Genomic DNA, 288358 nt, shown 5'->3' with positions numbered 1-288358 from the left:
AAATCTGCCAGGGGGCTGACTATGTATCCTATCCAAGTATTAACCTCACAACCACAAAAATACTTCAAAACCTACTCTAACTATTGAATCCGATTTGCCAAGCAACTTCAAAGTAAAAATCCACGCTAAAGCGCAACCTTTGTATGACCCACTGAAAATTGTATGCTGTTTGAATATAGGTATATACAGAAATATATAATTTTCTTCAACTGCTATCTGGAGCATTGAGCGTCAACTACTCCTCTTCCCCCACAGTTATGTGCTAGCGCTCTCAATTTATTCCGTATTAGGTCTAGACATTTCAATTCAGCGTCTTTAGAGCGTCGCCAGGTGATACGCGGCTTTCCAATTCGTCGGCTCGCTTGCTGAAAAGCATTCCAGCGTAGGGCCTGTTTAGCAACGTTGGCGTCGCTCTTTCTCAGCTTTCCCCAACAAATCGGTATAGGTTATTGTTCGCGGCCTAGAAATTCCCATGATGCGCCGAAATGTTTGCTGTCGTTTTGTGATCGTCGCAGTTACTTTCCAGGAGGTGCTGTTATACAGAAGTACTGACTTAACACTGGAAGTGAATATGCGCAGCTTTGTGCGAAGACCGATGTTGCTGTTTTGCCACAGTGGAGCGAGGATGCTGAAGGCCTTTTAATAAACACTGAATTATATCACTTCTGTCGATTCTGAGTAAAAATAGCTCTCGAGACTATAGAATAGCTCTAGAGTTCAAGATTAATTGCGAGTCGCAGCTTGAAGTGGATTCTGTTTCCGAGGGGACGAAATAGACTTAATAAAGTTTAGAATTAATTTAAATTGCAAAATTTATAAACAAAAGCACACTTGAATTCGATCACTGCTTATACTTATAGATCGTAAAAATCTTTCCGTTGCTCCCAGAATTGTGACCTTTGCAAAACAAACGTCTGCTTCTATAGGGCTTCGTTTTCTTAAGCAAATCAATGCTGAAATACCCCAAAGTGAGCGAATCAGCGAAAACGTGTACATATCGATCGTAGATGCATAGAATAGCAAAAAAAAAAAACAGATTAGTATCATTACCTGAATCCCGGTCCAATAACAGCTCACCTGCCATAGTGCTCCCAAAAATCTTCCTTTCTTCTTGGTTTCACAAAATACGGAATGACAAAGACTAGCACTACGGAATGGCAAGGCTATTTCGAAGGATATGCTGCCCCTTGGCGTACTGAGTGACAAATAATGCACGCTGATGACTTTGAGTCGAAGCATCATACTTCTTTTAAAGTCGCGTATTCCCATGTCAGGTTATTTACCTAACCACTCTGTGTAGACGAAGGTTAGCAGCAAATTCTTTATCTCGATTTGTGAGATCTCATTAATTTGCTGTAAGAAAGGCTTACCGAAAGAGCGAGGTCGTGCCCTAGCTAGCTCAGGACATTCACATAAGTAGTGGAAACGACTTTCCTTCACCTCTTCCGCTTGGCAGCTTCTGCGGATAGGATCGAAAGGACGGTTGAGTCTGGCTGCATGATCCCCTACCTTCCAATGCAGATAACAGATAATTCGTCCTTTGGATTTTGTACGATGGCCATGTGTTTTTTGTTGTAATATCTACATGTAAATAGTTATTTGGTTCCACCTTCTTTCGGCTAAAGCATGATAGTGTGAAGTAATAGATGCTTTTATTGCTCAGTGGGGTGCGACTGCCACCGCCTCTGCTATGTCTAGTGTCGAACCTTTCCTTGCTAGCTCATCTGCTATCTCATTACCCCGTATGTTTCTATGACCGGGAAGCCATATCAGAGTAATTTGAGGCCAATGACTAAGCAATTTTAGTTCCTCTCTACACTGTGAGACTAGTTTGGATGAAATGGAGGTATAGTTGATAGCTGCTTGACTGTCTGAAAAGACAGTGCACCAACTTCCTTGTAGAGCTTTAGTGATTTACATGCTTCTCTGATCGCTAGTACCGGGTACTTGGCAACATAATTCTGCTCGCTCATTTCACACGTTTTGACACAGTCGTTCATCAGATAGCAACGAAGTAAAATGAATGAAGACTGCGTTGATTTTTTTCGTATATCACCAACACAATCTCAGTTTTTTCATAAAAAAAACCGCTTTCATGACCCAGGTTTCGTTAACCAATCAGCTGATTCCCTCAGATTCTCTGAGAGTCGGTTAACAGTCTGATCTGGGCCACAGCAGTTTGCTTGCTGTCGTTATAAATGTGTTTTTTTTTTACAATTATGCGGAAAAAAATGATGAGCTCTTTAACAGACCGTTATTCGGTTATGAGCGAGTTTGACAGAATCAGCTGATGGGTTGACAAAACTCGAGGTGTATTTACAAAAAAACTGAGATTGTGTTAGTGATATACAAAAAAAATCAACCAATTACACTTCGTTGCCGTCTGGACAGCGACTGATTGGACGAGTGTGTGAATGATACTGCAGAATTCGGCTACCGAATCCCTAAGTGACGTGGCAGACAAAGTTCCCCTTACAATTTTCTTTTTCATACTTCTTTCAATTTCGAATTCCTTTTTAGAAGTATTTGGTTTTGCTAGATGCCACAGTTCGATGCCGTCGCTTTAGACAGATGTTAAATAGAGTATCTACAATTAAAGGAACTGAGTTACCGTATCGTTCCAGTACTGTATAAAAGCAATTCAAATCTACCACGAAAACGGTAGATTTATGTAAACTGCATTTTGCAAAACTGAGAATATTTTCGATCGCCACGGAAGAAGAAAGTATATTGACACAAGTCATGTGCGTTCGTTCCAGGCCGTTGAAATAAAAATATGGTTCTTGTAGGGAACCATTTAAGAAGATCGAAGGGGGTGGTGCAGGTGGGAATTCGCGTGTTGTGAACGGATAGAGAGTTTACTTGAATAAATCAGAAAAATGAAAGTTTTAACACTCAACTCAAATCTTCCGAGACAGAGCTCCAATTCTGCCTAAGTGTCATCGGATCGGAAAATAATTGACATCTTATTTATATCAGAAATAGATAATTCGCCATGGACAAAGTCTGTACAGACCCCATTAAATAGTAGGTATATCATCATAAATAAATTTGATCAATACAGGGTAGCCAATATTCGACAGACCCATCTGGCAACCCTGTATCTTTTGACAGAGACGTCAGATTGCTTAATGGAATACCGCGTTGGAAGCGTCAGTCCAAGCAGATTTTTACCATGGAACAGTGTATGCCACGCGAGCGCTCCCAAATTGTTGAAATTTACATTCAACAAAAGAAGTAAATTGTGAAAACTCAACGTGCGTATAAAAAATTAAATAATGTGAAAAGTGCGCCTTCTAAGAACACCATTAAACGTTTGTACGAAAGGTTTTCGACTGGTGATGCTCTTTCTAATCCAAAGAGGCCAAATCAAAACCGATCAAGGCGATCGAATGAGAATATTGCTCTTGTACGGGCCAGTGTTGAGACGTCACCAAGAACATCCCAAAATCGCCGTTCTCAGCAGTTGGTCATTGCTCGGACCACTTTACAATAAATTATCCGCATTGATTTGCATTTATTCCCGTATAAGATTCAATTGACGCTAAGATTGTTGCCTGCGGACAAGCCTCGTCGATTAGAATGGACCCAAAGAGTTATCGAAATCCGTCGGGTCCGTCGAGTATGGGCAACCCTGTACATTTCTTAAACGAATACATTTTTTTAATTTTGAACTAAAATCTATCCCTATAGTTTAATTTCGTTATGTAGCCCCACGATAAGCGGCATAACTATTCATTGGGTACAAAAAATGCGGTCCCGGTCTAACTAAGACTTCGTTACTTTTTTTTATTTTTATTATTATTTTGCATATCTACATATTTTCTGAAAATTAGTTTTCCGTTTTCCTCTTGTCCCCCTAACATTTTCTGCACAATTTTTTGCTTAGTATTTGTTAAGTGCGCTTTGGCGACAACTAAACAAACTCAAACACACGTACATATATACTTATGTATGTGTATAAGTGTGTATGTAAATTTGTGTATATATGTATGTATATAAGCACATTTGTATATTTAAAAATTTTGTCTTGAAGAGCATGCATACTTATGTGACATAAGAGGTGTGTTCAAAAAGTATCGCGAATTTTGAATTTTCGCAGGTTACCTATATTCGAATTTCATTTTTTTGTGGCGATTTGTTGGTACTCATGTCACTCACTCAAGCTGACGAGTTCGGCCATTTTGAGTGTTGAGTTAATTGTGGACAGCTGCTTCGCATACATCTGTTTCGGCTCGTCTTCGATTTTTACCTATTCAAATACGGATCAAAGAACTGTTATCAAATTTTGTGTGAAAAACGAAATTATGTGCGCGGATGCATTCCGAATGTTGACTGTGTCATACGGAGAAACTACTTTGGACCAAAGCAACGTTATCGGTGCTACACAATGTTCTCAGAAGACCGAGAAGATGTGAACGACGAGAAGCGTTGATGAAGTTAAGAAAATGGTATTGGCCAATCGTCGAATCACCGTTAGAGAAGTTGCTGAGGACCTAAACATATCGATTGGCTCGTGCCATTCGATTTTTTTCAATGATTTGGGTATGAGACGTGTCGCCGCAAAATTCGTACCAAAGCTGCTCAATTTCGATCAAAAGCAGCATCGCATGAACATTGCTAATGAGATGTTGGACTCTGTCCACGACGACCCAAATTTGCTCCAGAGGGTCATAACTGGTGACGGATCGTGGGTTTATGGTTATGGCGTGGAAACCAATACTCAATCATCTCAATGGAAGCTGTCGCACCAACCAAGACCGAAAAAAAGTTTTGCCTACCGTTTTCTTCGATTGCAGGACGTTGTGCATCATGAGTTCTTGCCACAGGGTAAAACGGTCAATAAGGAATATTAACTGCAAGTTATGCGCAATTTGCGTGAAGCAATCCGTGAGACGTTTCTCACCCGGCTTTGTGGAAGAACAAAAATTGGCTCTTGCATCACAATAACGCCCCTGCTCACACATCGTTGCTTGTGCGCGACTTTTTGGCTAAAAGCAACACACTAATGATACCACAGCCACCGTATTCCTCAGATCTGTCCCTCTGTGACTTTTTCTTGTTCCCGGCATCGAAGAAGGAGCTGAACAAGATAAAAAAATGATTTTTTGAAGTGTTTCGAAGATTGGAAAAAACGTTGGCACAAGTGCATAATATCTCATGGGGATTACTTTGAAGGGGACAAAATAGATGTTAATGAATAAATAAATAATCTTTCGAAAAATACAAAATTCGCGATACTTTTTGAACACACTTCGTATGGTGGTGAACTAACGCAAACGTAGCAGTAAAATTTGGCGCAGTCACAATTTTTTGGTAGGTGTTTTAGAGCAAAAGCGGACTAGTCTTAAGGTAATGCGATAGTCATGACGACACAGTTTCTTACTTCAGGTATCAAGTAAGTGTAAAAAAGTAATTCATGCACATAAGCGATGGTTATAAAGCCGTAAACAACTGGAGTTGAAATAAAGTAAAATATTTTTCAATATGAAATCCGAAGAAATATCAAATACCTTTAAAGCCGAAAATATATATTTCCAAATAGAAATCGGGTATTTTTAATATATTCACTGTTACATAACCTTTTCCATTTGCGGAATATAATCTTCAATAACTTCGTCGTCTCAGAACCCTTTCAGCAGTCACAAGTACATATAGGGAAAAATTGAAATTTGAAGAGTTCGAGCCAAGGAGCACCAGCAGATTTGGTGGATCCTAAAACACTCAAGCTAAAAAGCCCATTGTATTTAATGCTCTGGTAGAGGGTAGATAGTCAAGGAGGGAAGAAGAAAAGTATCAGAGAAAGAACTTTGGAAGATAATTTTGGAGTGTGAAAATTTTTTAAATAAGCAAAGAAAGAATTGTCAAATCCAAATAAAATTCAAATGTGAAATATATATTAAAATAGCATTTTTACATTTTTATTCCTGTACTAATTGTTGTTGTTGTATCAGCTAAGAACCCTTTTTGGATGTCTGGTCGAGGGCCTCCTTCTATTTATGGCGTGCGCCTTGGTGCTGTTCCACAAATGCAGCGACCTATTCGTCCCCTTAGTATAACAATAGCCTATGTGCTCATAGGCTATTATTTTTTTATTGAATTTTTGGATTCTTCATCGTCGATTTTATATGTGGTCAAAATTTTGTCAAATTCTAGTTCCACAAAGTGGGTCAAAACGTCAGTCAAAAAATAATAAATATTTACAGACATAACGAGATTTGAGTGAGAGCTACTTTCGACAAAAAGTTTGAAATTCATTTTCTCAAAACATCAAAAAATGTATAGGCTATTTTAATACTAAGGGGACGTATTGTACAATTTTAAGCCAACTCCGAATGGCAGATGAGTAGCTTTTTCATGGCAGAAATACACTCGGAGGTTTGTCATTGTCTGCCGAGGGGTGACCGCTTTTAGAAAAAATTTGTTCTATCATTTGGAGTTGTATACACGAACATTCGAACCTGCGCACTACCGAATGGTAATCACGCACCAATCTATTCGGCTACGGCGGCCGCTTGGTCGAATATAAGTTCCGGTCGTTCCGATAACCTAGATCCGACTGTTGGGAGAACGTAGTTGTGGTTAATAGTTATGCATCGCTTTCAATATTTTCTAATCAATCTGTACTTATTGCAATGTTATATGTACAAATTCACCAATTTAGATAGACACATTTTTAACGAGTTGGAAGATCTCAGTACAGTGGAAATCAGGAATTTTCTAAAATTTTTGAAATTTTATACTGATTTTAGGAGAGATAAGAACAAGTGCCCCACGTGGCACCCCAGTGGGCTAAGCTCTTGAGCGTGATTCATAGTTAACAATCGCTACAACCGTATACAAATATGAACATATTCCAAAGCCTTTTTGAATCTTCAAATCACTTTTCAGCGGTCGGTGTTCGACTAACCTTCCGCTGCGAACTCACCTTCATTTAATACTTATGTATGATACGTCAAGATCTTTCCGCATTGAAGATAGTAAAAAACAATCGCACGGAGCCATGTTAAGTGAAAACAGCGCTCACGGAACGATGCCAGCCTTGTTATTGGTCAAATAACTGTCCCTTTTGCTCAAATGCTCAAAAAAGGACTCCCGCCGATCGATGTAAGGAAATGTTGAAATACTTCAAAACACGTCTATGACATCGCAACAGGTAACAGGGGACGAATCTTGGATCTATGCGTATGTTTACCGACAGTAATGGCTGTTCCAAGACGAGCTTAAACCAACAAAATGTGTTAATTTCGGTTAGTGCACAATAGTTTTCGGAGGATTAAAGAAAACTAACCGCCGAAAAGGAATCATCCTTCACCAAGACAATGCGAGCTTTCACATATCGGGTCACACAAGAGAGCTTTTGAGCACTCCAAAGATCGAATTAATAGTTCATACGCCTTACAGCTCTGATTTGGCACCTACTGATTTCTTTTTGTTCCCGAACATCAGAAATAAAATGCTAGGTCAACGTTTTTCAACGACTGAAGCAGCTGTTGAGTCCTTTAAACAGCTTGTTTTGGAGGTATCCACTTTTGCGTGGTAAAAGTGCTCTGAAAATTGGTTCAAGCGAAAATATTTTGAAAAATAATAAAGCCATATTTATTAATATTTTGCAGTGTTTTCACTATTGGGCGCAAAATATAAAAGGCAACTCTCGTATCGGCGTTTAGCTTTAGAAAGCTGCAACTACTCTTCAGTGTGTTGGTTTTTTTAAGTCTGCTCTGTACATGTTTTTAAAGGGGACTTAGAAATGCTGAATATCATTGGAATAGCAGTGTTCTTCTCCATTTATGCCAACTTTCTCTCCAACTCCACTTCTGTGAAACTGTACCATATAAGTAAATCTAATGATTAAACAGTTTTTATCCTTTTTATTGCTTGTCTGTCAAAAACCAGCGCCAAAAGTAGCTATTTTGTAATCTTATATATTGCGAAAGTTAAACAATTAATTCAAACTTTGCTTGACTTGAAAAGGAAACAGAATGCGTATGCATAACAATTTTCCGTATGCAATTCTTTTTTTCTGCCAAATGTTATTTCACTACGCATGAATTGTCTTAAATGAGACGGAAATCACATTTAGCACCCTTTCTATCTGCATTCCTCTTTGCCTCTTTACACTTCACTGCCATACACGAGTAAGAATTTTCTTTTTTTAAAGATAATAATCCCAGGAACTCAAATGCATACGACTTTTAATGGTTTGAATAATAACATCAGATATATTCCAGTAAACTTACGTTTTAAATTTTCTGATTTTTAATAGAAACATTTTTGTAAAGACATAAAGATTAATTTTCTCATCATGTACATGTAGCGACTGTTACTCGCATTCATTAGTGGCCTACATGCGAATGTCAGTTTAATAAGAATGAAGAAATAAGGAGGTATTTTTTTGCCTGCCGTTTAGTATGGCGGCTAAATAATTTGAGAGGCATTAAGCATTAGTCGAAAGAATATTTAGTGAATTCGCGTTTAGTAAGGGTAGATCTATTGTAACGAATTTAGCTTTATTTGCAAGTTTTATCTTAAAACCATTTGAAACACTCCAACAATGCGATGTCATATTCACCAACTTTTCGAAAGTGTTCGATCGAGTCAGTCATATTACCCTACTTAAATGCAGGGTTCAATTGGTCTTCTTCCTAGCTTACTTAAGGGGGGCCTCTTATCAGTGGCTTCAAAAAAAGGTATTTTTTCTCAATTTTTTTTTCGAGGTGAAAAAGCGACACACAGGAATAATCTTTTGCATTTATTTGAAGTCATAATTGAAGAGTAATAAACAATTGTTTAATATAACTAAAAACACAAAATGACGGACATATGAGGGATCTCGCACAGTCTCTCGTTGCGTGCTAGTAAAACGGTGTGTAAGATTGCGGTTGTAGTTTTCACCTGAAACACAAAAGAAAAATATTGTCTTATCCAGAAGGCTTTCCCGCATATAATAGACTAATTTGTATAAAAATATGAAAAAATGAACGCACAATTAATTATTGAAAAAAAGTGCTTTAATTATCTTTATATAGATTTTCGGTTTGAAACCACAACTTTTGTCGTTTTTTTAATCTTACACGCTATTTTAAAAAACATGGTTTTGAGAAAACGTGTTTCAAAGCTTTCAGGAGGTACAGGTGACAGTATATAGTAGGAAGGTAGGTAGACAGTATACTCACACGAGGGACGGTACACAGGCCTGTAACTCCGAAATCATTTTGAATTCCGCTATAAAATTTTGAGAGCATATTCTCATATAATATTGTATATCTATGGATTGCAGTATAAAAAGAAAATTCGATTTTTTGAAGTCGACTGATAAGAGGCCCCCCTTAAGTGGTTCGCATCTTATCTCACTGACACAACTCAGTTCGTTCGTATTAACAATATAAAATCTGATGCCATCAAAGTTACCTCAGATGTACCTCCCTGCGCTACTTTTTCTCCCGTCTCGAACCAGTGGATTGGCCACTAAGATCGTGTGATATCACACCTTTGAACTTTCACTTGTGCGGGTATGTAAAGTCTAAATGCTTTGTGAATAAACTACCTTCATTTGAGGTATTGGAAGCTGACATTTCTAAAGTTATTCACGAGACAGTAACCGACACCCTCCAGCGAGTCATTCGAAATGGGTTTTTACGGATGGCCGAATTGCGGTACAGTGGCGGCCAACATTTGAAATTTAAAACATAAATGTCATGAATAGTTCTCGAAATAAATAATAAAAATTGGCCATACATTTGAATTTTCGTTGCTTTATTTAATTTAAAATCCAATACATCTAAATTTGTCACCCTTTACTTATTCATTAAGAAAATAGCTCTAAGAACTTTCTGTATCATCTAGTCTGTAAGATTTTTGTAACCATAGACTTAGTAAATAAATGAAATTAATAAAAATAATATAACAAAAATAAATGCGAAATCGTCGAGCGAATAACAGAGATCAACAAGTAGATCATTTTCGACACACAAGAAGAGAATTATCAAGTGCTGATTTGAATCGAGCAGCGTTTCGATATGATTGCAACACTGATTACTGCTTGCATCCTAGCGTTTGCATTAGGCCAATGAACGTTGTTTGCGAGTATTGTGGCGCATTGAAGTTTTCCGGAGAAACGCCCGGATTGTGCTGCCTTAGTGGAAGAGTGAAATTGCAATTATTGCCAGGTGAAGGAACTACAAAGAAAGTTAGCTCGATGAATTATTATCGGCATGTACGTTAAAATAGAAACGGAGCGTTTAACTTTCATTAGGTTGAACCAAGCCAAACTGCGTTCTGAGGAATGTACATTTACGTGATGCAATTGGTACTGAACGAAATGCAACTAATATTGGTCGATTAACTATTCTGCCGGTGACGTACATAGGTAGTCCTCGTCATATGCATGAATATGCGCAAGATGGAATGGCATATGTTCGTCATTACGGTACATTTTAGTTCTGGAAATATAGAGAAAGGCTTCGACTATCTATGTTAAAAGATAGTGGCAGGGTTGCCACATATTATATATACTATCTGGCTATAATTTGGTTAATGTGGTCTTAATTATAAGCATTAATAACTAAATTAGGTAGAGCATTTCGTAATTTGTTATTCATTTTACAAAATCTCTCACCTTTGTTTTTTTTTTCTTTCACTTTGGGCTGCCTGTGCCGCGTAACGTAAGGCAATTTCAAACTTTGTTTCGCTGTGTCTCATTCTAAGTGATGCCTGTGGGTGTGTGGCGTCGCTAATGCTAAAATGTTTTTTTTATTGCCCACGATCTCCCACTGTGCGCCAGTCCGACTTGACGAATCCCATGATTTTATCAACCTTTTCAATATATTTTTTGGCCGCCTGCTTTGGTCATAGTTGCACTAAAATTGCATCGAAATTTTTTCTTTTCTTTCTTTTCACGTCCACTGTGGGAACACTTTACTGGCTTTATCAAACACAAACTTTTTTGGAGCGTAATGCCACCACCTTATATCGCCGTGGGATATGACTGACTAAAGACACCTAGCGGAAAACATTTACAACTTTTTACTTCACCTTATATCTCAAATATGTGTGTGTATTGAAATCCTGAACTGACGCCATGAAAACAAAATCGCTAATATTTACATACTTTGTGATGGGTGTCAGGAATGAAATAAATATGCGCAACATTGGAGCTACGTGCATGTCCATATGTATGCAAGCCAAAGCTTACGTTTAGGCAAATAGGGACTTCTTGCTTGCCACATCACGCCACGTTTGCTACATTGTGGACGACACAGCATCAGCAGCAAATTGACAAATATTTAAATGTTTGCTTGTGCGTTCGCCCGCTTTAGCTTAAGCCATTGAAATGTTAAATGAGGGAAAGCAAACCGCACACCATTTCAGTTTGCAACTTTTCTAATTACCCTACACGGAAAGGTTGTGGTTTTATGTCCCAATAAGTGCGGAAACGTTGGCGAAAGAGAGTTTTTCATAAATGATGGTGTTGACAGGAGTTTATATACATAGTACCTCGTTGGCACACTAAATAAAATAGAAATTTGAGTAACGCAAGGGGTAAATGGTAAGGGGATGTCCCTTGGAGTGTTTGAGAGAAAGATTTTGCGGAAGATTTTTGGACCTTTGCACGTTGGTGACAACGAGTATCGTAGGCGATGGAACAATGAGCTGTATGAGCTTTACAACAACAAAAACATAGCCCAGCGAATAAAGATTTGGCGGCTTAATTGGCTGGGTCATGTCGTCCGAATGGATACAAACGCTCTGGCTTTGAAAATATTCGATGCGGTACCAGCTGGTGATAGCAGAGGAATTGGAAGACCTCCTCTGCGTTGGAAAAATCAGGAGGAGAAGTTAGTGTAACCAACTGACGGCGGTTAGCACGAGAAAGAAACGACTGGCGTACTTTGCTCAACTCGGCTAAAATCACGTAAGCGGTTATCGCGCCAATCTAGATAAAGACAATGGGTAAATGGGGCCACCGTAGTCGAATAGGTTTCGGGATAAGACTAGCATTTTGTTGAGTCCGTTTCGAAATACGCTGCTGGCATGAAACACAAGGTGACATACACATTTTTTTTCTAGTAGCGGTTGCTCCTTGACAGGTAAGTGCCCGAGTTCGAAAGCTCAGTCACACCCCTCGCAGGCAATGACAGTCCATGGACTGTATTTCCGCCTTGAAAAACTCTTCTTTAAATTCCATTTGCCGTTTAGAGGCATCATTGATCTGTAGGCCCTTCCATTTGTGGAGGAACACCAAGACGCACACCTTAAATTTGGGGAGGAATACGGCCAAATGGCCAACCAAGAATGTTTGCCCCAATTACAATAATTTTCCAATAAATATTCTTCTATAAAAATAGAAAAAACCATATTTGTCTGTACTGCGTCCAACTATAAGATTGGTAGTTATGATGTGGTTTGCATTTTCTCGCACTGAGCAATAATCTTTGGCGTTAAGGCTCTCGTAGTGTCATCCCAATTGAGTGAAGATGAAGTTTTGAAGTTTTAGATTTATTGCTTTGTTAATTCTATCCGTCAGTTTTGTGATCTCATTTCATGTTAAAGTACAAAATGCAGGGAAAACCGGAGCTCAGAGGTATCACAGTGTAAAAAGGTTAGTAGCATCAACTGTACTTAGACCACTAACTTAGGGTCGATGAGTTCGGAACATTTGGTATTCTGAGGCCCGACAGGGAACACGTGTGAGGAAACACGTTGAAATTACCTCCGAGGCAAATAGAAGTTCAAACCTTAAGACAGAGAAGAGTTCATAGACTGAAAGAGGTCATGTCAAAGGCAGTGGTCCTCCAACCACTAGTTGGAGCTAATGCGTTCATCGGTGGTGAAGAATGTAAGGGAGAGATAGAAAGGCGACACTTCCAAAGATCAGCCATCGAGTTATACTTCACTTGCCCTTGGGTAGCCACATACAGTACTAATCATTGAAAGTGTGAATAAAAAATAAGAAATGAATTTGTCAGAAAATGCATTCCATTTTAGTAATATTAATTTAAATTTTAAATCGTATATATACAAACTAAATCTATTTAAATACGTACATACATAGTAGCTCAAAGCGTAACCACAAAGTAATTTACTCGGCTACCTATTCGATTACAAATATCTTTCCTAATTCGTTTTGCACTTGTAACATCAATGACCATTCGTGAGCCAGCGCTGTAGCATGGCTATTGGTGGGGCATGTGTCAAATGGAATTAATTAATCCAAATCAGGGAAATATGTATTTGCGAAGCACAAGTGTTACACCTCCGCCAAGTAGTCACGCTTCCTATAGTCATGGTCTACTCCGTGCGCTTCCCAATCCCTGTTTGCGCGCGCTTCGACCATCCTAGCGAAACGAGCTATTGATCCTAATGAACTTTAGAATCAGGACAACGAGTCAAGCCAACCAACCGAGCAGACAGCAATTCCACAATTCAGCCAACCATCCATTTCTTCAACTATGTCGGCAGGGAGATACAACCATAAAGCAACAGAAAAAAATGCAACTTTAGCAAGAATATCCGCGTTGTTGCTGTCCGCGTTTCTTCCCGCACCTGCGACACCAACCAGCAAAATGCAAGCGAATTTTCCCTGAGCTCACATACAGTAGTCGTATATGTACGAGTATACGATGGTTTGCGCGCCGCTCCAGACCAACTGCTCTTCAGCGGCAACCATTGTTCAATGCGATTAAGGACGAAAATAGGTTGAGTATGCCAGCGGATGTGCCGCCCAGTCGATTTTACTGCGAAAGGGTACGAACCAAAGGAACACAAATCCTACAAACGTGGAGGTTGCATTTATTTCAAGGTTGTATTTTATGCGGTATACAGGAAAACGTTTCCTCCGCTTTCAACTTCGTTTGTCGTTAGTTAGGATTGGTTTAGCACTTTTGGTTGTATTTTATTTATTTTGTAGATTTCGCTTATGCAATTTAGCAGCGCCCTTTTTTACTTTTGGGAATGAAGTGGGTATGCGCTTGTTATTGTCAAAGCTTCGTTTGACGTTTCCACAGGAGGCGATACAGAGCCGTTGATAGTTCTGCGAAACAATATTGCAAAGGCGAAGCCCAGTGACGATGGTTTGCAATTAATCCAATAACAATGAGGTGTAGATTTTAAAGCATTTTTGTTTTTAAAGAAATTAGTAGAAAGCGTGCAATACCTAAGCGCTTATAATAAGTATTTAATCCCTGTTATATTTGCATTACAAACTCGTCTCAAAGATTCTATTCTCTTCTTCTTGATTGGCGCGCTAACCGCTTAAGCGAATTTTGCCAAGATTAACAAAGCGTGCCAGTACTCTCTTTTTCATGCTAACCGGTGCCAGTTGCACATACCAAGAAAAACCAAGTCCTTCTCCACCTGAGGCTTGTAAAGCAAAGGAGGTGTTCCTCTTCCTCCAATATTACCAGCAGGTATCGCATTGAACATTTTCAGGGCCGGAGCGTTTGTATCAATTCGGACATCAAGACCCAGCCAACGAAGCCGCTGGATCTTTATTCGCTGTACTATGTCTATGTCCCTTAAAGTATACAGCTCATAGTTCCATCGTCCCCGATATTTGTCGTCGCCCACGTGTAAAGGTTCAAAAATCTTTCTTTCGAACACTTCAAAAAACGCCTCATCGATATATTGCTAACCCCGAAGTTTGTGCGTCATACAACTATTTTGTTACAAAAACAAAAAGGGGGCAAAACTTAAAAATAAACGCTTTCTCCTCTTTCTCCCCCCTTTCCTCAATCTTCGCGCTTTTTGGTCGTTAGAGACCTCAAGCTCTCACTCACTGAATTGACCGTCCAGACTTAAAGGTCGATGAAATACCAATTTTCGTTGCGAACAAACAAATAATTTTTTTGGTGACCTTCTAATAGTTTTATCTGTCACTTACCAAATTCAATAACAGTAATCAAAGTACAGTATGGCAATAAAGTTCCTACATCTCTAGCGGGTATCACTTGTGGCAAATGCAAAGAAAAATGTTGGCAATTTACAGGGTGATTGGACAGCCGGTTTTTATCGACGTGGATTAAACTTGCTAATCGCGAATTAGTAGTATACACTAAAGAGATTAGTAGTACAAGAAGTCACGGAATATCTATTGAGAGATTTCGGTCGGATACCATCTTCATAGTGACTCGTTTATGACCCCAGTTAACCAGAATAAATTCATACAGTTATATATATAGGTAAGTGGTCGCACATGGATCATTGCAGCATCAAAAGACATATTGTAGCATACTTATATTTTATAAATTATTAATGTATTTATTTCTATATGGCAATACCGTCTAGATTGAATTTAAAGTTTTTTTATATGGCAATGCCCTCAAATTGTAATGGCTACTAGATGTCTTTTTTCAAACTCTAAATTTGAATGTCATAATAGGATTGCCTTTGCCTATATAAAGCCTGTGCGCTCTTGGAAAGGACCCATCGAAAATACCCATAAGAAGCAAGTCGACATCCATCATCTCTTTGTCGACTATAAGGCTGCGTTCGCCCGATAAGGGATTGCCTGTACGCCACCATGTCTGAGTTCGGCATACCAGCGAAGCTCATACGGCTTTGCAGAATGACGTTGAGCAACACAGCCAGCTACGTCAAGGCAGCAAATAACCTCTCCGAGCCATTCAATACCGTTCGAGGTTTCGACAAGGCGATCCACTGTCATGCAACATCTTCAACTTCGTGATGGAAGGGGTGCTCCGAAAAGCAGGTGTTCATCGTAATGACACTATTTTCTTCAAACGTGTCCAGCTCCTTGCGTACGCCGATGATATTGACATTATTGGCGGCTGTAAGTGAGATGTCACCGCTGCGTTTTCTCCTATCGAAAAGGAATCATCACAAGTGGGTCTGGCGGTGAACGAGAGTAAAACGAAGTGTATGCTGTCTACAAGGCGGACCACACGGCGTGTAGGAACGCATGACAATGCGGACAACTATACCTTCGAAGTTGTGCCAGAATTTATTTATCTTGGCACCGCCGTTAACAGCAACAACGATATACACCTGGAGATGAAATGGAGAATTACTCTTGCTAATAGGTGTTACTATGGGCTAAGTAAGCAATTGAGTAGTCGAGCCCTCTCTCGCATGACTAAACTGACACTTCACAAGACGCTCATCATACTCGTGTTGCTTTATGGCGTAGAGGCATGGGTAGTGTCACAAAGCGATGCAGCCGCTCTTGGGGTGTTCGAGAGAAAAGTTCTTCGTAAGATCTTCGGTCCTGTGCGCGTTCAAGAATGAACCACGAGCTGTATGAGCTCTACGCCGCCATTGACGTAGTTCAACGCATCGCCATCCAACGCCTGCGTTGGCTAGGGCATGTCGTGCGTATGGATGAAGAAGCTCCAGCAAAGAAGGTGTTCGAGGACGAAGTCCAAGGGAGCCGACGCAGAGGAAGACCATTGCTCCGGTGGAAAGACCAGGAGGAGGAAACCCTATGCTCGCTTGGTGTACAGAATTGGAGAAAGCGCGCGCGGAGCAGAGGCGCCTGGAGAGAGCTAGTGAATATCAAAATAACCCCTCTTATTGGAAAACACTTTCAAATGTAAATTTTAAGGTATCAGAATGAGATAAGTTTGAGAGTCTCCACTCTGAACCATCGCAAAACTTCGCTACGGAGGCCATATGGCTTCAAAGAAAAATTACGTATGCCAAGTAAGATTTTGCCATTGACTGATAGAAGAAGCTTCTGTCGCTTACGAATATCTCGAAACCTATAAATAGAAGATCGTCGTAGAAAACAAGTATGTAAATTCGGATACGGGGAATTATTTAAAAACTTTTGCAGTTTGTGTGTAATTTACTTATTCGGAGGAGTGCGTCCACGATTTGATAGCGAAAAAATGGATATTTTCCCTGATACAAAGTTTAAAATATCATAGAATTTCCGGGACTAATCAAAGCAATAACTTTTCTTCTTCTTCTTGATTGGCGCGATAAACGCTTAGGCGATTTTGGCCGAGTTGAGCAAAGAACGCCACTCATTCCTTTCTCGTGCTAACCGGCGCCAATTGTAAACATCAAGCGAAGCCAAGTCCTTCTCCACCAGATATTTTTAACGTAGAGGACGTTTTCCTCTTTCTCAACTAATACCAGCTGGTACCTCATCGAATACTTTCAGAGTCGGAGCTTTTGTATCCATTCGGGCGACATGACCCAGCCAACGTAGCCGCTGGATCTTTATTCGATACGCTATGTCTAGATATGCCGTCGTAAAGCTCATACAGCTTATTCTCCCAACGTGCCAACTTGCGAAGGTGCAAAAATCTTCCAAAGAATCTTTCTCTCAAATACTCCAAGGGACGCCTCATCGGATGTTGTCATCATCCACGCTTCTCCGCCATACGATTCGGTAGTATCCGGGCTTGGAACGTGTTATGGGCAAGACCCACCACATGATAGAAAAGCTTTTTTCTAATAGCGGCTGCATCTTTAATGAATGCGCCCTGGCAAGATTCTATGGGCCATGCGTGCATCGCAGACATTCTAGTGAGTTCCTAACGCTGACAACATCTCAGCTATTGGTAATGGTTGATGTTCTTAACGGGCATTGTCCGTTAGCCTTCCATGTAGTGAGGCTTTGCATTATTTTGAGTCTCTTTTTTAAATTATTTTAGCCCTCACTACTCAGCAGCCCTGCTTTAGCGAGACAAAGATTCAGCCATTTTCCTACTTAGATACAGCTGCGAAGACAGCAGACTTAATTATTAACGGGATACTGAATTCCATCACGAAGTGATTACCACAGCCTTAGCTGGTCCTCGATAGGAAATCCACCCTTATCCATTCCTCTTCCCCTTCAATAATACGGAGGTAATAATTTGATTGATGTCAGATAAGGTAATGGATTAATGGATTGAGTAATTTTAGAGCAAAATATATAACGTTTTGGTCATTGGCTGTACTTCGACGCTGGGCTGCCAGTTGAAAAGCGGGTAAAGAAGCCCAGTACAGCTTTCTGCTCTTACAAACCAATGCTCGGCAAAAAAAGGGGACTGAAGCCACAGGTCGTTCTTTGGAAGTACAGCGTAGTGGTTCTACCAATTCTAACGTATGGGTGCCTGGTTTGATGAGAAAAAAGGGCTATAACATCACTAAACTGGTAGAACTTGTCCCAGTGCTGCCCGAATGTCATTTTCCACTTACTTTCCATCGACTTTTACTATTGTGTTTTTCAGGCAGAGAAACAGATTGTTAAGCACTTTCTCTGTCCTTTCTTCGACAGTCTGGGGCAGTGCTCCAACCTAAATCCCAGCAATCTCCTCCATTACATCAACAGATTTGGCTAGCTGGAGATATCTGCACGTAAAATAATGGTATCAAAATGGGGCTTTAGTGCTACTTGGGGAGTGCCAGAGTGGTCTTTAACCATTTTACCTAGGTAGGTAGGCTGCCTACCTTTTTTTAAAAAGCACACTTTTTCTTAAAGGCCAGCTTTGAACTAAAGCCAAATAAAAATAAAAATGGCTGCCATTCATAGGGCTATGACCCCACACTTTAAGTAAATTTCGTGAAGGACTTATAACCAGAATGCAACTTCTAAGTCTCGGTCTCGTTAACAAAACACCCGATATATATTCATAAAAATATATATTCATCTTCACCAATTTCTGGCGTTTTTTTTTCATTCAATCTTAGTTTTTATTTATTTGCACCACCCTTTATAATAAAAGAGGTTTTCGTTTTATATTTGTTTTACATTTGTACGAACATTCGAACGTTGCAATGTGTAGCTTGTTGTGATCAAAATATCCCCACTGTCTTTTGCGCTATGCCGGCAAAAGTGGACGAAGCTCATTCATTGTTGTAGCTATTTTTACATTTGTTGTCATTTCCGGTTTTAAGCATCTTATGCCATCCAGGCCAGTACAAGCTACGTATTTGACTTATTTTCAGCATAGTCCGTATTTGTTGTTGTTGTTGTTGCCTTCCCTATTTATTTATATGAACAAATTTGCAGATATCACCGAGTGCACCGTGCCATGCAATTACTTGTTTCTACTTTCGTGCTAACGAGCCCATCCTTATGCTTTTATTTCTTGTAGGGTCCGGGTTCTACTCTTTTATGTTGGAGACAGCTAACAAAGTGATGCGAAAGTGGACAATAAGGAGGGTTGATGGCATAGGAATTTTGTGGGTTTGTTGTTGGTATGAAAGTGCACCGAACAATTACCGGCAACATTTAATGACTTCCATGGCTTTCAACTTTTTGCAGATGAACGAGTTGACTCGTCGTGGCGACTGGATGGTGGTTTTTAGAAGTGGAATGAGTGCGTGTATCCAGAAATGTTGTTCAACCCGTTTATTCGTTTCGTTCAGCTGCCTGTTGTTCCTAAACCCAAACGCTCTTGGGCGCGTTGTATTCCGCCACTTCGAGATGAAGATGTTTTGGGATGGTTTTGTGAAATTGAATTGGAAGAATTATCAGTTTAAGAGTTTAACATCTTAGAAAGGGCAAATTGTTGTCTCTGCGTAGCGTTATGATATTTACTACTACAAATATATATATGTATGTGTTTGTATATGTATATATGTATATATGTATATCATATGAGCATTTATCGGCAGTTTTTTAAGAGCTTGACAGCTTAAAATGATAACACAAAACGGAAATAATGTTCGGATGCATTTTTATTATTATTGTATAATCTGGTAAATAATGTCATGGCTTTGTTGTTTTGATTATGATGTCCGACATAGAGGGAAATACTAAGTCTATATACAAAAGCATATTTTCATATTTCCCAGAAGAAATAACTGAAACAACGGTAGATGCAGTATTTTCAGAATTCGGAGAATAAGTTCGTAGCGTTTTTTATTTAAACAAAAATAATAACTATATCAATAAGTTAATCAATTACACTTGCGCCCTTGCTGTTTACAAACTACTCCCGTATGGTTTGACATTGTCGATCCGGTCTTTCAGTCGAATAGCTCCGTGGTTGAGCTGGGCAATGTAGAGCTCCTTGTTGACCGTTCTTTGGATGAAGATTTGGCTTGACTCTCTGCTTTGACGTATCTCCTGGAGCCAACTACTCCTTTCTTTGCTTCATATTGCTGTATAGACATCATTTTTCATCTCCCGTGAAGATTCGGTACAAAAAGCGCTTTTTATAACCACGTGTTGCTTAATGGCGGGCGAGATGCTGAGAAGCAATTTGAAGGCGACTTTCTTTGTTTTTTAGTTGAGCTCGTGAGGCTCTCAGGCTCCCAATTTTTCGGTAAATCCCATTGAATGAAGCTGATTGAGAATCGTTTTATGATCGCAGTTGATTTTTTTATGGTAATACCCTCCTTCAAAAGTGGTGTGAGCCATTCTTCATCGAATTCAGAAGGACTTCCGCTTCGGGACGTGCCACCAACGTCAAAGTCGCCATTTTTGAACTTTGCAAACCATTTGTCCCGGCCTGCTTCAGTAGCTTTTTGACCTCGATGAAAAGCAAAGAAGAGCAGGTGTCGAAAATGTTGATTTTTGCCTCATGGGTATTCCATTTCTAAGCCTCAAAACTAATAATATTTGTAGAGCAGAAAGTGTTCTATCGAATACTTACCCCTTGCCACACAGGAAACAAATCGTTGTAAAATAAAAGAAAATACAATATTTCACTTGCTTTATAAGAAAAAAATTGACAAAACAACAAAAAAAGCGGTGCGACTCTGAGCCTGATTTGGGTCACTCAAGCAAAGCAAGCATTGAAAAAGTAGCTGTAAAGATGTGATTGCTTGTTTCGTGGTTTGTCGCTGGTTCTGTCAAGTGGATAGAGTAATGAGCCCGATAAAAAAACTATCTTTTGATTTAAGAAAATTGGTGGTTAAGCACAGAAGGAAAAAGAGCAAATTTAGGTCGTTAAAAACTACGTGTTCAAAACTACGTAGAGACTAGTACGTATGAAAATAAAAGACTAATCGGCCGTCCAAAGAAGCTATGCAGAACAGCTCTAAGCTCTATTTTTAGACAACTCGACCCAAATCCGAAATTGGTCCGACATATCGTCGAAACATCCGGAAAAGTGTTCATCCTAGAACTTTTAAAAAATATCTTAATATTAGCGGCTATTTCAACAGGACACCACGTAAAAGGACTCTGATTTCAGAAAAAACGTCACCATCGGCTTGAATTTGCACGTACCCATATTGACGAGCGAATGGATTTCTGGTGTAAAGTTTTATTTACTGGCGAATAGAAGTTCAATATATTTGAAAGTGATGGCCGGGCTAAAATAGGTGAATATGGAAATCAAAAATTTGGTATCTACTGGCAAGCACAGCGGAGGTAGGAGGTAGGGTAACGGCTTGGGGAGCTATGGCTGCATCAGACGTTGGAAAGATCACCTTTATTGTAGGTACGATGGACCGACATAGATATAAAAATATATTGGAACAACATTTGAAGACATCAGTAGAATGATAGGGTTTTAGGCAAGGTTGGATTTTGCAACAAGGCAATGTAGGATTATAGGGACTGCATAATGCACTAATTGTCAAAGAATGACTTTTATACTGTATTACGCATCTAGACAACTATAAACATCGCCGCAGGATCCGGATTTAAATCTGATGGAACATTTTGGGAGTTTTTGGAGAAAAGAATTCGACGACGCTAAAAAAAGAGTTGATGGGGCATGAAACCAAAGAGCTTACCCAATTGGTTGGATCAATGCGACTTCGAGCAGTGATCGATAATGGTGGTGGATCAATTAATACTAAAAGTATTGAAAAAATAAATATTTGGCGCGTACACTTCTGTTAGATGTTTGGCCGAGTTCCGCCTCCTCTTGATAAAAAGGAGGAACCTTTAGTTTTAAGTCGAATCCGAACGGCAAATGGTTGAAATACACTCGCAGGTTTGCCATTCCCTACCGAGGGGCGAAAGCTATTGGAAAAACACTTTTTTCTATATTTACTGCTTCATGCACGGAGATTCGAACCTACACACTGCCGAATGGTAGTCACGCACCAACCCATTCGGCTACGGTGGCCAACAAAGAATTAAAAAAAAAAAACATAATTTTAAAATGAATAAATTTGTCTCTTTTATTGAATTGTACTAGTATGAAGACTTTTGGCATACCGCTCTTTGTGGTTTTGCTATTTATTTATTATAAAGCAGGTGGAATAATTTAATTTTTATAAATTTATTCATAAATTATTCATAAGAATTCCGAAAAAAACTACATTAATAGTTTTTTCAATTATTGTATACCTTCTGGGAAATAAGAAAATATGCTGCTTAGGCCGGGTCGATTTGTGGGGAGGCAAAAAAATCACCCATTGCTCTGTGAAAATCATATTCTAGGGATCAAAATAAGAAACTTTGCCGAAGGAACCATACCTCTAAAACGAATTCTGATGTCCCCCAATTTGGGTCGAACTTTTTAGTTTCTTTTCTCATGCAAAGGCCAAAAATGGTGATATTTTGAAATTATTGTATGGGAAACCCCCCAGGGGAGTTCCAGGGGGTGTGCCACTGGCATGGGTGGATCGGCCGTCCAAAGTTAGTGGGGGTCGGTCATATATTTGGACTCGATTGGAGCACTCTAAATGGGTCAAAGTGGGATTTTTCGTTCGACCCAAATTGGGGGACATTAGAATTCGTTTTAGAGGTATGGTTCTTTCGGCAAAGTTTCTTATTTTGATCCCTAGAATACGATTTTCACAGAGCAATGAGCGATTTTTAAATCGACCCGCCCTAATGCTGCTATTTGTAGGCTTAAGCCCTTCACAGTATGTCCGCCGCGGCTACGAGTTTTATGATCCATTCGTTCAGTCCAATTTTTGACTACTTTTGCAAATAAATCTGCCTGTATGGCGCGAATGGTGGCTCGGTACGTGGTATGGCTAGTTGCGCCGTCTTGTTGGAATCCAATGTCATCGATGCTTAGTTGATTAATTTTTGGGGGGAAAAATCAGTAACATGGCTCGATAGCTCTTGCCATTCACCGCAACCGCAGCTCCTTCCTCATTTTGACAGAAATAAGAACCGATGATGCCTCCCATGCTCTATGAAATTCGCGAAAAGATTAATTTTTTTCAAAGTAAATTTCCACAATTTGGTACCATTGTTCTGGCGTTAAACGATACATTATGTCTTGCCCAACTTTACTGAACAGAAATGTCAACACAGTTTTTCCATTCTCAGCTATCAAACCATGTTTGTCGATATCGATAGTTCCCATGCAGCTAAAAAAACACCCGACAAATATTGCTAGATGATGTGCATGACTTTATTAGGGAAAATTAATACTCGCACTACTACAAAATCCATTTTATAGCCTTTTAATGTCAGTTTTCTGCAATTAATCATCGCGAAGTATAAGGCTTTGTGTCCTGACGCCATTGAAAAGTAAGAAGCGGTAATGAAATTCTTCAAACAATTTAATAAAAAAAAAATGCGCACCAAATCGATGAACGGTAGATTTTATGTGAAAATAATGTCGCTTTAAATATATAAAAAAACATATCATTAAAAGTTTTATATGAAATGAGCTTCATGTGCTCTGAAGCGTATACAGTAATAAACACTTCACAAAGGGCAGCTTCAATTCGTTCAGCGTCACAATTTGCCATGAGTGACCTGTTATTTGGCTGAAATTTAATTAAATTGAAACATTTTGCAATGCAGTGTTGATGCTACGTAAATTGTTGTTATGCTTTCAAAAGTACACACACTGTTACTTTGATATTAGGGTGCTTCTTATTTTTCAACTTTCGAAAAGTAGTCGCGTCAATTTTCCTTTCGTTTGTAGCACCACTTCTACGTACCACTGTATGATGAGCGGTAATTCTATATTTTTATCGAAAAGTTTCGAATTTTTAGCATAAATTTACATATAACGTTTTCACTTATGAGCTTTATTTGTTCTTTTTTAAATGGGTTGAAAAATTCATTTCGCCCAAAAGATGGAATTACCTCGTGAACATTTTCATGCAAAAGATTTGTTATGATTTTCGACGTGGATTATTGAGACAATAATGCATTGATCAACTTTTTGTCGTCAACAAAAAGATTGTTGAGCCACAAACATTCGATACTGTGCACCAATTGATAACGCAGATCGTCATATGATATACGAATATCGCGAGATAGAGGCATCCTTGGACATTTGTGTGACCAGCATACACTTAATAATGTATGAGCATTCGATTGTCACGCGATTGTCGCGCGCTCGCCTGCAAAGGTGTGACTGAAAAAATATCATCAAAGAGCTGTACGCGGGCGCTTGCTGTCGCGTCAAACACGAAAACGTTCTAAGTAATGGGGTCGAGGTGCAAACCGGTGTGAGGCAGGGTTGCATACTATCTCCGCCGCTTTTCAATTTAGTTCTGGATTTAGTAATGCGGCAAGCCTGTGCGACTAACAGAGGCATATCCTGGGGTATGTGTGGCCACCTGGAGGATTAAGACTATGCTGACGACATATATCTGCTGTCGCATAAATATTCGCACATATCAGTAAAACTTCCTGCGGTGAGCGAGGCCGCAGCACAAACTGGACTAAAAATCAATATCGCGAAGACTTAAGTTATGCGCATCAACACCAGCGAATCACAAGCTCTTCAGATTGCCGAAACACCACCCCTGGAAGATGCAGATGAATTCTGCTACCTGGGGAGCATTATCTCCAAACCCGGCGGGTCAGCAGCTGACATACGTAACCGTATATCCAAGGGATGCGCTGCATTTGGCATGTTGGATAAGGTGTGGAGAGCGTCTCACATCTCCAGGCATACCAAACTCAAGATTTTCAATGCCAACGTGAAATCCGTATTATTGTATGGGTGTGAAACTTGAAACATATCGGCATGTGTACTACTGTCACTGCAAGCCTTTCTTATATGCGCATATATTGGCCCCAGGTTATTAGTAACGCTGATCTCTGGATCGTGACCAAGCAAACACCAGTCCACATAGAAATTCAACGTCGTAAGTGTAAATGGATCGGCCACACGTTGAGAAAGTCCCACAATGACATAACAAGAACAGCACTGGATTGGAACCCCCAAGGCAGCCGCAGACGTGGGAGACTAGCCAATACGTGGAGGCGTCAGGTCGACGCAGAAGCAAGAAAAGCAGGCCGTGCGTGGAACGAAATGAAATGTTTAGCCTTAGATAAAATTAATTATAATTTGTTTATTGAGGCCCTATCCTCCATCTAGGAGCCTCAGGAAAATATATATATATATATATTCGATTGTCAAGAATATTTGTTCTCGTTGGATACTGCACAATTTGACAATTACCCAACAAAGGACTCGCGTCGTTTGGTGTAAAGAAATGTTGAAAAAATTCGGTCACGGGGCTTAAAGCATGTCTATGACATCGTAGCAAGTGACAGATGACGAATCTTGGATATGAACTAAGAACTGGAAATAAAACAGCAATCGACAGCATGAGTGTTCGAAGATGAGCTTAATTTAACAAACGTTTTTGGTGGAAGAAGCACCTCAAATCAAATGATCGAATGGTCGCCTGTTTTTACAGAAAATCTGGTCATGTTTGCCAGAAGTTTACGAAAAATTAAGGAAATCAACCGCAGAGGACGTATTATCTTTAGCCAAGACAATGCAAGGTCTCACGTATCTGCTCACACAAGAGGGATTTTGTGTGTTTAAGTTTGAACAAGCGTAAGATCGAATTACAGCTCTGATTTCGTAACTAATGATTTTTTTTTTGTTTCTGAATATTAAAAATAAAATGCGAAGTCAACGTTTTTCAATACATGAAGAAGATGTTACAGCTTGTTTTGGAGATACCTCCACGTCTGAGTGGCAAAAATGGTTTAAAAATTGGTCCAAGGTAATGCAGAAGTGTAGTTACTTCCAAGGAGAATATTTTGAATAACAATAAAGTGTTTTCAATGTACAGCAAAGTCTCCTTTTATGCGGATGATTTTTATGCCATTTTGAAGTTGTGCATCGACAAGTCGCTATTACATCATTCTGAGTTTCGCAATGGAAAAGTATAAACTGTAATTGTTGGATGACTGATGAGGAAGAAAAACCAACCCGCTCACTGAAAAAGTAATTGGAGAAGATATTCAACTTCGCAGGGGATTACTTTCTTACCCAAATACTGATCGAGCCTTTAAACGAAACGAGCCTGCAGTCTGGATATCGTGAGCTACAAAAAAACAAAAACATAGTAGAATCATTATCGCAAAGTTTAGTTACTGATTACAATGTCAAAAAAGAAAGAGCTACATTGCCTTTACCGCAAATATCTTTTGCAGAGGTGATTTGGAATCACTTCGCAAACGGTGCAAATCTTTATCAGATAGCGATAATGATTAAAAAATGTAAAACTATATGACGATACGAATTAAGTTTGAATTATGTATTCTTTTTATTTATTTTTATGTATTCTTCTTATTTTACGTACCCCAGACAGTCGGTTCTACGTAACGGGAACGACCCAAATTTATATCCGTCCAAAGACTGTCCCTTCAGCATCATTCCCCTTATATGTATGGGGAATATTTATGCTGATACTGCAACAACAAGAAAAACTATTTTAAGCTTTTATATGACTTTATTTCGGACATTCATGCTTTTTATATGCGTTTTTCTATAGAACGTATCCACCGCATAACAGTTTATTAGTTTGGGAAAAAATAAATCCATTATTTTCTCGGTAGACGGCTGTAGTTATTGATATCTCGTAAAGTATCGATCAAACAATTCAAAGTTTATGTCCGTTGTCAAGGTGTCACACTAAAAAAATCCGTTTGCTGTTTTTTGTTTGTTCCATTCAGTTGTGAGTTACAGGGTGTTAATAATGGGAGACAATAAAATTTTACTTTAATAAAGGCGAAAGTGCAAGCCAGGCCGCTTTAACACCGATTGATTATGTTCAGGTATTGATTGATACGAAAATTTTGATAATATCTAAAAAATAATCGAAGTTCACCGGCATATTAGAAGGAACTGAAGATCGGCCATAAAATAATTTTAAACCATTTTCGCAAAAATTTTACGCAAAAATAATGGATTCCTTTCTTAGATTTTATACACAAATTATTTATACACAAGAAAACTAAAGAGATGCTGATAAATAATATTTACAATTTTTATTTAGCTACGCAGATTGTTCACTATATAGTTTGAACAAACATTTGATGGATGAATGAGTATCGAGCGAGTATGGTTTTTTGCACTGGTGGAGGAATTTGGACCTCTACTTTACGTACATATACAAGGTGAAGCCCAAAATAAAAAAGACTGAGCTAAAATAGAAACGTCAGCAGCTTTGTTCTGATAACTTCGAGTTTATTTATTCAAAATAGTCCCCTCTGGCCTCGATAAACTATTTTGCGTGCTCTAAAAGCTTTTCAAAAGAGCGTTTCAGGTCGTTGACGGGAATGCCCAACAATATGTTGGTACAAGCCTTTTGGATGGCCTCTATGGACGCAAAACGTTTTCCTTTTAAATAGGTAGAAGTCACAAGGAAGCATAAATGCGATTTCTAATCAAAAAATGAGTCACAAGAGTGGATCGATGAGATGGTGCATTATCATGTGATAAGCACCAGCTTCCCCCTAAGCGTTATTCAGAGCGAATTCGACGAATGCGATGCAACAAACGCTTCAAAATGCCAAGATAGAAAATTACGTTGACGGTTTGGCCCATTAGCCTCAACTTCTTGTGGATAATTCCTTTGGAATCGTAAAAACAGAGGAGCAGAGACTTGATTTCTGACTTCTCCAAACGCGATTTCTTTAGTGGTCGCTCGTCTGGGTCCTTCCATTCATGTTGGAAACACCACGATTCACCACCAGTTACAATGCTGTAAAGGAACTTCTCGTCTTTTCTCGCTTCTTTAATGAGGTCTTTCAAATGTTGAATTCTGATAAATTTTTGCTCCTCAGTTAACTTGTGCATAATAAAACGTGCACATACCTTTCGTAAGCTCAAATGATCAGTTAAAATGCAATAAATCAATAGTTTGTAGATATTCAACTTCGATTCCATGAATTTCAAAGATGATTTCGTTTATTTTTTGACAAATTTACGCACAATTTCGATGGAGTATTTGGTGATTACTGATTTTGGGTGGCCTGAAACGTGTGAACAGCTCACGAACTCTGGCACGAGATAGACAATCATCGCTATAAACGTTTTTCATCAATTCAAATGTTTCGGTAATCGTTTTACCGATTTTAAAACAAAATTTGATATTAGCTCTTTCTTTGAAACTCATTTTTATACCGATGATACAAACATACTGACACTTTAGACGCAATAACTTCGCTACCACTGAACCGAATGTCACCAAGTTTTCAGTGGAAGTCACCAAAAACATTTTTATGACTAGTTTTGTTTATTTTGGACTTCACCTTGTATACATACTTAAGGCACCCTACCTCACTAAACAAAGTTGGGGGTTTTCCACCGTATATATAAAACTTGTTTTATTTTAAGGGGTTACATGGGTTTCGTCGGGTAAAAAAAGGCCTATTTTCAATAATTTTTTTCTATGTTAAAAACTTTTATTTAATTAAAACTTTTTTCTGTCTTATAGATACGTATTTAAAGAATAATTTCCAAAATTAGCAAAAAAAAAAAAAAAATTAAAAAAGGTGCATCCGCGTTGTCAGCATAACTCCTGACAGGCTCATCAAAAATGAAAAAACAAAAATAAGTGCTTTAGTTAAGACCATAAACTCGTGCTTGGACGAAAGAAAGAAAAAAAAAGTAAAAATTGGAATTTTGGTAGACATTTTTGCAAAAAAATGAAAATTTCGGTCAAATTTGCTTGACATTTTATTTTTTTAAATAGTTGTAATTGAAAAAAAAAAACAAAATCCTTCGTTCAAGCACGAGTAAATTGTATTTCGAACACCTGTGAAAAATTTCATCAAAATCGGTTGAGTAGTTTTCGAGAACATTTGACAACCGACTTTGAAAACACGGTTCCGAGAAAAACGCGTTTAAAGTTTTGAGTAACAATAAAAGTGGCTTGGAGCGCACACCTTCCAAAGGCTGTATCTCCGAAACTATTATTCGGATCGTGTTAAAAATTTTGGATAATATTGCTGAGAAGTTGTATAAATTAATAAGCAAAAAAAAAAGTAAATCGATTTTTTGAACCAACGAAACCCATGCATTATTAATAAAATTAGTTTTATAAAATATTTTTTTCCAAAACACACCTCAGAAGAGAGAAAAGTTATTCAGGCTTTGATTCTTCTATCACCTGCATAAAAATGTTTAAAGAATTTATTAACACAAATATAGTATAACGAGATTTTCGGAAGTACTTTCAAACCGCTCCGGCTCACGTAAATCTTAATATTTTTCCGAAATATTTTGGTAGGAGTCTTAAGATATTCTACATTTTATAATTCCGATAAAAGGTTTTTTATAGAGAGTGATGCACCCTAATGTGCAAATACGATGAATATACATATACCTACGTACGTGTGTGCACGTTCACATGTGCAGTGTAAATATTTCTAAATGCACAATAACACGTCATCATTCTTTTTTGAATGGGTGGTATGCACAAAACAAGAATTCACGCCTATGCGCCCGAAAGTATGCTAATTCATTGGTATTTGAAAGCTATGTGCAATGCATGGTGCATTTTTTTGAAAATATGGCCCTTACAATAACAATAATAATAATGGAATGATGAGCACATCGTGAGCAATTACAGAGGCCCAGCTTTCCCTCCAAATTCTAGAGAATGTTTCTTCAAATTGATAGCTCTCTATACTTTATGCCACTTCTGAATGACAGATCGATTTTGCGAAAAGTTTTTGCTTGGCAGCGATACACTTAACTGTTTGCTGCCGGATATCTTGCCAAAATATAATTCCAAAATATTGCATGCAAGCACGCGTGACTACGGCAGTTGCTTGGCTAAATAAAATTCATACTTTTCATTTACATACATATATTGCGTATTAGGCGCATCTGTTTACGCAAAAGAAAGCAAAGTGAAAGAAAAAGAACCATGAGTTGGCTCCTTTTGCTGTTCCTATGGACTTGAAGGACGTACTTGCGCAACCGGTAAATTCACTTACCTAACTAAGTCATACAGATTACCAGATAACCTTCAAGTTGCGCCAGTTTATTGCAAGCAATTATTGCTCTTTCTCTTCGTCGACCAGCAAAGCTAAAGTCGGAAAGTGAACAAAACTTTCACTCAGATATGATATACAGCGTCTTATTTTGATAAAATGCCACAGACATAATATCAAATTTGTAAGCAACAGAATTTTAATTTTTAAATACGTCAGCGCCAAAACTGCTCTAAAAGAAAAACTGTTTTCAGAAGGGATATTATATGTATTTATAAAAGTTTTATACATTGTTTACTAGTACTTAAACCTTATAAAAAATTTATTTTAACTTTTCTTTACAAAAATTAGTATATAAAAAATCACCAAAGTACAATGAAAAAAAAAAATTGCTCCACGGTCTGCATCATTGGATGGATCTGTAAAAAGTAAAAAAAGAAGTTACCTGTAAAGTCGGTTTACTGACGATAGTTTAACGTGACAACGTCATAAGAAAATACTGATGGAATAGTTGCATTTTTCAAAAGAAAATTTTAATTTTATTTGCTTAATAGATATTTTGTATGGGTATAGAGAAGGAGGTAAATGGAATCGCAATGGAACTGATCAAGTTATATTTACACAAACGTGAAAAATGACGAAACATTTATCAAATTCATGAAAGATAGGTTCAATTTCGATTGTGCATCAGACGTTAAAAAGTCAACAACTCTAAGAGGCACCATCATCGATTTGACTTTTTCAAGACACTTTACACTCGAAACACTCCCTTTCCTTTGCCAAAATCGGGGGCCGATTGTGCCTCTTTGTCGTTCGTTCCGCGCTCTCGCTTGCAGTTCAAGCAAGGTAACGTCGCATGAGCAAGATAACGCCGCATGAGCAAGATAACGACGCATTTTTGGTGCATGTAGCCGGCTACATCGAATTATAAGACGTTATCACGTCAAAAATTCTTGTAAAAAAATATTAAAAACTGTGTGAGTTCGAGAAAAACGAGTTTAAACGGCCAGCTGCCTCAAACGAAGGACAGCTAACTGTGCGCATCAAACTCTCGTCGGGCAGTTACATTTTCTACCATAAGTTTGTATCTATGGGAAATTTTTACAATCGACTTCCACAGAAATACGCCTAAAACTATGAAGAATAATAATATGTAAAAAAATCGATTTTTCGAAAATTCTGGGCGCATGTAACCCCTTAAGGTGGAATTCGTTCCAATAAGCAGGACGTTCAGTTGGAAGACCTCGTACAACCTGGCGAAGATCAACCGAATCCGAAATGACAACTCTTGGCTTATCATGGAGCGAATTTGGGGTAATAGCGCAAAACCGTACTCGCTGGCGATCCGTGGGCTCCGTCAGAAAAGATGAGTTAGGCTTATTTTCAATAGATGCACGTTTGCAATATTTTTCAACGTTACTGAATCTTAGAGCGATTCCTTTCGTTCGGCGGAGTTATAACTTTCTGCTCTCTTTCTCTTCCAGCAGGAAGAGTTGCCACTGTTAAATAACAATTGCTTTAACATCCTATAGATACCCTATGATGAGAAAGATACCCTATCATAAAAAAGGAATGTTTAATTTAAACGAACCGCGCACGTGGAAAGCAGTCCATAATTTTTTCTTATATTGGTAAGTCTGTAAGACACACATTTGCCACTTTTTAGCGCCTTCGGATCATTAGTGTCTGCCTGGCCGGCCGGAAATGTGGGCAAACAATTCTTGGATTTTGCATGATGATAACGCGTCATCGCACCGAGCACAAATTGTGCTGGATTATTTGAGCAAGCACCGTATTCACCTGATATGGCCCCGTGCGACTTCTTTTTGTTTCTCAAGTTGAAGTTACCACTTCGTGGAAGGAGATTTCAGTCGATAGAGGAGATCAAAGAGAATGCGACGAAGGAGCTGAGGACCATCTCTTCGTCGGCCTACCAGGGCTGCATGGAGGGCTGGGTTACACGCTGGCCCATCTGTGTTGCTTCAGACGGGACATATTTTGAAGGAGATAAAATAAATTGGAATTTTAATACTTCGATGTATTCTTGCCGTTGTCATCCATATACTAAACTATGAAACGAATGATGGGTTAGCGGAAGTGAGTTATCTGTTATTTCGGTCACTGAAAGTATCTATTAAAATTGTATCATTCTAAAAATGTAAATTTCGCATCCAAATTGCTAGTTAAGCACAAGCACAACCTATTGACATGAAACTTTGGATATTTATAAATGTTTCACAAGAAGACGATAAATAATTGCAAATATAAAATGTTTACCGATATAAGGGGCATCTTGACGAAGCTACTTACATTCGCGCTATGCAGATGGTTTGTGGTTTTATTATGAGCCTAGCGAAAGTGTCACAAGTGCCATATACGAGTACGTACACCATATATGTATATATGTTATAGCATAAAACATCCACCCACTTATTTATAGCTTGGCTAAATGTATTCTAAGCGGAAAAAGCCGGTAAGCATCTTGCGCAAAAGAAGGCCATCAACAGAAGGAAAATACGATATAAGCACAATTTTGCACACACACACGCAAATGTGCTGTAAAAAATATGTACAATACGTATACAATACATACATACCCATACATATGTACGTTGGCTCATCTGTAGCATGCACATTTTTGGCCTGCTTACAGCGGACAATGCCTTAAGCGAAAATTGCACAAATGCTAAAATATGCCATTGATGCTACAGACAGCTCGTAAATTAAGTGTGAATGTGCTAGAAACTGTATAAAAATATGTGCGAAAATTTTACTTTTTACCCGCGCCCTTAAGCGAGGTTTCATGTTATTCTCGCTATTCTCGCTATTTCGGTTATTTCTGATTATGCTGTTATTACTATTAAGGACTTTGCACGAATATTTTCTATAAACTCTTTTATCGGCAACCTTCTGCAGTAACCACATTTACTCACCACGCACTAACCTTAAAAGTAGGATGAATACGTGCGCGCTATGTTTGAAAAGTTTAATGGGAAATTGCGCAGCTATTAGACAAAAGTATGTTGTAATTGTTGTTGTTCTTTGAGTAAATATAAATAAACTTGAGGTGAAAGGTAGGCGTTATAGTTATTCGAATAGCCGACAAAAGTTTACAAAGCCATCAAAGTGTAAATATTCGGCACTTAAGATGTGTAACGGGATGGGATGGATCGCAATGTGCGCACAAAAGTATGCTTCTGCTGCTAGAAGTGTACGTGGTGGCCAGTTCAACAAGCGGAGTGTGAGCGAAAGCTCACCGAGTGGCTATGACGTTTACAGTTCCACCACACACATACATTCACACTTATATTATATTTATAATGTATACATGTAACATGAATAAATACGTATATGTACGTGCTTTTATAAAAACTTACGCTTTGGTCGTCGGAGGAATAGGCCAGCATCAGCTGTTTGCACGCGACCGGCAAGGCGGAAAGTGATGACGGCTCAAAATTATTAATACTTACGTGCATATATATGTTATATGTACTACGTTATATCTTTAAACTCGCTCCCCGCAGGAAAATCTGGGTGCAGTACTAAACAGGTGAAGTTATTTATTTTTTGCTTTTAATTAAAAATATAAGTTGTAAGAAAAAAATTGCACTGCTTTTAGGTAATTAACGATTTTTTTAACTTAGAATCTAACGATCCACTTCTCATGTAAAATAAGTCGTTGAATCCGAAAATCTACACAATTTTCTTCCTGTCAATGGTTTGGGTTAAAGAAAATAATGTAAGTCAAAAATATTTCTAATATCTGGCCGCTAACCGATTAAATTTTCGACTAAAACTAAACATTTTCAAGACACTTAAAATATTTAAAAAAACTTAATTTTTTTTTTTGCAGAATTATGCAAACTTTCGATTTTTAGTGTTAGAAATATATAAAAAAACGATTTTCGAAATTTTTTACGTGCCTTTTTCTTAAAACTTGAGGGATTGTCATCCCATTGTCGTGTAGACCTGAATAGTCCCATTGTGATACCACTGGAGCTTGTCCTTTACACTCTTGAGCTTTTTCTGAGCCACCCTGTATAACTAATGAATTTTGTTAATTTGGCAACCCCATTTGTGAGGCCACTTCAATGTTGTCAAGGAAGACGGATCAGCGAGATTAATGGTCGTGTTCCACGGTTTCCTCTTCTTCAATACCTTGACAGCTTCGACAAAAGTCATTATGTGGGGGGTACCACATCTATTTGCATGTATTCCAATTAGACAAGGTCCTGTTAGTACCCCTATAGTATTTCTCATATCCTGTTTGCTAAGATTCAGTAGAGATTTTGTGCGGCCGGGGTTCTACTCTGGCCAAGTTTGTCTGCTTATTTGGTAAAAAGGTGATTGCCTCCAACGGGCATTAGCAGCATTGATAGACACTCGAATAATAATTTTCACGCAAGTAAAGGAATCGGTTTTAGTACATTATCTGCTTGAATCTTTTTTTTTATTTTATTATAATTTCTTACCTTACCTTGCAAGATCGTCTGCTTTGCATCCCCATTTCTATGACCTGGCACTCAGATCAGGTGTATTTTGAAATATTTCGAGACTTCTCAAAATTTTTTATGGCATTCAACTACCGTTTTTGACGAGTTTTTTACTGACTCTAACGATTTCATAGCTGCGAACGTTACTTCCCTCGTAGTTAGGGGTCTCTTCTTTGAAGGCATTAAGTCCTCTCTTATGGCGATATCTTCTGCTCGAAAGATTCTACATTGATTAGGCAAGTGAAAGGATGCGCTGCTGCCCAGCATTTCAAAACTTATATTATATCTGTTAAAAATTTAAGATGTAAACTAAAATAACACAGGCCAACAACCAAAAAACTTTTTCGATAATTTTAACTAATTACGTTGTAATTTGGTGTCCTGATTACGAAAAAAAATTATTAAAAAGTTATATCACCCATCAATTTTTCACATTTTAGGCCGGCCACACACATACAGTTTCAACTGATAGTTTAAACTGTACAATTCAACTGTACAGTCTAACATCCAAGTGTGTGGATATTTCAGTTTCAGTTCAATTCAACTCTACAGTTGAACTGAGACAATTGAAATTTTCAATTTTTTAAACTGAAAGTTTAAACTGATTATTACGTGTGTGGGGGTTCGCTGTACATTTCTCAGTTCAATTAAGAGGAGGTGTGTTGTATTCTGTGGTATTCCTCTTTAAAAGTATAATTTTCGCGTAGTTAAGATGGCGCGTAATAAACCTAATCAAATAATTAGCGATTTTATTGAAATGTATCGATCGGAACCTTGTCTTTGGCAAGTAAAGAGTCATGATTATCATGACCGTATGAAAAAAGATAATGCATATACCAAATTAGCAAAAAAATTGGACGAAATTGAACATGGTGCTACGAAGAAATCTGTTATTAATAAAGTGAACAGTTTGAGATCTGCTTTTCGCAAAGAGAAAAAGAAAGTTGAAGCGTCAAAGAAGTCTGGATCATCAGCGGATAGCATTTACAAGCCGGCACTCTGGTATTACGACTTGTTTGATTTCTTGCAAGACCAAGACACTCCGAAGACATCAATTTCAAATCTGGACAGTGAAGGTGAGGAGGTAAGAAAAACACGATATTATTAATTTATCCATAAACATTATTTTTATTTCTCTTGGTAAATATCAAAGAGTGTGGTCTCTTTTTATTTGTTTTTCAAAATATGATTTTTTTGCCATGAGATTTGGCCATCTTTCATGAAGTAGTTCATAAAATTTTCTCTGACTGCTTTTGCATCGTTACAAATATTTCCTCGATTACGACGATTTAGTGGAATCATCTTTGATTCTAAACTATCGCAACCAATAGAAATGACAGATCCATCATGAGTATTTTCTTGATACATACAGTTTGCAGGGGCGTATGTACTAGACTGATGTTCAATCAAAAAATTATGCAAAGCACAAGTGGCCATTACTATTTGTTGAACATTCTCTGGTTCTAAATTAATTGAGGTCTGAAAGATACGAAACCGTGAAGCAAGTATCCCGAAAACATTTTCCACAATGTGTCTTGCTCGAGACAACCTATAATTGAAAACCTCTTTCGCCGCTGAATCCAATAGTCCTTGTCTGAATGGCTTCAAAATATCACTTCTGAGAGGAAACGCGTCATCCGCAACGAATACATATGGAACATTTTTGAAATTGTCAGTAACATCGTCGGGTTGTGGAATATGTAAATCATCGTTCACCAGTTTTTCAAAGAAAGATGTATTTTGAAGAACACCGCCATCCGAAATGCGTCCATTTGTTCCAAAATCCGCGAGTAGGAATCGGTATTTTGCGTCAACGATAGCTAGAAGAACCATGCTGTGTTTGCCTTTGTAATTATAATAATAAGATCCAGAGTTTTTTGGGGGAATTATATCAATGTGCTTGCCATCCATGGCACCGATGCAGTGTGGGAAATGCCATCTTTCCTCGAATGAACTCGCAATTTCCTTCCATTTTTCTTCTGAGTTGGGAAACTGAAACAAACACGGAACAAAAAATGATAAAATAATTAAGTTTAAAGACGTTTTCTTAGTCCAATATTATTATAATGAAATCAGGTTTTCTTTTTTAAGGAATCCATCGATAATTCACTACCAGTTGAAGAAATTATGAATGCTGATGTTGAAGACTCTATATCAAAAACTGCAGATATTCAAGACGTATCAACAATACAAACAAAACTACCAATAATTTCAAGACCTGGTACTGGTAAAAGAAAGAAGATAAATGATGACCTAATAGCAGAAGTACTGACTACTGTGCGTGACAATTTCAAAACACCCCCGGAACAATTTGATCGTTATGATCTGTTAGGCAAAAGTATTGCCGTAAAGTTGAGAGGTCTTGAAAAACGGCAAGCCCTCATGGCGGAGAAAAAGATAGGTGACATACTATTTGAGGCTGAAATGGGCTGTTTATACACACAGTCAATTTATTATTCTAATTCATCAGCAAGTCATAGCCCTAATATTACCCCATGTCCCACACCGTCTCCAACATATGGGCAAGGTTCATTTGCACCTATACATAATGACGGAACTGGATACCCGTTCAATTCTCAGGATACAACATCCTCGTTTTTTTCTCAATTTAATTCTAATTCATAGATATATAATGTATATAGATATAATGTATATTCAATGGATTCCTTAAAAAGTTAATATAAACCTTTTATAAAAAAAGTGTTTTTTTTTTATTTTTCTTGTTCTAGATGAAGATGGGTAATTTTAATTCATAAAATACGTACCTGAATATACTTCCGTAAAACTTTGTACAAGGCGTTACTCGTCTCTGGGATAATTTTTCCAAGAGATTGAGGTGATATTCTTGTCGAAAATTTGAGGCACTCATACGACCGTCCTGTTGCTAAGAATCTCAATGTAGCACTTAATCTCTCGTGTGGAGATATTGCTTTTCTCATTACTGTATCTCTCTTTATAATTAACGGAGAAACCAGCGAGAGCAATTTTTGGTACACTGTTTCGGTCATGCGCAAGTAATTGAGGAAATCTAATGGTTCTTCACGTAATTCTCTCAATAAATTTATGTCTGAAGATTGATTTCGCCTTTGTAACCACTTTTTACACCATTGTTTACGCTTTTTCGATTTTTTTCTATTTATTAACAAGATAAAAAGTAAAACGAAATAGGCGATATCGTCTTGCTTCTTCGAATCCATTGCCAAAACTGAAGAATTGAACTGTATGTGTGTTTGCTTCAACAGTGTACAGTTTCAACTGACGGTTTAAACTGTTCAGTTTAATCTATCAGTTGAAACTGTATGTGTGTGGCCGGCTTTACAAATAAGTAAAAATAAAGTTTATGTACCAAAATGTATCGGATATATTTCACAGTTCTGCGAGGTACAGTTTCTAAAACGGCTATGGGTGTTTCTTGAAGGTTTTTTTATGCTGAAAACGAATATGACCTTGAAAATAATCCAGCACGTCAGGATTTTTGGCAATTTGAGGTTAAATAGTCAAAAAATGAAGATTTTGGCCATATTTACAATTTTTTTTTGAGCAAGGTAAAGTTTTTTTTTTAATTTTCCACAATGGCATGGCAAAGTACCACTCTTTAGCTTTAAGGTCTTTTTTAAAAAATATTTTTACGATTAATATAAAAAAAGTTATTCTATTTTGAATGTCCAGTGCCTGCCGAGGGCGATCGCTATTAGAAAACACTTCTTCTTCATTTTGCTCTTCCATGCACTGAGATTCGAACCTACGCACTTCCGAATGGTAGTCACGCACCAACGCATTTGGCTATGACGGCCTCAGACATTCTGACATATTTCAAGGCGAGCCAATGAAGCATTCAAAATTTTATAATTTTTTTTTCAATGTTGGAAACTTTGCAATGTTTTTTTTGTAAGTTTCTTAAAATAAACTATCTTCAGTGCATTTTAAAATTTTGTTTTTATAATTTTTTGTTTTTCTGGAAAAAAAATTCAACTTCCAAATTCTATTAAAAAAAGATTATAAATTTTCAAAATTCTTGGCGAACAATTTTGTTCTTTGATTGAGGGTACATTCTTTCTCTATTCCTGTAAAATCTGCGCATATTACTCCTTACGCTAACATAACTAATCCTGTGTTATGTAGTAGAAAACATGGCAAATTTGAACATTCAGTCAAAAGTTTGGCCCTCAATATACGAGTATGTAGTAGTAGGATACATAGTAAAATAGCATCTGTTATATCACTATGACTAGAACGATTCGTATTTTCTGAATTCGTACAAGTAAAATCGGAAATTGGTTTCTGTGGTCTATATTTTTCCTGTAAGGAGCATTTGCCAGTAGAAATTATTATGCCTGTATATGCATAACATTTGTATGTAGTTGTTTTGGCTGCATCTCTACAATCATCCTTCAAGCGATTAATATTTTGTGGCAGCAAAGAGAGCGTGCGTTCACAATAATCCGCTGCATGCTGATGGATAACTTGATAGTTTCATCACGGCCGAGACTAAGACTGAAACCCAAGGTTATTATCTTACACCTGGTTTCCAATTTATTTTGCAAAGCATTCGTATGAAAATGGATGTGCATATGTATGTATATATCCATATCGTCCACACTGGGTAAACGGGTGTGTAATCATATATGATTTGTATGAATACTCGGAATGAATTATACGTGGATATGTGTGTATGTATATGCGTACCATGTACATGGGTGTGTATGTTACAAAAATATAAAATTTCTTAGCAGGTGTTATCGCCGTTTCGCTAGGTTGCTGAGTGCGCCTTTGCATGACTTATAACCCCTTAGCGGGTAGTTTTGGGACACAAACCCCGCTTCAGATCGTTGAAATCAGAAAATCTTAGGCGCTCTTGAAAGTCTACGTTCAACCTCTCACTTCCTTTCTGTTCTTTCTTTACTTATTCTTACAGGAGTATTGACGAAATTTTCGCCCATGCCTGATTTTTGGTACCAGCTGAAGGGCGGCAAAGATCAGTAGATTTTGCAAGACATTCGAAATTCTAAGTGCATGCATTTTAATTATTAGTTTCGGATCCAAACGGTTAATTTTTCATGCTAGAAATCTTTGAGAAGCTTCTCCACGCCTTATCTCGCATTAATGATAATCAAGATAAGTCTTCTAAATAGTTCAGTTTCAGGTAAGAATTATATGATAAGCCTAAAGAGTTTATGTATTATATTTAAGAGAATGAGTGTTTTGCGCAATTTCTCAACTGTGTAGACCAATGGAATCACATCTGGACTTCCAGTCGGCCAACTTTCTGTGGCTATGAGCCCATGAATATTCTTGTTTAGCCACTGCTGGGTGGTTTTTGCCTTATGGGTTGCAGAGGCATCTTGTTAGAAGATCCAAGGCTCTCCACTGAAGAGAGTACTGCTCAACTTTTAACACGTGCTTTTGATGTACCGCCTCCACACGACACTCCCACCAAACCATTACAGAGGCTGAATTGTGGAACAACATTTTGTACGTTTTTAGAAGTTTTAGTACAGATTTTGTCATTTTGCTTATTAAAAACTTCTTCAACAGTAAAATTTTATCATCTGTGAAAAGAATACTTACATGGCCGTTGACCGCGACCCACCGAAGAAGCTGCTTGTATCTGTCAAATCTAATTTTCTTCAAGTGAGCTTTCAAAAGATGACCAGTTGAACGGAAGGCTTTCATGTGGAGATCATCTCTAATTAGTCTTGACATACTACTGTGGGTAAAAAGTAAGGTGAATTTATTTGTCAAACTTCGCGGGATTAAAATTTCGCTCTAGTTATTTGTGTTATTGTGTTTACCAAACGAGCAAGAGTGCATTTTTCGATTTTGACAATGTCTGATTTGATTGAGCAGAGAAGTGCCATCAAATTTTGTTTGCGAAATGAAATTTCGGCTGCGGAAACGTTTAGCTTGTTGCCGAAGGCATTTGGTGATTCGACCATGTCGCAGAAAAATGTTTATAAGTGGTACAAAGACTTCAAAGAGGGTCGAGAACGTGTTGATGACTTGGAGCGCTCCGGACGACCATCGACGTCAACAGATGACCAACACGTCAATAAAGTGAAGGAGTTAGTGCTCAAAAATCGTCGGTTGACTGTTAAAGACCTTACTGATATGATCTGAATATCAGAAGGATCTGCGAAAACCATTTTGAAAGACCATTTGGGCCTATGAAACGTTTGGTACCGAAAACTCTCAATTTCTTGGAAAATGGTCGTCGCGTTGGTGTGTGTGAAACAATGCTTTCAGACTATGAGGACAAGCTCAAATGCATCATTACGGGAGATGAGACTTGGATTTATGCTTATGACCCTGAAACCACCGACCAATCAAGCGAATATCGTGCTAAAGGCGAGGCCAGACCGAAAAGAGCACGTCAAAGTCGTTCAAAAATAAAGGTTATGATGACAGTTTTTTTCGATTTTCGTGGTGTGGTGCACTATGAATTCCTTCCACCTGGCCAAACTGTTAATAGGGAATATTATTTGAGCGTTATGCGTCGTTTACGTGAAGCAATTCGTCTAAAAAGACCAGAATTATGGGCCAACAACTCTTGGTTTTTGCATCACGATAATGCACCGTCTCACACTGCACTCGTTCTTCGTGACCATTTCGCCAAAAATTCCACGTATATCGTTCCGCAACCACCGTATTCGCCTGATTTGGCTCCGTGTGACTTCTGGCTATTCCCAAAACTCATGAGACCTCTCCGGGGAACGCGTTTCGAGTCGATTGAGGAGGTAAAAGCTGAATCGAAGAAGGTGCTGATGGCTATACCGGAAATGGACTATTTGGCATGTTTCGGGGATTGGAAAAATCGTTGGCATCAGTGTATTTGATCGAGAGGGGATTATTTTGAAGGAGATGAAATTTATTTACAAGAATAAATAAAGATTTTTCATTTAACAACCAAATTCACCTTACTTTTTGCCCACAGTAGTAAATCTGGTCGATACATTCTGGACACGATTTCCTGCTTTCTAAGGGGATCTCTGCGAATTCTATCTAGAATGGCTTTTATAGCTGCACTGGTTCGAACCATGCGAGGACGACCACTTCTTTTTCTGTCTGTCACTCCAGGCGATCAATCGTGCGGTAAACAAACATTCTTGAAATATTTATTTTTTTCAGCAGTTCGTAAATCTCACTTGCACTTTACCACACTTTTGTAATGCAATCACTGCAATGCGCTTTTCCTTAGCTCCCCACTCCGTTGTGAATGAAAACGAAACTGAAACTGTTGCAGAATTTTTGGCAGGACTAATTATATGAAGAAATAGTTCGGTGGGAGTTTTTTATGGAACGAAGTAAGAATTATCGATGCTGAGTCATTTTAGAGATTCAAGAATACTTTACATTTAGCAGTCACCGAAGAGTTTGAGAAACAGTGAAAGAAGTGTCAGGGGCTAAAAAAAATATAATATGTTAAATAAAAATTTTTTTTTTAGTGAGAAGTATTCCTATTTCAAATTTTCGGGAACTTTTTGAAACATCATCGTAAATGGTTGCTTAGGTGTAGATTATTAATACCGATTTAAAACCAACTTTCATGTGATCCACATTCGTAGCTACATATGTATATGTATAATGTACACCCCATGACTAATGATAGGCCACCAACATTTTGGCCGCTTTTGAAAATTAATTTACTTTATACTTTTCTATAAAAGTATAGCTTAGTTCCTAACAGAAACCATATAAATCCTAGATTGAGATTTTATATGAAAGCTAAAAAAATTCCGCAAAGTTTTCTGCACAATTCCACTGTTTCAAATTAGAATTTCTAGTGTTCAGTGTGTTCTTAGACAGGGTTATGAGTTGCCTGAACCTCCTTTGATTATACCCCACAGGTAAGAACTTATTTTATACAAGATCGCTTACATTCGGTAAGAAGAAGAGTACGGTCAGAACTTCTCCTCATTACTTGCGGCTAGCTCACGTCTCTTAGTCTTAGCTCTTCACTTTTGAGTTTCACCTTGATGGTGTATTGTCCAATGGCAAGGAATGGCTCGGGTCCTATTAAAAACATGGCCGGCCATAGCTTCTCTAGCCAACGTAACCGCTACTTCGTTCTCAGTTTTAGCTCTGCGTCGCCGCACTCATATGATCCGAATGCGACTGTGCATTCATAGCAAACTCAATTTCTCGATGCACTTAAGGTCTAATGAGGACTTAACCTCAACCGATGACAACGCCTTTAGTGTCGCCTGAACGGTCGCTCAGAATGGCATTTCGCTCATTCCGGAGGTTTCTATCTAAGTTGATCTCTACATATAAACAGATGGTATACACTTCTGTGTTCCGTGGAAGATGCTATCGATCTGTATACAATGCAGGGTACACTCCTTTTCTTTCTTTTCAAGTGCAGGTGTACTTAAGATTACTTTATCGTTTAGTTCCATCTAGAACTTTTTCTCTTCCCCTGGGTAGTTGCGCAAGTGGGAACTGCAGGTTCAGTCGAGCCGTGCTCTTGGATGAGGTCATTTTTCTTTTACCAAAACCTTCCCTAGTCGTGTTTAACAAGGTACGTTTGGCTGATTGGTGAATAACTATGCGAAGGGTAGTAGCTCGAGCAACACCAACGTCGCAGCTGTAGGGCAGATGCGCATAGTGCCCGTGATGCACACAAGCGTTAGAGCTTAGTAAGTGCTGCCCGCACTATCGAAAAGGCAGTCCTCGATACCTGCATGACCGTTTCATGTGTTATAATTGGCCTAATGATCATGATGTACATCCATCTCAAGATTCTTCGGCCACATTTCCAGGATTTCTATGCTAAACGTTTGCAAACTATGACAGCATTCGTTGATTTGGATATGCCTTTTCCAGTTAAGCTTGGCCTCCAGGACAAGGCCAAAATACTTAACTTCACCAAGCATTGCAACAGCAACCCCACCCAAGTGGGTTTTCCTCACCCCTGGTCATTTTGTAAGACATAAAACTGCTTTGCAATTCTTTCTAGAAATTATAATTAAACACTGTGGAATTGGGATAAAAAGTTTATGGAATTTTTCAAATTTTTATATGTATAAATTTTGGAAATTGGAATGTATAGTTTGTGTTAAAAGAAAAAAAAGAAAAAAACGATTTTTCTCGGAGTGTAGGTATTTACTATCAATGTGACTTCAGGGCAGAGCGATCAACAATTAACCAAAATTATTATATCATTTAAAGGTGTTAGCATACTTTGTAAACAAGTACGACTGATTGGAATAACTTGAGCGAATACTATGGCAAAAATGAGAATCCAAGGTAATGTCAACGGCCGTTTTGAAGTGATCTCAGGTGTAAAACAGGGAGATGCGCTCTCATCCCTGCTTTTCAATCTGGTACTGTACGCTGTTATAACGGGTGATCAATTAAGAGGAGTTTTTTTCATTTGCGTTTTTTTACAGATCGCGCGCGAGTTGTGGCAAACTGTCATCGTGGATTTGTTGAACAGCGTTTGGCATTTCATCATGGAAAGACTCACACCGCAACAACGTCTACAAATTGTTCAACTGTATTATGAAAATCAGCGTTCTGTGACAAATGTTTTTCGTGCGCTTAGACCGCATTATGGTCAACATAATCGGCCTGCCTTAAACACTATTCGACATACCATCAACAAATTTGAATCCGAATATTCATTGGTGGATAATTCTCGACCGAATAGACCACGTCCAGCAAGAAGCATTGAGAATATAGCGGCAGTAGCAGAGAGTGTACGTGAAAACCGCTATGAATCGATTCGGCACCGTTCTCAGCAACTTGGACTGTCGTATGGAACAACTTGGCCAATTTTACGGAAGGATCTTCATTTAAAAGCATACAAAATACAGCTCGTACAAGAACTAAAGCAAAATGACCTTCCTGCACGTCACCGTTTTGCTGATTGGGCTCTTGAAAAGATTGAAGAAGATCCGCTGTTTTCGAGCAAAATTTTGTTCAGCGATGAGGCGCATTTCTGGCTCAATGGTTACGTCAATAAGCAAAATTGCCGTATTTGGGATGAAGAGCAACCAGAACAGGTTCAAGAGCTACCTTTACACCCAGCGAAAACAACGGTCTGGTGTGGTTTATGGGCTGGTGGAATCATCGGTCCATATTTTTTCAAAAATGATGATGGCCGCAACGTAACTGTGAATGGTGCTCGCTACCGTACCATGATATCGGACTTTTTGCTATCTGAAATTGAATCTAATGATCTCTATGACATTTGGTTTCAACAAGACGGAGCCACTTGCCATACAGCTCGTGAAACAATGACTTTATTGAGAAGTCATTTCGGAGAGCAGCTGATTTCACGTTTAGGACCTGTGAGTTGGCCACCAAGATCTTGTGATATCACACCTTTGGACTTTTTTCTTTGGGGATTCGTGAAGTCCAAGGTCTATGCTGATAAACCAGCTACGATTGAAGCTCTGGAAGCCAACATTACGCGTGTTATTCACGACATACCAGTCGAATTGCTCGAACGAGTGATTGAAAATTGGACCTTCAGAATGGACCACCTTAAGCGTAGTTGCGGGAAACATTTGAATGAAGGCATATTCAAAAAGTAAATGTCAAAGAATGTCCTTTCAAATGCTAAATAAAGGTTTTGAACATAATTTACATTTTTGTTTTTTTTTAACTATTGAAAAAAACACCTCATGATTGATCACCCGTTAGCTTTTATAGATTCCGGAGGCACAAAGTTTGGCAAATCTATACAAATTTGTGCTTATGCGGATGACATCGTAATAATAGCCAGAAACAAAATAGGATTTGCAAGAAACATTTATGCGTCTAGAAGCATCTGTTAAGATGGTAGAACTTATCATCAATGAAGAAAAAAGTAAACATATGGGAGGTGCAGCGCGTAACGCAACACATAACTTACAAATCGACAGCTATGGCTTTGAAATAGACAATGAATTTAAGTATCTTGGAGTTGTGCTAAGCGCACAGAAAGATCTATTGCCATACAAGCCAGGATGCAGGTTGCAAATAAGTCCTATATCGTCCATACAAAGTTGAAGAAGTCGAGATTACTTTCTAGAAACCAGAAACTACGAACTTACAAAACTGTCATAAGACCTACACTCACATACGGGTGCGAAGTCTGGGTGCTGAAATCCAATCAAAGCGATCAGTTAAATTGTTTTGAAAGAAAGATTCTAAGAAAAATATATGTACCTGCACGATTTGAAGATGGTACTAAAGCATTCGACGAGTTAGATATATTTATCAGGGGTGCAAATGTACTAATCAAGTACGTCGAAGTGCAAATGATTCGATGGTATGGTCAGGAATGAGTCACAAGGTGACAGAAGAAGAGGCAGGCTGAGAAAACGATGGAGAAATGACATTGAAGGCGACTTTGGAGCTAGGGGCATAACCGTTATCAAACGAAAAGCTGATGACTGAATGACGTGGAGACGAACACAAACTGTGATGCTATGATGATGATGATGATGATGATGGTGATGATGACGATGTATTTACATATTTGAAAGAGCGCTGGGTAGTTGACAGAAAAAGTACACGCCTGTTCTTTAGTACTGGCACGCAACACCTGCCAATTGTTCAACAAAAAATCAACGATGTACACCACAAATTGGAGAAAGAAGCTCGGCCACTATCAGTTAAAGTTTTGTGGCCCACACTGTTACTACTAGTTTATGCAGTATGTATGTATGTGTAGGCATACAAATAAATACAAAGAAATGGAAGCACAAATAAGTATAGAAATAAATATATACCGTTATAACAGCAGGTTAATATTATATAAGTATACATCGAACTTCCTGCAGCTTCCTTATCACTCCTGTATCCTTTCAAAAATACTCTCGCTCTCCGCACTTTCTACTCAATCCTCTTGAAATTGCGCTCGCCAAAGTTACGTTGGTGCCCCACTACAGTAGCCCAATGCGGCTTCATTTCCAATCAGCTGTTTTACAGCATCTTTGCTTATGCTCACGCATTTTCTCTCAGAGCAATCTCAGTAGAAGTTCACCACAGTTGCGCTCTCTGGTAGAGCCTTTGCCAGCATGGCTTTTGTCCATGACCACAGGATATGGGCTTTGGGTTGCTACCAACTCGATGGACCACTGCATCATTCAGTCATCGTCGCGCTGTCATCTTTATTGGTTCACTTTTCGGATGGAAATATAACGGATACACTCTCAACAACAACACCTGCTGCTGTGTGTGTGTTTGTGTGTAAGCGCGCGCGTACACATTTGCGTGTGCATACATATACATACTTACAAACAAATACTCGTACAAATATTTTGATATCAACAAAACTTGAGTTGAATTGTTGTGCCATAGCTGTGCAATTCGTGCGTTTTTTGGTCGTTGTTGGGATAGGAGATTGTTGTTATTGTTTGTGTGTTTTTTTTTTGTTCGCTTTAACGTTCAACTGCATACATGTAAAGGTGTGTGTGTATGAAAAATAAAATATCTAACTTTAAGCATTTAAATGAAATTGCAAAAATAGTTGTAGGTGTATAGGTAAGCAGTTGTGTATGTGTGTGTAATTTAAGTATATGAATTCGTATGTGTGCAAAAGTGTGTGCGATTGTGCATCGACTACACACACAAAAAAGGGATGTGACTGTCACTCAGCCGCTGTGATAGCCGAGTAGGCATCTCCGGGCACTGTGAAGTAATGAGTTGTTAATTGGATGTGACAAATTTCGCATTTGCTATGACACTTTTCAATGACAGCAGTGTCAGTGAAGCGGCAGCAACATGTGAATAATACAATTTGAAAGCAACAACAAATATAACATAAAAGATATTCACTTTGGCAGCATGATGGCGAAGAGCCTCAACCTAACTAATACAAATTTTATATTCACATACATATAAATACATATTCACTATGTGTTCGCAGCTGTAAGCGCAGCTCTTGTGTTAGTGCAAGTGTTTCAGTGCGCGATAAACGAAGGAAACAGAAGTGAAAACGGTTAGTGCGACAGTCTGTCAAAAATCAACTGAAAAAGTGCAAAAACATAAGCGAGTTGCTAATTGCATGCATGTATATGTGAATATATAATATATATATATATGTATGTATGTATGTGGCATTATTTAATATGTAAGTGAGTTTGTGCGCGCGAAGTTAATTGGCGGCAAATGTTGATGATGATGTTGACAGCAACGAAACCATAACTCGGTCAGTCGGTCGTGGCGTTGGAGTCACATGTTACGCATAATTAATGATAAAAACAAATACGGAAAACAAACACTACCACTACAGATGCACACACACACACACATTCACACAAACTAAAAGCATTCATCGCAGTAGTGTTATGACTCGCATTATTGCTGTCTACTGATAGCTGTATGGCGTTGAGAGGACGTCACGTGACTGGCAGAAAAGGAAAGTAGCAATGCCTTTGAGGCTGCGTTTTCTGCTGAGTGTGCATCTGTATTATTAATTATTATAATAACTGTACTATAAGCGCATATACCCAGTACGGAAATCTACTAGCTACGTACAATTGCGCTTAAAGTAAATCTGAAAGCAGTGCTAGTTTGCGCGCATTTTGTTTTTTTACTGCCGCAACAGACGAGGCTTTACTTGATGTCACTGAAGGCGTACTTCCTTCATTAGTTTGAAACTAATGGGCTAAAGTTGCCAGTTGAGACCTGATTGCTGGTTGCTATGCTGCTCAAGTGGCCAATCAGCAGTCGAGTAGCGCGTCGGGGTGCTCTTATGTTGCTCTACTCATGGATCTCTACACTGACTTTTCAAACGCTTTTTGATAGGGTCTCTCATGAAATATTACTAAGCAAATTAGCGTATTTCTGATTCCATTTAACCTCCCTAACTTGGATAGCATCATATTTATCTAGTAGAACCTGCTCAGTTGCATTGAAAAATACAGCTTCCCGTCCTTTCCAGGTTTCGTCTGGTGCTCCTCAAGCGAATATTCTCGGCCCACTCTTTTTTATAATTTTTATTAATGCTATAAGATCAGGCTTTTACTTTTCAAAAATTTCTCTTTAAAATTTACTCGGCCATATCGAACGCAGAAGATTCAATTTTATTGCAATCTGTCCTGGACAGAGTTTATTCTTGGGGTGTGAAAAATTGTCTATATTTGAATATTGACAAATGCTTTGAAGTAGTTTATTCAAGAAAAGCACATTCCATATAAAGGGTGATCAATTTAGAGGTAACGGATTTAAAATTGAAATAAAACGTCGAAAATTCAAATTTATTGGGCAATCTTTATTATTTTTGTGTAGAACCATTCATGATTTTTTTTTTTAAGATAATCCCTTTGAAATGTTGACCTCGGCCATCCGCAAATTCTACGAATCGCTGGAGGACTTCGGTTGGTATCTCGTGAATGACTTTAGTATTTCAATCGAAGCTGGTTTATCCACGAAGCATTCAAATTCTACATACGCCCACAAATAAAAGTCCAAAGCTGTGATATAATATGATCTTGGTGCCCAATCCACTATTCCGAGACTAGAGATAAATTGCTTACCGAAACGACGATGCAGTAAATCCATTGTTTCATTGTATGGCAAGTAGCGCCGTCTGTTTAGAATCAAATGTGATGGAGATCGCTAGTTTCACTTTACGGCATCAAAAGGTCGTTTATCTCGTACCATAATAAAGCGTTCGCCATTCACTGTTGCAATGGCGCGAGCCTCGTCTTTGAAGAAATGACTCCTTCAGCCTATAGATCGCACCAAACGGTAGTTTTCAATGGATGTAATGGCTGAATGATTAAATGGACGTAGCCAGTAAGTTAAAAATGGGCCTCATTGCTGAATGGTTATGTACACCGTAACTTGGCCTGAGCGCGTAATGAACACTTTTTATAGAGCGTCGACTTTCGTGATACAATTGTACGATTTGTAAACATTGTAGTTGAGGCGTAAGTCTTTCCATGATAAAATGTCAATGTATACTGAACAAAAATTATATATTTAGTTTGACAGTAGTCACGTGCAATTTGTCAAAAAAAGTGCGTTTAGCGTACTACACATAACAGAAGTGAAACTTTCTAGGCAGACAAAGAAAGAAGGAGAGACCCGAGAGAGAATGAGAGAGAGAGAGAGAGAGAGAGAGAAAGAATATATATCCAAATAAATTCAAAACAATGGTAGAGAATACAAATAGACAAAATTTACAAAAAACGGAGAAGGGTCGACCGATGTAGGTAAACGCCGAACACAAACCGTGGCAACAACGCACACTACTCCGAGCATAACCCGCACAAACGCAGCAATTCCAGGACCACAGCAACGGCACAAATTACCGCAAGGCAATACCAATAAATCCGACGCCGGAATGGATATCACTTTACAGTACGCACAAGCACTAGCCGGGAAACGGAAACAGGCGCCAAAAACTAGGCACCAAAGAACATCAAAAAATTGGGATCAAAAAACGCCCCAAACAGTAGGCACCAAGGAAATATAACGCCAAAAAGTAGGCACCAAAAATATATTTCCTACAAGTTTGCACCAACAAACAAGCGCCAAAAAGTAGCCAGTGTTATTTCTCACCAGAAATTAGCAACCACAAGGAAAAACTCAGGAAAAATAGCCTAAAGTGTAGCTAAGATATATACATATATGGTATAGCTCTCTCTCTCCTTTTCCTCTATGTTATATATTTTTTCTCTGTCGCGGAACGAAAATGCCCAAAACATTGCATGGCCTTCAAATTTTACTCTCTATTCTCGCTCGTCCATCGACGCCTAAGAAGTTTCACTTCAAACAATCCTATTGGAAAAAGTACCTCTAATCTGAACAGCCTTTATTTAAAAAATTTGCTTTACGGCTGCTAAATTTTTCACAGCCATTGCCTTCCTACGATTCTGGAAGAAAGCTCTTGAATTTGATATCACTAAACCGCAAAAGAATACTTTTTTCGTGTTCCTTTGTATTAAATGTTCAAACATATGAAATTGATTGAACTGATATCTCGAGAACAATACCTCTCAATTTACTTGTTAGGAACTTGCGCTATTTTGACATGTTTTTGATGTGCAATTGAGCAAATTCAATTAGCCCTAAATTATATTCAAACTCATAGATCCTATTTATAAGTGCTTCGCTACTTCACCAGTAAGAAATATAAGTATATCCTTGTTCCTAGAAGAGCGAATCATTTGACATGATGATAATCGTCCAATGCTGCCATGGAATGAGCTACGCCAATAAATGAAAAAAGGGGGTTTCTTTGCCGATCGAGATCTTCAATCATGCCGCTTTCGCTAGTAGTGAAAATGGCAGTGGCCTAGATGGGGCTGGTATATAAAACCAGTGGTGCCCTTAATATACTTTGAGGCGGCGATGTTCAATTGGAAGATTGCATAGTAAAAAAGCTAATTGGCCTAAAGTGCAGTGAATATAACGGTGTTCTACGCAGCTCTTTGACGAGCTATGCCACAGGTTTTTCTTTCATGTAGCCCTTTTTATGTGGCAGAGGGGTTGTTGCTACTGGAAAGGCATCAAAAGATTACTGAATCGGACTAAATTTAAAAAAATTACTGAGTTAATACGCTACGCTTCGACTGGGAGTGATAATATATGCAGAAAGATGTTTTCTATAGTAGCTCTAAGTTCTTCTTGCGAATTTATAATATCAGGCAAAAAAAAAAAAACCTAGTTATCATGCATTTAAATAGTAATAATAACGATGAATTATCGTTTTGGTCGCTTCTTAATTAGTTACAATCTAGTTACCATCGGACCAGTGCACAATTGTCTATATAAAATTTTACTGAAACATCAATACGGAAGCAGATTTTTTGTTCACTGGCTCAGATTTTCCTTGCATAGTATGCAACAGCTTGTATGTATGCACTTTAGGGTGCATCTAATCGGTATTGTGCAAAAAAAAATCGGTACTCTTTTTCCGTCGGAATTATACAATTTATTATATTCTAATATCTCCGCCAAAATTTGAAAACAAAATAAATAAAGTGATGAAAGATATTAGGTTTTTCATGAATTGCATTTGAATAACTGCCGTTTGCGCAATGCTCTTTCAATGTGGGTCCACAAGTACTCAATCGGATTGAGATCTGGGCCCTGAAGAGGATGAGGCAATACTGTTTGTTTGCAAAGCAACCATTCCCTTATAGTCATCAGATTTTTTGATAGCATATCGAATATTCTCCTTCAATATTTCTAGATAATTTCTTTTAGTCATAGTGCCTTCAATAAAACAAAACAAGCCCACTCCATTTGCCGTCAATGCTCCTCAGATCATAACTTGATCTCCACCATGTTTCACAGTACCAACCACATTAGACGGTTTGAGCGCAGTACCTTCGCTTCTGACAAAACTGACAAAACTACGGCCATTCGACCCAAATAAGTTGAATTTCGATTCGTCGGTAAAAATAGTTCTCATTTGTTTGAGCCAATTTACACGATGACTTTTCACCCTGAGCTTGGTGACAAAAAATGTAGAGAAGTAAACAAGGTAGCACGGTCAGCCAAATCGAGGTTGTTTTTTTTTTAATTTTGCTTTCATCGTATGCACATTTTGGTATTTCGTTTTCAAGTGCACTTGGGCTTGCGCTGAACGAACGACTGATCGAAAAAATTGTCCGCTAAAATGTCAAAAACACAGAAGGAGAGCCGCCAACAAAAAAACATCGTTTAAATGCAAGACAAATTTCGAAGACTTCTTTTAAAAAGAATGTGCAGAAAACCCAGGGTGAAAATTCAGTTTGCAAATTGGCTCTTTAATTCCCTTAAACATTTTTATACAAGCTTCTTAAGCTTAAACTCTTTTTTTATCTGAGTGGATTTTTTGAAAAAATTAGTTTCAAAAATTATTTTTACTTATAAAAAGCTCAATTTTTGGAAGTATTTTCAAGCCGCTACAGCTCACGTAAATGTTAAAATTTACCCGATATAATTGGGCAGCAGTCTTAGAATATAAACATTTTTCAACTCCGGTAGAAAAATCTCAATTTTTTTTCATGTAGCACCCTAATGTACAATAAATACATGCAAATAAATTGCTAGAATTTTGTTTTTATTCATTTGCACAAAAGTGTATAAATATATTTACATATGCCATTGTATGTATTTTGCGCAATTCGGTCGTTTTTTGTTTTACATTTTAATTCGAAAATGCCTACGTTCCTTTGATTGTTTTTAAAATGCATTTAAATAATCGAATAATGAATATTCACAAGATGCACACAGAAGATTTTGTGAATTAATACGTCATCAAAAAAATAAGCTGTATTTGTTTTAAAACAAAAAAAATTGTAAAAATAATTAACACAAATTTATAAAAATTTTTTAGTGAAAATAATAAAACTAAATAAACAATATAGTCCTAGCTACTAGTGCCTTTCGTAATGTAATATAGTTATTTATAATTATATTTCTAATAAATAAATAAATTAATTAACAATAAATGCATATACAAAAGATTAAAACAAAAACTGGAATTAAGCACGTCGAAAGTGACGAACTGAAATAAAATGAATTAAAGTGAAGTGAAATTAGAGCAAATTATATCAAAAGTTGTTGATGTACAAGTTTTTACATCTGGTTCCAGAAATATTTTTTCACATTACTGATTTAATTCTGTAGATGATGTAGTAAATGACTTTTTTATTTTCAAACTAAAATACTATGCCAAATTGCTAAGTGCGGTAACTACCAACTAATGGTAAAGTGGGGGCCATCGGCTGGTTTTGTCTTTGCTGCTTTCAGGACGCCTACCCATAATGCACATTTGTACATATTTATGTTAGTGCTGCATTTTGCATATTAGATAGATAAATTCTAAACTGAAATGCCACTGTGAATTCATTTCAATATAGGCGTAAATGCAAGTAAACTCAATAAACTTTGATAAAAGGTAGGCCAGTTTTTCTGTAAGTAATGAACAATCACTTCCACTGACAGCTTTTGTGTCCTCAGTAACCCATACTGAAATTTTCTGAGGAATATTTTCGTAGCACATTTTAGCTCTCAAATATCTATTTCAAAGGTTTTGATATTTTGCTCAACATTTTCTTTTCTTTTTGTTTGGCGCAAAAACCGCTTAAGCGATTTTGGCAGAATTAACAAAGCGCGCCAGTCGTTTCTTTCTCGTGCTAACTGGCGCCGCTGGATCTGTATTCGTTGTGGTATGTCTATATCGTCGAAAAGCTCATATAGCGCATTGTTTCATCGCCTACGATACCCACCGTCACTAACGTGCAAAGGTCCAAAAATCTTCCACATAATCTTTCTCTCAAATTCTCCAAGGGACGCCTCATCTGATGTTGTCGCTGCACACGCTTTTGCACCATACGATAAGAAGGACATGATGAGAGCCTTACAAAGTGTTAGTTTTGTTAAAAAAATTCTACTCGTGAATTTCTACTTAAGAATACTGACAATAATATAGTTCTCAGGAATCGTATTAAAACACTTTTGCCTGTAAACAAAAATATATTTCTGTGACCAAAAATTTGGAAACTTTAATCCACTGTAAAAAAAATTAAGATGCACTTTGCTATAATTTTGCTCTACAAAAGTGGTTTACCCATGTCATTTCAGCGACTTTTCTTGTTCGAAAAATGCTGCTGAGCAATGTTATATGTGCCTTAGGCGTTCATTAAAAGGTCATCTCTACTGACTCTCTAGTATCATATTTTATCATTCGAATTTTTGGGTCACATTTTTATTGGTTTCGGCCCATAGCATGCCACACTTGAGATAATGTCGAGTTCTTTATTTTAGACTGTCACATTTTGAGCGTCACTTTTGAGCGCCATGTTTCAGCTAGCACTGGCGTAATAGCCTTGTAAAGACTTATAAAAAGTGGCGCAAAATTAATCTTCCAACTTTGTTTTTGAATAACTTTTTTACTAAAAACAAAAATTGATTTTGAGTGACGGAATTCTTTATTTTGATCTTAGACCTTTGCTTAGACCGCGCTTCATTGCTTGTATGTTTGTATACGCCAGCTCTCTAGTCCACAAGTGTCATATATGGGTGACCTGAAAGCCGTCCTGCGAACATAAGAAAAATAACCGCTGACATTGATCTGGCTCGGGCCGAAAGTAGAAAGTTTGACAAGATATTTTGACGATGAGACGAGCTGGAATAAGGCTTGTGCCTTGATTAATGCATTTTTTGTAATGCAGTAATGCTTCGCAGTCGTTAAAAAATGCTTTCCCTGGGCTAACATCTTATTTTAGTTATCGCACTGTGTTTATAAATATGAACCATTAATCGAAGCGAGTCAATAATAATCGTAGTGATGCCTTCTCAGATGAGTCAAAACCCAAAAACCAACGACAAACCCAGCCTAAAATCAACAATTCATCTACCGCCTGGCCTAATAATACAAGTAAATGAAGAGTATTATGAGAGCGCAATGAGGTGTTTGAGCGAAAATGCTTGTTCTTAGAGCACGGATTTGTAGAAAAATGGTCGTGGCTTCTTCACCACGACAGCCGCATTTCATCTTCTACGCGACTTTTTGAACGCAAGCTCTGTTTTATACACCTGACATGATCCTGTGGTTATGATAGCTATTTTGATAGTAGAAAATCTTGATAGCAAGTCAGTATCATAACTCCGCGAAACGAATTACTTTACGCTTGAACAACGTTAAGAAATATTGAAATATCAGTGGCTTTGTTGACACATCTGGGGATAGGAAAGCTCGCACGTAATCGTGGTGAAGCTACTGAATCCTCAGAGGATGAAAGTTTCTTGCTGGTTTTGTAGCTGTGAAAGATACTGCTGGAAACGCCATTTGCAATGGTGAGCGCTGCAGAGGCACGATGATAAATTTTTTGTGGTCAAGACATGTACTTTGACGATCTTTGGTTTCAGCAGGACGACGAAAAATGAAAAAGCAAACAAAAAGGTTGTGTTCGATGGCAATATGTGTAAGATTTTCGATTCGAAGGGAGAATTGATTGTAATAGCGCATGCGGATATCGATTCGTATAAGTTAGACTGCGAAAAATTTCTAGTAGAAAAAGCAATGACAGCGATGAACAATTTTGAGCTTGGACCTCGTAGGCTTGCACACATTTGTAACCAAAGCATGAAGCAGGTGATGCTTTCCTTTTCCTTTCCTATTCGGGACATGTTCTTCGATTTCGATGTCACTCAAATATGTTTCTCTCTGGTCAAAATAATGAGACACGTATTTTTTTGTTTGCCACACATCCCATGCCATAACCGATTTTTCGCGCATGAAATTTGGCAAGCGTGTTATCAGTCGTCTAGGCCATGTCAATACGCTATCTGAGGGCTTCAATTGACTTTATTTGAGGGGTGTCGGGAAGGAACTATGCTATGCGAGCCATCAATTAACGATTTAGTCCATTAAGGCGAATACCGAGGAAGCCATTCTTGACGTAGAGCTAAAAATCGTCACAAAGTCTTGAAAAACTGGGTGAACAGTATGCGCTAGTGCGAAGCCAGCCGAGGCAGCCATATTAATGGAATCGTGATTCATAAATAATGGGAATATTTCGTCCCCTTAGTATAACAATAGCCTATGTGCTCATAGGCTATTATTTTTTTATTGAATTTTTGGATTCTCCATCGTCGATTTTATATGTGGTCAAAATTTTGTCAAATTCTAGGTCCACAAAGTGGGTCAAAACGTCATTCAAAAAAATATAGTATAAATATGTATTAAATTATTTTCCTCAAAAATCATGTAAACGCATATACGCTATTTTTACATAAACTAAATTTTCTGTTTATTCAATAGAATAGTAATGTATACTCACATACTCTATTTTAACTTTTAGGAAAAAAATCAATTTTGTCATGACACAAACACCTAAAACGACGTATAATGATATACGTTGTTGTTCAACAAATATTTTCAATTTGTTCATTTGTATGAATCTTATAGGCCGTTATATTCTCAGAACAATTAACATGTGTTTTAAAATTACAAAAAACAAAAGTAGCCTATGCAATGCTTACGTGGTTTTATCATGTATGTAAATGCAATAGAAATAATTTGTGCAATTTGGGATTTTAGTTCGTTGTTGAAATTCGCTCGTTCATAATCATTTAGTCGTTCATTCGTTCCCAATCATTCATTTAATCATGGATTTGTGAAGCTCTAGTGAGTATCTGCTATCTTAAGGGGGGGGTAGGGTCACAAAATCGAAATTTTTTTTCTTCACTCATCTTATAGTAAATCATTTCAAGAATGTTGTGTCAAAATTTTAAGTGGATCGGAGCAGAACTCTCAAAGTTATAGCCTTCGTAGGCACTCTACCTCGAATGCGGAGCATCGATAATTTTTCAGAGTCATTTTTTCAAACGCGTTTTTCCCGAAACGACTTCTTAAAAGTCGGTGCCAATCACAACTCCGAAACTATTCAACCGATTCTTTTCAAATTTGGCACACGTTTTCTAAATCAAAAATACCTCCCCCCCACTGTTTTTTTTTATTTTTTTTTTTAAGGTTGTTTTTCACTTACAAATATGGCGAAATTTTTCGCCAAAAATGCTCGTTTTACGTTTTTTTGCCACCAAAACTATAATAATTACAAAAATGAAAAAAAAAAAATTTTATTAATGGGGGGGAGCATTACGCCATACTTTAACTGAAAAATTCGACTTTTTTAGTTTCAGATGATTCTACGACGAATGGCGATTGGCACCGCAGAGCACCTCTCGAAAAACATATCTCCAAAAAAACTCTGTCATGGGCTTATTTGTCAATATTTTATTATTAGTATTTTTTAAAAACTTATTGAAAAGATGTACAATAACATGCAACTGATTTTATTAAAGTATCTTAAGCCATATTTCTGTAAAGAATTAAAAAAAAAATGTTTTTTTTAGCGCTAAACCCTACCACCCCCTTAAATTGCAGGAAAGAATATTTAGGTAATTATATTAATTGTCAACAGAATTTGCGACGGAATCAACAGGAGCCCTTTGTGTGAAACTTGCTCCAAACTCTGTTGGATTATCTGTGGAATCAGTGGATTCAAATATATTGTGTATATTCACCAGAAGAATGGCCAACTATACTTAGACTGGTAAGACGAAAAAATCCGTACGCTGTAGAAAGGCTTAACTCCAGTGATATTATTGATCTCAAAACGGCGTTCTCAAAATTGAACCATAACTTGAAGAAAAATGTCAACAATGAATCGGTAAATTGGCTTAAAATTAAGGTTCTCCAAGTAATAAAAAGTGAAAAGAGACAGTTGTTATACAAGGAACAATGGAACGAAGACTTCCAAGTGATTGATATAAATGGCTCGAGAATGAAAAAGAAAGGAGTCACAAATTTTACATTAACTCACAAATATAAAAAAGAACTACCAATTTCTGACACAAAATTGAAGGATCTCAAAGATTTATGCAAAAAAAATGTAACTCCTCCCGGCTCACAAACTTTTTTTTAATTTACAAGGAGGGAATAATCGCTATTGTTTAGATGAACCAGACAGATTCGAAGAAGAGGACGAAGACGACAATAAATAAAGACCATGCTAATAATTTACGATCTTACTGTAATTATAACATAATTTTATAGTAATTAAAATTCATATTAAATTTACTTATTATTCTGGTGTATTTCTTGAATAAAATAGTGTATACCATACAAAATAAAATAACGTATCAGAAACTTAATAGAAAACATTAAAAAATAAAATAGCCTATCTGATGTATTTGTAGTTTACACCTCTGTTTTGTTCACTAAAAGGATGATTATAATAATAAAAATTGGTCAGTTAACAAAATAGACTAATTTTTATACAGTCTTAAAAAGAAACGTCGAAAATAATAAATATTTACAGACATAACGAGATTTGAGTGAGAGCTACTTTCGACAAAAAGTTTGAAATTCATTTTCTCAAAACATCAAAAAATTTATAGTCTATTTTAATACTAAGGGGACGATTTATTCTATCGGATAAATCTATAATAGTCCGGAAACAATATTTTATTTTTGAAATTTTATTCTAAAAAGAAACCTCTATATGGACCACCCTGTACATGTGTCTACAAGTATCAAAAGATAAAATTAATAATGAGTATTAAATATTTAATTAAGCCAAAGAACTACATACAAATATTAAAATTTCAAGTAATGGCATTATTTTCAATCTTCTAATTTATTGATTCCACCTAAGCCAATCAGCAACAATGCAATACCTTAACAAACTTATTAAGTGTTGTGAATACTGATATAAAATCAGTGACGAGTAGTCAAATGAAAGAAGCTGTCGATGCTAAGGATATCATCTCAACGATATCAATTTGTAACTAATGCGAGACACGTGATTTGATAGGAAAAACAAAGTGCAAAGGAAATGCGATACGTGCCACAAAGTCACCTTCAGTTCGGGTTGTTATTATTTTGTTGTAACTTCTAAAAAGCGGAAGCAAACACAATTAAACACGAAAATGCACTTATTATAAGCCTATATACATAAGTACATATAAATGTGTAAATGTGTGCGTGGAAACGTAAATGAGAATTAGTTGAGTACATAACATATAAAATCTCCAGTGCGTGGTACGCCTTCTAAGGAGTAGTGGCGAAATTACCACACAATGGACCATAAAATGTTGCAGTGAAGATGACAGACAGATTAATACTACATTAGCAAGCGCATACTCATACAACCACACCTACATATGAATATACTGATGTACATGGAATATGGCACACAAATGAATTCGTAAACATGTAAGTATACCAAATTTATAGGCGAATACTTGAAATTATATTATTATTATTATTATGAGGGGATTTAGCACTGTGACCTGAAAGATCTTTGTGCTCCCTTCAGAGTATTCGTCTGAGCCCGACTTTCTAGATAAATTGTGGTATTTGTCTTACTTTATTGAGTTTAATTTCCTCCTCTGGTAGAATAGATTTACTCTGGTGCTTGTGCCGCATATACAGTATGAACGAAATTATAATTTTTATGGAAGAAAGTGGTTATTAATAAGATTTCACGACTTTGTGATAATTCAAGTGCAGGCTGTACTTTGATCGAAAATGAACATGCATCAAAATATTATTCCATCTAACGGTATTTCGCAGCAGCTGTTTTTTGGTTCCTTTGAATAGAGTCACTAACAAGAAAAGAAAAAATAATACAAATAAAGGATTTTTTTCGCATATGTTTATTTAAAGTTTAATGGTTTGTGGTGCCACCTTGTTTATAAATTATAGAAGAAGAAGAATATAAATCGAAGAAAAACTTCCTTCGCGGAACTTACTTTCGTTATTACAAAATTGTCCTCATTTGCATTAATAATGGCTTTACTAATGCATTTGGCAGTGGTTTCTAACTGCAATGTGCTCCTAATGCTCTCAACCAAGCCTAGATTGCCTAGATGCCTTTTTAGATGCCTTAAATATTAATCCCAATCTGTCTTTCTTCAACTCTTAAGGATCCTATTAATTGACAAATCTTATCATCCACTGACAAATCTTATCAATCCATGATCGGATATCTACGATTCATTTCATTCATTCATACCTATCGCACCGAGTATTTCCTACGGTTATAGCAAAAACCTCTCCGCGTACGCTTGTTACAAATGTTGATTTATTGCACACTTTAGACATTTTTTAGTTTTTTCTTCTTCTTCTTAACTGGCGCGATAATCGCTTACGCGATTTTGGCCGAGTTTAACGAAGCGCGCCAGTCGTTTCTTTCTCATGGTAACCGGCGCCAGTTGGACATACCAAGTAAAGCCAAATCCTTCTCCACCTGACCTTTCCAACGCAGAGGAGGCCTTCCTCTTCCTCTATCACCACCAGCCGGTACCACATCGAATACTTTCAGAGCCGGAGCGTTTGTATCCACTCAGTACATGTACATATGTACATAAATGTTTTGATGTTTGTCCGAGCGTCTCCTAAAAATATGGTATGCGGGTTGATATTGTTCTACCAATAGATGATCATATAAGTATCGTATCGTTCGAGGCCATGACGAAAACAGAAAACATTTTGCCGAGAGTAAACGCGAAAAAAGAAAATCAGTAACATACGTAATAGTATGATTGCATTGTATTTGGCTGGAAAATCACAACCAGCGTGAGTTCGAGCACCTTAAAGTAAATAAAGCTTTTGTTTGTCGCAGGATTACTTGATACAATGATATTGGTAGCACCGCGAAACGTTATGGAGGTGGTCATCAAAAAACTGCACCGTCACGTGAAATGGTTCAAAAAGTGAGAAGCGACTTGAGAGAAATCCTCGACAAAGTATCAATCAAATGGCGAAAGAACTGAAAATATCTGACCGTAGCGAAATAAATATTATCGGGAAAGTATTCTGAAGGTCGCTTTGAAGCCGTGTGTTGACAAACATTTCGGTGGCAGACCATGGACATTTCAACAGGACTCGGCACCGTCTCACAAAGCTCGAGTGAACCAATAATACCTGAAAACAACGTTCCGAACTTCGTAACGTCCACGCAATGGCTCTCAAATTCACCAGACGCGAATCCGATAGGTTATTCTCTTTGAGCCATTTTTGAGAGCAAGGGCCGAAATAAAAGATTCACGAGTCTCGGGGCGCTAAAAAAAAGCTGTTGTCCGCGAGAGGGTCAAAACACCTGCAAGTCACATTCGTGCAGCTTACGATTGGTTTTTGGACCGTCTCAAAGCCATTGTCAAGGCAAAAGGGGCCAAATCGAGCAAAAATAGGCAGGTTAGATGGCAAGAATACCTCAGGTATACTACAAGTATGATATTGATACCATAATGTGGACTACTACCTACCAAAAAATTTAGGGAAGAGAAAATCGTCTACAGCCATCCAGTGCTGTTGATATAGTGGAGTGGAGAAAAGGGATCTAGGCTGAAGAATTTGTTCAAGCCATCCCCAATTTTTCAAGCGCCTAGTCGCCAGAGCCGGACATTTTGTATTTTTTCACACATTTCTTACTTTGAATTGAATAAAAGTAATTTTCCAACCTAAATTTATGGCCTTTTTAATTGGTTACGCTTCGAGTGCCGGATCCTGTTAATAAGAGGATTTAGATTTTTCTGCAAGCGATTTCTTCCGGGTAGGCAATCTCGAACCTCTGAGTGTCTTTTTTTCGCGAACAAACTTCCCATAATAAACATCTGCGTTTCGAAGGCGACTTGAAGCCAAGGATGACAGATCGCCAGGTTTGGCCGTCAGCTTTGCTGGAAAACAAAATTGTGGGAGAAAGTTTGGCTTTCACGTCATAGGGGCCTTGGCGCAGAATTCTGTCCGTTCAACACAGTCTTCGCTCATATTACTTCGTTGCCGTCTGAACAATGACTAATTGGGCGAGTGTGTGAATACTTGGGAAATGATCGTGCAGAATTCGGTTACCGAATCCCTAAGTGACGTGGCAGCCAAATTTCCCCATAGTTAAAGAGCAAAACTTATAAATTTCTTAATCTTGACACTGAACTGGCTTCACCAAATACAAAACTACTGGTAGTAAGAAACGATTCAATATACATGTACATCGTGAGATATAGCTCACGAAGAACATCTAGCGCAAAATATTCAAAACTTCTTACTTCATTCAATATTTAAATACTTAAATTCGAAGAATTTTCATAACGTTGTACCTCTCGTAAAGGATTTGGTTTAAAATTTTGTGTTTTTTTTTGTGGCTTTGCATATTCTAAGAAGGCTATAGTTTAATACAGGTAATTGGATTTTGGACACCATACTGTTTGAAATATTACAGGTAATATGCAAATCCTAAGAGTATTTTAATACTTTCAATGTTTTTCCAAAAAGCGTTGACGACTGCGCTCGGAGGCGACTTACCAGGCTTTCTTCACAGCTTCTGAGTATTAAAATTGTAGCTTCCTTCAAAATGTGTATGTGTATGCGTATTGCACGCACCTACACATACGTGGGCGGATATTAATTCACACAGTAGAATCCGAAATGCTCGCATAACGCTGCCCTTTGTTTGGCAATGAAAAAAGAACACAGCAGAAAAGACGAATATGACTGAGCGCAATGGGGGGCCACAGAGAGTTTTTGCACAATACATCTGCCGGTGGATTTACATATGAACATAAATATGCGCGCGTATATTCAAAGGAAAATAGAAGTTTCAGTGCATGTGTATGTGTATGTGTATAAGTATAGGCGTGCATGCACATATATGTATATTATGTATATTAATGTGGTCGCTATTTTTGAAATTATTGATATTATAATATGAAGGCATCTAAAAGGCTACTGGATACGAAATTTTAAGAAGATCGCATAATATTTTTCTAATAGTAAGATGATATGTAGAAGCTTTACAATTTCTTAGTTTCCTTTCTATTTTAATAATTTTTTTTTTCAAAATATATTAGGTGCGCAACTAAGTTCACGCTGTTCGTCAATAGATGCCGCCAGCAGTGTGTGCTAGTCGATTCTAAAATAACCTAAACGTCCTAAAACAAGCTTAGACATATCGTAAACAAACTACTTCGACACATTAGTGATTTTGTTTTGGTATCATATACTTTTGGTTTTGTGAAAATGTCTGAGTTTGTTTTGTTTTGTTTGCGGGAAGTGCTGATTTTCCTCTTTCATTCGAAAAAAACGGTGGCTGAAGCGCATCGAGAGCTACAAAAAGTTGATGGAGATGCTGCTTTAAGTAAAACAACGTGTCGAGATTGGTTCCGTCGCTTCAAAGACCGTGATTTTAATGTTGACGACCGTCCGCGTCAAGGAAGACGAAGACGCTGAATTGGAGGCATTGCTTAATGAGGATGCGTGTCAAACGCAAGAAGAGCTTGCTTCAGTATTAGGAGTTACCGGCAATCAATTTCCAAGCGATTACATGCTTTGGGAATGATTCAGTAGCAGGGGACTTGGGTTCCTTATGACTTAAAACCAAGGGATGTTGAACGTCGTTTTTTCGCCTGTGAACAACTTCTCCAGCGGCAAAAAAGGAGGGTTTCTTCATCGCATCGAGATGGGTTATGAAAAATGGATTCATTACAGCAATCCAAAGAAAAGAAAGTCATGGAGACTGGCCGGTCATGCATCTACGTCGTCGCCTCGACCTAATATTCACGCTGCGAAGGTAATGCTATGTATTTGGTGAGACCAAGTTGGTGTTATATATTATGAACTATTAAAAGCAAGCGAAACCATCACAACCAAGGAGCCGAGCACTGCGCGAGAAGTGGCCGCAATACGCGGAGAGGCATGAAAAAGTGATTATACAGCATGACAACCTCACGTTGCCATACCCGTTTAAACCTACCTGGAAACACTGAAATGGGAAATCCTATCCCACCCGCCCCATTATCCAGATATTGCGCCGTCACCGCCAATTATCACCTGTTCCGATCGATGGCACATGGTCTAGGTGACCAGCAGTTCCATTCATATGAAGACATTCAAAAATGGCTTGATCCGTGGATAGCCTCAAAAAATGAACAGTTTTACCGCGACGGTGTACGAGATCTACCAGAAAGATTGGAAAAAGTAGTAGCCAGCGATGGGCAATACTCTCAATGATTCACTTGTAACCATTTTTTTCAAAAAAAAAAAAAAAAAAAAAAAAAAAACAGCGAGAAAGTTCACTTAATAACTAATCGTTTTCGCAGGAATAAGAAATTTAATAGCTGCCAGTAATGCGGGACAATCGATTACACCACGCATTAAACCATGCACAAAATACAACGAAGGAATCGTCCTTTTGCTTTCGAGAGGAAAATTTAAGGAAGATAATAATTAGGAAAAATGAGTGTTCAGCATTTTTCAAACTAGGGGCCGTAGCAAGAAATATTTTTATATTAATATTTTAAAACAATAAAACATATAAAAAAAAAATAAGAAAAAATAGATATTTTCCCTCCCACACAAATTATGACCACCCTAATGTATATATGTATGCGTGCACATTTATGTGAATTTGGTGTAAAATCCTCATTGCTTTTTTAGTTCGCTTGTCATACTCGTACAGCCGCTTACAAAGCAAAGAAACGTTCAAAAGCTAACAGGGAAGGAAGCACCGCATTTTTTTTCTCTCTAAATTTTACATTAAGAAACCTGCTGTGCGAGGCATGTGGGCGTGTAGGCGGATTGGCAGTTTGGGCATTTTTGAGTGTGGCGGGAAGGACTAAAATAAGGTTTCAGGACTATCGCAGCCGTTCTTTCTGTTATCGCCATACCTTTCTTGCTTTACTGCTTTGTGGTTGCTGTTCTGCTGTTGATGTCTTACACATTGTGTTTGTTGTCAAGTGAATACACGCGCAAACACATAGAAGCTTAAAAAATAAGAAATGAAAAAATGCGGTCAAATGGGTTACAAAATGCGTACCTTTTATGGCTTATTTGGCACAATAATTTCACAACCTCCTTTCGTTACCTGTCTACGCGCATAGGTAGTTCGTACGGACATACACACATACACACATCTGAAGTGCGACAATTTGTGTTTTCTGCACATGTACTTAAAAAATCCTCAACAAGCACGCCTTCCCGCCCCCGCTTTTTGTGAGCCTAACAAAGGGCATTACCAGCCTTCTGTGCGCGCACTTAATTCACTTTGCTTTGCTGCTAAGGTTTGTTAAAATCTGGCTGCTTATACTTTTATTTGAAACAGCAGTTCATTTTTCAGCTAGATTGATCATTATTTTTAATCGTTTTGTTTATAGATACATACATAGAACAAGAAACAGAACAGAAAACACAATTTAGGAACTTGTAAAAAGGCAAACTTTCTTTGAAGTAATGAGGTATAACAGCGCCTTCGGGTATGCTATCTTTTTTAACTGCAGCAATTACCGCATAGTCACTCTTAGCTCAGCTTTCAAATGCGCCCTGGTAAGTAATTACACCAGCATCGCTAATTTGGAAGACAAATTGAAGTCAAATCCCTTTCCACTAGATTTCCCTTGTTCATAACCAGCAGGAGGAGTAACGCCTAGAGGGTGGACCTTAGTCTGGTTGCTTTTTAAATACCATATTATATTGTCAATGACTGCTACTTCGTGCTCAGTCGCAGAAACTCAATATTTTGTCTACGAGGCAGGAAATCCTTCATTTAACTTACTTCAAAGTAGATGTTATGTTGCCCAGAAAAAGTGTGAATTTAAAAACAAATTTCTGTCGAATTAGTACACAGACTGAGGAAGCTGTGAGACAGATGAGCTGGCTAGACAGGGGATCTGTGAGGTACTTACCCCGCTAAACGAGAGGTATATAGTATAGTGCGAGTAATGGAAACATTATTAGCACATTTAGTTTTAAAGTTTTCCCCCTAAAAAACGGTAGAAGTTCCTTAGAGATCGCTCGGGAGCATTAAATCAAATCCTTTCCAGCTAGCAGAGACTGAAGACCAAATTTGAGGAAACATTTTTTCACACGTTCGATTCTATTGAAAGCTTGCTGACTACATGGTTTTTCAATATAAACTGCATATTCTAAATGATATCTAATAAATCATGTATAGAGTAACTTGATTGTATAGGGATTAGAGAACTTATTAGCATTCCATCTGATGAAGCCCAACTTGTAGTGAGATTTTGAAGTAGATAATTTTGAAGATTTTTGAGGTTATTAAGAAAAATTTGTTAACAAATACAACTTCAAAGTCGTTAACCTCACTAACACACCGAACATCACCACAGTGTTTTGCCAATAATCATATAAGGGCCGTTTTGGTTCCACACATCAAAGGACTTAGATGACTGCCCTCAGATGGTACATACATATAATATATCACAAAGTGATATCTTTTCTTTAGCGAACTTTGATGCCAGATTCTTCTCATAGTCATATGATTTGGATTATTTGTCCTATTTTTCAGGAAGTTACTAGTCTATGCTGCTTAATGACGAAGAAGTCAATATTCTGCGTATTATTAGTGAGACAAGTTGTCCTAAGACAATAAATTTGGGGATCTATAAGATCTCTTGTATACCGCTAGAGAGTCTCTAACCTCCAAATACCCAAGACTGCCAAATGTTAGCTAACGTTCTCTTGCTAGTAGTATATCTAACAGACCTGAGAAGAACTATACATTTCATAAAAACATTGATCGATCATTGACGTGTCTCAACATCCTCCAGAAGTAGTCGGCATTCTGTCTCGGTAGATAATCCCCACCCAATGCTGATATGTACGCAGTCGATTTTGACCGGGGTGATAAGTCGGGAGCACTTTTAAATAATCTGGCGGATTACGCTGAAAAAGGTGATGCAGGCTTGACAGAGTGGTATTCGCGTAAAACGCAATCTGGGGCACTAAATGCTATTAAATTGGCAAACCAATAAAACCAAATGCTGACCATTTATTGATTTACGTAAATTTTGCATATATATATTTATTGGTTTGCAAAATACGCTCCTAATACGCTAGTATTCCTAGAAGGTGTGTTCCAAAGTAAGCAGGAATTAAAAAACCAAATATGATGTTCTGTCAGCGCCATCTACATATACAGGGTGTTGCATACTCGACCCATGTGAAGAATTTTGTGATATATGCATCAATTTCGATTTAAAAAATAAAAATAAATAATTGGCGCGTACACTTCTGTTAGGTGTTTGGCCGAGCTCCTCCTCCTATTTGTGGTGTGCGTTTTGATGTTGTTCCACAATTTCGATTTACTCTGGCTAAAATTTATTGGGTCAAAAACGGCAAACAATATTGAAATGATGATTACCATCTCCTGAGACTTCCACTTTTATCTTGGGTTTTCATAATATTTTGGATAATTTCTGGTGTTATACCGTCCGTCTCCCCGCGAATACTATTCTTCGGAGAGTCGAGTGTTCTAGGTTCATTTTTTTGTACATGAAATATAATTATAAATGATAATATTACCCAATAAGGTGAGGTAGTTCATAAGCCATCGAAAGAACATTGTTTTGATGCCATTTGCGCTATCCCGTTAGAACCAAAATTACATACATTCCTTTGTTGGCGCTAACCGGCGCCAGTTGGAAGCCCCAAGTGAAACCAAGTTCTTCTCCTCCTGATCTTTCCAACGTAAAGGAGGCCTTCCTCTTCGTCTGCTACCACCAGCGGGTACCGCATCGAATACTTTTAGAGTCGGAGCGCGTTTGCAAGGGTCGTCATCATACTAAGCAGTTCTTATCCGAGACTTTGTTTTGTTTTTCATTGGAGTAGGATTTTTACGTGGCGGGTGCCAAACCCAGCTCACATCTATACTATATATCCTGCGCTTATTTGCCTTCTCACATTAGCTCGGTTTCAAACGAATGTGCGGAAGGTATCCAGGTACTTGGGCAAAGTCCGGAAATTGTGAGCTGTTTGAGCCGTATGCAGAAAAATCGTCCTGGCCGCTCCCAAGTATATGTCAATCAGGTAATTTCCCCACTTGCGTGGGTTTCTAACAACTGAACCATCCTCCGACACCTCGATGTTAGTAATGAATAGTTCCTGGACGATATCTGTTTTATGCTATCTTTGACATTTGTCAAGTAGGCAGATGTACTATTTCACACGATAGAAAAACGTATTTTAAACCGACTGTCTGAAGTTTGCCATTGCCTAACGACGGGGTGACAGCTATTTCAAAAATTTTTTTTTATTATCTCATGTTTCATGCAACCTATTCGGCTACAGCGGCCGCCACTGAAATGCATAGTTTGGTGTAGCTTTTGGGCTGGTGAATTAGTTGGTCCGGATTTGTTCGAAGATAAAAATGAAAAAGTTCTTACTGTCAATGGACAGCGCTATAGATAACTGATTGAAATTGTATTGTGGCTTGAGCTTGAAGTAATAGATATAGACGATCTTTATTTTGAACAGGATGAAGTCCCAAGTCACACAACACGGAAAAACGTTGCATTATTGATATCTTGCGACCGGTCGCTTAATTTCACTTAGTGGTGACATAAACTGGCCACTTAGATCAAATCGATCTAACTCCACTAAACTACTTTTTGCGGAGTTTTTTTGAAAAATAAAGTCTATGTGAATAAACCAATAAGGAATCTCGAGCTCAAACCCAACATTCGGAGCGAGATTGAAATGTGATAATGTGTGTGCTTGTGTAAGCGAGTGCTTGAAAATGACAGCCTGTAGACGTGCTTATGGTGGATATTTCAATGATGTGATTTTTCATACTCGCCTCAAAGTCTTAGAACTAAACGCTTGTTTGTTCATTCAACAATGAAGGATCCTATTATGCGATGTGCTCGATTGTGTACTACTCGTATTATAGGTGTTAATGATCATATTAAAAACTCAGTCGTTTTGTAAAATTTTACTAATTGCATTAGTCGTTGTATTGTAAGACATCTTTCTGGGGACTGAAATAAGTTTTTAAATAAATAAATTGTTAAGAGCCATACTTTGAATAGCCTGAGATTTTGAATACAAATTATATGTTTTATTGTATATTATATTATTTTAAAACAACATTTAGGAGCGTCTTTCGAAAGACCCTTTGTAATGATTGCACTTAGTCCTGCCATAATTTCTGTTACAAGTTAAGTCCGTTATAGATATGAAATTATAATACTTTTTTTAATTAAATTAGTGTTATTTAATTATGTAAATATTAAAACAAATTTTTTTTAACTTTCATTCAAAATGGTCACCATTTGCTTTTACTCAACACTTCACTTCATTTTGACGTCGCTGCTCGAACCAAAGATTGTTTGAGGCTCTCCAAATTTTTGTGAAGTTTTTGACAGGCCATGTTCTCCGGTTTTTATCACAAACTGTTGTCCAATGGATTCAGATCTGGACTTCCAGACGACCAATCTTCTGCGGCTATAATCCAGGTAATTGTTTTTAGCCATTGATAGCCATGGGTGATTTTTGCCTTATGGGCTTGAGCGGAGAAGAAAGAAAGAGATGTAATGCCTTTTCGCAGAAAGAAAGAGATGTAATGCTTTCACAAGACACTCCCCACCAAACCTGTACGGAGGCTGGATGGTGTTCACGCTGAATCCTTGGAACAACATTTTTGCGTATTTGGGAGTTTAAGCATAGATTTTGTAGTTTTTCTTATTAAAAACTTTTTAACAGTGAAAATTTTCTCATCTTTGTAAATGGAAACGAAGGCTCAAACGTAAAAAACCTCTAGATTTAAACTAATAAATAACTAAAAATCAGTTAAAGTATGAATTGTATTTTGCTGAGGATCAACTCATATTATTTGTTGTAACAAAACTCCACAAAAATTGCTCGTTAGTATGGTATATGTAATGTTATACTAGTTGCAATGAAAATACTAATAATAAAAAAAAAAATCTTTGTAAAGAATATTTTCATGGCCGTTGATCGCGTGCCACCAAAGAAATTTTTGACAGAATTTATGGCAAGTCTAAGTAGAGTAGTTTGTTAAGCGCACATAAAAGTTCCGTATACTTTGGAACACACCTTGTAAAAGGAAAATTTCCGTTTTAAAACCTTAACATTATTTTGCTTTTAAAGCGTTAACAAAGGCATAAAGGAAATGCCCATCAAGTGTTGGTATGAATTTTTTTTTGTTTTTTCAGAATAAACAACGAAGCTGGTTGGACTCTGGTTTCACTGTTGGCTGCCTCCTTTCACCATTATAATAATGCGCACACTTATTACTCTATATCCACTAGCTATATTGGTGTGCGTAAGTGCGATATGAGTAGGCTTGTAATACCTGAAAGAGTGTGTATAATTTTAAGCTCATCTAAAATGGAAATTTGCTCATAAAATTTTTATTAAACGCGACCTTTTTAGCGTCCTTCTGACCTTTTTGTTTTGCTTCATTTTTTTGCAGCACCTCCGTGGGTCCTTTAACTAATAAATCGAGTCTTCCGTAGCACCACCAAAAGTTGTTCACTTGTTGTTGAAAAGCATTTCGGTTGTTCGTTTTCTACATACACTCGTATGCCTTCCTATGCGTATACCGAATACTCATATAGCGATGGATGATAAACAAACGATTGGAAAAATGAGTAAAAAGCGGAAAGCTTCATTTAATTATGCAGCGGCCAAGTTGTGCAAAGCCCGAGTGATGTCAGTTGGCAACGAAACGGTGAATTACATCACATTATTCTTGATGGTGGTTCTTGTCATCATTACGACAACCAGTACAGGTGAGTCCAATGCGCGCATACACATACTTAGATCCATTCAAATGCGTATATATGTACATGTATGAGTAGGTATGTACATATTGAAGGGAGACATGCATAACGATGTATGTCTGTACATGTGTATGTTTGTGCTTACGTGCAAATTATACACGTGTATTTAAGTGAAAGATTACCAGGAATGCAATTAACATTAAAATTGATAATTGAAATTTATGTATTTGCGGTTGCCACGGCACACTCAGCCGGTATTTAACATGTGGCAAGGCTTGGTATCTATAAATTCATACATATTTACATATTTGTGTGGAAAAGTGCAACATATGCACACACATACACATACATTTACAACATGCTTACAATGGTATTGTATTTTTAAGTATTGGATAATCTGTATTATTTTATTAATGCGCGCATTTGTAGGTTAAGTATCGGGCCGCGTGTTTTACTTGAAATATTTTAAGCGTAATTCGCACAAATACCTTATTTTATTATACAAAACATCTCAATTTGTGAAAGGTAAATAAAAAGAGACAAATTGTAACTTCCTCTGAATCCAATTGACTACAATATAGGGTTTCCAAATAAAAGTTTAGGTTTCTTGTGTGCCAGTCACACGCCATCTCAGCAAAATGAAATTACTCGTATTACCTTTGAGTGACATAGGCCAAGTTTACGTTAATGTTTTTCTACAAATACAGGAGTTTAAAGTTTCATACCAGTCTCAGTTTTCATGAAAACCTTCTGCCAGCCATATATGTTTTCGAGGGGTTGCCACTGCTTGGGAAGAGGTGATCGCTTTTCACCAAACTTGTTGTTGTTCTCATGTAAAAGTGGGATCGAAGCGTATTGGTTGGTTGGTTAGAGTGGTGATTCATCCAGAATCCAACTAGCGCTTCCGCACCATTTTGTTGCCACATCCTCGTTACCAACTTGTTTAATAGTTACTTATAGCAAGACTATATCCAATCTGTGCGGTTTAGGAACCTTATTAGGCCGTTGACGTCTATGCCAGACAGTTGCTCGAGACTCTCGAACCGCGGTTTGCCCAGGGTTAACATTCTGTCCTTCCATAGGGCAGGGCATTCACAGAGGAAATGGAAGATTGCTTCCTTTTTCTCTGGTTGTTTACAGTATGTGTTGTGAGGGATGCCCATTTTGGCGGCTTGTTCTCCGATAGACCAGAAGCCAGTTATGACTGCCGTTAGTCTACAGGCGTCCCGTCGTTTCATGTTTATCAATGTCGACGATTGCTTCAGGTTGTAGGTGGGCCATAACGCCCTGCATTTGCATTTGCATTTCGTCTGGTCTCTCCATCTACAATCTGCGCTTCGAAGGTATTTTAGGGAATTTGCATTCTTGACTGCATCTAATGGTGTGAATACCGATCGAAGCCTGTACCAGCTGCCAATTTGTTACGCATTAGGTAGGTAGGTAGGTGAAATGGTTGAAGTGCTAGTATGGCACTCCTCAAGTAGCACTGAAGCGCCGTTTTGATACCATTAAGAGACCTCAAACTGGCAGATTTCTACCGCCAGCCAGAGCTGTTGATATAATGGAGAAGATTGGCGCACTGCAAAGGCTGTCGAAGAAAGGAGGACCCAGTGACCTTAGTCGTCTAGCTGCCGAACCCGGATATTTACAGAGAAAGTTCTCAACAGTCTCCTACTCTGAAAGGCCCCCACAGCTTAACCGCAGTTAAATGGTAACCCTAGCTTTTAAATACAGCTACGAGTTTGGAAATTTAATGGCGAGGATTCCAAAGGACTTTCTGAGTTCTCCGTATATTGTACTGGGGGGCCAAAGGGTTTTCGAAAGAAATGGAGTTCACGAAGAAATGGAGTTCCATCTTTTCTGCGCTTTCCTGAGAAATAATTTCTACAGTTCCCCTTTAACAACTGTCAGGGGGATGCGGATGACCGGGTAGGAGGTCTCTGAGGCCAATTCAGTCCCCTTCCTGGCAACCACATCAGCAATTTCATTTCTCTCTATGTTCCTATATCCCAGATCAGAGAAATGTTACGTGCACACCCAAGATATTTGATTTTCTCTTTACAGGAGTTTACTAATTTCGTTTCGCACCATCGTCAGAGCCTTGATCGCTGCTTGACTATCGGTGAAAATGTTAATATCTCCCTCGCTCTCGCGTTCCCTAAGCATTTGGCATACCTGCAGGATCATAAAAACACTTGAAAAACACTAGCAGTATTCGTCAGTTTGAAGAAGTTAGATAAATTGGCTGACTTAGAGAGAGCCCCTGCTCCGACTCCCGATTCCATCTTGGAACCGCCAGTGAAGACAGAGGTGCAAGCTTCGGTTCAGATTTTCCCTCGAACTTCCCGCTTATAGCATTAAAATTTAATAGGGCACTTATCCTGCTAAATAAATGCTTATGCTTGAGATTGATAATATATATAATTGGCGCGTACACCCTTTTTGGGTGTTTGGTCGAGCTCCTCCTCGTATTTGTGGTGTGCGTCTTGATGTTGTTCCACAAATGGAGAGACCTACAGTTCCAGGCCGACTCCGAACGGCAGATATTTTATGAGGAGCTTTTTCATGGCAGAAATACACTCGGAGCTTTGCCATTGCCTGCCGAGGGGCGACCGCTATTAGAAAAATGTTTTTATTTTAATTTTGGTGTTTCACCGACATTCGAACCGACGTTCTCTCTGTGAATTCCGAATGGCAGTCACGCACCAACCCATTCGGCTACAGCGGCCGCCGAGATTGATAATATAGGGCAGTAATATTTCGGTATTGCTGCAATGAGCATTCCGTCGAAAATAACAGGCTTTGTCGAAACTACTAACCAACTCATTCGTTCATAATATAAATAAGAGGATTTACTTTTGTATTTTGCGTCCAATAATGAAAACTTTAACTGTGTTTAACTTAACTTTGACTTTTAATAATATAAATGATTTTATAGTTGCTCAAACTACTCTCTTTGAAAGTCAATAGACTCCTGCATTTGCTTGAACCAATTTTCAAAGCACTTTGTTCCTCAGATGGGGATTCCTTTAAAACGAACCAATGTTGACCTCTCATTTTATTTTTGATGTTCGAGAATAAAAAAAACAGCAGTAGGTGCCAAATCAGGGCTGTGAAACGGATGATCCGTTATTTCGATCTTCGGAGTGGTCAAAAACTCTTTTGTGTGAGCCAATAGGAGAGAGCTTGCATTGTCTTGTTAAAAGATGATTCGTCTCCTTAATTCTTCGAAAACTTCAGGCAAACAAATATTTGTGTATCGCTCAGAATTGACTGTTTTATGTTCCTCTAGTGATATAATTGCAATATAACCAGATTTTCCGATAAAAAAGGCCACCATTTCCTTAGAAGTGTTTCTCTCGCGAACACATTTTCATGGATTAAGCTCGTTTAGGGATATCCATACTTTCGATAGTCACATCACCTGTTACGATATCATAGGCATATTTTTCACCATCGCCGCGGAATTTCTTCAAAAATTTTTTTTAAATCAATGCGTACAAGTCTGTTTTTGGGCAATTGTGAAATTATACACCGCTTATACAAGGTGAAGTCCAAAATATCAAGACTGAGCTAAAATAGAAACGTCAGGAGCTTTGTTCTCATAACTTCGAGTTTGTTTATTAAAAATAGTCCACTCTGGCCTCGATACACTGTTTCGCGCGATCTAAAACCTTTTCGAAAGAGTGTTTCAGGTCATTGACCGGAATGTCCTTCAAGATATCTGCAGATGCCTCTACAAACGTAAAATTTTTTTCTTTCATGCCCAAATGTAATTTTCCGAATAAGTAGAAGTCATAGAGAGCCATATCAGGCGAATACTGTAAGTGATTGATGGTTAAAATGCGTTTTCTAATCAAAAAATCAGCCACAAGAGTAGATCGATGAGATGGTGCATTATCATGCAATAAGCGCCAGCTTCCTCTTCAAAACTCCAAGACAGAAAATTGCATTGACGGTTTGGCCCTTTGGCTCGAACTCCTTGTGGACAGTTCCCTTGGAATCGTAAAAACAAATGAGCATCGACTTGATTTTTGACGTCTTCGAACGCGATTTTTTGGATGGTGGCTCGTCTGGGGCTTTCCATTGGGCACTTTGATGCTTAGTTTCAGGTTCATGTTGGAAAGACCACGTTTTATTACCAGTTTCAATGTTGTAAAGGAAGTTCTCGTCTCTTCTCGCCTCTTTAATGAGGTTTTTCGAATGTTGAATTCTGAGCAATTTTTCGGTCCTCAGTCAACTTGTGCGGAATGAAACGTGCACATACCTTACGTATGTTGGAGACACTCAACTATGATTCCATGAATTTCAACTATGACTTCGATTCATTTTTGATAAATTTACCAACAATTTCGATGGAGTTTTCGGTGATTATTGATTTTGGGCGGCCCGTACGTCCATTGTAATTTTTTTGTTCCTTGATAATACTTTTATATATAGGGGCTTCCCATAAGAGGTGTTATTTTGATATTCAAAGAAAAATGATATTTTTTAATACAAATGATCGGATGTTTATTTCATTATTAAGAGGAAGACATGCCGTTAATAGTGAAAAATAATATCAGGCAAATGACCACCACGACCACGCTTACAGGACAATATCCTTTCATGAAGTGTTCCAAAGAAAAAAGTCACGAGGTGTAAAATCACCAGATCTGGGTGGCCAATGGTGATCACCTCTTCGAGAGATAACACGGGCCGGAAACTTCTCCCATAAAAGAGCAATGGTTTCGTTGCTTGTGTGGCACGTAGCGCCGTCTTGTTGAAAATAAACGTTGTCCAGATCAAAACCATCCAATTTCGGCTATAAAAAGTCGTTAATCATCTCTCGATAACGCAGTCCATTCACCTGTAGCACCTGCTATTGGAAAACCCTTTACTTTTAGAGGACATTTTTAAGAATAATAAAAGAATTACGAAAGAACGAAACTATACGTGTTTTAAATGATGCCTAAAAGTCGTAGTGGGACTAAAAAAATGAAGAAATCAAAACAAATTAATTTAATTAAAAAAAAATGTTTTGTTGCTTTTAATTTATAATAGAAAAAATGCGGTCTTATTGAATCACTCTCTATTTTCAAAGTGCGTTGCTACGTTGCCCAAACAGTGAAAGAAACTTTTGGCTGAAATGAAGCTGTACGCAAGTTGGGCAAACAACTAATGAGAATGGCTTGTTGGTGCCGTACACCCACAGCAAATATTATATAACGCAGGCCAACACGGATTTTATTGCCTTTGTTTTTTGCATAATTAAAGAAGAACACCTAAGAAGTAATATTTAATGTTCATATCTTTAAAAGTAGGCGGAGTTTCACGAACTCTGCTCTAACTGGTTATTTAAAGTAATGACATTTTTCTTAAAATCTGAAGGAGAAATGTCTATAAATTGAATACATATTATGAATGATTTTGAATGGAATTTTATTGTCTGTTTACTGACGTCCAATACATACATATGCCAGTTAACAGATGCTTCCACTCAGACAAGGCGAATCTATTAAAAGTGGTGTTCGTAAATCAACTGATTTGTTTGTTTCCTTTCGCCGTGTTCATGTGGCTCTGTTGTTTTCCAGTTTCCCAATACTTTGCTTTGACAATCAAACGCACAGAATATTGTTGTTGGTCTAGTGCCACCACCTTTAATGAATACGCCTTGCAATCAGAATAATATGAAAATTTACATTGAAATAAATCTGTTCGCGAAGTTCAGAAGGGACTGGCGGCATCATCGGTCCTTATTTGTTTCGAAATGAGAAAGGGGCTGACGTTACGATGAATGGCGAACGCTATCAAGCCATGCTGACTGAGTTTCTGTTTCTGACGCAGAGGAAGGACGAAGGGTGTTATATTTTAATAACTTTTTTATAATCGGAAAGTGCTGCCAGCCATCAACGCTGCCATCATCATTATTCCAGTATAAAATTATATCGGTTGGTATAGCTCCGCCAATGTATTGATTTTCTTCTAATAAACAGGAAGTTGTTTACAAAAATTTCGCAGGCTGGTTTCTTTCAATCGAATACCTGTGGACTCCTCACTGAACTCGAGAAATTATAAACTAGCACTTATGGAAGGTTTCCTTTTTGTGAATTTTCTACGAGGTCTAGGCATAATTGTAGTTCTATCATAGGCAGTCTCGTGTCGAATTTTGAGAGCCGAAAATTTCTGTGGTTTATTCACCAAAACTCTATCTTGAACTGACCGTACGGGCACATAAAATAAGTCAAAGGCGTTAAATCGGTCGAGATTAGTAGCTAATATCCTTAAAATTATGGAACAATTTTGTCGAAACTCCATAGCGCCAATATTCATGCAACCAACAACAGATGAAATATCGGTGATAAAAATGTTCAGTTTACAAATACTGCTCTTCATTATGGCTATCACTTACAGCAGCGATATCATTCACCCGCCTGTCGATTCTACGTTACTGGAGTGACATGGGCTTAAGTCGAGTCATGGACTGTCACTTAAGCAGTACTTACCAAAACTTAAGGGGAGTGTTTCATGCGATAATGACATGAACGGCGTCGGTATATTTGCGAGTGTGTCTTGCACCGAGACAGGCAGTTCAATTTTTATGGCTTAACATTTTTATTCCAGACCCTGCAGAGCGATTGGGACTATAGGAAAAAATATTCGCGGTACAAAAGAAGTTTTTATAAGTGCATCATTTTCGTACTGATTTCTATTATTTTTTAAGTTCTCAAGCGAAATCAAATCGAGTTTAGTGAAATTCTCTACTTCACATCTAACAAAAGAGATGCCGTGCTGCTGTGACAGCTCTAAAAAAACTGAAATTGTGAAATAAAAAAAGAAAATACCGTTCAGAAATAAACTCGAACTTGAAGAAGCCTACATGAAGAAATCAAGTTTTTTATTCAAGTTTTGGTCAGTGAAACATTGGTCTTGAATATACCTTCGTCACTTATTCATATGCAATTTAAAATATTATCGTATTAAAAAAATGTTCTTTTCAGAAACTTCCCTTGAAATTTGCCAAAGATTTTTCTTTATAATTTTTTTTCTGCAATATGTAAAGCCTAGCAGTATTCTGCCTAAATGTTATTATCCTAGTGATTTGATATTGTCCCTCCGGCACTCTCGCGTCTTCAAGAAATCTTCTCTCGTTTCGAACGACTTCTTAGTTAAGCGAGCAGGCTTAATATATTAAAAAGGCTCTTTCAAAAGATTTGCCTACATGTCTTCTCTTCTTATTCTTCTTCTTAATTGGTTTGTATCCATTCCGACGACATGACTCAGCCAACATAGCTGGATCTTTATTCGGCGCGCTATGTCTATGTCGTCGTAAAGCTCATACAGTTCATTGTTCTATCGCCTGCGATATTCGCCGTTGCCAACGCGCAAAGGTCCAAAAATCTTGGGCAGAATCTTTATCTTAAACACTCCAAGCGTCGCTTTATCGGATTTGTCATCGTCCACGATTTTGTGCCATATCATAGGATGGGCATGATGAGAGCCTTGTAGAGTGTTAGTTTTGTTCGTCGAGACAGGACTTTACTACTCATCTGCCTACTTAGTCCAAAGTAGCACTTGTTGGCAAGAGAGATTCTACGTTGGATTTCAAGGCTGACATTGTTATCGGTGTTAATGCTGGTTCCTAAATATACGAATTCTTTTACAACCTCGAAATTATAATTGTCAACAGTGATGTGGGTGCGAAACGCGAGTGCGCCGACTGTTTGTTTGATGACAGGGGGTACTTTGTTTTGTCTTCGTTCACCACCAGACTCATTCGCTTTGTCTCTTTATCGAGTTTGGAGAAGGCAGAACTAACAGCGCGGTTGTAAAGGCCGATGATGTCAATATCATCCTACTGACATAGCGAATAATTCCTGGACGGTACCTTTTCTTATGTAACGTGATAGAACAACGCGTTAAAATTATTGAAATTTATTATAAAAATGGTCGATCTTTAAGAGCAACATATCGCAAATTTCGTTATCTTTTTGGTAGAAATAATCGTCCAAATGAGTTGACAATTCAAAGGTTGGTGAAAACATTTCACGAAATTGCTTCTGTTGAGGATAGAGAAAGACTTGGCAGACCAAAAACTGGACGTTCTGTTGAGAATATTGCTCCTGTATCGGAAAGTGTTGCTGAACAATCATCAACTTCGATATCTGGACGTTTTCAACAATTCTCAGTCACTCAAAAGTTGCGCGAAATTATGCAGCTCGTAAAAAATTATTCGATTATTTATTACAACAATCGATGTGGATTAGCAATACAAAACTTTTGTGTATGTTTCGACTAAATAATTAAGTAAATAAATAAATAAATTAAATAAATTTCATTCAGTAAAAGTAATTTTTTTCTCAAATAAGGGCGAAATGGAACTTTTATAGTATTCGCGTTTAATCCAATTGAAGTATTCGATCGTTTTTGTAGTAAAAATTAAAATTGGGTTAAAGTATGGTCAGTACCTAGCTTACCTTCAAAAGCGCTTCTTCCCTAAACACCTTAAGGCGCGTTTGGAAATTTCGTAAAGTATAAGACCTGGAGCATTAGACGCAATTCTTTATAGAATAAGGCCTTTGGAATAACGTAGGGACTTGTTTCAAACTCTCTGGTGTTTGGACAATTTTTACCACTTCGTTGTGTGACCTGACCTGACCAGAAGAAAAATAAAGAAATTGATATAGCACAAGGTGGCGCAAAATTAATCACCCCAAAAGAGGCTCTATTTTGGCAAATGGCGTCGAATGTCAATTATATATGACACTTATGAAGTAGGCATTTGCAATGTACGAGGTGTGTTCAGAAAGTATAGCGAATTTTGAATTTTCGCAGGTTACGTATATTCGAATTTCGATTTTTTTGTGGCGATATGTTGGTACTCATATCTCTCACTCATGCCGACGAGTTCGGTCATTTTGAATGTTCAGTTAATTGTTGACAGCTGCTTTGCTTGCACGTGTTTCAGCTCCCCTTCGATGTTTACCTATTCAAAGAGATGGATCAAAGAGATGGATCAACGAAATTAAGTGCGCGGATGCATTCCGAATGCTGACTGTGTCATACGGAGAAGCTACTTTAGACCAAAGCAACGTTTATCGGTGGTACAAAATGTTCTCAGAAGACCGAGAAGATGTGAACGAACGATGTGAAAAGCGTGCCGGACGCCCGAGCACTTCAACAACAGACGAAAAAATTGATGAAGTGAAGAAAATGGTATTGGCCAATCGTTGAATCACCGTTAGAAAAGTTGCTGAGGACCTAAACATATCGATTGGCTTGTGCCATTTGATTTTTTTCAATGATTTGGGCATGAGACGTGTCGCCGCAAAATTCGTACCAAAACTGCTCAATTTCGACCAAGAGCAGCATCGCATGAACATTGCTAATGAGATGTTGGACTCTGTCCGCGACGACCCAAATTTGCTCCAGAGGGTCATAACTGGTGACTAGTCATGGGTTTATGGTTATGACGTGGAAACCAAAACTCAATCATATCAATGGAAGCTGCCGCACGAACCTGCCGCAAGGCCGAAAAAAGCGCGCCAAGTCCGGTCAAATGAAAAAGTTTTGCTTACCGTTTTCTTCGATTGCAGTGCCGGTGTGCATCACGAGTTCTTGCCACACGGTTAAGGGGTCAATAAGAAATATTACCTGCAAATTATGCACAATTTGCGCCAAGCAATCTGAAAGAAACGCTCGGATTTGTGGAAGAACAAAAATTGGCTCTTGCAACGCGACTTTTTGCACAAAGACAACACACTAATGATGCTACAGACACCGTATTCCCCAGATCTGGCCCCCTGTGACTTTTTTGTTCCCGAAGCTGAAGAGGCCCATGAAAGGACGACGCTACGCTACGATTGCCGAGATAAAGACGCGTCGAAGGAGGTGCTGAACAAGATAAAAAAAGGATTTTTGTAAGTGCTTCGAAGATTGGAAAAAGCGTTGGCGCAAGTGCATAATATCTCATGGGGATTACTTTGAAGGGAACAAAATAGATATTAATGAATAAATAAATAATTTTTGAAGAAACCCAAAATTCGCGATACTTTTTGAACACACCTCGTATGTACAGACAAGTGTGTAAAGGTCAAAATAAAGGTCACTGAAAAATATTTTTTTATTTAATAAAAAAGTTATTTAAAACCAAAATGAGAACTAATTTTGTGTCACCTTGAAAATAGTGTGAGTAAGCATATTTATTTGTTATGTGCATTAAAGTAATTTGGTATACAGCTCTGAACATAAGAGAACAGATAAAAAGGGCCCTTGCCCTTTCTCAAAAATTCTCAAAAAAATGTATTTGCCAAAGTTTTTTTTATTATTTCTACTTGTTACTATGTTACTATGAGTTTACCATGCAAAATCTTGAAATATTATATAAAAAAATATGTATGTGGTTGATTCGAATGAGGTTAGGCAGGCGTTGTAAGGGCTGGTCTTGGTTTGCACATCATGAATCAAGCACAATTCGAGCCTGCAAATGTGGCAGGCTTTGTGAAGCTTGGCACATAGCTTTCATAGCATGGCCGCTATAGCTCACAGGTTTATAGGGTATAGTCTCGAGACTGTGGAAGTTGATGGTGGATTCTGTAAGGAGAAAAACATAAAATATTTGCATAATTTCATGCACTTCAGAAATTGGGTAAAAGATGGGGGCAGTAAATTGTTATTAAAAACCTCCAACTCAAAGCTAAATACTCTTAAATCAAATTTAATATTGAAGATACCCACGTATTTGATGAGTGTCTACACATAAAATTTATCTTCTGAGTATCGCTGCGAGTAATGATGATGACGATATTTCGGCACTCTGCTTGTTTGCGGTGATGGCGCAAATATTAATCAGTCAATTTGCAGCAAAAACTGCGGGCTGCAAAGACTTCCAAAGCTGGAGTACTTACGTAACGCGTGTGTTCGTGTCAGTTCGTGTGTGAAAGTGATAAGCAAACAATTTTGAGTATTCCTTTATGACGTGAACGACTCAAACGTATAGTAAAGTGCGGGAATTAAGAACTTTTGATCGATTTGCCTTTTATTATTTCCTTCTAAATATTTACTTTAAGATAATATTGCATGTAAAATGCGTAATAACTCAAACCCACACCTCCGTACTGCAATATTGCGTAGGACTGCTTTGAAATATATGCACTTTTATATGTGCCCACATTCACATATATAAAGGGTGGCGCAAAATTAATCGGGTGGCGCAAAATTAACCATTAAACTTTTTACAAAAAAAAAAAATATATTATTTTGAACGACGGAAATCTTTATTTTGACCCTTACGTGCTCCATTGCTTGTCTGTTTGTATGCTACAGCTGTCTAGCTCACAAGTGTCAAATATGATTGCCGTAGGACGATATTTGCAAATATTATAAATCTTTCCATAATTGATTAATTTTGCACCACCTGTTACAAGATCAATCATACAATTTTGTTTTTGAATAAATTTGGCCCTAAATAAAAAATCATGTTGAGGGATAGAAATCTTTAGTTTGTCCTCAGGCCTTTATGCGCTCCATTGGTTGTCTGTTTATGTACTGCAACTGTCTAGCTCACAAGTGCTAAATATGATTGATGTATGTCAAACAATACAAATCTTCCCATAAGTTGGAGAGGGGTGGCTTGGAGTGAGGGTGGGTTACATCTTCTAATATATAAATAAAACTATAGGACTATTGCGCAGTGAGTTAGGGAAAGGTTCAAGCCGTATAGTCTACGGTTGAATAAACAAAATTTTATATTGTTTTCCCGTTTCTGCTTTCCACTATCAGAAATACTCCTACCTTAGTTCTCGTCTTTCTCAATTTGTATAATAGTTGATCCATTACTGGCCGCCGTAGCCGAATAGACTCATTGCTAGGGAGCAAAACACAAATTGATTGAAAATTGTTTTTCTAATACCTGTCGCTCAACGCGGGCAACATCAAGAATCCGAGTGCATTTCTATTATAAAAAAGATTCCTATAAAAAATCATCTGCCGTTCGGAGGCGGCATAAAGTTGTTGGTTGAAAAACATCCGGACACACACTACAAATAGAATGAGGAGCTCGGCCAAATACCCAATAAAGGGTCTGAGCGCAAATCATTATTTATTATTAGTTGCAATGCGATGCAAAAACCCTATCCATTTATGAATTCGAAGTTATTGTCCATAAACAAGGCATCGCCTTTCAACATCTCTCACCATCAACTCGTACGCATTGTTTTAAGTTCTGAGGCATTCTTACCTCATTGAGACGTATTGAAATGGATTATTGAGTCGCTTCTATAGATTTTTATTTTTAATTTGTATGTTTTGTATAACTTTTATTTTTGAGTTTTCTATTATACCTTTGTACTTTTTGGTAGGAAGAAGAAAAATATATTCCAAGCATAGACGGTTAAGTTTTGATTTAAATATTTCAAAGAAATCAGATAAATACAAATTAGCAAATAACCGATCCCAGTCAAAATTACACTTACTAAAATTCAATTCTACGATTTGAGTAATTGGTGAGGTATTTAAAAACATATACCTACAATTATTGGAGCATGGTGAATACAACCCGAAGAAATCGTAGCTCTCCGAAGAGGCTAAAATTTAAATTATTTGACAAGAAAATTAAATTTAAAATTCGCTTACCCTTATTAATAAACCTGCTTACTTAGAATAATCCAACTGTTGAAATTTTATCTATCAAGTACACTTTCGAAAAACTGTATGCATTTGAGGGTGTAAGAAAATATGAATTGTCCATGTACGACCAAGGTATGATGGTCAAATTAAAGTCACCAAGTAGGCAACGCTTTTGACTCCAATTCTAGAGTGTAACGAGGTGACGTTGTCGACACGTCCGTTGTACAGTGGTTGTGGACTAAATGGGGGGATGTAGGAGGTACAAATGAATCATTTTGCAGAGGAGTCTATTTTTTGTTTTTGTTTTTTTGCCGGTGAGGTAGATTAAAAATACTTTTGCACCTTTGAGTAAGCATCGTTACTACGTGTGTAGAACGTGGTGATTCCACCAAAAATATCCCTCCTCATCTCTTGACTTTTCCCTCCACCCCGGGGACTGCTTCCGCATTGCTTCGAGATAGAGAGCCAAGACGGCGTCCTAAGAAGGACACTTATTTACTCACCGTGCGTCCACGGTCGCCTGTTTTGAGAAGCCTATACTCAATGCTCTTCAGCTTAACTTTCCATTTCACGGTTCTTTTTTCGGATAATATCCTCCACAAAATTTGCGACGGATTTCCAGTTTTCTTCGTTTATCATCATTTTCTCGATCACTTCTTCAGGTGTTCTCTCTATGTTCCACCTCTTGCATTTAAAGAATGTGTGCTTCGCATCATTATACTCAGCATCTCCAAATATGCAATTTGGTAGGCTCACTTTTCCCATTCGCCACACATACTTGCGAAAGAATCCATGTCCGGACAAAAATTGTGTGAGGTAATAGTTAACCTCACCGTGCTTTCGTTCTACCCACTTTTTTTTTGATCGGGTATTAATCTCGCTGTTCAACTACTGTACAGTTCAGAGTCCCATCTTGCCTGCCAAAGTGTGAGCGTTTGAACTCTAATATCGGGGAAGCGTGGTACTGGGATTCCTGTGCTTTTTGCCTCTCATCTCCATTTGCGCTCTTGTGCTAAAATAACTATAGGGATGGTTCCGCTGATAACTAACACCGCTGCTTCAGATACTGTTCTGTATGATGAATCCACTCTGAGAGCGCAGGTGCGTTGCACAGATTGCAGAGTTTTCCACCGGCATTGCACCCTTAGCGAGTCTGCCCATATTTCGCATCTGTATAAAATAATCGAGTTCGTCGTGTCCATTAAAAGTTTTCGCTTGCGTTGGACCTCCAAGGTTTGCCATGAGCTTACTTAACATGCCGCTTGCTTGGCAGCTCTTGTAGCAGCATGATTTATGTGCGCCTAGTAAGTTAGCCTTGTGTCTAATTGCACTCCTAGGTATTTGACCACTGTTTTTGCCGATAGAGTGACATAGAGTACTTGTAAGTCTATATCTAATGGGATACGTATGTTGGTTACATGGATTAATGGATTAAATAGATTTCATATTACCGAGCCATATTAAGGAAGCATGAATGCCACGCTTATTGCCAATTCCAACACTGTCACCACGCTTGCAACTAGTTGTGGCAGCATCTCTGTCTCTCCGCAAAATGTCTTATAGGCTTGAAGCGAAATATTTGCAATCGTCGAAACTGATACTGCACCAGGTAGATTTGAATACTCTTATCGACTATTATATTTTCATAATTTCTGCAAGGCGCACATTTTTTTGATTGTGAAGATTGTCTTTTGAAAACATTTAAAAGGAGGAATTTTTGCATCAAGAGCCAAGGTGTAGACGTTAAATCCATATCAAGTAAAGATAGCGGAACACCAACCTTGAAATTATTTATGATATTTTTTAATGAGTTCATATGAGTACTTGAGTTTAGTGCTTGAATTCTTCTTCACATAAGATATGATATTATCTTCAGAAACTGTAGGCTTATTCATAGCAACTACTTCTAACTCATTACTGATATTTGACCCAACGACCACAGCACGGGCCGGTTTGGCTCTTCTTTATTTTCCATAGTCGTCCTTTGTACTTGCAAGGGAAATTGGGAAGTCAAATGTCCTAGACGAGTTTCAATGGATTTAATAAGTTGTAGTTCGTTGAACATAAAATTGAAAGTAACAAACTCGGCAGGGCATCTACCTTCAATTGGAATTTTATCACCTCTTAAAGGAGTTTGATCACTAAGGGTATTTCTAGATCATCTGCATAGAGTAAAAATTTTGCAAATGAAAAACAGCTAAATATATATTTAATAAATAGTAAAAAAATAACGGACATAAGAAGGCACAAATGTTTCAGAAAATCCATACAATGTATTTATATTACCAATTTTCAAAGCACTTTTTCCACTCAGAAGGGGATACCTCCAAAACGAGCTGGTTTATGCTTCAGTTTCTTAAGACGTTGAAATACGTCAACCTTGCATTTTATTTTTAATGTTCTGGAACAAAAATAGTGTTTTAGTACTCAAACACTCCCTTGTGTGAGCCGGTACTGCGACCTCGCATTGTCTTAGTAAAGGAAGATTCGTCTTCGGCGACTGGTTTTCCCAAACTCTCCGAAAACTTCTGTCCAATAAATGGTTGTGTACTACTCAGAATTAACTGTTGCAACATGACTACGACATGAGATTTTCTAAAAGGCGACTATTTGCTTTGAGGTGTTACTTCCGCGAACAACTTTTATTGGATTAAGCTCGCCTTGGGATACCCACACTGTTGACTGCTGCTGTGTTTGCGGCTCATGTACGTAGATCCAAGATTCGTCACCTGCCAGGTTGCAATAGACGTCCTTTGAACGACGAGAAGAAATTTTCTTGACGGCTAAATGCTCATGCAATATTGAATATATGCCGGCCCTACTAATGCCCAAGAACGCCTCTATTCCATAATACGTCGCATGCTGATCTTGCGTTATCAAGTGAGATGAATTGTTTCTAGCATAACAACCGTTTTTCGATGACCTCGCAGAGGGAGAGAGAGTACAATATTCAGTGAAGACCGTTAGGTTGGAAATGGAACGAAGCCCATTTTTTTAAAACAAATTATTGATCCTACAGCAGAGTACAGTTTCCCTTAAACTTATGCAAGGAAAGTCTCTGATAACAGAGTTGTTGAAGATGAATTTTAATGGAAACCAATGACAGAATATTTTTTATTTAGCAAAGCAGAGAGTCAAGCAACGCCCATTTGAAATTAAGACTTAAGTGCTTGTATTCGCTTTGTTACATTACGCTTTGTCGGATAAAAAATTTTATTCCAGAAATGTCGGAAATAAACTAGGTTCAACACTTGGGATGCTAGCAAGTTTTACATCCATGATAACATATGTAAGTGTATATGAGCAGTCCTTTTGGGAGTCAAATTTGAAAGATAGTTCAAAATTTTTAGTATTCAGTCCTTTCTACCTGGCAAGGCCTACAACACGTAAAAACCTGCGAAAAGTTATATGAAAAAAAAAACAAAAGAAAAACGCTTTTTCCACACAGTCTATTGTTTTTGCACTATGACAAATATTTTTGGAAGAATTTATAAATAGATAGATGGATAGATTTGAGGTTTGCACTTCGCCCGCATGGTCTTTTGTGCCCTCTACTCATCACAGTACTTCATCGAAACAAAGTTCCCTTATTAAACTTAAGATAGAACTGGGTTGGGCAGAGCACATATGCTTTTTTTCTGTCTGCAATTGGCCGAGACAACCTTCTCCGCGCTATAGCGCCACATTCAAGGAGAAAGTGTATTGGAGTCTCGGGGTATTGGGTGCAGAATTAAAAGACTCAGAATACCATTATAAATCCTGTACATATGACTACGCAATCTGTAATGGCTTGTGAGATTGCCCGTGAGTATTATCTGTTTGTGCTCAAGGAGTGTTAAGAATTTCCTAAACCTTGTTTGGTTGTAACCCCCCTGTAAAAATTCCGTTTAACCACATATGGTGCCAGCTGACCTCATTTAGCCTTAGCTCTTCACTCCTAAGCTTATTCTTGATGGTGTGGGGTTCCATAGCAAGTAACGGCGTGGTTCCTATTAGTAACGAGGTCTCTGGCCAATGCGTCCGCTACTTCGTTCCTAGTTATATCCTTGGAACAACTATGATCTGGATGCGATTGTGTGTTCTTAACAAATTCAGTTTCTCGATACATTCAAGGACTAGTGCGGACTTAACATCACAGGATGCCTTAAGTACAGCCTAACTGTCACAAGTCGTTCATTCCGGGGATTCTGCAAGAACTTGTAAGCTATTCATGGTAACAAGTTTGAATAATAGCAGCATCTGAATGTTATAAGCATATAAATATATATACATCTTCATCGAACTGGTATCTTTGACAACCCACTTTCGTTGTGCCGACGTTGGCTTCCTGGTATCAACATAAGTGTAATAAACTCAAAATCAATGGATTGTGCAACTTTGTCATTACCATCATAGCATCATTGCAGTCGACTCACCCATTTTATGTGTTTTTTCTATATTTTGTTTTTCTGTAATGTTGTTGCTTATTCCTTGATGTCACATCAACGTCCTCATCACCATTATCGTCGACGATGTCAATATAATCTGCAATCCCATGTGCTTGCGAGAATTAAAAAAAAAGAGAATAGAGGCGCTTGTTGGTGGAGTTGGGGAAACTCAGGAAGCTTGTGGAGCAGCTTTTACTGTTTCATATGCCGTTGCAATTCCTCAACCGTAGTAATTACATCTTCTTAGTTTCATTTTAATGTCGCCTTCCAACTTACCAATCTAGCAACCATCATCAACCACTCATTTGCAACTTTTCTTTTTTGGTTTTGTTTTCCCATCTTTCACATTTCCAGCAGCGAGTATCCCTTTTTTTGTTACACATGCAATACTTTGCATGCTTGCTGACGTGCATCCTGCGAGAATGAAGCAGTTATACTGTTGCACAGCCTTTATTGAGTTTGTTCCTTGCAATTTCCTGTTTGCTCGTGCGGCTTTTAGGCCATTTGCTGGATAGAGTTAGGGGTTTGCGGGCGAAATTGCAAGTAAGATTTGTAAAGGATGCACTTGAACCCATTGCGGTTTGTATGTGTCTCCATCATCTGTGTGATGAGTCTTTATATCAATTTCCTCCTACTGCATGTCGCTCGCTCACTCTCGCCGAACAAACACTCATCCGGGCATTTTTCCAATCCACCAAACAAGCAACCAAATCAAGACAAGCCATGCCAATCCCTTCAACGGTTTACTTGGTTTTAAAAGGTCTTTCTAGAGCAGCAGCAGCAGCATAAATGTTAAGATTATAAAGAAGCTGGTGAATGGTTGGTGGAATGGGAATTTGTAAAGAACGAAGACAAACTGCTTTAGACTCACAGCTTTAGTGCTTGTAACCCGAGCGAGAGTAACCTAAAGCATATAAAAGGGTTTCAAACAAACAGTTGAAAGCAGAAAAAAAATATATAAAAAATCTGCATAGAAAAAATCTGAGAAGTCCAACTAGGGGTAGGCAGGTATGCAGGCAAGGAAAATCAACACTGTCTGGTTGTTAAGCTGCTAGCAGCATTCCATTCGGTGCACTTAAGAGATTGCAACGTCTGTTCGACGCGTGGTGTTTGGCTACATTTTATCTAACGTTGGCATCAGCAATCAACGCATTTAACGTTCATAATATCTTGGGCACACAAAAATAAAATCTTGGAATCATACAAATTTTATCTGTAAATTGCAATCTTAGCGCTGACCATACAAACGTACAAGCACTTTGATTTTTATGCGACAAAACGCATTCTACCATTTTACAATTTTACTTCTTTACCGTTGCTCACATACATGTACATGTATTTAGTTATATATTTATCTGATTTCTATCTTTCTATTTATTTCTCAGCAGATGCTTCCAACTACTTTGACACTCAAGGGCCTAATTTCTCGCATGAGCCACCATCGCGCATCGAATTCACCAACAACGCCGGAAGCATTGCCGATTGTATAGCACATGGCAATCCGCCGCCGAATGTCGAATGGCTGGATAAGGATAATAATCCCATCACGTCAATATCAAAGGTAACATTTCAATAAGGAAAACAAACTTTAAGCAGCAAAAAATAGTAGTCACCCTTTTATTCTTCGGTTTATTTTCGATTTTGTTTAAAAAAGTTTCCTAATGGATTTCTTTATAAAGCCATTGACGAAATTCACGCATAATTGAAACTATTGAATGAAAAGGTTTCATGTTTTAACAACTTTCATCTTTTATTTGTTGGAGACTGCAAACGAAAAAAAATATAAATGGTGCCATTGATTTCTCTCAGGTGCTGCTGTGAGCGCGTGTGTGTGCTTATGTATAGGGTGGGCCAAGTAAAATTTGCTTTTTGAATCGGCTATAAAAAAAACTAGTCAATATTTTTTCAAACTTTTTTTTTTATTTTGAAGATTGAACATTGTCATTTATGAATGAAAAATAATATCGTTCAAATGACTGCCACTACTGGCTTTATAGTAGGCCATTCGATCAACCAAATTTTTAAGCACATTTTCGATTGTTTGGGCTCCAATTTCATGAATGGCAACTTCGATTTCGTTTTTCAAAGCATCAATCGTCTCTGGATGGTTCGCATAGCATTTGTCCTTAACGGCTCCCCACAAAAAATAGTCCAACGGGCTTAAATCACAGCTCCGAGGCGGCCAATTGATATCGGAATTCAAAAACGTCAGCCAAAAGTTCGAGTGTAACTTTGGCAGTGTGACAAGTTGCACCGTCCTGTTGAAACCAAATGTCGTCCATGTCATCCTCTTCAATTTTTGGAAACAGAAACTCGTTAAGCATGTCACGGTAACGCTCGCCATTTACTGTAACCGCGGAAGAAGAAGAAGATTCACCACTTTGGAAATATGTTTTCAATAATTCCCAACTTTGTTCAAGCGTATAGCGTCCGATTTCGTAAATGTCAGACTTTTAAGTAAATTATGAGCACATTTGACATGTAATTTGTGTTACCATTCTCAAAAAAGTAGGTGGTTCAAAAAGCAATCGCTATATGGCCCACCCTGTATTTGCCCATTGCTGTTCTTCGTGTATATACGGCGAGTGCAACCGCTTTGTAAGATTAAATCGAATAATTTTGTTCATGTTGCGCTTACGTAAAAATAAACAACAGAGTAAATAAAGGAAATGCATGAACTACAGGGCTTTCAGAAGGGACAAAACATAATTATTGTAATATAAAAATCGAAGAAGTTTCTATGTATTCAATGATCAATAGGCCCCACTTCTGGATACCAGTATTATTACGCAAATGTGTGCGTTGGGACATTCCCGATTCCTATAAACGATGGCCGATAATTTTTACCAATCAGCGGTTTAAATTCTACGATTTCCGGAATTACCTCCATTTTGTCACTCATCTTTGTACGTATATTTTTTTGTTTCTATTAATCAAACACACAACAATAAGTTATTTACATAGTTCGAGCTTAATTTTAAAAATTAGGCCGCCGTAGCCGAATGGGTTGGTGCGTGACTACCATTCGGATTTCAGAGAGAGAACGTTGGTTCGAATCTCCGTGAAAGACTAAAATAAAGAAAAAACTTTTTTCTAATAGCGGTCGCCCCTCGGTAGGCAATGAATGGCAAGCCTCCGAGTATATTTCTGCCATGAAAAAGCTCCTCTTAAAAAATATCTTCCGTTCGGAGTCGGCTTGAAACTGTGGGTCCCTCCATTTGTGGCACAACACCAATCAAGAAGAAGAAGGAAGAGAAGAGGTATTAGAGAACTTATACATACTTATGCATGTGTATGTGCATATTGAGAACTTAGTTCATAGGAGTCAATTTCTAAAGCTCAATGTACTTCGGATGGTTTTGATATTTTGCGGCAGAGCGGTCGAAAGACGAACAGCAAACAAAAAGAACTGACGTTCAGATACACGGCACCTGTATTTCATAACATACAGCTTAAGTGATCGGGCTGATCTAGTGAATGGAATTTGTTCGAAGGTAGTTGTGTTCACGAGAGTTAATGATCTCGTGAAGTAGCGTTAGGTTAGGTTAGGTTGAAGCGATTGTCCACTGTGAGACGCACTCAGGCTTGTAGCCCATTGTGACAGGTAACTTGTCTTATCTCTCTTAAAACAAGTGCGCAGTTTTAATTTTTTTTAGAAGATCCGTAATTTCTACAGTGGGGAGATCATCTAATTCAGTAAATAATTGTCAACTTAAAATGGTAGATCTACGTCTGTGTAGAGCTGAACGATGGCACAGGAGGTTCTTTTTACTTTTCCTCATCTAAATAGCTTCTTCAGAAGTTATGTGTTTGCACACCCATCCTTTGGGCGTGACTGCCTATTAGGTGGTGCCCTATTATAACTGCAATCAGTGTGCTAAGAATATGTTTATTTTGGCTAAGCAAAGATTCTCAGTGTTAACAGAGTTTCATTAGTTCATCGGCTCTGCAGTTACCTTCAATATCACAATGGCCAGGAAGCCATGTTACCATGTTAATCCATATTGCTTTTAGGGGAAATGACTTAGCAATCGTATTAAGAGGCATTTCATGACTGCCTTGGAGGTTGTCGACTGCTTTGTGTGGGATTTTATCGTCGCCTGGCTATCAATGAAAATGTAGATATAGTCTCCAAGTATTGCATCGTACTGTACCAGTGTCATGGCTTTTATTATTGCCATCAGTTCCGCCTGAAAGACACTATAGCAGTCGGGAAATTGAAAACTGAAGGAGGTCCCCAGATGTTCGGAATATACCCTTCAGGCCACCCTGTCCTCGAGCTTTGAGCCATCTGGATGGACTTGCCCTGTCTTACATCCCCCCGTTTCCACTCCTCCCTTGAGGGTAGGTGAACGTTGTAATGGCAAGTGCAGGCTCATTGTTAGTCTATAAAAAGTGGATTCAATAAATAAATAAATCTATCCAATTCGCTAATTTTTATAATCTGTAGCTCTTCTGATTACTGCAACAACTTAATTTTTCTATCGGCTTTTTAGACAATTTTTTTCGGTGTCTATCATCGCGAAGCGTGATGCTGGGGTCATTTTTACGAGCCTCTCTTCGTCTTTAAAATAGATGAGGCCATTTTTACCATTGAATGTGAAATCGCGGCATATAATTAACTGCAATAATTCTCGCATATATTGTTATCTGTAACGATTTGATGAGTTATAGCTCGTGCGTCCATAAGCAAATTGTGTCACGCAAATAAACTCGGCCGTATTTAATTGAATTTCTTCCAAAGCAAGTCTGTGTGTGTGTGTGTTAAGGAGAAATTCACTTAGATTTCATCTCATCGGTTTTCTCCTGTAAATAAATAATGAAAAATTACTTTAAAGTTTAAGTACACTTTAATGCCAGCAGAAAGACAGTACACAATCGAGCCACAATAAAACGTTGTGGGTGGCTCCTCGATAGCTCTAAACTCGAAACTTGCACAGAATACATCATACATACAGACACATGTACATACACGAGTACATATTTCAGTAGCAAAAAGCGAAACAACTGCCACAACCATAGAAAATCAAACACAAAAGCTGCAAAATGACAATAAAAGCAACAATCATTTACGCCTGACCTGAAGGGAGAAGTGAGTGAGTCAGTTTCGAACAAATTCAATCAATAACCACTTGAACCAGACTTCCGCTATTGGCGGCTAGCCTGAGTTATTTCGATATTGCAGCGATGACGATACAAGTAGGCGCAAAAAGAAGAGCAGGCGGGCAAGGCGGGCAAGGCGAAAGAAAAGCAGGCGGACGTATTCGACGAGTAGACAAATGAAGGGTGTTGTTGGTCAGGAAGATTAACGGACGGTCAGACAATGTAGCAACTTCACATCATTTTATTTCCCAGCCCAACTTTGAGTACAATGCAGCATCGAGGACATCGGAAAGTCAATGCTCGAACTGCAGCAGCAGAAACAACAACCTGGCAAGCGTTGCCAATGTACCCAACACAAGCACAAGTCAGCTCAGTGCTCTGTAGGGGTCGCTGAGGGTATCTGTGTGTAGATATGCTTTAGAGATGTTAATGCAGGTATCCAAATCCCGGAAGTTCTGGATACAATTCTTTATTTAAATTTTCATCACAAAAAACCGAAGAAAGAAAAGCTGCAGCATAGGTTAAGCTTCAAGGGCTTGCAACACTTTTTTTTACATAACAGCTGAGTTTGTATTTCGGGAAGAACTGATTTTAGAGTGCGAAAAAATAACTATCAAAAATGTCCCTCAAACACAGCAGTTTTCCTTTAACTCTTAGTGGAGCATAGGGCGCCAACTGCTGCAAAACGCCATAGGATACGGTTTTGCGCTATAATTCAAAATTCTCTCCATCTTCGCCAGGTTATATAAAGTCTACCAACTGCACGCCCTACTTGTGGAACGGGTTCCATCGTAACGCATATCTAACCACCTTGTCGTCATCCTTTCGATATGAGTGACCAATCCATTTCCTTCTTCGCACTTCACAGGCAATCTCGACTTGATTGGTAAAGAAACACGAAATTGCTTATTTTTCGAGGCCAGAAGACGCGCAGGATGCATCGGAGGTGCCAGTTGGTGAAAATTTGGAGGCGTTTTGGGATTGCCACTTTAACTTTCCAAGTGATAGGCCCAAATAGTAACATAGCTTTAACGCAACCATTGAATATTCTTAGTTTCGTACTGAAGCTGGTGCTGTTTTGCCATAGAGGTACGAAAATACCGAATGCAGTCTGTATAGGTTTGAAACTGTTAGCACGAAACACCATTTGACAGAAACAGTTTTTTCTAATAGTGGCCGATCCTCGGCAGATAACAGCAAACCTTCGCGTGTATTTCTGCCATTAAAAACCATCTGTCATTCGAAGTCGGCATACATCTTTTTTTTTTATGGAGGTGACAAAAAGCATTGAAAGCCGAAAACTGTGAGATTTGTCTTTCGACTCCCCACTAAAAACCCACCGCAGCTCCTTTTCCTGCCCGCGGGACGACCGTTAGGTAATACCTCACAGGAGGGGGAGCGGCCTATTGCCTTTTCATGAGATTGGTAACTACTATTCTTGCCATATTACTGACAAAGGAACAATGTTCTTCTGAGTCAAGCATGATAACTACTAAGATTAACCATTATAGGCTTCCCAACCCTTCACTCAAATCTTCTCTTTCCAGGGTAGACAAAGAAAACGTGCTTTGTATCTTCAACTAGACTGTCACAAAATGTGCAGTATGGGTAGTCTTCATGCCTAAATCTATGCAGATAGCTTTAAAGTATGCATGCCCACTAAGTACTTGCGTCATGTAGACATCTCTCCGGTATACCGATTTAATGCCTTTCATATATGAGCTGTAGTTTGTTGCTTCGACCCAGGCTGGCCGATATTGCACTGCTAAGCAATTTCCTAGAGTCTGTCGTATTCATCATAATACGTGTCAATGCAGGTACAGCTTTCGCTGCTTTATCGTTGACGTATGTTTGGTGCTGCTTAAAGCTCAACCTGTGCTCAATAATTACTCCAAGATTTTTGATGAACACCTTAGACTCAAGTACGTGGCCACCTACTCTGAGATTTGCTGTCTCAACTATTTTCCTGCTACTTATGAGAACTGCTTCTGTCATTAAAACTGTAGACCCCTCCATTTGTGGAGGAAAGGGCCACAAATAGGACGAAGAACTGCTCGAATCGAAATAAATAATAATTTAGTCTGAAAAAGCAATTTACTAATCTATTTTAAATGCAACAGACCCTATGAACTACTCAGTTTCGGGACAATCCAGACAAACTAGGATCCCGAAAATTTCCATTCCTGGCATCTAAATAGATATTAATGTATTTCTCTGTCCAAAAATTACATTTGGTGGGGTTTTCATTGACGAATGCTCTGAATTTTCTGAGCTCTTTGTATATACATACATACATACATATACATCTGGTGAGAGTAGCAATTTTTTATATTCCTTGGCTGCCAATTGCTACTCGAATTTCGTAAGTGCTACTGCTGCTGCATCTTACCATTTGCCGTTGTTTTGTTTTTACTTAAAATGAACTCCATTAGATATCATCAATTTTTTAATACTTTCTCTACAATTTTTCATTGCTCGATTCTACTTTGGTTTTCTACTTGAAAATTGTAAACTTTTTCTTAATTAAAAAGCGCAACTTTTTTGCAAACTGTATCATACTTCACTATTTGCCCACTTTGGTCGTACTAGTGCCTATGTATGTATGTGGTAGTATTTGGTAATATTTTCACAAAATTTCTTTTCCTTGCATTCTGCGTATGTGTTTTATTATTCACACACCTTTCTTTCCTATATTTTTGATAAATTTCTCTGCAGGTCCGTCACATACTCGCCAATGGTTCGCTGTATTTCCCTCCATTCGAGGCGGAAGAGTTCAGGCAAGATGTGCATTGGTCGGTGTATCATTGTGTGGCGACTAATGCAGTGGGCACAATCGTTTCCCGGGATGTTGTGGTGAAAGCAGGTAAGTGCCTCGATCAGTTAAAAATCTGTATGGGACCCGTAATTGAGTAAGCAATGCGGAAGACTATAGAGAGAGTGGTGGTTTATCAGTAGTTACAAAAATTAGAAAAATAAAATTTTATGTACAATAAAATGTACACATAATTATGAAAATGGTGTAAGTCATATATTTCTTGTTTCAAGATATTTTATGAATAAAGTAAAAAATATTTCTATAATATTATATATTGTACCCCTTTTTATGTGAAGAATATTATTAGTGTTGATTCACCGAATTTCATTTCGAATATGAAATTTTGTGAGAATTTTATTCGAGAATGTTGTTTTCAAAGTTGGCATTCTTTAGACCATTTTCGAAATTAAGTGAATGCCCTATAAATGACTGAAAATAATAAAGAGTTATGAGTTTGATTTGAAACAATAACTTTAATGATATAATTCATGAAGATTTATTAATTATTTTAAAAAAGTAATTAATTTGTATATTATCATTTCGGGTTTTTAACCCTCAAATGCCTGATATTTCTTTTGTGCTCAAAACATCATTTTGGACTAATTTTTGGTGAAAATGAACGAAATTGAAGACCATTTTTTTATTAGACTTACTTTACCTTGTACAGGTAAAAATACCTACCCCGCGTTTTGGCGGAATTGGGCGAATTTACGTTTACAATTTTCAAATTAATAATTTTTTTGTATTGTATATTAATTCTTAATCCATTCTTTATTTTTGGTTGTTGTACTTAAAAAACAACTTTTTGTACTTGAATTGCATTCATTGACCAAAAGAAGCTAAAAGGTATTAATAAACATGGTCCGCAAACTAACGATTTTGATTTATTTATAATCAAATATAATATTTACAATACTTGTCAGGAGCTTGGCCCACGGGATACGATTGCACAAACTTTCATGGAGTTACAAATTAGAAAAACAACACAGTCCGAAAGATTGTATTGTAAACTTGTGAACTATTGTCTGCTGTTGGGGGGAAACACATTATCATTAAATGTCCTACAAGATCTTGGACCCTTCAATTTGTTTGACTTACGACTAAACACCTTAGGCACATGCAGCTCTGCTTATACTTTTTTATGCCCTTGTTCACTCCGCACGGGAGCATAGGTCCTCGACAAAACTCTTCCATCGTACACGGTCCTGGGTTGCTGTTTTTGCGCCGCCCAATGAGATGTCGGTATGTGATAGTTTGGCCAACATCGATCTCTCCAAATGTTCGTTGGCCGACCATGACCTCTGCTCTTTAGTAGGCTCCGAACCAGTGCCACTCTTGTGATGTTATCTGATGGTTTTCTAAGCGCGTGACCTATTCATTGCCGCTTTCTGGTTTTCATTTGCCATAGGATGGATTCCTCAGTCGTTAAGCTCCACAGCGCGTCGTTCCTGATGTTGTTCGGTCAGAATATTTGTTGACATGAGTTTGTAGCCTCTGTGTGATGGTGTTAGATACCAGCCATGTTTCACTTCCGTACAACATTATGTACTGACTTCACACATGAGCTGAATATTCGCAGTTTAGAGCGTCTGTATATTTGCGAACTAGTCCATATGTACGAACGCCGCACTTGCTTTGTTTAGCCTAGTTGATATCTTCATCTGCTTCACCGTCTGCCATGATAATGCAGCCGAGGTAGTAGCGGTTTTCATCGAATTCCACCGGCTATCCGTAATCGATTATAAGTATATGTTTTGCTTTATTGTAGTAGACACTCATAGCTTTGGTCTTTGCCTGTATATATGCGAGTAATAATTACTTGTGCCGTTAGAGGTTAGGGGTAGTCAGAAGCCCGAAAAAATGATGATTTCCAATAATTTTTTTTGCTAGTCAATTGCTTTATTTTACAAAAGTAAAAACATAGTATAAAATTAAAAAAAAAATTAATAATTGTAAAAGTTATCGCTGTTTATGTGGAGCCCTTTTCTCCAGAAGTCCTTTGCGGTGATCATCACAAGTCCTTGGAGATTCATCTAAAATCAATAAGACAAGAGAAATCAGTTTTATTAATAGATAATCTTGTGCCTGATTGTAGTTGTTTTTCCAAATTAACAATATGGCGGCCTCAGGAAATATTTTTCAGATTTTCTAGAAAAAAAACCGACAATTAATTGTTTAAAAAAAATCGAAATTTTTGAAAAAAACTTTGATCAGGCACGAGTTTTTTATGTTTTCAAAAGCAGTATAAATTTCATTAACCTAAGCGGGTTTAAAGTTACAGTGCTCATCAGTTCAAAAAACATAGTTTTGAGAAAAACGCATTGAAAGTTTTGCTATCGCCCGAGGAGCGCCCGTGCGCCCTTTGTTAATTGTGAAATAATTTGAAAAGTATTTGTCGGATTCACTTCAAATTTTTACAAAATATTTCGAAGATACTATACCTACTTTAAGAAAATGTAAAAACAAAAAATCCAATTTTTTGAAAATTCTGACACCTCTAACCCCTTAAGGCTTTGAGAATTACCTGTGAATTTTCCATGGAAAAAATTCATTTTTCAGTCTAAATTGACGGAAAAGTTCATATTCCTTTGAAAATTTTTTACTGTGTGTACTGAAATCTTTTCTGGCAAGTTTGCAAACATGCATACATACATACATATATGCATACATCCATGCATAGACATGTAATTAGACCCGTATATAGCAGATTTAAAATTACTTTGAAAAGCAATATGTTTTCATGCTTAAGCGCACTTCAACAAACTACAAAGATCTGCCTACTGCCTTCAAGTTTTCTTAGCTTTCAAATTATCTTACTCAGTTTCCAGATGTGCTCCTTTGCTCTTTTCATTCAATAAAGATGCGGCAGGAAAATGTAAATTTCCGAATAAACACCAGAAACTCTTTCATGATAGCCATATAATTTTATGTTCGTTTCATTTTCACATTTCACTACTTTTATAGGAATTCACAAAGGGATAATTGACTCCAAAGCCTCCACATACATATACTTACGCTTATAAATGTACAAGCGCATACATATATGTATGTGTGTGTGTACACATACTTGTGTGCGAACATTTGCAGGCAAAATGCTTTAACTATGTGAAAATATTTTCTTAGTGTGCGCATAAATTTCGGTTAAAAATTCTCATTTTAATTTACCAGAAACTTTGACCCGAAATAAATAGTTAATGGCAACCAGCTGTAACCAAATATATATATTTATGTAGATGTATGTACAAGTAGATATAAGTGAATATGTGATATATACATGTACATATGTGTGCACAATAACCGCAGCGCGACATATTTCTTTATTGCAATTTTTTTATAATAATGCTCAAATCCAAAAACAAAAACAACAAAAAACAAATAAACTATATAATTCAAATTTGTACAAAATTAAACAAAGAGTTAAAAAAATTCTATATTATTTATTTATTTTATAAAAAAATATAGTAGTTGACATACAAACCAACAAAAAAAAAATAACAAAAAAAATTAGAATTCAAAGTTTCAAAATTTTTACAAAACTATAAAACTAATTCAAAAAATTTTCTTCCAAAAACAATTTCCTGGGCATACAGTAACGCGTTTAATTAAAGTGCCAGCTTAAAGTGGCTCAAAATTCGCGCAGAGTTTTGATAATTATTCCTGTAGATGGTGTTTCGAATTTTCTTCCATACAACGGAAGCTCGAATTTTTTTTTATATAGAGAAAGTGCCGCAAGCAAACAAATTTTTTCATAAATCAACACGAGTTTTGAGCCACTTTTCACTGGAACCTACTAAAATTCAATGAACTATAAACTGCATTCTTGAAATTGTTCTAAAGATTCTGATAAAAAATTAGAAAAGAAATTGAATGGGAACTAAAAAAAAAACGGAAAAGTTTTATATACTTTTTTTTTTTAGTTTTTGTTGTAGTATGAAATATAATTTTATAAAATATTAAAAAAGAAGTTTTTAAATTAAATTAAAAAAATTTAAAAAAAGTTTAAAAAACTGAAAAAGAAATAAATTAAAAAAAAAAGAAATTTAAAACTTTTAATTAGTTAAATTTTAATAATAATTTATTTAAGAAAAAAAAAAATTAAATGTTTTTTCAATTGTTTTAGTTCTTTTATAATTTCGAATTATGTGGTTTTTTTGCGGTATGAACTACATTTTAATAAAAAAAAATTAAATACAGAAATTTTTTAAATAATTTTTTTTTACATAACAAATAAATAAAAAAAAAACAATTTTTTTAAATAAAATTTTTTTTTATATATAATATAATAAAAAATATAAACAAATTTCTTGCAATTTGTCGCACTACTGCTATTGTAAACAAATCTGTACATGTATGTAGGTATGTGTGTATCGTATTTACATACACATAAATACCTTAGATCTATCGTAACCATCCTGAAGAATCAGATTCAACTAACAACGAAACGTTAGCAGGGGTAGAAAATATGGACAACAATAGAGCAAATGTAGCAACTTGCGAAACTGTGTTAAGGCTGCAAAGAAACGGAGCGGTACAACAACTAAAACGGCCAAAGTAATCTTTGCATCGACCTTTTTGTGTATACACACATACACATATGCACACAAAAAAGTCGTTTGCTACACTCGAGCGACAAACACACAGAGCGCAACACTCAAAATGTAGCATATATATGGGCGCATTTAGCCGAACCCTACATTTTAACCCATTTTAAATGGCCCAAGCACTCGTTTTTGTTTTGTTTCGCGTGTTCTAGCCTCGACTTCCTTTACTTTTTGCTTGTTTGCCGCGTTTTGGTTTTTTATGGCGTTTTACCCTCTCCGTTATGTTAGCTGCTGTATATTTTTCTTTATTTGCCAATAATCTTGCCAGTTTCTTGCTTACTTACGTTACGCTTTTGTTGTTGCTGAAGTGCCAGAGTTGTTGGCTTTAAAGATTTGAATGCTACCGCGTTGCTGCTTAGCCCGCTGTAAGTTGCGCAATAACAAAAACAACTAAAAAGGAGTAAATAAACAACCAACCAACCTCCAACCACTTAAAATTTTTAGCGCGCTTTTTAAGTATGCAACTTTTTGTATACCCTTTCAATACATTCAAGCCAAATCCTTCGCTCTAACACATGCCGCAATGTGCGCCAATATGCTGCACATATAAGTATGTATGTATGTGTATGCATAATTAAAACGAATTTTAAAACTTTGAGACAGCTTAACATTTAAGTGTTTATGCTTAATGGGGAATTCATTGTGCGACCTAATGCTGGAGAATCTAATTTGGGTAAATTTGGCGGTATCAAATTCTTCATAATACATACACATGCCAACAAATACATACAAGCTCAAAGCTCATTCTGAAAGGCCAAAATTGATACCCATATAATTATGTGACAAGAATTTGGGGGTGAGCAACACAGAGCCACATGAAAAAATTATGAGACAAAACAAATTTCTCATACTTTTTTATCAGTTTAGGGCTAACAATTTAGGTTTTTAATATTTAAACTTTCTGTGATAAATGGTTAAATTAGGGGTAGTCAGAGGCCTGAAAAAATGAGTATTTCCAATAATTTTTTGTTGCTAGTCAATTGCTTTATTTTACAGAAATAAAAACATGGCATTCATACATCATGTTCGACTTGACTTTAGCAAAATAAAAAAAAAATAATAATTGTAAAAGTTGTCGCTGTTTGTGGAGCCCTTTTCTCCAAAAGACCCTTGCCGTGATCATCACAAATTCATGGAGATTCATATAAATTCAATCGGACAAGAGAAATTAGTTTTATTAATAGAGAATTTTGTTTGTCAAAATTAACAATATGGCGGCCTCCGGAACTGTTTTTTTGATTTTCGAAATTAAATGTTAAAATAAAATTTAAATTTTTGAAAAAAAATCCTTCGATCAGGCACGAGTTCTTTTATGTTTCTCAAAAACAGTATAAATTTTATTGAAATCTACCAAGCGGTTTTTAAGTTACAGTGATCCCCAGTTCAAAAAACATAATTTTAAGAAAAACGCATTTAAAGTTTTGCTGCTTGCTCTCGAACGCTCCGGAGCACCCTTTGTTAATTGTTGAATAACTCGAAAAGTATTAGTTCGATTCACTTGAAATTTTCACACAATATTTTTAAGATATTATACTTTAAGAAAATGCAAAAAAAAAATCAAATTTTTTGAAAATTCTGACAGGGCCTTGAAAGCCCTTAAAAATATTCAGAAATAAGAACACATTTCATGAAACTCAAATTAATTATTAAGAAAACTAAAATCTATGGAAAGGAAAATGGTGTTTTATTTAAAATAAACAAATAGAATTTTTGGCGTTATTTTATAATTTAGAGCTTAGTAATTTGCATTAGATCCACCTTTGATTATAACTCATTGAAGTCGTTTTTCATAATATCGTTAGTCCGGAGCAGCATAGCTTCTTACCGGGTAGCTCAACAGTTTCTAATTCTCGGATGATTGTATCGCTGCCTTTCAATTAGGGTATCAGCTTGGCACCATTTATACCGACTTCGCTAAGACTTTCGATTTCCACTCAGGCTTCCATTCAGGCTTCTTAGGTTGTATCTCATCTCACTTGCTCAATCGCCATTGCTTTGTTGTTATCGACTATGTTAGGTCTCCACCATTCGTTGCTTGCTTTGGCGTTCCGCAAGGTAGTGTTCTGGGATCGCTTTTTTGTTCTGTTTATTAATGATATTTGGTCTTGCTTCTCTTCAGCAACGTTTGCTGATCGTGTGTAGTATTCGTGTCCTTAGTACGAAATGGCGAGTGGCAAATAAGTCCTTTACATTTTCTTGCTTTTCTTTGTACCTCCACTAGTGAAATGGCTTCACTCTCAATCACATGACATGTGAGCCAATCAGACATTGACCTGTAAAAGCCCTTCTAATAAACGGAATTTAAGTCCTCAATAAGCACAAGAGCACATACATACACACATTAGCCATGTAAAGGCCAAGTAAGCCCGAGGTTTCACAGGCAGAAACGATGTACCGGTGGTTATTAGCTACGAGTTATACGATTTAATTTAGTCTAAAGTATCGCTTTTTGAAAGGATTTGTATTGCCCCTCAACGTTTCGGCACCTACATCAGTTTAATACTATAGTGCATGGTAACTCACCAAACGCTTCTGGTAGTGGTGAAGCTAAGAGCTCTACTTTTTGCGCAACTCTACATATCGTTGTATCCTTTACAGTTGCTTAAGTGCTATTTAGTGTAAGGCACAAAACTAGAAATCCGTAGTGTAAAATTGGACGAAGAATGGCTACATACACGCGTGCATATCATATCATATCCTGATCAAAAAGCTCCCGGAATATGTTCGGAAAATTCAAAGTTTTAGGTTTATTCCTCACGTGGGGATCGACATTGTGGGTTATCATGGTGAAGAAATCAACGAGTTGTTTTCCCACAAATATTTTCTCTTTCGACGAATTGCATCTCATAACTGTCTCATAAATGCCAAATAATAGTCTTTATAAACTGTTTGAACTTCTGGCAGAAAATTGTGGTGTACAATACCGTTGTAATCCATAAAAACCGTAAGCATCGCTTTTTTGACTGGGTTCATTTGGAGTTCTCCCCTCACTCGCCTGATGTTTGGATTGCGTGGATCACAAACCCACGTTTTGCCTTCAGTAATGATGCGTCTGATGATTGCTGAGTCGGATCCAGCCTTGCAAATCATGTCTTCGACGTTATTAACTCGTAGAAAATCGAGATCCCGTAGCAGAGGTAGATGTACTCAAAACGGCGTAACTTTTACAAATGTCACCTAACAAAGAAGGAAACAAAACTCTGTTTAGCGTCATCTGGCGATTGTTACGGGAACTTTTTAATCAAGGTGTTATGTTGTTCTGCACTAAGTGAGAATTTTCATGTATCACTTTTTTGAAATTCTGTTTTGTATCATCAAGTTCTGGAGGAGCGAGGGATGGTTCTTTCGCGCCACCTGCTGAAATATATTAGCTAAATCTTAGCAATTTCTTGACAAAGTAAAAGTGAGAGAGACCTCGATGCGATAGAAATATCTTCGTATCCATCAATCTCAATGCATTGTATCAACCCACTGGCAGGAGCGTATTGCTTTCCTTGCAGGATGCCATTGTTAACGAAACTACGAATTCTAAGGCCCCCATAATCTGAGCAATTGGAGGTTAAATCCGATCAGGGCTTTTGAAGTCGCTACCATGAAAGAAAGTTGAATTAGGATTGATGAGGGTTTGCAATACTTGCCAAAGAACGGATTGGGGATAATTGCGTTCTTTGATGTGCTAAGAGTAGGAATATGTTGTTTTTGTTGTTGTAACAAAGTAAAACATTTTCCATATATTTGTAAGGAATAGTGCTGAAACGAAACTGCATAGGTAGGGTGCTCTGCTATCGTAAAGCCGACTATCGTAGGAATGTCGGAGTGCGAACGCGACACTAAAAGCGCAGGGGTAAACATTTCTTCTCATTTGATGCATTTTTCGGTTGATTTCCATTGACTTGATGCCCTTTAAAGCTCAAAACTGAATCTTTTTCAAATACTTTTCAATTGATTTACTTGGCGTTTCTGTTCACTGAGCTATTTAAAGACGCTTACGCGATTATGGCCGACTTTAACAAAGCACGCCAGTCGTTTCTTTCTCGTGCTAACCGTCGCCAGTTGGATACACCAAGTGAATCCAAGTCCTACTTGACCTGATCTTTTTAACGAAGAGAAGACCTCCTCTTCCTCTTCTACCACCAGCTGGTACCGCATTGAATACTTGCAGAACCTGAGCGTTTTTATCCTTTCGAATGGCATGACCCAACCAACGAAGCGACTTGATTTGATTCGCTGCACTATAACTATGTCATCGTAAAGCTCATACAGCTCATCGTTCCATCGTCTGCGATACTCGCCATCGCCAACGTGCAAAGGACGCTTCATCGGATATTGTCACCATCATTGGAGGATGGTTCCGTATGTAGAAGTCCACGCAAGTGTACTTGCTTCCACAAAGGCTACAAAAGTCGGAAGCTGTCGACGGCATTAACAGATAATGGGAGACCATTGTAGGGGGTGAGAGAAGGTAACTGCTTCGACGTATATTTCAAAAAAAAGCCCCTAATCTGGTGAAATTATAATTGAAGAAACTGAAAGGAGTTTGTGAAACTCAAACTGGTTATTAAATAGGGACATACATACTGTGAAACTTCTTTTAACGAACACTTCCATTGTGGGGGCATTTTGTTTTCTATACAAAATTTTATGTATCAGAAGAAGTTATTCTCTTTTGCGTGGTCACCTCTCTTGAACAGACAAAACCGTTGGTGAGTGTTCGCCTGAGAGAGGTTCCACTCTATATATAATATAATTGGTGCCTAACACCTTCTTGACTGTTTGGTTGAGCTCCTTCTCCTCCTTTATGTTGTGCATCTTGAATTTTTCGATAATTGGAGGTCCCTGCAGTTTTACGCCGATCTCAATTAGCAGATGAGACGCTTTTACATGACAGAAATACATTCGAAAGTTTGTCATTTTCTGCCGAGAGCCGACTATTAGAAATAACATTTTCTATCAATTGGTGTTTCGTGACCGTAGTTTCGAATCTATGCACTCTGAATGGTAATCACGCACCAACCCGTTTGGCTACGGCGACGGGCGTAGCAATGTTGAAGTTAAATTCAATCCTATTATTTATTAATTTTGATCTGAAAATTCATCAAAATGTCATCCAAAGTTAACGTTTATATCTTGGCAAAGTTCCAATAGGAGCAGCGGTCGGAAATTCTAAGTTAGTGGTGGCAACTTTAAGTGATCTACGTCGAACGTAATTATCGACCCCATCGGGTAATCTGTATGCCCTATAGGCAATAAATTCGAGTTAAAACAAGCATTTTTAAGTCTGCCTGTACTAATGAGACATAGCCATGTTCAAAGTACCCGAAATATTGCAACTGTAAGTGAGCCAGTTCAAAATTAGCCAGACGGTACGAAATGTAGACAGAACACGAAACACCTGGCGCCGTTCAACTTAGCCGGAAATGAGGTCCTCGAATAAGACTTGGAATGAACTTAGAGCTCTTGCACATAGGATGGCGAATAGGAGTTATTGATGCCCTATGCCCCAACTAGGATTTAGAGGATCTTATATATATATGCATATACCTACGCATTTTTAAATTTCCCTCGTCTAGGGAGTCATAGCTATGTAAACTATTGCAAATATTATGCTTTAGCTCAAAATGAGCCTCATTAGTAGATTTCATGCCGTACACAAAAATTAGGAATATATCCGTACACATTCTGCGGAATTTTCATTATAAGATCTTGGCCTACATTATACAAAATCAAACTATCTCAGAAAGTCGAGTATTTTGACTTTATCCATTTAATAGTACACGGCAGCTAAATAACCATACTATGCCACTTCAGTACAGCTCTCTATAAACCCGGTGCGTGGAGTCTTGCAGCAGGCAGTGCTGCCATTTCTTATTGCACCCGACACTCCAACGCACTCTGTTTTCTGTAATAGCAACACGTAGCTATTTTTGCTAAGTGGAGCTGCCTGGGATAACAATCCATCGCATAAGATTACACAAACCATAACTGTGCATATCCAAAAACCTTTTCCGTAATTAAGACCGCACTAAATTATCCATTAACCAATTTTTTTTTTAGTTTGTTATGAAAATTTATTTTTTCCATGAGCAATACACCAGCATGACTTTGACCATGCAGCTCATATCTACATAGACCAAAACTAAATTGTAAATTTCTACCTCTTGTTTTATTTTGAAAATATAATTAAAACTTTCAGTTTACTTAGAATTGACTGCTTTTAGTGCAATATTTCAAAATACTTGTACAGAACACAAATTTACAAAATTACGGTTAAGTTGCATCAACATAACAAAAATAATAAACAAGCAACAAGCAAATTAAAAACTAGCTCTACACGCAATTATAAACGGCAATCAGAAAGTTGTGAATTACACAAAATTTGGTTGTTGGCAAATTGCTGGGCGCACTCCTCGTAGGCCCAATGGAAGCCAGTGCGTATACGTAATAAGGTTGCTAGGGAAGAACTACGAGTACGAGCTGAAAAAATGGAAGCTGCACACAGCCAACACTGAGCGATGATAACTGAAAATGCCAAACTGAAAACTGAAAATTGAGCCAGCAAACTCAAGGTAAATAAAAAACAAAAGCAAAAAAAAAATGAAAATACTCCCGCATACAGACAATTCGATAGCTGCATCAAAGCGAAACCTTACGGCAGCAATCAACACTACTTTTCATGCAACACTTCCATCAGTAGATGGCAAAGCTGACAACATGGGTATACCTACAGACACTCTATATACACATTTGCACATACAACAAAATGTACACTATTGTTTGCTTTTACAGTTCTTGTTGCTGTCCCAGTGCTGCTGTGCTGCTGCACAGCAATTATCCTTCTCTCAGGATTTTTAATTTCACATAACGCTAGGCGCAGCAGTATCTTTGGCAGTTGTTTTAGTGGCCTGTGGGTTTCGAATGTATACTCTTTCACGCATTTCGGGAAGTATCGTCGACACGCATGTACACTAACGATGTGTTTTGGCAGGCAGGTTGCTCGACCATCTATGCCACAGCCATTACCATGCATTTAGCCTGGTCTAGGCTTTACAGCGTTGCTATGCTGGAATTTTAAGTGCAATATTTATTTTCAAAGTTTGATTTTGCTAGTTGCTCGTAGTGCGAATACATTGAAATGCATTAGGGTGTGCAATGCGCTGCACAATTTGCTTTGGAAATTTCCTGAAGAGAATACCAAAGTTTTATAGCGCAAACACAATAAAAAGCTCGAAATTTTGAGGCGCTTGGTTATAGAAATTTTTGAAAGGACTTCCACTAAAATTTTAATAACTCCTATATTATTGATTAACATTATGGGTTGGTGCAGATCGGGCTCATTCCAACTGCATGTATAAAAAATTTAAGCCCTATAAACCTTAAGCAAACAATTCATCAAATATGCAAACATACATTTCCTTACGAAAAGACTTTTACATTTATTTTTTTTTGTAAAACTTTCTCGGATCGTTTGTATACCTTCGAGGAAGGACTCGATCGGTGTAACGTTTGGAAATAGATTGCAGAAAATCTGTTCACGAATGGTTCTGAGTTGGTGAAGTAGTCTTAGGCGAAAATAAATCTAAAATTTAGGCTTCCGAATCACAGCACTGTTTTTCAAGCAGAAATAGCGATCCATTGGCTACCTTATCAAGATATATAAATTTCTTGCATATCTGGGCGCAAATCAAGTCTCCGAATCAGTTCCTGTATAAAGTTGGGCAGCTCCCACGAGGTAGCTCATACGCATATTTTCTATATTCTTTTGGATTTCAAAGAGTCCCATTAAAGGCGATTATATCCGAAAACTTAAAAAAAATCAAAACATTACATAAATTTTGCTTGCTTTGGAAAAGGATATTTGTACTCCGAAAGATCTGAATGACATAAAGTGAGTAGGTTAATTGGATGGAAAGCCCCTTCTGTTCTCTTGAACGTCACATTCTGCTGGTAAAACCTTCGAGGCCAAGTAGAAGGTATTCCTGGTTGCCACTTAAAGTAACCTTAGAGTAAGCTTTGAAGCAAAACTGTGAAGATATTGCACCTTGACAAGCTTACCCTTGATGATATAAGTCTTCCAAGAGAATAAGGAGACAGAAATAATAAACACAGAATGAATTTTGCTAGATTGGAATGGAATGAAATAGTGAATGCTTGGAAATTTCAAAATACTCAGGTAGTATTGTTCGTATTGTAGTTAACGCCCAAAGAAAGAATAGAGACAGACATATGGGATGGGAATTCATTGTTTGCCTGCAAACTTCCCACATGTTTTTCAGAATCTTCAGTTTGACGGTGGGAAGTGAACATAGCTCGTTAATTGTTATATTAGATTAGATTAGAATAGGGAGATATGTAGCTAAGACAGCTTGGATCCTAAGATCTTTAGACCACTTGGATCCATAGAAGCCAAATATCTACAAAAAGTTTATTAAATAGCAGCACGATGGCATCTGAAGGCATACTTGCGACTACATCTAGAGAAAACTGCAAAATTTCTCTAGGTAGTCGAGATTAAGACTTATGAACCAAATGCTGTGCCATAAAATGTTTCCCACTCTCTCCTCTTTCTTCCTACTTCTTCTTCTCCTTCTTCCTAGCAGGCGCGATAATCGTATCCGCGATTTTGGCCGAGTTTAACAAAGCGCATCAGCCGTTTCTTTATCGTGCTAACCGGCACGAGTTGGAAACACCAAATGAAACCACGTCCTTTGTTCCCACCCTTACTATACTCACCTTTAACAACGTCTAAAACTCTTTTGCAGAATCTTTCTCATAAGAACTCCAAAGGATACCTCATCGGTGTCATCGTCCAAGTTTTTCCGCCATACGATAGGGAAGGTATGATGAGGGCCTTGTAGAGTGGTAGATACAACCTAAAAATCATAACTGTCAACAGTGACGTGGGTGCCGAAACGCGAGCGCGCCGACTGTTTGTTTTCAGAACAAACAGCGCGGTTGTTAAGGCTGTGATTGAGCGATTACGCTTTGCGGCTCGCACGATCTGTTACAGCATCTGGTTAAAAAAGTCACACTACAGAGAGCTACCCTGTCGGAAACCTTGTTTGGTATCAAACGGTTCAGATTAGTTTCGTGGGGACTCCAAATTCAGACATCGCGGTTTTTAGGCTATCCTTTTCTTGCTGCCGAATACGGCGAGTCGATACTCCTTTCATGTGTATTTTCCAAGGTTTTGTGTATTGTGAAAATCTGGTCGATTGTGTTCGAAGGCCACATTGATAAGGTCTAATCAGTTGGTTGATGGTTGGCTTCAGCCTTTCCCACAATACGCTTGCTAGGACCGCATAGGCGATATTTAGAAGACTAATAATCTGTGCCGGCGGCCGCCGTAGCCGAATGGGTTGGTGCGTGATTACCATTCGGAATTCACAGAGAGGTCGTTGGTTCGAATCTCGGTGAAAGCAAAATTAATAAAAACATTTTTCTAATAGCGGTCGCCCCTCGGAGGGAAATGGCAAACCTCCGAGTGTATTTCTGCCATGAAAAAGCTCCTCATAAAAATATCTGCCGTTCGGAGTCGGCTTGAAACTGTAGGTCCCTCCATTTGTGGAACAACATCAAGACGCACACCACAAATAGGAGGACGAGCTCGGCCAAACACCTAACAGAAGTGTATGCGCCAATTATTTATTTATTTATTTAATAATCTGTGCCAATGCAGGAAGAAGATATTCTTATGGATTGGGCAGATCACACTGAAATTCCAATCAGCAGGTAAGCTTACAATGGGTCAATCGAACCTGGTTTACCCACAAAGCTTTTAGACTTTACATATTCCCACAAATAAAAGTATAAGTTGTGATATCAAACGATACTGGTGGACAATCCATGGACCCAAGACGAGAGATAAATTTTTCATTGAAACGACGACGCAATAAACGTATTGCTTCACGGGCTGCATGGCAAGTAGCGCCGTCTGGTTGGAGATCACGGTCTGCAATTTTCGGCGTCAATAAGTCGTTGGTTGTTTATCATGGCGAGATAGCGTTGCCATTCTCTGTTACATTGACGCCAGCCTCGTCTTTGAAAAAATATGGGCCGATGGTTCCTGCAGTCCATAGGCCACACCAAACGGTTCTTTTCAATGGCTTCGGGTTCCCTAATTACGTCAGAGATAGTTATATCCTCGTCATTCTTTTAACTTGCCATAGGTATACGGCATTAAGAGGTAGACAATGAGAAGAAGATTTGATAGAAGCCATCGAAAAACCATGGCCACAAGATATCGGCCAATATCGACCCATCCTTATCGGTGAACTCTACATAATAAGGTTAATAAGTCCGAGAAAGTATATGTTGTTAAAGGAAACTAGGTACAACGTCACAGTCAATTGTAAAAATAAATGAAATCAGCAAAATTCTGTAAACGAGGCCTGACAGCATACCAACCCCTCAGTTTGGCCATAATAAATAAATCATGTAAATTTCCCACTGCACCGTCTTTAGTGTTGCTTCCTTCGTATATTTTCCTGGTTTTTCAATTTTCCCTTGTTTTTCAAGGCAGGCAGCTTCAGATTACGTCAGCAACAATACTCTTGCAGCGAGAATGCAGTCCTTCTGCAATGGCGAATTCATTGATCGTGTCAGCCGACAGGCGGCCAAAAAGGCATTGCTGTTGCTGCTGCTACTGCTGCTGATGATATTTTTCCAAACTTTAGTACCAACATTTCTCGCACATTCCATTTTTAGCCAGCCAAACAAAGTGTTGAATTGTATAGAGGACTTGGTAGAAGATGGCCCTTCCAACACAACCAAACATTTCCACTCCACTCGTTCGTATATTTGTTTACACAATAATCGTTGCTGCTGGTGCTATGGCCAGAATAATAGTGAAAACCTCTCGCTATACCCCGCCTTCTGCACCAATGCATTTACACACTTTTTCCATGTCACACGTCCCTCATCGTTGCTCGTATGCCACAATAGTGCGCTGTCAGGAAGCTTTTGCACGCTTATCCGCTTGCTGGCGGCGGCGTTGGCGGTCAAGCGGGAGGTTGACAAAATTGCATGCATCAGGCGTTGTCGGTGCGTCCTTTTCATTGCTTTTCGTGGTTGTCGTTTATGTTGTTTTTGCTATTTTTATTGCCTTCACTGCTGCAGTTGACGAGCCAAAAATTCAAATTACCAGCGAGAAATGAGAGTTTGCCTGGCATGTCGTTTGGTCGCTCGGTTGGCCGCCTCGAAACGTGCAAGGATGCAATTAGATTCTACTCTATTTGTATTTGTATACGAATACATACACATACTTGTATGAATCTATATGCGTGTGTGTGTGTGTGTGTGAGTGAATTCTATGTTTTGTATTGCCACTGCTGTGGATGGTTGTGCTGGTGCTGCTGCTGCGTTCTTGTTTGTTATTTCAACATAGTCGGAATACAGAAAATGACTGCTGCCAAAGTTGATGCAGCTGCTGCCTTAACACATATGGGCAAGTACATACAAATATACAGGCATAGTTGTATGTAGTATGCGGAAAATACAAGGTGTCTTATATGGAAACTTAAAACTATTATTAAAGTGTACACTCCGACATTTGATACGAATTCACTTATCAAAAGTGTCGCCTAATCTTTTTTAACATCGGGACAGCGCAAACACGACTCCATTTCAATGGATTTTCAACAAATTCATTCTATTTGCTAGTTTTTAATGTGAGTTGGGCAAATTTTGGAGGTAGTGAACTCTTTCTTGGGGTAGGTTGATGAATGCGTTAGCAATCAGTTAACTGAAGTAAAAGGATTTTAACATTTACTCATCGTTTCATTTCGACGATGACATTAACACTTACTCACTTACAGCCTGCCGAGTAATGTCTCGCCAGGTGTCTCTGTTTTCCGCACAATTTTCCACTTTTTCGAGTCAAGAGAAGCCAGGTAATCTTCAATTTGATACTTCTACCGGACACGAGGACTTCCTCTTCGCCGTCGACAGCCAATTATCGTTTCAAACACCTTCAGCGTCGGAGCAGTTCTTTCCATGCGGACGACATGACCTAGCCACCTTAGTCGCTGCAGGGTGAGTCGCATGATCTGTGTCGATGTCACCGTAAAGCTCATACTGTGTGTGCTTCATTCGAATACGGTATTCATCATCTACGCGAGCAGAGCCAAAAATCTTGTGAAGTACTTTCCTCTCGAAAACTCCAAGAGCAGCTCCTTCTGATTCTTTGACTCTCCAGGCTTCGGTGCAATATAGAAACATCGGGAAGATGTGCGCATTGTAGAGTGTTGTTTTTGTTCGTCGAGAGACGAGTTTACCATTCAAGTGCGCACTTAGCCCAAGGTAGCACTTTTTGTCAAGAGAGATTCTCTGTTGCATTTCAAGGCTGACTTCGTTCTTGCTGGTAATAGCGGAACCAAGATAAATTAAGTCCTTGATCACATCGAATTTATAGTTTTTAATTTCGATTTGTGCCTCAAGACGGGCGACTCCCTGCAGGACGCAAGCCATACTTCGTTTTGCCCTCGTTTACCGTTAAAATATGTAGTTATGATATTCCTTATGCAGTTTTAGTTTTCTTTCTAATCTTCAATTCCCGGACAATGAAATAAGTGCCCAAATGTCTGTGCATTCTTCACATGCAGCTGAAATTGACTGAACCCAGAAAGAGTTCTTGCATTTCGCGTTGCGTACTTTACGCCTCTCGGTGCCTATCCCCACTTATGAAGCGCGCTGCGTATTGATTAGTTTGAAATTATTGCAGAACAGTGGAATAATCTTATCTTTGTCTTTCATCTTCGATTTGATCCGCAGTGCTGTTGACTGGGCGGTGCTTCGTGAAACGATTTTCTTTAATATTCCGGCCAGAACTCTTCGTAGTTCGGAGTTCTTCCATGTTGGTCTCTCAAAATATCTTTATGCTCTATTACTAGAGCTCTAAGTATAAATAAATAAATAAATATTTTCGCACACTGTGTTATAGTAGTTCATAATCTTGAACTTAGACCGACCACCAGCAGCTTCTCGATGCCTTTCAAAGCGAAGTTTTCTGAGGGTGGCCTTGACAGTCACAATGAGGTGTACAATAATTGGTTGCGAGCCAAAACACACGTCATGTGGTGGCTGTCATATATTACATTTCTCGATTATCTCCCGTGGCGGGGAAGTAAAAGCCTACACTGCGTGCCTACTACAGTCACCCGTTGCGTCAAACTCTTCATAACTAAGAACCAAATTAAGTATAAGAGTCTGCAAGCCACAAGGCTCAGTAATTTAATAACAGGTAGTTGGCCGCACGGACGCGACCAACGACGCCGAATGGGTTCATGTACGAGGTGTGTACAAAAGTATCGCGAATATTGAATTTTCGCAGGTTACGTATATTCGAATTTCGATTTTTTGGTGGCGATAGGTTGGTACTCATGTATCTCACTTTGAATGTTCAGTTAATTGTTGACAGCTGCTTTGCTTGCACGTGTTTCGGCTCGTCTTCGATGTTTACCTATTCAAAAAGATGGATCAAAGAACCTGTATAAAATTTTGTGTGAAAAACGAAATTAAGTGCGCGGATGCATCCCGAATGTTGACTGTGTCATATGGAGAAGCTGCTTTGGACCAAATCAACGTTTATCGGTGGTACAAAATGTTCTCAGAAGGCTGAGAAGATGTGAACGAGCGATGTGAAAAGCGTGCCGGACGCCCGAGCACTTCAACAACAGACGAAAAAATTGATGAAGTGAAGAAAATGGTATTGGCCAATCGTCAAATTACCGTTAGAGAAGTTGCTGATGACCTAAACATATCGATTGGCTCGTGCCATTCGATTTTTTTCAATGATTTGGCATGAGACGGGTCGCCGCAAAATTCGTACCTAAACTGCTGAATTTCGATCAAAAGCAGCATCGCATGAACATTGCTAATGAGATACGATGACCTAAATTTACTCCAGAGGGCCAGAACTGGTGACAAATCGTGGGTTTATGGTTATGACGTGGAAACGAAAGCTCAATCATCTCAATAGAAGCTGCCGCACCAACCAAGACCGAAAAAAAGTTTTGCTTACCGTTTTCTTCGATTGCAGCGATTGCAGGGGCGTTGTGCATCATGGGTTCTTGCCACAGGGTAAAACGGTCAATAAGGAATATTACCTGCAAGTTATGCGCAATTTGCGTGAAATAATCCACCAAAAACGCCCGAATTTGTGGAAGAACAAATATTGGCTCTTGCATCACGATAACGCCCCTGCTCACACATCGTTGCTTGTGCGCAACTTTTTGCACAAAAACAACACACTAATAATACTACAGACACCGCATTCCCCAGATCTGGCTCCCTGTGACTTTTTCTTGTTCCCGAAACTGAAGAGGCCCATGAAAGGACGACGCTACGCTGCGATTGACAAGATAAAGGCGGCATCGAAGGAGGAGCTGAACAAGATAAAAAAAAATGATTTTTTGAAGTGCTTCGAGATTGGAAAAAACGTTGGCACAAGTGCATAACATCTCATGGGTATTACTTTGAAGGGGACAAAATAGATATTAATGAGTAAATAAATAATTTTTGAAAAACACAAAATTCGTGATACTTTTTGAACACACCTCGTACTTTTCTTAAAATAGAGCTCAAAACCTGTAAAAAGATTAGGTGGCGCAAAATTAAACATCTAGTTGTTTCTGAATTAATTTTTTACTAAATAAAGGGATAAGGGTATCTTTATTTGGACTTCCAGGTGTTTAGTTCACAACTATCAAATATGCCCGAATTATAAATCTTCCGTTGCGGTGATTAATTTTTCGCCACCTTTTATGAGGAGCTTTTCATAGCAGAAATAACTCGCAGGTCTGCCATTGCCTGCCCGAGGGGTTATCGCTATTAAAAAAAACTGTTTCACTTGGTGTTTCATATCCGGCATTTCGAGCCCGGGCACTCCCGAATGATAGTCATATGCATACGAATATACAAAGTGGCACACAAATATTCATCTGATTTTTTTATAACTTTTTGCTAGATAAAAACAGTTATTTTGAGTAATAGAAATCTTTACATCAACCATTACCTGCTGCCTGGTTCACAAGTGTCAAATATGATACGTACGACGCCATTTGCAAAAATTATAATTCTTCCGCTAAGGTGATTAATTTTGCACCACTCGTACATATGTGCGACAATCACGTTGCTTCGACGTGTGACTTCATACCCATTTAACCTTACTATTTTTATTTACAAAAAGGCTGCGCTGAAGGCAAAATACCTGTAAATATTAAAAGCAGGAATTTTAAGAAAATCTCGTGATTCGTGATGGAGAATGAGGTGACCAAGTATGGCTTGTAAATGTAAATCAAAACTTGTAGGATAAATTAGATCATACTAACATGATGCAGGGGGGCCGCCGTAGCCGAATGGGTTGGTGCGTGACTACCATTTGCAATTCACAAAGAGAACGTTGGTTCGAATCTCGATGAAACACCAAAATTAAGAAAAACATTTTCTAATAGCGGTCGCCCCTCGGCAGGCAATGGCAAACCTTCGAGTGTATTTCTGCCATGAAAAAGCTTCTAATAAAAAATATCTGCCGTTCGGAGTCGGATTGAAACTGTTTGTGGAACAACATCAAGACGCACACCACAAATACGAGGAGGGGCTCGGCCAAACACCCAAAAAGGGTGTACGCGCCAATTATAAATATATATATAACATGATGCAGAAAAGGATCGAAAAGATACTCGGAAACGCTAGGCAAGAGTACAAGTATTTTCCATGCGTAAGTGTACGCAACAGAAAGGTGAGCTCACTTTGATGTTAAACGCAATTTCAACAACAGAAGCATATCTATCCTGGCTATCAGCAATCAAAGATCTCAAATATTTTCAGGTTACACAAAAACTTGTGCTGGAATGTACTCGTATCGATAAGATTCATATTTCAGGCCAGAACAATCTGTTGGAGTTCTAGGACTCATAGGAATTACTGAGAACATTGCAGATAAAATGGTCAGAAAAGGGACGCGCTCCCCATTTAAAGACCCAGAAGCATTTTGTGACCTATGAAAGAGTAAATTGCCCTCCCTTAATCAGTAAATAGAGGAAAGACACGAGAGATCATACTGTTACAATCTACCAGCTTTATCACACTGAAAATCAATGATGGGTAACTTTAAATTGACTTAAATACAAGGTGGCGCAAAAGTCAACTTCCGATGTTTTTTGGCTGTAATTTAAAAAAAAAAATGAAAAACGTTGATTCTTCTTGGGGATTATTTTTATTTGGTCTTTTAATTTTTTTACGTCAAGTCGAGAATATGATGTCATATAAATGGCCGCCGCCACAGTTGATTGCCATTTCAGCCCTTTTTATGGCATTTTCCATCACTTTGGCCAAAACTTCCGGCGATAGGTCCTCACATTCTTGACGGATATTGTCTTTAAGAGATGCCAGAGTCTGACATAAGCCCGCGACTTCAAAAAGCCCCACAAAAAGAAGTCTGGAGCGATCAAATCAGACGATCTTGCTGGCCAGTGCAAATCGCCGAAACGGGAAATTAGGCACCCGGGAAATGCATTCTTCAGTATGTCGGTTGTGGCACGTGCAGTGTGTGCCGTTGCACCGTCCTGTTGGAACCACATGTTTTCCAATCCCAATTCATCAAGTTGCGGCAAAAAGTACTCGTTGATCATTGCTCTGTAGCGCTCACCATTCACAGTAACCGTTTGGCCCGCGACGTCTTCGAAGAAAAAAGGTCCGATGACTCCTCCAGCGAAAACAGCACACCATACAGTGACTTTGAGCGCGTGTAATGGCTCTTCGTGGGTTACACGCGGATATTCAATGCCCCAGAAGCGTAAATTTTGCTTATTTACGTACCCGCTAAGATGAAAATGGGCCTCATCACTCCTGATTATTTTTGATGAACAATCTTCTTCCTCTTGGTGGTGCTTAAGGATGGCTTAAGCGTATGTTAGACGCGATTGGCGGTCAGCAGCTAACAGCTGATGCACCGTCTGGACTTTGTACGGAAACATCTTCAAATCTTGCACCAAAATTCGCAAATTTTCAGCATCTCGTGTTGTGCCAGTCTCTTCGAGGCGAGCGGCTAAACGTCGCAGTGTTTCACCAGTAGGCGTTGGACGGCGAGGAAATCTGCGACGAAATTCACGTTGTGCCAAAGTCACCGACCGATTATTGGTCAAATAAATAGTCAGCAATATTCCGCGTTCTGGAGCAGTGTAGCGTAACATTGTTTATTAACGTGTATTTCGCATGTATTTACTACACAAATGTCAAAACAGAACTGACATTAGGGGCCAATCGCAAAATTTATAGCATTTTCTGATAGGAGGATTACTTTAGCGCCACCTGTTATTAAATGTAATTAAATAAGCATAATTTTAGAATCTTTACACGAACTCTAAGCTGTCATTGTAGATTGAATTATCTTCTTGCTAACCTGGGTATATACTTCAATGGAGCTTACAGGTTCGGAAGGAAGGATCAAATCGATAAACGTGTGCTAGCATCGTGTCCAGTACTGATACATAAGCAAGACATATACCTGAGAAAACATGTCTGAGATGAAGAGAAAATACAACTCCATAAAATTTATTGAGGATGTTGGTTTCAAAGAAATACTCTAAATCCATAAAGAGGGCTCAATAGATCTTTGAGGTCGTAATTATAAGTACCCTCATAATAGTAATAATAACAATAACTCGACCTACTATAATTGCTAAACGCAATAATAATACTTAATATATTTTGAAGGGTCATCATTTGTCTTGCTTGGAGGAGGCGAATAGCACTGAGCACTTTCTCTGTGAGTGTCCTGCCTTTGCTAGAGCAATGCTGGCTAGCAATGTTTTGGGTTCCGATGTCGTGAGAATGAGTAATATTCGTTCTCTAAAAATGGAAGATATTTATAACCAAAGAATCTGGAAAATTCTCACAGGATTAAGTACCTTTATCTTTGCCTCTATTATTTCCTGAGAGTTTTAGGAGCCACTAAATCTCTTGGAGCTCCTTGGCTCAACCTATTCAAATTTCAATTTTTCATCATTTGTACCATATTTGAGTTATTTTTCTTTATTTGTTATAGAGATTTCAAGCTCATTTCTTGTTCCAAAAATTACCATTTACCATTTAAACAAACTACCTTGAGTAATGTGAGTTCCAAGTTTCAATGAAATATTTTAATTTAATTTTTTTTCGAGTTATCATGCGCAGACAGACGGGCGGACGGACGCACGGACTGGCATATATGGCTATATCGCCTCCTCCCTCTATATCTATCTCTATAATTTTATGCTGTTATATAATATATAACCGTTATGAGAACAAAACTTTAATACACTTGGGCACAATTCTATGAAAATAAAATTATTATGGAATGAAAATTGCAATTTTTTTAAAGGGGTGGTTAGTAATTAATTCGCCCCTACATTCCTTAAATAAATAACTTTAAAGTTACTTATATAACCTGGTAGTGAGAAGGCAGGCAAGCTAGTAGTTGAAGCATTGATTAAGATTACCACATACATATGTACAACTAACATTCAACTTTTTATAAACATTAGAGCAATTGGGAAGGACAATAACCACCAGTTTGGAATAAAGTAGAAAGGGTTTTGTATTAGAAGTTGACGACCAACGATGGCTAATTACGTTCTACTACCACCTCGCCTCCCATTTGATATGGAGATTGTAGCTATACCTCCTCAACCTACAAACTGCGTAGTACAAGTAGCATTGTCACTTCAGCCAGCACGAAATGGGTTGATAGTCTGAAATTGACTGCTACAAAAAGAATTTGGGCGGAATGGGACGTTGGGCGCTCATTGACACTACTCAATCGGTCAGGGCAAAATGTCCCTATGTTAGAAAGAGTGAATATAAACTACTACTGTGGTATCAAAATTGATCGGTAACGGTCTAGGTAGATACCTATGAAATAAGACTTTCAGCTATTAATCCATAGATGTCGGTAGGAGTATTTTTAAACCTTGCCCCTGTTTTTTTCGTCTGTCATCTGTCAACAATATTCAGTTCATTGTTTGTTACGTTTCATACAACAATGCATTTTTGTCGCTCTTAAAAATGTCGAATTTCGTGCCTTCAAACCACGATTTGTGGACATCGTTGATTTTCTGTTATCAATTGAAGGAAAACGCTTCTCAAGCTCATCAAATACTTATAAAAGCTTATGGTGGACATGCTCTAAGTAGAGCACAGTGCTTCAGGTGGTTTGAAAAATTCCAAAGTGGTGATTTTTGCGTAGAGAACGAGGACCGTGGCTGGCCACCGAAAAAGTTTGAAGACGCCGAATTGCAAGCATTGTTGGATGAATATGATAGTCAAACGCAAGAAATGGTGGCAGAGCAGTTGGAAGTGACCCAAAAAACCATTTCCAAACGTTTGAAAGACATGGGCATGATTTTAAAGGTCGGAAGATGGGTGCCGCATTAACTGACTGAAAGACAGCAAGAGAACCGAAAAACCACTTGTGAAATGCTGCTCTCCCGGTTCAAAAGGAAGTATTTTTTGCATCGAATCGTTACGGCTGATGAAAAATGGGTGTATTTCTCCAATCCCAAGCGTAAACGATCGTATGGTCCGCCCGGCCACAAGGCAAAAACAACGGCCAAACCAAATCGCTTCGGCTGCAAGGCAATGTGTGTTTTCTGGGATGAGCTTGGCATGATTTGGTACGAGCTATTAAAACCAGGTGAAACAGTTGACGAAAACGCCCAGAATATGCCGCTCGGCGTCACAAAGTAATTTTTCTTGATGACAATGCACCGCCTCATCGAACAGGAGCGACCCGGGAATTGGTGTAGATGTACGATTTTTGTTATACGCGCTGCAGCTACGCTAGAAGGACGCAATTTTTCTGCCTTATCGCACATTTGCGCTATGAGATTCACCGAAGGTCTTAAGAGATAATTCCTTGTGTTGCCAAAATGTGGGCAAATAAATAAAACGTGCCTCGCACTTTCTAGTGCGTCAGGGCAGACAGGACAAAAAGGTCCGTTTTCCAAATGAAAGCGTGCAAATATTCTTTGAAACATCCATGACTGCTTAGCAATTGTGTTACATAAAAATTAACCTCTCCTTGCTTTGTACCAAGCCATTTCGCAATGCCCGTTATTAGATTATAGGTCCAGTGACCCTTTGTTGAATGCTCCAAACGCTGTTCCTATTCTCTTATGATACACTTCCGCTCCTCTTTTTTAACCTCACGGACGTCTTTTCCGCATTGACTTGTAAAACCTCTTCAGCTTCTTGATGAGTAGCTAAACCGGGATTGTTATCGATATAACGGTTATGGCATCATCGGAAATCGTGCGGTAAGTACTCTCGACTCTTAACGCGCTAAGTCTGTGTGTCGCGCTTACTTCGTTTTTCACACCGTCCCATATTGGTGCTGCATACAATATAACAGGCGTGGTTACTAAGGAGAGTAACTGACGTTTTTCTTCGCGTAGCTCAACTATATTGGCATAAGTCTTGATAGAGCATTATGTACTCGTTGCGATTTTTTACTCTAACTACTGTCAGGTGACCCTTAAAAGTCGTTCGGGAGTCAATTACAACTCCCAAATAATTTAAGTACGGCTGCGATTTTATGTGGCTCTGGCTCATAGTGATGATCAACTCTTCGCGTGCCTTCATTGTGCTAAGCAGGACCACTTCGGTATTCTGCACTGCAAGCTCTAACTTTGCTGATACCAGCCAGTTACTTTCCTATGCGTGAAATGGCATCATCCCATTTTATTCTCATGGGGTCGAAACGTTTGTCAACGACCACTAACGCGATACCGTCTGTATAACCAATGAGTGTTACTCCTGCTCAGCACGCCGTCGTACTTGGCGTTCCATGGAGGCGGTTCTAGTACAGAACCTTGGGATACACCACCTGCCTCCTTATATTATGTTATGCCATCTTACGTATCGTAGAGCATGATTCTGTTTTTAAAATAGTGGCCAATAATTTGCAGTAAGTAGCTAAGACCTTAAAATCTGAGAGTGCACCCATTATGTGTGCCCGGTTTGCGTTTTTTATATCTAGCGTTACGATCGCGCAGTATTTTTTGCCAGACCTTCGGCTCTTACCACTTGTGGCTTCTCGTGCGATATCCATTACCGTGTTAATGTCATCCCCCTTTGACCGAGTTTTTCGAAACCCAAACTGGTAAGGGAAGAGCCCACTAGGCTTTTCCAGGTGCTTCTGTAGTCTACTGCAGATTATTTGCTCTAGCATTTTACCGGTAGTATGGATGAGGGTTTCGGCAAGAGTACTAGTCGCTGTTTTTTACACAAGTCGGGGAAAACGCTTTCCAGTAGACAGTTGTATAACAGCGTGCCAAACACGTCAGGTCTCATTTTGTATGCTGTTTTGAGGGCAATGTTTGGTATACCCATTCGGCAGAGAATAGTGTATTGACTACAAACATTGGGCATGTTGGTTGTAGGGCCCAGGGTCCTTTGCCTGCCTTCATCATTGTCCTATATGCTTTACTTACCTACCTAAGCATATTTTTAGCGACAGAAATGTTGTTTTTGCATTCTTTACCTCAAAAGTCGTTCTGACTTCAACAAAGGCAGCAACCTTTAAGCTTTTCTCATAACCATACAGCACACCCTGTTCATATTTGCTTTCGAAAATTTGCGTATGTTCAGTTCATATATAATATAAGTACATACATAGGCCTGCATATATGAGTATGTATGTGGTGCATGAATTTGAGAATGTGCATTTATGTGAGTCTGAACATGTGACTGCTTTCTGTTTACTGCTGCTGTAGCAACCATTAATTTATAAATGAAAATGGATGCCATTTCAGGAATTGTATTGCCCGTTAAGCTTTCTACCTACGACTATATCTACGTACATGGACGAGTATATGATGAAATGTTTGCCTTTGGCTACATGAATACGAAAAGCACATGCAAGTGCTGCTTTTGTTGTGGACCGTTTTCTTTACTTCGTTTGTGAGAGAACTCGGAGAGAGATGTAACACTCAAAATTACATATCAATTAAAAGGATCTTATTTGAAGCATTCATCGGTAGACTTGCGAAAACGAAATTACATTCAAATGTATGCGGGCATATCAGCAAATATTCTGCACGGAAACCCTGAACTGGAGACCAAATTTCTGGTTTAGTATCACGATTTCACCAAAGGCACAATTAAGCGCTGATGAGTGGAACCAACCAGCTAAAAAGCAGACGAGGCCAAACTTTCTACTTTAGGAAATACTCCGGACAGATAATAAATTGACATGTATCATGTCGATTTTAAATCCACTCTTAATGGCACAAAGACAAGCTGTCGCTAGCGTTGGCTCAGCAATGCAGGGCTAGAGCTGGCAGCCCATAAAATGGAGGATAAGAGCACGGAAGAAAAATATGACTATGAATCTTCCAGTTGGTGAGCACGAGATACGGACAAAGGAGGCAATAAAATACCCAGAAGTAGTGAACGACATAGCATTGAGCTTTGAGCAGTCAATAACAAAACCGCGCCTGTAATGGGTGCTCTCACAAAATTACTACCCAATATAGGTGGTCCACAAGGGGAAAGAAGACGATTATTAGCAACAGTTGTGGAGTCGATCGAGGTATAGACATAATAACGTCCACTTGCACACACAGGCGGAACCCATTACGGGTTTCATGCGCATATAAAATGGTATCAGACGATGCAATGCGTGTTGTAGCCGAAAAATTACTAGTTGATATTCACGAAAGAGAGCTTCGCTTCTTTAAAGTGAGCAAAGAGCTAAACCAAAGGCAACAGGCAAAGTTACCGAGAGAGAGCGATCGAAGTACGAGCGGCAAAGAAGGTGGGAAGAGTCACCTAAAGGCATGGACGTACAAGTTAATATCACATCTCGAGAAGTGGGCGAAAAGAAAGCATAGAGATACTGAATATTACCTTACGCAGATACCCACCGGTCACGACTGTTTTATGGAATATTCTCTACCGGTTTCAGCTAGCAGATATTCCATTTTGCCCTAAGGCAAACGAAAGCGCGGAACATGTTGTTATTCAGTGTCATCGATTCGCATGAGAACGTGCAATACTTCAAAGAGTTTTGGGACACTCACCTTGTCTGATGAATTTCATATGGGGCAGGTGCTCTTCCAGTGTTAAGTGGGAGGCGGTTCGAGTATTTGCTATGACTTCAATTGATTGAACGGGAGCGCAAGGCCTAGCATTAGCAGCTACAATTACAAGAACGACATGAAGATGAACGGTTTCCAGATAGGACGACGACAAATGCCGAACTTAAGTCAATCACTCACAGTAACATCAGAGAGAAGACAAAACGATAGTTCGTAAATATTTCGCTATCGGAAATTATCCCAGACTCCATTCTCTCTAGAGCCACTCATGAAAACAGTGGGAGGAGTGGATGCTATTGTTGGCGTAAAATATCCATACGTCCACAAGAGAGGAACCTGGACGCAGGGACCTGGTTGTATCAATAGACATAAATGCGGCTCTACCCTGTTGAAATGCTTACAGTGGTCCTAGGAGGAGGAACATTATAGTATTAGTGTTAGGAGCTTACCCCATATGCCACCAGTGCGACGGCGCCTTTGATAAGGTTTCTGACATTTTGATTTTAACCTCCGAATGCAATGGCAAACCTCCGAATTTATTTCTGCTATGAAAAACTTCTCATAAAAAACTATTTGTCGTTCGGAGGCGGCATAAAAATGGAGGTCTCTCCATTTGTGAAACAACATCAAGATGCACACCAGAAATAGGAGCAGCTTATTTATTTATTTGTTCATTATATAATGAACGGCGTGAATTTGAACCCTAGCGATACTACGTGAAACAAAAAAAGGATGCTGCTGGCACTCAGAAATGATGACCAGCACAACAACTTGATTTCCTCTAGCTTAAGAAAGAAGTCAGAACGTACTGTCTAATGAAGAATAAGAAAAAAACGTACAGTGGCTTTTGTACTTACGGCACTGTAAAGTATACAGTTACAACTCTGAAGATGGGAAAGACTTTGTCTGCTAAGGAACCATTTTAAACACCAGCAGCAATGCCAGCCTTGAGGTCAAGCCAAGAATAACTTTTGCGGAGGTTGCTATTTTGTTTTCGATACCCTAACCACCTTTCTTGCAAACCCTGACCCCTCTCTTTCTCGACCAACAAGATCATGCTAAAAAAACACTCATATTTGCAGTACATACATTTATGTATATGTTTGGGACAAAAACGTAGACTCTGGAGAAAAATGAAACTGGGAGCATTCAAAATAAATATTATGAGCAATATCTTGGACCTATGTGCGTTGATAATGTGAGCCCAAGCAGTTGGAGTGTTAAACTCTGTGATTTTTACTTATATTAGGAATGGTATTGAAAAGAGGTACTGCCAAATGCATCATCCGATTCCGTACTCATCGATACACAACGAAAGTATAGATGTCTGTCAACACATTGAAAGCACCATGCCCGTTAAATTATGGCTGTATATACGCTTTTAGAGGTAGAACAAATAATCTATCCTTCCTTTAAAAAAAGTGTCAACTATGATTCTAAACTTGGAAAGGCTGGACTAACAAACTTTTACTGGATTTTGTACTAGACATTGCAGTCTTCGTTATCATTTCAGGAATCTAGGATTAATAGAAACAAGCATTTTGCGAGCTGGGCGATGAAGAGCCAGAGTATGCCGTCTAAGAATTAATAGCTCTAGGAAGACAAAGACTCTTGCATCTAGATGAAGTAACCTTAAATCTATTAGTGATACGGAACAAAAAGCATAAGAAAGTGCTCAAATTAACTAGAAGCCTACCTTTTCAAGCTCGCGGTCAAGCACATAATCCAAATCAAAGGTCGCAGTACAATATGTCACTATTACTCAATAATTTCGCGCACAGCCTTGTTATTTTATGGCACAATAATTGATTTTTCTTAACCTTCCCAATTTCTCACGGTTTTTTTTTAATAGCAGAAAATGATGGCAGGAAAATGTGAATGGTTTAATCCCACTTTTTTACTGAGATAAGTTTCTAACGCTTTTGTAAATAGCATTAATATCGCTCATAAATGAAAATGTTCTGAGTGCGTTTATGGTAAAATATGTCAAACCTTACAATGGAAACGTCAGGCAACGCCTAGACTAGAAATATAAAAAGCAACGCGTGAATTATTAATTACCTTAGCATCCATTGTTATTTCAAGATCTACTTTGCAGGTCAAATTTTGTGTATTTAAATTTATTGTCGATATAATATCGATCTTTAATAGCTCACCAGCCATACACAATTTTTCAATATGCTGCAAAACCACAAATTAGTAAGTGAATCTCTGTAGCCGGCGCTGCTGGTTGTAACAATCTTGTTTTCTGCAAGACAAAGAAGACAAATTTACCAGCCACACCGCAACTACAAATTCAACACCAAGCGGTGACTGGCTAGGCCTTCATTTTCTGAGCCTTAAATTCTGAAATTTTTCTTGTTGACGTATCCGTCGAGATGAAAATGAGCTTGATCCGAAAATCTGATTTTTCAAATATTATATAAGCGTCGCCATTTTGCAGTTGCTACGAAGCCCATAGATACAAACATATATACCTATGAAATGAGACTTTTTTCAATTTCAAATGTTTATTAACAAGAAATGGTTACAAACTTAATCTTCAAAATAATAGCCATCGCTAGCGACACATTTTTCCCATCTTTCAAGCAATTTGTGGATGCAGCGCCAAAAAAATTGGCCGTATTTGGCCGCAAACCAATCATCGAGCCATTTTTTGGCTTCTTCGTGAGAATTAAGCGCTGCTCGGAAAGTGCGTGGCCCATCGATGCAAACAAATGATAATCGGAAGGCGCCAAGTGTGATGAGTAAGCCGCATGCACCAGCGGTACCCAAACGTACGTCTCCACCAATTCCCGGGTCGCTCTTGTTCGATGTGGCGGTGCATTCTCATCAAGAAAAATTACTTTGTGACGCCGATCGGCATATTCTGGGCGTTTTTGGTGTGTAGCGCTGTTCAAACCGGCCAATTGTCGTTGGTAGCGTGCATCGTCAACTGTTTCACCTGGTTTTAATAGCTTGTACCAAATCATACCACGCTGATCGCAGAAAACACACATTGCCTTGCAGCCGAAGCGATTTGGTTTGGCCGTTGTTTTTGCCTTGTGGCCGGGCGAACCAGACGATCGTTTACGCTTGGGATTGGAGAAATATACCCATTTTTCATCACCCGTAACGATTCGATGCAAAAAATACTTCTTTTTGAACCGGGAGAAGCGTTTTTCTTCAATTGATAACAGAAAATCAACGATGCCCGCAAATCGTAGTTTGCAGGCACGAAATTCGACAGTTTTAAGAGCGACAAAAATGCATTGTTGTATGAAACGTAATAAACAATAAACTGAATATTGTTGACAGATGACAAACGAAAAAAACAAGACATTTGGGAAAGTTTAAAAATACTCCCCGACATCTCGCCCAATACTCCTTTCCAAAATTTAGACTGTTTCTGCCATACATAATCCACTTGTGAAGTACAACAATACAGACAAAATTATAAAATCACATCACATTGAAAAGTTTTGGATATTTGTTTACATACTTATTTTTTAATTTAAACAATTTTTTTTATAAAAATATATGCTTCATTCTATTTATATAACAACTACCATATTAATCCAAGTTTCCAGGTTTTTACAAGATCTATAAAATCTCGACAAATTTTAGTCAATGTCGTGCATTGGTTATACTCGTGTGGAGAAAAATGTTCGTACTGTAAAAATTATCAAAATTTAACGAGCATTTTGAGTCAATTTAAAGTTGTACGTTACATACTACCAGGGTTGCCTCTTTTATTTTTCGATCAAATACAGTAAAATAGTGGTTAAAAGGACTTCATTGTTTTTCAAAATATTCTTCTTGGCAAACAATTCAATTCTGCATTCACCTGAACCAATTTTCAAACCACTTTTGCCACTCAGAAGTGCATATCGCCAAAACGAGCTGTTTAAAGGACTCAACAGCTTCTTTTTTGATATTCGTGAATTAAAAGGAATCCCTTGACGCCCATTAATTCAATTTTTTAAGTTCTCAAAAACTCTACTGTGTGAGCCAATACTTAGGGGATTGCAATATCTTGGTAACGGCGGCTAGTTTTCTTTAATTCTCCAAAAACTTCTAGCTTGTCGCCCTTAGAATTGGCAGTTTACTGTGGGACTCTGTGACATTGTATTTACCGAAAAAACATTCGGCCATTTGATTTGAGGTGCTTCTTCCGCGAACAACTTTTATTGGATTATGCCAATTAACCTTTTACAAAATAATAGACGTAATTTGAACTACCGTGGATGAGTTTCTTCAACATTATTTTACACCAATCAACTCGAATCCTTTTTTGAGCCTTTGGACAGTTGTTAAATTATGCGGTATCCAACGAAAAAAAAAATTTGCAACTAATACGATATGAAGATCGTGCGTTATCAATTGACGTTCTTGGGCGGCCTGCACGAAATTCATCCAACAAGAATCGACAACGTGACCGTGGAACTCATTGTACCAGCGTTTCACAGTGGCTAAGTTTCAGTGCACTCCCGTCTCGATAATCCACGTCGAAATTAGTAAATTTAGTTAGGTTGCCAAGAAGTAGCCTCACGTAGGCCGAATCACCCTTAATACCAGTCGAAGCGCATCATAATAAATCATCGCACGCATAAACTTCGTAAGTCATCATCACAATTATCAATTATTAGAGTTCCAAAGGGTCACAATGAATTTCTTCTTTTCGGGTCTGTTTTCAGATAAGGCGCATGGCACGGGTTTCTGGCTCCAGCAGTCGTCCTCAAGCGTTCACTGGTCTTCCTTGTCCGCGGTTTCGTTGGGGTTTTCAAGCAAGGCCTGCGTTCCGCAATACATGACCGTCCAGTCTCATTTTCTCTTTTGAGTGAAAACGTTATAAGCTAAAAAATACAAAACTTTTCGATAAAAATATCGAATTATAGCCCATCACACGTTGTGTTGCAAAGGCGCAAAATGTAAAAGGCAACCCTAGTAAACTGTGAGCCCTGAATTTTTTTAAAGATTTTGAATAAAAAGTATGAAGTGTTGATGAAAATGTTGCAGGAAGTTTGAAACTTGGATTTGTATTACTGAATGAAATACATAAATTTTTGTACAAAGTATTGTAATTAAAATAATTTTAAAAAATTTGACAAACATTTGGCATCATGATGGAAAGAATAATGAGATGGCGCCCATCGTGGTACCGTTACTTTGCGCTCAGCGAATTTAACAATGGGTGATGTCGTATTAGCACCAGTATGGCCAGATTACCATTTTCATAACTTGATTGAGCATTTTTTTGTTATTTACTCTCGGAGTTTTAGTTCTTTCTTCATAAACTTTTTCTAGGCTGTTCTAATTAAAATGTAATGTTTACAACTTTGTAAGATATAATTTTTTTTTAATTAGTTAAATAATTTACTCAGTTTTATTTAGCTTTACTATTACTATTTTATTAGCTTCACTACTTACCAGATGTTAAAATGGTTGCATTGCCGGGAGATTGTGGTCATTGTTGGTGTTCTTCTGCTTTCAGCAGTCAAATCTCTCTCGCTACTGCAGTGTTGCCTAGCTTTGGATATCAAAACGCACTAAAATGCCTATTTAAAGAAAGTAAAACACCACAATTTTATTGAATTACTTAAAAGGCTTTGTATGCGTGACAAATCGTCTTTAAAACGTGCGTTTTAAAATAAATGTGTTATGGATATGTACAATTTAATTTATGAGTTTTTTTTGTTTAAGAGAAACTCTTTTGTTCAGGAAACGACTTTTATGCTATATTTCAGGTTGTGTAACAAGATAAGGTAACCTTTTCGTAAAAATGTCGTTATGGTTTTTTCAGTATTTTCTGGTATTTTGTTGCTTATTTTTACTATGAATACACCTCTTGATGCCCTGCGTCGCACTAAGGATTGAGGACTGGAAGAAACGATTACACCTTTATAGTTTTAATTCGCATTCAGTAAATTCAAAAGCTTTTTTAAATGTGTTAAAAGGTTTTTAATGTTAAGAAGAGTTGAGCGAAGAAGATTTCATATTCTAACAAAACCTTAACAGGAGCAAAAAATTAAATTTTCAAAATATCAAATTTTATAAGAACCAACAAATTTTCATTAACACTAAAATCTTCTGACATTTTTTAACCTTCTTTTGTTTAATAATATAGTTTTTTTTACCTTAATTTTCGGTAGCTTGAAATTAAAAAAAAGAAACAAACACCAAACTTAAAAATTATCGCATTGTGTTATAAAAAAGCACTAAATTTATTGCGAAAAGCAAATGTTTGGCAACACTGCACTCAGCTAATGCGACGTCACACACTCTCTGATGGGCGCAATCTTGTTTCTATCATTCATGGGCTGCTTCAACTCGTTACTTATGCTGCTCGTACACCTGCAACACTCTCTTTATTCTCGATGTAGACTCTCTTCTCAATGCAGACTGCTGTTGTTGACTGTAGATTAAAAATTACCAATTACACGATGTGATAACACGACGAGAACATCAAAAGAGAATTCGCAAAGTTGAAACAACAAAAGTCTCCCTTTATAAACAGGGCCTAATGAAACTCTCTTGAAAGAGAGTCAGCAGCGTTGACAATAGTGAGTTATACCAGTTTTATGAGGTATAACCACACTCGCTAGGGGCGAAACTTACTCGATAACTTTGTTGTTGTTTCCACATACACATTTTTCTTCAAGTGAGCAGAGCCCATAGGTAGCGAGCATAGAAGGCGCCTAGTATATCGAAAAATGGAATCGAAGGCGCCTAATATAAAAACTATTTCACTTAAAACTAAACTACCTATGAGAGTCACCCTGTTGTACTCATAATCTCGTTGCTAAGTGCATTTACATACATGTGTAAGTGTATATGTGCTCATGCAACTTTTATTTACATCCACTAATGTACATCTTTGCAAACATGTAAGCTCTTGCAATATTACTTTTGGCATATGGCATTGGCATAATTTTGAAAAATGTTGCAAAACTAGTTAGGATTATGCTCAACTCTTTGGTAAAATGCTATTGTCTTGTTTTAATGAAAAAGTAGTAGATTGTGGTATGAAAACCTCAGGAAGCGCACAGTGCCACAGATGCAGGAGTGGGTTGCGCTTTAAGCTTCGTAGTACCAAACCTTTTCATATAACTGAGTTGAAGGCCTGCTTGCGTCAAACTAAGGCAGTTTGAATGAGTTAAGCATTAGGAATTTCTGCCAACATTATGCATTCACGTGCATACACATACGTATACAGACGCATGTGTGTTATATAGACCACTGGCAGCAGCAAAACAAAGCACGGCTTAAAATTTTAGAAAAAATATTCTGTTATTAGCATATTTTTAGTATTTATTCTTATTAATTCAGGCAGTGCATAGAGTAGCATGAGCGTAAATACTTAGATTAATACGGCCGCCGTAGCCGAATGGGTTGGTGCGTGACTACTATTCGGAATTCACAGAGCGAACGTTGGTTCGAATCTAGGTGAAACACCAAAATTAAGAAAAACATTTTTCTAATAGCGGTCGCCCCTCGGCAGGCAATGGCAAACCTCCGAGTGTATGTATTTCTGCCATGAAAAAGCTCTTCATAAAAATATCTTCCGTTCTGCTTGAAACTGTAGGTCCCTCCATTTGTGGAACAACATCAAGACGCACACCACAAATAGGAGGAAGAGCTCGGCCAAACACCCAAAAAGGGTGTACGCGCCAATTAGTGTATTATTATTTTGTGTTTTTATTCCCAAATTTGATAGATTTTTTTACTATAATACCGATTTTCGGTTAAGCTTTCGGAGATATAAATTTATACACCGGAAGTAATACGTAGACTACCAGAATACTGCTCTATTCTTTACAAACTAGAGTAGTGTCATAAGCCTACTTCAAACTCTTCATCTGCTTTCCACCAGCATTCACAATAACAACCCAGAGAAATGGTGAGAGAACACCACCTTGCGGAGAACTGCTACTCACCTGCCGGCGGATAGAAATGTCGCCCAATCTGCTATTTTGTCGTTAAGCATTCTATAGATAAATCTTTTCAGGACGTTATTTAAAGCCTCCTCAATGTCGAGGAAGGCGCCCACCGCAAACTCTTTCTGATAAAGAGACTCCTCAATATCTTTTAAAATTGAATGCAAGGCAAATTCCACCGAGCTCTCTTACAATGTTGGGTAGTCAGTCTCTCAAGGGTTTGGAGTAAGTAAGATGAGAGGTATGAGATATTTTTATTCCCTTCACTCCTCGAAGGAGCATATGACTTCTATAAGGATTTTCCAGCATACGCGATGTTATGCCGTAGCTTTAGCAGCATACCAAGTGGATTTGATTGAATTTAGATTGTTCAGGGTGAATCTTAGCCAGTTGTGTTTTGATCGACTATGCCCTACGCTTGCGGATTTCAATCCAAGGCCACTCCGTAATGCTGTGTGATGGTTTCCAGAGCGGAACCTATCCGTCTCCAGTTCCAGCATTTGAGTTGACATAATATCGGCTCCTCGTTGGTTTGCCCCCAAAGTTCTTCATTGCTTATTGTGTTTGGTCAGAATACTCTGATAATTATCGTTAGACATTTGTTGATGAAGGACTGTAGCTTTTGTATTACAGCCTTTTATGGAAACCAAGTTTTGCTGCCATATAGTAACGTTGAATACTCTGAGTTTGGTTTTTTTGAGATTTCCAAAACCTTCCGAATGCGGCTCTTAGTTTACCCAATCTGGTGCTGACATCCTCCTCCTCAACTGTTATAGTGCAGCTCTCATTGCCTTAGTTTTTGCGATGTTTATATCCAAAGTTGAGCTTGAACGACCAACTCCGTGAGCAAAAATCAATTGATCGTGAAATATAGGAACGTAAATGGATATGGATTGGGACCAACCTCTCCAGGAGTCGATAAAAACCAAGGCGCATTTATTAAAGGTGGTAGCACTAGAGCAACAACAACATTTTGATTGTTACGGGAAAGTAGAAAACAAAAAATGAATTCGCCTTTTTCGATTCTGTGCTGACAGTCGCATCAACACGGCGAAAGATAAAAACCAAATTAGCTGATTTACCGATACCACTTTTAATAGATGCGCCATGGTGGAAACCCAACACGGTCCAAGATCAGGGTAAAAGCAAAAAATCTTCACCACTGACAATGTTTTGTTTCGGCACTATGCGCCTCCAATAGGCGCGATAGCAACAAATTATAATAATAATAAAACAATATCCGTGGAGAATGAGAAATTTTATTTAATGGTTAGACAATTACAAAAAGGATCACTTTTTGCTCGAATAAATGGACTGCAGAATACTTCATTCAAGATTAGCGTTTTTACGGAAAAATCAAATCTTCAAATGTTTCTTATTTTTACCTCGGCGGCTATGTTAACAAACAGAATAATCGGGCTCGGAAAATACGCATATCGTCATTGAGAAACCGATGCGTTTTCAATGAGAGACTCTGGTGCAAACTTTAGTGAGGCAACAAAATTCGGACCGTTTTTTCTTTCGAAAATGAGCGAGAAGCCGCCATTTAACCCTATTTGCATTTCGACAAATTGAAGAGGATTACATAGATGCATTTTTGGTTCCATACGACTGTCGATATTTTGTGCACTGCCTTCCAAAGTTGACTAATCGGCCGAGACAGTGACGTTAATTGGCTGCCTAGAAGCTGTGATTTGACTCCATTAGCTTATTTTTTATGTAGGGAAGTTAAAAATAAATGTTGCGCTTACCATTCAGAGGAAACTCAGAAGTTGAAATATACCATGGAAGTTGTGAATGGGGAGATAAATGCCGAAACTCTCGAAAATATTGACAGAATTAGATCGGCAGAATGGGCCACCGTAAACCAGCCGGGAAGAGCATTTAAGTGAAATTATGCTCCGTTTTTAATACCTGAATAAAATTTCAAGCGCTCGTTGCGCCGCCCTGTATCTGAAAGTGTATGGTTTTTGTAATATTGTATTTATATAATTTGCCAGCGATTTGAAAATGCCTTTTATTTTTCCATGAAATAGCTTTTGAATTTAATTAATTCACCAAAAGTTAGTTTAAAAAAAATATTAAAATGTGTGAACGAGTATAAGTATTTGTTTTTACATCTCAAAGCCAATAAATAGTTTTAGACGCTTCTGGTGTAATTTCATTAATTAATCCATTTCCATACATTGTTCTTCTATTTTTCACACAAATTGTAGTTGTAAATCAACGCTATGAGCCGGAAGTGCAAAATCCAGGTGGCTTTATTGGCAGCAACGTATTGATTAAATGCAATATACCTTCGTTTGTAAAGGAGTATGTAACGGTAACGTCGTGGCTACAGGAACCTAATTTCAATATATACCCATCCTTGGAGGGAGGTAAGTAGGCATACATACATACATACGCACATATTGTATTTACATAACCTAATTGCCTTGTTTTGAGAATTTTCCTCTATTTGCCGAAGCGAGATTTATGTAGCTCGTAAAATCATTTAGTTTTAATAGAAGTGTATTGCGTGCTTTTGTATCAATTATTTGTAATAACTGTCTTTTGCCTAAAAAAATTTCGCAGAAAATGACTTTTGATTTTGAGCGGAACCTGATTGAATTTCATTTGAAAAAGCATAGAAAGACTGATTGCGAAAACCTGGTGTTGAAAATAAACAAAAGAAATTTGCAATCAAAATGTTCTTTATTTCTGACATTATTCTTGATATTACATAATAAAGGCACACTCTGGATCCACGGTGTACAGAATACCAAAGGAGGCGCTTTCCGAAAAGCGCTACTACATGTTTTTTTAGGTTTTTGACAACCAGTTGACGTCATCCCTTGAAATAAAGAAATGGAAGGGAAGTTACGTCTTTGTAAATATTTAATAAATGACTCGTTAACATTGTAATTTTTAGATTTGTGATTTTTAAATTAAGCAAACTAATAAAAGCGAAGTGCCGCGAGTTAAATTGTGAAAGCACAAATTGTAAAAATACCTCCAAATGCAGTTTGTTTTGTTTTGCTAAAGCCGCTGTGTCGAGAAAGTGTGTGTGTATATAATTTCTTGTATTTGGCAGTTTGCATTGCCTTTTTGCTTACTTTTTCTCTTACTCTTGTTGGAATAATCGCAGTGAGGACGTCACAGCGAATTCAGAAAGCGCAAAATATCACACTCGCCTTAGATCAATGAGGTTGTTAAGCATGAAATACTACTTACATATTGAGGCAATAGGATACAATTTAAAGGTTTCGGCTTGCAACTGAAGTTCCAAAAATTTGTATTTCTCTAAAAGTAAGGTCCCACATTGCAAAAGCTGTGGGGATCCTGCAGAGAAAGAAACTGTTGAACACCTTCTTTGCAAATCTCCGCGTCTGGCGGTTAGGCATCTGAGGTTTCTTACTGTGCCTTTTGAGGATACTCTGAGGCAGGTCTCCAGCCTTGATCCCTTTTCTTTCCTCCGCTACATCAACAGCACTAGATGGTTTTTCTTCCTTTAAGTTTTGTTACTTTTTGGCAAGTAATGGTCTACATTATGGTATCAAAACGGCAATCTAGAGGTACTTGTATCATACCCGTGGTACTCTTCTCATCTAATCTACTTACCTAAGGTCATATAATTTCATACAATTAGTTACTACTTTTCTTTATTTCCCAGATAAAATTGCAGTCAAAATTCTATTTTGGAAATGCTATTGATGGTCGAAATCTTAAGATAAGTAAGGATTTTGAATTAGAGAGATGAGACTACTGACGCGTATCGAGGAAATGTTTTGTTAGTAGCATCTCTTGGAAGAGCACACACCAATTATTAGCCAGATCGGTCCATTTCTTTGCGTTTGGCCTTCGTTTGAATCGGGGTAGTCAGGTGGTTTTCATTCTCTATCATGACAACGCTCCAGCTCACGCTTCAGCACCTGTCTTCACAAAATGGGATTCCAACTTCTTTCACTTCCCCCTATTCTCCAGGCTTGGTTCCCTCGGAAAACTATTTATTCTCCAATTAAAAGAAATGGCTGGCAGAAAAAAGATTTCATTCAAACGTGGAGGTGGTTACAGAAACGAAAGGCTATTTCTCAGGCTTAGACATATCCTATTATTCGGAAGCGGTCAACAAACTAAAACAGCCTTGGGCGAAGTGTATACGCCTAAAAGGAGACTATGTCGAAATTTAAAAAAACGTTTACTCCAAGCAATAAAGAAATCTTTATTTTTATACGGACTTTTCAAATGACCCTCGTACTCTAGCGTTACAACAAGTACTTACAATTCATGCTAGTACTTCGCCATAGCTACATTTTTCATTGATTCACTACTACATTGATTCAACCGCATAGAAAATAACTCGAAAAATTATGGGGGTACCATTGGGAAACTTGCAGGAGTTACTAAGCATAGTGTAAGCTGTGCAGCGGGGTCTTTCAAAAACTACAGAAAACAAACAGAAAGAACTTTTTAAAATTTCAGACTATGGTCGGAATCTCTGTACTTCATCTGATCGGCTCAAAAGTTTAGATATAGTGGATTTTTTCATAATCCTACTTTTTAGAAGGTGTCCCGTTTAAAATTATTGTTTCTCATACTAATTATGGTGGCCATAGTATAAGCAATAGCTAATTTTTGTATTATATATAATATATTTTCCTTTAAATCCGTTTGGAGCGTAGGGTCAGAATCGCTTTTCCAAGCTTTGTTGCTCTTCTGATTGAACTTTAGCAGATTTTTGCACACACCAAGCAAATGCAGTTTTACGGACCGCTAAATGGTGTTTCTGCCTTGTTCGGAGTTTTCAATTTTTGGTATACGACTTTTAAAGTAATTCACGTACGGGTTTGCGTGTGTTTTAACGTTTCGGTGTTGAAAAGTAGTCGATTTAAGGAGCCAGTTTTGTTTGTAGCCGTAAATCTCATCCTAGCTTTTGCGATTGCCAGATTCCATTGCGCTTCTGAAAGCTCGGATGTCCAAAGAGACTTCTGCCTCAAGTTTTGCTGTTGCGTTAATTATCTATTTGGTTTGCTGTGCTGTTCTTTGAAGACCACTAAGTAGCTTTATGACGAAGCTTATACGGAAATATTTAGCTGCCAATCAGGAGCTTATTGTTGTTGCAGAGGTGAACCAAGAGTCCACCATTTTTATTCAGATGACTAGTTGCGTGTTTTCCCATTACATGCTAAAGGCCCGATTGATGCCACCAACCTGAGCGTTAAAATCACTCATCAATTACAACGTCCTTTTTTTGATGGAAACGAAATGTGTCGCAAGCTAACTGTAGAAATCGTGTTTTTTTTTATTTTAGCTGAATATTTTTTATATCAGCAGAGAAAAGGAAAGGTAAAAAGAAAGATGTAGGTGCATATAAGCAAATATTGGCAACAAAGTAATATAGCAGTTTATTTCTAAAGCGCGGTGTGTTTCTGATTATTTTGATTTTTTGTATTAGGGCGTTCCAAAGACGCACCACAACGACAAAGAACTGACGTTCTGTTACTAGGCAACTGTATTTCATACTAAGTAAGATGCCGCCGTAACCGAATGGGTTGGGATTGCGTAGGCTCGAACCTCTTTGCATGAACATCAAATAATTGAGCAAGTTTTTTCTAATAGGCATCGCCCCTCGGCAGGAAATGGCAAACCTCGGAGTGTATTTCTGTCATGAAAAAGCTCCTCATAAAAGTCATTTGCCGTTTGCAGTCGATTGAAAACTATTGGTCTTCCAATTCTGGAACAATAACAAGACGCACACTTCAAATAGGAGGAGGAGCTAGCCAGATACCTAACAAAAGTATACGTGCCGATTATTTATTGTATTTATTTAAGGTAAAAGATCGCGACGATTTAGTAAATTGAAGTCGGACCATGAGGTATTTGTACTCTTGAAGAAGACTAACTTTGTCAAGAAGTGTTAAGCATTTTAATTTCAGCAAGTCATTAAATCATATGGCAAATATTAGCTTAGTAAAAGCGCATAAGTGATCGTGGCTCGTACTTTGCTCCAGAAAATTTGCTGATATGCTCAGTAGAGTTGAACTGGCACTCTTGACGAAAGTACGTAAGCATCGTGTTTATAAGTGAGATGGTCACTGTAGCTCTATTTTTAACTACTCCTTATCTAACGGCCGTCGTAGCCGAGCGGGTTGTGTACCATTTCTATACTGCTGATCCCGAATTAAATGCCCGAGCATGACCAAACAGTTAACGAATGATTGAATGTGGCAAGTATATTAGTATTCATATAAATATCTGAGTAAAAATGTACTCATACATGAAATTCAAGTAGTGCATACTACACTACCGAAAATGCCTGATTAAATTCATCAACGTCAGTAGGTGGTTACAGAAGAGGACTTAAACTTAAATGATGGCGTCACAGGACTATTCAGTTTTTAAACTACACGTATCCCCATTTTGGTGGTAGTCACTTCTACCTGGCTGCGTATCTGCCACCATCCACCCAAGTTATCAACTGCATCAACCTTTATCGTTTTATTTTCGAAATATGAGACATTTACTTGCCTTTCTCTCGGCTTTCAGTTGCCAGTCCATCAATGAGTGAATGTTTTTATTCCCTCACCGGAAAAAAAAAATAAACCGACATAAACGAAAAACAGCAACCAGTCAACTGTTGGTTCGTTAACTAACAGGTCCTCCCTCTGCTCTACACTGCCTGCCATCAACTCCTTATCGCTTTTAGGTGTGAAGAGTGAATACACCACACCTTTCAAATGGCCATTCGGCCGTCCAACTACACATATCCTTGTTGAAACCTTTATTATTTTCCCCCCAAACCTGTATCTATTATTTAAATACATAGACATTTGTGTAAGTGTGTGTTTGCGGATACATGAATATGTATATAGTTAAGCACAGAAAAAAGTTGGACAACATAGTCCCATTTAAAACAAACACCAGAACTAAAACAAACAAGTAAATTTATAGCATTCGGCATCTGCGCTGAAGCGTAACTGTTTTGCCAATTTCATTTTATTTCCAATTTTTTTGTTTTTCGTCCACTTTTAGATGGCAAAAATCATATGCTACCGACTGGCGAACTTCTGGTCTACAACATCACACGCACCGATGCGCATAAAGTTTATCGCTGCCGCACCCATCACAAGCTAACGCAGGATTCTGTTGTGAGCAGCAATATGGGCAAAATTCAATTGACCGGTAAGTCAGCTACAACAATAACACCAGTAACAACAACGGCAACAGCATGTGGAGAATGAAACTTCTAAGCAGGCCTGTACGCCTGACCTCACACACCACACCCATACACATGTACCCATATGTGTGGATATGCATAGAGGTACATTAGGGTGCCACACAAAAAATACAACTTTGCCCGTTGTTCACTGGAATAATGAAATCTATTATATTTTAAGATCCACGCTAAAAATCTTTAGGAAAATATTAACATTTATATGAGTCGGACCGATTTGAAAGTAACACTGCAAATAAAGTTTTTTTTAATATTTTTTCCATGAAATCAAATATGAAGGGTTTAGCTTAAAAAGTCGCCACAAAATGCTTAAAAATTGTATCATCATCATCATCAGGACTACAGTCTTGTGTTAGCCATTACTTCCACGCTTCATAATGAGCAGTAATGTGCAACTTTAATATTGATTTGAGACATGTCGTATATCACCTCTTACTGTCACGCTCCTAACTTGAAACTTTCTAGCGGTGCAACTGTTAACTTCAACCAGAGACTGGGAAACCCCAGTAGAGGAAAATGGAACAAAAGAAGTGGGTTATCTGGCTCTCTTACATAGGACTGGTCTTAAGGTTGACAATATTCATTGTTTCGAGTCCACAACAACATGCTCGGATAATTGATACAATCAAAAGAATTAAGAATTGTGAAAAATTTCGACAACGGAACCAAAGTAATGAGGTTTTCAGACGTACTCTCAAGTCGGTCGTACTCGCATAAATCACAATTTTTTTGCGAAGTATTTGCGTGGTAGTCTTAAAATATAACACATTTTATAACTCTGGCAGACCTTTGGTACCAATTTTTTATACGGAGTATCCACCCTAATGCACACACATACGTACAAATGCCTTGCAACATTACTGCTGAAACTTCATAACTAAAAAGTCCAAAAATGTGTATGGTAGATCCAACGTTCAAGATAGCTTTACCTTAACAAGATATTACACATTCACATGCCGGCGGAAAATTCTTTCAAAGTAGAGAGGAATATATTTTATTTTGTTTTCCTATTTAATTTACATTAAATTACTTATTTTTCTTTTTGAGTTGCGATAGTTTTGCAGCAAATGATCACTTTGTTGCTAACAGATACTCACACTTAGATGCTGACACAATACATTTAAGTACAATGTTGAGCAAAATTTAAGCAACTTCTTTCGTGATGGTGATAAATATATGTAAGTATTTATGGTTGCCTTAGCACAAAGGCCTAGAAATTGAAAATATATCTGAGCATGTAAAGTAAATCTGAGTTTTATATTATTAATAATCGAATTTATACTTGAAGGAATTTAATTAACGATGAACGTAAAAAAGCATGAGTATACAATTCATCATTTATTATTTCTTTTTCTTTTATACATGCCGCCGCATTCCGGTGTAACTAGGTTCGAAACTCCGATCATGAAATGAATGAATCATGAATCAAATGATAGAAAAAGCTTTTTTTAAAGTCGGCCGCTAGCGAGCAGGTAAAGGTTGGCCGCCTCAGCAGTTGTGGTCGCAAAATTAATGGAAATAGGGTTCCAGCTCGTTTCCCATCGTCCCTTTTCTCCAAACCTGGCTCAGGCGGATAGCCCGGCCTTCTATTTCTTCCCCAATCGGAAAGCATGGTTAGCGGGAAAAATTTTTTATTCAAACGAGAGGGTGATTGCAGGAACGATGTGCTATTTTTCAGACTAGCACAAATCCTATTATTCGGAAAGGAATCCACCAATTAGAACAGAGTTGAACGAAGTGTATAAGCCTATGTCGAAAAACAAGAAAGGTTTAAAAAAAAATAATTGGCGCGTACACTTCTGTTAGGTGTTTGGCCGAGCTCCTCCTCCTATTTGTGGTGTGCGTCTTGATGTTGTTCCCCAAATGGAGGGACCTACAGTTTCAAGCCGACTCCGAACGGCAGATATTTTTATGAGGAGCTTTTTCATGGCAGAAATACACTCGGAGGTTTGCTATTGCCTGCCGAGCGGCGACCGCTATTAGAAAAATGTTTTTATTAATTTTTGCTTTCACCGAGATTCGAACCAACGACCTCTCAGTGAATTCCGAATGGTGATCACGCACCAACCCATTCGGCTACGGCGGCGGCGGTTTAACCCAAACAATTTTGTAGTTTTTATTTTTACACAAGCGACCCTCGTAATAATCATAGAGAATATCTTGAGAAATTTGAAGAAACTCTTCATAGAATTGAATTTGTTTGGGATTCCAGAGCTCAAAACGCATTTTTGTAATTATTTTCTGTGATAAAATATGCCAAAGTCGTGTTATGAGATTTTTGCTTTTATTGGTGGTGCCCTGCCTCCTTATCCAATGTCTAATGCTTTTGACGTTAAGCACGCCATTCGTAATTTTTGTAACTATGTGAAATTTCAGTATCATAGCATAAAGGGTTCAGAGAAAAGCTATGTGAAGGCTTCAATTTGTATTGCAGGTGCAATGCACTTTTCACCATAAGGCAGGTATTGGAAATTTGTGTAACTGTACCAACTTTCGTTCAAGTGCCACGCCCCCTTTTCCAATACTTAAAACTTTTCACCACAAGTATGGTGTATATAGCTTAATAGACTTTAGAGGTATATTGGTTTGCACACTTTGGTCTATATATCAGATGCCAAGTCCCCTATATGTATTATATAAGGATTAACATTTCGGTGCATGTTTCTTTGAAATCGACCAAGCGGTACACTTAGAAAAGGGGTTTAAATATTTTAGCGCTGCGTATTTACAAATATATAATAATATTATATATGATTTCAATATAGGAAAAAATGTCATGCTTTAAAATTGCACTTTATTCATCATCATCCTCAGCTCGAGGTGAACCTTAACTTCCTCCACAATTTTTTTTTATGTTGGTCCATAGCCATACTACGCTAGTTAGTCGGTCCTGCGCTTCTTAGATGGTCCTCAACGTCGCCTAACCATCTTTTCCGCGCTCGCCCTCTTCACTTTTCACCACACATGCGTGCATACAAAACTTTGCGAGGTATTCTTTCCTCTGGCATTCAGCAAACGTGTCCTAGCCATCGAATGCGCAGCGATTTAACAAACCGCACGACCTTTTCACCTTGTAGGAATTATCCTAACTCATTATTATATCTGATGCGAGAGATACCATTTTCTTCTCGAAATGGACGCAGTACTCTTCTCAGTAATATTCTTTCCAATACTCTTAATTGTGTAATTACATATGCTTTTAAGTGTGTAGGATTCATATCCATATGTTGCCAGTGGTTGAATCAATTTTTTATATATTTCGATTCGTTCTTCTACTCAAAAGCTTGCTTTTAAACAGTTTAACTTGCGTAGAATAAGCTCTGTTTGCAGCCCACACACGGTCTTGGACAGCAATTGTTGTACCATCTGTTCTACGGAGAAGAGTTCCTAATTAATTTGATCTCGCTTTCAAATTTATGATCAGTGTGAGGGCTGACGCTTTTCTCAACGTGTTAAGTCTTGCGAGGTATTTCATTTTACTCACATTGATCTTTAATCCAAAGAATTTTGTTTTCATTTGGAGTGCTTAGAATTTTTGTTTTTAGAATATTCATATTTCTCGTGAGGACGACCAGACCAGGCAAAGCCATATATTTGGGCAGTTTTGGTGAATATAGCCTCTGATGGACTAACATCTTTAGTTACATGTAAATAGTCTAGGATCAAACTTAACCCAAGCGTAGACAACGCGTCTCCCTGCTTTACTACTGTTTCAACTCTGAATAAATCAGACGCATTTTTGAATAGATCTCGGCGGGAGTTAGGCTTACTAGCGAAGCCAATTTTTTTTGGTATTCTTTGCGAAACTTTTAAAAAAATTGGCAAATTACAAATCTTTGAGCGATCGTCGGTCTTTCCCTCCTAAAACCGCATACGTACTCACCTAATATTTGTTCAGTCTTCGGTGTAATACATTCGTGAAAATTTTATGGGCTGTACTTAGTAATGAAATTCAGCGATAATTTTTGCAGTCACGTCTGCCACTTTTCTTATAGATTGGTAAAATTATGCTAGTCTGGCATTCTCTTGGCATAATCTCAGATTCCCATTTAAATTTTATAAGACTTACCAGGGCGTTTTGTAGTTCCGTTGATCAATGTTCGATGAGCTCAGCAGTTATGCCATCTTCCTCAATTGCTTTTCCATTTTTTAACTTCTTGATCGCAAGGCTAATTTCATCAATTGAGGGTGTTTCAACCAAAACTTTTGCAGACGGAATGCTGTTACACTTTATTGTACAAGAATTAAATAGGTCATAAAACTGCATACCCAACAACAAGTTCGTAATTGCCTGCATAACGATGGTTATCATATCAGAGTAGCACGCCTCAAGCCCTACATTTCAGCTATTCACAGAAAGAAGAGATTGGAGTCTGCCAAACGCTACATAAATGAGCCCGATTCTTTTTGGGAAAACGTCATATTCAGTGAAGGGTCGAAATTTAATATATCCGGATCAGATGGGCCTCCAAAAGTTTGGCGAAAAGAAAATTCAGAACATAATGAAAAAAATCGTATTCCTATCGTTAAGCATGGAGGAGGAAATGCAATGGTTTGGGGGTGCATAGTTGCATCTGAAGTAAGGAAAATGGTTTTTGGTGAATGATAAAATAGACAAGCATCGGTATTTAAACATTTTAAATAATAATTTGCATGATAGTGCCACTAAACTTAGACTGGATGCTAAAGGGTTCTTGATTCAACACGACAATGACCCAAAAAAGTCATCGTGCAAGAATGGCTTATTCCCCACTATAAGCAGCTTAAGGGGTTATATACCTTGTGAACCCAAAAAAATGGACGATTGTCATACTTTTTTTTAATATATTTTAGAACTTTTATTCAAATGAGGCATATATCATACTGAAGGGTAACTCTCGAAGAATACATTTTGGTGTTTTTATTTTAAAAAATGTTATTTATTGCTGATATCGCCTCTCCGCCGTTTTTTAGAAGAGGCTTGCGGTGATCACAGTAGCGCATGAGCAGCTCAACTGAAATCAAAAGAATTAAATGATTATTGTAGAAAAATGTTTTTAAGTGAATCTGAACGATTTATTTACCCAAAAAAAATTATTCTCGGTATGAAAACCGCTTTGCACCAAAAAAACAATTTTTGAGGGGTTGAAAAATAAAAAAAAAAATTAATTACAGCGAACCATGCAAATATTTATAAAAAGTGAACCGTTCAGATTCACGAGGTAGTAACTTCAAATAATTAAAAAACAAAATTTATGCAAATCGGTCTAATAGTTTTTGATAAATAATGATCCCCGCGACGGTAATTTTCAAAAAACACTACTTCGAGAAAATCGCGTCTAAAGTTTTGTGTGCACTTTATTTATGGATAATTTGCGCACTTCCACGGTCTGTAACTTACGTTCTAGTGCTCCGATCTTTGTGATTTTTTGAATTTATATTTTTAAGATGATGTACTTTTCGAATATGCCATAAAAAACTTCGATTTTTTAGTTCAACACAAAGTATATAACCCCTTAAAACTCCACCTAAATCACCAGATCTGAACACAATTGAGCATGTCTGGGAGCTCTTAGAAAGGAGCATCAGAAAGCGCAAAATAACATCAAAGGCGTCATTAAACAATGAATTTGGAAGCTTTTATTTCTTAAATATTGAATAAATATGTTATTTTTTACGAATATCTTAAAATTTTGTTCTTTTGCGCTAAGTTACAGATGTATCTGTTTATAAACTGTGAGTGTACGAATAAATTGTGTGACCACTGTATAGACAAAACATATCAATATGTTTTGTACCTTATAGGTTAGTCACTTGCTTTACGTGTAAAATGCATAGCTACTGGAAATAACTTGGCTAAAAGGAAAAAGTTGCTTAACATTTGCTCATCACTGTAGATGTCTAGTAACGAGTTTCACAAACCGAGAGTGGTTTCCAAATGTTGCGGTGTGTTAATTATATCGTCAAATTAATTAGCGACGATTCCAAAATCAACCAACGCGAAATAGACGTACATATGTATGTACGTATGAATGTAAGTATGTACACGCACGTAATAAGTATGCACTTGAAATGCTTAAAAAGAATACATGCATACACTTACACATACTAACTTGTATGTTTTCGTAAGTTTTGCCTAATTTGTGCATTGTTTGTTTTACATATGTGCGTGTGTGTGTGAGTACTTGCCACAATTACATGAATATTAATATCATTTTAATTTGCGCTAAGTTTTTAACATACACTCGTAGTCGCGCGTATTTTAACAATTCCTGCTCTTCAAACTACTCGTGTGAACGCTTTTACCTGTTGATAATCTTTTTTTATCTGTTTGCTATAGAAATGCGCGAACTCGTGCCACCAATTATGAATGAGAAATCTACCAGCATAGTGACCCGTCTAGGCGATCCTGTTGTTGTGCCGTGTGTGGCCTATGCCAACCCGAAGCCAGTATATCGGTAATTATTTAAGTTTTTCATTATGCATATATATTTATATTTATATATGACTTAATTCTATTTATAATACTATATACACATATGGCCATTCAAATAGGTACCCCCATGTTCATATGGAAAATGCAAGTTTTTGAAATTAATAATAACAGATATTCAATTGTATGTGGTTTCTTCTTCATTGATAAAAGGGATACATAGCAGCGTCAAAAATGCCCTAACAGAAAAACTGTTTTTAGAAGGGATTGTAATAGAAATAAATATAAAAAAATTGTAGGCATTGTTTGTTAGTGCTTAAATTTTATAAAAACAATTTGTGGTAATTTTTTCTGACAAAAATTAGTATAAAAAAAATCACGTGACCCAAAGTACAATGAAAAATAGTTGCTCCACGGTCTCCACCATTTCTCCTTCAAATGTTGATGAATCTGTAAAAAGAAAACAAGATCTTGTCAAATAAAATTGTAGTTATAATCTGCCGAGCCGGATTTGTGATTTAAAATTTTTTTTTTAATTTACATCATTTAAAAAAAAAGTATGCGTTTACATCATAAATGTCATACCTTAATTATGTTTATAAAATTTTTTAATAAAAATATCAAAAATCAGGTCTAGAGAGAAAACACTTACGAATATTAAAAAAAACCGCATCAAAAAATATTAACAACTATTTGAGTTAACATGCTGACCGTGCCGCAAAAAGTGGTTTCGAGAAAAACGGGTTTAAACTTTCAAGTGCATTTTGTTCGAGGTCGCGCGCATTTAAAGCAAGAACTTAAAATGCATTTTTTAATTTATTTTGTTAATTTACGTGTAATCTCCCACTCCAGCTTCATATTGTATGCCTTCCTAATCAGAAAGCAATTGTTGTTGTTCAGTCAACGAAATGTTCTGGCCTTTTTTGTTGCTTTTATAGCCATGATTCGTGCGTGTTTTAGCCGGTTCGAATTTTCTCCGAGACAATAGCGGTACCCCTCATCTCCAATTCTCTCCCATAATGTTTTATAGATATCCCTATAAATACTTTAGAGTAAAAAAAGAACCCACAGGCTGAAAAGCTACGGAAGTAATGACTAGCTGCCTCAAACGAAGGACAGCTACCTGTGCGCATCAAACTCTCGTCGGGCAGTTACATTTTCTACCATAACTTTGTATCCATGGGGAATTTTTACACTCGACTTCCACAGAAATATGCCTAAAACTGTAAAGAATAATAATCTGTAAAAAAAATAGATTTTTTGAAAATTCTGGACGCATATAACCCCTCAATATAAAAAATATAAATAATTATTCAAGCATCTTTTAAAACTTTAACTAGTGCCAGTGGGAACAAAAAATAAACTTTCAAGTGGTCATTAAAATAGGTACGAAATAGAAATAGAGCGATACAAAAGAAACTATCGAAGTTTAGTCAATAACCACTGTGTCCACCATGATTGTCAATGAGTTTTTGTATTCGATTTGGCAAAGAATTGATAATCCTTCCCCAGGTTTCTGTGGGAGAGGAATACCATAGTTCCAAAGATTTTCCATAGGGTTTAGGTTATTGTTGTAGCAGCACAAAGAATCGCCATATACGAGTATATACGGGAAATGTTGCTGGAGTGACAGTCCTTGACTGAATATAAATCCCAGTCGCAAATGGTACCATCAGTTCTTGAAGAATTTCTCTTTAAATAAATTTGTATTTTTAGTTGATTATGAGGTGCATAGGTCCTACTAAAACCAAGAGAAGCATCCTACCCATGCTTGACTGTTTTCTCTGTGAACCGCGGTGTGAACTTTTGTCCTTTAGGACATCTAGCATTTCGCTCAGCATCATTTCCAAATATATTTATTGTTTCATAGCTCCAAAATATGTTATGCCATTGTTTCATACCTTGAGCCTCTACTTTCGTTTAGGACCAAACTTTATCATCTTTTAGTCTGAAGTTTCATAAGTTGTGATTGCAGCCCAAATAAGCTTGATTAACTTGTTGCTGGAACCTTTAGGAGAGAACTTATCAGAATATATAATATCTATCTTTGGCCTGAAGTTGCTGGGATGTAGAGAGAAACTCCACGGCAGATGAGCCTGAAAGGAGATGTAGGTTAGGTTAGGTTAGCCAGGACTAAGATAAGAAACTCGGTGCCACTAAGGCCCATTGTGATGCCTGCATTTGATTTCCTTCAACTGAGATATGCCAGCTCTTCAAAGAGATACTCGCTGACACGGCTTCTTTGAAGTGCACGACATTCACAGAGGAGGTGTTGTACCGACTCAATTTCTTCATCATCTCCACAGCTCCTGCAGAAGTCATACTGAGGCTGACAATAGCGCCGTAACCCGATATAAAACCTGTGCGGATTCTGGTAGTTGATCTGCTGAGTCCAAGCTGACATTTTGACCTTTTAAGATTCAGTTTTGGCCAGAGCGGTTTGGAGACCTTGCAGTTAGAAGTCTGAAACCACCTTCTCTTGGTTCTGCGATTACGCTCAATTGCAGCATTACATTTTCCTTATCCCTGTGCCTTATATCATTTGCAAACTATTACTTAGAGAAATTTGTTGAAAGGTGGAAAAAAGTCAGCTTGCCGTATATTTAGGCAAACTTTGCCGAAAAGGTGGAAGGAAAATTGGATACGCTATGTATTCCCTAAAAAGAGAATGTATAATAAATATCACTGGAGCGAGTAGGACGCCATGCGAAACAACTAGGATGGTATATCCGAAGGTGGTGCAGGAGCTGTGAGAAATATGAGGACGGACACTGCAACGTAATTCCTGTGAAAGCAGACTCGATACCTGACGCACCCATTTTAGCCAGCCTAAGCTAGAGATGTTAAAGATTCCTCAGTGATACTGTACCATTCAAAAAGGAGAAATAAAAGCAAAAATGGAGTTCACTTTGGGACTAAAACTTCTGCTGCATGTATTCAGATATATGTAAAATTGCCGCAGAAATTGAAACTCTCTTACATACACATACAAACCTTGCTATATATTATATATCTAGACATGTTAAAATTACAAGTTTCCTGAATTAAGTTTGAGGAAAAATTACTAAAATAATTGCGGAAATTTTAAATTACTAAAAATAAACTGAATGACGAAGGATCTCAGTTTTATATCAAAAGCAAAAAAAAAAAAAAAATATAGAGGAAAGGAGCTATTTCTATTGTACACCGCATTACGTCTTCCTCTCACCTGCCCCAATTTCAGTGCAGCAAACAAACGGTCTGAGATATAGGCACATTCATGCGTATGTGTGAAATGGAATGTAAGTGAGTGTGTGTGTGTGTGAATGGGAAAAGAGAGTCTTCTTCGCGCACGAAATTCCCGCCACATCAAGTCAAACCAAACTTAGACAAAGCAAAGCCGACCAAACCAAGTCAGACCATAAAAGAGTGGGACAACCACATAAGGGGCAAGCAGGGAAACAATTTAACACACATGACTGCCGTAACTGTCCCGTACAATTCCACCACTGTCCTTTCCATCTTCATGTTGGTGCATCACAAAGCGTAAACGTAAAGAGCAGAAAATTAAGGAGCAGAAAAACTAAAAAGCAGAACGGCATAAATAAAACAATAGCGAAAAGGAAAAAAAGTAAAAATAAAAATTAAAAAGCAAAAACAGCGGAAAAGAGGCGAGACGAGTGAAAAGAAAATGCAATGTGAAAAATCTAGAAAATGAGAAATGTAAAAGGGCATGCATGAAAAAACCGGAACGAAAAGCAAAAAGCAAGCGGCAGAGGAAATACGCAACCATGCCGATTGGTCTGGGGACAGCCAAGCCGTAACTAACCAAGCAGTCAAATGAAATAAGTACTCCGATATTCTCACACCAACGAACTGGGGCGGTTAGGCACCAGCGGCTACGCTGGCGTATACGTAACATACCGAAAATATGTGGGCCTGTTTGTTGTAAAATAACGGTGTGTTTTTATTTGTGCAAAACGTATGTTGGTATTACTTGGGAAGGGTCTGAAGTATACATACAGCAGTTGACATGCTCGAGTGCATTGACATGCAATATTTTAATATGCCACGGCAACCAGGCAGCGTGATAGCAACAACAGTCAGCGTGAACCATCACTATGAGAGCCACATCTACAAACACAACGTTTTCTTAGATCGCACAGTGGTCAAAAGCTAGCAAAATATGTTATTTATAAATATAAAAATACAAAATTGGAGCGCGCAGGACATACCCGCATACATACATTCTGCACTATCTTCAAGTTGAATCCATTGCCGCTCAGAGCGTTATTAGGTTCACGGAAGTTCACGGAGGTCTCTGTCGGCAATCTACTGTAGGACATGGTAACATTTTGAGATAGATTTCTTTGTCCTTCTCTGTACTTTGTAGAGATCTCTCCATTCAGGATGGATTGGAAGGAGGGGAGAACCTGCATGGAGATAGGTACCTCTATTTTAAATCAGCCAAACTATCAATCTGCTTTAAACTGCCGAAAACTTTTAGTGTTTTCCAAGCAGAGGGCTTGGAGATCTTGCAAGCGTACAAAATACTTAGGGATGCCTGTTGGAAGGGATACATAAATATTATTTCCGATAGTCGAGTTGCGATCAAGACCCTGTTGTCGGGATGTTGCAGCTCTCTTCTGGTCAACTTCTGCAAGGAGGAGATCAAATGTTTCGAACGTGCAGAAAACATTTCTCTTATATGGGCTTCTGGGGCATATGAACGTAGAGGGAAATGAAACTGCCGATAAGCTTGCCAGAAAAGGATCGACAAAACCGGTTTCAGTTGTCCCCATCTCGGACATCGGTGTCCCCTTGACTATTGATAAAGGGAAACTGTACAATTTCTTTCTTGAAAAAGTGGGAGACAGATGGAGTTTTATTTTATTGGGTGATATCTCAGAAACACTGTAGCCTCATTGCGACAGAACCATGAAAGTTCTGGGGATCCCCAGCCATTTAATTTCCAAACTCATAGTGCTGTCCACGGGTCACTGCGTGATCGGAACTTATACTGAGGAGCCGTACAACCCCCAATGCAGAAGCTGTGGGGATCCTGCAGAGATAGAAACTGTTGAACACTTTCTTTACAAATGTCCGGGTTTGGCGGCTAGGTGGTTGAGGTTCCTTAGTGTGCCTTTTTGAGAATAGCCTGAGGTAGCTCTCCAGCCTAGATCCTATTCTCTGGATGGCTGTAGATGATTTTTCTTCCTTTAAGCATTGTAACTTTTCGCAGGTAGTGGTCTACATTATGGATTCAAAACGGCACTCTAGTGCTACTTGTAGTGCACCCGTGCTACCTTTGCCATGTAACCTACTTACCTACCTATTTCTGGAGCTTAAGTTGAATTTTGAGAGACTTGCAATATAATTTTATTACAAATATTTTTATGGTACATTTTATTCGGGTATATTTCACTGTTATGAGTATTTTTCAACCTTCCTCATAAAAGATCAAAAAAAAAGTTCATCTATCGAGATGTTGGAGGATTAAAATGGTTTTAATACCATATGTCAGTATTGACCTTACTCATGTTTTGTATATTCTCATTTTTCCTTAGGTGCTGAGGTGTTTATTGCTCAATAGGTATCTCTAAGGCGTTTCTACTGCATGCTTTATTTGTTAGCCTAATGGGTGAGATCTTTAGAGGACGTTATTTTAGCACCGAGATAGTTAATTACGTTATTTATATTTAACAGATGTGCCGTAAACGGCAAGCTTTCACTTTAAAGGTTTGTTCATATTGAGCTGGAGAGCAGGGCCTGCAAGTTGATTGCTTACGCGGATGGCATAGCAATTATTGTCAGAGGAAAGTTTTTAGATACTCTGATGGAACTTATCTCCTCGGTAAATCCTTTGAAGACAGAGCTTATCGTATTTGAGAACAAATATAAACTATTTAGAGTTTTTCTCCCCTCAATAGCGGGCGCCGTTCGTGCTCTCTGATAGGGTGCAGTACTTGCGACTCATCCTTGAAAGAGGACTAACAAGAAAGTTGAGGAGAGAATTAGGAAGGCAACAGTCGCCTTGGGTGAATGTAGGCGTGCTATCGGCGAAATTGGGAGCCTCTCGCCTAAAGTTACATTTTGACTATATAACACCATTTAAAACCTATTTTATAGTGAGGAGTTCTTGCCTGGTGGAACTCGCTAGAAAGGACGACATCAGTTAAGACGCTGTAGAGGGTTTAAAGGTCTCCCCTCATTGGAATCAGTGGGGCACTTCTGTTCACTCCTACTCTAGCGCTTAACGCTATGCTGATTGTGGTAGCCATGGACATCGCATGGAAAACTGCCGCGGCACCGCAGTCAGATTGATGTGTTCGGGCCGCAAACTAGACTTATGTTACGGACACTCTAGTAGTTTAAAAAGCTTTAAGTTCATCTCCATGTACACCCTCGCTGGGTCTGAGCGGTACTTTGTTTTCATATTCCATCAAGGGAGGAGTGGGCGAGGTGTAACATTTCGAGATATGACAAACAATTTTACGGATGGCTCGAAGTTGGTGGGCGAGTACTCTGCGAGGAGCTGACTATAAAATTCAAATTTAGGTTTCCAGACCACTGTAGTGTTTTCGGATCAGAGTAAGCTGCAATTAAGAAAGCAGTGGAATACTTCGATATTAGACTCATCTGTGTTCCCAGTTACAGCGGCATAGAGGAAAATTGCTAGGGTGGTGAGTTAGCTAGACAGGAGAGCCTGGAGATGGTTTCATCGCAAAGCGAAAGAATTGGAGTTCCCTTGAGAGCCTGTGGCCTACTCCTGGAAAGATGGGCTTCGCTTCAACGAGTGCGCGTAAACGTGCAAATTGAATCATATTCGATAAATTATTGCTTTTTAGGCGATAGATGAATTTATTTTCTCTTATTCGCTTAGAAAATGTTGCAATCCTTTATGAACTCACATTTGTTAGAATGCCCATTAATTTCGACTGTATTGTGATACAACTACATTATTTTGCCTCACTGGTTTCCGTCAGATAACTTAACTAACTGTGAAATTAAATGAATTTAATGAACGAAAACTTTAGAAGTGGCGTTGGTTTTCGCCCTACTCTCTGCGGTTTTACTTAAAAATTCCCACTGTTTTCGCATTTATCAGAAAATAATAATCACTTGTTTTCGGTGGAACTCCCTAATTTATAATATAATATCTGCACACACGAACCATGCATTCGTATATATTTTTTTCTTCTTTCTTGGGTACCATAGTGCACCGGCAGTGTTGCCTTTCTTGGTAAATGCACAAATATAATAACATTAAACAAGCAACCTCATAATAGGGCAACGTGGAAATGCATAAATGTGCATAATTGGGGCTGGGGATATATTATTACAATACATACATACACATACCGCACAAGCACATGCGTAAGCATACCCAGTAGTTAATTGGACTGTATGCAATGCCACACCTTTTCCGATTGCATGCATGTCAAAAAGCCTAAAATATAATTTAGAGTACTTAAGTACTTACTAAAGCGTACTTCAAAAGGCCTTAAATATAGTTTAAAGTAAATAACAGTGCTTTCGACTTCAGTAATTATTCTAGAGATAATTACGAGTAAATATACTTTAAAAGATATCGAAATTTGTAAATATATTAAAAGAGAAAGTGACATTGAAACCTGAGAGAGGAGAGAAATGCTGGAATGCACGAATATTCTATCTGGCTTATCACAAACTGCAGCTACTGACTATTCGTTATGGAAGGCAACCAGAAACATATCGCAATCAACGTCATACATTGCACCAATAAAAACTTCTGGAGGTGAGTGGGCAAAAACCGACGAAGCAAAAGCATCTGAATTCGCAAAACATCTTGCCCAAGTCGTCGAACCCTTTCCCAGTAAATATATAAAAGGTGGCAATGAAACATACGAATTCCTTTCAATCCCATTTCGAATGGACTATCCTGTGTCTCACTTTACGTGGAAAGAAATTGAAGCCACAATCAATAAAACGCCTATATTTTGCCCACCCTGACTAGTAACAAAGAAAAAATAGACTTTTATATTCCCAGACTTACCTTCGACATACTCTTCAAGACCAGCATACCGTCAAGAAGCGAGTGACATACACCAAGGCCAGGGGGAGGAAGGAATTAAATTTCTAAGCAGATAGTTCTATGCTAGACGAAAAAATTGGCTATGGAGTATTTTCGAAGGAATTAGGACTGGAACTACTGTTCGACTATCGGACTACTGCAGCGTCAGGCAGAAGTGCTAGCTATAAAAGAAGTGGTTGTGTATCTAACAAATCCTACTATAAATATGTTCTCGTATAGCCAGGCGGACATTAAATCAATGAATTCGGCTATACCAAGATCAAAGGTTGCACTGGAATGCCAGGCAGCCTTAAATGATATTAGTGTCGTGTTCAAAATCAGCCCTATTTGGGTTCCGGAGCACAGAGATATTGAGGAAAATTATAAAGCCGATGAGCCAGCGGGCCAGGTACTACTCTTCAACTGCTCAGTGATGGAAGAACCATTGGGATACCTATGGCCTCGAACAAATTAATAATTGGACTTTTCCAAGAGGCCAATAGGGTCAAATAAGTCAAATAAATAAAAAAAATACAAAGGAACTGTTTGGCCTTTCAAGAGAGGATATTTCGCAGGTAGTGGCTTGTATAACCGGTCATTGGCTATTTGGCAGGCATTTCTGGAGGCTAGGAGTTTTTCCCCAATAATATTATAGAAGGTGTAGAGATAAGATAAGATAGAGATAAATATTTTTTCATTTCTGTTACGGAAGCGTATGGCGTGAGAAGTAAATCAACAAAATGGTTCCATGAAGAAAAATATACTAAATGATGTTCCCGGTTAGCACAGTGGTATCACAACGGACCTTCAAGGTGTAAGTGAGTTGGTCGTATAGACCGACTACCACCATCACCTAATACGTCTCTAACTCTCGTTAGCTGTAGGGTGAGCCTTACGCATGGAAAATGTGTATCACCTTTTGAAGCAGAATTCATGCTCAATGCCCCGTAGCTTATAGTTGTGTGACATGTATTCCTCTCTTCGTCCTTCTTGAGCTCTGAGTATTTATTAAGTCCTAGGCAGACATTTCTGGTCACACTAATGTCTGCACATGAAAGAAATTATAACTAGCCCACGATGATGAAATTAACTATAAATAAGGATTGTCATATTCTCCATCCGTCGAAACTTCGATTTTGAATTATGAAAGCAAACAAAATCAAAAGGCAATGGGGCCAAGTTGTCGATACTTTACAATGTTGATTCGAACAAGTTTGAGTGGGGCACATGAATACTGTGCTACAGAGTTATCCAGACAGCCAGAATACTGAGATCGTGCGGATGAATGGAGTGTCCAGCTTATAGATGATAAATAGTGGTATGAAAATTGTCAAAAATAGTTTTGAAAACTCGATTTTATTGAAGAAATCTAGCTTGCCTAAAATTTTATAAAAAAGAAACAAATTACTCTTCTGAAATAAAGCCGATATTTGAAAAAATATGACCCTTCAAAAGAGATAAGAACTTACCTTTAACCAAACAAAACTTGAATCAAAAACTATTCACGAACTGTACATTGCGGTCAATTACCGCTGATTACTTTTTTTGGTCTGCTCATATCGAGGGAGCACTACCTGCTATCGATCAGAAGATTGCTTGCATTCAAAAGGGGGGGAAAAAATACGAAACCAAATACAAGTAACGATACAAATCCAGCTTTTTAAAATATATATAAAAGTTGCAATTAAAATAAAATTTTTAAACGTGTCTCATCGTTCTCAGTATCTTCCAACGCCCACAGGTACCCTCAAAGTAAGTTATATGATACCACTTTTCTGTGAGTCTGTCCCAACATTTACTACTGTGTACTTAGGTATATACGGTTTTGCGCACTATAAATATTTGCTTGCGAAGTAATGTGTATGATTTTGGAAGAAGTAAAGTAGGGGCATTCAATTACGCATTAGCCTGAGGGATACGCTTAAACCATTTTAGTGCCAAATTTGTTTTGCAAGAAATAAAACTTCGAGCCACGGAAGTAATATCTAGCAGTTCTTTTGGCTGTTTATTTTCGAGTACATAAATAAAAACTTATGCCGCATATTATTTAATTCACTACAAATTGCTTCCAGCTGGCACACGAAACGCCCAAACAATGAGGAATCCATACAACATTTGTTGGCGACAGGACGCGCCAAAATTAAGGAAGGCACTTTAATTATTACCGCGGTCGATCGCGCCGATAGTGGGGCGTTCTTCTGCACTGCTACCAATTCGGAGGGTAGCGAAACTTTGGAAGTACAAATTGCTGTTACATCACCCCTTACTGCCAGCATACAACCAACCATACAGACGGTGAATCTGGGCAAAACGGCAAACTTGGTAAGTTCGTTAACGAGGGTGAGGCTATTTAATTGAATATCTACAAATGCGAAATCCATTAAAATACCATCGAAAAGTAAAGCCTTTTTCATGTTGCTTGCATTTTTCTTAATTACTGGTCATTTACGGTGGCACTCATGTTTTTCTTTTAGATTTGCAGTATTTCGGGCTTTCCAAAGCAAAGCATTATCTGGCTGAAAGATGGTCAACCACTGCGTTCAGGTGCGCGTGTGCGTCTGCTGTCTACGGAAAATATACGCATTACCTCTATCACCAAGGAGGACAAGGGCATGTACCAGTGCATCGTGAAAAATGATCTGGAATCTGCTCAGGGTACTGCCGAACTACGACTTGGAGGTGGGTATGAATTTGAAAGTAGTGTTTCTTTTACTCTTTACGCAACACAACTTAGTATTAACATCAGAATTAAACATCCCTCCTGATTGAACGAATTTGCCACAAAGCGATTTGGGACTAGTTTAATGAACCGCGAAAGTTGGTTATGCTTTCCACAACTAGGAGATGCCAATTTGATCAGGCCATCAATGTAGTTATGCTGAGTACGGCGTACTGGCAACAGATCATATAAATAAATTCCAAGATCTGCATGATCTGCAGTCGCTAAATAAATTCATTATTTCTGGTGACAAAATACGAGTCGGTGACTATTAAATCGAAATGAACCACAATTCTTATGCGAGGGTGGTTCAGTAAGTACCCGTGTTTGTTGACAGGGGCGGTCCTGAGGGAAATAAGCATTGTATGCTGCCATCTATCAAACGACGGCAAAACAAATTTCAGACTGATTGATAGGTTAGTTTGGATTGGCAGATATTCGAGTAAGACGTGTTTAGTGATTTTCGCTAAGATGGAAAAAAGCAATTCGGTAATTCGTTTTTTGTTTTTGGATGGAACAAAATGCGAGGAGATAAAAGCAAAGTTGGATGCTTTCTATGGGGACACTTCGCCATCTATGACCACATTTAGATATTGGCTCAACGAACTTAAACGTGGGTGAACATTCGCCCGGTAGACGTGGTAACCGAGGCAATCATTCAAAAAGTCCACGACATGATTCTCGCTGATCGACGAACGAAAGTGCAGGAAGTAACAGAAGCTATAGGTGTGTCGACCGGAAAGCCATTTGATATTTTACATGATAAGTTGGCGATGGAAAAATTGTCGGCCTAATGGGTGCTGAGAGTGCTCACAAGCGACAACAAGTGGATGCGGCTGTTAACTTCAAAGACGTGTTTGGTGCAATTTAAACCAGATCTGAAAAAATTTTTGCAACGAGTTGTCACCGCTGACGAACCCTACATTCCTCATTAAACACAAGAAACTAAGAAACAATCAAAACAATGGATTTCTCCCGGTGAATCTGCTCCATAGAAGACGAAGACAGTCACACCGACCGGAAAGGTTATAGCGAGTTTTTTTTTTTTGAGATGCGAACGGCGTCATTCTCATGGATTTTTTAGGAAAAGAAAGGACGATCACTGGACAATACTACAGTAAGTTATTGAACCGCTTTCACAAAAAATTGAAGGAGCCCCGGCCGCATTTGGCGCACAAGAAGGTGCTGCTTCACCCCAATAACGCACTACCACTCGATTTATATGGACTGCATGATAAGGTCTCCAAATAAAAGCAGCTTATTCTGATTTGGACCGAACAATCGTAGAGTAGGCTTATAATATCTAAAGAGTATATCTAAAGACTTTAGAGACAGCAGATAACTGAAAAATTGGTCTGTAATTCGCTATATGGTAATCACAGATATGGCAACCCAACAAAAAAACAAAAAAAATCCAACTGATATCAGTAGACTTAGAGTGTCTCGGGGGCCGTTTGATCAAGGTGGTAATTCATCTGCTCATACATAAAGGATGATCCGATTGGAGGTACACTTTTTTGGCAGATCTCGTGTGACTACTGTCAAACAACATTCATTGACATTCCACCATGGAGAGACTTACGCCTTAACAACATTTACTAACCGTACATTTGTACTGCGAAAAGCGATGCTCTATTAAAAGTGGTCACTGCGCGCTCAGGCTTTATGGTGTACAGCGAGTAGGCCCATCTTTGACATAATGGCTACGTCAATAAGCAAAATTGCCATATTTGGGCTGAAGAGCAACTCGAAGTCATTTAATAACTGCCATTACATTAATTGAAAATAACCGTTTGGTGTAGTTTATGGGCTGGAGGAATACTCGACCCATATTTCTTCTAAGACAAGGCTGCAGCAAATGTAACAGTGAATGGCGAACGCTACTCCGCCATTGAAGAACGACTTTTTGATGCCAGAAATTGAAGCCTGTGATTTCCACAATATTTGGTTCCAATAAAACGGCGCTAGCGGTCGCCTCTCGGCAGGCAATGGCAAACCTCCGAGTGTATTTCTGCCATAAAAAAGCTCCTCATAAAAATATCTGCCGTTCGGAGTCGGCTTGAAACTGTAGGTCCCTCCATTTGTGGAACAACACCAAAGACGCACACCACAAATAGGAGGAGGAGCTCGACCAAACACCTAACAGAAGTGTAAGCGCCAATTATTTATTTTTTTACTTGCCATGCATCCCATACAGCGCGTGAAACAATGGACTTACTGCGTCTTTGTTTCGGAAAGCAATTTATCTCTCATCTCAGAATAGTGGATTGGTCATGACCTTTTGATTTTAATTTGTGGGAGTATGTAAAATCTAAATGCCAATTCAGGTATTGGAAGCCAACATTACTAAAGTTATTCGCGAGATACCGATCGAAGTCCTGGTGTTTGCGGATGGCCGGATTACGGTGCAGTTGCGGACAACATTTGAAAGGGATGATCTTTAAAACTAAATGTCATGAATGATTCTAGAAAAAAATAATAAAAATTTGAATTTTCGTTGGTTTATTTCACTTTCGATACCTCCAAGTTGATCTCCTTTTACGAAATAATGTTACCACTCGTATTTGTCTAGCACCAAATTTGATACTATTCTACAAGTTCCGTATTCTCCTGACACGGCCTTGTGTGAATTTTTGCAATTTACACGTCTCAAGCCACTATTTTTCAGAAATGTAATTATTTTCCTTAAGGGGACAGATACCTGTAAAAGGCCATATTTTTCCTGATTTTTATTAAAAACTCAAGAAGGTCGCAGAGGGGCTTCTCAATCGGAGGGCATTGTAGCATCGGCGTCAGTGACCTGAATATAAAAACCCAAAATTTTATTTGTTTATTAATGTCATAATTTCTAGTAGAAAGTAATTTCACATAGAAAGTAATATCATAAAAAAGATGTGTGCAAAATATCAGGGAGATCGGTAAATAATTTTTCGAGTTATCGTGTACGCCGATTCGTAAAATATAGTTTTGAGAAAAACGCGTCTAAAGTTTGAATACATGAAAATTCAACGTAACTATACCTCTCCCAGCGGTCGAACGCAAAGAATAGAAGCCTCACGGTTGACGATCTATAATATAAGAAATACTTAAATTAACGTTCTAAAATTTTTTTGAATTATATTAACATTTTGAATTATTATAGAACATTTGAATTATATTAACATTTTATGAAAAAAAAAATTGTTTTTTCGAAATTTTACATGCATCTGTCCTTTCAAGATATATAACAATAATAATATAATAAAATAATGTATTGTGAAATATTGATTTAGTGTTATTTTCCATATATTAAACAAAATAAATAAGTAAACTTTTTTTTCTATATTTTCTTGCAGAAGTGGCACCGCAACTAATTTATAAATTCATCGAACAAACCATACAGCCTGGCCCGTCAGTCTCGTTAAAGTGCAGTGCTAGCGGAAATCCAACACCAAAAATCGTTTGGCACTTAGATGGTTTTCCACTACCAAATGTAAGTGTGTTAGTGTTTCAGAAATGTAAATAACTGTATACTTAGAGGAATATAGGAATACTTTCACATTCACTGAACCGACTAATGATAACTTAAGTTGGGCAAAATTTCATCTCCATAGCGCTGAAGTGCAAAACAGTCGTTCTCATCCAAATTAACTTAGAAGACATCTTTACACGCACACATACGCACACATATAACTATTTCTTATGCAAGTTGAATTTATTTATACCACAATTAACCAGAATGCGGTTCTCCTTCGAAACAAAATAAAAACAAAAAACAAGTGTGCTAAATATACTCTGGCCTCAATAGAATTACGTTATAACTGTTTATTAGCGAAGGATTAAAAACATTAACTCGATTACTTAGCTGTCAGTCAAGTGCGTGCACGTTCATAGAAGACAGGTTGTCTGTATCATTTGCTGTTGCTGCTAGAAACGTCTTCATATTTCAAATTCAATTTTTTCATTTGCGGATATTGTATGCACATACACCTCCATACATACATATATACATACACATATAGAATTCAGTGGGGCATCTACGCGCCAGTGCTGTCAACAAGAAGTTTGAATATGACATATTGTAGAAAACAGGCACACACACAGGAAGATGCATAGTGAAGTCAATTTTATATTCTACAGTGCGGAGATGAGAGTAGAGCAATGCTAAAAGTATTAGAAACCACTGGAGGAGTTGCCACATACTTGTGGCGTGTGCTTGAACATAGCAATGCTTGGAATATTTTCGAATTTCATTACCAACTTCAACACATACTCAAACGCGGAACATGCACACATGCCCACAGAAATAAACTACATAGTAGTAGAAGACACACACATCACATCTTCAACGTTGGCTATCCTGTGGCTCCGGTGCTCTACCAGTTAGTTGCCTGAGCTGCTGTTGCTATTCCTCTCCATGCTTCACTTAAGCGTTATTGCTTTGCATATACGCTTTCTTTTAATGTTGCAGATGATTATTTCTGTTGTTGTAGTTGTTACTGATGGCTGCTGGAACAAGCGACGTGGCGAATATTTTGCATAACTCGCATTTTGATGTTATGCACGAGAGGATACGCAAATTAAAGTCATCGTCAGAGTTGTACGCTTTCCAATTCTCCAACGCCTTCGTCTTCAACCGTCATCACTACAACTTTCTATATACTTTACATATATATGCAAAGGGTGTTTTTATTTATTTTGAAAGTAGCTAAACGATCAACTAAATTGCCAATATTGTATTTTGCCTAGCTTCTTCTCAAGTTCATGATAGGGGACATGATGATATTTGAGAAATGAAGAAGCTAGCAGTTTTAGTCCTCCTTCGAACGCTGTATGGTACTTACGGAAGCTTTTTCATGCCAATCATACACTCGGTGGTATGTCATTGCCTGTCGAAGAGCAAATCAGTATTCTATAAATACTTATATACAGTGTAATTGGCACTTACTCCCTTTCTGGCTGTTTGGCCGAGTTCCTCCTCCCATTTGTGGTGCGCGTCTTGATGTTATTACACAAATAGAGGGACCTACAGTTTCAAGCGGACTCCAAATGGCACATATTTTTTATGAGGAGCTTTTCTAATGGCAGAAATACACTCGGAGGTTTGACACTGCCTGTCGAGGAACGACCGATACTACAAAAAATCTTCTTCATTTTGGTATTTCATGCACGGAGATTTGAACTCCCAATGGTAGACTAGCATCATCTCATTCGGCTACGGCGACCAGTATTAGAAAACACTATTTCTCGCATTTGATTTTTCATGTTCGCAGTGGGCTTTGAATCGCAGTCCTGCAGTTGTGGTCATGCACAAATACATTGGGCTCAGACTATCGTATTAGGGCATTTAGTATTACTTCTTGTATACCTGACGACAAAAAACTGAAATCAAACGGAAACTCCAATTTACATATTTACCATGCTTTTCGGTATAATCATCTCAAATGAGGTATTGCATTTCGCGTCTAAGTGGGCCCTGTCACGGACTACCACTTAGCCTAGCATGACTTCACCAGATGACGTTGTTCAATACCAGCCATCAGAGGACATTGGGTCATTGGGAAAAGTTTTCCAAGCCATACCATTTGATACCAAACGAGATTTCAGATAGAGGGACTCGCTCTTATGCGACTTCTTTAATCTGATTTTTGAAATATTGTACGCGCCGCAGAACTTACTCGCTCAGGCACTATTTATTAAAAGAGCTTACGATTACTGCCATATGCCGATTATATTCACATCATCAGCCGTAACAACTGCGCTGTTAGTTCTACCTCACCTTAACTGGATAAAGAAGTAAATCTCAAACAAACGATCGGCGTACTCGCGAATTGCCACCTATGTCACTATCCGTTTGTCTAGGAACCAGCATAAGCACCGATAGCCATGTCAGCCTTGAAATTCAATGGAAAATCTTTCTTGCCAACAAGTGCTGCTTTGGACTAAGTAGACAATTGAGCTGTAAGGTCCTCTCTTGACGAACAAAACTAACACTGTGTAAGGTCCCATCATGCCCGTCCTGTCGTATCTAACATGTGTTACAGAAGCTTAGACGATCACAATATCCTGGATTCTTTGGAGTGTTTGAGAGAAAGATTCTGCGGACGATTTTTGAACCTTTGCACATTGGTGACTTCGAGTATTGTAGGCGATGGAACAATGAGCTGCACGAGGACATAGACATAGTGTACCGAGTAAAGATCTAGCGGCTCCGTTGGCTCGGTCAAGTAATCCGAAAGGCTACAAGCGGTCTGGCTTTGAAAGTATTCGATGCGGTATCAGCTGTGATAGAAGAAGAAAACACAACCAATGTAATCATCTATAACATCTTATATCTTCAATAATGCCCCGAATTTTTAATGTTTTATTTGCATAGATCAATGGTTTGACATATCAAAGTAACCTTAATCATTGACATTACGTTATGTAGCCAGTCAAGTGATGTGCCCATTTCTTCAAATCATTCTGTCTTCTAGAATTCACTCTAACGGAGTATACTTTCCGAAACTATATACATATCAACGTCCTGCTGACTGATGAAACAGAAAGTCTCTAATCATATTATGAAGTTCCATTCTCAGTACTAAAAATGTTTGAACCACTAATACCTCCACGTTTTCAAAATGTAATTGATTCTTGTAAGACTCTCGTTACTCAAAATATGACAATTTAATAATTTCAAATACTAATTAAGCCTAAAAATAACTCTCCGTTAAACATGATTTCATTGTAAAAAGTGAATTTTCTGTCCATTCGGTGAGACTAAAATTACAGTACATTCTGGATCTCGTAGAACATATTCCACGAAGCGCTCGGGAAGAGACTTAGTCGCTATCAAATAAACAAATTTGGAACCTTGAACACATTCACTTCCACAGTGGCACGCACACTATGAACTCGTATTGAATAAATGCAACCCATGAAAGTAATCGTAGGCTTAAATTAATTCGTCATATTGCGTATGAGCTCCTTAGGTGTTCAATTATACCCACCGAGCTTAAGCTGGAAAAATTTTGAATTGCACTCTGATTCCAGAAATCACGTCTTGGTTTTTTTTATTAACTCCAGTCATACTTGTGTTGACCATCCAAGGTGTCATATCCAAGATGAGTAATATTTAAAAAAAATTGCAATACCAATTGATATCAGACGAACACTTGCCACACAACTTATACTCGTATTTCCAATAATTCGCTATCTCGAACTTATCTACAGTCGAATGTATTTTCAATCTGCTTGGACTTGAACTTGGCGTTACCAACTTAGCGTTAGGCGTCTTAACTATCTATAAGAAATTACCTACTATATCTCGAGCGAATACTGTTTTTCGCCAATGCTATCCACTCAACCTTTGCATAGCAAGGAGGGTGACGTCATCAACGTGCTCCAGTTCTTCTAGTTTTTCGGACATAAGTGTTCCAAACATAAATTTCCTTGAATAACTATTTAGACAGATACCATCTACATCTAGAAATACACCCGTTACATGCATATTTCTCTACGCCACAACTTTAGCAATGCCATCATCACCGTCTAGCGTTTGGATTGGCACACCAATGCCGTTGCAAGGATGCGAGCCATTTCATAGCCCTTTCTACTTTGGAGTTGTAAAGAATACGGAGAATGTGGCTGTGGTGCTGGATGCACTGCTGTTGTGGTGCTTTGGCGCTTTGCGTCCGTGTTCTTTGATAGCAGCCACGCAGCAGCAGTGGTGGGAGCAGAGCCTGTAAACTATAAAAACTACTACTATCGCAGCTCAACCTTACTATTCTCCACATATGCGTAAAAGCATCGAAAAGGCAAAACAAAGGGCAAATATAAGAACAAACTTTAGCTTTGAGAAATTTTGAATACTCTGGACTTGATATTTATGTTAAAATTCAAATAGGCAAATAAAAATAAAATTCTTATGCAAATAAAAGCATTACAAAGTTTTCTGTTAACATTTTGTGTTGTGGTACGTATTTGTTTTTCACGAAGAAATTTAAACAATAAATCTCTTCAATATTTTGTTCAAATCGCGGTATTGAAATAAGTTTTTTATGGGCAGAAATTATTCGAGAGTATGCCGTTGTTAGCGAAATGTAATGGCTTTTTCAAAAATGTGAAGAACCAGTTGCGGGCTTGTGCGTGACTGTCATACGCCTTTATCAGGTTCTAAGTCACCGTTAGTGTGGTCATGATTTATTAAATGACAGAACTATATATTATTTTTAATAGTGGTTACCTCCCGACAGACAATGCAAACAGCTGAGAGCATTTTTACAGTGGATGTTAGTGGAATATCATCAAGAACAGACCATAAATTAGAGGTGAAACGGGACCAAATACTCGTACCTAACAAAAAGCCAAGTATAGAAATATTTAGTAGGTAGAGTAAAAAGGTCTGAATGTTATAGCGATGTAAGGCGCATATTGCTCTTCAAAAAAACTTCTTGGACTGCTTTTTGTTTGGTGACACAGGTTGTGTATGACAGTTTGTGCTGTGCATCCTGATGTTTTTCACATACAGGATTACCTACAGTTTCACGCCGCTTCCAAACGAAAGAAATACACACGGAGGCTTGACATTTTCTTCCGAGAAGCGACCGCTATTGGAAACAATTTTTTTTTCCTACCCGTAGTTTCAAACCAGTGCATTAGCGAAGGCATTTGGCTATGGCGGCCTAAAAGTAAGCAAAAATATAACACAAATATGTGTTAACTTGTATTTGGAAGCACTGGCCTAAGCATGCCATTTGATCAATTGATGTACCACAATTTTTGAGCATTGGAGTTTTAAGCGAGCAGAGAATTGATGAATCAAAAGCGGTTACAATAGGCTCCCTGAACATCAATACAATTGTTCCAAGAAGATTCCAATTTATGAATTCCATCCACCTAAGGTGAGAATCTGGAAGGGCTACAAAATACGCTTCCACAACTGTTATGACCTCATCATTTGATGAAAACCGCTTTCCATGCATGGATGTTTTTAGATCTGGAAACAGATGGAAGCCGCTAGGGGCCAAATCTGGTGAATACGATGGATGTGCCAACAATGCGAGCTTTAGCTTATAGATTTTAGCCATTGTCAAAATGCTATTGTGACACAACGCATTGCCCTGATGAATTTTTTGAAAGAATTTTTTTTCTCGTTTTCTTCGGCTTCGAACCAGACTTACACTACTCTTACATTATTTACATTTATCAATTAGTTCCAATTATTATTAAAATTAAAAAAGGAACATCTTTTTAAACAAAAAAAGTTGTGTGCCAAACTCCACTTGGCAGGCAAAGCATAGGCTAATAGTGCAAGCGCTCTAAGTTCTATATATTTTTTCATCTTTTGTGTCATAGAAGTGGCACAAAGCATTACAAACCGGAAAGTGTGGTACTTGCCTTTCGGCTAACCACATTAACCTACCTTTTTATTACCTTTCTATGAAGTTCTTCAGATCTGTTCTGCGCGATGCAATTTTGTTACTACTTACATACTGGTTGCCATGTTGCTCATAACGGAATAGCTTTCCGCTGACTCAAATATAGTATCAACCTGGTTTTCAACATAAAGTGGTCTGCCCTACCCGCATGCTCGAGGTTTTCTTTTGTTTGCAAACTGAAACTGAAAAAAAAACAGGGTTCAGTCTCTTCAATTACTTCTTTTGCACATAAAGTGCAGAGCGCATAATCCTCTTGTTTAAGTCTATAAAGGAATGATTTGAAGCAACAATTTCCCGTCAGTATTTGAGTCAAGTGGAAATCCTCTTCCCTATGTCGCCTACCCCCTTGGAATCGAAGGTATAGTGGCAGCATAAGGCAGCACGTCCGTTGCCTGCGCGATCCCATATTTCTTGCCATTACCGTATACCTCTGCTTTCTCGCTTCACGCTTCGCCACTAACAGTCCCCCAATTACAAGTCCCGCCCCTGCGGATGTAATTCGGCACGCGCCGCATACTTCAAAAGCACTGAGTCGATATAACGACCTAGGGGTCAATTCTCCTTCTGTGTAAACCTGAAGTGAAGAAAAGTTTTCAATTTAATATTTAATAGCTTCTCTGTTATTTATTGTAACTGATACTAGTCATCGTGGCATGGAATTTACGAGATGTACCAACTGCGGACCACTTCAGGACACGAAAAACTTGTTTGTACGCTTAGCGTTGTCGATTGGAGCATTTTTCTGTTGGTACATCCACGATTCAGCGTGGACGTCTTCGACAAAATTCAATAAAACATTATCCACATTATGCATTCTGCGTTCATCTTATGAGAAATAAATCAAGTTAGGGACTTTCTACGGTAGCTAAAAGCTACTCCAGTTCATAAGAGAGCCACCGTAGATGTTTCGGGAGTGCCTCTCGAATATCTCACCAATACTTTTGATAACCATCAGGCCCATCGAGATTAAATTTTTTTTCATCGTTAAAAATTATGGATCGCCATTCATTTTCTCCGAACTTATAGCCAGTCTATTCGGCTTAGCCAGTCCATTTTCATATTTTAAACTCGAATCTTCACTCAAACTCACTGGATTACTCTATCCGTAAAATTGCGAGAAAGTTCAGATTTGATGGTATTATTCACAGGCAACTGTCTTATCTTTCTCGCACACCTGTCGTTAATCTTAGACTATGGATCAGTCGTTTAATTTTTCTATCTCCGTTAGGTTTTTATTTTTCAAAAATTTGTGTATGGCATTTTTACTTCGATTTACTTTTAGCGCTGTTTTGCGAGCTGAAACTGCCGCTTCACTAGGGCCTAGAAAACTGGCGCGCTCCTCGGCAGATAGCTCTCTTCCTCTTGGCATACAAGGTCCGGCTCTCGAAGTGTAATCAATTAAAAACGCCACAAATTTAGTTTGGAAAATTACTTTTATTCAATTCAGAGTAAAAAATGTGTGAAAATAATACAAAATTAAGAATCAATTCATTTTTGCTCGATATGACCACCTTTTGCCTTGACTATGGCCTTGAGATGCTCCAGAAACGAATTGTAAGCTGCACGAATGTGACTTGCAGGTGTTTTAGCCCAATCGCTGACAATGGCTTTTCAGCGCGTCGAGATTGGAGAATCTTTTAGTTCGGGCCTTGCTCTCCAAAACGACTCAAAGAGAATAATCCATCAGATTCGCATCTGGTGAATTTGAAAGCTTTTGTGTGGACGTTATGAAGTTCGGAATGTTGTGTTTTAGCCATTCTTGGTTCACTCGAGCTTTGTTAGACGGTGCAGAGTCCTGTTGAAACGTCCGTGGTCTGCCACCGAAATGTTTGTCTGCTCACGGCTTCGAAGCAACCTCCAGAATACTTTCCCGATAATTTTACCTTGACGCCAGGCTCGATGAAAATGATTGAAGAGCCAGATGGGCCCAAACCTTTACCCATGGCTGGTGCTACCTCCTGGTGTCCAATCGATGACTCAAAGTGTCGTATGAACGGTCGGTCAAATAAACTCTATCGTTTCAGGAGCTTACGAATTGCTCAATTTGAAAAATTTTCTCGTCAGAAAACACAATGCTCGGAAATTGACCGCTTTTCGTAGCTTCTTCGCTCTCTCAAGTCTGACTTGTTGCTGCCTTGTTGTGAGATCATGCGCTTCTTGGATCTTGTAAGGCTCGACTTTGAGATCGTTTTTCAGTGTGCGGCGCATGCTGCGGTCAGATATTTTTTAGTTCTTTCGCCATTTGGTTGGCACTTCGCCGTCGATTTCGCTCAAGTCGCTTCTTCACTTTTTGAACTATTTCACGTTGCTGTCTTTTGAAGACCACCTCCATGACGTTTCGTGATGCTACCAGTATTATTGTAACGAGTAATGGTGCGATAAACGAAATTTTTATTTACTATAAAGGGTTCGAGTTCACGAACAATCGCTGCTTGTGATTTTCTAGCCAAATATAATTCAATCTCACTATTACGCTTGAAATCCATTATTGATATTCTTTTTTCGTCAAAATGCTTCCGCGCGCTTGTAAACAATACTCTGGACTATCATTTAGCCAACTAACGGACAGCTGATGCCCTGCCGGACCCTGTAGTATCCTAAAAAGTTACTATACCTGCATGAAAATTATTAATGTGCTAATGGAAACTCCTCAACTTAGCTTAAGGAATCTCTTGTGAAGTGAAAAAATAAAAGCACTGTCCCTTCTTACTATTTCCTTCAAGAAACTCAATTTTCAAGCAACGCACAAACAAAAGCGCCCTAGAAGCAAAATATAAAATCATTTAATACATTATAAGGCAGCTTGAGAAAATATCCTGCAGCTATTTTAGAATAAAAATTATGAAGTTCTTTTATTATTGAAAGCTTTTTTGTTTAGTTGAATTGAAAGCATTCAAAACATCCTTTATTCCATATTTATTCTGATACATCATCTCAAATAAAATCCTTCAATAATACAGAACTTTTTATTTTCAATTTCCCCACAGAACGATCGACTCATGATTGGCCAATATGTCACAATGTTCGGCGATGTTATAAGCCATGTCAACATTAGTGCGGTGAAGTCGGAGGATGGCGGCGAATATGAGTGCAAGGCAATTTCGCGCGCAGGTGAAGCATCGCATTCGGCGCGTTTAAACATATACGGTGAGTCGAGTTACACACACAACAATACATAGAACAGACATACAAATACATGCAAGAATGCGAGCGGGTGTACGTAAGAACAGCTACATACAACAGCAAAGTCATATTAAAAGCAATAACAAAATAAATGCAATAACTTCTAAATGTGCAAAGTCAAGCAATTTTGTTTAGCTTTATAGACAGGATGCTGAAATACTTGGAGCATTTGCCTGAAATGAATGTCTGGCTTTTACGCTGAAATTTGAATTTGTATTTTTATTTGTTTGTTTAGCTGACATTTACTCAACCGAAAATTCTTCATCACTCTTCTACGCTCTATTCCCCACACAGGTATGCCATACGTGCGCTTGATGCCGAAATTATCTGCAGTGGCGGGAAAGACATTTTTTCTAAAATGTCCCGTGGCAGGATATCCCATTGACAGCATCATCATAGAGAAAGGTAAAGCATACACGTTCAAATTTATTAATTTGCCAACATTCATACACACACATACACTGCCACACATACACATATTGGTAGGAACGTACATTTATTCTGATGTAAATACGAAAGTAGTTTTGTGTGTCCTTTACTGACAGGTCACAGCAGCTGCACTGTTGCCAGTCATCAGCAATAGGGGACGTTGCGAATGAAATTCTCTTTCTGCGGGTATTTCCGCTCTACGGGTTTATTACATATTGTATAAAAGCATGCGGCATGTGGCATGTAGCATGTGCCAAGTGGCGAGTCCTAGGCTTTGCATATTTAGCCGATATGCATGTATGCACATGGAAATGTATGTATCTACATGCAATCGTACTAGGGTGATTCGCTGAGTGACAACGCTGGAAAATCAGTTTCGAACTTTATTTAAAATATTAAGGTAAAAATACGTTTAAATGCAGGCAGGCAGTTACCTTTTAGATTGAAAGTAGTGCCAGAAAGAGTAAGTGAAATAAAACGACAGAGTTTTGAAAATATTAAAAATATATGGTATATTGTGCCCCAAAAGGTAACCACGGCTGTAAAAAAATAAAAATATATTTAAAAAGTCGCTTCAGAAAGAAGTAAAGTAATGTTTAAAGGTGCGGACAGACATTGCAGGCAAAATAATTTCATTTTTCTGTGTGAATATCCGAAAGCAGCAAAGCAGGCAAATACGAAAGTTGTAGAGGAGACTAAAAAAGTCTGATTGCAATTATGGGAATGCAGAATAGCGGAAAAACAGTTAAGGAATGTTCTCAAATTGAGAAAGTAGTCAAATTCAAAAATCGTAAAGGAAACTTGCATAGTCTGACTGCTAGGAGTTAGACAAGGTTGTCTGTTAAATTCGATCTTATTTTCCTTCGAATTTCTATCAGGTCGAATAAATGTAGCTGATGTACGCTAATGACTTAGTACTTCTTGAAGAGTCGCCGACCAACCTACAGGATATGGTCGATCCAATATGAGATTATAGCTTTCAATGGCGCCTTAAATTTAATTTGTCAAGATCTAAATGTATGGTGTTTAGGGTGTGCAGCAGAATTCCTGCTTCACGCAGTTGGAAGTTGCGATGAAAATATAGAGACTGCCAATGAATATATAATATAAATATCTTGGCGTACTTCAAACTGTTTTACAGCGAGCATTAGAATTTAATTAAAGCTTGCCGGCTCCAAAACAGCAATAAATGCTACATGGCTAAAATATATAAATAACCCTCAGAATTCCATTTCTAAAAAACTAAAAATCGTTGATGCGTGCTCAAGTGTAGAAAATTATGAGCCAATAGAGAGACGTTTGCTTTTTTTTTATTGATCTTTATGCCTCCAAATACGCAGAATTATGTATATGATCCATATTGAAACAAATCCTTTTTTTTTTGTAGGGTAGACTAGCCAAAACAGCACTCAGACAGAATTAAGTCCTCCACTCGGGTTCCCTTTTTAATTTTCTTTAAATCTGCTCGACCTTCGAAGAAATCTGAGTAGGTCTTGTGGTGCCAAGAAGCCCAGGAGGTAGCTTTTTAACACATAAGTGCCAAAAATCTCAAGCCTGATTCGAGCGAAGGCGGGCAGACGCACAGAAAGTGGTCCGCCTTCTCATCCTCCTCTCTACATACTGGGCAGAGTGCAGTGTCTGAGATATCCGCCTTTTCCATGTGCTTTGCCCATAAAAAGTGTCATTAGTCGAACTAGTCTCCTACTGTCCTCTCTGAGGGGAGAAACTGCGACAATCGGTCGGACATGATTGGTAACATCAGTTTTGTCCATCCGCAGCCTCTCTCAGCCTGCCAAGCTTGCTTGTGTGTTGTGGTAGCCCGTTTGTTAACCGTAGCTTTGATGGCTGCAGAAGGGAGTGGCAGAACGGGCCCCGGGACAAAGAAGTTGGCCTCAGAGTCCATTCTGCCTAAAGAGTCAGAGATCTCGTTACCCCGCCTATATGTATGCCGACATAGTTTAACCTCGATTTACAGTACTCGACTACCATTTAAGTGGTTCCACAACAAAGTTCATCGCTTCTTGAACCGCATACACGTCTGCCTGAAACACAGATGCATGCATTCCAAGAACGAAGTGCAGTGATTCCACGTAGACACCATAGCCGAAACCGTGCTCGGTCCTGGAGCCATTCGTGAAAATCCGAGTTGCGCCTCTGCCAGCACCACACTGTATCTCATGTCAAGCACGACTCTGGAGGGCATGGAGTCATGTGGCATGGCGAGAATTGTTGGATCAAAGTCCATGCCTACTCTGTTGTCCAATGCCGGACAGGGGCCGTACCGATTCCCATTGTGTTTCAGCCTGCAGATGGCCTTCAAGGCCTCTCCTTGGATGAAAGCATCAAGTGGTGATAGATTAACCAAAGCATCTAATGTATACTCTCAGAGCTCATATGTATTATGTTTTGCACTGTTTTTTTCTCTACCAAATGACAGACTTCCGCGATGGTGTACACTGCGTTAAAAAATGGAAAGATTTCTCACAAGCTTTGAATATGAAGCCTCTAAATGTCTTTTATTCAGCTTCCTTGAGAGCATATAATCCATAGTTTTTAAAAAAACTAAATGCCAAAGAATTCTCAGTATTTTTAAACTAAGCCAAAAAAATCTACATCTCAGGATTTGTATCCTGTTCTATGACTTATAAACATCAACTCTTTCAGTGGTGACTTGTTTGGTTATGTAATAAGTTTGATCTTTTGAGCTTTTTATTCTAACTTAACTCATTTCTACCCCTTATCCAATTTGTAACTTGGATGTGCAGAAAATATTCAGCATGCCATTGGTACCTGTTCTACCTATATACACTTTCGTTCTGCATATTTTGGTGAAAAGACATTGAATCCTTTAAATATAAATATGATTTTGAACGGTAGTGATTATAAAGCTCTGTATGAATTTTTGTGTAGCTACCTAAAAACAGGAAGTTTATACTTAATAAAGTTTTGTAATTTGCTTGTTATTTGTTGTGTACTGATTAGTTTATATTTTCATTTGAGTGACAACTTACCTGTGGGCAAAAAGTAAGGTGAATTTGGTTGTAAAATGAAAAATCTTTATTTATTCTTGTAAATCAATTTCATCCCCTTCAAAATAATCCCCTCTCGATGAAATACACTTATGCCAACGATTTTTCCAATCCTCGAAACATGCCAAATAGTCCATTTTCGGTATAGCCATCAGCACCTTCTTCGATTCAGCTTTTATCTCCTCAATCAACTCGAAACGCGTTCCCCGGAGTGGTCTCTTGAGTTTTGGGAATAGCCAGAAGTCACACGGAGCCAAATCAGGTGAATACGGTGGTTGCGGAACGATATGCGTGGAATTTTTGGCGAAATGGTCACGAAGAACGAGTGCAGTGTGAGACGTTGCATTATCGTGATGCAAAAACCAAGAGTTGTTGGCCCATAATTCTAGTCTTTTTAGACGAATTGATTCACGTAAACGACGCATAACGCTCAAATAATACTCCTTACTAACAGTTTGGCCAAGTGGAAGGAATTCATAGTGCACCACACCACGAAAATCGAAAAAAACTGTCATCATGACCTTTATCTTTGAACGACTTTGATGTGCTCTTTTCGGTCTGGCCTCGCCTTTAGCACGATATTCGCTTAATTGGTCGGTTGTTTCAGGGTCGTAAGCATAAATCCAAGTCTTATCTCCCGAATGATGCGTTCGAGCTTGCCCTGATAGTCTGAAAGCATTGTTTCACACACATCAACGCGACAACTTTTTTCCAAGAAATTGAGAGTTTTCGGTACCAAACGTTTCGTAGGCCCAAATGGTCTTTCAAAATGGTTTTCACAGATCCTTCTGATATTCCGATCATATCAGTAAGGTCTTTAACAGTCGACCGACGATTTTTGAGCACTAACTCCTTCACTCTGTTGACGTCGATGGTCGTCCGGAGCGCTCCAAGTCATCAACACGTTCTCGACCCTCTTTGAAGTCTTTGTACCACTTATAAACATTTTTCTGCGACATGGTCGAATCACCAAATGCCTTCTGCAACATGCTAAGCGTTTCCGCAGCGGAAATTTCATTCCGCAAACATTGCTAAATCGGTCCAGAAATATGTATTTAGAGGCAAATCTTGCCCAGCCGCCGTATCCCCAGACATTGCACCTTCAGACTACCATCTATTTGAAGCAATGTAGTCAGCCCTTATTGGAGAGCGGTTCACTTCTTACGAGAGCATCGCAAACTGGCTCAATGAATGGATCAAGTCACAAGAACTCGAATTTTTCGTCAGAGAAATCCGCTGAAAGATGAAGTAAAGTTGTAGCTTCCAATGGCACAAGATTCCCATAATTAATTGTATTATTTAATTGTTTAAATAATTCGTAACTTTGGATGAAAAGAAAAGAGCGGAAACTTATTCCATACCCAATAAATTTGGGCTTAGACGCAAACAAAAAACGCAATCATTTATCCCACTAATAATGCCAAAGACAAGTTAGAGAAAGAGAATAGTTCTCCTGCAGTTTAATGAGTAGAAGTTGATTAGCTTACATCTGGCGCGGTATGATGGAATTGAATCCGAAAAATTCAGTGGCAGATATTTTATATGAGGAGCTTTTTCATGTCAGAAATACACTCGGAGGTTTGCCATTGCCTGACAAGGGGCGACCGCTATTAGAAAAATGTTTTTCTTAATTTTGGTAAGAGACTGAAAATACTACCCAAAAAAGCTACAAAAGAATGTGAGGAAATTTTATATTATCGACAACGACTACACAGTACGAGATACGATTTTATCCAAGATAACAAAATTGCATGAAATCCCAGACTAGCTAATTTTGCCACCAAGTGGGAGTGACTGATTTGTCAAAAATTTGTTTTAATAGAAACAATTTTCTAATAGCGGTCGCCCGTCGGCTGGTCAGGGTAGGAGGAGTTCGGCCAAACACCTAACAGAAGTGTATGCGCCAATTATTATTTTTTTATTGTTTATTCAAATAAAGATATTTTCTAGGATAAGTAAAGATTAGCAAGTGGCCAACACAGAATCGTTTTTTAATTTGGTTTTTCCGAGTAACAAATTCCTCAGGATAATATATTTGGATTGCCTCGGAACTCGTACGATTTTCAGCTTCAACGGAGCGCAAATAGCCGATTGTATTGAATTTGACAGTGCTCGGATTCGATACCCCGGGTATGAAACACCAAATAACAGAAAATGCATTTTCTAATAGCGCTCGCCCCTCCGCAAGTCATAACAAGCATCTGTTTATTTCTGCCTCCTCCTAAGAAACTATCACCCATTCGGCGGTATAAAACTTTAAGTTCTTCTATTTGTGGTACTTTCTGATCATAGGGTACAAAACATCCTAAAGATACACTCCAAATAAGCAAGTCGCCGGGCTATGACAGATTATAGGCTGAAATTTTAAAAGTGTGCCCGGAGTACACGGCGAAACTCTTGCATACAATATTCAGCTTTATTTGGATGAAAGAAAATATGCCAGAGGATTGGTTGCAGAATATTTTGATTGTTCTCCCAAAGGAAGGCAACCTTTCCCAGTGTAAAAGTTACTGCGAAATCATGCTTCTATTCATCACTTCCAAAGTACTGGTTTCAAGGTTTGGCAAATCTCTGAGAAATCAGCAAGCTGGTTTTCGTCCAAACCGTTCATGTATTGACCAGATTATGCTAATGAACGAATGACAGTCAACCCTTCAACTGATTTTCGTTGATTATTGGACGGCGTTTAACCGCATACACCGACAATTACGTTCTAGATATTGTAGCAGGTTAAACTCCCACTTATCCAGAATGGACCCCGACATATTACACATATGTCCAGCATTTGAAGGCACCCCGCATGATACTAACCACCTTTTCACAAGTCCCGTCAAAGCTACTCATCTAACACCCCTCTCCCACAGAAGCTGACAGCTTTAATCCGAGCACAATATTCGGATTTCAAGTGCAGAATACTACACAACGGAGAACTCTTAGATAGCATCACAGCCAGCGCCGGTGTTCGCCAAGGATGTCCGATTCGCTTTCTTATTGTTGTTGATGACTTCCTACACAATTCCGTAGATGATGATAGAAGAGGCATCTACTGGAACTGCGGAGAAGTTCAAGGTTTTGTAAACAAATATCTCCGGCGTAATCTCACGGTGTGGTGGCCAAACGTCATTAACAACGATGAGTTACATAAAAAGTGCAACTTGCAGCCAATGACCAGCTATATCAAATTACAAAAGTAGAGGAGGATAGACCATGCACTGCGAAAAGTTGCAACGGGTGTCTGCCGAAAAGCTTTTAATTGGAACTCCCAAGGAAGTCGAAAAAGGAGCCGACCTAATACTACATGAAGAAGATCGGTACAAGAAGAAATCTTTGAACGTGGGAAATCGTAGAAGGCACTAAAATTGCTAGCCAAAAATAGAACCAGATGGAAATTCTTTATGGGGAGACATTAGAATACTCGTCATTACTCGTTGTGTGTTCAAATGAAAGATGAAATTTCAAATAGCGTATAAATTTTAATTTCTCTACAGATCGATGGGTGTCGCTTTCAAGAGCTTACAACCAGCTTGTAATCATTTTATACCTCTTGAAAATTTCACAATTTAATCTCAGAAAATAAAAAAGTTCCATGACATTAGACTAATTTTAATTATGCCAATCGGGAGTTCCCAAAGTCCATTTATGGAATAACCCAAAAATTATAGATCACCCTAATACATTTCCATACATATGCGCACATGTTTGTACTTGGATGTGGGTTGTTTTGTTTTTGCCCTCGCATTCATGCGCTCATATTTTCATTGCAGATGGCGTCAGATTGCCAACCAATATATGACAGCGTGTGCAGAACGGTACCCTTCTCATCGAGAATGTGCAACGTACCGCCGACCAGGGCACCTACACTTGCATCGCCCGCAACAAGCACAACTACACGGCGCAACGTACGGTGGAGGTGAAAGTTTTGGGTGAGTTGAAGTTGATTGAAGCTGTAAAGTTATGTTGGTATTGGTATTTCCATTTTCGGGATATGTTGGGTTGCTGCAAATTCGGCTATTTCAGCAGACTAATTTTAATTTGTCTGGAGTAGTTAATGAAAAACCACAACGTTGATATTTGTGCGGTGCGCACACGAGAGTTGCTAAATTTGAAAACTTCAATAACAAACAAACAAAACCCAAATACTCGAATTGTATACAAGTGTGCACTTATAAAAGTACGAAATACTGCTCGTTAGAAATGGTCGAAATTAATTTTGGTTAATCGTTGTGGGTATTGGAAAACTTAGTAATTAAAAAAATATGTGGCAGTATTAAGCTCGGGAATATTTGGAAGAAAGTTGAAGAACATTTTTCACAATTCGAAGGGTAACAAAACATGGCAGGTATTTGTTAAAATAAAAATATAAAAATTATAAAACATTTTTTAGAACTTTTTTGAAGATATATTTGGAAACTTCATTTTACTTTAATTTTAATTTAACTTTAGTAAGACATTTTTATTTTTGAAACCTTTTTTTTGATAATATATTTGAAAATTTATTTATTTCAGTAAAAGGCTCTAGACTGTTTAGTCTACAAGTTAAGATATTTTTTCTATCGCTTTCAACCAATTACACCCTGTAAAATTGTTCATACATTTGTGGTGCGCTGCGCACAGGTTGTCATGAGAACGAATAAAATTTAAGGCTTACGATAAAGCGACTATCGTAAATTTCTTTCAATTCGTCATTTTTTGAATAATATTCAATTATAAAGCATTTCAACTTAACAATGCTGCATTTTATAATTTAAATATTTTTATTTACAATATTTATTAAATTTTTGGTATTTTTACAACGGTGGTTTGATACCAAGTTTTGCGTTGAACATTAAAGGTGGCGCGCTTTGTATTTGAAATCCGTGGTGAAAACATTTTTAGAGGTGTAGCCACGAGCAAACCGTTATTGGTTCTCAGCGAATTTGAAGGAATCAGCTGATCGGCTGACGAAACCGGGGCCATGACAACGGATTGTTTACGAAACAACTCATATTATTGTATGTTGTTACTTAGTAACCGTCTAAACAACGGATGATTGGACGAGTGTGTAAATACCTTTGAAATGAGTTGGCAGAATTCTACTACCGAGTACTCGTTGACGTGGGTGAACTCAGCTCCACAACAATTTTACAATCAGCTGATAAATATCTTTTTTGCAAGTCTATAAAATAATATCGAACTGTTTGGTAGTTTCTATTGCTTTCGCCTAATCTTACTCTTCACAAATAAGTAATTCCTCACCTTTTGTTTTTATGCCCACCGAGTCTGACAATACAGCGAATTCGGAAGGCACAATCATGTATTCTATCAATCTTGCCCAGTGACGTGGTAGTCCAAGAAGGACAGAATAAGAGACTGCGCCTTCCGAATCCACGGTGTCGTCAGACTCCATTAATAAACAAACAAAATAATGGGAATTGCTTATTTTTTGTGACGAGGAAGAGTAGGCGAAAGGAGTAGAAACTACCAAACACAAGAAACTATACACACACACACTTGCATCATGTGCATAAAAACGCAAAAAAATTGCATTTGGAGCCTTTATATTCATTTGTGCTTTCACAATTTAACGTACTGCACTTCGTTTTCATTAGTTTGTATAGTTAAAGTGTCACAAATCAAAATATTATCAAGTAATTCTTCCTTTTGTTTTATTCGCTAGTTTTGTATTGGTAAGGAGCCTGACGCACACTTGTCAAAATCGCGAAAAATAGAGTAGCAGTTTTCGGAATACGCCACCTACTGTATTCAATTCGCCTTGCGTTGACGTGGCAGCCAAAGTTATAGGTCGGTCACCATGGGGCCTTTATGTTCGTTGCGGTAATGATTTTGACTGACGTGACGTGGAAAGGTACCGTGGTACTACAATGAAATTATTGCCGCATATAAACAAAAAAGCAGCAGATGAAAGCAAGTACCATATTTCTTGGTGTGTAAACAGGCTTTTGTTGGTTGTGAAATATATTATAAAATGAATGCTTATTGAAGCCAAAGAGGGCTTTTTATACAATTTATGGTAGGCGTAGGCAGTGGATGCGATCATAACATCGGGATTGGGACGGACAGTTATTTTGCAGGACAACTTGGTTAAGCCTAACCTTGTCTATACTCTTTCAAGCTTTTATTCAAAAGATAAGAGTGCATTTGAATTGACTTAATTCATTTAAATTCTATTTAGTTTCTGCATTTAATTTGATATAATAAAAAATAATATCGATAAAATTTGCGTTATGAAGAATTGTTCTTCTTTAAACAGTTGTCATTTTCGCCGCACTTTCCCTACGGTAAAAGCAGAAAATTGCCAATTTTTGTGCATTCCGGCATGGCCTAAGGCAAGCATGTGGCGCTTTCGAATAAAATACACGAAATCTATTTTGCTTTTACTCGAATTCGTTGTCGCAACGGACGGAACGGACTCATTCTGATGGGCCTATTACTCGCTCCATTTCGGTTTTCACCATAAATGAAGGCCAACAGCTGCACAACATTTTACAATCAGCAAGATACCTAATATTAATTGTAAGCTTCCTCGTTGTTTTATTCTTGGCACGAGAGTTTAGCAAGGCTTTGGGAGCACCATAATGCGTTTATTGGTATAAGAAAGTGAACTGTAATGTTAGAAATTAGTTGAGAAAAAATCCTTAAGGTCTTTAAAATCATTTTCTATTTTCTTGAATTCTTTTTTAAATGTTCAAATTCAAATGCTATTTAAATTCAAGGATGATAGATTACCAGTCAGGCCCTAGTGAAAAATGAAATTGTGAGAGTAACTTCGGATGCCACGTCACTAGGGTAGCAGAATTCTGCCCACTCATTTGACACGCACTCACACATTCGTCCTCTCAGTTTTCCAGACAGCAACACAGCTTGGAGAGTGAGGACTGTGTTGACTTTTTTCGTGCAGCACCGACACAATCTCAGTTTTTTCATAAACAAAACGCTGTCACGACCCTTATTATGTCAGGCAATCAGCTGATTCTTTGAAATTCGGTGAAAATAATTAACGGTCAGATATTGACCACATCTTCCGAACTTTTATACCATAATTTAAATGCACTTTCGCGCTCGTAACTGCCTGTTATGTAAGTAGGGGTCGCAAAGATTTTTATGTGCATTAGGGTGCATCACTCTTCATACAAAAAAAAAAAAATGATAACTTTTTCTATCGGAATTATACAATTTATTGATTAATTTTTTAAGTACTTTTATGCAAAACTTTATGGATAAAACCCTCTTTCTTTCTTTTTTGAAAAAAATATTTTTCAAAAACAATTTTAGATATATAGTAAAATCTCGATTTTTGAAGGAAGTTTTAAGTCGGTTCAGTTCACGTAGATATTAATATTTTTTCGAAATATTTTGGCCAAAATCTTAAACTATTTTAACTCTTATAGTTCCGTTAGAAAAACCGCATTTTTGTGTTTGGTGAGACACCCTAACGCACATATTTAAATTTCTACTACGACAGCGTCACCTACCTACTTTGGGCTTCTCAATGTATTCACTACTATAAAATAAATCTGTAAATGACAGGCAGTTGAGAAAATGTGTCTCAGCAAATTTAAATCTGGTAGCGTTTTCTTTTCTTGTAGTAATGTTGCATATCTTCTGCTCTGTGCTTGAGCTGTAAAATTTTCTTGTTCTGTACTGAAATGTTGCACTCAACCGGTTGCAGAAAATGGAAGTGAATTATTAAATTGTATTATATTCAATTTACGATTTGAGGAATGTTTAAGTTTTTCTAGCTTTTTTTCTCATATAAAATATGCAACGCTTTCGCAGGGCATATGACAATATTCTCGCAATGTTGTTATATAATAAGGTGACATTTTTTCGAGAAAAGAAAACAGAAACTTCCCACCCGGCACTCAACGTTTCTATACACATATTTTAAATTTCAAATAATAAATAAATTTCTATACAAATATTTTTTAAATTTAAGAAAATTCTTATCAAAACGGCGATAACCATTTCATATGCAAAATATGCAGAAATTAGCAAAACAACAAAAAATATATTGTATATGTAGTATACCTAAATATTAAATTAAATTTGCACGCTATTCAAAATTTCAACTATTTTTCATTTGCACTGAATAATTCGCAACTCATAAAAAATATTTTCGCGTTTTTACTTGACGCTATTTCAATTACCTACCTGTAAAATGCATTTTTTAAGCAAGCCTGCTAAAAATACACAGCTACATACATACATACACATACATACCATACACTAGCGCACATACATATGTATGCGAAACAAATACACGCACATGTCGATATTTTTCTTCTCTACAAAAATGATGATTGAGTTGACCACCTACCAAATGAAAGAAAAATAAAGCTCAAACACACATATACGCATATATTTGTATGCATTCGCATAACACCCCCGCACATACACACACACACATACGCAACAGAAACTATTTTAATTGAACAGCTGCGTTTCTTCGTGCTTTGCTCTATTCCTCTTCCCTTTTTTAAATTTGTTAAAAAACTTCAGTATTCGTGTTTTTCTCCACCTCACTTCTATCTCTCTGTTTGTCCTGTGTGCATGTATTTCGTGCGCTATATGTTGTTGTTTGCTTTTCTTTATTGGCCTGCACACTATCAACAACATACAGGTTATTGCAATTATTGTATTTTGTTGTTATTCTTTTTTACGCACACAAAAATAATATTTTCGAATATGCATTGAGTTTTCTTTGACATGTCGCACTGAGTTATTGATGAAATGTGAAAATGCACTGATAAATGTTAATTAAGGATATTTGGAGCACATATTTTTACAAGCACTCGCATACTCAGCAATAACTGCATATATAAGTATGTAAAAGTATGTATACATCAGTAGAATTATAAAAAAAACACACACACAAATTCGCACGACGAGCATAACATTTATAATATAAAAATCGTTTATAAAATTAAAGCTATTAAAACACTGCCAATTTTTACCTCATAAGAATGCAATAAAGTTTCTGTAGTCGGCAATCAACAGTTGCATACGCATCGCGGCACAAAGCACCACCAACTTCATGCACATGCACATCAAAACTCTACTCGTCCTTCTCCTCACATAAAATTCCTCCAAGTCCTCGAGCATGGCTGAGCTTCCTAAACCTGCACTCATATATGTATATTTCTATACTTAAAAAAGACAAAAAAAAGTTCCTTCATATCACTTTGGAGGTTCTGTCAGTGCCATATTTTGCCTTCCTCGATTATTGCGCAAATGCATAGTTGTATGTACATTAGGGTGGTCCAAAAAAAAAACAAAGTTTTTTGTTTTTATGATATTGCGTTCTAAATTTCTTCTATAGTAAAAAGATAGGAACCTATTTAAAAAAAAATGTAAACCTATTTCATATTTTTTTGTATTTCATATTTTCTCGTACTGCCAACGCTTTGAAAATTAGCCTTGTACAAAAAAACTATATTACTTGGTATAAAAAGTTTGCAAATCAATATTATACTCTATGTTTTATTAAAAAAAAAAAAAGTTTTGTATATTTTTAATTTAAATTTTAATGAAGCAAAAAATACACAAAAATTAAAAAAAAATTGGAAATTAAAAAAATTTTAATAAATATAATTTTTTTTTTTTAATTTTAACATTTTAATAAATCTTTTTTTATAATATTCTTAATTTTATATTTTTCTAAATTCTATATTTTTTTAATTTAATTTTAATATAATAAATATTTTTTTTTTAATTTTAAAATTTTAGTAAATATATAATATATATATTTTTTTTTCAATTCTGGCCTTAAAACTGTTTAATGGCAAAATAATATAGGGGAGATCGGGGGGTCGTGAGACACGGGGGGTCATGAGACACGCTCACAGCCCTGAACTGAAGAGCGCGGCATCTGTCTGGTATCTGCGTAACTTCTTGCTAGCTTTCAATCATAATATTTACATGACAAATATTTTGTTCATGCAGGTTATTTGTGTGTCCTCATACCGCGACTCCACTTGTGTGATTGAAAGTTTTGCTGATAATCGTTTTTGTTGTTTCTTACACTTTGTTGAACAAGCTAATTATAAAAGTGCATGCATCAAAACCTTCCTTGGTGAGTAGCCTTTTGACCCACAACAAGAGTTTTGCGTAAATATTAAATGCATCCATAAAACAGTGGCCACATTGAAAATAAAGCAATTGGGGGGTCGTGAGACAGCGTATTCGGGGGGTCATGAGACATGCTATTTCCGTAATCTAGGAACATTTAATAGTATTCTACAGCCGTATCTCGCATTTCTGTGTTACGTTTAGTGTTATTTACACTGTATTGGATAAATACAGGGTTTTTGATAATTAATTATTTATTTTTCAGACATTATGGTGCGTCATAAGTATAGTCAGACTGTTAAACCTGCGATTGATGCCAATGTTTTTGTGGCTGCTATTAAGGAGGTTACAATCGCGAAAAAGTCTCTACGATCCGTTGGTAGCGCATATAAAATCGATAAGTCGAAATTGGCGCGCTACATTTCAAGTCTGATGGAAGCGAACATAGACCCCACAACCACTTCGAATGAAAAACTTGTTGATTTTGTTTCAAATTTACTCAAGAGAACTGGTGGAAAAAAGGTTTATATTTAATCGTGATATAATTGAATTTTCGTTATTTTTCAACCTTCAGACAATTTATTTTATATTCGACAGATATTTAGCGTAGAACAAGAAGACGAGTTAGTGCAATATCTTCTTCGTGCCAGCAAAATGTACTACGGTTTGTCTATTTGTGAGTTTTCCAAATTGGTCTACGAGTTTGCAATGAAGTGTAACATTGAATATCCAGTGGAGTGGGACATTCACGGCAAAGCGTCGTGGGACTGGTACAATGCATTTATGCATCGGCATCCAAATCTGTCTCTTCGTACGCCAGAGCAGATAAGCGCGAATCGCACCAAGGCCTTTTCAAAAGCCAATGTTGATGCATTTTTCGTTAACCTTGACCATGTGATGTTTCAAAAAAATATAAAATACGAGCCGCATCGCATATGGAATATGGACGAGACTGGCTGCCCGACGGTACCCACAAAAGCTGTACGAGTGATCACATTAAAAGGAGAAAGAAGAGTTGGACAGAAAACTTCAGCGGAAAGAGGCACAAATGTCTCTTTGGCGTTTGCCGTGAGTGCAGCTGGACAGTCCATTCCACCATTCTATATCTTTCCTAGGAAAAATATGCAGTCAACCTTTATGGACAATGCTCTTCCCGGTGCTATGGGTGTAGCAAACGAATCAGGTTGGATGACAGCACAAGAATTTGTCAAATATTTGGCACATTTCATCAAACACTCTAAGGCATCAAAAGATTCTCCAATTTTATTGCTTTTGGACAATCATACTTCTCATCTGAGTTTGGAGGCTATACAAATGGCGATCGATAATGGAATAACAATGCTATCTTTTCCTCCACACTGCTCTCACAGATTGCAGCCTCTTGATGTCAGCGTGTTCGGCCCATTCAAGAAAATGTTCCATAACATGTGTCAAGTTTGGATGAAGAACAATATTGGAAAAACTTTAGAACTAAGACATATAGCGCCTATCGCAGACAAATGTCTGGAAGCAAGTGCTACACCCAAGAATATCAGGTCCGGATTCCGTGCGGCAGGTATTCAACCATTCAATCCAAATGTGTTCTCTGCTGAAGATTACGAAGCAGCTGAGTTGATGGAGACAAATCTGACCTCTGCCGATGCCGATGCCATTAATTTGGAAGTACCCAGTCCATCAACGATGCCAAGCACATCGACGATTCCAAACACATCAGCTGCACCAATTCAGCATATATTACAAGAGGTTGGTCCTCTGAAACACAGCGCTCCGATCAAGAAATCTAATCGAGGTCGAAAATCAATGGGCAGCACTATTTTGACTTCGGAAGTTAACGTGGCCAATTTACGCCGAAAATCTGACGAAAAAAAAGCAAAAGATTCTCAGAATAAAGAAAACCAGAAGAACAAGGCAGCAAAAGCATTACCATCGAAGCGCGGACGTCCTAGAAAATCTTCGGTTGTAATGACGATTCAAAATATGTCGGACTCTGAAGATGAAGACTTTTGTATTATCTGCAAAGGTGTAATGCCCAAAAAATTAAACCGAAACAATTCGATTCACTGTAATACTTGCGATAGACCTGTTCACTTGAAATGTGCAAATTTAACAGCCGGCTATTACACCTGCATCCATTGTGAATCTGATTAATCTAATATTTTCTTTTTCGGATATTCATTGACTTGATTGATTAGGTATATTATTCATATTGTTCATATCAATTATATTGTAGAAGCCAATATATGCCTTTTTAACGATTGAAATAAAAAATTTTTATAAAATCAGGCCGTTTTCTTTCTGATGAAATTTGTGTCTCACAACCCCCCGAACATGCGAAAATCCGAAAAAAATGATTTTTGAGCAGGCAGGCAAAACTTAGAGATTTTTCTATAATTTTAAGAAATTAATCTTTTGTCAAAGTGTTGTTATACTTAATCACAATTAAAAAATTTTAATGTGCAGAAAAATGGATAGGTTATATTATGTTTATGGTCAAAAAACAAAACCCGTCTCATAACCCCCCGATCTCCCCTACCCTGTTTATTAAAAAAAACATGTATTATATATTTGTAATTTAAAACTTGATGAAGCAAACAAATATACCAAAATTAAGAAAAAATTGGATATTAAAAAATTTTAATATAATTAATTTTTTTTTTTTCATTTTAAATGAAGCAAAAAATACACCAAAATTAAAAAAAAATTGGAAATTAAAATATTTTAATAAATATTATTTTTTTTAATATTAAAATTTTAATAAATATTTTTTTACAATTTTCTTTAAAACTGGGCTAAAAAATTTTTTATAACAAAATAGTATACACTATCCTATTGCAAATCGATATTATACCATTTTTTAGCAAAAAAAACACCAAAATGAAAATAGGAAATTATAAAAAATGTTTAGTAAATATATATTTTTTAATTTTAAAACTTTAATAAATAAAACTTTTTTTAAATCTGCCCTAAAAAATCTTAACAGCAACAAACTAGTATACACTGTAGTAACTTCGAAGGTCGAAGTTTGAAAGGTCCGTGCAAAAATAAAAACTACTTCATGTTTTTTATTTTTCGACACAGTCTGATTTTAGGCTTATACACTTCGTCCAACGCTGTTCTAGTTTGTTAATACCTTCCGAGTAATAGTGTTTTTCCAAGTATAAAAAATAGTCATTCGTTTCTGTAATAACCTCCTCGTTTGAATAAAATCTTTTTCCCGCCAGCCATTTCTTCAAATTAGGGAAAAGTAGTAGTCCGAGGGAGCCTCGTCTGGAGCATAAGGGCGATGTGAAACGAGTTGGAGCCTTACTTCCATTAATTTTGCGACCACGATTGCAAATGCAATTTTCAAACATTGTGAAAATTTATAAAAATTTCAACAAATTTTCATCTAAATTTCACACTTTTTAATAAAGATTCTTTGAAAAATTTCAAGTATGCAAGATATAGCCCTATGCTCCGACTAGAAACAATAATAAGTGGAGAGAGATATGTTTTTATATAGTATAGTTTTTTTGTTTCTTAAAAATCCATCTAAAGGTATCAAGAATAAAAAAAAGAACAAATCAAATCAGGGTTTGAAGTGGCTCAAAAAACACGTTGATTTTTGACAACTTTTTTCCTGCCAGCCTGTCCAGTTTTCTCGGTGTTTTTTTCATTTTTTATGTGGAGGAAATGTGCAACACCTCGGCGATAAAAAAGTATGAAAAATCAATGAGATTTTTCACATACTTTAAACTGCATATTTTTTTAGAAGTTCTGATTAAAAGGGTGAAATTTAAAGGTACATTTACCGAAATTTTTTAATATTTTCCCAAAATGTGAAACTTGCATTTCTCTATATTTTGTAGGAGAATGTATTACTTTATAATTTCATGAAAAATTACTAAAAAAAACTTAGAAACAAGTAAATTGTCAAAAATTGCTAGTAGATCCTAGTACTATAGTTAATTAACGCAGAGCATTGTTATGTTGGTTTTAAAGGTTTTTAAATGGCCCCAACAATTTATTATTGCTATTTCATAACTTTTTCATATAACTTAGAAAGTTACATGTTTTTTGAGAGGTCGCTATAAAGAATAGTTAATTTTTTTGTTTCTTTTTTTGTGTACTAAAGCATATCCTTTTTGAAGCAACATCAAGGCGCACACCACTAATAGCAGGAACAGCTTAGCCGAACACTCAACAAAGGGTGTAGGCGCTAATTATATATTTTTGTATTATTTTATGTTGATATGTAGGCTTTTTGAACATTTGAGAAGTGAAAATAACACCGATCTGCAAAATTGTATACCAAATTTACGGCAATATGCATTTTCCCCCTAGAAATTCAATAGCATTTTGGCATGGCTAACATTAAAAACAAAAAAACCAAAAATAGGTGTCTAATTGTTTCATCATAGAACAAATTTAGAGGTAGTATCGAAAAAAAAATTTTATTTTGGACCACCCTAATGTGCATATGCTAATATACCCTTTCATTATTCTTCATGCAATATTCGCGAGCTAGTTTTCTATCCCCCACTTTTTTATTGATTTTATTGCCATTTATGCAAACTACTTTTCTGCGGGGGTTCCCTACGCAGTAAACTTTCTTGTTAATGAACTGGTATCTAACGGAAGAAGTCGCACTGCATAACATACATATGTATGTGGTTCGGTGGTAACTAGTTGCAAAATTACCAATTAGAGCTGCAGGCTAATCTAATATTATTTTATTAAACGAGAATGCTTTCAACTTTAAGGAAGCGCGCAGTAAAGATTAATGTTTTATTAGATGTTGATGGGGCCCATCCTAATCCACTCATCTGTGGAGTGAGCCGTTAAAATTCAATTAATCATTACTTCAAGTAATCAACGTTCAAGTATAGGTAAGTAGTGAAATGGTTGAGGTGCCGGTCTGGCACTCCTCTAGTAGCACTAAAGCTCCGTTTTGATACCATTCTGATACCTCCAACAGGCAGATATCTATAGCCAGCCAGAGCTGTTGATATTATGGATTAGATTGATTGGAATTAGGTTGGCGCACTGCCTCAGGTAGTCGAAGAAAGGAACATCCAGTGACCATAATCGCCTACCTGCCAAGCCCGGAGGTTTATAGAGAAAGTTCTCAACAGTCTCCTTCTCTGAAAGGTCGCCACAACTTCTGCATTGGGTATTAAAAACCTAGCTTTGGGTGTGCCGATCGTCCAATGACCGGTAAACACAGCTACGAGTTTGGAAATTGAATGGCGTGGAGTCTCCAGCTCTGTCAGATTCATGCGTCCATTGTACTGAGGAAATCGAATCTTTTTTGCGATTTCCTGAGAAATAAGTTGTACAATACCCCTTTAACAACAGTCAGGGGATGCCGGTGACGGGGTAGGAGGTCTATGAGGCCAATTCAGTCCCATTCCTGGCAAGTTCATCTGCAATTTAATTCAGAGAAATGCCACTTGCATACCTAAGAGATTTCATCTCGTCTTTACAGGAGTTGACCAATTTGAATCTGCATTATGGCGGCCTGACTATTGGAAAAGAAGTTAATATAAGAATTTCGCATGCCTGCAGAATCGGTAAGACTTCTTGCCTGAAAAACACTAGGAGTATTCAGCAGTTTTTAAGAAATAGATAAATTGTCTAATTTATATAAAACCCCAGCTCCGGCTCCCGATTCCATATTGGAGCCGTCGGTGAAGACAAAAACAACTGTAATCACCTCAAAAATGCTAAATGACTACATGAACCTTCTTAGCAGTATTATTAGATTAGATTCGCGGACATTTATATCAGAGAAATAAAAAGGCTGATAACCTAGCTAAAATATGGCCAAATATGCCCCTGATTGATTATGAGCTTTTTTGAAGGGCCATATTAATGAATTTTTCAGGGAATGGGAGGAGAAAAAACTCGTTGAAAACTAGCAAAATTGTATAGTTCAGCAATAAGCGAAATAATTCCTAACGCCGGATAGAGAAATTTCTAATAAGCTATTGTACTTTCGCTCAGCAGAGTAGACTTAAGACTTTTGACTGGTTTCTTTAAAGCTCACTTAAACAAAATTGTTCTTTCTGAAACCATCATCTGTCGATTCTGTGAAATAGACACTGCAAATTCAGAATATATCATATCCTTTGGAAATGTTCTGATCTATGTAGAAAACGGCTAAACCCTCTTGGTGTGCATTCATGTAAATTATGGAACAATAGCTCCAGGATTTGATACCATTTTTTGGGTACTTCAGCAGGTTTGCAAAATAGATCTCTTTCGGCCGCAGTGCGCAGCAGGCTAATAATAGTAATAATAGAGTTAAAATTTTTAAATTAAAATTTGTTAGCATTAAAAAAACAAAAAATGAACTACTTGAGCTGCTAAACAAAGTGGCAATCAGTAGTTCAAAACTAGTAACTTTGACTGCCGGGTATGTACGTCTGTAGGGGGACTGATGGGTACATATATACACATATTTTTTATAGTTTTTCTGCACACTTTTTCGGAGGAGTGTACTTTTTCACAACGAAAAAAATTTGAATTTTAAGCAATCGCTTTTTTGGCCGTTAAATTTGCATTTTTCTGGCATTTGTAAGTACAAAAGTACGATTGTTTTAATAAATTTTCACATTCAACCATGCCGTCTATAGGGCGTATCATAGCTACGAGTATTGTTCGCCGGGAGATCCATATGTAAATTAGTGAGTTAAAAGTGTATTTGTGTGTATGCTTCTTCCACAAAGTGTGTGTGCCGTTAAACAGACTAAAACCGCACACGAATACTTGGAAATAAATTTAAATTTTTGTTTCAAGAAAATATCTGTCCTTTCGTTTAAGGTTTAAAAAAAACTTTGGTAAACTTTTACTAGATAGCAAGAGAATTGGAATCATATACAAAGTCAGTGTGGAACTTGGACTCGCGCCATATCCCGAAACAGAATATATCATTTTCTGCTAAAAAATGTCGTTTGTTTAAAAAATTTTTATAACTCCATTTATTAAATACAATCTGTCTTCACTTAAAATTCAGTAATTTCGTGTCATTTATTAAATTAGAGATTCGAGGATTTGGTTGAATATAAAGCCGATACTTAAGACTAATATTGCTAATTTTATCGAATACAGTTGGTACTCTTAACTTTGGATATATTATTTCCTTGCAAACATACGATGGTACATTTCTACATATGGACAGTACTTTGGATTGAAACCTTTGGGGAATTTCTATATTTGATTTCGAGGCTGAGCTCCATACTTGAACCCCATATGTCCATATTTGCTTAAGTATAGATATGTAGATCAAAATTCTGTAATTCAGTGATAATGCAGATTTGTTTATTGATTGAGCCAGTAAAGTGAGCGAAGTTTTAATTCCAGTTACTTACGCTTCAAGAAATACATACCCCGATATTTTTGCCTGATTAGTCTGAGCCATTTAGGAAGTGCTTTAACGTTACTGGAGTTCATGAGTCATTGAGGCGTCTGAAAGTTATCTGTACTGATTTGGTTTGATTGGCTGACATACGCCACTTTTTCAACCAGGTACTAACTTTGTCGAGGTTGTACCGCAGTAGAGATGTAGCAGAGGAGGCAAGATCACCAGCGTGTGCGTGCTTTTTGTCAAGGGTAGATCGGTAGTGAATAGAGTGTATAGGACGGTTCCCAGAACACTACCTTGAGGCGCTTCTGCCACATGAAAGCTAGTAACTTGCGACCTAAAACGTCTTTGTGTACCCATAATGCATACATTTGTGTCTCTGATTGCCCAAAGTCTCTTACTACCGTTTAGAGGTTCGACTACAAAGGAGCTAAAATGTTTCGATATTTACTGAGCCAGAATGAAAAAACATTTGTACAAAGTATAGACGCACGTATCATCATACTTTAGATAAAGCCGGCCATCTGTCAACGTATAAAAGCCTAAGTGGCTAACATTCTTGCTGAACTAACCCCTGAGATCTCAATGCCATGATGCAAACGATGTTGCCGATGCTCAGGTTTGTCAAATGCTTCAAGGCTGAACTAGGCAATAAAAATACTTGAGAAGGATTATTTAAAAGCTACAAGATCAACCAAGGCATGATAACACGGTACGCGGACGTACCTCTAACCGAGCAAAGCGCAGGATCAGGTGTCTGCGGACCGAGGAAAGAATGCGCGGAAGCGTTAGGCAAGAATACAAAATATATTTCAAGCCGAAGTCTACGCCATGGAAAGATGCGCTCACTTTCACATTTCACGCACTTACAGCAACATCAGCATAGTTATTCTGGCTATCAAAATTCAAGACTATCAAACGTTTTCAGGTTAAATAAAACAGAAACATGGCCATAAACTGATAGCCAGGCAGCAATCAAGGCTTTTAAATGTTTCCAGGTTGCATCAAAACTGGTGCTAGAATATTTTGATAAGCTAAATATCGTAGGCCAGAACAACCAGTTACGTATCTTATGGGTTCAGGGGCACATAGGAATTACTTAGAACAAAATGGCAGATAAATTGCCAGCAAGAAGGAGCCTGCTGATTTATAGGTCCAAAACAAATTTGGTGGCTGAGGTAAGAGTAACTTCTCCTCTTTTATTCTAGAAGTAGAGAAAAGACAAAGAAGATCATAAGGGTTAATCGCAATCAAAATGGTAGGTAGCTTTAACCTAAAACGATTTAAGAAGTGTATGGGATTAAATAAGAACAATTATACATAGAATCATCACAGGAATGCTAACAGCGCCTTGTAGACAAAATTATTATCTTACTAACCTGGGACTATACTTAAATTGAACTGATTCAATAGGGAGGAAAATGAAACCGCAAAATATGTGCTGGCATCATGCCCAGCAATGATCCCTATGCGGAACAAACAACTGAGTAAACATATTTTACCAAAGAAGGAAAACCCCCTATAATATATGTAAGACAAATATTGATGAAGTTGGGCTCAGAGAAACGATCTAAGTCCATAAGGGGGGACAATAGGTCTTTCAGTTCGCAATGCTAAATCCCCTGATGTCCTTTTACTGATCTACAGATATAGTTTGTTACCTGAGTTACGGGGAATATGAACCAGACCAAGTGACTATTTTAGCTGTATTACTAGCTCATCAGCCTATATAAGATTATTTCACAATACTTTACTTTTTCTATCACAAGCAAAAAGTTAAGTGTCGCATAAAGTTAAATGTAGTAGCTCTACAGGAATCTACTGCTGCTACTTTTTGATGTGCTTTGGGTCATAAGCAGTATTAAGAGGCGAGAGGTAATCATAACTAACTAGCCCGAACTAATAACATTCTCGCGTCTCTCGGAATTTTAAAAGTATACAAATTTTTTATTTATATGAGTGTTAAAAAAATAAAACTGTCGCAGTGATATATTACTTTTATTTGTTAGTGCATAAAAAGCAAAAGAAATATTTTGAAAGCGATTTTTGCTAACAAAACTTTATGAAAACGATGATGATTTCCAATTTATGAAAGTTTGCAAAAGGACGATCCCTGCGCACATATATAAGGTGGCTCATAATTAATCATCCTAACAGAACATATCATCAGAATCATATTTGAGACTCGCAAGCTACTCGGCCAAAATCACTTAAGTGGTTAAGCGCCAATCAAGAAAAAGAAACTAGTCCGTTGCAGTCCGTAATCGACTTCGTACTTAAGAATAAAAGAATATTTCATATATTTTTTTTAGGAAGTTTATGAAATTATAGCACAAAATTTAACGTTTCGGCCTCTATAGTGCAGAAACTCTAACTCTGGTAAGCCCATAAGTACATACTGTACAATCCACAGCAAGCCTCTGACAAAAACTCTCTTAGCGCACTGTGAGTGATTTTTTGACTCAAGCGAAATTTTTGTCTAAATAGCATGCGCTTTATATACCAAATGCACTAGGGCGGCCAGAAAATGTTGAGGTACTTAATATTTATTATGGACCCCATTAAGTCTTGTACAATATGTTGAAAAAGAAAATTCACGGTTTTTTGTTCTGAAATCGATTGATATTTAATGGTACTGGAAAGCTCATGAATGCTTCGTGTATTTTTCATGGGAAAAAGGCTTTTTTACCAAATTTTATGCAAAGTTGATAAAAACTAAGGGGAAGGCGGTATTTTTATTTTTTTATTTTTATTTTACTTTATTTCAATAAGCTACATTACAAATTGCTTTAGCGATTATACAAAAGTCACAAAAAGCCAAATTTGGCAACAACAATATTAGCAATCAATATAAATATTTATGTTCGGAAATTGTCAAACAATGAATATTAATCTTACTTATTTACGCGGTAAGTAGAAACTTGACAACAATTTCGGCCCTGTAAAATGGCTAATCTTATTTCTTTTAGGAAATCTAATTTTATAAATCTTCTGAAGATTACATCTTTTTTAATAAATCTTCTTTTATCTTTTTTAATAAATATTTTCTAAGTCATAATTTTATAATATTCTGAAGATAAATATCATTTTTACATTGAAACAACCACATTGTTTAACTATTATATTATATATTAGATTCAGAACCAAAAAAAAAAAATAAGAATTTTTCTCTCATAAGTTCACACAAGAAGCTTCATAAGCTTTGCGGCACCAGTAAATATCAAACGTTGTCACAATAAAAAAAGTTACTTGCTCTACCTCTTTCAATATGCAACAATTCTTGGTGGTGTCCTAACAAGTATTCATTATCACGACTGTTTGTGTACCACCCTAGTTTCCAAATATGTTAAGTAGCACTAAAATATACACCGGCGCCCATAACAGAATGCCTGACATTTTTTTTATATTTCCAATATTTTCAAGTTAACGTTTTTGTACTAAGTATTTAAAAAAATGCTATTAATGGTTTAACCATAACCACATAAATCAACCTTTCAATTTTGAATTAAAATTTAGAGAAATTCAGCAAATTTGCATTAAAATTTTGCACTTTTTAATCAAAATTTTTGGGTTTGCAGTAAAAAAAAAAATTATACAGCCAGTACAAGTATTAAGCGGCGTTTGTTTTGTTTGCTGGCAGCCCATTTTTCATACAACAAGTGAAATTTATGGAGATTCTGCAGGAGATTTTTCTATTCAAATTTTTCACAAGAAATTCATTGTTATGTGGAACAAAATGCAAAAGGCATTGCTTTTTGTTAAAGCAGAAAAATTTGTTTTAAAAAAAAGTACAAAAAAATATTAACTTGAAAAAACATTGTAAAACCACCGGGGTCTCGGTTGTCTACAATTTTTCAAAAAATTGACTGTTTTGATATTTCGAAAGTATGGGATTTTAAGAATATACTGTCAAATTTTTGGAAGAATATTCCCAGTATTTTCGATTCTACAGGTACAGCCGTTTTAGCAGGTAGAGTCAGATTCGTCACGAGCCGGCATCAAAGCTTAAACTCAATTACCTCAAAACTACTTTTTCGGTTTGGTGTTGTCAAAAACAAAAAAACCTATTCAACCGAATCATCTGAAATTTTAATATATTGTACACAACATCAATGGCTATCGCCCGCCCTATAATCGTATTACTATTTCAATTATTTGGAATTTTTTTTATTAAAAAACAGAAAAAACCCCAATTTTTAGAGTATCAAATTCAAAACTGCGTCATTTTGTCAAAATTTCTTTTTATTCTAGTTCGGGAAATAGCTACAGTCATACTGATTAATATTTTTTTTTGTTCTTATGTGTCACATAAATAGAGATCCAATTTTTCGGGAGGGTCACCTTCAGCGTCATTTTTTAAATTATTAAAATAAAAAAAAAACATTTTTCATTTTTGTATGTAAAAGAAGTGAAATAAAAAGCCTAAAAAATTCAAATATCGTTTTTCCTTTTATTCCTGACAATACCCTAAATTTTCGAGCTCTAGACCACCGGGACCCCATAAAACAAGTCACCTTGCACCCAGTTATGCTCGCCACTGTCTATACTTTGAAAATTGCAAGTAGCAAAGTACTCGTCACGTCTTCACGTATTCCTCATATACAAGGTGGCGCAAAATTAATCACCCTATTGGAAGTTTTATAATTTTTGCAAATGGCACTGCAGTGTGCAAAAAAGACAAGCAATGGAGCGCGTAAAGGTCAAAAGCCAGAATAAAGATTTCCATGACTCAAAATCATAGTTTTTTTATTTTTAAAGTTACTCAAAAAGAATCTTGGATGATTAGTTTTGCGCCTGCTTGTACTTCTATATAAGCAATAAATTTTTATATACGAGGGTTGTCCAATTTGGCTTTAAGAAAATATAAAGAAAAAATTATAACAAAAAATTGTTAATGGATGTAACTGTACAATCGTTTTTAGAAAAAATAACAAGTTTTTAAATAATCTTATAATAATAATATTTATCTAGTGATGCTCACCAAAAAGTTATCCCCTTTAATGCTGCGAGCGCCATTTATTGCATTCCTTAAAGCCTTATCGAACTACCCTCGTATCATCGCTAAATTATATCTATCTTTAACAATTAAGAAAATGGTTTATCTAAAATTTGCATTTTTACGCATTAAATACTTAAATATACTAAAATAAAATAATATTAATTTTTACAAATCAATTTCATTATCCGCACTAAGGGCTCACGCTCTTGTTGCACTCCTCTGCACCATTTCCATTCAATTCACGCGCACTCGATCACGCCTGCTTGCTTGCAAAAGTTTTCGCGAATGATCAGCATGCAGCTCACACACAGCTCGAATTTTGCACAACATTGAACTCGAGTTCACCTCTCCCCACTAAAATATTCCAACGCCCGCCCCATCCTCACTTTAAGCTTTCTATCTTCTGCATCCTTTTTCACTATATATTTATTGTATTGATTTCAACGAGAAATTTCTACATTTTCTATGTATTAACTAACCAATTTTACTACTAAACTCACTGCCATTGAAATGCACCGAATTTTTACGCACAATTTTTTATTTTTATTTCTTTATTTTTCAACTATTTCCAGAATTTATATTTGCCTCACTTAATTTGGTTTTCCAATTTTATTTTGTTTTTCTTTTCCTTTTATCCCCACCATTTATGTTGTGTGCACTCCACGATTTGCATTTTACAATTTTGCATTTCTCTGCATCTGAACCTGCATTTGTATCTGCATCAGCATTGCGCATTCGCGACGCGGCGTCATGGTGCGGCGCTCCTTCGGCGCTCACCGCACAGTTGTGTGTTTTGTCAACATCAAGCGTTCACCCCACAACAGCCTACCACCCGTTCATACTTGAATTCGTCACTCATATGTTCGTATGTATGTGCGACACAGTAGATGGGTAGGATATATTGTGTGATACGTCTGGTTGACTGTGTGGACGTTTGGTTGTATGAGCAAGACAGAATCCTCATTATGGGGCATTGTGTTGTGTGACATGCGGTCGTCCTTGGCTAAACAATGTTTATGGGTAATGGTTAAGTGGTTTGCGGTCAAATGATTTATACGGGAATTTGCATCGAGAACAGAATATAAAATACAAAATGTAAATAAGCGTTTGTAGAGAGGTGAAAGTTGAATACAGCAACAAAAAGCAAAAAAAAAGTACAGAGTTTCATTGAATGTCGGTGACAAATTGAAAAGGTCACATGAAGGGCATTTCGAATGAATTAATTCAAAATTACTATACACAGCCATCGCAAGAGTTAATAAAGGGCGGGTTCTGTGAAGTTCAAACTTTTAAAAGCATGAAAATTATTTGCTTGAGAAGAAAAGTAGTTCATCAATACTCGCTAATGTCCTGCATGTTGTGAGGCGCATTATTTGTAGGTTAGGTGAGATTAGGTTACAGTGGTTGTCTGCTATGGAGCACACTTAGGCTCATAGTCCAATGTAAAATGGGAAACTTTTAACATATTTCTATTTCTAAAAAGGCACCGCTTATGAATTATTCACTACTGACATCAAGGCGTCACTTTTGAAAGACCCTTTAGTGTACCTCGAATGACAAATCTTCGTCTGCATACAGCAGGGCAGTGGACTATAGATTTTATTTAATAACGAAAAAGTTGAAAATAGAGTGCATAGAATTTTATCAAATTTGTATTTACATTCAACGAGTTTTCATTGGAACTGTAACTTTTTTCCAGGGTTTCTAGGAAAATATTTCGGGTATGTAATATAGAATTACAGCCCATTGAATTTTGTGATAATAAAGAGAAGTCTAAAGTGGCTCAAAAATCGTGCATCTTTTTTTCTGACGGTGTTTTCTTCCATAGCTATGAGAAAATGACGAACTCTCGTTATATGGGAAAAATGCACAAGAGCACCAGGAAAATTAAATCAACTGGAATTTTAAGCTACTTCAAACTTGAACTTTTTCATGCTAGAATTTAATGGGCTATAAAACTCCATACTCGAAACTTTTTTTAAAGATTCTGAAAAAAGGTTTGAAATTTTGATGAATTTTCTTTTAATTTTTTATATAATTCAAAAGTAAGAGTTTCTATGATTTTTGTAGTAGATTGAACTTTATTTTCATAGAAAAATATTAAAATTTAACACAAATTTTTTACAGACTGTGAAAAAATGTCCTAATTTTGACGACATTTTGTTTTTAATTTTCTCACAATTTGAAACAAGGCCTTTTTATAATTTGCAACAATGACTTTTTATAGTTTTTGTAGGAGAGTGAATTATATTTAAAATTAAATTTAAAAAATTTTACAGATTCTGAAAAAAGTTTGAAATTTTTATTTAATACTAATAATATAATATATAATAATGTAATTTTTTAATTTTGACATAATTTGAAACTAGGAGCTTTTAAGGTTTTCGTAGGGGAGTGAACCATATTTGGATAAAAAATTATCAAAATTAAATAAGAATTTTTCTACAGACTCAGAAAAAAAGTTCGAAATTTTGATAATTTTCATATATTTTGAAAATAAGATTTTTAAGATTTTTGTAGTAGAGTGAACTTTATTTGCATGAGAAAAACTATCAACATTAAATTAGAATTTTTTCACAGACTTTATATTTTGAAACGATGCCTTTTTATAGTTTTTGTAGGAAAGTGAACTATATTTTCATAGAAAAATATTAAAATTAAATACGGATTTTCTTACAGACTCTTAAAAAAATTTAAAATTTGTATGAATTTTTTTTTTAATTTTCACACAATTTCAAACTAAGATTTTTTAAGGTTTTCGTGGGAGAGTGGACTAAAATTTCTTGAATTTTATTTTAGTTTCCACAAAGTCAGAAAGAATAATTTTTTATGGATTTCTTTTAAGAGTGGACTACATTTTCATAGAAAAATTATTAAGATTAAATAAGAACTATTTTACGGACTCGGAAAAAAGTTTGAAATTTTGCTTAAATATTTTTTAATTTTCGTTTAAATTTCACATAATTTAAAACTGGGATTTTTTAAGACTTTCGTGGGAAAGCGAACTAAAATTTGTTCAATATTATTTTAGTTTTTTACAAAATTTGCAACAAGAATTTTTTTAAGATTTTCGTAGTAGAGTGAATTATATTCTCATAAAACAAATGTCTATGGCATTTTTTTAATTTTCACATAATTTAAAATTAGGATTTTTTAAGGTTTTCGGAGGATAGTGAACTAAAATATTTACACAAAGTTCGAAATTAGGATTTTTTAATGAATTTTTAGGAGAGATATTATTATATAAGAATTATTTAACAGGCTCGGACAAGAGTTTAAAATTTTGATGAATTTTTTTTTAATTTTCGTTTAATTTTCACATAATTTCAAACTAGGACTTTTTAATGGTAGAGAAAACTACATTTTCATAAAAAAATTATTAAAATTAAATAAGAAACAAATGAATTGCCAAAACTTTTCAATGAGTCTCAGTGCTTTAGTTATAAAACACTACAGTGCGCAAAAGTATTTAAATAGCTAAGAGTGAACTTCCCTCCTTTAAGTTAGAAAAACTCGGCATGGCGCTAAACCTCAATTCAAGCAGAATGTTGTTAATTAATGCTAACCACGCAACCACAACTCAAATCAAAACCGCCAAATTGCAAAAAGTGCATGCAGGATGGTCGCATTGAACTCACACACGTTCACTATGAAAGGAGAAATGTAAGTGCCAGGCCCCCTAACCATCTAAAAGTGTGGGCATTTGGCGCATCTGCGAGTATACGATTCAAAATACTAGAAATGTGTATTTAAAACAATTACAACAATAACAACAGCTTAATGTGCCGGATTGCATGCCAAAATACGCATATTGATTTAACGGTATAACGCAAGCAATCCAGCATTGATTCAACATAAATACTTTCGTTTGCTACATATTTTTACGTTTTTTGTTTAAACGTCCTTTTCACAAAAATTTTAAACACTTTTTAATTGCAATAAATATTTGTTTGGATAACTGAAAAACAAAAACTTGTTCAATTTCGTATAACTGAGTAAATGAAACTCCCGCGTTCAATTTCATGCGTACGATCACATTTCGCGTTCATTTCGCTTCGACCCAAAAGTTCCACCCAAGATTACACCATTCTCATTCGCACGCGATCTGAATGTCGGCGACCGCACGAGCATACAATGTGTCATTGGCACCGGTGACCTACCGCTCACATTTACCTGGCTGAAGGACGGACAGCCGCTGCAACAAATGGCCGCAGCCATCACATCCTCCTCAGCAGCAGCCAACTTAGGGCATAACCACCTAATTGTTGGTGGCAATGGTGGTGGTGGTGGTAATAGTGGTGGTGGTGGCAGCGGCAGTAGTAGCGGGGTGAATTATGTATTACGCGATGGCGGCGGCGGTGTTAGCGGTGGGCATCATAGCGGTACCGGTGGCGTTGCTGCATCAGGTCCATCAGGTCATACGTCCTACGACGATATGGCCTCAGCATCAGCAGCTGCGGCAGCATCAATGTCAACGAATGCGGATGGTAGTAGCGGTGGTATAGATGGTGGCGCTGGCCAAGTGACAATTCGCCAAAATGATGATTTCACCAGCGCCCTCAGCATCACAAGTGTGACGCGAGCACAGAGCGGCACCTATACGTGCCGCGTCCAAAACGATGCCGCCACTGTATCGCACTCTGCACAGCTACGAGTCAATGGTATTTTTATTATTGTGTTGAATGTTGATTGTTTGCTTGTCTGCTTGCCATATTCATACATATGCAAGTACATTCCATATATGTATGTATGCATGTGCATATGTATGTGTTTAGTTGGTTCGATTCGATGCAATGTATTTTTACTCTTGCACGCATATTGACCAAGCATTCAGACCGCACCGCATGTTTTTGCAACTGTATGAGTATTTATTGTACAAGTATATGTAAAGTATATATGTATGTGTAGATATACATGTATATTGGGTACTTTTGAATGCTTACTTTTTTGTTTATACTCGTATATTTCTAGTGGTATTCTGGCCATTTTCATTGTGCATGTTTGGCTTTTTTTGTGTTGTTTTTTTCAACTGTTTTCGTTTGAATTTTTGGCAAACTTTACTGCCAAATGCATGTTATTGCACATAAAAGCACATTCACGAAAATATACAAATACTATATATCTCTTATATGTACATAGGTGTACTGTATACACACACATATATGCGTATATATGCGAGAATATCCGCATTCCGCTTTTTTGTCACTTGTAAATGTTGTAAATGTAGCCACTGGTGCACATCTAATTGATGTAAATACAAATAAAAATGTGAATATCTGCCACGTACGGCAGCAAAAACCGAGTAGCAATATAAAAATGTATTTTTTCCACATACAACAACAGTTGCATATAAATTTTATACGCAAAAAGTTATTGCAAATTTTATTTGGGCAAGCCCGTTAAATTTTGTATTTATTTTTTTTCCATTTCATTTTTATTTTCTTTCAATTTCAGTAGTAGAATACCACACAAGGTGGCGCAATATTAATCACACTAACGGCAGATTTACAATTTTGCAAATGGCGTCGTACGGTAATCCGTAGCACTGGAGCGCGTAAAGGTCAACACAAAGATTTCGAAAACCCAGAATCATTTATTTTATTTATCAAACGAATTACCCAAGACCAAAACCGGATGATTAATTTTGTGCCACCTTGCATATATACATATGAATTTATATGTATGGTAAAAGATATTTGCCACAAATACATACATACGTTCATAGCTATTACTGAAAATATCAAATTTATAGGATTAAACATACTCCAACATTAACCCATTGACTGCTATGCTATAGTTGGTTGTTCAATATATTTTGCAGTTCAATACGAAAAACACAATTTTATGGTTTCAACTACCCTCTATTAATCAGTTTAGTCTCCACGAACATCAATACATTTGATCTAACGAGGCTGCAATTTATGAATTCCATCCCCCAAGTGAGAATCTGGAAGGGCTGCAAAATATGTCTCCACAGCTGTTATGACCTCATTACTTGATGAAAAACGCTTTCCACGAATACAATTTTTTAGCTCTGAAAACAGATGAAAGTCGCTAAGGGCCAAATTTGGTGAATACGATGGATGCTTCAACAATTCAACTTCAATTTATGGATTTTAACCATTGTCAAAATACTTGACACTGTGAATTGTCCTAATGAAAAAGAATTTTTTTCTTTGCAACTTAAGTATTTTTTCACAATTTTTTTCCTTTATCTGGCTTAAAAAGTTACAATAATGTTCATAATTTATTGTTTTACCAGTTTGAGAGTATTCGACACACACAATTCCTGTGCATCCAAAACAACTGATGCTAAAATCTTCTTGGCCGATTTTTGGACACGAACTCGTTTCCTAGCCGAAGAACCAGGTTCACATCACTCTTTAGCCTTTCGTTTTAATTTAGGATCATGGTAATAGACTCAAGTCTCATCCATAGTGAAGAATCCACGCATAGATCTTTTGAAAATGCTCGAAATGTTGCTTTCTGAAACCCAATACTTCAGTCAAAATATTGCTTACACTGCCCAATGAGATGCCTAAGGCTTCTACTAAATCTCTTTTAGTTTCTTGACGATTTTCCAATACGATTTCCTGAGTTTTTTTCTATGATTTCTGGTGTTCTTACTGTTTTTGGACGTCCTTGACGTGGATAATATTCAATGCTTCAATTCAGCAACCCGTATTTCTACTGTACTAATTGATGGCGACTTGGCGAAGAGCTTTAGACACTTTCAACATTAGTTCAAAAATGTCCTTTGCTTTTAAGCTTTCCAAAAATAAACGTAAACACAGAACGTGCTCTCTCATCAATTTCGGCGGAAGTTCGATAGGTATAGCGATTAGTATCATGACCGGATCCTGATTAATGGGAAACGAGAAGTGTAGAGGTTTGCCCTCTCATGATTTCTATCGTAGTTGTAGCATTGTCTAATCTGTGTCTGATAAGCTTAGGATCTGCAATCATTCTTAACCGGGACTTAAAGGGGGATACTTGAGCCGAAATAAGTGGTGTTTCATTGCGTCCTCAGGCCTAAGTAGGACATTCTACTAATATGCGTATGTTCTGGCTGTTTTTCAAAACAAGAGATATTTCATATACTCTCGAGACGCCATTACTTTTGTTGCTTTATGCGACTTATAGAAAGCTCAGCTAGCTCTGCTGATTTTGTTACCAATCAGGAAACTCCAACAAATTTATGGACTTATAAGTGGGAGTTTTACATCCAATCAATATCAAAAACCGTAAAAAGAAGTGAGTTTGGATTGGATATACTCTTAGAAAACCAGCACAAGAGATACCAGCGATGACTTTAGAGTGGAACGCGGCGGCGCAGCCTTCACGAGGGATTATCTAGCAATAATCTCATCTGAACCTAAACAAACAGCCAATGATAAAACCTGGTAGAAATTATTGACTTAAGCACTGCGCGCCCCATAATCAGCACTTATGCAAATAATAATAATAATAATAATAAGTGAGAGTGGTTCAGTTCTGCACCCCTTGACCTTTACCTAACTCGACGTCGTCGTAACCGACTGGGTTGGCCCGTCTCTACCATTTTGAAGTGCCTGGGCTCGAAATTCGCCGTCGACACGAAACACCAAAATTGTAGAAAGGTTTGCTCTAATTGTGGTCGCCGCTCCGCAAAAAATGTCAAGCCTCCGAGTGAATTTCTGATTTATACAGTTATCCATAAAAAAAATTATCTGCCTTTCAGAAGAGGAATAAAGGAAACTTTTTCAGCCTGTAATTTCAAACTGTTGGACCGAAGATTTTATCCTACGGTTAGAAACAGGCTTCAAAAAGTTTAACGTGTGGAGCTTATGTGTATCAGCAGCGCTCTTTTAACCCTCTGAACCTTGGAATACTCTTTTCTTCTTGCCTTCTCTAGACTTAAGTTAGTCAGGTTGCTTGTTTAACACAAGACGCTCGATGGCCCAAGGCCCATTGTTATCCCCTAGACTTGGTTGGTAAACAGAATTCAAATAACACTATTGCTCGGCTTGCTGCAACTGATCAATTGTACGATTTAGATGTTGGACACTCGGCCATAACACTCGCTCTAGGTCCAACCAATTCTGTTGACTATTGTTTCAATAAACCACATTTTAATAGGTTATTTAGTACTAGAATTCTAGCTAGACGTGAGTGGATTGACAACATACCTAGTCGGGAAAACTGCTTATGGTTCTTTAATGATAGCTCGAAGCTTGACAATAAAGTTAGCTTTGGGGTCTAATGTAAGAAGCCAAAGGTAAGCGTTTGGGCTCGCTTCCCTAATCACTGTAGCGTATTTCAGGCTGGAACTCTAGCCATTAATAAGGTAGGTATCTGGCTAAGCAAAATGTGATTACCTTAGAAAAATCTACATATATTTATTCTTATAGCCAAGTAGCGATTAAACTTCTTGGTGCCAGGGCATAGTGACATACAAGGAAATTGTAAGGTGAACAAATTAGCAAGAGGGGACTTAACCACTCGCCTTGCTCTTGGTATAGAGATTATGGGTATACCCTTCTCCACATACAAACTGCGTGGTACATGTAGCATTGCCACTTCAGCCAATACGAAATGGGCTGTAATGCTACAAAAAAAAAATTTGGACAGAACGGAATGTCAGATGCTACTCAATCGGTCAATGAAAATCGTCTTTATGTTTACTGCTTTGAGCACAGGCCATTGTTTCCTAGATCGACATGCTCAAAGATTAAATGTCCTATACCTCACTACTCTCAGAGATTTAAAGATTACATGTACTTACAACTCACCTTCGTCTACTGAAGAAGCCGCAAGAATGAGGAGCAGGAAATATCTGTCAGCCATCTTCTCTGTCTTTGTTCTGCGTGGCATGCCGCTAGGCTTAGATATTTTGGCTTATCGTTCTTGAATGATACTTGAATGGTTTTGGGGATGTAAATGCCAGCCAGATCAATGAGCAGCTAAAATGTTAATGTGGATCGGCAAAGGTCTAAGTGAGTTGGTGTAAAGACCGACTGCCACTTCTACCTACCTTCCTACGTACCTACCTGCCTATGTGCCTTGCTCTTTGGTGTAAGTACGATAGTGTCTCACTTTTAGAAGGAAGCGCATTATACCTTCCATACATATTTCTATAGATTTTAGAGACCTGTTTGTCGATGATATGCAAACAACAGTTTATTTTTCTTCTCTAACTCTTCCTAGGCGGCCGCCGTAGCCGAATGGGTTGGTGCGTGACTATCATTCGGAATTCACAGACAGAACGTTTGTTCGAATCTCCGTGAAAACACCGAAATTAAGAAAAACATTTTTCCAATAACGGTCGCCCCTCGGCAGGTAATGGCAAACCTCCGAGTGTATTTCTGATATGAAAAAGCTCCTCATAAAAATATCTGTCGTTCGGAGTCGGCTCTAAACTGCAGATCCCTCCATTTTTGGAACAACATCAAGACGCACACCACAAATAGGAAGAGGAGCACGGCCAAATACCCAAAAAGGGTGTACGCGCCTATTATATATATATAATATATATATAACTCTTCCTAAAGAATAAGTGAATAATTAGTCAAGAGTCTCTACGTGCGTGTGATGCTTTACGAAACAAGCAAGATTTTACTCGTGAAGGTTCTGTCGTTGAGACTCTCAAATTACGAGATATGCTTTCTTGTGCATACTTTTCGTTATTTGCTTTGAACTGGCGCTTTTGTAGTTTATCAACCATTTTATCATTTCGTTTTAGGCTAAACCCCAGGCTAGCCAGGAAACTATATTGAGCTTCAAGTGTGTGAAGGGTAATAGTTAATATAAATTAGATTATTAAATGAATAAATAAATTTGCAGATTTAGGTTATTGAGGTTTTTAAGACTTAAGACTTTTTTGAATGTCTAATAAAAAGTTACATTTTTTTTCGTACATCAGCTTGGCAGTCAATGCGTTAATCATTTTGAATGAATCATACCTCTCTACTTGTTATGCGTGCACTAATACATCAATAAATATCCTTCGGTTAATTCGTACACATAGATAAACTACAACGTATGATTGTCATGTGCAAATATGTCAGAATTAAGAAACGGAAATCGAAGTGAAAATCGGACAAAATTAAAAAAAAAATTATTTAAGCCCAAACTAAAAATTATTCCAGTTTGCTATGAATGTATAAAGCCTTTTTGTGGAATAATCATAACAAGAACAGGAACTTTTTCTTTTTGAAGGAGATTTATATATTTATGGTGAGCAAAAGTTTTGTGGGAGATCAATATTTTTTATTAAAAAACAGTTCTACTCATATGTGTAGATATATTACATTTCAAAATGCTTTTTACATAAAAAAAAAATATTTATTTTTTAATCTTTAAAAAGAAGGTGCATACTCTAGTGCATTCATATATATTTATAAGTGTATATTAATCCTCTTATCCTTAAAGTGAATGTGGTCCAGCATATACAGGCTCATAAGAGCGAAGAAAATTACGGCAAAAATATTGGCATGATACGAATATTTCTGAAATATTATTTTATATGCATTTTATTGCAAAAGTCTAAGTGAACAGCATCAAAAATGCTGGATTTATCGGCATTTATATACATTCAATAATTACCTAAATTTCATAAAGTGAATATTTTTCGTGCTTGTTTGTTTTTCTGCTGGAAAACCTTATTATGTGTGAATATTCACTAAATAATGTTCGACGATGTATAGTAAATATGACTAAATACTTTTCTTCTGATGTGTATGTAGAAAATATCATTCATCAACATCAACTAAATGCATTTCATTGGACTCTTTTCATGTGCATTTCAATTTACTGAAAATCGACCTGAATCACATACAAAATAGAATAGGTAGTAGGATAGGTTCAAACAAATACTTAACTTTATAAAAGATTTCAGATTTTCATCAAGTAATATATTGTATTATGTCGTCCGAAAATCACATTTCTAAAGTCAAAACAGAGAAAATAGGCTCAAAAACCAAACATAAGAATTGCAGTCTCTTCTTCATTGAGGCAGCGTAAATGGGGTTGACTTGAAAATAACTGTACTGGAAATTTATTGAAATGATAGTATTTTTCACTGACATCAACATTTGGGACAGCCCGAAATTATATTCCATCGTCGACAATGTTAATGTTGTTAAATGGAAAGTTTCCTCGTAAACACCTTATTGGAGAAAGAGGAGCTACTCCTACTCTATTTTCACTTTCTTTTTCATGACGCCGATTGTTTGAATTAATTAAACTATAAGAATGTCTAGTGTTTTTAGAAACTGAATTCATAAAGCTTGCATGTACACTAAAATGAGCTATTGCTTAGTTTTCAAAATAGTTGAAAATCTGTTTTTTTATTAGGTTTCTTTCGACGAAGCTCGGAGCAACATTTCCGAAATATTTTTTTGAATTAAGGTTTCATGAAATTTATTTGTATTTACATAACAGCAAATTTTATTTTTAACTACGTCATCAGCATAGTATCTTGTCATTAAAAATATTTCTTCGAAAATCTGCTGCGAAAATATTACGAACGAACCGTTTATGTGAAAATTTCGTAAATCACCTTTTTAGTTCAAGTTCTTTTCCTAACCTTTCTTCCCATTCTAGCTATCAATCAATTTCTCTAAGAAAGAAAAAACTGTATTTGTAAACAAACTATATATTTAAATCTACACATTTAGTTCCCCCACGCATATCACCATTCAGCTTCGAAGAGGAAATCACTGAGGGCATGCGCACCCAGCTAATGTGTTCGAGTAGTCAGGGTGACCAGCCGTTCAACATAACATGGCTAAAAGATGGCATACCTATATTGGACAACGCTGTCCAACAAACTCCGATTGTAAATATGCCAAGTGAGATAGGCGGCCGCTCACAAAGCGGTGGCGGCGGCATTGGTGGTTTGGGTGGAAAAAGTTATAGTCCAACAGATGGCACCCTCACCATCAACGAGTATGCACCATTTTCCAGCATCATATCCATACACAATGTGACGTCACGCCACAACGGCAACTACACGTGTCGGGTCAGCAATCGCGCGGGATCTGTTGAGTATACGGCGGTACTATCCGTTTCGGGTAAATTTGTGAATGAGCTAAATCAATTAAACTGGCACCAACCAACAACTAATGTATGCAAATAAGAATCGAGCACTTGCTTCAAGCTAATGCACCTTACAGAAATAATACATATATTTGGCACCAAAAATTATATGTTGCAGCACTAAGTATTTAAGAGTAGTATGGCACAAAAAAATTGCTAAAATAATCTAATAAAAAAGCGAGTTTTGTATTGTACTTTGAATCGAAGTTTCCAAAAGGAAAATATATTACTCTGCCTCACCAACCAACTTACGGTTTCTCCACCGGAATTATAAACCTCATTATATTATAAGACTCACAACAGAAAATTTCGGAAAAAAATGTACATTTACGTGTGGTTGACCGATTTAGAAGTAACTCCAATTGAGTTTTTATAAAGAAAATTAGTTTTGAAAAATATCTTTTATATAAATAACTTCAAATGATATAAGAATTTAAGCTTAGTTCAGTTCATCAAGCTTTGCCAGTTCGGTGTAGTCACCGATCGTCACGGTTTAGCCCAGAAAACATGCTGTTTCCACCGGTTGGGTCCAGAAAAGGGGTGTTAGGTGAGTGGGGTTAAGAGCGCATGTGATTAGGTGGTTGGCATCGTGCGGGATACCTTCTCATGCTGGACATATATTGAGTCTGTCGGGGTCTATTATGAATACATAGAAGTTTAACCTGCTACTATATTCAAAACGTAATTGAGCCAATGTTACGCGGGAATAACTGACTTCTCTCTCGACAGCATCCGAATACTTCGATGGGTCACCGGACGTAGTGGCATAGCGGAAAACTGCTGGACTGATGAGCTGGCCAAAGAGGATACCCTCGAAACGGTTTCACCGCAAAATAAGAGGATTGGGTTCCCTTGAGAACCTGTGGTCTGCTCCTGGAAAAATGGATCTCGCTTCAACTTAGCAAACGCTGGGTTAGTGTGCCAACGTGCAAAATCGCGAGATCCTTCCGGGCACGGGCAGATAGCAGGCACTTGAGGGAACTTCTTAGGCTAACACAGCCTAAATTTGCCACAAATTTGGTGGGTGTTCCTGCCGTGTATTGTCCGTTAGGTGACCGTGCGGTGAAACTTTGGATTACCGCAAGTCCTTTCTGCAGAAGTGGTTTGGAAGACGAAGTGGAATCATCTCAGCACCTTCTCCTCAGCTGCCCTCCTCTTGTCGGGCTATGATTCAGATATCTGAGCTCTCAATTTTTTCTACACCTGCCGATGTAGCAGGTTTAAGCATTACGCACCTGGTCAATTTTGTCAGAAGATTGAAGTGGTTAACATAATTAATCACCGTTTGGTCATTATCCTCCCGCTTCCTTCTTCTGCCCTCTTCAGTGTTTCTTTTGTTTTTCCACTTTGCGTTTTCCCCTATGAATGGCATCACAATGGACGAATGTAATTCCTCGCCCAAGTGGCCCTCTCTTGGGCAGTCATTTTTCCTAACCTACGCGAGTCTCACCAGAGAGCTGAAGCTTTTCGTCTGCGATGGGTAGTAGTTAGACCCCGTTGCCGGCATTCGGTGGTCGAAAGTTTGGGAAGTTGATAAGAGGTTTACGATGAATGTCGATTAATGTCTGTTTGTTCACTGAGAATATACTCCCGTGGCGGTCCTGATGGCGTATTCTCACAGGTCTGAAGTTTTGACAACTGCGAATCAGTGCCAGGGAACTAGACGTGTGCAGCGTAATTCAAAACCGGACGTCTAATCGCTTTAAATGTTGACAGCAATATATCTTTCTCTTTGCTCCAAGTGTTGCCGGCTAAGGATTTGAGGACCTTGTTGCGGCTTTGGATCATAGCGATAATGGCGATTATATGCGCCGAGAAGGAGAACAAACTCTGGAAGATGACTGACCGGATATTTAATAATAATGACGACTATTATTGTCCGGTCATCGACTTTAACTGCCGTTTGACCTCATTCGTTCAGCTAGTAAAAAGGGTCGTCGCACACTGTGACTTTTTATCGTTTTAGGATGCCAAAATTAAAAAAAAAAGGTCTGCGAAAATGATTTTCTTTCGGTATGTTGTGTAAAAATGACCAAATTTTACGACAGTGTACTCAAAATTTATCAAAACAATAGTTTTAAGAAAGATAACCGTTTACAAACACAAGCCGGTGCGTCAATTGAATAATTTTTATTTATTATCCGAACATCGCTGTGAAGTTTGTCAAAAGATATAATACGAATATAAGTATCAATTTCATTAAATTGAGTATTTGCTGATTAAATTTCAACAATTTTGTACTTCAGGGGTAAGTAAGAGGATTATAAAGTTTTTACTATCGATACAAATCCGCTCAGTAAAATATCACTAAAACAGCCATAGCTTAATATTATTTTTGATATTTTACTGAGAAAAACTTATATTGGTCCATCGAGTTCCGTCCATTTTTTAACAGCGAAACGACCTTTAGGATTCTGTGTTTCAGATACTCGAATAAAATTTTGCTACAATTTGCTACCACAGCTTTAAAAGAAGTTTTCATGGCGATTCCTCGGAAAGAACATTTTGAAATTTGGCTGACGAGCTCAAAAGAAACGCGTCGTGATGCGGTGTTAGAGAAAATTTTTGCGGTGATCCGAAGAGACGTGGATACTAAAAAGCTAGGAGAGCGTATAAAAAAACCGAATTAAGGCCCGTATTCTAGCCCGTAATTATAGTTGGTTTTCCAAGAGTGAAGACTTTGGAAAATACCGTCTTGATGTTGGGCCATCAACTTCATCCTCTATTAGATCCAATGTAGGTAGACCACATGTGGCGTTTTCCGATTCTTCTCTTCGCACAAAGAAAAGAAAAGCAAAGAGTCTTTTAGCAGTATCAAATAGCGAACAAGTGTTAATGGCGGCAGAAATGGGACTTAGATCAAGAGGTAAGACAAATTCCGCAATATTATTTAAAGAGCTGTGTTTGTCTTCACCATCAAGAGGTACTGTGTTGAAAAAATCTCGACTTTCGAAAGAGCGCAACAAAAGTTTATCGCCAGACCAAGCACTTGCGCTGATAATAGATGCAAATTATTCAACACATGACTATAATATGCATAGATAGCATACAGCAGAAATAAATCCCAAATTATATCCGTCGTATAACTGCATAAAAAAGTTCAAAGCTTTATGTTACCCAGAAAAAATCACAATAACCTAAACGTATCCCGAAATTGAGTTGCAAGCGCTTATTGATCATAGTATAAAAAGGTTGTGTAACGCACAAAAAGAAGTACTGCTGTCGATTCCCAGTATTTAAGAAGTTTTCGTGACTTTCAAATGGGGTTGCGATGGCTCGGAGCAAAAACGGTATAAGCAAAAGTTCAGCGAAGAAAATCAATCTGATAGCAGCACGTTTTTTGTTTCACTCGTACTTCTCCAAATGTATACTCTAGTTAATGAACGTAGAGTTGTTATATGAAGGAACCCTGTTCCATCATCAACCAGATATTGCCGTCCCATCAAATTTTTCTTTGAAAAAGAAACGCGAGATGCTATTGTGAGAGAAGTAAAGATTGTGGAAGACCAAATTTCTAATCTTCTTCCTACAATAATTAAGATGGAAAATTTAAACTTTAAAGTTACTAGTACACTAATTTTGTGTATGATTGACGGTAAAGTATGTAATGCACTTTCAGCATATACCTCATCTCAAGCGTGTTATATATGTGGTGCTTCAGCGAAGGATATGAATAATTTTAGCGCTTTGTCGGAACGGAAAGTTGACGCAAACATGCTAAGATTCGGCATTTCACCACTTCACTCATGGATACGGTGCATGGAGTGTATGTTGCACATTGCATATCGGTTGGAACTAAGGACATGGTGTGTAAGAGGCGCCGAAAATAAGGAAAAACTGAAACAGAGGAAGGAAAGCATTCAACGCAGATTTAATGACGGAAACACAGCACGACGTTTTTTTAGTAATGCAAAAGTTACTGCAGACATTACAGGCATTAACTTATGTCTCTTAAAAAGGCTTTTCACCATATTGTCTTGCTTAGGGTGCGAATTTCAGATAAATGCTGAGGCCTTTAAGGTATACGTGTGAGACACACACGATCTTTATTTGAGGGAATATGAGTGGTACAATATGCCAGTCAGTCTGCATAAAATACTGTTCTATTCAAGACATATAACATCGTCATGCATGGTTCCTATTGGTCAGCTTTGCGAAGAAGCGCAAGAATCGAGAAATAAAGATGTCAGAAATTATCGCGAATGGTATACAATGAAAAGTTCACGAACTCAAACCAATGAGGATTTATTGCACAGGCTTCTAATATCATCCGATCCCTACATTTGCAGCTTACGTAAGCCATCGAAAACCAAGCGCGGGGCTTTGCCTCAAGATGTAATTGCCTTGCTGGCCCAGGAAGAAGTATTATGAATAATTGCTTTCGACTAAGTGTTTATGTTTTTTTATGTTTAATCTTTAGAAACTGTTTATTGGCTTACTATTAATAAAATAAAGATTAGTGACGTATTTATCATTGAAACAATTATCTCCTTCATTGAACAGTATAATGTAGTATAAAAAGGTACCCAGGGGCTGAATGAAATCTTTTAAATATTAGTCATAAGCCTCTAAGCTAAAGTTAAGAAATCTAAACAATTTGTATTTAAATTGGCACTGGAAAATGCTTTTAAAGTAGAAAATATGATTATGTAAAATTTTACCTTATATGTGGGCAAGGAGAAAAAGTGGGCGTATCACTCCCATTTTTATTCTCAAATCAGATTTAGGTATCTGCAACCACACTGCAAAATTTGAAATGAATTGCTCTATTGGTTTGGCTGTTATTAATTTTGGCATCCTAAAAGTGAAAAAAGTCACACTGTGCGTCGTGGGGGAAATCTGGAGATTATTCGCAGTGAAAAAGCGAGAAAGGGTGGCGAGAAAACGTTCACCTAGAAACACAATCCATCAATGCCATTATCGGATGCCATTATCGAATGGTCGTCAATATTGGAGGCCAATGAAACTCCCTCTGATGGTTGAAAAAGCTTCAAAATATAGAAGTTGAAAAGTAAGGGTGAAAAAGACACCATTCTACGGCACTCCTTGCTTTATCCTTCTCTGTTTGGAGCTGTGGTCTCGAAAAACGGCAGGTCTTTTTAAAAAGGTTTAAAAATTGTATCAACGGAAACAAAAAGTGACTTTTATGATGCTGTTTTTGACATTTTCTGAAAGATAGGTTTAAGAAAAATTCAATAGCTTTCTCTTCATTTCTTAGAAAGTTTATTTTATTGACGTCACAAACTTTTTTTCAAAAAAGCGTTATTTTAATTCTCTTGATACAATTTTTAAAACTTTGTATGCAAACATTTTAAGTTTAAACTGTTCCATATGAAGTGATTTTTAGGAAAAAAGTACGTATTTTTATATAAACTGATTTTATTTATGAAAACCTTTTTTGGATTTACTTTCAAACCCGTCCAGTTCATGTAAATCTTTATATTTTTTCAAACTATTTTGGTGGAAGTCTTAAAATATTTATAATATTTTTTGGATGGGGAGTGCTTAAACAATTATTTTAATTTGCATATTAACTTATTATCAACTTCACTGCGAGGAGCCCCTCATCCTTCCTCCTTTATCTTTCCCTCGCCTCAGGAGAATTTCCCATTGTTCAAAACTGCCCTGGAACTCTTCTTCTGCCAGCTACTTAGGATGCTGAACGTTAAACAAATTCAGTTTATAATTTAAAGGTTAACATAAGAATTCAGTAAATATGTTGAGGGTCTAGCACTGGTATGATGGGCTTGATTGAGAACCGTTTGACAGACAACGCTTGTGAAATTTGCCAACAATTCGTTGCTCTTTTTTCCGGCGAAATAACGAAGGGGAACGAAGGCAACGATTATATTCATTTATTTACGTTTATTTAGTTTTTAAATTTGAGAGAAGTTGGTTTTTTTTTCGTCTGGACAACTAGCAAGTACAGCACTAGACAACATTAGTAGAGTAGATCTTGTAGTGCCAAGGAGCCAAGATGGTCACTTCTTAACACATCTATGCCAAAGATCTCAAGCTTGATTCAAGAGAAGGCCAGGTAGATGCGCAGACGGTAGTCCGCCATGTCAACCGTTTCTCCACATGCTGGGCAGAATGCACTGTCTGAGATGTCTACCTTTTCCATGTGCTTCACCCATAGAAAGTGCCCCATCATCAGTCCAACCAACTGTCCCTTCTGCTTAACGACAGGAGGATCTGCCACAGTCGGCCAGACATGACAGATAACATCAGTTTTATCCACTTAGACCTGCACTTGAAAGGAAACTCCAAAGTTCTCGTTAGCAAAGGCCCGAAAGCATCAAAAGGCATAGTCGCTGGAATATATGGCTCCCAAAGGAAGTGGTTTATGCCGATGGATAGTTTTCGCAGCATATTCAACGTGGAAGTGTATGCCATCTATTTACGTGTAGAAATTAACCTCGGCAGAAAACTCCGGTATGAGGGAATTGCCATTCTGTGCGACAGTCAGACGTCACTCAAGGCATTATCAGATTAGTCCACGCTGTGAGGTTAAGTAGGAGTCGAATCCGGCTCGTATGGGTGCCAGGACACAGGGATATAACTGGGAATGAAGTAGCGAATGCATAAGCTAGAGATAAACTCAGAGAGTTCACATGCATTTTCACAGGTCATTGCAGATTACGCAGTCAGCTGCTAAGCATTGCAATTTGGTGCACTGGCTCCTCTCGTGTCTGCGACCAGTCCCCGCAGACTCCAACACACCTTCTTCTTGAATGCAAAGCTTGAGACTTTTCGGCCAGATGCAGCCAGAAGAAAACCCAGTTCTATCACAAGTTCATTAAGGGAACTGCGGTTGGGTGAGGCTCTGTGATAAGTAGAGAGCACAAAATACCATGAGATAGAAGTTTAAGCCTCAAATTTATTCATTCATTCATCGATGTATGATGAAATGGATGGACATCGATGCAGGATGTCATTGGTAACTGAACAGCTACTGGAACATAATCTGGTTACTCTTAACTCCCAAAGCAATGTAAAAGTAGTTATGAGGGTCTTGCAAAGCTTTAATCCAGATTATACCAAAGTGTTCAAGTAAACCGTATGACCATTTTGAAGGCAGGGGTTTAGAAAAAGACGCTTTTAACACTAACCGCACCGCGGCCGGTCAAATGACCGGGTACCTAAGAAATATAATGGCTGCACTTATAATCTCTTGTTTCCTTTGTGTTATAGAATACAAAAAATTAAAATGTATGATTTATTATTGTATTGTTATTTGAAAATATTAATTATGTATTAGAAAAAATTAAAAATTTGGTTTGAGAAACAAAAAAACTTAAAAATTTTGTTTGGTCAAATGACCGGTTGCGGTAAGAATAGGAATACTTGATACACCGGTACGGTTAGTGTTAAAGTAGTTTTACGATCATCTACGTGTAGCTGCGAGACGTTACGACTAATCGAAGAATTTATCCTTTTAAAGAACTTATTTCACACCTGGATATTAAAGACCTTAAATTATTAATTGCGCTCAAAGCAAAAACGATTTTCCAAAATCCTAAATTGGTGCTTCGCTCTAACAACACTTTTTTCAAACACATTTCAATATTTTCTCAAACCACTAAAGGCCTTTTTTTCCTATGAAATTTCTTAAAAATCGCATCAAAGTACAATACAATGTAGACTGTAGCAGAGCATGTATGGGCACTTCGACAGCGCGTGAATGGGGGTTAAGTGTTCATATAATGTGAAGCGCATAAAAATTGTCAGAATCAACCATAAAATTAGCAATCGAGAAACACAAAGTAAGTAAATTTTAAATGGCGCATCCGTACGTACATTTGGTATATTGAGTTTGTGGAGCTATGCGGCACAAAATGGCATGACACCGTCGGCACTCGCAACACGTCACTTCAAGCATTTTTAGAAGCAATAAATGGCACCGTAGCAAGCAAACAAAAAAAAAAACAGAATGTAAAACAATGTTACCAAAACACCATTGGGCTATAAAATTCACAAAGCAGTTATATGAAAGAAAAACAAAATTAAAAAAGAGAAAAATGTCAAACGAAATACCTTCATATATAATATATTCAGGGAAAATAAAAAAGCAAAAGTAAAAAAGCACGAAGATACCTCAATTTGATGGCAATAGTGTCACTAGTACGCACCAATTAACCACCAGAAACACCATAGCTTCACTACTAACACAAGCAAGCGCACGCACCAATGTCAGATGGCACCATCACCCACCTTCATCTGGTATATTAAACACCAAAAATCTTTATTACTAACCCATAAGACATATACAAATGTGTGTATGTGTTGTATCGATTTCAATTTTAATTTGAATTTCAATTTTCATTTATATTTCGTTGTATGGCATATGCATATAAGTATATTTCAATTTTCACGTTAATTTGCATACCTTTTGCGGTTATTTTCTCAATTTTTGCGTGCGCAGTTATTCAATTATTTGTGCTAAGTATTTATTTATTTACTTTATAACAAAACGTTTATCCACATTAATTCAAAACAGTATTAGTGCTGCGATTGGTTATAAATTATAGCATACGTCGAGGCGTTTATTTTTATTTACACACATATAAACACTTAAAGTGTATGTGTAGTTGAAAAATTACAAAAATCCAGTAGTTCTCGTGGTTGAAAACTAAATTTATTCTGTTGTGTGTTCACGCTGTTCTGTGAACAATTAAATTAATGCATCATTTTTCCACCAACAAATTCAGTGCTATTAAGTGCTCCGTTACGTTCCAGAAATATTCCGCACTTCCACTGCAATACAGCTAGCAAAGCGGACAGCTGAGTTTCCTAGCAGAAATGTGTATCAAATTATTAAATTTATATTCAACTATTAAGAAGAAAGTGATTTTTTTAGGAAAATCTTACCACACAAACCATAAATATTGATCCCTCAATCTCTTGTGGCACTAAGAACCAGTAAAAAAAGTACAGGTACCAGATCTTCCATTCCTATGCAAAATCGTTTGTTGAGTCCGAAAATCAATTTTTTTTTGTTACGTAGCTTGCGTAATATCGCAAAATAAAGGTTTTGGATTAAAGAAAAAAGGTAGTTCACAAAAATTTCTAATACAATCTGTTAACCGACCAAGACAAGTGATAAATCAGACTAAAAGCAACTAATTTGGGTTAGCTTTTTTTTACTACCATGAAATGTTTGCTTATAAAGTCTAAGTACGTGGACTTAATTTAAGAAATATTACAAATATAGTCACTATATCAGCCTTTTGGTTTATAGTACCTTTTATAAATTACCATTAAGGGGTAAGGCGTAGTCAGAGGCCCGAAAAAGTGATGACTTTCAATAATTTTTTTTTTTTTGCTAGTCAATTGCTTTATTTTACAAAAATACAAACATAGCAATACAATACATCATGTATCGACTTGACTTTAGCAACATTTTAGAAAAAAAATTAGTAATTGTAAAAGTTATCGCTGCTCATGTGGAGTTGGTTTCCCCAGAAGTCCCTTGCGGTGATCATCACAAGTCCTTGGAAATGCATCTAAAATCAATCGGATAAGAGAAATTAGTTTTATTAATAGATAATCTTGTGCTTGATCGAAACCTTTTTTTTTTTAATTAACAATATGGCGGCCTCAGGAAAGATTTTTGAGATATCCGAGAAAAAGCCGACAATTAATTGTTTAAAAAAATCGAAATTTTTGGAAAAAAAATCCTTCGATCAGGCACGAGGTCTTTATGTTTCTCAAATTTCAAAATTTTTTCAAACAAATTTTATTGAAATCTACCAAGCGGTTTTTAAGTTACAGTCATCACCAGTTCAAAAAACATATTTTTGGGAAAAACGCATTTAAAGTTTTGCTATCGATTTATGTAGAGTTCTACGAATTATTTAATTACTTACTCCTGGGCCATGTAATAGTTCTTCAGCCGTCATAGCAGCTTCAAAAATATCGATTTGCTGTTGCCTACGTAGCATTCTACCTTCTCGAGTGTTATCGTTGGCGCGCTTATCTGTCACTTTCGTGCAGCATCCATTTTTTCAGCATACGAACGCTCCGGGGCGCCCTTTGTGAATTGTTGAATAACTCGAAAAGTATTTTTCGGATTCACTTCAAATTTTTACACAATATTTTTAAGATTTTATACATACTTTAAGATAATGTAAAACGTAAAAATCCATTTTTTTTTAATTCTGGCTACCCCTAACCCCTTAAAAATTAATAAGAATATTTAACGTTAAATATGCTTACTTTTGCATAAGTTTCAAAAAATGTCCTATTATATTATTTTTACTTTAATACAAACACCGAAAAGAAAAAATATTAACTTATAAACACTCCTTATAGATTGAACATTTTAAAGTTTTTTTTTATTAAATAAGACTTCGTATTTTATTAAATTTCTATTATTACAAAAAGTTCTCTAATCGTTGTTCTATAAAAAAGCGTTGTGAAATCGGCAGGGAATATCAGTCTATGAGCCATGCCAAATTTTTAATTTTTTCAGAGATAAGGCTGGCTATTCTGCCTTTTTTTAAAATGTTCAAAATATACTTTTTTTACCTATTATTAATAATAAAAGCCTGCTTAAATGCTAATATTATAGTTTAAGGCATAAGTAAAGAACAGGCATCTTTTCGCTGGACCAAAAACAAAAATTGAAGTTCGACAGAACTTTTGTGATTTTTCAAATGAGTGAAGGTGACCTTTGGCCTACGATAAAACAATTTTTTCATGAATAGTGAAAATTTGGACTGAAAAATCAATGGGTTACACATTTCTCTTCAACGATATTTCAGTACAATTAGCAAATGCGGTCGTGAAAAAACTTAGCTTTTATGCTTCTCCTGGGATTCCTATGGAGACCATAGGAGGTTAGCACTTTCATAATTAGATCGGTGGCTCCTTGCTCTTTCTAATAGTAGTGGCAATGCAATTAGTTTTGCTATCTTCCATTCATGCTTCATTTTTCATGAAAATGAAAATTAAAAGTTTTCGAGAAATTAACAAAACCAAATTTTTTTTTTGTACCAAAATGTGAAAATTTTCCATTTATAATGTAAGAAATATATAAGAAAAAGCTTTTGGAACTTTTATTGTAGTCATTTCTTAAATTTAGCATATGCACAGTATATTTATTGAAGAAACTATATGCTTATATCGTTGAGTTGGCTACAATTAAACAGTAAAAATAACGAAAGCGTGAACGTAACAGCTCCATATGGCGAGTAATACTCCTTAAATAAAAATAAACTCATTTTTTTATGAAAGATGAAAATATTGGGAACGTAGCCGTGATATTGAAAAAACTAAAAAAATTGGAGAAACTTTCTTGCTAATTTGGACTAAGCAGACAATTGAGCAGTACAGTCCTCCAAAACAAAAATTATCTTTATAAAAGTTCTTTCAAAAGATGTTCCTAGATATTGCTTTAAAAATTTAGATTCTCTCAGATTTCACTATTTTTTTTTAAATACGGCTACCAACAGTCATATGTCAAAAATGGCATCATTTGAATATCCACCGAAAGCACGACTACTGGTAAAATCCGCCAAACAGTCAATTCATAAATGCGTAATAGTTGAGAACGTCAAGATATGGAGGTTGAAGGTTTTTCAACAACACTTTTCGCTACAGCAGTAATATTCTCAACAGAACGTCCAGTTTTTAGTCTGCCAGCCCTTTTTCTACCCTCAACAGAACCAGCTGCTTGAGATTTTTCGAATATCATCAGAAACCAATGTCGAGGTCTCACAAAATTTGGTAAGCAGGATCGGCTTCTCTCTTCTTTCCGCTTTTTATGCTGAAGAGTTCAACGAGAGCTTTGGTGACAGTGCCTAAGCTTAACTTAAGTCCAGGTCTGAACAGTGTAGAGAGCTGGTTGTTTGAGGAATGATATGTTGGAGAGAGATGACTCGTCTTCTCTTCAACATCCTTGATTTTGAGGGATTGAAAACTAAGTCCTTAGTTTGCACTTCTCTTCCGAGGATATTTTCGAGATGGTAATCAATCGACTACGCAAGACTTTGATGAGGTATAGGAAACCTTCCCAGCGTCTTCTTGTTAACAGCCTTGCTTTCACGAGATTGAGATTTGAGTACTTAGGTTTGCATTTGATGATATCGACATTATTTGGCATCGACATTGGCATTAGCCAGCGGGCAGTCAATGCAACTGGCTCCAGTCTTGAAAAATAATCCTGTTGAGTGGGTATTGCGGTAAACGGGGGAAAGAAAAAGAACCTTGTGTCAATCACCAAAAATTCTATGCATATTGAACAGCAGGTTGCAATTGACAATTATGAGTTCGGCGTAGTCGAGGACTTTGTCTGCGTAAGAGCCAACATTAACACCAATAACAAGGTCAACCAAGAGATCCAGCGAAGAATACCTCTTGCCAACAGGCGGCCGCTGTAGCCGAATGGGTTTATGCGTGACTACCATTCGGAATTCACAGAGAGAACGTTGGTTCGAATCTCGGTGAAACACCAAAAATAAGAAAAACATTTTTCTAATAGCGGTCGCCCATCGGCAGGCAATGGCAAATCTCCGCGTGTATTTCTGCCATGAAAAAGCTTATATATATGTATATATATATATAACAGGTGCTACTTTGGACTGAGTAAGCAATTGAAAAGCATATACACGAAGAAGAGCTCTACTAATCACTCATCCTGCCGATGTTACTATATGGCGCTGAATCCTGGACATTGACGAACACTGGTGGACGGTTATTAGGAGCTTTCGAGAGAAAAACTGTTCGCAAGATCTATGGTCCGATTTGCGTGAACGATGCATACCGAATACAATGAAAACACGAGCTGTACGAGATGTACGCCGAAATCGACGTAGTAAAGCGCATTAGAATTCAGCAGCTGCGCTGGCTAGGTCACGTTGAGTGAATGGGGAATAACGCTCTAGCAAAGAAGGTTCTCTTTTCGAAATGCACTGGTGGAACTCGCAAAAACGGGCGTCATCATCTACGCTGGAAAGGCCGAGTAGACGACGACCTAACAGTGTTTAGACAGTCAATAAACGACATACACCGGGAGACCGTCAGCACCTTCTTAAGCTCCCGTCCTGAGAATGCCGTAATCGGAGTCCAACCACCACCTATAGCAAATGAAGAGCTCCAGCTTGCCCGTGAGACACGTGTAATACTGGCACAATTACGTTCTGGATACTGTAGCAGGTTAAACTCCTACTTATCCAGAACCGACCCCGACATACCAAACGTACATATGTCCGGCATGTGAAGGCACCCCGCACGAAACTAACCACCTTTTCACATGCCCTCTAAAACCGACTCATCTAACACCCCTCTCCCTCTGGACCCAACCCGTCGAAACAGCATGTTTCCTAGGCCTACCTTTAGATGAGCTAGACGAAGACGACCGGTAATATGCCCTACGCTAGTGGGGCTTCTATTACTGCTAACAAACAAACAAACGACCTAACCGTCTTTGTTTCTAACTGGCGTAGACGCACACGCAGTTCAGAGGCGTTTGGTGCAACATTTTGATAGCGACCAAGACCGACCATCGGTTGTATTTGCCAACTAGGTAAGTAAGTAAGTTTGCGCTCCATTTCGGGGACGGTAATGAATCTGCGCAGCCGAGGAGGATGAGGTATAGGAAATCATCTCAGCATCTTCTCGTCCTAGGATATTTTCGAAGACATTTCGGTGACTGTAACAAATTGACTACATAAGAGACCGACGAGGTATAGGAAATGATTTCAACATCTTTCCTTCAGCAGCGCGGATTTCGTAAGATTGAGATCTAATTGCTTAACTTTGATTTCGCCGACTCTTTTGAGAATATTACGAGGTTGAGGATAGAAAAAAAAAATTAAAATGTATTTAAAAAATTCCAATCAACCACGCCGTCCAACATTTGCAGAAGCCACTGCATACCTATATTCGATGTGTCGACCAATAAGAATAACAAAAAAAAAAAGAATAAATGAACCAAATGTAATAAAAACAAGCGTTTCAAATTACGTGCTCAATGGAAAATGTCGAATGCGATAATTGCATAAAAAATTACCATGCAAATTACAAATCGACAGAGTGGGCCAATAAATGGGCCGTACGATGGCACAAGAAATATAGCATAGCGACAGAGTATAAGTAAGCGAATTACAATGGTTAGAACGAAAACGAGTGGGGTGAGAAGTGAGAGGAAGGCGACAAGGCTTACCTAGTACGTAGGCGGAAAGTAAATGAACACAGGCGTGGTGAGGCACTCACTTCTGGATGGGCATACGAATTGGAAAAACCTCTAGAGAATCGAATAGCAAACGTATTGTGGTTGATGGTGAAATGACGTAGAGCTGAAGGAAATATTTGGCGTGTAAAAATTGTAAAGGGTCATGTGACATTTTTAAATTACCATGTCAGCGCTTGTCGGACAGCGACGACAGGCGAATTATGAATGTAAAAGCTTGGGAGCCGTAGAGGTGAAAGCGCGCAGAAGGACTAGCCTACTGCCTACCTAGCAAATGGCAATGAATTACTCATACTAGCAGATGTGAACTGCATATCTCCGAACACTATATAGCATACAAGTGTGTAGCAATGCGTGTGTGCAAGTGCATGGGTACCTTTGTCAGTCGAACTTCTGCATCAACTCACAAAAAGGTGAATGATGGTTGTAGCACCTGTTTTTCGCACCACGGCCAGCTTCCAGCAAGTGATGCAACGGTTGGGTTGTGAAGCTTTGCGGCGTACAAATTGCAACAGCGGGGACACTGCTCATCTGCTCGTCGTCCATTGGAATTTATGTCATTTGCATTTCCCTTGCATGAGGCAATTTTCCGAGCAAAGATTTTTATGTTTCGTCCCATGCACTCTACAACATGCGCACAAGTCATGCAAACCTCCGCCCAGCAGATGGCGACATTCAATGGACTTGGAGTAGATGTGGTAGATGTGTGTGTCTAAATGAAATATGGCTGCAAATATTTTGTGAGAAAGCAGTTTTGTGGCGACATAAGTGAACTCAATATAATTTTACTAATTTAAAAAAACGAAATTCTTCAAAAATTGCATTCATACATTTTCAACAGTGATTTTATTGGCTGACAAAAAGCCTGAACAAGCTTGCATTGCTGATTTACAATTGGATGAGATATAAGTTTGATAAGTCTCTGGACTTTGCGGCCGCTAAGGTCTATTTTAACATTTCTCATAGAGTTGAAAAATGGTCAATGGAAATGAAATTCGGTAGATGACCTCTGATGGTAACTTTAATCAGAGGATAAGATTTCCCTGGGTAGCAAAAACGAATTCTTAAGAGTACATTTCTATGAACCGAGTATGGTACGAAGTTTTTTCTCGCAAACTATATACCCCTTACGCCTACTCTAGTATACATTTAATATCCTCACGGTCGATGCAGTAACCTGCTTATAAAAGATCGCTGCCATGAAATTATTATTCCAGTTAAGGCCTAGCAGTTCTCTGTAAATTGGGATAAATTGTAAAGCCTTCTCTTTAATTTTTTTACCCTCTACAGGCGCCTCATTAACTTCCTTCAAAATCAGAGTATTTGAATCAATTTGCACGGCAAGAGTTGCCGCATTTTCATTTCAAATACTAAATACTATATATCGCTGAAGAGCTCATAGAACTAATAGCTCCAAAGCGCAAATATACATCCATCTTGCGGCATCCATCTTACCAAGAAATCCGTCTTATGAAGAGTCTTTTTCAACGTACAAACATCCATGTCAAACAATGAATGAACAGTTTCCTAAGTCAATAAAGGACTTAACTTCTCACCTGCCTCTCTCATTTAAAGTAGTTATAAAAATCTTCTTTGAGTCGAGAACATTTAGTTACTCCTGGTTAAGATTCTTGCGGGAATTAGAACTTGATTATACTTCCGCTAAAGCTCGAACGTTTTCGTAACAAATAGCGAGAAGCTATGAACTAAGAGATCTGCCCAGAGATCAGTTATTGCTTTAACATTTTAGTGTGTTTCGGAAAATGTAAAATCCCTTTTGTTAATGGGGTTAGCAATGAGCTGAGAGAGAGAAGGTAAATGAACGATACTCGGTTTTTGTGCTTGATTTTGCAATTCCTTTAATTGGGCTAAGCATTTGGAAAATGAAGTTTATCATGCCTTTTAAAAGTCTCTAGTGCAACCAGGCTCAGGCTGTGAACATTAAATAAATAAATAAATGGTGCGTACACTTTTGTTAGGCGTTTGGTCGAGCTCCTCCTCCTATTTGTGTCGTGCGTCTTGATGATGGTGTTCCATAACTGGAAAGGCCTACAGTTTTAAACCGACTTCGAACGGCAAATGGTTTTTTATGAGGAGATTTTTCGTGTCAGAAATACACTCAGAGGTGAGCAATGCAATGCACAAATCACGACTCTAGAAAAATTTCCGTAGTGATTTATTGCTCCATCACAGCTCTGATCTGACAGTTTCCATAACGGTAAGTTGAATTTGGCGAAACTTACATTTACAAGGTTGAACAAAGTTTGAGATTTGTGTTCGGTCTTCGCACTTTTTTCACAGTCTTATGAAATTTTAGTTTGCTTGATTGATGCACTGTACACAATTCTGAGACCAATAAATACTTGCTTAGTTTGCGTAATGTCTGAAACCTCATTCAACATTATGTATTGGAAAATATTACGAAGTTTCCGTTAGTGCTGAAGTTGCATTTTGGCGTCAATGCTTGAACCATTTGTGGCCTTTTTTGGAGCCGATTTCTCGACTCTCAACGTCTTATGCTCGATTTTTTCATGCCGAAGGGACTAAATATAATATTTGCAGTTGGGTTGACTAAATATTTTCTGTTCCGTTTTCTATAATGAATAGTTGATATTTGTTCAAAACTTTAACTCTTGATTATCTTTTAAACGCTTCGGCCCAATCAACTAATTCCACTCCACATTTCAAGTACTCTTCGTCTGCCCAGGCAAGTAGCTTCAAAACCTACAAACAAAATATAATTTTGCATATTTTTGAATATCTGGTAGATAAGGACTTAGTACTAGAATTTCACTTTAGTAATGCCACGCCTGGTGGAACATAGAAATAAATAAGAGGTGAAATGTAACTACCTAAAAATATAAAAATCTATCCTTTGCATAGACTTTTCAGATTTAATTCAAGGCCTAAGTCCCAAAGAACAGAAATTCATGGTTATGACTTGAATTCATCGCCTAAGTTAATTTTTTGCTCAACTATATAATTTTTCACATATTTTAATACTTCATACTTTTTTCTTTAAATTATTTATAAAAATCTATATTACATTCATCGGCATTTATTCTTATTTGTTGAGGTTAAAGTGAGCAATTATGTTCAGTTCAAAGTGGGCAGATTATTGGCCTAACGCACGCGAGTCTGAGTGCTGGTCTGCCAGCTGCGCCCTCAGATAGGCTTGGGTTAAGCATTTCCTCTGAATGTTTGTAGGTTATACCGCTTTTTTTAGGCCGACAGAGCCTCGTTTGTTTTAACAGGGTACACCACATGTAAGTGAGACGCGTGTCTTTCTCATTAGTCCCCCATCGCTCTCGATGTGATACTGACGTCGGCTCCCAAAATGAAATATTCGGTGGGGCTAAACAGATCGTCTAGAAGACTTAGATTATGCAGACGATATCGTTTACTGGCGCATAATCATTACTGACATGCAAGCGAATCTGGACGCAGTCACTCAATATGCAAGCAAAGCGGGTTTGAAAATAAATATCGCAAAAACCAAGGCTATGAAAGTTATGGTGTGCAACACCGCAATCTTCACCATAAACGGATCTGCGATAGAGCAAGTTATTTCTTTTACTTACCTCGGCAGTGTTACCGTGGCGGACGAAGGATCCAGTGCAGATATTAAAGAGCGAGTAAGGAAAGCACGAATAGCGTTCGGTGAACTAAGCACCATATGGCTCTCGCAACAGATAAGTAGAAATACCAAACTACCGATATTTGAGTCCAACGGTAAGCCGGTCCGTCTTTACACCTGCGAAACGTGGAACTTGTTGCAAAAAGATGCGCAAAATCATGGACGTATTCTGTCCAAATACAATTAAAAACACCGCGCTCTGGCAAGCCACAAAGCAAGAAACGATTGAAATTACTAAACGTAAGTGGAGTTGACTTGGCCACTCCTTTCGCAGATCAAACAAGACCATCGAACACATGGAGAAGGATGATAGAGGTGGAGATGGAGAAGACGAATAAAACATGGAATGAAATTAAATTACTGGCGCGAACTCGGGACCAATGGAAACAATTTTCGTGAGGCTCTATGTTCCATATAGGAATAAGAGGATCAAATACATTCATCGGCAGCTTTTCGCCGCAGCAAGACTAGAATAGAACCTCAAGCAGACGCGTCTGTTTCAAATATGTAGACTTGATTTGGCCTGTTCCAGCCAATTAAAAACAAAAATAATAGAGTTTGAATACTTAGTAAGGAAATTTTTTGCCACCACAGACTTATTAAAAATCACTTCCTAGTTGAGGTATACTTATACATTCATAGGTACTGTAAGATGGTGAAAAAAAATATGTTACCCCCTCAATTTGTTTTATTACCAACAGAAGAGGCACCTATGGTTTTTTTTTTTTGTTTTGTTTTTATATAATAATAGGGGCCCTGAAACCTCCAAAAAGTAAAAAAAATTTTAAAATTAAAACAACAAAAATTGTTATCTCGTTTTGTTTATTTCTGGTCTAAGAAATGTTTAATAACAAAATAATATATTAAAATGTTGTTTCTAAATATTTTTGAAATTGTTCAACTTACCCAGAAAGTTGTAGTTCTTTTCAGCGTCCCTATTAAAATCTTTTAAATATTTTTTTTTAAACAAAGCATAGGGTATCATGTTTTGAACATTTATGAAGAGAAATTATTGTCGAACTGTAAACAGTTCACACCAAATTTAGGGAAAAGTGTATTTTTTCATGGAAATTTAATCGTAATTTGCAGGGCGATGGCGGCGCGAGTAAATACTAGATAAAAATTATTATTATTATTTTTTTTTTTTTGTTTTTTGAAATAGGTGTAACAGGTTTAACAACCGGAGAAAAAGGAAACAATCTTCCATTTCCTCTGGGAATGCCCTGCCCTATGGAAGGGCAGAATGTCAACCCTGGGTAAACCGCTGTTCGAGAGTCTCGAACAACTGTCTGGCTTAAACGTCAACAGCCTAATAAAGTTCCTTAATCGCACAGACTGGATATAGTCCTACTCTAAATAAACTTTAAACAAGTTGGTAACGAGGATGTGGCAACAAAATGGGGAGGGAGCGCTAGTTAGATTCTGGATGAATCACCACTTAAGCCAACCAAACCAACCGTCACAGGTTTTTGGCCATAGAAAGAATTTACGGGCTAACATAAAGGAAAACAAATTTTTTTTGCCATCCTAGTATTCTTGTATGTTTAAATGGTCAACCTACAAGAATTGAATTGTGGAGCGCTTGATTTGACATGGGCGGCAAAAGAAATGGTCGGTTATTGGGGAAAAAAATCAATTGTATTACTCTTCAACAGACAAAGTAGCATCTACACCCTCTATTCCAAAAAATAAAACCGAACTTATTTTATGTATCCAAAGCACTTATGGAGCAAAAAACAAATCCGAACTTTATTTTATATATCCAAAGAACTTATGGAGCCGTCTTTTGCAAAATCTTTTAAGTCGATTTATTAATATATATATTAGTACAGCATTGCCATTCTGCGAAATAAGTGTTGCACAAGAATCACATGTTATTTTGAAACTGACAGCTCTTTTCAGCTGGAAATCCTGAGAGAAGTCATTATAACATCTTCGCGGAGCGAAATGAATCGCCTTACGCTCACATAACGAAGGAAAATATTGCAAACTTATTTCCAAAACTAAAGTTGCGTAACTCAAACAGTGAGTTTAATTTAAAGAAGTCAGAATCATTTTGTCTGACAAAGCGCATTTTCTTTTTGGCGGCTATAGTAACCAACAAAACTGCCACATTTGGGGACCGGAAAATACGCACTAGGAGCCAATGCATACCCAAAGAGTGACAGTTTAGTTTTCTTTAATAATGCTGCCGGAAACGCCTGTTCGATCAACGATGAGCACTACAGTGTGTGACACACGATATTTTGTGTCCAGAAATTTAAGGCATGACCTTGAACGATCGTTGATTTCAGTAAGACGGCGCGCCATTTCACAGAGCCCCTCGATTCTTTGGGCGCCAAGTCCGATAAACGTGCTATCAGCTGTTTCGGAGATATCAATTGGCCAGCTCAAAGCTGCGATTTAACTTCTGGTGTCGTGAAGGACCGATGTTGTGCACACAATTCGCGCTTTTAAGGAAACAAGAGAGAGATAAAGCCTGAAACCGTCACCAAAGTCTCGGGCAATTAGGTTGATGATGATGCCAGCCGAGACAGCCTCATGAATGAAGTTGTGTTTAATAAATAATGGTAATGTTTGTTGTTTTGCATAGGCCAAGGATTTTGCTCATTTTTTGCTTTACACTGCGGTAGGAAAATGAGTTGCCAACGAAGAGCTGCGATTGATTTTTGTTGTGTACTAAACTATGCTTACATAGCAATGTTTTCGGGTGTACGCCCTGTAGGAGCACGTTCACGTGTTGTTTTATCCATTAACGATCCAGCTTCACGAACACGATTAACAAATTGATCCACAAACTGTCTTGTCGGCAAATCTTTTTTTTTGGAATTTTTTTTCAAATTTCTCACAGTTGGAGTAGAAGACTCACCTCTTTGGAAATAGGTTTTCAATATTTCCCAATTTTGTTCAAGCGTATAGCGTCCCATTTCGTAAATGTCAAACCTTTAAGTAAATTATGAACACATTTCACATGTCATTTGTGTAACCATTCTCAAAAAAATAGGTGGTTCAAAAAACAAACGCTATATGGCCCACCCTGTAGATTGATTTGACGTTTCGACTTTAACCTAATGACCTTTTGTGCCCATTGGTTATAGATTGTGCAATAAAAATATTAAAATATGACGATGCCCTGATATCATCTGAAACCGAGGGTAACCTTTAGCAAATTCTATTCGAATTCGAAAAGACAGCTGGTAAATTTAATATGTAAAATTCAGCAGATTACAGTCATTCAATACCATCATAAAGAGCATAGCAAAAAAGGCAAATATTATATAACTGGTTTCATTACTTAAGAAAGTATGTTTAAGCAGAAGACGAAGTAATTAATAAAAAAAAAAAATTGTTTATATAAAGAATATAATACGTATACACTGATTTTTTCTGTTTGTGAAATATTCGGTTGGTTTTTTTTTCGAATAGAGGGTGTAACTCATACTTTTGCAAACAGTGAACGAAGTCAATGAATTCGGGGGAATGCAATAAAGTGCATACCTACAAATGTGATGAGCAAAGGTTGTAAAATGTATGTATGAAATTCGGAACATGCAAACCGTAAACTGATCCAGTTCAAGTGGGTCAATGTAGGTAAAATTCTCACAGTATTGCATTTGTGCAACATTATTTATGTACGCCTTTCACCTTTTCTCATGGTGGAAATGCCAAAAAAATATTTTCGCTCTTTGAAAGGTGTTTGCTTAATTGAAGAAGGTTTGTAAATGTACTATTCTCAGGTGAGTCCTCTATTTCTAAGTGCTAACTGCTCTCACATACCTATAATATATTGTACATACATATCTCCAATTCATAGTAGTGATTCATTTTAGTGGTAGCATGCACGTCACTGTTGGTACATCATTGCATGTTTTTAGCACCAAATTTCAATTGCAAAAAATTTCACTTTCACTATGCCATTCGAAATTCTTTTGAATTAACGTTGATAATTAACTGAATTTTTAATTTCTAATACGCACACGCGCACGAATGTTGTTCAAATGGATAGTCCCACCACGTTGGACACTAAAACCCACCGATCAGGATGCCATACTTGGCAACCCTGTAGCGATTACGTGTAAGGCTGATGGATTTCCTATACCCACCGTGCAGTGGAAACAATCGATTGGTAAGCTATAGTTTTGCGGCTGTTGTTTCTTTCTTTATACCTCCCCATGTAGCAAAGCAAAGACTTACCGCTTCAATATCTTTGGAAGGCGCAACAGGACACGTATGTTCGTTATAACATGAGATTATTCTTCTTCTTCATTGGCGCAATAATAGTTTATGCGATTTGGCCGAGTTTAACAAAGCGCGCCAGTCGTTTCTTTCTCGAGCTAACCGGCGCCAGTTGGATACACCAAGCGAAGCCAAGGGCTTCGCTACCTGATCTTCCTCTGCTACCACCTGCTGGTACCGCATCGAATACTTTCAGAGCCGGAGCGTTTGTGTCTGTTCGGACGACATGACCCAGTCAATAAAGCCGCTGAATCTTTATTCGCTGTGCTATGTCATCGTAAAACTCATACAACTCATTGTTCCATCGCCTACGTCCAAAAATCTTCCGCAGAATTTTTTTCTCAAACACTCAGAAGGACACCTCATCGAATATTGTCATCGTTCAAGCTTCTGCGCCATACGATAGAACGAGTATGCTGACAGACCGTTTTGTTCATCGAGAAAGTGCTTTACTACTCAATTGCCCGTTTGATCTAAAGTAGCACTTTTTGGCAAGAAAGGTTCTCCATTGGATTTCAAGACTAACATTGTTATCGGTGTTAATGCTGGTTCTTTGATAAACGAAGTATCTTACAACCTCAAAATCATAACTGTCAACAGTGGCATTTTAGTTAAAATGCAATATATCGAATTTCGTACTATCACCTAGCTAAACTATCATCTAAGCAAAATAAAGTTCGAAATAAAAGTACGCTTCATCATCGATAGGAATCGTCCACCATTGATTTATTAAATTTCGATGCATTCGTAGCAACAGAAGAACAGTAGTCGGCCAATTAAGACCAACACACCGGAAAAGGTTTGTAAAGTGAACGATCGATGAGTGAAGAATGGCGTGCTTGAAAAGCCTACAGGCTTGCCGTGTGAAAAAAGAAGAAGTAGCTTTGGTTTTCCCAAATGTAGATTTCCCCAAATGTATGATATTTAAACTTGCAATATCCGCAGATGTAGCGAAAAAGAGCAAGGCAACTGAGAAGGAGGTGCTGAGATAACTCCGCCTTGTCTTCCGGACAGTTTCTGCAGAAAGGACTTGAAGCAATTCCAAATCTCACCACATGTAAGTGTCCACAATTTCTGGTAAGAATACCTACCAAATTGGTGAGCTGTGGCTTTTAGTTGTTCTCTCGAGCGCTTTCGATTTACTCGAGACCACAATGATCTCACGACTTTGCTCGTTTGCTCATTAGTTCAGCACTCGCAGAGTTGACTGGAGGCCAATCTTTTCAGGAGCAGACCACAGGCTTGCAAGTGAACCTCAATCTTCTCATTTTTCGGTTGAAACCGTTTCGAGAGTCCCCTGTCTGGCCAACTGATCAGCCTAGCAGTTTCCCTCTATGCCACTGTGACTGCGAACCCACATGAGCCTAATATTTAAGTATTCGGATATCATCAAGAGAGAAGTTAGGCCTTCGCCAACTAATTTCTAACGCAGAACGTACAGTAATTACCAAATTTAGCAACCAGTCTACTCCTTCCTTAAATACGGCTACCTCCGCTTGGAAAACACTACAGTGGTCCGGAAGCCTTAATTTAATGGGAACCTCCTCGCAGAATACTCCCCCACCAACTGTTTCATCCAATTCAAAGCCATCCGTAAACATGCTTGCTATGCTCTGTCCCCAAAAGTTGCACACCGCCAACTCCTCCCGTAAAGGAATATAAGTAAAAAAGTACCGCTCGGACGCAGCGAGGATGTGCAATGATTCAGCTCCATGGAGATTAACTCAAAGTTTTTAAGAATACTAGAACATTCGTAGCTTAAGTCTAGCTTATGACCCGAACACCTTAATCTGATCGCGATGCGTGCAGCGGCAGTTTTCCCTGCAGTATCCACAGGTATTACATTAAGCATAGCGTTGAGTAGGGTAGTAGAGTAGGGAATAGAGTAGGAGGGGTCCAAAGCGCCCAACTAATTCAATTTAAGGCAGACCTTTAGGCCCTCTTCTTAACTGATGTCGTCCTCTGTCAAGTATGAGTCCCAGGTACTTTATCCAGCTATTGATATTTTATATTTCATCGTAAATAAGACGTGCTCCGTCTTCAGATGATTTATCGAGAAAGCGCAATTTGCTGACAGTATCTAAAAACTTCCCTCTGCCAATAAGAGCAACGTCATCTGTGTAAGCAATCACCTTGCATCCTCTTCTCTCCAGCTCCTCAAGGAAGTCGTTAAGCACAACAACCCAGAGTAGTGGCGAGAGAACATCGCCTTGCGGAATGCCTCTGCTCACTTGGCGGTAAAGAGAACCGCTGCCTTACTCTGTCACGACCGTTTTATCGCTAATTATTTAATGTGTAAGCCTAATCATCAAACAAACAGCCCCTTGACTTCATTTTCTTCTTCTCACATAAGTTCCTTTAGCAACTAAAACTAATATTAAAAAAGTAGAGGGCTTCGTTGGAGTTCGTATTAAAATGAACAAGCGGTCGCAGAATCTCTCTTGCCCACAAGCTAAACTTTCAGTTATACTTTCCATTGGCCATGTTACTAAGAATTCAAGTCTTCTTTAGGCCCACATAAACTTGCTCTGTAAGTTTTTCATCATGCTCAAAAACATTGACGATAATAGCATCCGACCCGATAACTTTTTGAGTACCCTAGAAAAACATTTGACTGAAGAAAAGTGGGCGCTTATATGCTAATTATATGTGCTGTACGGAGCCATCGGCACAGTCGAGTGAATCATGGCCCAACAGCTCCATCGACTAAATTATGTATCGAGAATAAATAAGGGTGCTACATATCTTAATATGGTGCTTGCTGTGTCCGAGGAAGAAGAAAGACCTTTAACTGTTGAAATAATCAAGTGGAGAAGGAAAATGACATTTCTCAATAACGATAACTAGCACAAGATGTTGTCCGGATGCAGTGCATAAGAAAAAATAAGTAGGTAATGCTACCGTTTACTGGTGATAAATTTACTATGGTAACTGTGGACGCAGAAATTATTGCATTGGTGGTTTAGCACCAGCAAAACCCACCAAAACCATATAGTTGGAATAATGAACTGGCATTGGGTAACAAATAAAAAGGCACTGGGTTCACTTGAATTTTCAAAACATATAAGCGATTATTCTGCGGTAAAAGGACATTCAACTAGGCATTCATGGGTGCATGAAAGATCTCCTGCGACTGCAAAGAACGATAAAGTTCAGAATTATATGTTTATGCTCGGGAAAAATAACTGGTGCAACTTCCCAAAGGAGTCACGGATGAGTTTGTGGTCTCGATGCGAGTGCTCTAATAATTAATAATTTTAGAGACTTAGAAAAAAAGGAGCTGTTTTAAGTAGGCAAACCATTACCAGAGGAATTACTGCGACGGGTTAGACAAACTTATTCTTCGACGTCTCTACCTTGAGTAAAATATGGAATATTGAAAACTGTAGACATATTCACTTTCATGCTTGTCTTCATCTATTCTTATCTATTTTTTGTTTTTACCAACAGGTGATTCAGGAGAATATCGTGAACTCAGCTATGGCATTGGCAACGGCAATTCGCAATCAGTAATCGAAACTTACAACAACGGTTCACTGATTATTCCTAAAGTGGGACGAGAGCACGAGGGCAGTTATCTGTGTCAAGCGAGTAACGGCATTGGCGCTGGTTTGAGTACGCTTATCAAACTAACTGTGCACGGTGAGCCCAAGCCACGACACAAATATATTACATAACCTTTATATTTAGAATTGAGATGAATGTCAAATGTTTCTACACTTCTCATCGTCTTCTTTTCTCTTCGCAGTCGGCCCATCTGTAACGGTTTCAAAGAAGCAGGTTTCCGTCCGTCGTGGTGATCGTGTCACACTACGCTGCGAAGCTGATGGTGATCAACCGCTAAATATAACATGGCGTGCCAAGGCTAACCATATCGATCCGTCTTACGATATTCGCTATCATATTAAAGATTCACCTCTTAGCCGTGGCACAGTTTCGGAAATGACAATCCTTCAGACTATCCTTAATGATCGTGGCGAATATACTTGCATCGCTACCAACAATTATGGTCATGATCGGGCGGTAATTCATTTACAAGTTCAGGAGCCACCAAATTTCCCCGTTAATCTGCATGTCACTGATTTGGGCAGCCGATCGGTAACGCTGGCGTGGTCGCCTAATGATCAGGACTCGATTTTTATGAGCAATGGCGGCAATAATAGGGACTCTCAGCCGATATCGAACTATATTTTGCAGTACAAAAAGGCTGGCGGTAGTTAATTGATTTTACTATATTCAACTATCTTTTTATGTGCACAACTTTGTTGTAATTAACTTTTTAATTTACATTATAGATGTCTGGCATGAGCACAATAATCAAAAATTGCTGCCCGGCGATAAGACAACTGCCCAAATTGGTTCTCTACGCCCCGCGCAGGCCTATCACTTCCGCCTCTATGCCGAGAATCATTTGGGTACTAGTGCCCCGAGTGACATATTACTCGTCCAAACCGACGCTGAAGTGCCAAGTGGCCGGCCGCAGGACGTTTCTGCAGAACCACTAGGGCCTCAACAATTACTCATCACTTGGCGTCCACCAGAACGTGACACATGGAATGGCGAACTATTGGGTTATACGATTGCTTACCAGAAGCATGGCGCACCAGATAGCGTACAAAATTTCACTAAAGTCAGCAGTTTAGGTGGCGAAGGTCTCAACGATTTCCGTCTTACAGCTTTGGAGAAGTACACCCAGTATGCCATATCTGTGTCTGCTTTCAATGTGAAAGGTGATGGACCACCCAGTGAAGTTACTATGGGCCATACTTTGGAAGATGTGCCATCAGCGCCCCCTCAAGGCGTCACCTGTATTGCACTCACAGCACAAAATATACAAATTTCATGGCAATCACCGCCCAAAGAGTCCAATCATGGCATTATACAAGGTTATAAGTTGCTCTACGAGCCCGGTAATATCGAATCAGAGTATGGCACGCGCGAAACCAAGATCACATCAGCGCTGAGCACTGTTTTGCATGGTCTGCAACCTTTCACAAATTACAGCGTTCAAGTATTGGCATTTACGCGTGCCGGTGAGGGTGTGCTCAGCCCTACCGTCTCTTGTACTACAGAAGAGGCGGTCCCAGATGCACCCGAGCGCGTTAAGTCGGTCGTAAGTAGTGAGTCTTCTGTGATCATCAGCTGGTTGCCTCCACGACGCCCTAATGGAATTGTTACAAAATATAATGTCTACATACGTATACTGGACAAAGGCCAGGAGTTGAAGATACTCAAAGAGGTATTGCCGGCAAACAATCGTCACTTTGAAGCTAAAGATTTGATGGTGCGCGAGACTTACGAAGCTTGGGTTACGGCCTCGACGCGTGTAGGACAAGGACCCAGCACGCCAGTCATCAAATTGGTGCCAAGCAACTCGGTACCAGCTGCCATCATTTCATTTAGTCAAACATTGAGCGTCAGTTGGCGTGTGGATCTTAAATTAGCTTGCGTTTTCGTTGGCAACCCCAAGCCCAATGCCGAGTGGAAAGTGTTGAATGCGCGTTCTAAAAAGCATTTCCGCTTGGAGGTGAGCAATGATAATACACTAACATTGCGTAATATACAACGCTCGCACGAAGGAAACTATTCGTGTGTGGTGCGAAATTCGATTGGTTCGGATCACATTGTCTATCAGGTATACGTACAAGGTGGGTAAAAACTGCGATAAAAAATATGTACTTATAGAAAAATTTAGAACCAGAAAATATTTAGCTTTGATGGCTGATGAAGCTCTTGATCCGAACATACTGCTCATACTCCCGCTACTACTTTAGATCCATTGGTAAAGGAAATTGAATGGAACTATTTCTGTTATATGCAGAGTTGCTGCACAATATAGTTTCGGTAGTGCCCGGACTCGAAACCCATTGTGGGCACGAAACACCAAAAAAGATAGAAATAGTTTTTTATAACAGGCAATGGTAAACCTGCAAGTACATTTCTGCCATGAAAAATTTTCTAATGAAACCCATCTGCCGTTCGGAGGCAGCCAACTTACTGTCTTTAATAGCTTATAAATCTCTTGTAGATGCCTTAAGGGATAGTATTGTCGTTGTATCAGCATAAATATTCCCCACATTTGTTTGGGGAATGTTGCTGGAGTGATAGTCCTTGGCCGAATATAAATTCAGGTCGTTCCGTTAATATGCAACCGATAGTCATTGGATCGCAAGGAATGACCTTTCAAACATTTTTAAGTCAATCCTTTGAGTCAATAGCCTCTGGAGTAACAAGTTATTGCTTTTCTTTGGTTTTACACTTGCCCCTTTCTAAATCCCCAGACAAAGTGTCATAGCCTAAGTAGGTAGATGAAATGGCTGAAGTACCACTCCGGCACTCCCGTTTTGATACCACTATGAGACCTCCAACAGGAATATATCTACAATCAGCCAGGGCGGTTGATATAATGAAGAAGACTGATGGGACTTAGGTTGGCGCAGTGCCTCAGGCTGTCGAAGAAAGGAGCACCCAGTTACCGTAATCGTCTAGCTGCCGAACCCGGGCATTTAAAGAGAAAGTGTTCAATAGTCTCCTTTTCTGAAAGGTTCCCACAGCTTCTGCGGTGGAAATTAAATGGCAAATCGATATTTTTTGCGAGTGTGCTGATCGCCCAATGGCCGGTAAACACAGCTAAAAGTTTGGAAAGTGACATGAAGTCCCCAAGACTTTCTGAGTCCTCTATCTATTGTAATGGGGTAAGAGAGCTTCATCTTTCCTGCGCTTTCCTGAGAAATAAGTTGTGCGATTCCCCTTTAACAACAGTTTCCCCTACCGATGGCTGTGTAGGAGGCCCCTGAGGCCAATTCAGTACCCTTCCTGGCAAACTCATCAGCAATTTCATTCCCTTCTATGTTCCTATGCTCTGGAACTCAGATCAGAGAAATGTTACCTGCACACCCAAAAGATTTGATCTCCTTCTTACAGGAGTTGACTATTTGGGATCTGCATCATGACGTCGCCAGAGCCTTGATCGCGGCGTGACTATGGGAGAAAATGTAAATATCTCTCTCGCTCCCACGTTCCCTAAGCATTTTGCATGCCTGCCGGATCGCAAAGAGTTCTGCCTGAAACACTAGCAGTATTCTGCAGCGTAAAGGAGATAGATAAATTAGCTCATTCATAGCATTCTAGCATATATTTTAATTTCCATAGTGCCACCATCTGCTCCAGTCCTGTCCATAATCGGAAGCACCACTAACTCTGTATCGCTGCAGTGGCGTGTGGAAGACATAGGTGGCGCTCCACTGAGGGGTTTCACAATGACTTACCGTAAGGAGTTTGGCGACTGGGAAGAGATACAACTCGATCGACGCGTTAATTCCCATTTGATTGAAAGTTTGGACTGTGGCACACGATACCAATTCAATATGGTAACATACAACAAAATTGGAACCAGTGAAACAAGTGCAATTGAAACCGCGAAAACAAAGGGTACGGAATATATTTATTAATTTTTAATTTATTACACCTACTTAAAAAATCTTGTGTGTTGCATACAAATATTCGCAGGAAATAAACCAATCGCACCACATAAACAAAGCCTGATACGCTCAAACATAACATCCTCATTACTAGAGCTATCCTCTTGGCAAGATGGCGGCTGTCCGATACAGTATTTCAGCATTGAGTTCAGGCGCTATGGTATTTCGAGTGATTGGATAATCGTCTCTAGCCGAATAGAGACACACGTATGTATCTTTCCTGTGGGATATATCTTAGATATAATCTTCTCTGCTTGCAGACACGCTACATAATTGGTGATTTGGAGCCGGGCACCGCTTACAACTTGCGCGTTGCTGCACATAACAATGCAGGCTCAACTATTAAGGAGTACTACTTTGAAACCTTACACTTCAACGGCCTCTCTGCTGAATTGGATCATAGCGATTTACCCGAAGTGCGCACACTTTTCCGGGACGTACACCTGATAGCGGTTATAATTACATCCGTATTTGGCACGATCTTGGCTATAATTGGTGCTTGTATTTGCTTCAAGAACTGTTAGTACAATGCTAATTTAAATTTCATGATTGATAAAATTTAATAGTGCATTTCTTTTAATTTCCAGATCCCCGCCAGCTATTTGCACGGAACGTCGACTCGATGCGGCCACATGGCGCTGATGGCAAGGATATACAACATCGTGAACAATACTACGGTACGGTACGCAAATCATGCCAGCAATCACCACCTGAATCGGTTGCTGGGCTTGAACGCATACCTGAATACTCTGAAGATATCTATCCTTACGCTACATTCCATTTACCAGAACATGAAAACCAATCGGCTAACATACCGCTCAGCCGCAAAGGAGGCTTACCAGCAATGTACGACCCACGTGGTGGTGTCACCGATGACAATACCCTCTCCAGCACAGGTGCCAAAGTGAAACGTTCCGTTTCGACGGGCATTGGTAGCAGCAGCTCGAATGCGAATTTAGCCGGCGGACCAGGCGCAGCGTCGGGCGAGTGTAGTCATACGAATACTGAAAAGCGGCATAAGCGACGCTCAAAAGCAATCAAATCTGAGTCGGAGGAGTACGACAGCTTGAATAGCGATAGTGATTTGAGTGGTGAGCGGATGCGAGAGAGAGAGCGCGAAGAAAGCCGCAGCGGACGAGAGTCCTCGTCGCACTTAGACGATGGTGGCTTCAATCGTAAGTATACAAGAAATTATACTTCACATCTAGACACCCCGGTGGGGCTATTTCAAGCTTAAAAGCTCGAAAAAAGGCACGGTGTTGGGACGCTTAATATTGTTTGTATATGTAGGTTCATTAATCTAGTCAAAGCTAGGCCGCCGAAACGAAAGCTCTTCATCTGCTGTTTTTATTAAGAATAAAAAATAATTCATTATATGGTGCCGAAATCGTCTTACCACCACAAGCTGGTGGATTCTGCAACTTGGTTGTTTCTACCGAATTGATCTAATGTATGCATAACAGATGAAGAACCTGTCCATAATATGCTGAGGTAAACAAGCGGGCACTTTCTGGGAAGATTTGTCACAAAAATTAAATATTCTACCGTACCCTTATAATTTCTCTTAAAAGTCCTTATCTGCTCTTGAAAAGCTTCCTGATTACAAATAATGTACAGCAATGGATATAGAGATCCGATAGTTCCCATCAATAGGAAACTACACAAGGCCATTTTGAAACTCAAAATATCACATCGCAAGAAAAAAACTATTGGAGTCGTTGCGATTGGACGAACTTATCGTCATCTTCTCCTTTGCAAATCCGCTGCAGCTCTTCGTTAACAACCATCCACAAGCCGGATTGGGTCATACACTTTCCGTAAGACTTTTCTCTCCAAAGTTCGGAGATTTTGTTCATCCTTGATTGACATTACGTCATACGTCACAAAAGGTCTTACTATTGTTTTGAAAATATTGTATTTACAGCTGTGTGAGAGTAGTGCGGAGTTTAGTAATTTTAGGTTGGTGTAGAATACTCTATTAGCTTCAACAAGTTGACCTTGGACACAGTCCTGAACACTATTGACATTTTTTAGTAGTACCACCAGGTACTTGAAAACCTGTACTCCTTCAAAAATGTGCTCCCCAATAGTTATATTTTCAAGCTTCCGCCTTTCAACATCGCTTGACATTTTCACGTATTTGGTCTTATCGGCGTTGATATGGAGCCTGACAACATTTGCTTTTGGTTCGATGTTAGAGGAAAGTTAACTCATGTACTTTCGGAGCGGCTGAATAGATTACCGGATTTCATATCGTCCTTGATTGCGTAGTCCAATAGCAAATTGAACATTGTTGTTGATAAAGTGTCGCCTTACTTGGCACCACTTTCGATGGCAAATTGTTCGGAGGTCCAGGTTTTGGTGTTCTTAAGGTTAGCCAAATGAGTAGTTAAGCGTAATATTTTTTTTGTTTATACCGATTGATCGGTGATTGATGTTGTTTTACAAATGGAGAGACCTACAGTTTTAAGCCGGCTCCGGACGGCAAATGGTTTTTATGAGGGCCTTTTTTCGTGACAGAAATATAATCATAAGTTTGTCACTGCCTGCCGAGGGCTGACCGCTATTAGAACCAACTTTTTCTTCATTTGATGTTTCACAGAGATTCGAACCTATGTTCTCTCCGAGTTCCGAATCTTAGTCACGCACCACTCATTCAGCTACGGCGGCCGCCAAGGTGGTTTAAGGTGTTGTTACGCTAATGAATTATTGAATTCGCATTAGTAGCCTTTCAAAGCTGCCCAGTGAATGTAAAGCGTATGTATCTAACACTGTCTTCGCTGCCTTGGAGAGTCCATAGACAGTAAATACATAATTCTCTGCCTGTTTATTGAAAACGTCATACCCCACCATATAGAGTGAAAGCCTCCACTAGCTTTTTAATTTCAGGACCTCCTTTATAATCTGACTAAAAAGTGCTAACGGCGATAGGCACACCAGCTCTTAGGAAAAAATCGGGGCTATATATTACTATTATTAATATTATTATCATTGAAACATACAGCATTGTGATCCCTGGCATTGTGCTTGCTCCCTATAATTGGAGGCTTCTCCTTGGACATTTTGTTTCATACCACCAAAAGATTTCGAGTCGCACGACATAGGCGAATAAGACTTCACCTTACGAGAACTGTATATTCGTAAAGCTAGTGTTCTGGCATTTCATCGCCTAGCTCGCATAAACGCCAGACACTTATTTCTGTTGACCCTAGTTTCCTGAAAAGATAACATAGACTAGCAATGTATCCAGCGAGAGTTCGGAAGTTTTCTCTATCCAGATTTAATATCCTGCTTGATGCTAGTTACACTGGTTTGTCAGCCTCTATCTTGAACTTTCCAGCCAGCCCCTTATGAATTCTGTGTCTTCGGAGTCGTTGATAGCTTTCTTTATGTGGGCTTATATAAGCACAAAAAGGCATCCTGGTGAGGGCTCTAACCCACGCTTCCATATATTTCCTTTAAAGTTACCAAATTCAAGGTTGAAGATACTTTATCTTTTAGATATTGATTGGATTTAAGAGATCTTTCTACAATATATCCCGGTGGCCGCCGTAGCCGAATGGGTTGGTGCGTGATTACCATTCGGAATTTACAGAGAGGTCGTTGGTTCGAATCTCGGTGAAAGCAAACTTAATAAAAACATTTTGCTAATAGCGGTCGCCCCTCGACAGGCAATGGCAAACCTCCGAGTGTATTTCTGCCATGAAAAAGCTCCTCATAAAAATATCTGCCGTTCGTAGTCGGCTTGAAACTGTAGGTCCCTCCTTTTGTGGATCAACATCAAGACGCACACCACAAATAGGAGGAAGAGCTCGGCCAAACACCTAACAGAAGTGTACGCGCCAATTATTTATTTATTTTTTTAAAGTATTTTTTAAGCTCAATAATAAAATATTGTTCTTGCATTTCTCATATTTCTGAGCTCCCTCGAAAACTTTAGTACCGAGAGGTACCCTCAATCTACCTCCATAACGCCTACGGGAGTTAACCTTTCCTTTTGTGAGATCATTTCGTCCACCTATTCATTTGTGGCAACCTCCATACTGAGATTGATTTCACCTTGTGAAATGGCTACCAATCAAAGTAGTCGTTTGTGGATTCTTGTATATATATAGAAAATCTACTGAATCTACTGTGAATAAAATCCAGCGGTGTTTAAGCACAGATATTCAGTGCGAGTAACTTCGGCTACCACGCCATCAGCAAAATTGTGCCTGCTAATTTAATTAATTTTTTTTTATATCACCTATACAATCTCGGCTTTTCACAAGCAAACCGCTGTCATAACTCAGGTTACGTCAGCAAATCAGCTGATTCCTTCGCTGAGAGCCAGTTAACGGTCTAATGTTGGTCGCACCTTTAAGTCTCTTCGCCGTGAGTGTGATATCCTTCAATCTTTAATGATCACGCCATCCCTTTCTGACACCTTGCTTAAGTCTGCCCCCACAGTAAAGACGTTTCAAACCAGAAGACTAAATGTGGGTTTCCTTTCTCTCTCACAAATATTTGTAGTGCCGAAGGGGCGTATATCTATAGCTCAACCTTAAAATACGAGTTTGGCTTCCGCTTATAGAACCTTTTTTGAAAAATTTGCTTCACTAAAGTCCATTTTTTGGGAGTCTCGATAGTGAGTTCCTGGCATGCCCTGTAAAGTAAACCGGCATCGAAATTCATTTATGTCTTTCTTGATAAGAATATATGCCAGGATGTGGCTCACACACTTCATTCCAGTATTTGCTTAGATGCAGAAGTTGCGACACATGTTCTTGACATTTTCTACCTTTGACGTTTGCATTGATTTCTTCCTTATAGAAATATATTTTTGGCGGTATTTTGCTGTTTTGGTTTATGATAGATGACTGCAGAGATCATCTGACCACGACACTAAAAAGGCGAGTACTTTAAAGTGAGGAGTATAGATTACACTTACCTCTTCGCTGTACCCTTTTCAGCTACACCTGCTTGCCACCCTCTGTAGAAGAATATTTCCATTTTTAGGCTACACTAGTCCCACTCTTTCACTCCCGACATACCTTACCTCATCTGCCTTATTATAGCCTCTCATGGACAGGGTCACCTTTTGAATTCTTGCCTGTTTCATTACACTGAAAATTAGCCTCTTCTGGTAACTTTCATAACTTTGCCAACCAGGCTAATAAAACTTTTGTTTCTTCTTTCTTTCTTCGGGTTTCTGTGTAGCAATTCTATGATATTTGTAAGATATGCCTCAAGCTACAAAGACGAATCAATTACTATTTAAAAATCTTCTCCACGTTAAGGCAAGACAATTTTTCGGTTTGTGTAATTCAAAAATTTACGCTGACTCGGCCTTCAGACCTGGATCCGAGCTGGAAGACAGGCAAAATGTGTTTCTTGCAGTTGGTTATACCAACTTAATTTGTTCAACAGATTATCGTGAGTGGAGCCAGTTTGGCACCAAAGTCAGATGAAAGGTTGGTTGAGATTACACTGTGCGACCAAAATCAACTTTTTTTGTTATCCAGGAAATTTTCATTTGCGAAAAGGAAACAATACTTTTTTAATAGCTGGATCTATACGCTTTCGTTCGACGTTCATAATATTATTATAGAGTGCGCTAAAGTATTTAAATCCTTTTTTTGAAAATTTTGTACTTTTATACTTAGAGTCCTTTAAAATATTTAATTAGTGAGAAAATGAAAAACTGAGTATGCAGCATTGCCATGTAAAATCTATAGTGTCACGTGTATATGACAATTTTCCGGGACAACTTTTACTATCCCACGGTGCTATCGATTGGAAAGTACTTGTGGATACATTTTACCCGTTGGCTCCATAGGGCGATAATGTTTTAACCAGTTTCTCTTTTCCTGTTCCAAGATATCCTATTTTAGTAAAGATACTTTCATTCAGTGAATTTATTATTTCACTTTACTTTCAGCTCACGGCCACAGTCCTCTCGGTGGCGGCAATGGAGGAGGCAATAAGGAACGCCTTTCAGTATTCAGTAGGCCTCAACTTCATAGTAAGTTAGTACCTGTTTTAACTAATTAACACTTTTTGAGATTTTGCAAGCAATTCAAATACTAACCCTTCACCGACCCGTAGTACAATCGCCACTACCACTAAATATCAGTAAAGTCATCAAGCCACAATCAATTTTATTACTTACCACTTCAAACCATTGATCCGCCAACAGTAACCCAATCAATACACATTAGACATTAATTACGTCCTCACTACAGACACCACCACCACCACCAATACACGTAAACATTTGCCAAAAATAGACGTCTAGTCAATATTGTGTTTTACAGTGTTTTAAGTAATTTTGCATAAATACAAATGTATATGTTCAGAAAATATTATGCCGATTCACAAGAAAGACTCCAAGAAAGAGAACTCACGCAATTCTAAACCGCCGAAACTAGCATCTGCTACGCCAACTGCACTCAAATCTACACGCACCTTTTTCCAAGCCATAATTTCCACTGCCATGCATGTTCCCGAACGCCAACCACCTCCACCAGATCCCTCCAGCACTTCTCAGTATGTGCAAACACCAATCACAGCAAAGCAATGCAGTTCACTTGCGGCCGCAGCAGGTGTGGCGGCAGCAGCTAAAGCGGGCAACAAGAAGCCGAAAATTCATGGTCAACCCACACAAACGCGACAATTGCATCAACTGTTGCCGCAACGCTCAACGGTGACATCACCACAGAAATTCCAGCAGCACCATCACCAACAACAACCACGCAATGTACAGCTGATCACCACACCCGCTCGTCCCCTCTCACCTTCGCCACCATATCGTTTCGCTTCGTCCACATCATCAACATCTACTTCATCCAAGCACGAACGTGTCACCAACACCAACACAACAACAACCATTATCACTTCGAATAATACCCCCCCTAACAACACCAGCATGCCAACCAACAATCTCGAGACAATCACGTGCAACAATCCACCATCACGAATAAGTCCCCAAGCATTGGTTAGCACAACCAACACCCCAACAAATGTCATCAACAACAGTGTGAAGCCGCCAAATTCGCGCAGCGGTAGTAGTAGTAGCGATAGCATCGGATACCACAAGCGCTCGCTTTCCAATAGGCAAGCCAATTTGTTGTAGTCGATGTGTTTACCAAAACTAATACCTGAATACATAGATATGCACTACACCAACACATACTTGTATACTTACACGTTCACATCATAAAAAAATATATTTTAATACTTAGCTGAATGTTCTGTTTTAGATCTGTGTATATGTATGCATACATACATCTATAAGCATAAGTAAATACTCACACACATACATATATCGTTCCATGTAGATGTAAAGGCTAAACCATCGGCTGATTTCATTTAATAAAATGTGCCAAGCGTTAGCAAGTTTACTGATAGGAAAGCCAGTACGTTTGCCTTGTACCCTCAAAAAATGCTTACACCTCATTTCATTAAAAACATCATAGCCGGTTTTATATGCTTTTAGTGCTTTATCCAATGCAAAACATGGCAACACTGCTTGCGATAGTGGCCAAAGCGAGAAAAAAGGAAGGCACTTACTTTCTATAGGCATCATCGATTCGCCAAGCGTTAGCAAGTGGCGAATAGATAAAGTAAAAGAGCTGCCAAAAATTTCATTTGTTTGGATGCACTTATTGAGTATTCGGAAGATCGCGTTCAGAGAGGAGAAGATTGGTTGCTTCAACCCGTTACTTGTGATGCTCGTGCCCGCTCGCCATTCTTTGTGTTCGCGTTCTTCTCAATGTAATTATTGACTGTAGGCTAAAAGCTAAACAATTGCAAGTAACGGAGTTGTCGACGGGCAACACCAAAACAAAATTTGCAGAGTTGTAGCAACAAAAGTGTTCTGTATGAACGCGAACTAATGAAAAGAGAGACAGCATTGCATATAGTGAGTTATACCAGTTTTATGTGGGTTAACCTTACTCGATAGCGGCGAATCAAGGTATATAACTTTGTTGTTGCTTTCGCATGCAAATTTTTCGTCAAGTAAGTAGAGCCCAGAGATGCATAGCGAGCAGAGAAGTGGAGAATCGAAAGCGTCTAATAACACTATAAAAAATAACACCGTTCGATATTTTCATTTATTTTTGAACGAATGAAAGGAGTGAGTACTCCAATTTGGAATATAACCCCATTCCAATAGTTTCCTCGGCTAACACTGTAGAACTCCATCCTATCAATTCAGTTTTGCCTCATATTTTGGATGGTCCATCACCTATTTCAGATATAACGTGATAAATATTGATTTCAAGTGCCTGAATCAGTTCTGAATAATATAGGCCTTAGAAATTGTACGCAATGTTATTCTGAAAATGCCCAATGTCTTCAGGGCGAATATTTCGATGAGTAACTCTTCCAGTACGGCCAAAACCAAGTACCGCCGAACCTATTTCCTGAAATTTGTAAATCGTTTTATACACATATGAATTTTTATATTTCAAAGTAACAATTTTTTTATAAATATTAATAACAAAAAGTATGAAAAAGTGTGTGGTGAACTATAGACCTTGGAAATTTCTCTCTTTATCTCCTGGCGTCGACTACTCCGAACTGGAGCTTTGACAGTTGGAAAACGCAGAATCAAACAAAAAAACTCATACCGAATCCAACTAGCAACTGGCGTTTACGCCCAAACGCCCGAAAACACCCGCCCGAATCCACACGCCCGAATGTATATTTCCCCGAATTGACAGTTTCCCGAATTTTTTTGCCCGAACGTCTTCGCCCGAACCCATTTGCCCGAATCCTTTTACCCGAAAAGAAAAAAAAATTTAAAATAATTAAGAATTAGTATACACTTGAAGTACATGCAAGAAAAGAACAAAAGAGTGCTATTCCTTTATTTATTCATAACAAATGTTGTCAAAATTCTTGTGTCAAATTCATCAGTCAGTCATTCGTTCTTAATTATTCATAAAAATGGAAGACACTGGACAAGACACTGAAACGAGCCTCACAGAGCTGAGTCTTGGACGCAAAGTTAGAGCGACACCACGTCAAACCTGGATATCACTCCAAAAACGATTACGCACAATAACGGAAGAATACCAAAGATATAAAGAAGAAAACAAAATTTTGGAATACTTAACTAGTTTAGCATACAACATTCAAATATCCTAAATTCACACAATTCAATTTCTTTCACACCATGCCATATAATTAAAACTTGTTTACAAAATTTTGAATTTTAATTATTTATTAACATTTTTATATAAAATTTATTTTTATTTTTTCGGGCATTTTTCGGGAAAATTAATAAGATTCGGGTATTCGTATTCGGGCAAATTTATTCGGGTAAATTATTTTCGGGTGATTGGGTTTCGGGTGAATGTCCATTCGGGCATGTGTTTTCGGGATTTTGACCTGGAATCAGCAACTGGTAGCATCAGCTGCCGTAAACTACTCACTCTCGTCCCTCAAACACTGAAGAGAAATGTCGCTACTTCCGACTTGAGAAGAAAAGTGGCTCGCAATTAGTGAACAGTGGTACCGTTCAAACATAAATTTGTTTCAGATAAAATCCATGTTGTTTTTCATTTGGTTCCCTGTGTAATTTCACACTCATCAAAATACATTCGGTTCAGCTTCAGTCCAGTTTACCTCACCGAACCATTAACTACTTATGCCTTGTTCTCTTGTTATCTACCCCACTTCGTCGGGTCCAAAAGCCATTTTTCCATCTATTTATTAGTTCGACGTTGTTTTAAAATTTTAACAAATAACAACTTTAAGGTTGCCGAATCTATGAAAGTGGATTTGAAATATGTGAAGACAAAAAACTAGCAGGAAAGTCACCGTAATGGACTAACAAAAGCTTTACTCGGCTACCCGTGGAAACTTTATCTGCTGTCTGACGATAGAGTTGCAAGGTTGTCAAATAAAGATCATTTGTTTTTACCTATAACAATTCCGTTCACGGTTTGGGAGTCACGTACGGGCTTCAACAATAGGTTGCGCCAGCGGTGTCTGGATGATTTCCTATATAGAGTATTAGCTATCTCCAATTTATGTTAGGTAAGGTGAAGTGACTGCCCTTCAACGCATTATACCAGTTAGACATCTCCTGTAATGCCACCGGAACTATGCTATCCTTACTCTACTTGGTCCCCTCTAAGCCATGTGTGGCCTTTAAAAAGCTGGGTATACTAGCTAGGAAGCAAAAGTATAACTTCTGGGTAGAGCCGCGTTTATGTTCGAAGACAGAACAAGTTCCTCTCCTGCAGGCATACGAAGACTATACAGCGTTGATAGTTCTAATTACTGCAGTTTCCATAGAAAGGGCTGTCTGTCAGCTTAAAACGGTGCAGGTATTCCTGAAAACAGCCATGTCCGCTGAACAACTACTAGCTAGTTTAAGATTCGCAACATCTGCAATGTTGTTCAGAAGGAGTAATGTTATCAATTTATCTACTTAAAAATGTTTATTAGAACGAAATACTAAATAGGTAGGTCAGCTGCATTGCCAAAAGACTCGGGTTCTGAACCTACAAAGGAATTGAAACACAAAACTACAGAAAAAATATATTTTTATCTAGCCGACTCACGAATGAAGTCGATATCGCCTTGTTTTTTTGTATCACATTCTCCAAACTCACTCTAAAAGCATCACTATTTTCACACAAGTATATGGTTTTATCTCACTTTGCATGTTTTCCCGTATTAATTTGCATGTTTTGCTACTTTCTCTCACTCCTGTCCATGTAAATATTTAGTTGCCCAAACTTAACATCGGCTTCAATATCTTACAATTCTCTATAAAGCTAGAGAAAATCAATTTATGTAATTGTAATTAATCGTAATTTCATTTGCCTCCAACAGCAGCATGGACCCCGTGCCCTTCGACTACCGGCTCTTTGACCCGCCAGCAAAACAACCGAAACCAACAATTGCCTGTGGTGCACAGTCACAGTCGCATCTCCACCACCAACGACAAACATCATCCACATCAACATCCACATCCACATCTACCCAAAATTCAACCAACCATACAAATATGCCCAGCGGTCTATCCGGTGGCAAAATACGATCAAAAGCTGCCGATACTAATTCCAACAGCGGCAGCAACCTCCTCCTCTCCGGCGAGTTCCAATGTTCAACTAACAGCGTCCCCGCCTCGCATATTGTCCAGTCGGGTTCATATGTCGAAATTCTGAAGCATGCCGCACCACATCCTACCAACAACATGCCTACAACCCAAACACCACCAATACAGGCGTCGAATTCAAAACGCATAACAGCAGGTGGCAGCGCAAGCAGTAACGCTGTCATCGGAGGCGCAGCTCTGGCTTGTCACAATAAAAGCTATGGCGACTTTCTAACCATTACGCCACGTCGCAAAGGAAAGCTGCTCTCGTCCGGCTATGGTGACAAACATGGCGGAGCTGGTGGTGGTGCTATCGAAGGCAGCAATCAGGATAATTATCGTCATCACCTACCAACCAGCATTGAGCCGCTTCATCTATTAGGCATACCCAACGACAATATGTCCACTTTCTTTGACTATCGCGCCATGGAGACATTGAGCAATGCTGATACGTTGGCGATTGGCAGCAGTCTCTCTGGCCATGCACACGGCAAGGGCAAAACATATGACCCCAGTATATCCTGTCTGAATGCAAATCACTATGGTGATCCCACACAGAGCAGTAGCACAGGAATATCCGATGAATTCCATAATATAATCAGCGAAAAAAATCTGAGTCCTCCTTCAGCCTTCAGTGACAATAACAGCTGTCTCCCAAAGGGTAAGGTCTAAAGGCTATAGGCGGCAATTCAATGAAGATCATATCAAAATTTCGTTAAAAATTGAATATCGCATGATTCTAAACGCCGATGCGCTTACAAGTTTTAATGTTAAGGAACTGAAGAATTCTGCATATCAAGAATCGAGAATCGATGTAGCGAATATTAGAATTACTCTAAAAACAATGGCAAGAAAACAAAACAAAACAGAAAAAAAAAACAAAAAAAAATAAACCGAAACGAAACGAAGAAGAAACTAAGACTTTACTGAAGCATTTAAAAACAAGACAAATATAAATTTGAATTATTACAAAAACAAAACCAAGAAAAACAAACTCATGTAGTGCATAAATAGATATGTTTGCACTCCTAATATTATTAAACGACTGGTTTGATTTTAAGATCACAGAAAAACGTCACATAAAAATGTGCTACAAAAATAGATGAAGCGTTGCATAGACCGCGACAGCCACAAGTTGAACTATTATACACACTTATAAAGATATGTAAATGGTTATGTTTGTATGTACTAAACTAATCTGTGTAAATTAATTACGATATATTATAATTGTAGTAAGTGGAGCAATAGTTAAATTAATTAGGTGTAAAAGTTCTAATTCCTTCATAGCGGCGATCTCAAAGTGTGGGGATGCTCGTATTGGAAAAGTGACTGACAAATGAATTACAATTAAAATTATTTATATTTGGAACCTCATTGCATGAAATTAATATTTAAATATGATTTCGGAATTTCGGGTTGACCTCTGGTTTCTCTGAGGAAGTGCAAAGTTTCAGTTACATTTTTAACGACTTTTTCGAGTAAATCTGGTCTGCTTTTCCTGCTATACTCGATCAAAGTTGGCTTACTCCTCGGCAATTCTGGTTTGCTTGTTAGCTTACGCCAATGGCTTAACATATCCCACAGAAAATAATTACAGCACTCGATTCATTCTATTCGATCACATGATCTAGCAAATCTGTTGAAACTGCCAAATGAATTAAATAAAATTTCGCTTTTAACAAATCAATAGTTACCCGTTGCTCAATTCGGTTCGAACCACATTTCGTCTGGCTCAGTGTTTTCTATGTTTTGAAGCAAAAATTGTTCACCATAGTTCGAAATGTTCATCCATCCTCCATTAACAGCGCGACGAATCGCTTACTAAGATGAACAACTCTTAAGTTAGACGTAATTTTCTATGCGTTCTAGGAATTGATGGCCCACTTACAAAGCAAATTTTAATAATTCCAAGCCATTATAGACACGTAATTCTTTCCATGATAAAATGTCAAACTACATGAATTGAAAATGTTTAACTGTCTGTGACAGTTGGCAGCTGCTTTAGGAGTGAATGCACGACAATACCTCCAAAGTGGGGTAGCCTTTTTCTGCCAAATGCATGCATTTATAAAGAATGTGTTTTGAATTTTCAGTCTCCATTGCACAGAATCGGCAGATGATGGTTTCAGAGAGACCAATTCTGTGTAAGTGATATCTCAGGCTCCAGTGGCCAGTAAAGTAACCAGTTTAAAGTCTTAAGTCTACTCTGCTAAGCGAAAGTAGCTCATCGGAAATTCCTCTGTCCGGCGTTAGGAATAGTTTCGCTTGTCGCTGAACGATAGAATTTCGCCAGTGTTTACCGAATTTCTTCTCATACCACTTTCTGATAAATTTGTTAATGTAGCCTTCTGTAAGTCGAGAGAAAGACTCAAGACCAATTGAGGCATGTTTACCCCTTTTTTAGCTAGATTATAAGCCATTTCAGTTCTCTTATATCGCTCATGTCCAGGAATCCAATGTAATAGTACTGTGTACATTTAGTGTATTCAGTTCCGAGTGAGCTTTATGGGGTAAATTTAAAGGGTGATCAAATTAGAGGTATGCGATTTTAAATTGAAATAAAACAACGTAATTTGGCCATCCGTAAACACCAATTTTGAATGCCTTGCTGGAGGACGTCGGTCGGTATCTCGTGAATAACTTTAGTAATGTTGGCTTTCAATACCTCAATCGAAGACTTTACATACACCCACAAAAAAAGTCCAAAGGTGTGATATCACACGATCTTGGTAGCCAATCCAATTGAGACGAAAGATAAATTGATCATTGCAGTAAATCCATTGTTTCGCGGGCTGTCTGACAAGTAGCGCCATCCGCTTTCTTGTTGGAACCCAATGTTATGGAGATTACGGACTTCAATTTCCGGTATAAAAAGTCGTTCATCATGGCGCGACAGCGTTCGCCATTCACTTGCACATTGGCGCCAGCCTCGTCTTTGAAAAAATATGAGCCGATGATTCCTCCAGCCCATAAGCCACACCAAACTGTTGTTTTCAATGGGTGGAGTGGCTATTCTTGAATGGTTTCGGGTTGCTCTTCAGTTCAAATTCGGCAATTTTCCTTATTGACTCAGCCATTAGTCCTGAAATGGTCATCATCGGAGAACAAAATTTGGATCTCAAAATGCGGATCTTCGGCGCGTTTTTCAAGAGCCCATCGACTGAAATTTTGACGCTTTGGAAGATCAGGCGGCTTCAAAACTTGGGCTAACAATATTTTATACGCTTTCAAACCAAGATCTTAGCGATAAAGTCACCCAAGTAGTGGTATGAGATAGGCCAAGTTGTTGGGATCGGCGTGAAATCGATTCTTTCGGGGTCCCCGGTAAAACATGTGCTCATTTACAGCCGCAATATTTCTTCACTTCTGGCTATATGTGGTCTAATCGGTCGAGTTTTATCCAGTGATGTAAACTTTCTCAATTTTCCCGATGGTTTGCCGAACAGTACGTTCTGTAGGATGGTTAAATCCACTATAAGTTGGCCTGGGCACGCGATCATAAAGCGTCGATTTTCGTAATTTGTACGATTGCACGATTTGTAACCGATGTTGAGGCATAAGCCTTCCCATGATGAAATGTAAATGAATACTGAAAAAAATTTATCGTCTAAAAACCCCTATTGGAAAAAGTACATCGGATCTAATCACCCTTTGTTAAGGGGTTAGGGGTAGCCAAAGGCCCGAAAAAATGATGATTTTCAATAATTTTTTTTCCTAGTCAATTGCTTTATTTTATAAAAATGAAAACATAGCATAAAATTTCAAAAAAAAACATTAATAATTGTAAAAGTTATCGCTTTTTATGTGGAGCCCGTTTCTGCAGAAGTCCCTTGCGGTGATCATCTCAAGACCTTGCAGATTCATCTAAAATCAATCGGACAAGAGAAATTTGTTTTATTAATAGATAATCTTGTGCATGATCGAAGCTTTTTCTGCCAAAATTAACCATATGGCGGCCTCATGAAATATTTTTCAGATTTTCGAGAAGAAAACCGACAATTAATTGTTTAAAAAAAATCGAAATTTAAAAAAAAAAGTCCTTCGATCAGGCACGAGTTTTTTATGTTTTTCAGAAGCAGTATACATTTTATTGAAATCTACCAAGTGGTTTTTAAGTTACATTGATCATCAGTTCAAAAAACATAGTTTTGAGAAAAACGCATTTAAAGTTTTGCTGCTTGCTCTCGAACGCTCCGGAGTGCCCGAGAGCCCTTTGTTAATTGTGAATAGCTCGAAAAGTATTTTTCGGATTCACTTCAAATTTTCACACAATATTTTTAAGATATTATACTTTAAGAAAATTCTGACTACGCCTAACCCCTTAAACACTTTGCCAGAATACATATACTTTTTTTCATAAAATATCAAAAGAGTATTCATTGCAAAAAAAGAGCGCCCTTTTAGCGGCTATATAAATATTTTTTTTTCATCGAAATTAGTAAACATTGCGAAACATATGTACGATTGCTAGTGGCCCTGAATGCATATATATATATATAATTGGCGCGTACACCCTTTTTGGGTGTTTGGCCGAGCTCCTCCTCCTATTTGTGGTGTGCGTCTTGATGTTGTTCCACAAATGGAGGGACCTACAGTTTCAAGCCGACTCCGAACAGCAGATATTTTTTATGAGGAGTTTTTTCATGGCAGGAATACACTCGGAGGTTTGCCATTGTCTGCCGAGGGGCGACCGCTATTTGAAAAATGTTTTACTTAATTTTGGTGTTTTCGCCGAGATTCGAACCAACGTGTTCTCTGTGAATTCCGAATGGTAGTCACGCCCAACCCATTCGGCTACGGCGGCCGCCATGTGCATACTTTTCGAAAATAAAAAAAAAAATAAAAAATTATGGTAAAAGTTTGAACTTTTTAGGAAATTTTTTATTAGTTTTTAAGTTTTCTAGAAGCTTATTTATAACGACTTTGTTAAAATACAAAAAATTTTTTTAACAAATTACCAAAACAAAAACATAAGCAAACAAAAAAAAAATATGATACGATTTTAGTGACACTGACTGTATTTTTGATTGATTGACTGATTTTTTAACTTGAAATTTTAATTTGTTTTTTCATTCATAAGGAATTGACTTCAATTTCAATCTACGCAAATTCGTTTGTGGCTAAGAAAATGTGAAAAAAAAAACAAAAATGTAGACAAACCAAAACACTGTATTAGATTAGATGAATATTACATATGAAATAAGCAAGACACTGTTAATTAGTTAAATCTACAAATGAAGAATTTAATAAAAGCAAACGAATTTTTCTTTAATATTGTACATATTTAAAGTAGTACTGAAAAACTATTTGTAAGCACTTAATCATTTGCATTTAACAAATAAATATCAGCAGCAACTTATCAAGTATCGAATGGTAAACTCTGTCAGACAGGTTTGGTGTACTAACTGCATACCTAAGTATGTATTTGTGTAAATAAAATCAATTTTTATCCGTTCATTGTGTGACGTTAGTGGGTGAATAAGGCAAAGAAGTCAATAAAAATTTATTAGAAACATTAATGAGGCATACATACGTATATTAAAACAAAATCTATGCATGTCTCCATATATAAATATTCTGGCATTTACACAATTTGGCGGAAAGACAAAATTTACAATTACCCTCGATATCAATTTCAATGTGTCAATTTTTTTACGAATATTTACAAGCCCTTAAACTATTTAAGCAAAAGATAAAACTAGCGTGAAAAATATTGCAAAAACATTTATGACTACGCACATGAATTGTGTTTAAAGATATACCTAAGTTTGAATAAAAATTTCCATAAATGTTATAAATTATTCAAGAGAAAGAGAAAGAGAAATAAAAATTAGAAACAGAATAAAATTTAATTAAAATTTGCTATAGTACTCTAAAATGCATAAGAAGAAAAGTAATATAAACAAACACACACTCAGAAATCGGATAACCACAAACGCTGCGCCGTCGTCGCACAGTGGTTCGATTAGTGCAGGCTAGCTGGAGAAAATCTTTTGCATGTTTTCTTGGGCTATTTTTCTTCCGGTTGCGAAAAAATATAATTTTTAAAAGTTTAGATCTTCCACAAATGTAAGAAACTTCGAACAAAGAACTTAAAACTACTTAAATCGACAGGGAGAAAGATTATAGAAAATATAGAAACTATTAGAAAAACGAAGAAGGCTTTTAAGTCTAGCTTTTGACAGGGCCTTGAATCGAAATAAAATCTCTACAACTCTAAGACTTAGAAATAGTAGTATTTTCAAAAATCGCGTTCCGCTCTGTTTACTGAAAATCAAGGAGAAAACTGCAGTTCGAGTGCATTTAACGAAGAGATCATGAAGACTAAGAAGACTTTATTATCTCAGTTTTTCAAGAACCTTAAAAGAATACTCAAAGATTCACGACTAAGTAGAGATCACTCTTAAGTTCCGCTCTATTAAATTTTCTTAAAAATCCAGGAGAAAAATTCATGATCTAAGTTTTACAAGAACCTTAAATCAATCCTCAAACACCAAGAAAATATCACTTTTAAGCTCTACTCTACTAAATTTTCTTAAAAATCCGGGACATGGTTATACGGAGAGCTATATGGGAACTCTGAAACACCTAATGTACGCTTAGTTTCCTGGATGCTGCAACAAAAAGGGCAAAGTGGACGCTACAGTAACACTTCTGCCAATTACATTCCTTCAAATATAAAAGTCGCTGAATCACTCAGATAACTTACCAGACTACAAAGAAAACCAGCCACTTTACGCTAAGTACTAAAGCCAGAAGAAGCCACAGAAGAAAAAGCGGCATTCACACCTAAGACAGGGAAAGTCGACCGGAGTACTTTACAGCGTTTAGTCCGTAACGTTTCGTCTTGAAGCTATAGAGAAGCTGATGGGGCCACTGGTCATACGCTCTTTTACGCCAGATTAGTTTTGCAATAATGGATCTGGTAGCGCACTCACGTATTGGCATCCACGTCACTGTTGGCAGTTATGATTTCGAGGTTGTAAGAGACTTCGTTTATTTAATCGCAACGGCGAGAATCGTAGGCGATAAAACAATGAGATGTATGAGCTTTACGACTACGGCGGCTTGTCCTCCGAATGGAAATAAACTCTTCGGCTGTGAAAGTATTCGGTGCGGTACCAGCTGGTGGCAACAGAGGAAGAAGAAGACCTTCTCTGCGTTGGAAAGATCAGGTGGAGAAGAACTTGGCTTCGCTTGGTGTTTCCAAATGACACCGGTTAGCACTAGAAAGCAGAAAAAAAGAAACGACTGGCAAGTTTTGTTAAACTCGGCCAGAATCGCTTAAGCGGCTCTCGCGCCAATCAAGAGGAGAAAGAAGATTAATTAAAATAACCCTTCTCGAGGTTTTATGGGTAGTAAACTTTTTCACGGTAACAAAAAGTAGTCGCCGGTTGCTTTTAAACTCAGCCGTTACGTTCGCTCTTGGGCTGAGTTCGTTGACAGTCATTTAATTGGTGCGTGGATCAGCAACATGTTTAGCTCAACATATAAAGTTTGTGATATAGGTAATATATCCTGTAAATTATGGAAACTCGCGCTAAAATACTTCACTGGCATCCTGATGATGCTCGCATATCCGACAACTTAATTCAGTAATCCAACGTAATGACAAAGAAAGAAGCGACTCACCAAAACTGAGCTTGTACTTTTCTCAATTCCGAGACCATACTTTTTCTTATAAACTTACGTACTTTGAAGTTCTTGCCGATTATAAACTTTTCTGGAAAAGGCGAGAAGAGAAACACATAATGCGGTATTTCCCTGCAACCCTTAGGCAGAGATTGATGGCTACGACTGCGGTCGTAGAGACAGGCCGGTCAAACCAAATGCTACCCGCCTCAACTGCAGATATGAGAATCATTCAAAGCAATCACGAGGTTTATTCCTTAAAAATTAATAGACGATGCATATTGGAACACAATATAGCGACATCTCTTTGTAAATTTTGCAATAGGAAACTGAGAGACTTATGATTATTTATTTTTTCTATTACGCGTTCATATTTGCGATTGTCATGGCGGTAAAGCTATTGACATTGACCGACCTTTTCAAATCCACTTTTAAAGTCCTAAGCCCGAAGTGTATAAATCGAATACAAAATATCTTTCCAGCTTTATAATGCCCGCCTGCGTTGAAGCTCGCGATATAGGGCTGTTCTCTCAAAGAAGATAAAATACGAACGCCCAGCGAAATCGTCCGATACAAAACTGAAACATTCAGGCTTCTTTAGATTTTATGAATTCGGTAGTAGAAGAAAAGATTAGCTGCACAAACAGATGGACTTAGCTGGGCATTTTGAAGTAAGATGCTTACTATAACCCGGATCTCATGAACGAAACGAGGGGTTTCTGAGGTTTTCAAATGAGAGTCCGGGAGACGAGACGTTATCTGGCCACCAGATTCGTGCTCTTATTTTAGAAACTGTGGAGGCACCAGTGTCTACTACTGCCAAAAATACACTTCTGAAATTTACTAAAAAAAATATTATTTATTGAAATGTTAGACTGGATTCGCCAAAAGATGTCAATGGGTTAGAATTGGTGATTTTTTTCTTTTTTTTTTGTCCTATTCAATCACACTTGGCTTAACTTATGTATACATATATTTTGAAAAAGTTTTCCTCACATATATACAAGGGTTGCTATTTGTATTTCTGGACTAACATTGAGAAACTGAATTGTGGTTGTTAAAAAAAGTTTGATTGGTTTTCAAAGTATTTTTCATGATCAAAACACTTTTGCATTCGCTTGCACCAATTTTCGAAGCACTTTTTTGAGTCGGGTTTACATGACGTTTTAATTTTTTATCACAAGATGATCATGCAAAACCTTATTGGCGCTCGTCATACTAAAAGCTAAGGATTGCTTCAGTCTCGCGGTGTGTGGCACAATCATTTCGCGCATTATCATCATCATTCATAGCACTACAACTCGATGTGAGCTTAGCTTCCTCCACAATTCTTCTCCATGCATTTCGGCCATAGCCAAACTAAGACAGTTGGTCACTTCTATGCTTCTTAGATTGTCCTCAACGTCGTCTGTCAACCTTTGCTTACGCGGCCGTCCTTTTCGCTTTTCACCAAGTATGAGCGCATCTGCAACCTTGCGAGGTATTATTTCATCTAGCATTCATTTCGCGCCTAGCATCGATATTTTCTGGCCAAACAGCCGATTTTGGATGACCTTGCCGGAATTTCTCGGAGAGCGAAAAGGACTATGAGAAAACTCACTGTAACAGTGTTTTACGGCGTTAAACGTCTTGTGTATCCTCGTTTAAAATAGTGAAAAATAATAGCAATGAAATGTTCACGGTTCTCTAATGTGGCTGACACATCAAAATGCTCTAAGTGCGTTTAGTGTAAAACATGCCAAACTTTCCACTGGAACTCTCTGTTGGCACCAGAAATACTCAAGGCTAGAAAAATAAATACATATATTAGTAACCCAGGTGTGTGTTTACTTTTTTCACTTTTTTAGAAAAAAATTTTAAATATATCACAATAAAATATTGAAACAGGTTCGATTACAATTTTTTAAGTTGTGTAAAAGCTTTTTTTTTAGTAGTATAGAATTACAGAAAAATGATATTTTTCTGTTTTGAATATTGAAAAGAATAGAGCGGTAAAAATATGATCACTTTTTTTAAATAAGACATTCAGTATAATCTGGATTTTTAATCTGTATATTCTGAGAAAGATTTACATAATTTGAAAATTTGAAATCAATGACGTTTTTCTACAGTATTGGGAAACTAGAAAACAAATAATGAATTCGCCGTGTTCCATTCTGAGCTGACAGTCACATGGACACGGCGAAAGAAAAAACAAAACAAAACAGCTGATTTACCAATACCTCCTTTAATAGATTCGCCTTGCAGTCAACCCTAATCGAATCACTGTGGGTCTTCTACACTTAAATATTTAGCCATACCTAAAATTTTCCAAAATTATATTACATGTACATACACACATACATACATACACGTATATAAATATATCCAATTCATTTAGGCAGCTCGAAAATGTGTATACAAATTTCCAATATGCAAAGAATGAAAAAATTTTTACCAAGATATTCGAGTAGATCTTGAAATATGTCGAAGATCAATTACTTTATTTGTTCACACTATTATATATATTTTTGAAAACTAAATCAGTAAGCATTTCTAGCTTTTAAGTCCAATGAATCAGTAACAATAACAAAACAAAAGCATAGTTGTAGTATCTAAAATATAAACTAATTAAAAGTAATAAAAAGTAATTCAATAAAGATTGACAAAGTTCCAGTTTGGAGGCTTTTAAAAGAATTAATCTTAATTTTAAATGCTTTTTATTATGGTCGAATATTCTAAATCACCCACAAAGCTATATTTTGTTTCACTGTGTGACAAAAGCAAAGCTTTTCCAAATAAGCAAGGTACGGTATTTGTTGTTGTAGTGGTTGAGTTTGCCTTCTGAATTATTCGTAAATAGCGACTAGCACCGTTTTACTACCACTGTATGTGATGTCTTGGTTTTTTTCCTTTTCAAGTCAGATCCATTTCATTAGATCTAGGTATCACCGCAAACTTTTTACCTCTACGTCTGAGATTTCATTAATTCGCTGCCATCTCATTACCCTCTATGTTCCTATGACCGGGAACTCATATCAGAGCAATTTGAAACCAGTGACCAAGCGGCTCTAGTTCCTTTTTGCACTGTAAAACTAACTATGATGAAATGGAATTGGAATCTAAGGCCTTAATAGCTGCTTGACTGTCTGAAAAGATAGCTACTTTTGCACCAATTCCTTTATAGTATTTTAGTGATTTGTATGCTTCTCAGATTGCTAGCACGGGTTTTCCAATAAGAGGTGTTATTTCGATAAAAGATCATTGGTTTCGTTGCTTGTGTGGCACGTAGCATCGTCTTGTTGAAAATAAACGTTGTCCAGATCAATACCATCCAATTCCGGCCATAAAAAATCGTTAATCATCTCTCGATAGCTCAATCCATTCACCGTAACTGTTGCTCCAGCTTTATTTTCGAAAAAGTAAAATCCAATGACTCCGCCGGACCATAAATCGCACCAAACAGTCACACGTTAAGTATAGAGAGGCTTTTCAACAATAATTCTTGGATTTTCTGAGCCTTACATCCGACAATTATGCTTGTTGACGAAGCCACCGAGGTGGAAATGGGCCTCATCACTCAAGATATTTTTTCGATGGAATTCCGGATCATTTTCATGCATTTCAACGACCCAATCAGCAAAGACACGACGTTGATGGTGATCGACCGGCTTGAGTTCTTGTGTTAACTGGACTTTATAAGCCTTAAGACCCAAATCTTTATGCAAAATACGGTGTAATGACGTTTGTGGAATGCTTAATACCAAAGAACGACGAGGAATGGACACACCTGGGGACACACTTTCGGCTACAACAGCAATATTTTCGCCTGTTCTTGAGCGACGTGCACGGGTTTTATTCTGCACATCACTAATTTGTCCCAACATTTCGAATTTTTTTACCAATTTCTGTATTGCGGTCCGACAAGGTGCTTCACGATGACCCAAAAATGTTCAAGTTTTGCGAACCGTCTCTGCCAAATTTTCACCATTTTTATAGTGAATTTTAATAATTTCAATGCGTTGCTAAGCGTGTATCGTTCCATTTTTATTAATGGCGTTGTTTCTACTTGTCAAATATCAAAAAATGACAGCTTCAAAATTGACATCTACCGAAATAGCGGGCTATTCAAAATAACACCCGCTATTGAAAAACTCTTTAGTTCTGCCTGGAACACGCTGGCATAGTCGGGAAGTCGGATTGATTTGGATATGTTGAGCGGCTCCGAACAGAGGCCAGCTCCAACACAACAGTTCATCTTAGAACCATCAGATTTTAATGTCGAATGTACCAATCACTTTTCCTTTCCTCCATTCGGCTCTCGGTGGAAAACGTACCGTAAAGTCTTTCTTGGAGTTAAGGTCGGGGACAGTCTGATGTGTTTTTGAGCAGCGAGGATCACTGTAGGAGGATTTTACTGTGACCGTACGACCTTGTTGTCCAGCTTCCTATGTCTCTGAGTCTCACCGCGCTGCAAGTAGCGATTGTTTTTAGATGTAGATGGAAATAGATGAGTTAGTGCATTGAGCGCTTCAGTAGGACTGGTGCTGTTGTTAAGATAACCGCTCTTCTTTGTATCTTGTTCAGCTTGGTTTGGTTGTATTTCTTTTCTATTGCGGGCCACCAGACTAGTTCCGCAGCCTTACAATGGCTATGTAGGAACAATTGGATAGTTTTGGTTGGAGACCCCATTTTTTACCCAACATTCTCTTACACGTGCTATACTCGCTTTCTTTACCCTGCACTGTACGTTGGACCTCAACCAATTTGTCTATTTCTTTAAAACTGCCGAATACTGCTAGTGTTTTTCAAGCAGAAGTTTTTGCGATCCTGCAGGCATGCAAAATACTTAGGAAACGTTAAAACGAAGGAGATATTAACATTTTTTTCGATAGTCAAGCCGCGATCAAGGCCCTGATGAGGCCATGGTTCAGATCCAAACTAGTCAACTCCTGTAAGAATGAGATCAACTATTTTGGCTGTGCAGGTAACATTTCTCTGATCTGGGTTCCGGGACATAGAAATATAGAAGAAATAAAAGCTGATCAGCTTGCCAAGAAGGGGACGAATGAATTGGTCTCAGATACCACCTACCCGGTCATCGGCATCCCCTTGACTAAAGTGATTAGCTAAGTAAAAGTGGAATTCTATATAATATAAGAGTAATATAGTTTCACTTAATAAAGACCATAAGTTCAATACGTAACAAAGTCAAATTTAATTTCCATTAAGAACAACGCAATCCTCCCAGCGCCGCTTTAACATTTCAATTCCACTTTTGTAGAACGATTTATGTTTTGCCTCAAAATAGGCCTCAGTTTCAGGGATAACCTCTTAATTCGAGCGAACTTTCTTACCCGCGAGCATTTTTTTGAGTCTGCGAGCAGCCAGAAGGCGCTGTGAGCCAAATCTGGCGAATATGGGAGCAACTCGAAGTTCAATTCTTGTAGTCTTGCCATTGCTCAGAATCATCAACACGTTCTAGTTTTTGGTCACCAGTGGGCAAACGCGGCCCTCACTTTGAACAGAACTTTCTCATAGTCAAATGCTCATGCAATATAAAGCCAACTCATCCTTTTAATATCTTTACGATGTCACGTAACTCCCACAACTTCACTTTTCGATCTTTCAAACCGATTTTGTGTATTTTTTTTATGTTTTGTGGCGTTACCGCCTCATTTGGACGTCCACTGCGTTGTGCATCATCGGTGTCTCTACGATCACGTTTGAAGTCAGCAAACCGTCGTATTGCTGTTTCTGATGGAGCGGAGTCCACATACACACAACTGCTGAGGCATAAGCTGGCGCGTTACCGTGATGGAAAAGAAATATCACTGCACTTCCTCGATTCAAACGAATGCCAAACACAAAGAGTTAGACCGATCTGGCTGAAATTTGTTGTGTGTTCTTTCAAGAGATGCTACTAACTGAACACAGCCTCGATATGTGGCAGTAAAGCCATTTTTCGGACTTTGCATGGACTTTCAAAAGAGCCACGCAGTCATTGAAAAACAAGCCTCAACTACTTCCTCTAAATGTTGGCTGGGAACAATATTTTTATGTTTTTATATGCATATATGAATATATTTCACTTATAATTCTGTGGGCCTTTACGTAAAATTTTTTTGGACATAAGCCTCTTATATTTTTATAATATATAAATCAATAAGCCCCTATATACGATTTTTATATTTTATGTATTGATAACTTACATATATACTAATAATTTACACCCCTTGAGCCCACGCCGTTTATTTGGTGTTTGGCCGAGCTCCTCTTCCTATTTGAGGTGAGCGTCTTAATGCTGTTCTGCAAAAGGTTACCCTACAGTTTTGTGCCACCTCCGAACGGCAGAAATTTTTTTATGAGAACCTTTTTCCGAAATACACTCGGAAGTTTGCCTTGGTTTGCCGAGAGACGGCCGCTATTAGAAAAACTTTTTCTATCATTTGGTGTTTCATGCACGTATATTCGAACCTATGCACTTCCAAATTGTAATCACGCACCAACCCATTCGGCTACGGAGGCCGCCAATTATTATTTTATACTAATTTTTATACTAAAGTTTTATTAAGGTTAATAAGCAATAAATTCTTCAGTGTGTCTTTGGATAAACTGGGTTGCCTTTTGACTGAAACCAATGAGAGGGCGTTGAGTGCTCTGCCCGCCGAATATTGCGTTGTTGGAATCGCCAAAGCCACGTCAACTAGCTTCCCCAACTCCAAGTCTCTGTGTTTTTTGCTACGCCAGTATTCCAAAATGTTCGAATCAAAAGGCAGGCGTTCGACGATGCACAAATTTGCCAGTTTTTCTTCCATCGTTAATTCTGGTTTGTGTCTTTGCTCAATAAGTAGACTCATCTTTCGTTCCAATTTTAAATAGGGGTCTGTTGTGTCGGTACTCAATGTGGATGCTGTTGGAAATATGCTACTCTTATCATCCACATTTGTTGCAAAACTCTTAATTGTATCATAAGTTTTGAGCAGATGTTTCTGAAATGGACACAGAAAAGGTTTACATATAATTAAATACATGCATGATAAATGATGGCAGTGTATGTATGTATGTATATAAATATATGCAAATGTATGCGCGGCAAAGTGAACAGGACTTTTTAAAAATATGCATTTGTAGTAGGAAATAAGAATTTTTCGCTGATGTATTCATAATTGGAGGATTATGAGCGGAGATATTGCCCTTGAAGAGAGGGTATCGATAAAAAAAGAAGAAACAAAAAAAAAAATTAAAAAGAAACAGGACTAATATTAAGTTTTGTTACAAAGTCGGTAAAACTTTTACAGAAATATGCCATTTGGCTTATGGTATTAATTGATTATATTCTCATTCAATTCTTGGGTGATCCCAAGCCAAATGAGTTGCAATACTTTAGTCAATCGAAATTCGCGCTCTTGTCAGATTCTCTCAAAACTGTACGAGAATTTAAACAAGTTCAAGTCTAATCTGAATTCATGGCATTGTTAATGAAAATTTCAAAATCACTAATTTATTGAATTCTAAACGAGCATTCCAATTAACGAAAAGTGAGCACACACTCGGTGCTATAGTAATGATACAAAATGTGAATACCCATAAAAATACTAGATGGCACAAAATTAATCATCTAATTTTTTTTTGCATTTTTTTTATTTATTTACTAGCTATTACCCGACCCGCTGTCGAAAGCAGACTAGGCCCCTTAAGAGCTGACAACATCACTGATAAAATGATAGAAAGCGCAGAAAATTGGCAAATTATTCGCACGTATATAGAGCGAGTCCTACGTGCCAAAAAACTTGACATGGATAGAGATGCCTAACCGACATGCTAATATACCTGACTAGAAGATAAGCCGACAACATGAAGCCCCGCAGATAGAGACACAAGAAGACGAGCCTAAATACGGTGGACCCAGACGTGGCTGAATAGAATTGGTCCTTTTCATGGACACCGTTCTGGGCCCTCCCGAAGTAATGCACAAAGCAGTTCCGGGAGGGGAGTCTCCCCAGGAGAGGAGGAGGGACTGTTTTAGTGGCCACACCACACGACGCAGGAGACGACGGTCGCTGTGAGTGTGAAGGCATTTTGAACCCTACCTCACCCACCCAAAAAAAAAACAAAAAAAAAAAAAAAAAAAATTACTCGATCCGTCGCTACCTCAAAAAAACTAATTTTACTGGAAAACTCGTGATATTAATGTGCAGGTGGAACTAAATATTTTTGGATTCTATTTTTTCAGTACTTTCAGGTAGCGGCGATAGTGTCTCTTCTCCTCCTCTTCTCCCCAACACTTTACCTTGAATGGTTTCGAAACTATGCAATATTAAAAACTGCTCCGCTCCATTTACCAATATCGTCTACTTTTCGGCGTTATTAACGCATTGATATTTTATACATCTGTGCGAAGTTATAATGCGCCACAATGAATTGGTTTTCATGGGAACTGCTACTCCTCCTTTACCAGTGTCGCCCACTTTCCTGAATTGTTAATGCTTAATTAATATCTACTTTATGTACTTGCACCAAATTTCTATATTCAGGCACGAATGGTTCCGAAAATATGTCATCATCGGTTCCTGTTTCTCCCACTGGAGCATAGGGCCTCTGTAAAACACCTCCATCTGATTCTATGTTTGGCAAGGAGCTTAATTTCGTTCCAAGTTTTTCCTGACGTTTCAACTTCCATCTGGACAGTTCTCCTCCAAGATATTTTTGGACGGTCAACCTTGCAAGCACCTTATGGATACCAGTCCAGTGCTTGTCCACAGATTTCATTTGCGTCCTTGCCAAGCGTATGCTCAATCCACCTCCACTTGCGCAGTTTTATCATGTTATCTACCGGCAGGATTTTGCAGCTCCCGTATAGATCGTCGTTACTTATGGTCTTGGGCCACCAGATTTTCAATATTCTGCGTAAACATCTGTTGACAAAGCTTTGAATTTTGTTTCCGATCAATACAAGAGCACTGATAGTATTGTACATTTGTCTTAAAGATCCATAATTTTATATACCAGAGAACTCGGAGCTGTGTATACGCGCCGCTCGCTTTTTTTATTCTAGTGATACTCGTAACGTCTAATTTCGCACTGTCCTCAGCGGCACTAATACTACTACATACTACCATTTTGGTGTGTTTGACGGAGAGAAGGCATATATCATCAGCGTAGGCAAGGTCTTCGAGATGTCCATAGAAATTCCAATAAACACCTCTTATTTTCCCCTCAATACAGCTTTTTAGCACATCATCAATAACAATTAAAAATAATAAAGGAGACAACAGGCAGCCTTGCCTTACGCCAGCACTGGTGGGAATGCTGGAATCTGTAGGAGATTACCATTGTGCAAAATCCTGCATTTAAAGTTGTTGTAGTGCGCGCGTAAATATAATATGTAATATTAAAAAATTGATTTTGCGTGGCACCTCCCCCTTATTTTGAATCAGTGGCGTAGATAGGGAGGGCGGATCAAGGGGATCAAACCCCATCCCCCCACGGAAAACACGATTGAAGAATCTGATGAAACTCCACGAACGAAATCTTTGAAAAGATTGAATCTGACTCAATGGGTTTCGAAATATGAGGCCGTCAACGACTTTTTTGAGTTATTCCCGTTTGTTTACGAAACTCTAGATGCAATGAGAACCTCGGAAAAAGACGCCAAAAATCTGAAAAACGCCATGGATTTCGAATTTTTAATATGTTTACATATTATCAATGTAATTTTTCAACTTTCGTTGCCTTTGAGTCGTGAATTGCAAAAGGTTAATTTAGGTTTGGTCCAAGCCATGGATCTCGCCAAAGAAAACGCTTTTTCTGCAATTTACAAAGCTTCGAAAAAAATTGCTGAAAATCTTGACATTGAGATCAAACACAAAAGAATAGCGCGCAGACAAAAAAATCGAGCAAATCCTGAAGTTCAAAGCACGGAAGATTATTTTCGTGTGACAGCGTTCAATCCTTTTATAGATTTTTAAATCATGGATCTTGGAGAAAGATTTACCAAACATGAAAATATATATTATTAGAAGGATTTTCGGCCCTATTCAAGCATGATTTGAACGAAATCGACAAAGTAGCTGATAAATTCTTCAAAACAGTCGAGTTTTACCAGGACTTTCTCACTGCGGGGCCACATGCTGTTCCTGTCGAATTAAAAGTGTGGAAGAGATATTTAATTCGTAAAGGCGATATCAAACCTGGAAACTCATTGGATGCACTTGATCATTGTCCAGAAGAAAATTTTCCGAATATCAATGTGTTGCTAAGGATATTAGCTACTTTACCAGTATCAACATCTACTGCGGAACGCACTTTCTCTAGTTTTAAACGGATAAAGACGATTTTGAGAAACCCGACAAAAGAAATAAGTTTCTTTAAGATCTTAATCTTTTCTCTAAGATCTATAAATTTTATTACAAAATTAGACATTTATTTTTGTCTCTTTTTTTTATTGTAGGATCGCTTGAACGGATTGACTGCTCTAGCTATTCATCCAATCACAGCTGATGAAGTCATAGATGAGTTATCGAAAAAATCCCGAAAACTTGATTTTCTTCTTTAATTGATGCAATAATTTTTTGCATATTGAGGGCATCCAAGTGAAAAAATGTATCCGTAATTTTTTGTTTGTTTATATAGAGTATGGTAAGTGATTCCCATGATTGTGGAAAAAGAAAACCGATAAAAATATATTGAATGTAAAAAAAAGATATTGTCAAATTATATTTTTTGTTTTCTTTGCAAAAATTATAAATCTTCCGTGAGGGTGATTCTTTTTTCTTGTTTTCTCAGCTCGCAAAGTTGCAAAATTTCAAGTAACACCCAAGGTGGATCTGCACAGGATGGTATCGATTCTGCAATTTGGCAAATTCGCATTTTTATTCTTAACAAAATACACTTTGTGTCTCTCTAAAGCTTTCTTCGTTGCTTTTCCTGCTTTCGTTTAGCTAAAGAAGCCTCGCATGCGGAATATAAGACATTTTACTGTATACGAAAATATTAAAGGAATGTTTAGATTTTAGTTTCTACAACTTGCTTTTCATATTTTGCGGAGCTTTTTTTCACTTTGGGATCTTCTTGGATGGCTTTTGCTACTTGAAATGGTTTGAGCTTTTCAAGAATACCAAAAATATATTAATTGCAATAAAAATCTCCAATAGGACCGCGGTGAATTTAGTGAACGTGTAAGGGTCGTAAATCTCCCTGACGACCATCCTCCAATCCAAAAACCCTACTTTATTATTTCCCCCCGCTTGGGTATTTTCTCTCTATATGGCATTACAACAGTTGAATTTTGTTTCTTTGTCCAAGTGAGTTCCTCGCGTGGGCAGCCTTTTATCCTATCCTATCCTAAGGGTCGTAAATATGTTTGTATTCGGCAAAATTTTAGTCCACACAAATCGCTAAACTCATTCGGCAGTAAAATATTTTGAATAGAATATATCGGCTTGACAAAAAAAATTTTATTATTTCTTTATTAAAAAGCCCTGTTAATTTTCCTGCCACACTTTACTCACCACTGCAATTTCTTTTTTATCTTCAGGTAAAAACGGCGTGCCAAGGAAATTAAAACGCGGATCCACATAAAGCGCTGCTAGAAAAGCTTCGTTTTTTACGATGTTTTCTTTTTTAGTCTTTAATGCTTCAACTAGCAGTTGAGCATAGAAATTGCCCTTCTGCACAAGTTCGTCCAAATCCAATTCACAACACATTAGGTCTCTATAAAAATCGCCAACTATATATTGCTCGCTATGTAGTTTGTTCGAACGATCGCGTAAAGGTTTAAATGCTTCCAGGAATGTGTCGAGAAAATGCCAATCTATATCAGGAACATGCGCGTCGGTAATGTTTTCTATAAAATCTTTCAGGTTATGCAAACTTTTTATCATTTCGAAAGTCGAACTCCAGCTCGACTCACAGTCCAATATTGGAATCTGTAAACCTGATTGAGTTTTGCGAAGAAATTCAATTATCTGTCTGCACTCATCAATTTGCGGTTCAATCGTCTCCAAAACGTCTTGTGCAGCAAGTTGTATGGTATGCGCAAAGCACCTTGTAGTCTCAAAACCGGATGCGAGTGCCGAATGAATTTCCAAATAATACTCATCATCACTATTTGACTCTTCGCCCGACTGCATGTACATTTCTCCCGCCTTATCGGAGAACGAATTTGTGCCCGATTTCACATTCGCTCCATTATCTGACACACACGCGTATACTTGCGACGTATCAATATTGAACTCCGTCAAACAATTAATTATTTCTTCACACAGATAATTCGATGTGTGCTCATGATGCAATGGGATTACACCAATAGTGCTGGTAACCAACTTAGTATCCGCCATACACTGGATATGCACTACGAGAATATTTTGTTCCATACGGCTCGCAAAGTCAAACTTCAAGCTTATCATTTTCTTGTAGACTGCCTGTGCTATATTTTGTTTTATTTTACTGCCCAAATTATTCACTTCATCTGCTATATTTTTTGAATCAACTTTCATTTTGAAATGCTCCTCATAAGGGCGCAGTATCTTTTTAAAATACTGCTCATCATCGAAAATGCCGAATGGTAATTTTTTTACGGTCACCAATCCGACGCAGCTCGTAATAAAATCGGGTTTATTCATTGATATCGTAATCCGGTTACTTGGCTCTTTTCTCGCTATGGCAGTAGTGGCGGTGTTGTTTGGCAAATTTACATCGGAAGAGTTGCTATTGCTATCATTGCATGGAAATTGTTGTCCATGTACTGTCAGATAATGGCGTTTTATATTGCTAGTACTTTTCCCACTTAATGCTTTTCCACAGAGCAAACATACTGATACATTTTTTGTTTGATCGTAAGAAATATATTTGTACTCATCAAATTTCTTTGTGCGACCCATTTTAACGGATACACTCGCGTACGTATACACACAACGATGAAAAATACTAAACTGAAATTGTCACTAGCAAATCGACACTGAATAGCGGGCAGCTAAAATGAGCTGAATAATTTGTGTTGCTCTCGCTTCGTTCGCGAATAAACGAGGCAGGCAGAAACCGGTTATCGTTCACTTGGCTCAACCAAAACTTATGGCTCGCGCGCGATTTGTTTGCCAGTTCTCTTTTTCCACTCAGTAGCTGAGTGGTTAGGTATGTATGGGCATGTGCATGTGTGTATACAATGCATGCTTTCTGAAATGCCACTTCTATTTAGCAGCTTACAAACATACATGTGCGTACTATTTGCATACGCTCATATGCGGGTAGTCAATAGATATGGATGAGGATGTATGAAGGTACCTCTGCATGTTACTGTACTTCAAAAGAGAGGCCAAAACGCATATATGCATTTATTTATATGTGCATATGTGGTTGTATGCTCATACATACACGGCTTTAAATAACTATCGCCTAGGGACTTTTTGATAAATTTTGCGAATTTATATGTTCCTTATTTCATTTTAATACTTTTTTATGAAAATAGTGATCTATACAATTTCTATAAAAACCATATTATTTTAAATTTCAAAGTTTGTACAAATTAATAAAAAAATTTAATTTAATTTCTTAAAAAAAAAATTAAAAATGTAAATAAAAACAAATAACAAAACAATATAGTGCGAATTCCAGCTGGCTCAAAAATCCATCAGAATTTTCTTATCTACTAAAGATGTTGTGAGAGTTCTTCCAGATTGCCATAATTATTTAACGCAGTGTAAAAACTCGTGTGCGAAATAGTAGCAGTGCTACCTTTTGTTTAAAGAATTAAAAGAAATGAATTAGGGGAAACGGCTTGCAAGCAATTTTTTATGTTTAAATTGAAACTTTTCCAAATGTAATACATATAAATGCCTACATATATGTAGGTGTACGAGTTTGAGTAGGCAGACGGAGTTTTAATGCGAGAAGAACACAGAATTAAAACTCTTAAAAATACAAGCTAGGTATTGGAAAACCCCAAAGAAATGCCAATCAAAAAAAAGAAAAAAACGTTCTAAACCACAATTATCGGCAGGCGCAACCATAACAGTAAAAATTTAGATTGCTGTTGTCTGTCTGTACTTTCATGTTTTATTTTGTAAATTCTGTTTCCTTTTTTCCTTTTACAAACCATCTGATTTGTGCCCTTTTGGCCATACAAGTTTTCAAAGCCAAGCAGATCAAGTACCGCAGGCAAAGCCAACCTGCATTGGGCCTGCACCTTAAGACAAAATTTTAAAGCACAACTGTACTTAATTACTCACACTTAGATGCTACATGTACATATGTATGATTGTATGTGTGTGTATACCATGGCACATAAATGATTTTAGATAATTTTTACCTTTAGTGCTCGCTCTTGGTCTTTGACATACGAAAATTAGTAGTGTAAAACTCGAAAGCAAATCTAAACGTCTAAATGTGCCTACCCTGCAAGAAAAGTCGCACTATAGTAGGAAATTTGTGGCTCAATATGCATTCTGTCAAAAAATATCGGGAATTGTTCATTTAAAAAGCATGCGTGACATATCGGGAATTGCTCTAAAACTATGCTATGTCTAATTTTTTGCTATGTCTAAATTTGTTTTGCTGCAATGTTGGTACAACTGTCCTCTATAGTGCTGCATGGGTTGAGCGTGACCTGTCATTAACTTGTTTTTGGCATTTAATTATATCAGTAAACCGTAGGTGTGCTCTGCGAATTTCACTATCGATAAAAATATCGAACCAAGAATTTGTCCTAAATTTTGTGTGTTTGAAGAGGATTTCGGATGCCGAATTGTTGAAAATGTTGCAGAAAGCATATGGCGAGTGTGCGTTATCAAAAACATGGGTCTACAAGTGGCATACGACTTTGCAGAGGGCCGAGAAATCGTGGAAGATTTACGTCGGTCGCCCATCAAAACGGATGAAACCGTCGACAAAGTCAAGGAAATGGTGCTGGAAAACCATCAAACCATCTTTTACGTTTGAGAGAGGTAGCTCGTGACCACGTGAATCAATTCGCAACTTTTACACCATCAATTGGGCATGAGACACGTGGCTGTTCGACTCGTTCCAAGAGAGTTGAATTTCTGTGAAAAAATTCATCGGAAGAAGGTGGCTGAAGACATGAAGGTGGCTGAGCAAGTGAATTCGGACCCAACGTTTCTACAGCGCATCATAACAGGTGATCAGACGTGGGTATATGAGCTTGACATGCAACGAGCCATAACCGCCGAAAAAATGTATCCCACAAACTCGAAATTTTACAGGGGAAGGTTTTTTTTAAATTAAATCTGTTTGAATAAAGCCATTATTTAAAAATTTATAATGTAAATATTTTTTTGTGTAATACATTTAATTTTAATAATTTTAAATAGATATTTGCATCATAAGGGTTGTTTTTGTGGGATACATTTTTTTTGCTTTCCTTCTGGCAACCTATTATTAAAAAAGTGTGTGGGTTACACAAAAATTTATTTTAAGGAAGTGACTTCCCGTTTTTTTTTTATTTCATTTTTTTACTTAGTCCTTAAAATTAAATTACATTTGATTTGAAAAAAAAATGTATACATTTCTTAGTATATTCGATGTCCAGGCAACAAGTATGTGATTTTTATAATATATTAGTCACAAAATTAGAATTTTTAACAAAATAGGTTAATGTCGCAAGCATAGCTCTGTTTTTGTTCTGTCCTGCGCAGCTATCACAATAAAGATGGACTATCAACTGGGTTTTTCTTTCATCGACTAATTTAAGGTATTGGAAAACAGTTGTGCAAATTTCATTACACCCTCGTTTATCATCCTTTTCTCCCCATAAAAAACATAATCCATCTCTTGTACCACTCTCATAAAAACTTTCATTGTAGAATGAATATTTTCTAGAATAGAACAAAGTAACACTTTTTCCATAGGAAGTATTTAAGACCTTTTGCAAGTCGAAACTTAAATAAGCCGGATTCTCTTTGCATAGCTTTTGGTCCTCCAAAAATATTTGCTTACATTTCTCTTTGTCCTTTAGATGAATTTGATACTCTTCTGATGAACGCAATTGCTTTTTGGATTCTGTGTCTAAATTATTGTAATTCTCGTATAAGATGCATTTATCTTTTTTAGGTAAATGAACGCCTAAATTGAAACTGTTTCTAAAAATATTACGGAATACTCTTAACGATAACTGACTATTTACTTTATTAAGAGTTTTCAAATGTTCTACATAATGCTGATATACAGATTTTATGTTTCGAAATTCTTGAGGTAGATATAATTTTGTACTTTTATTTCTGCAATAATGTGAAGGAACCGCTGGTAATTGTTCTATAAAGGATTTTACTAGCGATATGCTTGCTTCCTCAGATTTGTTGTGTAGTCCCCTGTAGCCCCTTTTCGCAACACACGTTTCCTCCTCGACTTCTTTTAAACTTTCCAAACCATTTAAATCAATGAAAGATTCATCTGAATCGCTATACGGTACCAGGGAGAGCTGTAAAAATGTCCAATAATTGAAAACAAAAACATATTTTGCAAAAAAAAAAAAACAAACTCACACCTTCGACATATTGTTCTAAAGCTTTATCTTTAATGAAAGTCTCAAAAAATTGTGTTTTTTTTTAATTTTTTCCCCTTGTGTTTCATTTATTTTAAAAGAGAATTTAATTGTATCCCACATAAGCGTTCAAAGAAAATGTAAACAAGTCACCATATGCATTTACATTAAAATTGTTTTTGTTATAAAATCATAACGGTTTAATCTACAGCCATGAAATTTTGACAGATGATGGAAATGATGTTGAACTATCGATTTCGATAACAAAACAAAAATCGATTATGGTGTGGGATACATTATTTTGGCGGTAATGGCTCGTGCAAATCAGTCAACAGGCGGCTGAATAGCGCTATCCACAAGAGCCGAAACCCAAAAAACCACGTCAAAGTCAGTCAAAAAGTCAAAGTCATACTATTCGTTTTCCTTGATTATCATTGAGTTGTGCACTCGGAATCTATTCCAAATGGTTCTACAGTAAATAAAGAATATTATTGGGAAGTTGTGCGACGTTTGAGAGAGAATGTGCGTAGGAAACGGCCCAATTTGTGGAACGAAAACTCATGGATCTTGCACCATGATAACGCACAGTCTCACAAGGCTTATATTATGAACACTTTTTTGACCAAAAACTCGACAAATATCGTCGAACAACCACCGTATTTACCGGACTTAGCCCCCTGTGACTTTTTCCTTCTCCCAAAACTTTAATTGCCACTCCGCGGACGCCGCTTGGTGTCGATAGAGGCTTCTAAGGAGAATTCGCTGAAGGAGCTGAAGCAGATCTCTTCAAACGCGTTTGAAAGGTTATTTGATGACTGGACTAGTCATTGGCATATGTGTATTGCTTCGAATGGAGCCTATATTGAAGGCGACGAAATAAATTTTGATGATTAAACAAATATTTTGCGTTTTATTGAACAATTTCCGGTACTTTTTGGACAAAATATTCTTAGAAGAAAAGGCAGTCCCGACCTGTTGCCGCTCTCTCAGCAAGCCCAGGTAAGTAGTGATATTTGCAAAACCTGTATATATCGAAGTTTTTTGATACAAAACATACCAGTTACTCACACGGAAAAGAGAAAGAATGCAAGGTAGTCAGGGTTCCAAATTCATTAGAGCTGCAGAAGTTCGCTACTAAACGATTTCCCTGCTGGGTATGATCAGAATGCAAGGATATGTTAATAATAAGGGAACATTAATATTTCCAAATAAATTTTTAATTTTTCATTTCTCAAAAATTTAATTTTTACTTAGGTGAGTACAGAAAACAACCTATTTTTAATAGAACATTTTTATGTAAGCGGCACAGCATCAGACTGTAGCTTAATAGTGACAGTGTAAAAGGACGTAAGCGCAGGTATAAACAGGAAATTAAATTATATTTCATAGGCTGAACTAAACAATATTTTTCTGGTATATTAAATTATATGTTAATACGTGAGCTGAAAGCAAACAGAAATTTTTTTTTTTTTATTTCCATTATAAATTACAATCTGTTAGTATTAACAATAAGTAATTGGTGTTGGAACATTATTGTCTTTGGTGCTATTTAGTCATAATTTTACTAACAAAATATAGTTTTCTATAATTTTATTTATATTACAGTACGAGCAATATCTGTGGGTGTTTTGCGCTGTAGTCTTCTTGGTTGAAGTTCCATTTCCGGTATCAGTCTCATTTCATAGTTCTTTTGCTCTAATAATCGCAAGATATGCTTACTGCTGCTTCTTTTTACTGTTTCAGTGGCAGTGTCTATGCCGAGGCCGCGGTACCTTATGTACCAATTTGCCTCTTATGTACCAATTTGCGTTTGTGATTGTCCTTAGCATCTTAGATGGACTCCTCTGTATAATTTGTAGGTTTGATTTAAAGGCAGCCCCCCAAATTTCTAGTCCGTAGGTCCATGTCGGTCTAATTATTGATTTACTATACATATATCATTTGTTTATTAAATACGCTTAGGGTTGATTGTTTTCCTAGTAACCTGTAGAGTTGTCGGAATTTGTTTGTCCTTTCGTTTCTCTTGGTCAGTATGTGTTTTTTCCATGAGAGTTTTGAGTCAATCGTTATGCTGAAAACAGTGAACGACGTAAACGCAGTCCCCTGCCAGCTGTTACGACCAAATTAATGAGAACCCCATGTAAATGAAAAATTCCTTCCTTCCGTATCGTAGTTTTAATTTTACGATATTTAAAAATTCCCGTAATACCCTGTCAGCTGATTGCATTACATTTCGAAATCATTTACAAAATAAACTTAGAAAAATTATAATTTTTATTAAAATAACTTAAAAACACTGTTGAATAATGTTCATTATAGATAAATGAACTATTTGCATTTGTTGGTTTTTGGTTTTGGTTTATTAAACCATGAAAAATTGTAACTGATAACGCGGATGTGTGAAAAAGTGTGTAAGCAAAAATATCAATGGCAACATTGTGTAGATACAACCAAACTCATACACACACAAACCGATGTATTGTGTAAATATGTAGTTAAAAGAATGCAGTTGTTCTCTACGGGATGAGTTTTGCTCAGTTTGCTCTCTAGGGGCTGCGGATTACGTAAGTCGGTGACTGTTTCCAGCATTACACTGCATACGTACAAAACAGAGAGAGAGAGAGAAAGTGGAAGTAATTCCAGGTAACGGTTACTAAATTCTGCTCAATGCATTTGGATCATCCGATATTGTTATCTACATACATGTGTATGTACATATGAACATATTTTCACGCACGTGACGCGGCAAATAGTTGCAAACGCTCATCGGTTTTTTGTTCGCGAGAAAAACCTCAGCATTTCTATTGTTTGACGCAGGTAAGTATAGTAGGTTTTATTCGCCGGCGTTAGCTAACATGACATAATTCTAAAGATAAAAGTATTGAAATTTTAATTAAATATTTAGTATTACAGTTTTTGAATGTAAGCTACAAAGTTTATACCCACAAAATTTGCTTACAAAAAAGAAATTAATGAAAATAATATTACATTTTTTATAGCTTAGAACAAAAATTGTTTGTAAAATATCACAAGTCTAGAAATTTCAAAAATTCGATTTTTTTGTTTTTTCCATATTTCGAAAGTATAGTATCTTAGGAATATACTGTGAAATTTTTATGTGGAAATTGCCAATATTATAGCTTCTACAACCTATTAACTAGATATAGAGCGGTCCGCGCGCTCCTCTGCCCCAAATTTTAAACTCGTTTTTCTCGAAACGACTTTTTCCAGCCTGGTTTTGTAAAAAAAAAAGCTATTCAACCGAATCGTCTGAAATTTGTATATGCTGTGCACAACAACAATGGATATCGCCCGTACTAGAATCATATTACTATTTAAATTATTTGGTTTTCTTTTTCGTTTATAAACCTGAAAAAGCCCGATTTTTAGAGTGTGCAATTAAAAACCGCGGCATTTTGTCAATTGTTTTTTATTCCAGTAGGGGGACATAGTAATTTATTAATAATAATAATAATGAATAATTTTTTGGTTTTTGTGTTTCAGATAAATAGAAGAGCCAAAATGGACAAAACACCGCCTAGATCCAGTTTTTCACGAGGCTCAACTTCAGCGCCATTTTTGCAATTATTAAAATTAAAAAAAAAAATTTTTTTTCATCAAACATTTTTTTTTATTAAAATTGTTTTTTTATTAAACTTTTTTCTTCATTACATTTTTTTTTTTCATTAAAATTTTATTATTTGATGTAAATGAAGTTAAATAAAAAGTCTAAACAATTTAAATATCGTTTTTAATTTTTTTTCTTCTAAAAAGAATTCCTGAAAATACCCTATATTTTCGAGCTCTAGATCACCAGGTCCCCTTAAAGAGATCACAATTCAATCATCTCCTTTCCTGATTGTGAAAGTTGAACACTTATTGCTCCCCGACGCTTCCTCGAGCTCACCTATTCTTTACTTTTGTCGTTTTCTTGCTGAAAAAACAAAATTTATTACCTTAAAACATCAATACACTAAATTTAATATTTATTTCTTCAGTTTTATTTTTCTCTCCTATTTAATATGAACTTTAAGACGATATTTGCAAAACAAGAAAATGTTTCTGCAGGTACCTCGTAATTTGCCGTTTTGGTAATATAACTCGCACAGTTTGAAATCACTCGCCAACTGCATTTGCCACGCTATTGTGAATGACCTAAGATCTGAAAATAAGGTTTGTGAACTGCGAAAATCAAACTGTTGCATGCCAAAGCTTTCAAACTATCACCGCATATTTTCTGCGCTAAGGAAAGCTTTCAAACTGTTTATTTTAGATAGGCACCTCTCAAATTTCAGTTGCATTGCTATTTAATTTTTGCATGGGGTATTTCATGTAAATGAAAATTAGTTTTCGTATTTTTATTTTGTGAGCTCATGGGCGGATTAGTTAGAAGTCATTTTCAGGTTTGAAAATAGTAAATATGTACATATATATATTTTTATTGGTTACTCATTAGTAATAATAACTTTATATATATATCAATGTATATAATTGGCGCGCGCATACACCTTCGAACGGCAGATATTTTTATGAGGAGCTTTTTCAAGGCAGAAATACACTCGGAGGTTTGCCATTGCCTGCCGAGGGGCGACCGCTATTAGAAAAATGTTTTTTTTTAATTTTGGTGTTTCACCGAGATTCGAACCAACCTTCTCTCTGTGAATTCCGAATGGTAATCACGCACCAACCCATTCGGCTACGGCGGGCGCCTAACTTTAGTTTATTTAAATAATATGAGAACTAAATATTAGTAAGCCAATAAAACGTTTAAACTTTGTAATAAAAATTGCATTCAAAAATCGATGATGATCCGCCCTCTTTTTCATTACAAGGTGCCATTTTAGTAATCAATTTGGTTTTTGAATAATTTTTTTACTAAATCACAAAAAATGATTCCAAGTGCTGGAATCTTTTTTTGACTTTCAAGCGCTCTATTGTTTATACTGCAGCTGTTTAGCTCACAAGTGTCAATATGATTGACGTACGACGTCATTTACAAAAATTAAATATATTCTGATAGGGTGATCAATTTTTTGGTACCACTGACTTTTTTTGAGTACTGTAAGTAGGCATGCATGCGAATAGGCAAGGGCAAGTTTCGATTTGTGATGAGCAATCGGCTGCGAGGTGATTGTTTACGCGGATGACGTGGCTTATTGTCAAAGAAAAGTTTTTAGATACTCTGATGGAAGCAGGGTTATCTGAATCTATGTATTGTAGTTGTGAAATGGACTGTAAATCACGGTCTCTTGATAACGGAACTCGAAGGAGTGAACTGGTTGCTCACTTTGGTAATTACTGTAAAGGATATAAATATTTACTCCGACAGCCAAGCGGCAATTAGACCCTTGGGCTCGTTGTTTATGCGTTCGAAATTAGTCGGGGAATGTTTGGCTTCTCTCTCGATTACATCCGAATGTTTCCAAATCAAGCTCATTTGGGTTCCCGGCGACAGTGGCATAGAGGAAAACTGCTGGACTGATGAACTGACTAGACAGGAGACCTTGGAAACGGTTTCCTTGCAAAATGATAGGATTGGAGTTCCCTTGAGAACCTGTGGTCTGCTCCTGGCGAGCGCTGGGCTTCTGCACAAACGTGTAAAATCGTGAAATCCTTCTATCCATGAGTAGATTAGGAGCGCTCCAGGGCACTTCTAAAGGCGCAGCTTTCGAAGTTTGCATGTATCCTTACTGGATATTGCCCGTTATGTGTTCATGCATGGTGAGGCTTGGGATTGCTTCAAGTCCTTTGTGCAGAAGAAATATAGAGGACGAGGTGGAATCATCTTAGTATCTCGTCGGGCAAAGGTTTAGATATCTGGTCATCCACTTTTTCACTAGACCTGCGGATATTGCGTGTGGAAATATCATACACCTGGTGAAATTCATCAGCAAATTGAAGCAGTTAATACGAAAGTAAATCGCCGCCGCTGGTCGTAACCCTTTAACCCAAAGCCCCTTCTTCCTGGCTGGTTCCTTCCCTTCGGATTTTTTCAATTTAATGTCTATGCAGTACCGAGTGCTTTTGAGTTTGTTTCAGTACTCAGTATTGCATGCAATATGGCTGGATCGGAGAAGGAAAGGCTGAAAATGCACTGAGCCTCAAAGGGATTAGAACTCCAAAATATGGATTAACAAATAAAGAAGAATGCAGATGAATGTTAGGTGGCAAGTCAGTATTAACGATTGATGGCGTTCAAAAACGGGGTCAAGTTTTACGTGTAATATCTTCTGCAGCATTCTTCTAGCAACATTTTACAGTTAATATTTAGTTAGAGATGTATGTCAGTTTGCATTTATGAATTTGCATATGTATTTGGCCATATACACACATACACATATGTGTGCTGCTGGTATAAAGATAATACATACAGAGATTCATAGTAGCCGCGCACATACGCCCATGCACAGATATGCACTCGTATGTCGAATAATTCTGACAATATTTGCTATTATTTTGATTTAATATTTTAAGGTATTTTGTGCAGAAAATTTCATGAACTATTTTCTTTCGATTTCAGTTTCAGTTTGATGCAGAAATCGATATGCAGCAAAAGTAAATTCGTCAAAAAGGGCAGTGAGAGCACCAGATGCACGAAAGCTGAAGGGAGCGTAAAATGTTTTGTAACTGGAATTCCGATGCTAAATTTCAGAAATTCCACAATCAGTATCTCAAGTACCAAAAGCGTACACAAGGGATCGGCGATAGTTATGGATGTGTGGTGGCGAACATTAAAGAGACAGATGGGAATAATGAAAATATCAAAATGCTTTGGATGCACAGGTTGGTTGAAAAGTACTGAAGGCTAACCCTGTTAAACAAAAAAAAGAAGAAGAATTTTATTCGCATTCTTTCCATCACTTCTCTTCCTTTCAACCAGGAGGAACTAGAGGCCGTAGATAAAAATAGTAAAAAAATTAAAGTACAGTGCACTCACGAATTGGTGAACTAATTAAAGCCAAGAATGTTCACGGTTTTCGAGTTAGCACGATATTCGCTTGATTGGTCGGTTGTTCAGGGTCGTAAGCATAAATCCAAGTCTCATCTCCCGTAATGATGCATTTGAGCTTGTCCTGATAGTCTGAAAGCATTGTTTCACACACATCAACGCGACGACTCTTTTCCAAGAAATTGAGAGTTTACGGTACCAAACGAGATTTGACTTTTCGTAGGCCCAAATGGTTTTCACAGATCCTTCTGATATTCCGATCATATCAGTAAGGTCTTTAACAGTCAACTGACGATTTTTGAGCACTAACTCCTTCACTTTATTGACGTGTTGGTCATCTGTTGAGGTGGATGGCCGTCCGGAGCGCTCCAAGTCATCAACACGTTCTCGACCCTCTTTGAAGTCTTTGTACCACTTATAAACATTTTTCTGCGACATCGTCGAATCACCAAATGCCTTCTGCAACATGCTAAACGTTTCCGCAGCCGAAATTTCATTCTGCAAACAAAATTTAATGGCACTTCTCTGCTCAATCAAATCAGACATGGTAAAAATCGAAAATGCACTCTTGGTCGTTTGGTAAACACAAGCGTAAATATATTACTGATAATGACATTCACATGAAAGTTGGCCCAGATGTTATTAACAGTGCTGCCAACTCATGAAAAAAATAACTAGAGCGAAATTTTAATCGCGCGAAGTTTGACAAATAAATTCACCTTACTTTTTGCCCACAGTAGTATTTTCATGACACACAAATGATACATTTGGCATTTTATTAATAATAACGCGTATTTGAATTCGTTATTCAAAAAGTCAGTAATTTTTTCTGCTGTGTTTTTTCATTTCAACTGGAAAACCGTTTTCTCTCTCTCTCTCGCCGAAGTAAAGGGTTTTTCAATAAGAGGTGTTATTTTGATATTCAAAGAAAAATGCTATTTTTTAACATAAATGGTCGGATGTTTATTTCATTATAAAGAGGAATTTATGCCGCTAATAGTGGCAAATAACATCAGGCACATGACCACGCTTACAGGACAATATCCTTTTCATGAAATTTTCCATAACCGAATTCCAAAGTGGCTGCACTATGTCCTCGATAGCCTCACGAATTTCATCTTTGAGGTCTTGAATCGACCCTGGCCTGTTGGCGTAGACCTTCTCTTTCACGTGGCCCTAAAAAAAAAAGTCACAAGGCGTTAAATCACAAGATCTTGGTGGCCAATTGTGATCACCTATTCGAGCGATAACACAGTCTGGAAACTTTTCCCGATCAATGGTTTCGTTGCTTGTGTGGCACGTAGCGCCGTCTTGTTGAAAATAAACGTTGTTCAGATCTTCTTCTTCTTAATTGGCGCAATAACCGTTTACGCGGTTTTGGTGGAGTTGAACAAAGCCCGCCCGCCAGTCGTTTCTTTCTCGTGCTAACCGGCACCAGTTGGACACACTAAGTGAAGTCAAGTCCTTCTTCACCTGATCTTTCCAACGCAGAGGAGGCCGCCCTCTTCCTCTGCTACCACAAGCTGGTGCCGCATCGAATACTTTTAAATACGCAGAGTTTGTATCCATTCGGACGACATGAGCCAGCCAACGAAGCCGCTGGATCTTTATTCAATGCGCTATGTCTATGTCGTCGTAAAGCTCATACAGCTCACCGTTCCATCGCCAGCGATATTCGCCGTTGCCAACGTGCAAAGGTTCAAAAATCTTACGCAGAATCTTTCTCTCAAACACTCCAAGCGTCGCTTCATCGGATGTTGTCCTCGTCCAAGCTTCTGCGCCATACGTTGGGACGGGCATGATGAGAGCCTTGTAGAGTGTTAGTTTTGTTCGTCGAGAGAGGACTTTACTGCTCAGTTGCCTACTTAGTCCAAAGTAGCACTTGTTGGCCAGATAGATTCTACGTTGGATTTCAAGGCTGACATGTTTGTTTGAAGAAAGGAGGTACTTCGTTTGGTCCTCGTTCACCACCAGACTCATTCGCTTTGCCTCTTTATCCAGTTTGGAGAAGGCAGAACTAACAGCGCGGTTGTTTAGGCCGATGAAGTCAATATCATCGGCGTACGCCAACAATTGTACGCTCTTATAAAATATTGTGCCTGAGCGATTAAGTTCGGCGACTCGTACGATGCTCTCCAACATCAGGTTAAAGAAGTCACACGACAGCGAGTCGCCCTGCCTGAAACCTCGTTTGGTATCAAACGGCTCGGAGAGGTTCTTCCCAATTCTGCTGCTGGTGCTGAGCAACGTCATCTTGCAAAGCCGTATTAGTTTTGTGGGGATACCAAATTCAGACTCCAGATCAATACCATCCAATTCCGGCCATAAAACACCGTTAATCATCTCTAGATAGCGCAATCCATTCACCTGTAACACCTTTATTAGGTTGGGAAATAAGTTCGTAGCGTTTTTACTCTATTTGTTCTTTTATTTAAACAAAAAGCAATAATTACATCAACAAGTTAATTAATTATGTATCCGCCGTTACTATTCACAACCTCTTCCCACCTCTAGACCAATTTGTTGATGCCTGATGCCTGGCAAAAAGATAAAAGTACACATAGAATAAGAGTTTGCCATCATCTACTGTGTTTCTACGCTATTTTTATTCAATTATTGCAGATGCTTATGAGCAGATGCAGTTTTAAGACCCATCAAAAAATTAATTTTGGGGCTTTACTAATTTCTAAACAGAAATATTTATGTACAAATGTATGTATGTATGTGCCCAAATTCTCAATACTAACGACAACTCAGATTTTCATATTTACTTTACTTATTATCGACTTGTTTTTGCTGTTGTAGTGCAAAAGTATGAAACCAAAAAATCCTGGAAAAAGTGATAAGCAATGCAAATAAAAAAAAAACAAATTTGGCTGTACTTTTCCTGCTTGATGTTTGTTCGCTTTGACAGGTTTGATGTGCATCTAAGGAGGAAATGGGTATTTGGTACTTAAATGCAAACTGATATTGCGGATAAACTTTGCTGTTGCGTATAAAATAAAAATTTTTGGTCCTTCGTTGTGTGTATGCTTTGTGTTGTTGCAGCAACTTTGTACCCGATGGGGGACTCGACTGAAGGCTGCTGCGTCTATGCAATATTTAATACCACTTCAATAAGCATACATAAGTCCATACATACCGACATAAAATAATAAAAGTCTGCTTGCATTGGAAGTTATGTACATACATACAAACAAATATGCAGGTAATTGGGCTTTAGTAGGTCTTTGCCAAGTTTTCTAATAGAAAAACTCAACAGCATGTGATGGATATAATTTTGGTCGGAAGTTTAAATATTCTCACATGTAGGTATGTGCATATGCATACAACAACAAGTAAGTATATGTATGTACTTATTCTAACACATGTATGTATGTATGTTCATACCAACCACACTCCGTTTTCGTAAACCCCAGAATAAGGGGAGACGAGTGAGTGTAAAAATCAGCAAAAAACATAATTCAATAACGTATTTACTGATATAAACCGCCACACTGTGGACTTCCCACATTAGATAACCACCTTCTCCCGCTCTCATCGGAAGTCTTGGAGTGTTACTTGACTCCAAACTCGACTGGAGGCTACTCATTGAAAATTGGGTATAGAAGGACAGTATAGCTTTCTATTTCTGCAAATCTATGCTCGTCAAAAAATGGGGACTCAACCCACAAGCTGTACTTTGGATGTACAAGGTAGTATTCTGCGAGTTTTCACATACGGATGCCTGGTTTGGTGGGAAGCTCTTCGCAAGGCCGCTGATGACAGTAAACTGGCGAGTGTGCCAAGGACTGTTTGTATTGGCATCACCGGAGAATGTAGAATTTGTCCCGGTGCGATCCTTATGCCGTTTTGCATTTACTTATCATCAACTATTACGTTATTTCCATCGCTGCTCAAAGTGTAATCAGGTTAAAGGAGGTTGCCCTCAGGAGGCAATCTCTCAAGGGACATGGTAGTATTTTTAGATAGTTAACACCATATTTCTTTGAACTTTGTGCAAATTTCTCTATCCGCAAACTGGAGGGCAATCTTTCCAAGCAGGAAAGTGGGAGTCGGAGCAGGGGGAGATGGAATGGGGAGTCTGAGCAGGGGCTTTCTCGAAATCAGCCAATTTATCCATTTCCTTAAAATGACCGAATACTGCTAGTGTTTTCAGGCAGAAACCTTCGCGATGCCGCAGGCATGCAAAATGCTTAGGGGACATTGGAACGAGGGAGAAACATTGAAATTTGAAAAGGTCGAGCCAAGGAGCACCAGGAGATTTGGTGGCTCCTAAAACACTCAGGCAAAAAAGCCAATTGCATTTAGAGCTCTGGAAAGAGAGTAGATAGTCAAGGAGGGAAGGAGAAAGGTATCAGAGAAAGAGATAGGAAAGAATAGAGATAGAGATAGAGGTAGTTAGCCCTGTGAGAATTGTCCAGATTCTTTGGCAAGTCTGTATATATGCTCCAGTTTTAGAGAACGAATATTACTCATTCTCATGACAGCGGACACTCACAGAGAAAGTGCTCAGTGCTATCCGCCTTCTCCAAGCATGACAGGCACATTGGGTCCTCAATGATACCGACCATCAACCGAACGTCTTTCCTTCTAAGTTTTAGTAGAAAGTTTGACAGTTTTCTGTTCGGACTTGTCACAAAGCATTTTGCAGTTCTGCAGCGTTCTAGACCGGACCATCGCTCTTTATGCACATTGGCTACATAATCGCTGATCCAGTTCATGATTCCTGCGGAACTGATTCCGATTATTGGCTCTGGCCCTTGTGGGGGAGCGAGGGAGATATTAACATTTTTTCCAAAAGTCAAGCCGCGAACACGGTTCGGAAGACGCTCTGGTGCAGATCCAAACTAGTCAACTCAGGCAAGGAGGAGATAACATATTTTGGGTGTGTAAGTAATACTTACGGCGGCCCCCATAGCCGAATGGGTTGGTACGTGACTACCATTCGGAGTTCACAGAGAACGTTGGTTTGAATCTCGGTGAAACATCAAAATTAAGAAAAAACATTTTTCTAATAGCGGGCGCCCCTCGGCAGGCAATGGCAAACCTCCGAGTGTATTTCTGCCATGAAAAAGCTCCTCATAAAAATATCTGCCGTTCGGAGTCGGCTTGAAACTGTAGGTCCGTCGCTCCATTTGTGGAACAACATCAAGTCACACACCGCAAATTAGGAGGAGCAGCTCGGCCAAACACAAGAGGGCGTACGTGCCAATTATATATATATATATAAGTAATACTTTTCTGATCTGGGTTCCAAGACATAGAAACATAGGGGGAAATGAAATGGCTGATGAGCTTGCCAGGAAGGGGTCGATTTAATTGGCCTCAGAAGTCTCCCATCCGGTCATCGGCATCCCCCAGGCTGTTGGCAAAGCGAGATTGCACAACTTATTTCTCGGGAAAGCGCAGAAGAGATGGTAAATTGATTTTGCAATCTACGGCGGGATAAGTTTGCTTAACAATTCGAGCGTATTGTGTAAGACAATGTAGTCCATCCTCAACAAACTGATTTGGTTTTAAGAGTGCGGCTTTAGATCTGGTAAGCCCACCGTAGACCAGATCTTCACAATACGCCAAATCCTGAAGAATAGCCATGAAAAACAACTCAACACACACCATTTCTTAATCTACTTTAAGGCCACCTTTAAAAGCACAGATACGTCTGAGTTTGGTATACGCGCAAAACTAATACAGCTGTGTATGCTGACGTTGACCTCTACCTCAAGCTCCGTCAGAATTGGAAGCAACCTCTCCGAGCCGTTCTATACCATGCGAGGTTTCATATAAGGTTATTTATTCTCTTTCTTCCTCCTCCTTACTGCAAAAAATCTTTCGCCTTGCGCCTTGGAGAATAACTCTTGCCAAAAGGGGGTACTTTGGGCTCAGTAGGCAATTGAGAATTATAGCTCTTTCTCGAAGGCCCAACCTAAACCTCTACAGAACGCTCATCACTCCCGTCATGCTGTATGTTATGGCGCTGAAACATGTAAGATCTCAACAGCAGGTGGAAAAGTTTTGGGAGCCTTCGAGAAAAAAAAATTCTCCGTAAGATCTTTGGTCGTCTCCTCGTTAGTGAGCGTGGTTAATCGTTTATCTATATGAACGAGTACGTTTCACCAAGGCGAATCTATAACACGATGCCCTAAAATGGAAGATGAGGTAGAGGAAAACCACATCTCCGTTGGAAAGATCAAGTGCTGCAAACGTTTTAAAGAAGAAAGAGCAGTGTTGCAGTAGGCATTTGAATATCCGGCAGTCTCACACAAGATCTGCCTCGGATATATGCTCGTCCATGGCTAAATGGGACACCGTAATAACGTTCGCGGCAACAGTCGTGATGAGGGTCAACCACGTTGACTGGGAGAGGAAAGTCGAGAAACGATTGCAACACTAGCATCAGCTCTGCAATGGAGAGGAATTGTTTTAGTCAAATCGTCGACAAATACCGACGCTTGAGCAAATCACTTACTACAGTATAAAAGAGAAGACACTACAATAGTTTGTAAGTATCGGACTATTGCACATTTCTCGATTATTAATTTCTTGCACAACTGCTTATGAACGCAGTGGGAAGAGTGGATGCTATCGATGGTGTAAAGTCTTCATATGCCCACCTTGAAGCAGGAACCTGTTGCCCCTATAGACATAAACGCGGCTCCACCTTGAAGAAATGCTGAGGCGATTCCTGGGTGTAAAGCAGCCGAGGGGGAGGAATGTTATAGGCTTAGTGGGAGCACGCCCCACATATCACTGGTGTAACGCACCTTTGATAATGCTTCTGTCATTTTGATTTGTGTCTGCTTATCAAAAAAAAAAAAAACAAAAAAAAAAAAAAATGCGTTGGAATAAATTATTCAAAATTCATAAAACACGAAATAAATTTGCCTTCGAAGCCCAGCAAAGCAGTTTGGGTTAGATAAAACATACCCTCCCTAGGATTGTTAGGAAAAAGTGGGTGAAATTTCATGGCGAAAAGATTTTTAGAGGTGTGCTCTTTGACATACCGTTATTCGACTCTGAGAGAATTTTGACAGAATTAGCTGATAGGCCGACGAAAAAGGGCATATGTTGACAAAAAAACTGAGATTGTGTTTGTGATATACGAAAAACTTCAACACCTTGTCACTTCGTTGCCGTTTGAACAATGGCTGACTGGATGAGTGTGTCAATACATGTGAAATGATCGTGCCGAATTGGGCTGCCGAATCTCCCAATAGACGTGGGGAGAGAAGTTTTTCTCACAATTTTCTTTTCCACCACAGTTAAAGAGCAAACCTTGTAAATCTATGATCCTTGACGAGGGAAATTTCACCACTGAAAAAATCAGTCAGCGGCCATTTAGAATGAATTAGTTTCTTGTATGGTGAAATTTCCTAACCGATGGTGGTTAGTTAAACAGACCGCCACTGAATCTCTTTGCTTTTATTGGATATTTATATGTGACAATCATCTTCCTCAACTGAAAGTGGTTTGAATATCTCTGAACGCATAAATCAACCTTAGCTGCCAATATTTGAACAGTAGGCTTACAACCATCATCCCATTTATGCAAGCTCTCGTAAACGCTGGTATAAATAAAAATTCTAATAAAACCAATTGTTTTTGGTGTGGTGAATTTTAGTACAGGAACAAACTGGGAATTGCATCTTGTGAGCATTCCCTGCTAATATTTAGTTCTCCATTTTCAATACATAAATCGTCGATAACACACTTTCGCTCATCTCTGCTGTTAACAGCTTCTCTACATATCTGTTATGTGGTGCGGTAACATATTTAATCGATTTGGTTTGCATCTCAACCATTCGTTGGCGGTGTGGGTCAACTGCTGTGCATCAAATAAAACCGAGAGAATAAGTAATAACAGGACAAAACAAAGAGGCCGCTCATAGAGAGTCGGGAACAGTTATTTATTACTTTCGGATTTTCGAACAAATACGTGCCACCACGTGCTGCAATCGGTCTTGGAGTTTCTATAAAAGCGCCGCAGGGGATATGCGCTCAATGAATGAGAACATTTAACTACCGCAAGGGTTAATTTTCCTTTGGATCATGCCAACAGTTTTTAATCGAATTGAAAAAAAGGGATCAGATTTAGTTAAAACAAAATTTAAACGAATTAAACACCAAATAAAAGTTCCAAATTGTTCTTTAAAAGAAAATATTTCGCATTGCTGATAATTTTATTATAACATAAAATATTATTATTTTTTTTAGGAATTAGTATTCTCTGCGCCAGCTACCAGTGTGGTAGAATTAAGTACACCACAGACGGTGGTGAAGAGAACTTATCACGGCAATCCCGCTTCGTTACTCTAAAAAACCGATGGTGAGAATATTTTCAGATTGTGCCCTTTAACTTCCGTTATCCGGCTTTGGCGCTCAGTGAATTTGACATAATCAGTAGATGTGCCGACGTGACTTGGGATGTGTTTACAAAACAACTGAGATTGGGTTAGTGATAAACGAAAAAAATTAGCCAATGGCACTTCGTTGGCGTCTGAACAACGACTGATTGCACGAGTGTGTGAATATGTGTGAAATGATCGTACATAATTCGGCTGCTGAGTCCCCTGTGACGTGGCAGCCGAAGTTCCCCTCATAATTTTCTTTTTCACCATAGCTAAAGAGCAAATCTGGTAAATCTATCATCCTTGCAGAGCGTTAAGTACACCATATATTGGGGTAAAGAGAACTTATAACAACAATCCCGCTTCGTTCCTTTAACAAAACCTGGTTAAGATATTTCACCCCAAAGAAACTAATTTACTCTAAATTTCCACATAATTACCAGTTTGTGTGGTGAGATTCCCTAGTCGAGTGTTGTTGGGGGCTCCAAAATTTAACAGGAATAAGGGTTGTCACTTTTCATCATTCTAGGCACGAAAAAAAAAAACTAAAAGCTACAATCATTTCAAACATTTGTTAACTGCAACGGTGGAATGAATTTTAGTGGTGGTCGAATGGGTTTTAGAAAATTTGCTGAAAACAGCGACGAGTCGAAATTATGAAACTACACTATGTATCCTTATTTTCATGAGAACTAATGTTTTTATTTGGTCCTTTGTGATTTGGATTTTATATTATTTGTTAAAAAAAAGTTTTTTTTTATTTAATTATACTTTTCTTAGAACATCACTTAAAATCATTTTTTTTTATTTAGTAAGAAAGTTATCCAAAAACAAAATTGAATAATTAATTTTGCACTACTTTATATTTATGAGAGAATTTGATATAATTCCATTAGCTCATACGACTGACTATTCTCGAAGTTATTGTACGTCCGGCTGTCAATAACTTCATTATTGTGGGGCTCTCCATCCGAGTTCACATGGAGCTCAACAATTTAGGTGGGTTTGCAATTACTGTATTAGCACTATAAAAAAAATATAATGACTGAGAAATTGATATCCTTCTAAGCGCAGCTGTGCTTGCAATATTCACCGATGAATCTAGCATTGAAACAGTGCACAGCAACTTTCGTTGAGATAAGCTTATGTATGACTATTTCCAGACCACTGTAGTGCTTTTCAATAGGGAATCTATACAACTGACATGAAGGCGAGGCTGCATAATGAATTTCGAATATTTTGTAGTCTGAAACTTTGCGTACAAGACCCTTAATTCAGTAACGACTAACTCGAAGTACGTCCATGAATATTGATGATCCCTGCAATTTATTCCACATCACATCGTTAATCTGTACGGGGAAGAGGACATAATGCTTTATCGGGAAACGGGTAAGCAATTTGTGTCCCTTCTAAGCTTCCTTTCAAGTCTGAATACTGCTCTAGCGAAGCACTGGCATACATACTCGTATATAATATTAACATATGGACTGAAAAGTTCCGGGCCTAGCACACCTTTGGCACCATTTCCATTGCTGTTTCATACCTGATAGATATCAGTGGAATGCAGAAGCATTTCTCTATAAAATGCATTCCAGGCAAATACTTTTTTCAAGTTCGTTCTAATTATGCTCACGCCTCCAGTCCTATTTTATCAATTATAATTTAATATGTAACATATTATTAATCCGTGTGCAAATCAATCGAAGCGTCGCAACGTGGATTAGTAAACAGACACACGGCATTTTTCACTGGCATTCCCACTATGAAACTTTCAGAGCCGACATAGTCTCTATTAATGGAAATAGCAAAAAAAAAAAAAATAAGGAAGGGGGTGTCTTTCATATATGACAAAAAAATGTTCACCAAAAACTAAAAAAAATTCAAAAATAGAAAGATTTGTTTTTAAGAAAATAATTTCCTTCAAATCAAAAAAATATATATAAAAAGTTAAAACTAACCAACTTTTACTTTTGGAACTATAAGATAATTTTCAACATTTTAAAGAATTTGTTTTAGTTGACTTGTTGATATACTTGAGCTCATAATACAAACACACAAGATGGCGCGCAATTAATCATCCAATCTTGGTTGTGAATAACTGTTTTACTAAATAAAAAAGCATGATTTTGAGGGATGGAAATCTTTTTTAGATTTTTAATCTTTACGCACTTCATTGCTTGCCTGTTTACATATTGCAGCTCTGCTTATATATATATATCTATACATAAAGGGTGATTTTTTAAGAGCTATAGGAAAGTTTTTCAAAAAAACACACGTAAAATTCAGAAAAATGCATGCAATTTTTATTTAAATCGATAGTACAGTCCATATAATTTAATATTTGAAGACTATTTC

At 37.8% G+C, this 288358-nt stretch overlaps 3 protein-coding genes across 3 annotated transcripts; 2 read left to right on the top strand and 1 right to left on the bottom strand.

The window, feature by feature from the left end:
* The first annotated feature begins 70364 nt into the window (after positions 1–70364).
* On the top strand, positions 70365–247921 carry LOC129248733 (cell adhesion molecule Dscam2-like). The gene is given in 24 exon segments (XM_054888350.1): positions 70365–70509; positions 88919–89094; positions 95352–95499; positions 133260–133421; positions 138055–138204; positions 144576–144693; positions 154773–155022; positions 155175–155379; positions 158755–158891; positions 167808–167967; positions 168298–168408; positions 174049–174051; positions 175226–175384; positions 205531–205926; positions 227789–227908; positions 231469–231660; positions 231767–232231; positions 232314–233666; positions 235171–235449; positions 235528–235706; positions 235760–236018; positions 236087–236674; positions 241420–241507; positions 246333–247921. Coding segments are annotated over 24 exon segments (6780 nt in total). The 3' UTR covers positions 247270–247921.
* LOC129248438 (uncharacterized) lies at positions 181315–184052 on the top strand. Its single transcript, XM_054887986.1, has 2 exons — positions 181315–182051; positions 182127–184052. The coding sequence occupies exons 1-2, from the start codon at positions 181800–181802 to the stop codon at positions 183675–183677; spliced, it is 1803 nt and encodes a 600-aa protein (XP_054743961.1). The 5' UTR covers positions 181315–181799; the 3' UTR covers positions 183678–184052.
* Positions 247922–260713: 12792 nt separating the features above from the next.
* On the bottom strand, positions 260714–267118 carry LOC129247775 (uncharacterized). Its single transcript, XM_054887075.1, has 2 exons — positions 265722–267118; positions 260714–261200 (listed from the first exon to the last, which is right to left on the bottom strand). Exons 1-2 carry the CDS (start codon positions 267090–267092, stop codon positions 260763–260765), a joined length of 1809 nt encoding a protein of 602 aa, XP_054743050.1. The 5' UTR covers positions 267093–267118; the 3' UTR covers positions 260714–260762.
* Between the last annotated feature and the right edge of the window lie 21240 nt (positions 267119–288358).

Source organism: Anastrepha obliqua, chromosome 5 (assembly GCF_027943255.1).
Source record: "Anastrepha obliqua isolate idAnaObli1 chromosome 5, idAnaObli1_1.0, whole genome shotgun sequence".
In the NCBI taxonomy this organism is placed as follows: Eukaryota; Metazoa; Arthropoda; class Insecta; order Diptera; family Tephritidae; genus Anastrepha; species Anastrepha obliqua.
The sequence above is the reverse complement of the archived record's forward strand: the minus strand, read 5'-3'. Positions and strand labels throughout refer to the sequence as shown.

Coding starts and splice junctions, on each gene's coding strand:
- LOC129248438 (XM_054887986.1), top strand. CDS start 181,800: ATGGTGCGTCATAAGTATAGTCAGACTGTTAAACCTGCGATTGATGCC. Junction 182,052..182,126: donor AGAGAACTGGTGGAAAAAAG/GTTTATATTTAA, acceptor TATATTCGACAG/ATATTTAGCGTAGAACAAGA.
- LOC129247775 (XM_054887075.1), bottom strand. CDS start 267,092: ATGGGTCGCACAAAGAAATTTGATGAGTACAAATATATTTCTTACGAT. Junction 261,201..265,721: donor ATAAAAAAGAAATTGCAGTG/GTGAGTAAAGTG, acceptor TGTCCATTTCAG/AAACATCTGCTCAAAACTTA.